The 205,106-nt window shown below is 46.3% G+C and overlaps 52 protein-coding genes across 52 annotated transcripts; 31 read left to right on the top strand and 21 right to left on the bottom strand.

Moving 5' to 3' along the window:
- Positions 1-55,424: 55,424 nt before the first annotated feature.
- Positions 55,425-58,923, top strand: MYCFIDRAFT_202252 (uncharacterized protein). The gene is made up of 4 exons (XM_007925058.1): positions 55,425-55,857; positions 55,986-56,448; positions 56,518-58,176; positions 58,227-58,923. The coding sequence occupies exons 1-4, from the start codon at positions 55,698-55,700 to the stop codon at positions 58,375-58,377; spliced, it is 2,433 nt and encodes an 810-aa protein (XP_007923249.1). The 5' UTR covers positions 55,425-55,697; the 3' UTR covers positions 58,378-58,923.
- Positions 58,924-59,315: 392 nt separating this feature from the next.
- MYCFIDRAFT_210318 (uncharacterized protein) lies at positions 59,316-60,143 on the top strand. Its single transcript, XM_007925057.1, has one exon. The coding sequence runs from the start codon at positions 59,762-59,764 to the stop codon at positions 60,095-60,097; it is 336 nt and encodes a 111-aa protein (XP_007923248.1). The 5' UTR covers positions 59,316-59,761; the 3' UTR covers positions 60,098-60,143.
- Positions 60,144-61,847: 1,704 nt separating this feature from the next.
- Positions 61,848-62,348, bottom strand: MYCFIDRAFT_7335 (uncharacterized protein; the record flags this gene model as incomplete). Its single annotated transcript, XM_007924113.1, has 1 exon — positions 61,848-62,348. A coding segment is annotated over one exon (501 nt), but the record flags the coding sequence as incomplete, so codon positions are not given.
- Positions 62,349-62,723: 375 nt separating this feature from the next.
- MYCFIDRAFT_41188 (uncharacterized protein) lies at positions 62,724-64,091 on the bottom strand (the record flags this gene model as incomplete). The annotated part of the gene is made up of 3 exons (XM_007924276.1): positions 62,724-62,937; positions 63,010-63,520; positions 63,572-64,091. 3 exons carry the CDS (start codon positions 64,089-64,091, stop codon positions 62,724-62,726), a joined length of 1,245 nt encoding a protein of 414 aa, XP_007922467.1.
- Positions 64,092-64,525: 434 nt separating this feature from the next.
- Positions 64,526-65,206, top strand: MYCFIDRAFT_6969 (uncharacterized protein; the record flags this gene model as incomplete). Its single annotated transcript, XM_007924111.1, has 1 exon — positions 64,526-65,206. A coding segment is annotated over one exon (681 nt), but the record flags the coding sequence as incomplete, so codon positions are not given.
- Positions 65,207-65,566: 360 nt separating this feature from the next.
- On the bottom strand, positions 65,567-67,521 carry MYCFIDRAFT_213977 (uncharacterized protein; the record flags this gene model as incomplete). Its single annotated transcript, XM_007925056.1, has 2 exons — positions 65,567-67,375; positions 67,507-67,521. 2 exons carry the CDS (start codon positions 67,519-67,521, stop codon positions 65,666-65,668), a joined length of 1,725 nt encoding a protein of 574 aa, XP_007923247.1. The 3' UTR covers positions 65,567-65,665.
- A 437-nt stretch (positions 67,522-67,958) lies between these two features.
- Positions 67,959-69,582, top strand: MYCFIDRAFT_202249 (uncharacterized protein; the record flags this gene model as incomplete). The annotated part of the gene is made up of 3 exons (XM_007925055.1): positions 67,959-67,980; positions 68,034-68,092; positions 68,144-69,582. The coding sequence occupies 3 exons, from the start codon at positions 67,959-67,961 to the stop codon at positions 69,374-69,376; spliced, it is 1,314 nt and encodes a 437-aa protein (XP_007923246.1). The 3' UTR covers positions 69,377-69,582.
- A 230-nt stretch (positions 69,583-69,812) lies between these two features.
- MYCFIDRAFT_82527 (uncharacterized protein) lies at positions 69,813-71,472 on the bottom strand (the record flags this gene model as incomplete). The annotated part of the gene is made up of 2 exons (XM_007924660.1): positions 69,813-71,356; positions 71,409-71,472. 2 exons carry the CDS (start codon positions 71,470-71,472, stop codon positions 69,813-69,815), a joined length of 1,608 nt encoding a protein of 535 aa, XP_007922851.1.
- Positions 71,473-72,260: 788 nt separating this feature from the next.
- Positions 72,261-72,530, top strand: MYCFIDRAFT_171613 (uncharacterized protein; the record flags this gene model as incomplete). Its single annotated transcript, XM_007925054.1, has 3 exons — positions 72,261-72,281; positions 72,311-72,431; positions 72,457-72,530. The coding sequence occupies 3 exons, from the start codon at positions 72,261-72,263 to the stop codon at positions 72,528-72,530; spliced, it is 216 nt and encodes a 71-aa protein (XP_007923245.1).
- Positions 72,531-72,945: 415 nt separating this feature from the next.
- On the bottom strand, positions 72,946-75,140 carry MYCFIDRAFT_213975 (uncharacterized protein; the record flags this gene model as incomplete). Its single annotated transcript, XM_007925053.1, has 1 exon — positions 72,946-75,140. Exon 1 carries the CDS (start codon positions 74,821-74,823, stop codon positions 72,946-72,948), a length of 1,878 nt encoding a protein of 625 aa, XP_007923244.1. The 5' UTR covers positions 74,824-75,140.
- A 521-nt stretch (positions 75,141-75,661) lies between these two features.
- MYCFIDRAFT_52824 (uncharacterized protein) lies at positions 75,662-78,810 on the top strand. Its single transcript, XM_007924375.1, has 4 exons — positions 75,662-76,034; positions 76,089-76,173; positions 76,320-78,238; positions 78,795-78,810. Exons 1-3 carry the CDS (start codon positions 75,798-75,800, stop codon positions 77,507-77,509), a joined length of 1,512 nt encoding a protein of 503 aa, XP_007922566.1. The 5' UTR covers positions 75,662-75,797; the 3' UTR covers positions 77,510-78,238; positions 78,795-78,810.
- A 5,978-nt stretch (positions 78,811-84,788) lies between these two features.
- MYCFIDRAFT_161381 (uncharacterized protein) lies at positions 84,789-87,240 on the top strand (the record flags this gene model as incomplete). Its single annotated transcript, XM_007925052.1, has 1 exon — positions 84,789-87,240. One exon carries the CDS (start codon positions 84,789-84,791, stop codon positions 86,718-86,720), a length of 1,932 nt encoding a protein of 643 aa, XP_007923243.1. The 3' UTR covers positions 86,721-87,240.
- Positions 87,241-87,506: 266 nt separating this feature from the next.
- Positions 87,507-88,179, top strand: MYCFIDRAFT_64921 (uncharacterized protein; the record flags this gene model as incomplete). Its single annotated transcript, XM_007924502.1, has 2 exons — positions 87,507-87,591; positions 87,641-88,179. The coding sequence occupies 2 exons, from the start codon at positions 87,507-87,509 to the stop codon at positions 88,177-88,179; spliced, it is 624 nt and encodes a 207-aa protein (XP_007922693.1).
- A 1,393-nt stretch (positions 88,180-89,572) lies between these two features.
- Positions 89,573-93,261, top strand: MYCFIDRAFT_52829 (uncharacterized protein). Its single transcript, XM_007924376.1, has 6 exons — positions 89,573-90,023; positions 90,097-90,277; positions 90,332-91,038; positions 91,185-91,324; positions 91,388-91,567; positions 91,620-93,261. The coding sequence occupies exons 1-6, from the start codon at positions 89,930-89,932 to the stop codon at positions 92,952-92,954; spliced, it is 2,637 nt and encodes an 878-aa protein (XP_007922567.1). The 5' UTR covers positions 89,573-89,929; the 3' UTR covers positions 92,955-93,261.
- Positions 93,249-93,871, top strand: MYCFIDRAFT_171608 (uncharacterized protein; the record flags this gene model as incomplete). Its single annotated transcript, XM_007925051.1, has 7 exons — positions 93,249-93,273; positions 93,303-93,330; positions 93,358-93,396; positions 93,450-93,470; positions 93,509-93,582; positions 93,635-93,722; positions 93,763-93,871. 7 exons carry the CDS (start codon positions 93,249-93,251, stop codon positions 93,869-93,871), a joined length of 384 nt encoding a protein of 127 aa, XP_007923242.1.
- Positions 93,872-93,957: 86 nt separating this feature from the next.
- Positions 93,958-95,016, bottom strand: MYCFIDRAFT_193968 (uncharacterized protein; the record flags this gene model as incomplete). Its single annotated transcript, XM_007925050.1, has 1 exon — positions 93,958-95,016. One exon carries the CDS (start codon positions 95,014-95,016, stop codon positions 93,958-93,960), a length of 1,059 nt encoding a protein of 352 aa, XP_007923241.1.
- A 330-nt stretch (positions 95,017-95,346) lies between these two features.
- Positions 95,347-95,637, bottom strand: MYCFIDRAFT_101627 (uncharacterized protein; the record flags this gene model as incomplete). The annotated part of the gene is made up of 1 exon (XM_007925049.1): positions 95,347-95,637. A coding segment is annotated over one exon (291 nt), but the record flags the coding sequence as incomplete, so codon positions are not given.
- Positions 95,638-95,946: 309 nt separating this feature from the next.
- Positions 95,947-97,964, top strand: MYCFIDRAFT_202245 (uncharacterized protein; the record flags this gene model as incomplete). Its single annotated transcript, XM_007925048.1, has 4 exons — positions 95,947-96,083; positions 96,208-96,522; positions 96,634-96,949; positions 97,073-97,964. 4 exons carry the CDS (start codon positions 95,947-95,949, stop codon positions 97,814-97,816), a joined length of 1,512 nt encoding a protein of 503 aa, XP_007923239.1. The 3' UTR covers positions 97,817-97,964.
- Positions 97,965-98,510: 546 nt separating this feature from the next.
- MYCFIDRAFT_186232 (uncharacterized protein) lies at positions 98,511-99,390 on the top strand (the record flags this gene model as incomplete). The annotated part of the gene is made up of 2 exons (XM_007925047.1): positions 98,511-98,532; positions 98,855-99,390. 2 exons carry the CDS (start codon positions 98,511-98,513, stop codon positions 99,388-99,390), a joined length of 558 nt encoding a protein of 185 aa, XP_007923238.1.
- A 1,078-nt stretch (positions 99,391-100,468) lies between these two features.
- On the top strand, positions 100,469-102,643 carry MYCFIDRAFT_82536 (uncharacterized protein; the record flags this gene model as incomplete). The annotated part of the gene is made up of 2 exons (XM_007924661.1): positions 100,469-100,526; positions 100,587-102,643. The coding sequence occupies 2 exons, from the start codon at positions 100,469-100,471 to the stop codon at positions 102,641-102,643; spliced, it is 2,115 nt and encodes a 704-aa protein (XP_007922852.1).
- Positions 102,644-102,934: 291 nt separating this feature from the next.
- Positions 102,935-104,841, bottom strand: MYCFIDRAFT_171603 (uncharacterized protein; the record flags this gene model as incomplete). The annotated part of the gene is made up of 14 exons (XM_007925046.1): positions 102,935-102,968; positions 103,019-103,180; positions 103,209-103,233; positions 103,260-103,274; positions 103,302-103,326; positions 103,362-103,570; positions 103,606-103,802; positions 103,840-103,851; positions 103,881-103,963; positions 103,999-104,033; positions 104,066-104,095; positions 104,137-104,175; positions 104,202-104,660; positions 104,700-104,841. 14 exons carry the CDS (start codon positions 104,839-104,841, stop codon positions 102,935-102,937), a joined length of 1,467 nt encoding a protein of 488 aa, XP_007923237.1.
- Positions 104,842-104,872: 31 nt separating this feature from the next.
- On the top strand, positions 104,873-105,286 carry MYCFIDRAFT_171602 (uncharacterized protein; the record flags this gene model as incomplete). The annotated part of the gene is made up of 6 exons (XM_007925045.1): positions 104,873-104,909; positions 104,947-104,953; positions 104,994-105,077; positions 105,113-105,154; positions 105,183-105,206; positions 105,232-105,286. 6 exons carry the CDS (start codon positions 104,873-104,875, stop codon positions 105,284-105,286), a joined length of 249 nt encoding a protein of 82 aa, XP_007923236.1.
- Positions 105,287-105,306: 20 nt separating this feature from the next.
- Positions 105,307-106,138, top strand: MYCFIDRAFT_111801 (uncharacterized protein; the record flags this gene model as incomplete). Its single annotated transcript, XM_007925044.2, has 3 exons — positions 105,307-105,829; positions 105,885-106,013; positions 106,068-106,138. Coding segments are annotated over 3 exons (723 nt in total), but the record flags the coding sequence as incomplete, so codon positions are not given.
- A 1,111-nt stretch (positions 106,139-107,249) lies between these two features.
- Positions 107,250-108,072, top strand: MYCFIDRAFT_186230 (uncharacterized protein; the record flags this gene model as incomplete). Its single annotated transcript, XM_007925043.1, has 5 exons — positions 107,250-107,370; positions 107,440-107,597; positions 107,673-107,795; positions 107,864-107,915; positions 107,972-108,072. 5 exons carry the CDS (start codon positions 107,250-107,252, stop codon positions 108,070-108,072), a joined length of 555 nt encoding a protein of 184 aa, XP_007923234.1.
- Positions 108,073-108,472: 400 nt separating this feature from the next.
- Positions 108,473-109,354, bottom strand: MYCFIDRAFT_210315 (uncharacterized protein). The gene has a single exon (XM_007925042.1). The coding sequence runs from the start codon at positions 109,312-109,314 to the stop codon at positions 108,772-108,774; it is 543 nt and encodes a 180-aa protein (XP_007923233.1). The 5' UTR covers positions 109,315-109,354; the 3' UTR covers positions 108,473-108,771.
- Positions 109,355-112,291: 2,937 nt separating this feature from the next.
- On the top strand, positions 112,292-114,787 carry MYCFIDRAFT_95973 (uncharacterized protein; the record flags this gene model as incomplete). The annotated part of the gene is made up of 2 exons (XM_007925041.2): positions 112,292-113,635; positions 113,780-114,787. Coding segments are annotated over 2 exons (2,352 nt in total), but the record flags the coding sequence as incomplete, so codon positions are not given.
- Positions 114,788-114,817: 30 nt separating this feature from the next.
- On the bottom strand, positions 114,818-115,397 carry MYCFIDRAFT_202242 (uncharacterized protein). The gene has a single exon (XM_007925040.1). The coding sequence runs from the start codon at positions 115,267-115,269 to the stop codon at positions 114,985-114,987; it is 285 nt and encodes a 94-aa protein (XP_007923231.1). The 5' UTR covers positions 115,270-115,397; the 3' UTR covers positions 114,818-114,984.
- A 1,288-nt stretch (positions 115,398-116,685) lies between these two features.
- MYCFIDRAFT_40956 (uncharacterized protein) lies at positions 116,686-118,418 on the bottom strand (the record flags this gene model as incomplete). Its single annotated transcript, XM_007924262.1, has 4 exons — positions 116,686-117,402; positions 117,461-118,125; positions 118,197-118,246; positions 118,300-118,418. 4 exons carry the CDS (start codon positions 118,416-118,418, stop codon positions 116,686-116,688), a joined length of 1,551 nt encoding a protein of 516 aa, XP_007922453.1.
- A 792-nt stretch (positions 118,419-119,210) lies between these two features.
- Positions 119,211-121,775, top strand: MYCFIDRAFT_202241 (uncharacterized protein; the record flags this gene model as incomplete). The annotated part of the gene is made up of 2 exons (XM_007925039.1): positions 119,211-119,291; positions 119,763-121,775. 2 exons carry the CDS (start codon positions 119,211-119,213, stop codon positions 121,773-121,775), a joined length of 2,094 nt encoding a protein of 697 aa, XP_007923230.1.
- Positions 121,776-122,069: 294 nt separating this feature from the next.
- Positions 122,070-123,232, top strand: MYCFIDRAFT_52839 (uncharacterized protein). The gene is made up of 2 exons (XM_007924377.1): positions 122,070-122,177; positions 122,229-123,232. Exons 1-2 carry the CDS (start codon positions 122,140-122,142, stop codon positions 122,932-122,934), a joined length of 744 nt encoding a protein of 247 aa, XP_007922568.1. The 5' UTR covers positions 122,070-122,139; the 3' UTR covers positions 122,935-123,232.
- Positions 122,987-123,214, bottom strand: MYCFIDRAFT_171596 (uncharacterized protein; the record flags this gene model as incomplete). Its single annotated transcript, XM_007925038.1, has 2 exons — positions 122,987-123,098; positions 123,141-123,214. The coding sequence occupies 2 exons, from the start codon at positions 123,212-123,214 to the stop codon at positions 122,987-122,989; spliced, it is 186 nt and encodes a 61-aa protein (XP_007923229.1).
- A 58-nt stretch (positions 123,233-123,290) lies between the features above and the next one.
- On the top strand, positions 123,291-124,897 carry MYCFIDRAFT_171595 (uncharacterized protein; the record flags this gene model as incomplete). Its single annotated transcript, XM_007925037.1, has 6 exons — positions 123,291-123,318; positions 123,351-123,422; positions 123,472-123,624; positions 123,662-124,341; positions 124,372-124,842; positions 124,874-124,897. 6 exons carry the CDS (start codon positions 123,291-123,293, stop codon positions 124,895-124,897), a joined length of 1,428 nt encoding a protein of 475 aa, XP_007923228.1.
- A 39-nt stretch (positions 124,898-124,936) lies between these two features.
- On the bottom strand, positions 124,937-127,294 carry MYCFIDRAFT_171594 (uncharacterized protein; the record flags this gene model as incomplete). Its single annotated transcript, XM_007925036.1, has 12 exons — positions 124,937-124,951; positions 124,989-125,045; positions 125,077-125,281; positions 125,310-125,357; positions 125,421-126,250; positions 126,280-126,470; positions 126,504-126,520; positions 126,556-126,607; positions 126,645-126,982; positions 127,032-127,084; positions 127,113-127,248; positions 127,281-127,294. 12 exons carry the CDS (start codon positions 127,292-127,294, stop codon positions 124,937-124,939), a joined length of 1,956 nt encoding a protein of 651 aa, XP_007923227.1.
- A 178-nt stretch (positions 127,295-127,472) lies between these two features.
- On the bottom strand, positions 127,473-127,774 carry MYCFIDRAFT_41084 (uncharacterized protein; the record flags this gene model as incomplete). Its single annotated transcript, XM_007924268.1, has 2 exons — positions 127,473-127,612; positions 127,684-127,774. Coding segments are annotated over 2 exons (231 nt in total), but the record flags the coding sequence as incomplete, so codon positions are not given.
- Positions 127,775-128,462: 688 nt separating this feature from the next.
- MYCFIDRAFT_119346 (uncharacterized protein) lies at positions 128,463-129,362 on the top strand (the record flags this gene model as incomplete). The annotated part of the gene is made up of 2 exons (XM_007925035.1): positions 128,463-128,702; positions 128,748-129,362. Coding segments are annotated over 2 exons (855 nt in total), but the record flags the coding sequence as incomplete, so codon positions are not given.
- A 393-nt stretch (positions 129,363-129,755) lies between these two features.
- MYCFIDRAFT_40932 (uncharacterized protein) lies at positions 129,756-130,874 on the bottom strand (the record flags this gene model as incomplete). The annotated part of the gene is made up of 1 exon (XM_007924259.1): positions 129,756-130,874. The coding sequence occupies one exon, from the start codon at positions 130,872-130,874 to the stop codon at positions 129,756-129,758; it is 1,119 nt and encodes a 372-aa protein (XP_007922450.1).
- Positions 130,875-132,175: 1,301 nt separating this feature from the next.
- On the bottom strand, positions 132,176-133,399 carry MYCFIDRAFT_210311 (uncharacterized protein). Its single transcript, XM_007925034.1, has one exon. It carries the CDS (start codon positions 133,193-133,195, stop codon positions 132,401-132,403), a length of 795 nt encoding a protein of 264 aa, XP_007923225.1. The 5' UTR covers positions 133,196-133,399; the 3' UTR covers positions 132,176-132,400.
- A 796-nt stretch (positions 133,400-134,195) lies between these two features.
- MYCFIDRAFT_131941 (uncharacterized protein) lies at positions 134,196-135,147 on the bottom strand (the record flags this gene model as incomplete). Its single annotated transcript, XM_007925033.1, has 3 exons — positions 134,196-134,670; positions 134,926-135,028; positions 135,081-135,147. The coding sequence occupies 3 exons, from the start codon at positions 135,145-135,147 to the stop codon at positions 134,196-134,198; spliced, it is 645 nt and encodes a 214-aa protein (XP_007923224.1).
- A 4,504-nt stretch (positions 135,148-139,651) lies between these two features.
- On the top strand, positions 139,652-139,879 carry MYCFIDRAFT_25002 (uncharacterized protein; the record flags this gene model as incomplete). Its single annotated transcript, XM_007924137.1, has 1 exon — positions 139,652-139,879. A coding segment is annotated over one exon (228 nt), but the record flags the coding sequence as incomplete, so codon positions are not given.
- Positions 139,880-141,147: 1,268 nt separating this feature from the next.
- MYCFIDRAFT_59682 (uncharacterized protein) lies at positions 141,148-142,222 on the top strand (the record flags this gene model as incomplete). Its single annotated transcript, XM_007924450.1, has 3 exons — positions 141,148-141,206; positions 141,437-142,056; positions 142,138-142,222. The coding sequence occupies exons 1-3, from the start codon at positions 141,174-141,176 to the stop codon at positions 142,220-142,222; spliced, it is 738 nt and encodes a 245-aa protein (XP_007922641.1). The 5' UTR covers positions 141,148-141,173.
- Positions 142,223-142,675: 453 nt separating this feature from the next.
- MYCFIDRAFT_210309 (uncharacterized protein) lies at positions 142,676-143,727 on the bottom strand. Its single transcript, XM_007925032.1, has 4 exons — positions 143,693-143,727; positions 143,422-143,641; positions 143,135-143,322; positions 142,676-143,083 (listed from the first exon to the last, which is right to left on the bottom strand). The coding sequence occupies exons 1-4, from the start codon at positions 143,693-143,695 to the stop codon at positions 142,928-142,930; spliced, it is 567 nt and encodes a 188-aa protein (XP_007923223.1). The 5' UTR covers positions 143,696-143,727; the 3' UTR covers positions 142,676-142,927.
- A 167-nt stretch (positions 143,728-143,894) lies between these two features.
- Positions 143,895-145,189, top strand: MYCFIDRAFT_72333 (uncharacterized protein). Its single transcript, XM_007924540.1, has 3 exons — positions 143,895-144,037; positions 144,092-144,216; positions 144,268-145,189. The coding sequence occupies exons 1-3, from the start codon at positions 143,920-143,922 to the stop codon at positions 145,018-145,020; spliced, it is 996 nt and encodes a 331-aa protein (XP_007922731.1). The 5' UTR covers positions 143,895-143,919; the 3' UTR covers positions 145,021-145,189.
- Positions 144,491-146,337, bottom strand: MYCFIDRAFT_206599 (uncharacterized protein; the record flags this gene model as incomplete). Its single annotated transcript, XM_007925031.1, has 11 exons — positions 144,491-145,089; positions 145,121-145,224; positions 145,251-145,333; positions 145,367-145,608; positions 145,635-145,667; positions 145,699-145,775; positions 145,810-145,881; positions 145,915-146,036; positions 146,064-146,086; positions 146,110-146,220; positions 146,251-146,337. The coding sequence occupies 11 exons, from the start codon at positions 146,335-146,337 to the stop codon at positions 145,051-145,053; spliced, it is 993 nt and encodes a 330-aa protein (XP_007923222.1). The 3' UTR covers positions 144,491-145,050.
- A 363-nt stretch (positions 146,338-146,700) lies between these two features.
- Positions 146,701-148,474, top strand: MYCFIDRAFT_107808 (uncharacterized protein; the record flags this gene model as incomplete). The annotated part of the gene is made up of 2 exons (XM_007925030.1): positions 146,701-148,036; positions 148,086-148,474. Coding segments are annotated over 2 exons (1,725 nt in total), but the record flags the coding sequence as incomplete, so codon positions are not given.
- Positions 148,475-148,862: 388 nt separating this feature from the next.
- MYCFIDRAFT_59688 (uncharacterized protein) lies at positions 148,863-150,354 on the top strand (the record flags this gene model as incomplete). Its single annotated transcript, XM_007924451.1, has 6 exons — positions 148,863-148,893; positions 148,945-148,964; positions 149,021-149,041; positions 149,102-149,170; positions 149,225-149,948; positions 149,998-150,354. 6 exons carry the CDS (start codon positions 148,863-148,865, stop codon positions 150,228-150,230), a joined length of 1,098 nt encoding a protein of 365 aa, XP_007922642.1. The 3' UTR covers positions 150,231-150,354.
- Positions 150,355-151,474: 1,120 nt separating this feature from the next.
- On the top strand, positions 151,475-153,254 carry MYCFIDRAFT_213962 (uncharacterized protein; the record flags this gene model as incomplete). Its single annotated transcript, XM_007925029.1, has 2 exons — positions 151,475-151,540; positions 151,592-153,254. Coding segments are annotated over 2 exons (1,627 nt in total), but the record flags the coding sequence as incomplete, so codon positions are not given.
- Positions 153,255-153,609: 355 nt separating this feature from the next.
- On the top strand, positions 153,610-156,417 carry MYCFIDRAFT_88469 (glycoside hydrolase family 13 carbohydrate-binding module family 48 protein). Its single transcript, XM_007925028.1, has 2 exons — positions 153,610-153,786; positions 153,833-156,417. The coding sequence occupies exons 1-2, from the start codon at positions 153,708-153,710 to the stop codon at positions 155,887-155,889; spliced, it is 2,136 nt and encodes a 711-aa protein (XP_007923219.1). The 5' UTR covers positions 153,610-153,707; the 3' UTR covers positions 155,890-156,417.
- Positions 156,418-156,457: 40 nt separating this feature from the next.
- On the top strand, positions 156,458-158,280 carry MYCFIDRAFT_181759 (uncharacterized protein). The gene has a single exon (XM_007925027.1). The coding sequence runs from the start codon at positions 156,625-156,627 to the stop codon at positions 158,089-158,091; it is 1,467 nt and encodes a 488-aa protein (XP_007923218.1). The 5' UTR covers positions 156,458-156,624; the 3' UTR covers positions 158,092-158,280.
- Positions 158,281-190,292: 32,012 nt separating this feature from the next.
- On the top strand, positions 190,293-192,035 carry MYCFIDRAFT_82565 (uncharacterized protein; the record flags this gene model as incomplete). Its single annotated transcript, XM_007924662.1, has 2 exons — positions 190,293-190,302; positions 190,363-192,035. 2 exons carry the CDS (start codon positions 190,293-190,295, stop codon positions 192,033-192,035), a joined length of 1,683 nt encoding a protein of 560 aa, XP_007922853.1.
- Positions 192,008-192,696, bottom strand: MYCFIDRAFT_161338 (uncharacterized protein). The gene is made up of 2 exons (XM_007925026.1): positions 192,314-192,696; positions 192,008-192,256 (listed from the first exon to the last, which is right to left on the bottom strand). Exons 1-2 carry the CDS (start codon positions 192,686-192,688, stop codon positions 192,152-192,154), a joined length of 480 nt encoding a protein of 159 aa, XP_007923217.1. The 5' UTR covers positions 192,689-192,696; the 3' UTR covers positions 192,008-192,151.
- A 383-nt stretch (positions 192,697-193,079) lies between these two features.
- Positions 193,080-194,010, bottom strand: MYCFIDRAFT_59699 (uncharacterized protein). The gene is made up of 3 exons (XM_007924452.1): positions 193,644-194,010; positions 193,289-193,584; positions 193,080-193,217 (listed from the first exon to the last, which is right to left on the bottom strand). The coding sequence occupies exons 1-3, from the start codon at positions 193,732-193,734 to the stop codon at positions 193,185-193,187; spliced, it is 420 nt and encodes a 139-aa protein (XP_007922643.1). The 5' UTR covers positions 193,735-194,010; the 3' UTR covers positions 193,080-193,184.
- On the top strand, positions 193,762-201,430 carry MYCFIDRAFT_171582 (uncharacterized protein; the record flags this gene model as incomplete). The annotated part of the gene is made up of 3 exons (XM_007925025.1): positions 193,762-193,807; positions 193,831-194,023; positions 201,403-201,430. 3 exons carry the CDS (start codon positions 193,762-193,764, stop codon positions 201,428-201,430), a joined length of 267 nt encoding a protein of 88 aa, XP_007923216.1.
- Positions 201,431-205,106: the final 3,676 nt, after the last annotated feature.

Genomic DNA, 205,106 nt, shown 5'->3' with positions numbered 1-205,106 from the left:
AGGAATTATACATTTCCCTTAAGTCTTAGCTAGTTATAAGAGCCTCGTAGAGTACATCTTCCTTTCCTTATCGACCTAATATAGGAGGAGTTTGAAATGTACCTTTAGTATACGCGTACGATGCCTAAGTCTAAGCAGGAAGGCCGCAATACCCTTTAAACTTATAGTATAAGCAACTAAATCGTCCGCTAGCACCCTGCCCTATAGCTCTTAGCTGTCGCCCTTCGACCTAATTACGTATACAAGCTTATCTCTATCCCTAAGCCTACTAAGTTCTTTAAGGTTAGCGGTACTTATAAAAACTGTCCTTCTAAGGAGTCTACTCGTCTCGGACAAGATATAGTTAAGCTCGTAGCTAGCGAGGGTGCTAGTTACCTACGCATTAAGGTCTATCTTATATCTAAGGATAAGACTAGCTACTCTACTATTATCGAAGGCATATATTAGCCTAAGGTCTTTACGAACTAGGTTAAGAAGCTCAAGGCTCGTAGCCTAGTCCCGCTAAGCAAGATCGGCAAGCTTACTAACAAGTACCTTACCGACGACGACCTCGACTATATATTCGATAGTTAGCCTAATAGTAAGGGGCGTAAGGCGGAGTAGATCCTCAACCCTCTAAAGGAGTACGAAGTCTCTATTTAGATGCTATATCTACTATATAGTAATCTAAAGACTAAGAGTAACCGTATATTAATTAACCTAGGCTACTCTCGCGTTATCGACGGTACTAAGATTAAGGGTTACGATAACTTAACCGTCGCCGAGGTTACTAAGGCGTACCGCAATCTAACCGCCCTTCTAGGTTCGAATACCTTTATACCGTTCCCCTTCCCTGCTACTATCTTAGTCGAAGGCCTTAGTTACATCTCCGACGCCCTAGTTAGTAGGATTCCTTAGTTAAGTTACGTTGTTTAGAACGAAGTTAAACAGATCCTCTAGCTTAATAACGAGGGACTTAAGGAATATCTACACGATTAGGAGAATGCTACGAAGGAAAAGGCTACTAACCTCCTCGTTAATTAAGCTTTCTACGAGGGACAGTACTTCGGTGCTAATAGCTTTAACGTATGCGGAGGAGATTTCGAGAACCGACTAGCAGATAAGGTTATTGCTAGTAAGGATTACGGCGCGTTAAAGCAATAGTAGGTCTGTATAGTGTTGCTTAGGAAGTTGTTTTTATATAATTATAGTATCTAGGATTAATGCTACCCCGGGGGTGTTATTGCGGAGTTCTAAAAATAGCCTTAGCTAAGAACGCTAAGGATGCGTACATATTTGTTTTGAGCGCGCAATGTAAAGCGTATCTAGTTAGACACGAAGAAAGGGAGGGATATTAGCTAGTAACCGGCCCTATACCTATAGGCTAGTTTTAAGCCTATATAAGAGGCCTCCTTCTATAGAGTAGACAGATTATTAACCTCGTATAGCACATTGTTTATATTACACTTCTACAATGCCTATATTGTAGGGCTCTAGTTATCAGCCTAAGCGACAGTCTCGTTATCCTATCTTACTAAACATAGCTGCCTATATTGCTATAGGTCATGTTACCCTCGGTAGCCTATACTATTGCTACAAGTGGTAGTAGTAGTGTTAGTTTCCGTCCTTTAATAGACGACTAATAAATAGTCGTCTAGAAGAGCCCTTAGTACGTTTCGCTAATTAAGCTTATAGTTACGAATATAGTCGTTATATTGCTTTCGACTAGAGCTATTAAACACGGTACAGTCCTTAAGCTTAGTATCCTTCTTTTATTTAGTTAGTAAAGAAGGCCCTACTACTAGTTTAGTATTAGTTATTAGAGACTCCTATAGGCGGCGAATCTCGAAGAGATTATCCTTTAGCTATTATTCTTAACGCAAGGTAGTAAGCCTGTTCTAAGTAGCTTCTTAAAGTCTCGATATTAGCTAGGGGCTAAAGGCTAGTTAGCTATATCGACGATTAACAATATTATTAAGAATGTCGTTAATAGGCAACGATAGGTTATCCCCTTCGACTATAGGTTCTTTAGTAGGCCCTCTAGTAGGCTCTTTAGTAGGCACTATACTACTAGCGTTGTTATTACTAGCGCTACTAGAAGCGCCGCGGTTGTTATTAGTATTTCATAATAAGCCGGCTATTGTAATAAGGGGTAGCACTAATAATATATTATAGCCCCTTATAGTGCGGATATAGCGGAATTAGTAGGTATCGGCCTAGTACGATTAACTTAGTATAATAGGCTATATAGGAGGCCTTGCTTAATAATTAGTACGGTTGTTTTAGTAGAATAGTATATATAGGTCCCGTCCTTCGGGCGTAATATAGTTAAATCGATAGTTTTTATAGCTATACCGCTAAAAGCTTAAAATAAGGACTATCTAGCTACTACCCTTAAAGGGTAGATTAAATACTATATAATAAGGGTTATATTAGCAGGTAGATAGGATAGTAGTAGGTATAAGTAGTATTTAATAAGGATCTAGGAGGAGAGAGAGGAAGGTAGGAGAGTTAGCCTAATACTAAGCGCTAAGCCCTACCTAAGGTATTAAGACCCTAGCTTTACTCGGCCTAGTTACATACTAATTACGTATAGCCTCCTTAGCCCTAATAATAGTAGTATAGGACGTAGGCTACGAGTAGGGCGATCCGACTATAAGAAGGGTATATTAGTAGGTAGATAGGGTAGTAGTAGGTATAAGTAGTATTCGATAGAGAACTAGGAGGAGGAGGAGGAAGGCAGGCTAGTTAGCCTAACGCTAAGCGCCAAGCCCTGCCTAAGGCACTGAGACCCTAGCTTTACTCGGCCTAATTACATGCCAATTACGTATAGCCTCTTTAGCCCTAATATACGCTTCCCTTCTAAAGGCCGCGCCCTCGTAGCCTATCTATATTCTAATCTCGACCTCTATTGCTACTAATTTAGCAAGTCTAATAAGCCGCTTAGCCGTACTAAATTAAATACTTAACTACCTAATTATGTAACTATGTTAAACCTTACCTCCTAATAATATAATATATAACTCTAACTGCGCTATCTCTATATATAATAAACTATAAAGTAATATGTATCTATAAGAATTGAGGCCTTTCGACTAATTATAATACGAGCGCGTCTTCCCTACTATAATAGGTAGACGTACGAGGTATTGTAGCCCTGCCTCTGTTCTAAGTAATGTCGTACCGAGTTCTTTGCGTCTACTCTTAAAAGACCTAGCAATGTCCGCTTCCGAGGGTTGTTCTTATTATTACGAGGGCTATTATTTACTGTCGTAGTTTTACTAGCCCTAATTAGTTAGGTTTAGTAGCCTTCGAGTGTTAATCTTATCTTATCTTTTTAAAAAACATAGCTCGTCTAGTTTCTATAGGTAAAGGCTATTACAAGTGTAGTAGTAGAGGTTTGCCTCGCCTAAAGGGTCGGAAAGATCGAGGAGTAACCTATTGTCCGCAAGATCGACCCCGGCTAGCTTAGCTCTATAGTTTTTGCCCTTAGTTAGTCTATTAGTCGCTTAATCTTTTAGGCAGCTTAAAGTTTTAATTAAAGTTTTAATTAAAGGTAAGGTTAATAATAGTAGCGACTAGGTAATATTAATAATAGCGGCGCTAGCTATCTTAGCGCCAACTTTACCTTACTTCTAGTTTCCTTCTTTAACTAATAATAATATTAGTAATACTATTATCGATATAGTTGCGTCGTCTTCCTTCTTCGAATAGCAACATACCCTATAATACTGTTACTAATATAGCTGCGCCGGCTGCGCCGTCCTCGCCGATTGCCTAGGCCTCGAGGCCTCGATAGAATAAAGGAATAAGAGGGGGACCTAAGTGCTAGGAGAAGGCCTTATAGGGCGCATTAGTAAAGAGGTAGAGCCCTTAAAAGAGCGTGCGATTAGTTAACGCGCTATAGCGCGTTTGTTAATACTTAGTACGCGTTTACTATAGTAGTATAGTCTTATTGTCCTTTACTAACAATTGCTTGCCTCTAATTAGTTAGCTAATAGTACCTTAGGGGTAGTATTATTCCTAGGCTTAGTAGTAATATTATAGGCATTATAAGCTCTTAGTCTTCTTCGTATTCTTTACGCTAGTCTAATACTTATCTAATAACTTAGTTATATCCTTAGACGAGTCTTTAGCCTCCTATAAGTCCTATTTAGGTAAATAGCCTTGCTATCTTAATAGGTACTCCTTTGTTAGGGCTAAAGAGGCTATACGTGATTGGTATATAATTAGGCCGAGTAAAGCTAGGGTCTTAGTGCCTTAGGCAGGGCTTAGCGCTTAGTAATAGGCTAACTTGCCTGCCTTCCTCCCTCTCCTCCTAGCTCCTTATCGAATACTACTCGTACCTACTACTACCCTATCTACCTACTAATATACCCTTCTTATATAGTATTCGATCCACCCTTTAAGGGCAGCAGCTAGATAGTCCTTACTTCAAGCTTTTAGCGGTATAGCTACGAATAAGACTAATCTAACTATATTGCGCCCGAAGAACAGGACCTGTACGTACTATTCCATCGAAACAACCGTACTAATTATTAAGCAAGGCCTTCTATACGGCCTATTATACTAAGTTAAGCATACTAAGCCGATACCTACTAATTCCGCTACATCCGCATCTTAGGGGCTAATAATGCATTATTAGTGTCGCCCCTTATAATAGCCGGCTTATTATGAAACAACAACCGTGCCGCCGCTAGCAGCGCTAGCAATAACAACGCTAGTAGCACAGTTCCCGCTAAAGTGCCTACTAAAGTGCCTCCTACTAAAGAGCCTGCCGGAGAGCCTATTAAAGAAGAACCTGCAATTCTAGGTAATAATCTAGAATTACCTATTAACGACATTCTTAATAACATTATTAATCGACGATATAGCTAGCTAGCCTTTAGCCCTTAACTAGCAGGGAGACTTTAAGAAGCCGCTTGAAACAGGCTTACTGCCCTACGTTAAGAACAATAGCTAAAGGATAATCTCCTCGAGATTCGCCGTCTATAGGAAGCCCTAACAACTAATCCTAAGCCGATAGTAGGGCCTTCCTTACTACCCGTCCCTATCTAAAAGAAGGATACTAAGCTTAAGGACTGTACCGTATTTAACGGCTCTAGTCGCAAGCAACACAATAATTATATACGCGGATGTAAGCTTAACTAACGAAATACGCCGAGGGCTCTTCTAGATAACTATTTACTAGTTGTCTACGCTATATAGTACATTAATAGCGACCTAAAGCGCACCTAGGATAACTATTTCGAATCCCTTACTAATTAGACCGCTATTTAGTAGCAAGACTATAAGACTATTATACTAGATACCCTTAGAAACCCTATACTAAGGCAACAACACGCTTAGGACTAATACCTTCGAGCTAAACAAAAGACTAATTAATCGGCTCGCTTATTTGAGGCCTATTTAAAGACCCTCGAGGACGATTTGCTAGCTAAGACCGACTCTATCTAGATTTCCGAAATACGCCCTAAATTGCGATAGGAACTTATCCTCGAATTGGACTGTCGCCGTATATTCGAACAAGCTAACCTAATACGCATTTAATTTATAGTCGAAGTAGAAACAGCCGAACGAGCTATCTAGCTCTAACAACGACTAGAATCGAGGATCCGACTAGCTAGTACTAACCGTAGTAACCGTAGCCGCGGAGGAAACTAAGGTTCCTACTATAATAATAATGCTAATAATAGGAATAGTAACGACCGTAGAAGAGGCCGTAGCCGGCGGCTATATAGAGGAGGCCGCGATAGGGGCCGTAGAAGGGGCTCGTATCCCTATAATACTAACCGCTCGGCTAATAATAGCAACAATAGCTACGGCAGTCTACTAACCGGATTAAAGTGCTTTAATTGTGATAGTACTAGCTATCTACTAGGCTAATGCGACAAACCTAAGGACTAGGCCCGAATTAACCGTGCTTCCGCTAAGCATAGGAAATACCTTTTAGCCGCTAATACTACCTTAGTCGGCTCTTTTAATTAGTCGAAAAAAGAGTAAGCGCTATACTAACTGTTAGCCTTATGCGGCGTAAGACTATCGACATTGTGCTAGCTATAATACGCTCCTGCCTTATATAGGACACGAAGAGTACTAACTATTAAACTAAGGTTATACTAGATCTAGGAAATTCAGTTAGTGCCCTTATTAGCTATCGCCTAGCTAAGCAATTAGACCTTCGATAACTGCCGAAGACTAACCTACTAACCCTTACTTAGTTTAATAACGCTCGGCACTTAACCTATAAAGCCTACTATGTTCCTATAGTTCTAAAGGACGACCTCGGAAATGAACGCCTACTAGACTTTACTACCTACGTAGTAGATATAGACAACCTGCATAGGGGAGCTACTATTGTTATTAGCAACCCTATTCTTAAGTACTACGCTATAGCTATAGACCTAGGCCTCTAGAAGTAGCGATTTAGAATCGCTAGGAAAGAGGACATTAAACACATTAATGTTAGCGAGTGCCCTAACGATATTAGGGTCCTATTTATTAGCAACCTAATACCTGCCTTAGCTAATCCGATAGCTAATCTTCTCGGTAGAGATAACGATAAACCTGTACCCCCTAATAGTATAGACCCTAATTAGCTCTCTTGTATACTAGTGCCTATTCGAGAAACCTATATTAATATATTCAAACACTACTTAGTATCGACATTGCCTATATTTAAAGAGACGGACTATAAGATTGACATTATAGAGGGTAAAGAGGTTCCTTTTAGACTACTCTATAACCTTAGTAAGCGCGAGCTTGCTATATTACGTAAGTACCTAGAAGAAAACCTAGCTAATAGCCGGATACGGTATAGTAATAGCCTCGCTAGTGCACTAATCCTGTTTGTTCTAAAGAAGGATAGTAGCCTACGGCTATACGTTAATTATCGTAGACTTAATGCTATTACTATTAAAGACCGCTATCTACTTCCGCTTATTAATAAGACCCTCGATCGCCTTTCTAGGGCCTACTTCTATACTATACTAGACATTAAGGATGCGTACTATCGTATCTGCATTCGTAAGGGTAACGAATAGAAAACAGCCTTCCGTACTCGCTATAGCTATTTCGAGTACTTAGTTATACTATTCGGCTTAGCTAATGCCCCTATAACATTCTAGTCCTATATTAATCGGGCCCTTTCGGGCCTATTAGACTACCTCTGTATAGTTTACCTAGATAACATCCTAGTTTATATATACTCCCCTAACATTGCGGAGTACTAGGCTATAGTCTATAAGGTACTCGATCGTCTAAGAACCTATAGCTTATATTACAAGCCTTCTAAATGCACCTTTGCTACTAAAGAGGTATTATTCCTCGGCTTCCTCGTATTAACTAAGGGTATTAAGGCTAATCCTAATCGGATTAAAACAATTACTAAATAGCCTGTTCCTACGTCTATTAAGGAGCTTTAATCGTTCCTCGGCTTCGCTAATTTCTACCGCCGTTTTATTAAAGGCTATTCGAGGTATATAATGCTATTAACTAAGCTCACTAAGACTAAGGCAAACCCTTCTAGAGAGTTTAGGTAGACTAACAAAATACAAGCCGCTTTTAACGGTCTAAAGAAGCGGTTTACTAAAGTCCCCTTATTATACTATTTCGTACTAAGCAAGCAGATCCGGATTGAGACTAACGCTTTATAGTTCGCTATATTAGCTATTATGTTACAATAGGCTAATAACACCTATTAGCACCCGATTGCCTTCTTTTTACGAAAGATAATCGATATAGAGCGTCGCTACGAGACCTACGAGTAAGAGCTCCTAGCTATTATCGAGGCCTTTAAGCACTAGAGGCACTACCTCGATAGGGCTTAATATACAATACAGGTCTATACGGACTATAACAACCTCCGTAGCATTACTAAGGTTACTAGGGTTATAGGTCGATAGGTAAGATAGGCCGTCTACCTCGCTAGGTTTGATTTTAATATATTATATCGGCTAGGCGTAAGCAACCCTACTAATAGCCTATCGAGGCGACCTAATTACGATAGCGAGACCTAATACATTAATTCTTTGTTTCTAACCCTATAGTATAAGATTGCTATAGCCCGTATTGTTAATAAGCAAGCGTAGGATAAGCGGACTTCCGGACCCCGCGGCGGTAACAAATACTATAGCGGAGTTATCGTTCTTCTAGTGCGCGTTAGAAAGGACGTAGATCGCTCGAGCTATAATAACTCGATTAAAGACATTGCTATCTATAGTAATAGCCTATATAGCGATAGTACTGCAGAAGAGGTTGTAGTAGTTCTAGCTACTAGTGCTATTAGATGCATACAATGCGTACCTCGTTCGATAGTACGGGTACTATTAAATAACCTTACAAATAGGGATAGTTAATCGTTTATAGATAAGCTGTTACGTACTTAGTAGAGGGACGCCTTTACTGTTAACCGTATTAATAGGCTTGTAAGTAGGCGAACGACTCGATCTAGTAAGAGTAATTAGTCGATCGACGATAAAGGTTACTTAAAGTTTAAGGGTAGATACTATATCCCCGCTAAACAATCGATTAGACAAGAGCTTTTAAAGAGGCACTATAATAGTAAGCTCGCTAGTTACTACAGCATAGAGAGGTCGTACGAGCTACTATCGCGTACATACTACTAGCTAAATAGTAAGCGGTATATAAAGGAGTATATACAGACCTGTATAGTATACTAGCGAGTTAAAGCACTAAAGCACTTACTATTTGGCGAGTTGTCTTTACTTCCTGTTCCTAGGAAGCTATTTACTAAGCTTGTAATAGACTTTATTATAGGCCTTCCGCCTACTAAGCGTAGAGGCAGCAAGGATATATATAATACTATCCTTATTATAGTAGATCGATTTACTAAAGGCGCTCGATATATCCCGGCGCGCAAGGATTGGACTACTATTAATATAGTAGAGGCGCTATAGACTAACATCTTCTATACCTATTAGGGAACCCCTAAGAGGATCGTATCCGATCGTAGATCGATACTAACATCTTACTATTAGAGCGAGATTTGCTTATAGCTAAGACTAAAGCATCGGCTATCGATAGCCTTCTATCTATAGACTAACGGTTAAACAGAGAGGCAGAATGCTACCCTATAGCAGTACCTACGCAGCTATATTAATAAGAACCTCGAGGATTAGGTTAACCTCCTATAGCCTATAGAATTCGTATATAACAATAGCGTGCACTTATCTACTAAAGTTTTACTATACATAGCTATAATAGGCTAAAACGCTGCCCTACTATAAGATCTATTTACCTCGCTCGAGGCCGAGCGTAAGGAAAGGGAAGCGCGTTAAGTACTAGAAACACTAGCGGCGATAGAACGTGTCTAGAAGATACGAGAAATCTACGCTAAGATAGCTAAGAAGCTAACAAAGGCTTAAGAGTATTAAAAGGCCTACTACGATAAGCGCTATATACCGATAACCTTTAAACAAAGCGATATAGTTATACTTAGTACGAAGAACCTCCGTATCCGTAAGCACCTATTACCTAATAGCAAAACAAGGCCTAAGCTCGCACTAAGATACATTAGCCTATTCCGCATTCGAGAAGTTAAGGGCTCTTCCGTATAGGCCTACTAGTTATAGCTTCTACCCTGTTATACTATCTATAACACCTTCTATATATCCCTCCTTAAACTATACTACTAGCGCGAAGGCGATAAAGCGCCTACTAAGTTAGAAGAAGTCTTAGCTAATAGTAAAGAACTATAGTCTATAGAGCGCATACTAAAGCATTAGACTAGATAAGGCAAGAAGGAGTACCTCCTAAGATAGTAAGGCTATTTACCTAAATAGGACTCGTAGGAGGCTAAAGACTCTTTTAAGGATATAACTAAGTTGTTAGACGAGTATTAGACTAGTATAAAGGACAAGAAGAAGGCTAAGAGGCTATAATGTTACTACTAGGGCCTAGGAATAATCCTACCCCTAGGGTGCTATTAAGCTAACTAATTAGAGGCAAGCAATTGTTAGTAAAGGATAATAAGACTATACTACGATAACGAACGCGCAACGAGTACTAACGAGCGTACTATAACTGTTAACTAATCGCCTACTCTTTTAAGGAATCTACCTCTTTACTAGCGCACCCTATAAGGTCCTCCTCTTAGCGCCCCTCTTATTTCTATGTCCTATCGGGACTCTAAGGCCTAGGCGGTCGATAGAGGCGCGCGCGCGCATAGGCGAATAGTACTAGTAATAATAATAGTAACGACGGCGTTACGCTCGTACTAAAGGGCGACACGGCCGGCGCGGCTATATTAGTAATAGTATTACAGAGTGTGTTATTAGTCGAAGAAGGAAATCGAAAGCAAGGTAAAGTTAGCGCTAAGACGACTAGCGCCGCTATTGTCGACATTACTTACTATTATTACTGCGCCTATAGACACAACCTTACTTATACTACGAGCCTAAGGCACCTTAATTAAAACTTTAATCAAAACTTTAAGGCTAAGTTAAAACTTTAAGCCGCCTAAAAGATTAAGCAACTAATAGACTAACTAAGAGTAAAACTATAGAGCTAAGCTAGCCGGGGTCGATCTTGCGGACAATAGGTTACTCCTCGATCTCTCTAATTCTTTAAGCGAGGCGAACCTTAACTACTACACTTATAATAGCCTTTACCTATAGAAACTAGACGAGCTGTGTTTTTTCTGAAAAGTAAATAATAGCCCTTATAATAACAAGAACAAACCCTCGGAAGCGGACAACCCTCGGAAGCGGACATTGCTAGGTCTTTTAAGAGTAGACGTAAAGAACTCGATACGATATTACTTAGAACGGAGGCAGTGCTACAATACCTCGTACGTCTACCTATTATAGTAGGGAAGACGCGCTCGTATTGTAATTAGTCGAAGGACTTCAATTCTTATAGATATATATTACTTTATAGTTTATTATATATAGAGATAGCGTAGTTAGAGTTGCATATTGTGTTGTTTAGAGGTAAGGTTTGATATAGTTACATAATTAGGTAGTTAAGTGTTTAATTTAGCGCGGGCTAAGCAGCTTATTAGACTTGCTAAGTTAGCGGTAATAGAGGTCGTAGACTATAGACAGGCTACGAGGGCGCGGCCTTTAGAAAAGAAGCGTATATTAGGGCTAAAGAGGCTATACGTAATTAGTATATAACTAGGCTAAGTAAAGCTAGGGTCTTAGTGCCTTAGGCAGGGCTTAGCGCTTAGCAATAGGCTAACTTGCCTACCTTCCTCCCTCTCCTCCTAGCTCCTTATCGAATACTACTCGTACCTACTACTACCCTATCTACCTGCTAATATACCCTTCTTACATCCTTCTTGCCCTACCTAGTCCGATACTTTAGGATACGTTCTATAGACTATAGCTCTTTACTATTAGCTAAGACTTCCTCTAACTTAGTAGGCGCTTTATCGCCTTCGCGCTAGTAGTATAGTTTAAGGAGGGATATATAGAAGGTGTTATAGATAGTATAATAGGGTAGAAGCTATAACTAGTAGGCCTATATACCCTTAGCCTCTCGAATGCGGAATAGGCTAATATATCTTAGTGCGAGCTTAGGCCTTGTTTTACTATTAGGTAATAGGTGTTTGCGGATACGGAGGTTCTTAGTGCTTAGCATAACTATATCGCCTTGTTTAAAGGTTATTAGTATATAGCGCTTATCGTAGTAGGTCTTTTAGTACTCCTAAGCCCTTGTTAGCTTCTTAGCTATCTTAGCGTAGATTTCTCGCATCTTCTAAATACGTTCTGTTGCTGCTAGCGTTTCTAGTACTTAACGCGCTTCCCTTTCCTTACGCTCGGCCTCGAGCGAGGTAAATAGATCTTGCGGTAGGGCAGCGTTTTAGCCTATTATAGCTATATATAGTAAAACCTTAGTTAATAAGTATATACTATTATTGTATACGAATTCCGTAGGCTATAGGAGATTAACCTAGTCCTTAGGGTTCTCGTTAATATAACTACGTAGGTACTACTATAGGGTAGCATTCTATCTCTCTGTTTAACCGTTAGTCTATAGATAGAAGGCTATTAATAGCCGATACTTTAGTCTTAGCTATAGGTATATTTCGCTCTAATAGTGCGATGTTAGTATCGATCTACGATTAGACACTATCCCCTTAGGGGTTCCCTAATAGGTATAGAAGATATTGTTCTATAGCGCCTCTACTATATTAATAGTAGTCTAATCTTTCCGCGCTAGGATGTATCGAGCGCCCTTAGTAAATCGGTCTACTATAACAAGGATAGCATTATATACATCCTTGCTGCCCCTACGCTTAGTAGGCGGAAGGCCTATAATAAAGTCTATTATAAGTTTAGCAAATAGCTTCCTAGGAATAGGAAGTAAAGACAACTCGCTAAATAGTAAGTGCTTTAGTGCTTTAACTCGCTAGTATACTATATAGGTCTATACATATTCCTTTATATGCCGCTTACTATTTAGCTAGTAGTATATACGCGATAGTAGCTCGTACGACCTCTCTATACTATAGTAACTAGCGAGTTTACTATTATAGTGCCTCTTTAAAAGCTCTTGTCTAATCGATTGTTTAGCGGGGATATAGTATCTGCCCTTAAACTTTAAGTAACCTTTATCGTCGATCGACTAACTGTTACTCTTGCTAGATCGAGTCGCTCGTCTACTTATAAGCCTATTAATACGTTCGATAGTAAAGGCGTCCCTCTACTAAGCACGTAACAGCTTATCTATAAACGATTAACTATCCCTATTTGTAAGGTTATTTAATAGTACCCTTGCTATTAAACGAGGTACGTATTGTATATATCTAATAGCACTAGTAGCCGGAACTACTATAACCTCTTCTATAGTACTATCGCTATATAGACTATTACTATAAATAGCAATGTCCTTAATCGAGTTATTATAGCTCGAGCAATCTACGTCCTTTCTTTTAACGTATACTAGAAGAACGACAACTCCGCTATAGTATTTGTTGCCGCCGCGGGGTCCGGAAGTCCGCTTATCCTACGCCTACTTATTAACGATACGGGCTATAGCAATCTTATACTATAGGGTTGGAAACAAAGAATTAATATATTAGGTCTCGCTATCGTAATTAGGCCGCCTCGATAGGCTATTAGTAGGGTTACTTACGCCTAGCCGATATAATATATTAAAATCGAACCCGGCGAGGTAGACAGCCTATCTAGCCTATCGACCTATAACCCTAGTAACCTTAGTAATGCTACGGAGGTTGTTATAGTCTGTATAGACCTAAATTGTGTGCTAAGCACTATTAAGATAGTAGCGCTAATGCTTAAAGGCTTCTACGATTGCTAAGAGCTCTTACTCGTAGGTCTCGTATCGACGCTCTATATCGATTATCTTCCGTAAAAAGAAGGCAATCGGGTGCTAATAGGTATTATTAGCCTATTGTGACATAATAGCTAATATAGCAAACTATAAAGCGTTAGTCTCAATTTAGATCTGCTTACTTAGTACGAAATAGTATAATAAGGGGACTTTAGTAAATCGTTTCTTTAGACTGTTAAAAGCGGCTTGTGCTCTATTAGTCTATTTGAACTCTCTAGATAGGTTAGCCTTAGTTTTAGTAAGCTCGGTTAGGGGCATTATATATCGTAAATAGCTCTTAATAAAGCGACGATAGAAATTAGCGAAGCCGAGGAATAATTAAAGCTCCTTAATACTAGTAGGGGTTAGCTACTTAGTAATAGTCTTAATCCGATTAGGATTAGCCTTAACACCCTTAGTTAATACGAGGAAGCCGAGGAATAATACCTCTTTAGTAGCAAAGGTATATTTAGAAGGCTTATAATATAAGCTATAGGCTCGTAGGCGATTAAGCACCTTACGGACTATAGCCTAGTACTCCGCAATGTTAGGGGAGTGTATATAAACTAGGATATTATCTAGGTAAACTATATAGAGGTAGTCTAATAGGCCCGAAAGGGCCCGATTAATATAGGACTAGAATGTTATAGGGGTATTAGCTAGCCTAAATAGTATAACTAAGTACTCGAAATAGCTATAACGAGTGCGAAAGGCTATCTTCTATTTATCGCCCTTACGAATACGGATGCGGTAATAGGCGTCCTTAATGTCTAATATAGTATAGTAGTAGGTACTAGAAAGGCGATCGAGGGTCTTATTAATAAGCGGAAGTAGATAGCGGTCTTTAATAGTAATAGCATTAAGCCCTCTGTAATTAATATATAAACGCAGGCCGCTATCCTTCTTTAGAATAATAAAGGACGGAAACTAACACTACTACTACTACTTGTAGCAATAGTATAGGCTACCGAGGGTAACATAACCTATAGCAATATAGGCAGCTATATTTAGCAAGATAGGATAACGAGACTGTCGCTTAGGCTAATAACTAGAGCCCTACAACATAGGCATTGTAGAAGTGTAACATAAACAATGTGCTATACGAGGTTAATGCCCTATCTACAATGTAGAAGGAGGCCTCTTATATAGGCTTAAAACTTAGCCTAGGTATGTAGGGCCGGTTACTAGCTAATATCCCTCCCTTTCTTCGTATCTAACTAGATACGCTTCACATTGCGCTTAAAACAAACAGGTATACAGTTGCCTTAGGCATCTTTAGCTAGGCTATTTTTTTTTAGAAACTCCTAATAACACCCCCGGGGTAGCATTATTCCTAGATACTATAATTATACAAAAACAACTTCCTAAGCAATACTATACAGACCTACTGTTGCTTTAACGCGCCGTAATCCTTACTAGTAATAACCTTATCTACTAGTCGGCTCTCGAAATCTCCTCCGTATATATTAAAGCTATTAGCACCGAAGTACTATCCCTTATAGAGAGCTTAATTAACGAGGAGGTTAGTAGCCTTTTCCTTCGTAGCATTCTCCTAATCGTATAGATATTCCTTAAGTCCCTCGTTATTAAGCTAGAGGATCTGTTTAACTTTGTTCTAAACAACGTAACTTAACTAAGGAATCCTACTAACTAGGGCGTCGGAGATGCAACTAAGGCCTTCGACTAAGATAGCGGCAGGAAAGAGGAACGGTACGAAGGTGTTCGAACCTAGAAGGGCAGTTAGATTGCGGTACGCCTTAGCAACCTTAGCGACGGTTAAGTTATCGTAACCCTTAATCTTAGTGCCGTCGATAACGCGAGAATAGCCTAGGTTAATTAACATACGGTTGCTCTTAGTCTTTAGATTACTATATAGCAGGTATAGTATCTAAATAGAGACTTCGCATTCCTTTAGAGGGTTAAGGATCTACTCCGCCTTACGCCCCTTACTATTAGGCTAACTATCGAATATATAGTCGAGGTCGTCGCCGGTAAGGTGCTTATTAGTAAGCTTGCCGATCTTGCTTAGCGGGACTAGGCTACGAGCCTTAAGCTTCTTAACCTAGTTCGCAAAGACCTCGGGCTAATGTATGCCTTCGATAATAGTAGAGTAGCTAGTCTTATCCTTAGATATAAGACAGACCTTAATGCGTAGGTAACTAGCACCCTCGCTAGCTACGAGCTTAACTATATCTTATCTAAGACGAGTAGACTCCTTAGAAGGACAGTTTTTATAAGTACCGCTAACCTTAAAGAACTTAGTAGGCTTAGGGACAGAGATAAGCTCGTATACGTAATTAGGTCGAAGGGCGACAGCTAAGAGCTATAGGGTAGGGTACTAGCGGACGATTTAGTTGCTTATACTATAAGTTTAAAGAATATTACGGCCTTCCTACTTAGACTTAGGCATCGTACGTATATACTAAAGGTACATTTTAAACTCCTCCTATATTAGGTCGATAAGGAAAGGAAGATGTACTCTACGAGGCTCTTGTAACTAGCTAAAGACTTAAGGGAAGATAGTATTGCTAGTCTAGCGAAAGCGGTCGAAGGAAGTGCCTTAGCTAAGGATACTAGTAACGAACTTGCTCTAGCGATCCGTTAGCGTAAGGGCGCGAGTAATAGTACTAGTAGGGTTAAACGCGTAGAGTCCTAGAGATGTCGGGGCGGCAACAGGGCGTTTAGGAAACTAGTTAGCATAGGCCTAATTAGCCTTAAGGGCAGCGAAGGCGTCTTAATTAGGAACCTCGCGACTAATCTTTAATAGGCGACCGACGAGGACACTCGCCTTAGCACTAGTATAGAGACTACAGACCTTAGCGGCCTTCTTAATATAGTTAGCATATATAGAGAACGGCTCTTCTCCTAGCTTGCTAAGGTCGTCGAGCTATTAATAGATAGATAGGGTAGCAGGAGCTTTGCCTATATCGGCTTTAGGAACTATATCGATCTTAGTAATAAGGTACGCAATAGAGTCGCCCTTGTAAGAACTATAGATATTCTTAATTAATAGGATCGGCGAGAGCCCTCTATCTCTACGCTCGCTAAAGGAGCCTTCGGAGGAGATATCTTCTAGTAGTATATCTAGCATATTAATATCCGAGTTACTATAGTTAGTACTATAGTTAGTCCTAGAAGGGGCGCTATACTTCTTAGTAGCCTTACGGAGGGCCTAGCGAGTATGTAATGCCTTCTTACGCGCTGCTTCGGCCTTAGCGCGCTCGTCCTTAACTTCCTAAGGGACTTTATAGTTACGGGTCGAGCGACGGTCTTAAGCCTATATCTCCGTAGCGAGCGCGAGACTAGTAGCCGTATCGGCCTCTATTTCTAGGCGAAGAGCCTTATATTTAAGGACATTAACGATAGGAGCCTCTTAACCTTTAACAATAAAACTTACACTATTAATATAATAGCCCTTCTCTTTTAGTAGATCCTTAGTTATCTATATATTAAGATCGATCTAGATAATTGTATCGTAGTGCCGCTTCTAGTAGGATGTCGTAAAGTCGTTAAGCGTAAAGGACAAGTTAAGTAACTACTTGCCTACCTTCTTACTAGCGGTAGATATACGATAGATTATAGTACGGGAAAGGTACTCGGCGCCTTAACGACGGACCTTGTACTTGTTAACGAACGAAGAGACCTACTTTATACGCTCTTATCTACTATAGGCGAAGTTAATAAGGCTCTTAGGAAGACTGCTTAGTCCTCCTTAATATTCGAAGGCCTAGTCGAGGGTCTTAAAGCGTAAGCGAATCTAGGTACCGGCTATCTCGAGGCTATAGACGATAGGAAAGGCTTATTCGATATCTATATCGTTAAGGACCTCGCGCTTAAAGATACGCTTACCGATAGACTAACGCAAGTTGTTTATACCGTACGTAACTAAGATAGTAGCCTTCTTAATATTCCTATCGATAACGCGTAGTAGGGTGCGAGCGTTCTAGATCTTCTCTTAAGGATCTTTAAGGGCGGTAACGATCTAGAAGTAGTGCTCGAGGCTAGTTGCAGTAGCTAAGGCGCTATCGGATAGGGCTTCGATCGGGACTAGTACGCCTAGGTAACTAGGTTTAGGGCTAGTAGGTTGCTACTACTACTAGCACCTAGCGGATTTAGGGCGCTAGAAGACATCTTAGTCGACTAGAGCGGAAAGGAGTTAGTAACGAGTTTGCAAAAACGTTCGTAGCTTGTTAATAATAATTAAAGGGTTTAGATAGAAGAAGGGGGAGGGGGTAGGCGGTAGTAAGTTAGTTAGCGTTTAAGTAGAAGAAAGAGCTTAGAAAGCTCGCCTTAAATAGGGTGCAAAGGTAGCGTAGTCCGTATGTTCCGGTAAAGCAAACAGATAACGACTATATATAGACCCTAAAAAAGTAAAGCTATATACGAGACTCCTTTGTTAGTAGGGTAGGCTAAAGTTTAATAATCGATCTAGCTAATCGCTAGTAGCGACTACGCGCCTTTGTTAATCTCTAGCTTTCGTAGATTCCCGCGCACTCGAAATGTAACTAGTTAGTTCGAGTACCTAGTAGTAATCTATAGTAGTAAGGCTAGCGGGACTAATAACACCCCCGGGGTAGTATTAGCTTTTCTCTAGAGATACTCGGCAACTAGGAGCAAATCGCCTAGGCCTAGCGTAGCTTATATTAGCCTATAGTACTATCGTTATAGATGCAGTATTACCTTTTACAGCAGCAGGTATATAAACATAGCCTATGCGTTCTTCTTTCTTCTAGATACTAAGCTTAGCGGCCTAAGGTCCCTATCCTTAGAGGCTATAGGCCTAGGTTGCTACGTCTATCTAAGAGCTAGGAAGGGAGAGGGATCCTCCCTTTCTTAGTATTCTACGTAACTAGTACTAATTATAGTAGGAACATCCTCTAGTAGAGTACCTTGTTATCGTTGCTACTTAAGGGTAGTTACTAGAGTCTAGGAACCTAGAGGGAAGTAGTCCTAGAAGGGTAGAGGGTTAGGTTCGGCTATTTTCCTAATGCTACCCCCGGGGTATTATTAGGAAAACACGCCTCGTACAGTTCTATCTAAGGAAATAAGAGCGAAGGAATAAAGTTATAGTAACATCAATCGAAAGTAAAGGTAAAGCAAAGGACAACAACAAGATAAACTAAAAGCAATAAACGAGAGCATAAATATTAGTAGGAACGGATAGTAGGTAAGGACTAAAGGTATAGGGCGGCACTATATTAACAGCGCGGAGAACGATTAATAAGAGTAAGGAAGCAACGTAGTAGAGGTAGATAGAGGCAAGGAAGAGTAAGTAATTATTTAGTCTTAGGGTCGTTTAGCTATAATTCTAGGCGGTCTTTATCGCTAGACTAGTTAGGTTCCTTAGAGTTAGAGTTAGATAGCTAGAAGTCTAGTTTACTATTAGAATCGGAATTAATATCGGAAACGCTCTATATATAGTTAATCCGTATATAACCCTCCCTTTGTTTTTAAGTTATTCCTAATAGCTTACTAAGACGAATCTAGGGATAGGTATAGTTGTTAGGTAGAATAGGATCTATAATAGCGGTAGGATCCTCCTCCCGATAGGTATCTAAGGACGGTAGAGAGTCTGTAGAGGCAGTAACTTCCTTCTCGGTCGGCGGAGGGCGGGTAGGTTCGCGTAACTTAACGATCTTCTTTAGATTAGCCCGAGGGTAAGAGTGCTTCAAGGTAGCACTATCTAGCTCCTAAAGAAGGTATACGGAACCTGAGTAAAGGACCTCCTTTACTCTATAAGGACCCTTCTACTTAAAGGCTAGCTTATAGGAGTAACTATACTCTAGTTCGGACCGGTATAGAAGGACTATATCGCTAACCTTTAGAGGCTCCCAATTAATAGTATTATAGTTATTAAAATACTGCTTAGCCTCTTCCCGAAGCCGACGTTGTCGAGCAAGACCCTCTTAAGAAGTCGTAGTTATATCCTTAAGAGCCTTAGCCCGTAAGGTAAGAAGGTCTGCCCTAGTACGAACAGACCCCTAATCGTAAACGCCGTACGTACGATAGGACAATTTAATAGGAAGAACGGCGTCCCTCCTAATTATAAGTTCCGCTAGTATAAGTCTAGTCGTGTCGACAATAGTAGTTTAGTCTACCTAGAAAAGGGCTAGGACGCGGGTAGAAATAGGAACTAATCTGTCGCTACTATTAGTTATCTTAGACAAGGTATTAATTAACAACCGATAGCCGCGCTTAATAATAGCATTCGACTAGGGATAGTATAGGGAGATGCGAACGTTCTTAGCCCCGTACGAAATAAGTAGCGCTTAAACCTCCTTAGCTATATTGTTCGTAGCGTTGTCTAAGATAACCTCGTAAGGTATTCCCTAGCGGCAAAACAGATCCTTAAACAGGAAGGTAGCTATATTACGGGCATTAATAGCACCGCAACCTTTATAGAAATAATAGGCCTCCGGCTATCGAGAAAGACCCTCTCGAATAACATATAGGCTATTATTGCGGCTAAGATAGACCCTATCGCTATACTACCGCTCCCTAACTAACTAGGTAGTAGGGATACGCAGTTCTCCTAGACGCCGGTAGCTGTTCCTAAAGTTGTACTTAGGATAGCTCTTATAGTAGCGGGAGACATTAGCCTATACGCCGTCCTACTAGTAGCGTCGACGAAGGATATCGAAGGTGCCCTCCGCCGCCCGGTAGCCGAGCTTATCGTAAACGGAGCGAAGGATTTCTTATTAGGCTACTAGATCGTTAATAACACGCTAGAGAGGTACATTAACTATCGCTTATCGCTAAAGGATTCGATCTTTAACTAGGAATCGTCGAGAATAGCGAATAACCCGACGGTATTAACTCTTTAATAGACTAGGAGCTCTTTTCGTATAGGTAAGGAAGTAGGCGATATTATAGGAGTCGTCGGAGTAGACCCTATTAAGGATATTATCCCTACCTAGTTCGCCCGCCTTAGTATCGTCCTAGTCCTCGCCGTTAGTAGTAGGGTCTTCGTTAGGCTAGTTACTAGGTTAGTCGTCGGTAGCGGACCTAGTAATTACCGGCATAGCGTTAATATAGAAGGCAGTAAAGAAGGTGCGGTTAATAACCGCGTCGATATCCTCTTCTTCTATTATCTTAGCGATGTCTTCTTCTATAGCAGGCCTTCTAGAAAGGCTATCCGGTCTAGTATGCTTCTTACTAGGAATATAGAAGACGTCGAAATCAAATAAATAGATCTAGGCAACCTACCGAGCTATCGTAGAGTTAGGCAGGTCGGAGGCTATACGGTTAAGTTAATAGACTAGCGTCTAAGCGTCGACTTCTAGGCGAAAGAATACTCTAAAGAGCTAAGGTCGGAACTTCTTAAGAGCCTTATAGACACTAAGGCACTCTCGCTTACTAGTATCGTATCGGGCCTCGATAGGTTTCTATAGACTAGACTCGTACCGGATAGGGTAACGTAAGGAGGGCTCCTTACGATTATACTATATTAGTATCTCGCCGTAGCCTTCCCCGCTCGAGTCGATAGCAACAATTAGTAGACCTACGCCTTCCGAGTAGTTAATAGAGGTAAGCGTAGGCGCGCTAATAAGTGCCTTAGTAACCTTGTCCTTAGCGGCTTAGTAAACGGAGGTCTATTTAAACTCTGTATCCTTCTTAAGCAAGGCGTATAGAGGCTTGTATACTAACGTAAAGTTTTCGACCTAGATGCGGAAGTAGGAGACTACTCTAAGCTAGATCCGGACATCTTTCTAGTAGGTAGGGTCGGGCTAGGATACAATCTTTAGAACCCGTGTATTGTTAGGATAGCGGCCGTTCTTATTAGTTACAAACCCGACAATGTTTATTCGTTTGTATAGGAGCTAAAGCTTCTCCCTATATACTGTTAGGTTAGCTCGCTCTAGGTCGTAGAGGACACTATCGAGGTTCTAAATGTATTCGAGAAAGAACCTACGGATGCTAGGCTCTACTTCTTTATTGTCGTACCTAGTTTTAGGGCCCTTAATACCGATATCGTTAAGGAAAGGCATCGCTATATAGGAGATATAGGCCGCGAGGACTTGGTTTATAATACGAACGAACTAGGTAACGGAGTTAGTTGCCCCTTATAGAAGGGTAGTTTGTCTATATAGCCTAAGAGGTATCTCGAAACTAGTAAGGTCGCGGCTATTAGGATAGAGAGGGATCTAGTCGTAGCCCGAGAAAACATTAACTAGTAAGGCTATAATACAGTTAGTAAAAGCTTCCGAGAACCTATTAGTCTCCGGAGGGAGGTTAGTATCTCTAATCGTAACTGCGTTAAACTTTTGTATAGCGTTAATTAGACGGTACTTCTTTAGTTCCCTAGGAGCTGTCTTCTTCTAAACTAGGAAGTATAGGTTGCGATACGAGGCATAGGAAGGCTCTAAGATGCTAGCCTTTATACGCTACCGTATTATGTCCTTAACTATACCTCTTAGGCTTAGGTTTAGCTTAAACCCTAGGTAAGCCTAAGGCTTATACTCGATCGTTCGGATCCTCTATAGAAGGGCAACCTCCGGGTTAATCCTGCCTAGATACGTAAAGTTATATGCTAATACGGCTTCGCGGTTATATAGAAGCTTATATAGCAAATCTAGTTTAAGATCCGAAAGCTCGATACTAGGTTTAATATTCGCTAGTCTCTCCGGCGTTAGCCTCGATCCCCTAGGAATAGCGAAGAACTTTTTAGTAATATACCTCTAGTCGTATAGACTATCCCTAGGTGTTAATATCGCTTCGCGGTTAAGGCACTTTTGTCGCTAGTTAGGATTTCCGCTAGGATTAGACCTATCGGTTATATATACGCTGCCCTTTACGGGCTTAATCTTATTAGCTACCCTCTTATATAGGGTATATATACTAACTGCTCGTAATACCCGAGCCCTCTCTCTTTAACGTTAGGCCCGGAGATTGGCGTAATAGAACAGCGCGTAAACTTTATTAGAAGTCTCCTTAAGTCGGTAGGTATATAGCTAGTAATCCTAATTTATAATTCCGGCGAAAACGTTAGATTCCTAATAACACCCCCGGGGTAGCATTAGCTCGGCGCTCTAATTAGTTAGTTCGGATTTGGGCTCGGGTAGATCCGCTTCCGGCGGCGATGCCTACGATAGCATTATTACCGAGATTCGTATACTAGGTTGTCGTTACTAGGTTATTATGCTCGCTATCGCTTCGAGCATTCGCCTCCTTAGTATAGAGCCTAGAAACTTGCCTTAACGTACAGAGCGGCGCACCTCTAGATATAACCTATTTAAGCTATATTAATTTATAGCGCAGATTGCCGGTCTTATAACCGCGCTATAGCGTTTCCCGAAAAGCGCTTAGAAGTAGCAAGGATATCCTCGTAGGACTTGTACCTAGTATTTCCGATATAACTAGTAAATACGACTCGGTTACCCTTCTAGTTAGCGATAGTTCCTTCCTAGGAGCTATCGTCGTAGTTGCGCTAGATACCCCGGGTTATACGAGACTATAGACGACCTAGAATAATTAGCGTGTTCGGGTTAGCGGCAATCTAGAAGGTAAAGGAAAAGCATATGCCGAAAGCGTCTACTATAACATTATAGTAGGCACCTACTAGCGCAACCTCCCTATTTACTCTCTATATACTAAGGGAAATATCTCTGTTTATTAGTAGTCGGAGCTGTTTGGCCTAGCGCTTACTTATAATAAGTAACTCTAAACTATTATTAAGCATTGCTAGCAACTGCTAACTATAGCTTCCGATAGTAACTTAAATATAGATAGCGGGAACGACGGCAAAGGAACGGGTAACTGCGGAAAGGTCTATATTATTAGGGATAGAGTAAAGTTCCTTAGGTCGAGGAGGTCCTACTCGACCGATTTGTTAGCTAGTAAATCGGATAGCCTTAATAGAAACTAAAACCGAAGCAGGGTCGGCATTATTATTATTCCCTCGGCCTATCTCCTTAATCCCCTCTTCGTTAGCATTATCGATAGTCTCCTAGCTCTCGTAGGTTACTAATTCGCCTTCTGCTAACTCCTAGGCCTCTAAAAATTTAGGAAGGAACTATAGGGAAGAGACGTCGATATAGTCCTCTCGCCCCTATTTACGTCGGAGGGCTATAAGGTCTTTTATAAAGGTAGCATCGTTAGGAATCCGGCTCTAGAATAGGTTAGTAGGCAAACCGTATACTAGAAGCTCCCCTATAGACACGTTAGACTTGAGGTCTAGGAACTATAAAGCCTAGAAGAGAGTATTTGCCTTTATATCGTAAGAGTTAGTAGGCCCGGCACTATACTTCTTTATATACCTATTAAAGCGAAAGCTCTTTAGGTCGGCTAACTTTCGTTTGTAGGCCGGCGGGTTAGCTAGGCCTAGGGTACTACTAAGGTCGGTAGTATTATCCTCTATATCGATATCGGGAGTCTCTAGTACCTCCGGAGTAGCTATACTAGCTCGGGTTGTACGGTCTTTAGCTGTCTAGAGTGTCTTAGTCTTAGCGACTAATTCTCGCTATTTCTTAGCCTTATTAGCTGCCTGCTTCTTAAGTATCCTAGTAGGGGCTGCCGTACTAGGGCGGGTAGGGTTCTACGGGCTCTTACCCTTGCCCTAGGACTAGGTTTAGGACGACTAAGTTTAGGACCTTATAGTAGCGTAGATATCTATACTGTTCTTAGTAACCGCGTAAACATTAGTAACTGCGTCCGGGTCCTAAGACACAAAGTTGACTTTAATAGGCTTAGTAGTACCGTTACTGCTCCGCTCCTTAACCTGTTTTGCCCTAACCTTCTAAGTCTCTCGTTTAGCAATAGCGGCGAGGGTACTATTCCTAGTATCCTTAAACTCGATCTTACTACTATACTTCTTCTCTAGAAGACTCCTAAGTTGAGGCAGCTTCGGGGCTCTACGATCCTACTCGAAGTTAATCTTATCGCCGGTATCGGTATAGTAGAACCGACTATTTACTTATATAACGAGCTTCCTCTTAAGAAGCTCCTTCTAGATAGGGTAGTCTAATTAAACATGTTTGAAACCGCCGTATATCTAGCACTTGCTATCTAAGTCCGAATAGATCTTCCGCATAGCGTAGACGTTAACTAAAGGGGCCTTAGGGTAGTTAGGATCGGAGACCTAGTAGACTAGTAGTATATCCTTTAGTATACTAGTATTAAGGACCTCCCTAACTCGCTATAGTGCTTTCGTATTAAGGTTGAGCTAGGCTAGGGATTTAGCTAAGTCCGCAACGTCCTAAGAATGCTTAGTAATAGTAGGAGTTATAGTACTAGGACTACTTTACGATTTAGGAAGAAACTTAGGCCCTCTAGTTCCTAAGGTATCGTTCCTTACCTAGGCTAGGTTATTCCGGTCCTCGCCGTAAATAAACTTCTTTACGTTAGCGGAGCTATTAATATCGTCCTTAATAGCCTCTAGGACCTCTTTATACTTCCTAAAGGTCTCGGGATTAGCTTCGCTAAGCTTATAGCGACGGAAGACGCGCTTAGCCGTAGACTACGGCAACCCTTTAAGGAGCAGCCTCGTTCTCTAAGAATTCTCGAGGTCCTGCTAGTCGATACCGTCCGCTAACTTAATAAACTCGCGGACGTACTCCTTTAGGTCGTTATCTTCGGTACGCCTCTCTATATAGAGGTTCTTAAGCTACGTACGACTGCCTTTAATATAACGGCTATCGCGATCCCGATACTCCCTTATAAAGGCCTGCTTAAAGACCTCCTAGTCGGTATTAGACTTGTCGTCCTTTTCTAGGTAGCTAACTAGGGTTCTAAGGGTTCGGTAAAGCTTAGTAATAGTAGTCCTCGTAAGGGACCGGACCTTGCACTAGTCCGACTCCTCTTCGAGTCCGTACTCGGCTAAGTTGTCCTTAAAGCGTTCTACGTACGCCGTAGCGTTCTACCCTTCGAATAAAGGGTTCCTACTGCTTCCTAGCTCTAGCGGGCGACGCCTATTCTAACGGAGAAGGTTAGTTTGCCCTTAAATCATCTTTATAACGACATTGTAGAGAGCCTCGGGCGTAGAAGGCTCGATAGCCCCTAGTTCGATAGCGCTTATAACAACTAGTCGTCGCCTGATTTCTTCGTTAATAGGGTCCGGTAGGTTATTAGATTCCGAAGATTCCGCTAATTCGTAATACTCGCTTTCGCTAGAGCTTGTTCGATTATTATAAAGTAGTTAAAATAAAATGCTATAGGAAAGTGTTTTTAGTATATATTGTAGGTTTGGTTTGTTTCGATGTTGCTATACGAGAAAATGGTATGCTAGGCTGTTTTCTTCTAATGTTACCCCTAGGGTAGTGTTAGAGTTTAGCCTCCTAGGGGTCGCCTAGACACCCCTAGGAGCTTTAATTTAGTAAATTTAGATAAAAGCCGCTCGGAGGAAGGAACTGCAATCTCTATTTATACCTAGATCCTAGAAACTAGCCACTTTACTAACTATCGTTATCTCCTTTGGCTAGGCGGAGGGGCGGGGACCTTCTTTTTCTAGTAGAAGGCTAAGCACTATCCGAACGAGGCAGCGAATCCCGAAATAATCTACCTAGTTAATAGGGGAACTATCTAGGCATCCGACCTATAATCTAGAAATTGCTATCGTATAGATAGTCTTAGCAAACTAAGCAAGGCCGATAGGTAATTAATCTATCTCCTCCTTAGGCGGGGCTTATCTCGAGTAAGCGGTACTAAATAGGTCTTCGACCCGGAGCCGAGTCCTTAGAAGCTAGCTATAGCTATAGACTAGGCCCTAAGCTGTAACAGTCCTAAGGGTTTGCAGCTTTTCGGGGTTAAAGCGATACCCTCGTTAAGAGGTTTCTCTACTTGTCGTAATAGCCCCTTAAGATACTTCGGTATCGTCCGTATCGTAGGCTCTTATCGTGCCCTCGCTTTAGTTATAGCTATTCGTGCCTAGAGACTACCTTTAACATACCCGAACCTGTTAGATATAAAGAGATAGCCCTACCTTCGGCTCTAATAAAGGACGGAAACTAATACTACTACTACTACTTATAGCAATAGTATAGGCTACCGAGGGTAATATAACCTATAGCAATATAGGCAGCTATATTTAGCAAGATAGGATAACGAGACTGTCGCTTAGGCTAATAACTAGAGCCCTGCAATATAGGCATTGTAGAAGTGTAATATAAATAATATACTATACGAGGTTAATGCCCTATCTACAATGTAGAAGGAGGCCTCTTATATAGGCTCAAAACTTAGCCTAGGTATATAGGGCCGGTTACTAGCTAATAACAAACAGGATAGGCGCACTAGCAGGGCTATTGCTATATCGAATTCGACTATTAGCTAGGTTTTCCTCTAGATACTTACGCAATATAGCAAGCTCTCGTTTACTAAGGTTATAGAGGGGACTAAAAGGGACCTCTTTGCCCTCTATAATATTAATCTTATAATCCGTCTCTTTAAATATAGGCAACGTCGATGCTAGGTAGTATTTAAACACATCGATATAGGTCTCTCGGATAGGCTCTAGTATACGAGCAAGCTAATTAGGATTACTAGGGGGTATAGGTTCATCGTTATTACTACCGAGTAGATCGGTAGTCGGATTAGCTAAGGCGGAGGCTAGTATTAGGTTGCTAATAAATAGGACCCTAATATTATTAGGATACTCGCTAATATCGATGTGTTTAATGTCCTCTCTCCTAGCGATTCTAAATCGCTATTATTAACTGCCTAAGTCTATAACTATAGTATAGTGCTTAAGAATAGGGTTGCTAATAATAATAGTAGCTCCCCTATATAGGTTATCTATATCTACTACGTAGGCAGTAAAGTCTAGTAGGCGTTTATACTAGGCACACGGTTATAGTACGAAGGTATCGTAACGGTTGTACGGTACAAAAGTTAATACATTCTCTAAGGTGCCGCGAGGCAAGCTATCTATATAATAGTCCTACTATTAGTAGCAATAGCGACCGCAGCGGTCGATAGTAACCGCTGCCTGCTATCGTATATACAATGGTGTTATATCGTAATAGCCTCCCCCCCTATAAAAAAGGTCGGCACTGTCTATAGTGTCCTAAAACAAAGGTCCTTAGTAGGCCGTACCGTAGGAAGGTTTAAGGCAAAAGAGCGTAATAGCGTCGCACAAAGGCTAAGCCTAAACAGTATACTAGAACGGTAATGCTAGGTACAGAATCGTATCTCTCTAGTAATAACTACGTCGGTTTTATACTTGCTTATTACGACGGTTACGAAGGGCGTCGCGTAAGCTAGTCGGTATAGTCTAAACCGCCTTTAGCTACGGCTAAGGCGCGACGGTCTTTATAGTCTTGTTATCGGATAGCGAGGTATTGACTGCGTCCGCTATAGTAGTAGCGCGGTCTAACTAATCGATAGGGATATTAGGGAAGTCGGCACCTAGCAATAGCAGCGTATCGGCGTCGCGTATAGCACCGTATAGCTTAAAGTAGTCGGCTATCTATATATTAAGCTTCGCGATCTTATCCTTAGTAGCATTGCCTTATACGCCGCCGAGTAGCTTAAAAGCGTCCTCGTAGATTAGGTATAGTATAGGGATTGCCTATTACGGCGCGACGCGCAAGAAATCGTAGTAAAGATAGGTTAGCGATAGCGTAAGCGACTCCTTTAAGACCGTAGCGGAAAGACGACACTACTAGGCTATCTAGCGCTTAGTTGCTTCGCGGATCTGTGCCTTAGCTAGCATCTATTGCAGCTAGTATACCTCGGTTGCTGCTAACTCAGATTGGCGCATATAGTAGAGAGCTTATAAGTTAAGCGTACGTATACTAATTGCCGTCGCATTGTATTAGTATTGTCCGTAGGCGCCTATAGTGTTTTTCTATAGGGCGGGTAAAGGTAGTAAGCGTATCGGAAGCGCTAGGAGCTTGTGCTATAGCTACGTAACCGTATTATTAGGCGGTAGTAGCTAAGCCGTAGCTAGAGCCTTCGTAGGCGTAGAGAATAGGTTAGACGGTAGCGGCATCTTCGACGATAGGCGAGGCGCTAAGAACGGGCTAGCGGTTAGCTTCTAGCGAGTGTTTAACTTAGTCGATAGTAATACGCGCGAGGAGTTTAGCTAGACCGCCTTAGTTAGCGGGGCAACGGCCGGAGGTTGCGGCTTAGCCCGAGTCGCGAGCTTAGGAGGGAAGATTTTGCTAAAGAGGTGCGCGTTAGTAAGGTCGGTCTTGTCTAGCGAGTAGTCGGGTAACAGTACTAGGAATACGCCTATAGGATCCTAAGTATAGTCGATATTGTACTACTAGTAATTCTTATTCGTTACTATCTTATTATACTTGAAAATAGTATTGCCCTATATAATACGCTCCTAGACGCCTAAAGGATCGAAGACTAGATCGGTAGAGACCGTCTTTAGCAAATTGTAGAACTATAGCGTTAGCGCGGGCTCTAATCTATTAGGGATAGCGCCGTCCTTAAGTATCTAGATATAGGCGATAAAGGTAGATAAGGCGTATACCGGATCGATCTAAGTTAGCTAGTAGACTAGGCTAAAGTCTACCGGGTATTAACGGTTAAGGAGTAGTAGAGGCATGCCTTTGCCCTTATTAGCGGTATAGGTACCGTTCTAGTAGCGACCGCTACCTATAAGCTAAGCGTACTATTCCGTACGCGACGCATTAGTAGCCTTCGTGTCCGCAAGCGCCTTATTAGTATAGAGGGCGGATATATAGCCCTTACCGCGAAGCGTATAGGCGTTACGGACCGTAACATACCGCTAGGTATAAGCGACGACGTCCTAGGTAATAGCTAGGCGACCTAGGTTGCGACGGTATAGGTAGGGTAGGCTACTAGAATTAAGGGACGACTCGTACTACTTATAGAGCTATATAGCCGACTAGGCACTAAGTTCTATACCGATTAGTAGCAGCTAAACTGTATAATCCTTAAGCTAGGAGTCTAGTAGAGGTAGGCGCACTATCGAGAGTCGTCCGGTAGCTACTATCTATAAGAATTAGACTTCGCTATAAGTAGTTAGGTCGATCTTATAATACTTCGTCGCTCCGACGTGTTCGCTAATAGGTCGCTTGCCTGTCTTTAGGTATTCCTTACCGTAGTTACGGTAGGATACGTCCTTACCGTTCTCGCTACGCTTATATAGGACCGGGTAACCGCCTACTATAATGCTATCGCGATATTCTTTTAGGACGAAGCGGTAGAACTACTCTTATACGAAGTCGACCGTCTATAGGAAGTGTAAGATAGCGCGTACTACAAGACCGACGGCTCTATTGCGGATTAGAGACGGTGCTAGCTAGAATCGTAAGTCGCTAGTATAGGTGCTTAAGCCTAGGAAGTTCTCGCGTAAGCGGGTAATATTTGCTAGGAGTCGGTACTATAACTTCGCGTAGTAGAAAGTAATAGTTAGTAGAAAATTCGTATCGAGGTTAGCTAGGTTAGGAAGCTCCTTCAATTCGCCCGCCGTTATAAGCGCTACGTACTCGCTAAAGCGTATCGCGTAAATCTCCTGCTACGTATCGTAACCGTCCGAGTAGAGGTCGGTCCTAAAGATAGAGTATTTACGGGCGAGATCGTCGTTTACGATTTAGAAGGAGTACGGTTACGTAAAGAGTAGGTTTTTAAAATCGGTAACTAGCTTGCCTATATACTAATGCAATTCGCGTAGAATCTAGAAGCGCCGATCGCTAGCTATAAGGTATAGATAATGTAGGTAATACTAAAGCCTTACTAAATAGTGTTCGACTATTCGCTTATATAGGCGTAGGCGAAAAAGATTAGGTAGCCGACCGTTAGCGTCCTTAGCATACGCGTTGCGTACGAGCTTCGCGGCCTAGATAAAGCGTACGTCTCTATTCTTATTACGCTCTATAGGATTAGCGGCGATTAGCGTATCGACTTTCTTATTATAGTCCTCGTACTCTACGTACTACCGGATTGTAGCTTACTTAGGCGTCTCGTTAGCGCGAAGGAGACGCTTATTAATTAAAGTCTAGCGCGCGCGCTAGCCTCGAAGCCGCTACCGCTCGAACTTGAGTTCTTTAGGGAATAGGACCGGAGGTTCCTTAAAAACCGACTCGATCGGAGTAGCTAGGAGCTTAGAAGGAGCTAGTGCGGGCGCTTATAGCGAGCCGTTACTCGGCGCCTACGTTAGGGAGGCGAGTGCCTATAGTAGTAGTAAATTAGGAAGTATACGCGCTAGCGGAGATAGTAGTTCTAGTAAAGCCGGTCGATTTGCGGGTATTATTAACGGTAGTGCCGATTCTGAAGCCGAAGGCGTATTAAGAGGCTGCGCGCTAACGGGATCAATCGGGCCGCTTTCCGTACCGTTAGCCGGGCTACTAGACGCGTAGGTAGCGGCGTCTCGGTAAAGGGCAAAGAAGCCCGGTACGATATCCTATAGCTTCTCGGCCTCTAGGATCTCGACCTATAACGCTTTGCCCTTCTAAACAAACTCCTATTTACCTAAATAGTATAGCGGAGGGTCGTCGTTGTCGATAAAGTAGTCGGCTATAGCCTTATAGAGCGCTCGGCCCGTCTGTCGGCCCTCGCCTAGCAACGCCTTCGCTAGCTCCGCTAACTATTTCTTCTTCGTAGTAAGCGCCGTAACCGCCTATATAAACGACTTCCTATCGAAAACGTAATCTAGATTAACTACCGCGATAACCGCCGGTACGTAATATTTTAGAAAGGAAAATCGTCTAATATTAGAGAGCGGACAGTCTAGATTCGGAAGCACTATCGACAGGCTAGCAATAGTCTAACGCTATATAGTACTAAACTCGCTACCCGGCGTCCCCTACGATTGCGGGCGAGCTATTACCTCGAGTAAGTCGAAATCGGATCCGTCTGCCTTATTAGCCGGGGGCAACGGTGCTAAGCTCGCTATTAGCGTATCGTTAATGCGACTACGGCCTAAGAACAACGGTACGTATCGCTATAATAGTTGTCGGCTAGAGTCCGTTAATGCGTAGTATAATTCTATATCTAATCCGTCCTTAGTAAATATTAGGAAAGGCCGTATATATCTATTCTTAGTAGCGTAGCTTAACACCGCCTAAACCTCGCCGGTGCTTAAACTGCCGTTAATAGAAATAAGCGATAGCGCCTTACGAAAGGTCTATCGAAGATTGCCTTCCGCCGTAGCGAGGATCGCAAAGCCCTCTAACGTCTACGCTAGGTTAATACCGTATTCCTCTAGTCGCGTTTATTACGGGTTAAGCGTAGCGTTATCTATCTCTCTACGATACTCGCCGATTTAATCCGCTATTACGTCTTCTCTACCTACCGAATCCTTTATCGAGTTCTCTATATCCTCTAGCTTAGGCGTAGCCGTACGTATCTCGACCGTAGCGCTAGGCGCTACGTTCTTTCTATTCGTTATATTCTTAAGCTTAGCCGCGAGCGTAGGAATCTCGATCGGGGTATCTAAGGCTGTATCCTCTCTGCTCGTTACGGCCCTAGGCTCCGGCGCGGCTATACGATTCTCGACCGTTTCGTCTAATACCGCATCCTCCTTATCCGTTATATTCTCTAGCTCCGGCGCGGCCGTACGACTCTCGACCGTAGTGTCTAATACTATATTCGCCTCGTCCGTTAGGTCCTCTAGCTTAGGCGCAGCCGTATAATTCTTAACTGTAGTGTCTAATGCTATATCCTTATTACTTGCCTTAGTCTCTAGCTTAGGCGTAGGCGTCGAGCCGGTAACAAACAAGGACTGTCTAGCCGATCCTAGACCGTCTAATAGTAGCAGTTCCCCGCGAGGAGCGTTAATCTTACTATTCCCTATCGCGGTGTCCTAAGGGTCTCGATCCTCGCTTCTACGATGTTCCTTAGCTATCGCTTCTTAGAGGAGGTCGAGCGTATCGGCCTTACGGTATAAGCGAGACGCGCGCTATAACTCCGCCTCGAATAATATAACGTTTAGGCGCTTATATCGCGATCGGTACTATAGAAATTTTTGCTAAAAAGCTGCTACTTTACGTTCCCCGCGACGGACGCAGTTATCGCGCTTAAGGGCCGTTCCTATTCGTCGTCGGTAATTAATAGAAAGCTCTCTTATCGTCCGGAAAGATCGATACTAAATAAGGGATAGCCCGCGTCTACGTATAACGGTTGCCTTAGTAACGTAGTTACGATAACGATATAAGGGCACGCCTAGGCGGATTACGACTCCGAAGGAGGAGTCGCGCTGCGGAGTCGTATCGATTTGCGACGAACCGCGAGGGATTGTCCGGCCTCGCCTTTATCGGCGGAGCTAGTAACTTCTAAAAAAGGCTAGCGAGCTCTCGTCCGCTTTACTACCCTACGGAGGGTACGGGATAGTAGTGCCTCCTCTAGAGGATATACGTTATCGTAGATTTTACGTAGATCGTCCGCGCCCGTTAAGTCGTCGATATTATACTATATATTATAGGCGCTCCTATACCCTTTCTACTTTACTAGGTATTAGAGAACGGGCTAGCCTCTTCGGACGACGGTCCGTCGCCCGAGAAAGCGCTCGATTTCGTAAAAGTCGCCCTTATCGCTAGAACCTAGACCGTCCTTAGCTACGACGGGCGGGGGCTCGTAATTAACAGTTCTCTTAAAAGGGTCTAGGTCTTTAGGAGCTTTTTCTAATTGCGAAACCGATATTACCGGATAGATACGCATTAATAGCAGCAACTCGAGATAGTAGGCTAGTCGTCCGACTTTCTCGAGAACTGTAAAAGGCCCTTTAAAACAGTAGCCAAACTTGTACGACTAACCTAGCACTTCGTAACTACGGTGCAGGCGAAGTATAATATAGTTACCTAGCTTAAGGAACAGAGGCTTATACTTGCTATTATACCGTTCTTTTATTTTTACGTTCGCCTAAGTAATTGCGTCCTAGACTTCCTTCTAGATACAGCTACGCGCTACCGCCCTATTATGCGGATAGTCGTATAGTATATCGAGCGAGTTAAGATTCGTCCTTACGCCCGTAGCAACCTCGTTCGGCGACTAACCAATAGTCGCATTATAGGAGTTGTTAAGCGTAGCCTATAGCTATAGGATAAACGTCGTCTAATCCTCGCTAGGATAATCCGCTAACTAGTAACGAATCGCCGTCTCGACCGTTTAGTTAGTTCGCTCGGATTGACTATCGGTTTAAGGGTAGTAGGCCGTAGACGTAGCTAGCTTCGTACGTAGGCGCGAGAAAACGCCCTTAAAGAAGTCGCTTAGCTAGCGAGGATTACGATTAGCGATAAGTACTGCCGGCATACTTATATCTATTAAGCAAAGCCTATCGATTAGAGCGATGCCTTAGTCGTAGGCCTTCTAGTTCTCTTTGCCTAGGACGACCGCTACCCGCTTAGACGTCTTATAAGTAATCGTATATAGTATATTAAATCTATCGGTTGTAACCGGTAAGGCGGTTACGAGATCTATCGTTATAGTATAGTACAGGCCCTCTGTATTCTAGATCGGGTAAAGTTCGCTATAAGGAGCGTGTCGGGGGATACGTAAAAGGAGACACTAGTAATAATAATCTAAATAGAGGCGGAGGTAGCGAGCGAGTCGATATATAAAGAAGGAAGCTTAAATACGGTCGAAGACGCGCTAAAAGCCTTAGTAGTAACGGTTATCGTAAGCCTACTCGAAGATCTCGCCTATTAAGGCTCGAGGGATATAGAGTCGCTCGCGCCCTAAAGATTAGTTACGGAAATATAAGAGGCCGTCTCTCTCGAAGAATCGAATACCTAGCGGACTATTAAACTTATTACCTACGAATAGGTCCGGATTTTTGCTACCCTTATACCGAACTAGCGTTTTCGTTACCGAAGGCATATTAGCTCCCTCCGAATAGAGACGCTCTAAAGCATTCCGCGCCTACGCTTATCGAACTAGTCGCAAAACCCTAGACTAATGTTCGTCGTTATCGTACGCTCGGTTTAACCGACGTCGGAAATCCGGATCCAGCTCTACTAATATCGTATAGAAGCAGGCTACTTCCTCTAAATCGGCCGAAGAGGGCGTAGCGTCGGTATAGTAAGAGAGCGGGTCTAAGTTCTCCTCGTCCGGCGTTAGCTTAGGCGACTCTGTATCCCCTAGAAGTCGACTAAGGGCGTCTAGAACTAGGTATATCCGCCCTAGACGGTAAACTATATCGACTCGATATTAGGAAAGGAACATCGATGCCCTTACTAATTTTAGGTTCTATTTGCCTATATCGGTAGTCGTAGTTATCGACACCGAGTTAGTAAGACCGACCGCGGTATAGTAGTCTATAAAGATAGTCGTCGGCCTCGATAAAGCATATATTAAATAGCCTACTTTCTTTACTATCTATACGATTCCCGAGTATTCGAGCTCTATCGGCTAATATCGTATCTCTGCCTAAGTTAGGCCTCGGCTTAAGAATAAAATAGGCTGAACCTTATAATAAGGAAACAACTGCGCCTTTCCCTTAGACAGAATAGGGTCTAGGTCTCTATCGATATAGTAGAGCACCGCGCTATAGCTAAACTCTTTAGAGGAATCTATATTAGCGTATAAGCGACGGTTAGGGTCGAAATAGTATAGGAAGGAGGGCTCGTAGAACATCGATTGCAACAAGCGAAACGCTTTTACTAGCTCGTCGCGGTACTAATCGTTCTTACCTAGCGTCGTAACGGCGACGTGCCGGCGACGACTATTGCTAGTAACTAGCGCCCCTTTTAATAAGCGTATCTTCTCCGCCTATAGAGGCGCCGCTATCTATACGTAGTATAGGATGTGTTGCCGCAACTAATTAGTTAGACCGAGATAATGCTCTAGCTTCTATACGTTCTCTAGGAACTAAAGTAAGGTAATCGCTACGATTTTCTCTTTACTCGTAGCTAAACCGAGGCCGCTAACGTACTAACCTAAAAGGGTCGCAGAGGGGAAGCCTAAGAAAGTCTTCTTCGGACTAATACTAATCCTTACGGCGTCTAACCTCTAGAAGACCGCTTCTAGATAATCGAGATACTTAGGCAACGTCTTCGAAAACACTACGATATCGTCGATATAAGCTCGCGCAAAGCTACGACAGTCGCGAAGGATCTAATCTAGCTTCTGCTATACGAATTAGACACTATTCGAATACCCTATAATAGCGACCTTGTACTGTTCCTAGCTACGATAAGTATTAATCGTTAATTTGTAACGATCCTCCGGCTTTACGCCCTATTAGTAGAAGAAGGTTAGACAGTCTATAGTACTAATATACTAGTACCCTACTAACTGTATAAAGAGATCCGCCTAGAGCGGTATCTAATAGCTATCGGGGATCGTTACCTTATTTAAGGCGCGTATATCGACTACCGCCCGCGGCTTATTAATTATACTACCTTTACCGTTAGCAACGCGCTTCTATACGACAAACACTAGAAAGCCGAAGGGCGTAGGCTCGGTTATGTACTACATCTTCCCCTAGCGGTATAGGTCGTTATATATCTTGTCTACTACTTTACGATCTCTCTTGCCTAGGTTAATTATACGGGGGGGCGGCAATAGATCTAGGTAATTTAGCACGGTTAGGATAGGCATGTAATCGTGCTCGGGAATATCGACTACCGTTTAGCGATCCGTAAAAAGCTCTAGGTACCGCTCGACCGCTATAGCGATTTAGTCTGCCTAGTTATCGTTACTATAGATCGTTACGCCTAATACGTACTAGTATTCCCGCTATGCATTTAGCATATCCCGCGTAGCCGTAAAAGCGTTAGGACTTAATCCCGCTAGTCTGTAGTCGGCTACGTCGATATAGTAGGCCCTAGCAATAGTCCTATTACTTAATAAACCGAGTAGCTATCCGGCTCGAATCGTTACTAGAGTCGTTATATCGTTACAAATGTATATATAAGAAAAATTAGCGTCTACGACCTAATTGTACGCCGTTACTAACGGCGGAGCTTGTAACGACAATCCCTATATATTGCTAGTTAGCTAGACTAAGAAACCGGCGTTAAGAATGAAATCCCGGCCCTTAGGGAGGTCGCCGCCGTACTTAACTAGAGCGAGGGCGACCGTACGCGGCGCTAATATTACGTCCTCCGCTAGCCTTACGGGGCGCTAGACTGACTTCCCTTTCTTGCGCTTAACGGCTACTTTAAAGCGGGTGTTGTCCTAACTAGCTACGGTAACCGTCCGTACGGGAACATCGATCTTTATTCCCTCTAGAGCAATCGTATCTATACTGACTAGGATTTTTGCCTTCAGTTTAGGAACTAGGTAAACCTCGCGAGTTATTCGCACTAGGGAGACTATACCGTCCGTCTTCGCTACTAGGACAAACATGTCTAATACAACGTATTCCCTAGAGCGATGCGCGCCGGTAATGCCGCCGATTTCGATTAGTTCGCGTAGCTTACGTACCTCTACGTCCGGGCAATAGCTTAAAACGAAGTCTTTTTCCGCAATAGTAAGCGTATAGCCGGTATCTAGGCAGACCTATACAGACGCACCGGATAGTAACAACCGAAGAGGGAAAGTTATATATTACTAATTCCGGAATGCGTAACCTTGCTAAGCTAACGGAGGCGCCTTCGACTAAATTACTTCCGGGTTTGCTAATACGCGTTCGATAATAGTAGAAGGCGTCGTCGCCTCTACGTACTCCTTGCGAACATACTAGTATAGAAGGTTGCCTAACTTAAATCGCCGCCTATAGACCTTATAAGCGTGCTTCGTAGAGGCAAATAGTTAGATCGCCGCTAGTAGGGACGCTTTAGCCTATAGCACCGAGTTTAACGCTAATAGCAAGCGATCGCCTACGCCTATAAAGTAAGCTCCTAAGCCCGGATCGGAGTCGTATAGGTCGGTAAAGTAGTCGGCGTCTTCTCCGGCGTTACTAAAATAGCTATAATTATCTACGTCGGTTCTCCTATTATCCTCCTAACTAATCCCCCGATAGCCGTCGTCGGCTTAGTTAGCATTATTTACAGTATTGCCTACTCTCTTACTATTATCGGCAAAGTTAGCCTACTTACGAGCTCGATCGTTACGCTTTCTATCCTATCGATTAAATAGGCGCGAATCGACTCGCTTTAGGTCTTTCGGGAGGAAGGTAGGGCTACTACCCTTCGACGGTCCTTTACTATTTCCTACCGGCGGTAGGCAATTCTACTAAGGGGCGCTAGGCAGGCGATTCTACTAATAGGCGTTAGTAAGGCGTAGCGGGTTCGGTCGGTCGGCATCGCGGTTCTGGTAGTTAGGGGACGCTCTTACTAGAGCGAAGCTCGCTAGGGTATAAGAGGCATTCCCTTCGTATCGGTTCTACTAGGTAGCCTTACTAGCGCGGCTAATGTTCCTAGTCGTAGCGTCTAGGCGACGATTAGACGAGGACGAAAGCATATGTTCTTAGATTAATGCCTACTTCTTGTAGTACGTAACCTACTTATCGACCTTTATACGACGATTTAGCTCGTCTATATTTAATTAGAGGCGCGGATCTATTCGACGATAAGCTTCTAAGAGCCGGTTCGATTTCCGTATACTAGCATCCTTAGCGAGTCGCACCGTCTTAATAATAAAGTCCGTTACTAAACGCCCTAAAGCGATATCCTACCGGTCGTAGCGTTACTTATCGAGGAGATCTATCGCCTTTATCGGAGGGACCTTCTATTTCTTGCTAAGACAACGTTCCTAGCGTTTTAGACCGTGTCCGCCGCGGAGCTTTACTCGGTTGCGGCTAGAAAGGTAACTATAATACTAACTAAGCGCTACCCCTCGAAAGCAAAGGGAGAGGTTAAGACGAACCGTCTCTCGCCCTACGATATAAGTATAATCCTTAGCCGCTTCGATAAAAGCATATACCGAACGGTATATTATCTTGTTCCCGACTAAGGCGTAGTCTCCCTCGCCGTAATCCGTAACGCTAAGCAGAGGATCGAAGAACCTAAGATACGCTAGATCGAACCGTAGCCGCTAGGGGCAGGCGTAGTACCCCTAGACATAACTCGCTTTAGAAACTAGCGCTTCCGCGACGTAGTCCCGATAATACTAACGGTATCTGCGATAGCGGGCGTGTCTATAATAACTACTATCTAAGGAGCTATCGTTATCCGACGAGGATTAATCGGAGTCGTCCGAATCCTTACTATTAGATAAAGATCTATCCTTACTCGGATTATCCCTATACCGACGGTATTTCCGGCATTGCTTCTTGCCTTCCCGTAGTAGACCCTATAAGTCTAATAGCGGAAAGGGCAAAGGCTAACCCTACGTCGGCTTACGAGAGGAATTACCTAGATCGAAGTTACTAGGTAGCGGTAGTAGAGGATCGTCGGGAGGATTTCCGAGTAGATTGCTAGGAGGATTACTAGGCGGATTGCTAAGCGGATCGCCTAGCGCAAACCCGCCCCGACGTAAGCGGCTATGCCTATAGGCATTTATATATGCGTCTACCCTCTACTAGTAATCGTATTAACCTAGGTTCGGCTAGGGCGGACTTAGCTTACGCGTAGCCGATAGCGGTAAAATCGCCTATTCTATTAGAAAGTCTAATATAACTTCGTTAAGATAGACTCCTCTCCGTCTAGCTAATTTGCGAAGATAATTACGACGCTAACGGTTTTGCTATATAGCGATGTTCGCCCTATCGATCTCCTCGGTTGTCTACGAAGCGTCTACCGGGGTACGATATTAGAAACGACTACGCGGCTCGTTAGCCTACGGGTCGGCGAGGCCGTCGTTTATTAGAGGCAATTAGCCGCGACCGATGTCCTAGAACGGCGACGTCGACAGATCGGAAGGCCCGGTTAACAGTTCCTTAGGGGAAGTCTTAGGTAGAGGCCCCTTTAGCTTCTAAGGATTCTCGTCCGCCGGGTATCGTAGCTTAAGTAGCCTCTATAAGAAAACCGATTTAAGCGAGCTGTTAGGCGAACTAGGACGCTGTTCCGGCGGTACGGTTGTTTCTACTATAGTAATAGGCGAAACCGTAGGCCGCGGTAGGACTTAAGGTAGTCGGGCTAGTAGGCGCTGCTCTACTATAGGCGGTAGATAGATCTCCGGGTAGAATTGACAGTAATAGCGTAAATCGCGTACCGTTAGGAGCGCGGCTTTAAGCTCCTTAACCGATTTGGTTAGGATTCCTTTATCTACTACCTACTATCCTAGGAAGTTGTAACCGTTAAGGGCGTCTAGGTAGAGCTCCTCGATTTTGGCCTATAGAGGCGGCGGATTTCCTACGAGCGGGTAATAATATAGAACGTATAAGGCAAGCAAGTCGATTCGGCCGTACTTTGCCCTAAGCTAGGTCGCGAAGTTCTCGCTATAATCGACGTAGTTCTAAATATAGGAGCAGATACGTAGGATATAGGGCTCTATATCCGGCAATCCGAGATTGCAGTACTAGGGCAGCGGTTGAACCGCTAGCTTAGCTAATTTCGAGGCTTCTACCGGAGTTAGAAGCGAGTCCGAAGGAGCTACGGCAAGCGGGTAAACTATTAGTAAGAGGGTAGAGGCGAGATAGTCTCTAAACAGAGGACAATAACGGAGAACCGACTAAAGGTAGAGGAGCGTAGCTTATTAGGTAGGTCCTCCTAGGGAAAGCGGCTGCCCCTAGACCTAGGTATAGTAGGCACTTGCTACTAAAGGTAGAAACTACTACTACTGTCTCCTCGGGGTACTAATAGGATCGCCGATAAGGCGCTCGCGCGTCGGTAGGGTATAGTGCGGAAGGGTAGTAAATCGAATAGGTACCGTCGTAACGGGTAGGAGTTAAATCGTAGTAATCGGCGGAAGATCGGTAGGACTCGTAGCTAATCGCGTCGATTCTCGTCGTAGCTGTAATAACCGGGGTCGATTCGGGTAGAGGACTAGTAGTTAGTATAGAAGCTAACTAAGTGTTAAGCGAAGCTACTAAGTTGCTAGGCACACGGTTATAGTACGAAGGTATCGTAACGGTTATACGGTGCAAAAGTTAATGCATTCTCTAAGGTGCCGCGAGGCAAGCTATCTATATAATAGTCCTACTATTAGTAGCAATAGCGACTATAGCGGTCGATAGTAACCGCTGCCTGCTATCGTACATGCAATAGTGTCATATCGTAATAGTTTATTTCCGAGGTCGTCCTTTAGAGCTATAGGAATATAGTAGGCCCTATAGGTTAAGTGCCGAGCGTTATTAAACTAAGCAAGGGTTAGCAGGTTAGTCCTAGGCAGTTATCGAAGGTCTAATTACTTAGCTAGGCGATAGCTAATAAGGGTACTAACTGAATTTCCTAGATCTAGTATAACCTTAGTTTAATAGTTAGTGCCCTTCGTATCCTATATAAGGTAGGAGCGTATTATAGCTAGTATAATGTCGATAGTCTTACGCCGTATAAGGCTAACAGTTAGTACGGCGCTTACTCTTTTTTCGAAGGACCGATAGGGGTAGCATTAGCGGCTAAAAGGTGCTTATAGTACTCGGCGGTAGTACGGTCGATTCGGGTCTAGTCCTTAGATTTGTCGCATTAGCCTAGTAGATAGCTAGTACTATTATAGTTAAAGTATTTCAATCCGGTCGGGGGATTACTATAGCCGCTATTGCTGCTATTATTAGTTAAGCGATTAGTATTATAGGGATACGAGCCCCTTCTACGGCCCCTATTACGGCCTCCTCTATATAGCCGCCGGCTACGGCCTCTTCTACGGTCGCTACTATTCCTATTGTTAGTATTATTGTCCTAGTAGGAACCTTAGTTTCCTCCGCGGCTACTACGGTTACTACGGTTAGTACTAGTTAGTCGGATCCTCGACTCTAGCCGTTACTAAAGCTAAACAGCTCGCTCGGCTGTTTCTACTTCGACTATAAATTAAATGCGTATTAGGTTAGCCTATTTAAATATACGACGGCGATCTAATTCGAGGATAAGCTCCTACCTAAGCTTAGGACGTATTTTAGAGATCTATATAGAATTAGTCTTAGCCGGAAGGTTATCCTCGAGGGTCTTTAAATAGGCCTCGAATAAGCGAGCCGATTAATTAGTCTTCTATTTAGCTCGAAGATATAGGTCCTAAGTATATTGTTGCCTTAGTATAGGGTTTCTAAGGGTATCTAGTATAATGGTTTTATAGGTCTGCTACTAAATAGCGGTCTAATCGTTAAGGGAGTTAAAATAGTTATCCTATATACGCTTTAGGTCGCTATTAATATACTATATAGCGTATACGACTAAGGAATAGTCGTCTAGTAGCGCTCTTAGTGCGTTACGCTAGTTGAGTTTATAGTTACGAATGTAGTCGTTATACTACTTCCGACTAGAGCTATTAAATATAGTGCAGTCCTTAAGTTTAGCATCCTTCTTTTAAATAGGTAGTAAAGAAGGTCCTACTATTAGCTTAGTAGTAGTTATTAGAGATTCCTAGAGGCGGCGAATCTCGAGAAGATTATCCTTTAGCTATTGTTCTTAACGCAAGGCAGTAAGCCTGTTTTAGGTAGCTTCTTAAAGTCTCGCTACTAGTTAGGGACTAAAGGCTAGCTAGCTATATCGTCGATTAACAATGTTATTAAGAATGTCGTTAACGGGCAACGATAGGTTATCCCCTTCGATTATAGGTTCTTTAGCAGGCCCTCTAGTAGGCTCTTTAGTAGGCACCTTAGTAGGAGGCACTTTAGTAGGCGCTTTAGTAGGCACTTTAGTAGGTACTATGCTACTAGCGTTGTCGTTACTAGCGCTGCTAGCGGTAGCACGGTTGTTGTTTCGTAATAAGCCGGCTATTATAAGGGGTAATACTAATAATATATTATTAGCCCCTAAGATGCGGATATAGCGGAATTAGTAGATATCGGTCTAGTATGCTTAACTTAGTGTAATAGGCCGTATAGAAGGCCTTGCTTAATAATTAGTACGGTTGTTTCGATAGAATAGTACGTATAGGTCCCGTTCTTCGGGCGCAATATAGCTAGATTAGTCTTATTCGTAGCTATACCGCTAAAAGCTTAAAATAAGGACTATCTAGCTACTACCCTTAAAGGGTAGATCGAATACTATATAAGAAGGGTATATTAGTAGGTAGATAGGGTAGTAGTAGGTACAAGTAGTATTCGATAGAGAACTAGGAGGAGGAGGAGGAAGGTAGGCTAGTTAGCCTAACGCTAAGCGCTAAGCCCTGCCTAAGGCACTAAGACCCTAGCTTTACTCGGCCTAATTATATACTAATTACGTATAGCCTCTTTAGCCCTAATACCGACCGTACTTTACTTTAAGCTAGGCCGCGAAGATCTCGCTATAATTAACGCAATTCTTAATAAAGGAATAGATATATAGGATATAAGGCTCTATATCTAGTAATCCGAGATTGCAATACTAGGGTAGCGGCTAAACTAATAGTTTAGCTAATTTTAAGGCTTCTATTAGTAATTACAATTAAAAGCGAATTCGGTAAAGGCTAGGGTAAGTAGGTATATTATTAGTAAGTTAAGTCGAGATAGTATCTAGAAAGGAGAATAATAGTAAGAGAGCTAATAGAAGGTAGAGAAGCGTTACTTATTAAAAGAGGTTCTCCTATAGGAAAGCAGCTACCTCTAGCTTAGGATCTAGGAGATAACTACTACTAAGTATCTAAATAATATAATCTCTATAATATAAGCTATAGCTATAGAATTATTAACGAAGCGCTCGCGTACAGTTATTAGTAGTTAGTACGGAAGGGTAGTAAATCGAGTAGATACCGTTATAATAGATAAGAGTTAGATCGCTACCTCCGTTTAGGCCTTTATATATTAAGGATTACGTTGCGCGGTAGTGAATTGGTTAGATTGCACGTAATAGATTTAAATTAGGGCTAGCTTCCGTCTTTCCGAACAACTAATTACATACTACTCTACCTAATCCTTTGCCTAAAGGCCTAAAGCTAAACCGCTAATTTTTATCGTAGATTCCGCTATCAAAATACGATCTCGCTACACTAACGACAACTAGCAAATCTAATACGAGGAGGTTGTAGCCCTACCAATTGCGAGTCTAACGATCTAAAAATCTCGTATATGCGACGTATGCGCGCTAAGTTACACTAATTTAGCCGAGCCTACTTCTATAGCTTTCCGCCTATCTAAACACACCGATTCTTAATATATCGCTATATACTAAGTTAACACCTAGAGGTCCTTAATTAGGGCTATCCGACCAACTTCTTCGCTATACGTACCTACGCGCGACTTCTCGCTATCGAGTTCTCGTCTACGTCGGAAATAGCGGTAGCAACACCCCCCTTTATTTTTAACTAAACTAACTCGAGGCCCTTCGGAAGGTACTTCTAATCGACTTCCTTACTAGATATAACTGCGCCCGGTATAGTAGTGCTAAGTTCTCGTTACTTTGCCGACGCTAGTTACTAGCGACTTAGAAGGTTCGAAATAGATTATTACTAACCTACTTAAGACCTATACGAGCTCGTATACCTAGTATTTCCGAATAACTTTGCTGTAACCGATATACCTCTATAGACTATCGTTGCTAAGATATAGCTAAGTAGCAGACGCGACTCGAGCTAGCAATTCGAGTCGGTACTCCGAATACTAAACAATACTAACTACTACTAACTACTACTAACTAATATCTATACGACCTATACGACCTATACGACCTATACGACCTGTACGACCTGCACGACCTACATAACCTGCACGACCTATACGACCTATATAGTATCGCTAATATAAGCGACTCTAACTTAACTAATTAACCCGATACTTCGGAGCTCGATCGTCGTCTAGGCGGAGGCGCTTAGGGCAGAGGCGCTTAGTATGCTTCTTCTTCTTATCTCTCTAATGTTCTAGCTAGATCCGAGCTCGATCGACATTTAGGCGGAGGCGCTTAGGGCGGAGGCGCTTAGGGCGGAGGCGCTTAGGGCGGAGGCGCTTAGTATGCTTCTTCTTCTTATCTCTCTAATATTCTAGCTATATCTAAACTCGATCGGCGTAGCGAAGACAATACCGCCTTACCGACTCGACTAGAATATAATAAAGATAAAGACGAGGATATAGTTACACTAGAGAATCTAGATCTACTAGGACAGACGTCCGACCTACTAATCTATATAGTCGATTAAGATCGCCGCCGCTAGCGCTAGTATTATAGCGACTATTATAACTCTAAGTATATACTAGGCGATAAAGATCGCTTAGCTGCTCGACGCTAGCCTATCCGCTAACCTATCTATTAGCCTAAGCGGTCTGCTCGCCGCCTAAGAAATGCTAATCTTAACGTTATATACGCTTAGCTAGTTAATAATAGTCTAACTAAAGACGAGGATACTAATATAGATAAAGACTCGCAAAGCGAGGGCGAGTTAGAGATCGAGAGTCGTGCTAGTAATGCCTCTAACGACGACGATAACGATTAGCCTAGATAGCGGCCTAGTAAGCGCGGCCTCGATAAGATAAACGACGAGGAAGAGGGCGTACTCGATCCTGCTAGCCTCTGTAGTCTACGTCGCACGCTAAAGTAGAAGTATACTATTGCTATATAGCAACTCGCGTAGCTTAGATTGCTAATAGAGAAGATAATATTTATATAGTTCGGTAAGGCGGGTATAAAGACCTACCGTAAGCGTATATAGGCTGTTTAAGATATATTGCCGAATAAGCACCTTATTAGTGCTGTTTAGTTACGTACTAAGGTTAAGAACTTAATTAGTAAGAAGTTCTTTAATGCCTACAAGCTAGAAGACAGTCTTACCGTACTACGTCGCCTATCCGAGATGCACGATGTAATCTATAACATCGCCCTAAATTAGTACCGCCTTCTCGAGGATTTCATGCTACCAAATACCCGTAAGGATACTATATAGCGAGCAGTGTCGTTCGAGGACAAGCGGAACATAATACAGAAGCGTATCTATACGATTACGTATATAGTAGTATATTTAATAGCACTAAAGCGGGCCTCCTAGATACTAAAGTCGCTTAGCCTTCTATTAGTATATATTAGCAATCTTCCGGCACCTCTTATCGACACCCTCTGCAGTATAGGTCTGCTTCCTACGTATAAGACTATATAAGCCTTAATTAAGAAGAATGCTAACACTTAGCGGCTAAAGATCTTAGAATAGGCCAAGTTGTATATCTAGTAGATCTGCTACGACAACTTCAATCGCTAGGCAAAGCAGAAGGACTAAGGCATTGCCGACAATAATAAACAGGTTAACATTACTAACTCGTATATCGCCCTCTACGAAGATATACTAGAGGGAGGGTTAACGTAGGGCATACTAGACCGCTCGAAGCTAGTACTTACCGAGAACATTATCTAGAATATCGATAGCGACGATACTATCGTAGTAGTCGAAACACATTAGCTCTACGAAGCTTGTATATATATATTTAGTAACGCGATTAAGGGCATCTTTAAGGTAGCGAAGGATACCGGCAATCTAGTCGAAGAACTAGTATATCCGGAGATTAACTATAGCTTCCGTAGCAAGACTTAGCTACTAGCTATACCTCTATCGTAGAATAATAAGATCTCGAATAAGGGCACCGCCTTAGTATACGACGACATCTACTAGGGCAATCTAGGTCTAAAGCTAGAGGATCCGATTTTCGATAATAGATTGATTATTAACGTTAGTAATCAGCTAACTATCGAGCGCATATTAGCTATAATCTTTAGTAGTATCGAGAACAAGGCTATATACGATAGGAAGTAGCATGTCCTCCTAGTGCCCGCTTAGTTCCACATCTTTATAAACCTATGCTTTATACTATTCCGTACCTATTAGAACAAGAACAAGGCCGGCGATCGCATAGACTTCTCTCTATTATCGGATATCGATTTCTAGGGTATAAAAGAGGTCAATCTAAAGTTACCAAAATTCTTCCGTATATAGAGACTACTAAAGCGTTGCTTTAAGGCCCGCACTGTCGCCGTATTCCTCTAGATTATAGTTAACCGTAGCTATATCTCTAAGGATCTTGTTAGCGAAGGTAACTAGACCCGGCCTAAGGTCGTTAAGTAGGCTATTGTCGAGAAGATATCCGCTACTAAGTATATAGATATCCTAAAGGAGATATATAAGCTGCTCCTATTACTAGAAGCATAGGAGGGAATGCCTAATCGACCTGCCTCTACCGATAATAGCGCTGTACTAGCTAGGCTAGATAGGGCCTTTACCTCTATATATAGACTAATAAAGGAGATCTCTTTGTTTCTACGCGTCCGCTATACTGTCCGTATATAGGATATCGGTTACCTTCGTCGATACGTAGACTATACGATCCCTATGTTCCTTAGAGCTAGACAGAGCAACTATAGTCGTCTAATAACCTATTTCTATTTCCTCCTTAATAAGGGCGGTACTAAGGACCTATAGAAGGCGGTCCTTGCTACTACAACTGTCAATTAGTCTAGAAAGAAGGGCTATACTATCGGTAGTAATAAGATAATTGAGCTTATTAACTATGCCCTATCTAAGGACTACAATCGCCTTACTAATTCGACTTATAGACTTGCTACTGCCTTTAAACGAGTATCGATAAACCGAGAGTTATCTCGACTTATCCGCGATATATTTAGGGAGAATTCTAGTATCTATCGGACTAGTTACTATACTAATAAGGACATTAGCGCGGGCGTATTCAATCGAGCTAATAAGATCCGTATCGATAGGTTCGCGAAGTAGCAGTACGGAGATTTTACGCTCTCGGACGATATCTAGAATATCGGTGCAGATTAGATGCTATTAGTCGTCGAGAACTTTAACGCTGCTAACTAGAACTTTATTCGAGGCCGTACTACGGTGCTAGAATCTAATGCCTTAGAGGGTCCTAATGCTATAGAGCGCCTAGATAGTGTTAATTACGGTCTAATTAAGGATACAGTACTTGATCTAGAGCGAGATAATGTATAGGTTTAGCTTACAGATAGTACTGCTTAGCTATTCGAGGGTATAGAAACCTAGGACCTAACTAGCACAGGCACTAGCGTAGTAGAAGGAGCTGATATAGGTCTCCTCGCACGTATAGGTAGCCTTAGTAGTAAAGGTAGCAGTAACTTTTAAAGGAACAGAGCATAGAGCATAGAGCATAGAGTATAGAGCATAGAGCATAGAGTATAGAGCATAATATTTAATGTATTAAGGAAGGACTATTCTTATCTAAGTACTAAAACAACGCCTGTAATGTCGTCGTTGTCCTATAGTAGCTCTAGATTAAAGTAGTAGCGGTAGACTAGAGTGCGTACCTTAATAGCTAGCTAGGCTAGGCTAGGCGTACGATAATTGCTTAATAGCTAGCTAGGCTAGGCGTACGATAATAGCTTGATAGCTAGCTAGGCTAGGCGTACGATAATTGCTTAATAGCTAGCTAGGCTAGGCGTACGATAATTGTTTAATAGCTAGCTAGGCTAGGCGTACGATAATTGCTTAATAGCTAGCTAGGCTAGGCGTACGATAATAGCTTAATAGCTAATAGCTCCGTAGACTAGAGTGCGCGCCTATAGCTCCGTAGACTAGAGTGCGCGCCTATAGAGCACATTCTGTTATCGTGCCGAAGAGCTTTTTAAACTAGCTATAGCCTAATGCGAAGTCCTTGCCTATGCCTCTAGTCGCTAGCAATTCTAGCCTTAGGCATTCTAGCCTTAGGTATTTAACTAGTAGCAGTCGGCGGCTATTGCGTTAAAAGTGCGATAATGTATTAAAAGTGCGATAATATATAGCCGTTATTGTTGCCTTACTATTATAGCGTAAATAGCGCAATCCTATTAGTAGAGGCAAACCTTACCTACGATGCGCTAATATAGACCTACGCTTCCTAGTTTAACTTCTTCTTCTTCTTCTTCTTCTTCTATATATACTAATATACTAATACCCCTAGCAATACACTAGCTGTCGGCTTCTAATAGTAATAGTGTCGATACCTCTTTGTTATATATAGGTAGCTCTATAGCGATTAATACTATTCCTTACTAGTTCTGCGACTTGCTACCGATAGAGCCGCTTGTTTAATAGTTAAGGTTCCTCGATCGGTAGAGTTTGTTTAGTCCTTCTTTTAAGGTCTCCGATAGGCTTTGTCGACGTAAGACGTTACGAAGGCGACTCTCCTAGCGAGTAGGTATACTATAGCTTTAGCGGGCGTCGACTGCGTATTTAACCGAAAGAGTATAGTTTTTATTAGAACATCGCAGAGGTCTTAGATAGATTAGCGGAGGTAAAAACTCTTTAGTAAGATACACCTATAATACGGCTAACGGTCTAACTCGGTAAAAACTCTTTAGTAAGGTATACCTTAAGTAGCGGCTCGATAGCGACTCTCCTACTAAGTGGGTTAGTTCGTAGTATTGCTATAGGCCTAACTCGGTAAAAACTCTTTAGTAAGGTACACCTTAAGTAGCGGTTATAGGCTTCCTACGTTCGGATTCTTTATAGGATAACATACGCGCATCTAGTTAAGTCGGCGTAACGCCTTCGTTAGGACTGTTAGTTATAATAACCTTAGTCGTTGCGTAAGGGCCTCTAGTATACTTAAGCCCGAAGGCGCTTAGTCTTAGTCTTTACTACTATACGACTATAGCACTACTACGCGACTATAGCCCGTTGCGCATTAAGACTGCTATTCGACTATAGTGCGCCTCCTCTTCTAGCAAGCGTATCGACATTGCTATACAACTGTAACGCGCTCGACAACCTTTTTCGCGGTATCTCTAACACTAAGGGCGCGGTTATACTCTATTATTGTCTAGGTACTAATAAGTATCGCTTTAGCGAATAAGCTATTATTGTTTCGCTTAATAAGTCCCTTCCTATATACCTCGTACTATAGTTAGTAATAGAATGCGTTAATTGTTACGCATTACGCGTAGCATATAGGCTATATATAATTCTAGTATACTTCGGAGTGTGTGCTTCTATAGCCGCTTAGTGCCGCTAGTTAATTAGATCCCCGGACGCTACTACTCGTTCTTCTCTGCCTCGTATAGTAACTAGTTATCGGAATAATCGTTCTAGGAGAGTCTAAGTAATAGAGGGCGTTAACGTAAGAGGGCTATCGTAGCTTCTCGAAGAGTACTTACGCTCGATATATGTTATCGCCCTACGTATCTATCCTTGCCGTATATATTATAGTGCCTACAAGAGCATACGGTGCAATAAGTATAGTGCTAGTATCGCTAGTGTCGCTAGTATCGCTAGTATCGCTAGTGTCGCTAGTATTAGTAACTTCTCGGGTTTCGGAGGCGGTTCTTAGTGCCTAAGGCGGCCGTCGTTATCGTGTTAGACACTTTTGTTAGCGCTATTTGCTAGAAATGCGCTTAATCGACGTATCTCGCTATATTAGTAATATACTGTTATAAAAGTCGTAAAAGTCGTAAAAGTCGGTATTGTAAATACGCGGAAGGAAGCAGCTATAACGTTTAATCCTACTAATTAAGCGCTCTACTATACTAAATCCGGGGTCTTAGCGGGACTCGGTATCCTTGTCGCTTCCTCGAATTTACGCTTCTCGATTAGCTCTTATATACGATTTTTACGATACCTACGACTACGACACCTACGACTATTTACAAGCCCTTCTCGGTAAGCGCGTTAATAGCTAATTTAATATACTTAACTACGAGGGCAAGCCTATAAGGATACGATAGAAGAGCCTGCTTAGTAAGCTTATAAGGATACGATAGAAGAGCCTACTTAGCGAGCTTATAAGGACACGATAGAAGAGCCTGCTTAGCGAGCTTATAAGGACACGATAGAAGAGCCTGCTTAGCGAGCTTATAAGGACACGATAGAAGAGCCTGCTTAGCGAGCTTATAAGGACATAATAGAAGGGTAGTAAGGAAGGACCTTATTAAATGCTAATTCTAGCGCTAGCTCTCGTAGAAGCAGCTTAACTAGGCATCCTACATTATACACCGGCTCTCGTAGAAGCAGCTAAACTAGGCTAGCTCTCGTAGAAGCAGCTAAACTAGGCTAGCTCTCGTAGAAGCAGCTAAACTAGGCTAGCTCTCGTAGAAGCAGCTAAACTAGGCTAGCTCTCGTAGAAGCAGCTAAACTAGGCATCCTATATTATATACCGGCTCTCGTAGAAGCAACTTAACTAGCTCTCTCGTAGAAGCAACTTAATTAGCTCTCTCGTAGAAGCAACTTAACTAGCTCTCTCGTAGAAGCAACTTAACTATCTACTACCTACTCGGCAGATACTAGGATAGGATATTGTCGTTAACTCTACTGCTACGACTGCTTACTATACTTAGGCTTCTCGTACGAGCGCCCTCGCTATATAGACCCTTAGTAGCCGTAGGAATGCGAATGTTACGACTACTACGACGACTAACATAGGCTTGTATTAACCGCTCGGTTGCTTTATCGATAGTTATCTCTTCTTCTTCTTCTTCTTCCTCTTCGGTAAGGGTAGAAGCAGAGGCAGAGGCAGATCGACGGGCGCCTAATAGCTAAGCACTACGGCGTTAGCGCTTCCTAGCTAGTAGTATATCGGTAGAAGGCCTAGCAGGATTAGTACTATTAGAAGGAGGGTTAGAAGGTACCGCCGCCGTAGTAGGTATCTACTAAGCCTATTAAGCCTGTTAAGCCTACTAAGTCTATTAAGCCTACTAAGCTAGGCTGCCCTATATACCGGACTAGCGCACAGTATTCGCAAAGGCAGATCGCCTTAATAACTAGTTTAGGTTGCGCTACTCTGCCTCTATCTGCTATAGAGTCCTATAGGTTACTAGACGTAGATCGGCTAAACTACCTTTAGGACCCTATTCTTCTCCTGCCTATTTAGTAGTATCTGCGATAGCCTTCGCTATAGCATCCTGCTTTGCCTTCTGTTCTACCTTATAGGCATCCTAGTTAGCGTATACAGCTTTAGCAATGCTAATAATAACAGCAAGCAGCTCGTCGAGATCCGTATCCTTATACTACTATCTATTTAATTCTAGTGCGACCTATAGCAACCGATCTTTGCTAAGATTTACATCCTCCTATATATCTATTAACCGAGCGAGAAGGAAGACCTCCGATATAGACTATATTAGTCTATCCTTTATATATATACTAGCTAGTATGCGAAATAGGCGGTTCTTACGCAGGTATAGGGTATTAATCTTCTTTAAGCACTAGTCCTTAATATACTTAAGCCTAAAGCTCGGTCTTGTGCCTTTACCTAGTAGGTTAACTAGCTTAACGCGCTTAGCTAGTAGTTTAGGTAGATTAGCTATTAGATCGGTGTTATAGAAGTTGTAGCAATCTCTTCTATCTGCTTAGCCTAGTAGGTACGGAAACTGGGTTAAGTGTTCGCTATAGTGCTTATTTATTACTACTCGAAAGTAGCGGCCTAGTATCTTTAGGTAATCGTTTAGCGCACCTAAGAAGACCTTTAGAATGTTCTTCCGGCTCTCTAGCTTAGATTTATTCTATATATTACTCTCCTTAGATTTGCCCTTACGGCCTCTAGAAGCACTATCTCTAGTATCGGTATTAGCGTTACTATATATATCGTCTTAGTCGCTCGTACTACTAATATCCTTACTAGGAAGCTCTTGTCGCAACCTGCTAGGTCCGGTAGTATATATACCTCTACCTCTACTACGAGTACCTCTACCGCGACTACCTCTACTACGGCTACGACTACGACTACGACTACGCGACTACGACTGCGACTACGATAGTAGAAGGATAGAAAGCATGCTAGCACCTTCCGGTATACGCTTGATATAGTCCCCGGTATAGTATAGTACGAAGAAGAATACACGAGGTCGATAGAAGTGCGGCTTATCGAAGAATCCCTCTATATTTAATAGAGCTAGTCGCCGAGCAATACGACTAAGTCGTTACTAAAGGTCTCTAGGATTACGAGTAATATTAAACTTCTATTAGTATATATTAGCGATATTAGGCACGTCTAACCTAATACTTACTATAGTAGTCGCTGCTATATAACGAATAGCGGAGTCTAATTTGTAATACTCGTCGTATCGGTCGTCCTAGTCTAGCTTTAGCACCCTCGTAGTATAGAAGGAGATAGTACGGGTAGTATTAACGCCTAGACCTACTAGGCTATATTAGTACCTCTTAGTTAGATCCGGATTATTCTTAGTTAGATATAGCAACTAGCTACGGGCGATATCGACAAAGTTAGCGATATACTTATAGCTATCGATAAACACTAAGGACTTACGCATATTCTATAGTGTTGCTAATCCCTTCGTAATCTCCTTCTCTTCTCTATTAGGAATTAGTAGATAGGATACGGCATTGTCGATTACTATATACAACATATCGTAGTCGGTTAGATACTCCCTTAGGATAAACTTAATAATATATATAATTTCTAGGCGATCGATGCTGCTACGGATAATCTTAGTCTTATACGGGTTAGGGCCTTCCTTACGTATACCGGCATACTTTATCGCATACTTAGTATACTCTTTATCTATAGTAGCCGAGGTTAATAGAGTGCTAGTATCGATACGTAAGCGATCGCGCAATTGACCGACCTACGAGTATTTATCGCAGAAGCTAGAAGGCTTACCCTAGTTATAGATTAGATATACCTTATCGATAACAACTAGGCCGACCTTCTCTCGTATACGCCCGTCGTTTAGTAGCGAGAGAAATTGCGGTAATGCTACCTGTTCTAGGCTAAGCAGAATATACTAGAGCTTGCTATTAAGGATGTTCTTAAATATACCTAGGTCGATCTTCTTAGTTTTAGTAGAGATATATACTAAGTAGACTAGACTACTAGTATTACTAGCTATACGCTCGATTGCTGCTACTTGTTCGGCGCCTAAGCGGTTTAATAGCACTACTTAGATAGTAATTATACTAGTTAGCATTATAAAGCCCTAGAATAGTAGACTCTTTCCCTCGCCTATACGAGCAATAAACAGGACATTATTCTAGCTATAGATAAGTGCGTATATTACTATCTTCTACGCTAGTATAGGAACGAATACTAAACTAGGGTGCTTGAAGTCGAGGAGTTTCGTTAAGCCCTTCTCGATAATTTCCGCCTAGTACTAAACAGTCTCTTTAAATTAGCCTACTTGCTATACTAACTCTTAAATACGCGCGAGGGATGTCTCTAGATCTGTAATCTTCTCGATACGCCGCTTAAAGTGCCGCGCCTATTCCGACTTCAGTTAAGGCAGCTTTATCGGAGGGATACCGAAGTCTAGATATACGCGTATAATAGCGGAGCGACCTAGTAGTAGTACTTAATATAGTTCTTAACGCTCGAGTTACTGCTTCTTCTAGCGCGCGGCCTTCTCGGCTAGGCGCTGCTTACGGCGGGCTTTATCGCTAGCTATACTAGATACTAGATGCTAGATGCTAGATACTAGATACTAGATACTAGATACTAGATGCTAGATACTAGATGCTAGATACTAGATGCTAGATGCTAGATGCTAGATACTAGATAGACCTCGAGTCGAACTTGTTAATTAGCGGCCTCGAATAGTTTAGATAGCTTTCTCCGGCGGCGGTAAGGTCTAAATTAGACTATCGATTTAGCGCACTTTAATAGGCGGCGGAGCTTATAGAATACTTAAAGTTTGTAACTACGTATTAGGTTTGTCGAGATTAGGATATAGGTTAAAGATGTTAGAGGCTAAAGGGTTAGTTTGCCCTACTAAGTCGAGGCGAGTATGCGACTAAATTACATAGTAAATAGATACGCGGAGGTTGTAGAGGGTACTAGAAAGGTAGACCCTCTATACTTTATTAACGTAGAAGGGCGTCGTTTATTTGCTCGTAAAGCATATAGGGGTAGGTAAACGAGTTAGTCGAGAGTAGCAATTCACGTTTATCGATAATAACTTTAGCATTTCTAAAGCGACTAGCTTATTAAAATAGCGGATATTCTTAATCGCTAAATTATCTAGGTCCCGTCTCTATAAAGTGCTATACTGCGACTAATAGTTATTAAGCTATATAGCCTATTCGATATAAAATATAGTAGTAGTAACGCAACCTGTATCCGCTAGCAACGGTTTAGCTTTAGGCGCTTCGCTAGAATGAGATCTCGAATAGCGCTAAACCTAATATAGTATAGTATAGAAATGGAAGTTACGAGTAGCACATATACGAATTTAACTACGAAGCGCCTAAATAGAGGTAGTTAGATCGTAGCGGTTAGCGGAAGATTAGTAGGACTTATAGCTAATCGCGCCGATTCTTATTATAATTATAACGACTAGGGTCGATTTAAGTAGAGGTTAGGTAGTTAGTATAGAAGCTAACTAACTATTAAGCGAAGCTACTAAGTTACTAGGACCTAGGTATATGGTTACGATATAAAAGTATTATAACGATTATACTATATAGAGTTAATATATTATCTATCGAGCCGCGAGGCGGGCTATTTATATAATATATTTATAATTTACCCTTAGGGGCAATAGCGACCGTAGCGGTCTATAGCAACTACTACCTACTATCGTATATATAATCTTACTATATTATAATAAGTAGGTACTATTTAGTTAAAAGTTAGATTATAGAAGGTATATATTATATCTACCTCTACTTACGTTAAACTAGAAAGGGGCTAAAACGGAGATAGATATAAACTATAACCCCCTAATTGCTAGTAAATACGCGAATATACGCCTTTAGTAGCCTCGCTCCTATATAGTTCTTTTAGACTAAAGTACCTATCTTATAACCTCTATTCCTAAACCTTTAATATAACCCTTTCTACTATCTTTTTAAGCCTCTTAGTCTCGGTTAACCGCTTAGTACGTACGCGTTTCTTTCTTCTTTCCTTCTAAGCTACTATATTAATACTAATAGTATATAGTAGCGAATACTATATTATAAAAAGATAGAATACGCGCTAGAATATAGATAGACGCGCCTACCTACTAAGGGATTATATAACAAACGGTAGCAATAAGGTCTATAGCTACTATATACTCGGATAACCTCGCTAGTATAGTATTTAAACTCGCGGCCTAATACTATATATAGCTAGATATCTATATAGGACTAGAACCTACTACTATATCGAGATTTACGTATAGCCTACTAAGAGAAGCCGATTTTACGTCTAGACTAAATCTCCGCAATTAGCGGGATAAAGTAACTAGAGAAACCCCAGATAGTGCAGCGTGTCTAGCCTAGCCTAGCGTGCAGCCACAGCCGCAGCCCACTCGGCAAATCCGTTAACAAAATTCAGGGTAGCCACACTTAGTTAGACGCTTTGCTAGGTGGCCGCCAAAGCGCAGAGCCAGGCTCGGCCAGCCTCTGCTCCTTTCCTGGCCTGGGAAACATCCACCTGAGACCCCGCCTCTTTCGCTCTGCATCCGCATCCATCACGAAAGTGCTCGCATCAGCGTCGCGTCTGCTCGTCGTCCACACAGACGCGCAACACACGCCCAGAGTCATCGACGCCGAGTCCAGAACCAGAATCAGCGCACGCGGTTGGCTCCAGTCCGAGGGTCGTCGCTGCCTCCAGATCGCCCCAAATGATCGAGTCGACATTTGCATCCCTTCAACAACAAACCCCCATCGAGCATTAACGCATTCGGATCGCTGCCTGCGACGGCGCTTTCAACACCACCGCCACCACGCCCAACGCAGACAGCGACATGTCGACTGTAGCCGGCGCCGCGCCGACCACTGCCGTCTCGCCCACTCGCAAGGCAAGCGACACGCAGGAAAAGGCTGCGAAAGAGAAGAGATACAAGTGCCAGTTCTGCAATCGCGCCTTCTCGCGCTCCGAGCATCGGTCGCGACACGAGAGGTCACGTAAGTCCACAACTTTCTGATGGAGATGATGCGCGGGGCACGACAGAGCTCAAAGCACACGCGCGATGTTCGCAAAGTGGGCTGGCGGGGTCAACAGCACGAACTTAGCTGACCGGCACTGAATATAGATACCAAGGAGCGTCCGTTTAAATGTCAGAAGTGCCGAAGTACCTTCGTACGGCGCGACCTACTCCTCCGCCACGACCGTACCGTCCATGCAAAAGACGGCGGCGTGCCACTCCAGAGTGAGACCAAGCGTCGTAGCAATGGCGGCAACAAATCGGCCGCGCAGCAGAACAGCAATGCTAATGCGAACGATACCAAACTGCCCGTACTTGATGATGCTGCCTTCGACCAGTTCACCGACGCTGACAACCCGCTGGGTATCCAGCAGGCTGCCATGCTGATGCACAATTTTCAGCAAAAAGCCGCCATGTCCGGCCAAGATATCGCTACCATCCAGACCGAGCCACTGATCACGCCTCACGGCCCTTCTCTCATGGACACGAGTGTCTCTACATATCCTGGCTCTATCACTCTTCCTCAGATGCATGGTTGGGACCAAATATTGTCGGCATCAGCACTCTCGCAGCCTCCCAAAGCGCCATCTGTCTCTTCTGGCGGCGCCGACCAACACGATTTGCTGTCGTATCCGAATAGTGCGCTTACTGCCTCCGGCACCACTCTTCCTCCCTTGATGGAACGCGGTCAGAGTCAGCAAGATGGTCTGCCTTCCTTCGGCGCGTCATCGCTCATGGAAGGCATTCACACACCCGGCGCCTTGTCACCCTTCCCTGGCTTGATAGGTCCAATCTCACCCGTCGACTACAAGCGATCTCCCGGTCCAGCGCAGCAATGCACCATGGCTAAGGCGCCGCAGGTCACCACTGATGACCAGGTCACCCGCATCATGGAGAACATCCGCAGATGCGATACCGAGGGTGCGCTGGTTGAGACTTTCCGTCTCCCTCAAACAAACGTGGTCAATCGCTACTTGTCAACATACTTCAACTTCTTCCATCACCATCTACCTTTCATCCACCCGGCCTCCTTTGATCCTGCTTTGGTCTCTGCGCCACTCCTCCTGGCAGTGCTTTCGATCGGCGCTTTGTACACCTTTGAGCAAGACCAGGCCTACATGCTCCACATAGGGTCAAAGGTACTCGTCACTCAATTCCTGCAGAAGAAAGACAACTTCAGCTCTCGCAAATGCCCGCTCTGGATGATGCAAGCATCTCTACTGAATATGAGCTTCGCAAGCTGGAGTGGCGACCCGAAAGGTCTCGAGTGGGCATGTTCGATCAAATCTCTCCTTGCGAACATGGTCGCCGGCAACAGGTATGAGCTTAAGTTGCGCACCGATGCCCGCGAAGGTCGACAGCCCACTCACGGGGAATGGATCGAGGATGAAGGCTGCAGGCGCACCTACTTCGCTGTCTACATCTTCTTCGGTCTGCTCACGTTGACGTACAACCATACTCCTGCCATCAACTTCAACGAGTTTGACACTTTGGAACTGCCGTCTTCCGAAACGCTTTGGAATCTGGACCCGACCGACAATGAGAGCTGGACAGAAAGCCTTACAGCGTCGACCATCATCACATTCCGAGAAGCACACGATGCACTGTTCCAAGGTGAAAGCGCTCGCTATAGCGCTTTCGCCACTCGTGTGATGATCAATGCGCTCTTCCTAGAAGTATGGTACCACAAGCGTAGTCCAGAAGCCCTTCAAGACGTGGTCACCGAGTACAAGCTCCGTTTGGCCCTGGACACATGGGAGAAATCACTGGAGCTGTGCGAGCCAGAGACGGTTGTTGTTCAGCTCAGCGCACCACACAAGGGTCACCCTCTCATCTTCAACGCAAATGCCATGTACAGGAACACTCGTGCTCGCTTGCTTGTTGACCTGAAATCGGTTCAAGAAGCATTGAGATACCACGACTCTTACGAAGTCGCCGCAGCAATGACACATGCCCGCGACAACATCAAGAGAAGCCAGGAAATGCTCAACGTCATTCAAAGCTGTTTTGACTGCATTGAGGTTGCCGCGCGTCAAGGAATAAGATGGGTTGCACGCACCTCGGCCACCAACTGGAGCATTGAGCATCCTCTCTGCGGTCTTGACCTCATCGTCATCCTGAGCTTGTGGCTTTGGCGCGTGGAACATGAAGACGAACCTGCCTCGGAAGAAGAGAAAGAAATGTACCAAAAATTGCGGGGATTGTTCGATGATGATACCATCGATGGTTTCGGACAGAAGCTGAGTTCCACTGTCGCGAGACTTTGGGGCAGCATGATTGACGAGGTAGTCGTCTGGGGGTAAGTTGCAGCACACTTTCGAGAACGCCTCATATCTGACGGAACATTAGCATCACGAAACTCATGGGCGAGTCCTTCAAACTCCACAGCCAGGCTCTCATCGGATATGAGGATGCCATCATGACGGCTGAACAGAACAATGGCAGCACCAGCCCACCGGCTGTCATTGCACCACACCAGACCGAAGTCACGGCCTACTAATACCCCACGATAACGACGAATTCCATTGGGCTGCGATACTAGATTGATACCATACACGCACACGCGCGAGCTGCTGGCTTCGTCTGTACTACTATCTCTTTGAGGTCAGAAGGAGCTTTCCTGTAACAGATACAGCAACAGTGCGTTTTCTTTACAGCTTTTATCTTTTCGGCGGCGGAACACTCTGGACCGTACTCCCAAATACTATTTAATGACTTGAGCCTGGCACGTCCCTCGGAAGAGGGCTTGCGAGCAGGCATCGAAAAACGGCTGGTCCGCGAGAAACCGGACTCTCCGTTCACGGGCGAACGACGTTCGCTCCCGACACAACTGGAATTGCTACAACTGCTTGATTTTGTTCTATACCATGTGCGTGTATCAGCATTGTTTCTTTACATGTCTTTTTCTGAATGGGCCTGCGCCAAGCATGGGCGTGGCAGGATGGGGAGCATAGCGTGGACTCTTCTGCTCATTATTGTTTGAGAGGGAGTAATATCGGTTGTATCATATGTATTGGTATCCATGAAAACAGAGGCGTTCATCACTATTGCTTTCCGATGTCCTTCCCTAATGCATGCCAAGGATTATTCTAGGAGATGCCAAGCGCTTTACCTCCTGCCTCCCTCCCTACCCTTCTCCTTCGCCATCTGCACTCGAATACTCCACCTCGCCGGCCTCTTTAAAAATGCCCACCGAGTGACCTTCAGCTGATGCGCGTCATGCAGCAATACTATCACACACCTGCGAAAGAGATGAGATCAGCTTTGCAGATATTCATGATCTGAAGGCGGCGCAGTAAAAGCATGGCTTTCGCAAAGTGCAATTTGCGTGTCAGCAGGCGCTCGATAACGGATACCAATACGTCGGGAGCAATCCACTCGATGTATCGTTGGTACTACAATGCCAAGATCTGTTATGCCTACCCGGAAATGGGTCTTGGACAATTGCCGATGGCTCACGAGAGGCTGGGCACGACGTTTCGTTGAAGATCAAGCTTACTGTCTCTTGGGTTATTTCGGCATCCATATGCCACTACTGTAGGAAGAAAGTCAGAAGGCCTTCCATCGCCTCGAACAAGAAGTGCTTGATTCCCCAGTCTCCGCTTTTGCACTATACGTTCTCAACGATGGAAGGGGAAAATTCGACTCGGGCTCATGCGAGTTGGAATCGTCAGCTGTGCCGGAACGTGATCGGGTTGTACAGACCGGTGTAGCTGAGGCGTCCATACTCGTCATCATGCGTTGGACTGCAACCTGTATATTGCTGGACTTGCAAGTCGAAAAGGTGGACAGCGCTCACATCCTTTCAATCAAGAGCAGAGGAAAGAATACCCAGTGACACTGCTTCCACTCAACTTGGCGGCTCCACGACTTGATCATTTGCCATGTCAACCAAGTGGAACAACGAAGCCGTGGAAGCACATGAGCCACAAGCAAGTCGAGAGCTGGCACTTCTTGAAGCAGCAGAATACGGCCAGTCTCGGAGAGTCAAGCGTCTGCTTGATGCTGGCGATGTGGACGTCGACTTTGTGGATAGCAAAGGACGTGCTGCGCTACACTTCGCAGCTCAGGGAGGCCATCTAGACATCGTCAACGCACTGATCGCAGCCAAATGCGATGTCGATCACTCAAGTAAGATCCATGGAACCGCACTCTGCGTAGCTGCCAGAAAGTCCCATAGAGACATTGTAAATGCTCTGCTAGAGGCAGGTGCTACTTGACCGAGGCGCCAACATCGAAGCGAAAGCAATTTGTTTCTTCACTCCCATATTCTATGTCAAGAGCTCGACCATGGTGGAAATTCTTATGAAACGCGGTGCTGTCGTGAATTACAAGCCGCCAGAGAAATTTTTAACCCCATTGATCTTCGTTGCATGCGGCTGCCAGGAAAACAGTTCAGCAATCATTGAAAAGATGATTCAACTCGGCGCTTGCGTCGATTTTGGCTATCGAACAGGGAACAGCGCAGCCTTGTTCTCGGCCGTTCTGGAGGAGAGGCGAGAAAATGCTTTGGCGCTTTTACGCTGTGGTGCAAATCCCGAGAAACTTTCGCTGGAATATCAGACGAAATTGAAGGCGCTCGTGGGCGATGTCACGGCTTTATGAACGACTATCAAGAAGCCTGCTGATCCTGGGAAGAATGTGGAGTGGAAGGGACTTTCTCGAAGACTTGTCCAGAGATAAAAGCCTGGGCCTTCTGAAGGAGCAGGGAGTCAGGATGAGACGGTGGGGATTAAAGATGATGATCATCATGGTGATGACGAGATTACGTTGTGCGGCGAATCGGCTTCTGTGATTTCCAAGGTGTGATCTCATGCACGGTTTTCGAAAATTCTTCACTCGATGATGGACGCCTTGGGACGATTATGGCGTTTTCTCTCTCAGCTGTGGTGACTTTGACTCTTCGCGGCCCAGATTAGACGACCACTCTACTGGGACCGAGTCGGGTCCTTCAGGTCTTCGATTCGTCGTTCGTTGATTACGGAGGCTGCTCAATCATGCAGGAGGCCGTGAGATTTTGATTCGAGTGATGAATGAGGAACATTGCCTGCGTCAGTCATCTGGGCAGTCGCTATATCGAAAGCTCTCGAAAGTACAGGTCTAAGTCGACATGCATATGAAGATAGCAGGCGAGTCAACTCACGCATACCATCAAACAAAGGAGCTGCCCTAGCACTACTGAGACTGAGTTCATGTGGAAAGGAAATGACAGGATGAATTTGATAGTGACGGTCTTGATCTAGACATCCGCTTCGATCATGCAACATTCGCACCTGGCGTTCTCATCTCCTATCGTTCTTCAAAATGATGAGCTTTCATGAGGTTCCGCTCAGTCGTCTTGGGTAAGTCTTGGCGGACGGTGAGGTTACCGATTTGCTTCAATCAAGTCGAGACTTCGTAGTCTGGTACAGACTGATTTATACTTCGTGGACGGCCATCATATGGATGCTCGGATAGATATTTACAATTGCGTGTTGTTCTTCGCGTAGATCTGTCAGTCGCCATGTGCAGGAAACTCAGGGTATGAGTAGCTCGTGGTTGTGATCAGGATGTGTGTTGTATTTTGGACGTTACATTTGCCCTAGTTGGGTGGCGAACGGCAGATCGGTCTCTCACTTGTTCGCTCGGCGACTGTGGTAGCTCGTTCGTGCCAGCCACAAGACTCTCGTACATGATGTCTCATTTTCCCCTGGTCCAGATCCGTGGCCACGCTTCGAAGAGAACGCGATTCTGCTGCATCTAGAATCTCCTGCTTATTGCAGAATCCAGCTTGTGTTCTCATTCTCTAGAATCGTGATGCTCCTTGCGAGAATCAATCGCAAATAAGCGTAGTCATCGACAACCAACGATCTTCCCTCAATCCGGCCCATCATCCTTCTGCTTCTCCACACTGTCTTCCTTAGCAACAACCGGCCGTCCCTGAAAACTCATCGCCCCAAATCCCCCTAACTTCCCCGAGAACTCCTTGGTTACCTTAACCCCCTCAACCCCCTCCGCAGCCTGCTTTATCTTGCCCAGCACACCCTCACACTCCTCCTTCGTAGCCTTCCTCCCGCCCTTTTTGGACGCAAGCACAATCTCCACCCTCCGTCCCTCAGCCAAAAAACCCTTCATCTTCTCAATCCGATGTAACAAATCATGATTCTGATCAATAGCCCAATTCAATTCCAAAGTCTTAGCTCCAACCTCACTCACGATTTTGTTTGCACGTTTTTGGTCTTTGGCTTGTTTCTTGCGACGGAGCTCGGCTTCGTAGCTTTCTTTCTTTGAGACGATTTTGCAGACGGGGATGAAGTTACGGTTTCCGGGTTCGTCGGGGGAGAGTTGGACGAGACGGTGGGTTTTGAGGTCGATAGTTTGGAGAATGTCCCATTTTGTTCGGGGCTGGCCATCGTCGAGAAGTTTATTGGTTTCGCTGTCGACGAGCTGGATCATTCGGGCTGTGATCTCTTCGTTCCATCTCTGGGTGCGTTCTTCTGGTGCCCGTGTTTTGGCGTTGTGAATGGAGCTCTGGTGGAAGGAGCGGAGGAGAGGTCGGGTATGCTGTCTGGAGATGACATGCTGGGCACTTCTTCGTTGAGGCAATGGTTTTGAGAGTGTCGGTAGGACGAACACATTATATAGAGCTTGCGAAGCTGAGGGACCGTGTTTGGCATACATGATGTTGATGTGAAGTAGTCCATCGTTTTCACAGCTTTGAGAAGTTGAGCCTGGGTATATGTCACGTGAGCATTGATCGACCAGATGTCGATTCCTGACAATCTCGTGAGAAAAAGTATTGAAGTGATGGAGGAAATTGGGTACTTGTACATGATATAAGGTGTTGATCAACCAGCTCTGCTCTCACTATCTGAACCTCTCCTCCTTCAGTCTCTTATATGGCAGCGGCTCAACACGTTTCCTCTTAAATTCTACATCCCATCCGACAATACCAGCTCGTTGCATCACACCTGCTGTGCCGTCGTCCCATACTGTTCTGAAAAGATCCACCCCGACCGGCTTCAGGTCGAAGGTGTCCCTCAAGTCTCTCAAGATGAAGTCCTTTCGCATTGAGAATGCTCTGTGATTTGTGCTCTTGACGTCAGCTACGTCAAGAGCCTTTGATGGTGGCACTTCCTCAGATCCTGGCGACACCGCTGAAGCAGGTGGCTGTTCCAGCACGAAGATAGCCATCCTCTGGTATGGCAGTCCAGACTGCGAATATGCTGGGAGCCAGGGTATGACGATTTGACTCTCTTCGCTCAGCTTTCCAAGCTCGACATATGTTCGTGTCGCAGAAACAGGCACATTGCATGCCAGGAAATGACATCGATAATCGAATGCATCCTTCTCGACATTGGGAACGTCAGGGTTTACGACGGCGATGGTGACGAGCTTTTCGCCCTTCTCAAATGGCTGTATGTTGAGATTTGGCGGATGCTCACTGACGCGAGAATCGACCAGGTCTCCGTGGTGTACCTTGCGACTCTTGAGTGGATTTGCTGGGGATGAGAATGATAGTTCGACTGAGACGGTCGGATCAATCTCATCCAATACGTCGGGGATGACATTCATTTGAGTTATGCGCTGCATGAGGAGCTCTCGCTCGTAGCTTCGCCATTTCTTCTGAGCCAGATGTCGGTAAATTGGTTTGCTCATGTCGCCTAGAGAATGTGTCAGCGCATAGCAGTGTCGTTTCATATGTGCCATCTTACCAAAACCGTCCTCAAACTTCTTCTTCACCAGAGGGTCGTTGATGTCGGCGAGAATCTTTGTGTCCTCCAACCTCTTCCTCATGTCTCGAAGTCTGGCTTCCTTTCGTTCAATATCAGCCTGGGTGACTGGCACAGTGTCCATGAGATTCTCTATTCTGGCTCTAAACTTCTTGATCATCTCCAGCTTTTCCGCACGATCTTCTTGCAAGAAAGCGCGGGCTTCTTGGAAGCATTGATATGGCAGTTGCTCGAATGGAATGTTGGAGCTGCTTGCGATGGCTCTCCTCCGTCTCCTTGATGCAATAGGCATCTGCTTTTGTTCTCGTATCATCTTACGTTCCAGACGAGGTGTTGAGACGGTCAACGGATCTAGCACCCGCGCGGGTTTCTCGACCTGAGCTGTTTCAGCATCTTGCAAGTTCGTCGATGTGCTGAAGCTTCGTATCAGTATTGCTATTCTCTCGTGTCGTGTACATCTCAGACATTGCGCCAATGGCCTGGCACTTCGGTCCAGTGCCATTGTCGAGGTGTATTGTAGATGGAGATGTGGTCGAGCATGGGCGAGATGTATGAACAGGAGCACCGAGACGCGCCAAAAGTTTCGCCGCGGGAGAGACGATAGGTCGACCTCATAGCAACAACTCACTTTCTCACTCTACCAACACAGCACACGACATGGCATCAAGACGGGCAGCAGTGCCCGCAAAGCACCTTTTCAATGGTTTCAAGGCCTATGAACAGCCATCGCGATGTTTCACACGCTCAATGGCAACAACAACACCCGAAACACCATCAAATATTACACCTATTCCCGAGGCCTCACTTTCGCAGACACATACCGATGCCACACTGGACTCAGCACCGGTGAAACCAATACTAGAAGACAAAGTCAACATCCCGCCGCCAATACTATCAGCCGCCAAACCCTTCCAACCACAACCGAACCCCTTCGCCCAAAAAGCCCAATGCACGCTCTACGACTTCCCGTCCTTCGAACCCACCTCCTTCGCCTCCTACCCAGCAACTCACCTCCTACTCCCCCTACGAAAAGACATACTCCACCGCGCCGTAATCTTCGAAGGCGATGCAACCCGGCAAGGCAGCGCAAACACAAAATGGCGCTCCGAAGTCCACGGCTCGGGTCGAAAAATCAGACCCCAAAAAGGCACAGGTTCCGCTCGTTTGGGAGATAAGAAATCTCCCATGTTGAGAGGAGGAGGTGTAGCCTTCGGACCCAAACCACGAGATTTCTCTACAGATTTGCCGAAGAAAGTTTATGATCGTGCTTGGAGGACGGCGTTGAGTTATCGCTATCGAAGAGCGGAGTTGATAGTTGTGGAAGATGACATTGAACTCTCCGGCGTCCATGAAAGTTCCCTGGAGAGATACTTGATGGATATCCTACACTGGAACAAGTTATCAAGGGATAAATCGAACGATAAGGGGGGGAATTTATTTTTGACCATGGAGAGACGGGAGGGGCTTTATAAGGCGCTGAGAGGTGATGGAATGTACAGAGAAGCGAGAGCGATTGAGGCTGCGTGGGTTGATGTTAAGGATTTGTTGGAAGGGGCAAGGGTCATTGTGGAGAGGTCGGCGTTGGAGACGTTGCTTGAGGAGCATGAGAGTGATTTACCCGTGAGGAATCAGCTGAGGAATGCTATGCCGGAGTTGTATTTGCAGGAGGGGGAGAAGTTGGAGAAAAGCGAGGCATGATGGAAGCTCTGTGTATTGTGTGTTGGGATATTCAGAGCGAGAGAGTTAAGCAAAAATGGCTTCGCCTCGAAGTGTTCAGAAGCAATCTCAAAACATCATACCAAGTATTCTTCTGCCATTCATACCTGTCGAAAGTGATCACTAAAGTCATCAATAAGCATGGTTTTCTTTCTGTATCACAAAATCAAGGATGCTGATAGAGTCTGTAATTTACAGGATCATTGATGAAGAGAAAAGCGAGGTCTTTAGACACAGCTTTTGTACAGCACACTACATCTGAATTTCTGAACAGTCACAATTGTCAAGACCACGGGTTGCTTGATCGTTGATTGTGATCGTACCTCTTTCTCACACATGACTCTCTTGATGCAAGGGTCATTATGTCTTCAGCCAAGACATCCTCACAGGTGCAGTCCTGATATCACCTTCATCTAATTTCCTTGGTACCCATTTCTCAGGATTATGTTCTGTAAGTCCAAGTCTTCGAAGACATTCGCTCCAGCCTAGTAGAGCCATGATATGAGCTACACTTGGTCCAGGGAGTCCGTATGCCAGCTTGTCTCGCAAGAATCGGTTCATGGCTCCATTGAGGGCTTTGAATTTCTGCCGCTCAAGCTCTTGCAGTTCTGGCGATTGTGTCATGTCGCTTCGTCGGTTGGGGCTCCATTCGTCCCAACCTGGATATACTTCCCGCCACAAGGCATTCTCGATGTGATCGTGAAGACATGAGGCGCGGTCGTCGAGAGTGGCTATGTGCTCACTGTAAGGCTGATTATCACTGTCATGGTTTGAGGCTTCGGAGAAAGGCCATATGTGGTCTGGCAGGCCTTCCCAGCACTTGAGGATATCGTTGCGACAAATATCCAGCAAGTATTGAGCTGTAACACTGCCTTGCTTGTCATAGTATTCTCGATCAGCTGGAACTTGCGACTCGTCGAACTTGAAGAAGTAGCGATTGCGTTCCGCGTATTGTTTTGGTGTCGAATAGGATTTCGAATCTGCCAGTAGGACATCACGGAGATAAACCGCTATGCTAGCGCCCTGGACTTCTGACGTGCTCGTAATGTGGAGTTCTTCACGAATCCTGGACGTAATATCCTGAATCGTCCTGGTATCTTTACTGTCATGTGGGCGTAGTTTCTCCACTTCTCGAGCCACGTGTTGCTTCTGCAGATACCAGAGCTTTTCTGTGCGCACGATGGTGTTGCCCTTCGTGAACTTTAAATCGAAAGTTTTGATCAGATCTTGCATCTCTAGCACATCATTGCGACCAGGGTTGCTCCAACCGAGCAAAGCAAGAAAGTTACATAGAACTGCGGGAAGGATCCCATTCTGCTCTCGCATGCCCTTTACATCCAAAACCAAACCAGTATTGCTCCGCTTCGAAAGTTTGGCCTTATTCTCGTCCACAAGTAGACCGACATGGGCGAAAGCGGGAGGATCCCATCCAAATGCTGAGTACAGGTCGTAATGCAGAGGCGTGCTGGCCATCCATTCCGTCCCGCGAATAACATGGGTTATTTTCATCAAATGATCGTCGACGACGTTGGCGAAGTGATATGTTGGTGTTCCGTCGGACTTGATCAGAACAGTATCAGCAGCATCGATACCAGAATCATCCTCGCCTCCAGGGCTAGCACTTGGCGACCGTTTGAGTCGTTGGATCTTGCCATAAATCAGATCTTTGTATACACGCTTATGTGCGTCTGACGGCTGATTCAATCGAACAGTAAAAGCTTCATGTTTTGACTCAGCTTTTTCTTGTGCTTCTCCTGCAGCCAGCGAAGAGCAGTCCTGGTAGCAAGCACTTGTCACATATGCAGCAGTCGCGCCAGTCGAACCTGTACTTTTTGGCGTGCAAAAGCATCGATAAGCTGATCCCGAATTAAGAAGTTCCTTTGCATGTTTCTGGTAGATGTCGTTGCGCTCGGACTGCTTGTAAGGGCCATACTGGCCGCCAACTTGTGGTCCCTCGTCCCAATTTAGACCAGCCCACTGAAGCTCCTGGCATAGTCGTTCCTCAGCATCGCGTACAAGCCGCTTTTGATCTGTGTCTTCTATCCGGAGCAAAAATTGGCCATTGGTACGCTGTGCTAGAAGATAGCTGAATAGTGCTGTTCGCAGGCCACCGATGTGCAGATAGCCAGTTGGAGAAGGGGCGAAGCGAGTTCTAGCTGGGCACTGTGGCAGATTTCCTTTCGCGCGTGTTTCAAGACTACCAGATTCGGTTGCATGTTTTCTTGATGCGCTGGGTCCAGGTAATTTAGGAGTCAGCACAACTTCACTTCTTTTGCTCCTGCTTGCAAATCCAGAGAAGGAGCGTTTCCAAGTTTTGCTTTGACGATGGCGACATGATGAGCAAATCCAGCGCTCGGTAGATGTCGCCAATGAAGAGGAAGATCGAACAGGATTCATCGGCTTGGAGTGTACTTCGATGAGTGAAGCAGACGCGCAGAAGCTTGGTTGCACATGAAAGAAGTCAGGTTCAGGGTCTCGGAACGGCAGCCGAATCTCGGCATCTTTCACTCTTGCCTCTGTTTTGATCATACATCATTCGCTCTCGCCCTTTGTACATATAGATCGCCATCGCATCCCGACTCCGATCTCCTAAGCAACCGGAGCGGACTCACGACCCTACTACAAGATTTTTCCAGGAAGGGACCGAGCAAAGATGGAGGAAATCGACCTATATGGTAGATCGAAGATCGCAAATCCGTGAGAAAGCAGGACTGACTGACACGTGTAGAGGTTCTCAGTGTGTCGAAGGGAGCGAGCAAGGCGGAGATCAAGAAGGCGTACCACAAAGTACGTTGCGACATCATGGGTGCACCTCAGGCCGAAGCTGACTTTTCGCAGGCGGCGCTTTCGTCACATCCAGACAAAGTCCCCGAAGACCAACGAGAAGAAGCAGATATCAAGTTCAAAGCCGTATCACAAGCCTATGAGATCCTCAGCGATGACGACACTCGAGCGATGTACGACCAGCATGGCATGGCCGCCTTCGACAAGAGTAGTGGTATGGGCGGCGGCGCAGGGCCAGACCTCGACGACATACTAGCGCAAATGTTCGGCGGAATGGGAGGCATGGGTGGTATGCCTGGCATGGGCGGAGATCCATTCGGTGGTGCAGCTCCCAGGCGGAGAAGACCGAAGGGCAGGGACGAGCTGCAGCAGTATGAGGTGACGCTGGAGGAGCTGTACAAGGGCAAGACGACGAAGTTCGCAAGCACCAAGAAGGTCATCTGCACAAACTGCAACGGTTCAGGAGGAAAAAACGAAAAGGTGAAGGCCAAGACTTGCGATACGTGCAAAGGTAGAGGAGTACAGACCAAGCTACAACCCGTGGGCCCGGGCATGGTTACGCAAGCGACAGTGCCTTGCTCGACGTGCGATGGCCGAGGGCAGTTCTACGCGGATAAGGACAAGTGCAAGAAATGCAAGGGCGTGCGGACGACGAGCCAAAAAAAGATTCTGGAGCTGTATATTCCACGAGGCAGCAGGGAAGGCGAGCAAATTGTTCTCGCGCGCGAGGCCGATCAAGATCCTGATGACTTAGAGCCGGGAGATATCATTTTCGAGCTTGTGGAAGAGCAGCACGATGTCTTCAACCGAGCTGGCGCAGATCTGCACGCTGAACTGGAAATCAGCTTATCAGAAGCGCTGACCGGCTTCAATCGTGTCGTGCTTAAGCACCTCGACGGCCGCGGCATTTCATTAAACGTCCAGCAGCCAAACGGTAAAGTCCTCAGACCGGACGAAGTACTCAAGGTTCCAGGCGAGGGCATGCCAATGAAACGCTCCGACGCAAAAGGCGACCTCTATCTCTCCGTCAAGATCAAATTCCCGGAAGACGGCTGGCTTCACGACCAAGCTGCTGTCGATCGAGTCAGAGCAGTTCTACCTAAGCCAGAAGGCTACAACCCCGACGGCAAAGCCGGCGTGACACCAGAAGATGTGGAAGAGGTCGAATTCGAAGTCGTGCCCGATCTCGAAGGTTTCGGTGCGGGCTCAGATGACCCGCGAGCAGCAGGCGCGGAGTGGGAAGATGAGGAAGACGGACCTCATGGCGCGCAGTGTGCGCAGCAGTAAGTCAGCAGCATGTAGATGACAGTAGAGAGGTGGTTGGGGATTTTCCGAGAAAAAGCGATGGCGTTATACCACCTTCCAGAGAGGCAGTTTGCTGCAGCAGATGCTTTACATATCAGCGGCATTGGCTATGAGGAGAGAGGTGACTGGCTGAACAGGGCTACTCTCAGCAAGCGATGTACAGATTTCATGTCCTAAGCTTCCCACTCAAAAGATCGGATTTGAACGAGCACTCTTACAACCTCATGCGACAACCTTACAGCCCAATACTCTCAAAGATCTTGAATACGCCAGACAGCAAACCAAGGGACAGGAGAAAGTTGAACTTCAAAATTTGGGGTTCAAGGTACTATCGAAAAGTCTCTCATGGTATGGTAACGCTTAGCTAGCGTGCACTATGCTGTACCGCTCCAGCTCTCAATCGCGTGAATCACGCCTTTCAAACCTCCTGCTTAGCAACAGCAACACTCTCATGACGTTCAGGAGACGTCTCATCGTCAACCTTCTTCGCCTCCAAACCCTCACCATGCTCCAACCTCTCCGTCTGTCGAGTCTGACTCCTAGTCTTCCAAGCCGGTGTACCAATATATGGAATACCATTCGGATCCTCAAACATCTCCGTAACCTCCTCAAGCGGCTTGCCCGCAGTTTCCGGGAAAAGGAAGAAAACATGAATGGTCATGGCAACGCAGAAGATGGCGAAGATTAGGTATGTCTTCCATCGGATTGAGATGAAAGCTGGCGGGACGAAGTATCCGAGAGCGAAGTTGAAGGCCCAGTTTCCGGATGTAGAGAGCGCGACTGCCTTTCCTCGCAAGTGGTTTGGGTATAGTTCTGGTGGGTAGATCCAGGAGACTGGACCCCAGGTAGGCGCGTAGGAGGCTACGAAGAGGTAGGAGCAGGCGATTACGGCTTTTGAGGCAGCGCCGGTGACTTCAGTGGAGGCTTCTTTGATTCCGCCGACGCCGTTGGGGCCTGGGTAGGTGCCGTAGGTTGCAAGAATCCCGGCATTGGCGAAGAGCCAGGTTGCCATCAGCGTGCTGCCGATGAGGAGGGTTGGGCGACGGCCGACGCGGTCGATCCAGATGAGTGCTGGTACGGTCATGCCGACGTTGATCACGTATTGAATTGAGGATGAGACAAGAAGTGTGTTTCCAGTGAGACCGGCCATCGCGAAGACATACGTAATGTAGTACATCATCACGTTCATTCCAGTAAGCTGAGACCAGATTTGAGTAAAAAGACCGATGTGAGTGCGGTTGATGTAGCGAGGGGAGAAGAGCTCGAGATAGCTGACTTGCTTGCTTTGACGTTCAATCTCAAGCCACTCTTTAATCTCGGCGAACTCGCGAGCGACCCAAGGTGAGTTCGGGTCACCCTTGCCGTGTGTGAGGATCAGAACTTGTTCGCATTGCTCCCACTTGTCCTTTGAGGCGAGCCAACGTGGTGATTCAGGCAAGAACATCATGCCGAAGAACAACATGATGGCTGGAATCATCTGAAGGGCCCATGGAATTCGGAAGGCCGATGGTCCATCGAGGAACGAGCAGCCGTACGAGATGTAGAACATGATCAGAATGCCCCAGGTGATTGCCCACTGTTGTGCGCCAACGAGTCGGCCACGCTTGGTTGGCGGTGCTATCTCACTGATATAGACGGGAACCTGAGCGGAGCAGATACCCACGCAGAAACCGTTGATGATGCGACCGACGATAAGCATTGGGATGTTTTGAGCAGCGGCGACAATAATGCAACCGATGACCCAGATGACTGCGCCGATCATGATGGCAGTCTTACGACCGTAGGCGTCCGAGATGAATCCAGAGACGAGAGAAGCGAGCCAGGAACCACCAGCCATCGAGGCCGTGATACCGCCTTGCACTGAGGAGTCGGGACCGAGACATTCTCCTGGTCCGCCTTGGTTGAAGTAGCAGAGGTAGCCTTTACCGGCGATGATGGCGCTCATGGAAGAAATGTCGAAACCTAGGCGAAGATCAGCTCTGCCGATGCAGCGAGTGGCATTGCAGCGCCTTACCAAACAGACCGCCTCCGATAATGGAGACGGCTGCGATAGCGTAAACATTGCCGACCTGCTTCATGTTGGGCGACGATGTAGTCAGTCACAGTCGATGCTGTCCGACTTCACCACACAAGTGAAGTGCAACAGAAGCGAAAATAGCAAGCCAAGCAAGGGGTGGACAAGTCGCATTTAAGGGAAAGGCAAGCAGCCCGCGCATCTTGGCATGCATGTGGAGGAAAGTTGATAGAGGCCGTGCACCGATCACGTTGCAATGCCCGAGCGTTTCGTGTTGGCCATGTACATCGTAGCGCTGCAGGTGAAGGCACGGCGGAGCCAATAGCACAGAAAACGCACGTTATTGTGCCGCAGCGGCAGCGCAGCCGTCGTTGGCCGTGACTGAAAAGACATCTCCACTGCTCGTCTCCAGTGGAGCCTCCATCAGAGTTTCAGTTCTGCCCACGGCACACACTGGTGAACACTTTGGGACTCCACAAGATGCCTGATCCTGACTCCAGCAATCCTGATTCCTGACTTCAGTCGCTGGAACAGCTGAAATTCCTTCCAATATCGGCAGCCCCGCGTGTCTTTCAAGATGACATGCGAAGAACTCCCATGACCGGCGTTCGAAGGTAGCGGCAGGGAAAAGGCGGCAAAGGCTTGCACCATGGTTGGGCACGGCTGATCATCCGAACACGTCTGGCAACGTCACAGGCGAAGGAATACATGTATTCACGGAGAAGCGAAGGAATACAGCTTGCAGGGCGCAAGACCCCAGCGATGCTACAGTATTGGCGATCGTCTGGCATAGAAGGAAGTGGCAAGTTTCGCCTCCCATTTTCATAGCGAGCCTTGCCATACCTTTTCACTATGCCGCCCACTGTGTGCCTCGTGCATTCCCCGTGCTGCCCTGATACAAGGATATCGGCGCATCTTTGCCTGACTACTGTGCGAGCCGAAATGCAGGGAGAAATTATTGTGCCAAGTCTCTGAGTATACCTGAGATCGTCATCTTAAGCTTCCCGCCTGCGGCTTGGCAATGTGCAGGGCATGCTATTGGTTAGAGTTTCTGCCATAAAGCTTGAGTCTACTGCGAAATCTTGGACGGGACATGAACAGCAATACCATGGCTACATATAACAGAGTACGAACGCTCCTGTCTCCAGGAGAATAGATCGCTGTTGGGTGTTACAGAAGCGCAGATCTTCAGACCCCTTTTCGGGCTTTGAAGGCACCCTTGGCTCGGCCCTGTCGCTGCCCATGAAGAACGCATCGGGTGTCCACCTCCACATGCATCCCGATGTTTAGATCAGACCTCTCCAGAATGCACTCCAGAGAGTCGAGTCGTCCTTGTCCCTCCACACTCGGACATCGAAGGTACGTCGACCACGCTGCATACACGTGGTTGTGCCGAAGTGACATGAATCAGGCTTCCAGAGGATTGCAGAGGTCGAAGTCTGATTGCCGGATAACCTGAATGCTCTGGAACCGACGGCTCTTGTACGTGGTGTAGGATTGTCTACAGACACCAACTGTCTAGCGCTCAAGTAGCAGGTCACCGAATGGTCACTCCAAACAGCGAATGCATCCTCTTCCAATCCTTAGATGCAACGTATGTCTTATCGCAGTCGTCTAGCTCGACGCCGTATTCCTGTATGCAACACTCGAAAGGAGTGTTGCTCGCCGGACCCGTTCCATCTATCTCCTCCAGATTTCCCCAAAGAATGAACATCTTCTCGCGAACCTTTGCAAGTAGCTTTGGGTTATGTCTGAGGTCATCAGGGTCGTCGAAAGTGCTGCCAAACAGCCACTGCGCGCTGTCATGGTGCACTTGCACCCAGATCCGATGGACTTCAGGCTCATCAGAGACACCACTGGGAAGTATGGCGTCCTCGAGCAATAAGGAGAAGAGCCACTCATATGTGGGTGATTGGATCGCCCAGTCAGCTTTGTGCGGACTACTCTCGTCGATAGGCTCGGACGAGACAGCAAAATCTTCCAAGATTTTGGGTTCATAGTCGACCACGCGAACGCGCGCTCGGTATCTTGCATTGATGAATGGAAGCGTGTATGTGCTTCCATCTGGTGCTTCGTTGGTATGCCTTGCATTGGTAGCGTCCAGGATGTCTTTCACCCTTGTCAGATTGACTTCTTCGTGAGCACATTGCACAGATGGATTGGTCCTGGCAGGATTGACTCGCGGTCTGGTCGCAAGGCTTGCATGCTCAGCATCAAATGCTGTCGACCCATTCGCCGCCATCTTCGCTGCTCGCTTTTCCTGTTTCTTCTGCCGTTTCTTCTCTTTCTTCGACAGATTCACCTTGCTGGCTTCCTGCTGAGCTATTCTGGCGTTTCGTTTGTTCCAGTACTTGTCCTTTCGGGCCATCATTTCTTGCACTTCCTGTATGGCCAAGTTCTTGACCTTCTGGATCTGTATTTTCTCGGGATGTTTATCATCTGGCCACATGTCGCCTTCCAAGAACGCGTTTTCCGGCGTGATCCTCATCTTGACATTTTTCAACAGCACGACATCGCCCTCGTTGAGATTTGCGTCGGCGAATCGTGCGTGTGGTGCCTTCAAGTTGACCTTGTACACGAAATGGCCCCAAGGCCCTCTCCACGCTTTCTTCTTTGGTCCATTATATCCGTAGACATCTCCGTCTCTGATCGAATCAACTTCCTCCTCTGGGTATGTGTAGCGGCGGACTGCTTGATTTTCGGTGTAGTCCGTAACGTACAAGTCGCAGCCATTTGCGGTCCCGAATGTCTTGATAACGATCGCATAGATATCCGCCCAGGCCTTTTCGTGGCCTCTGAGATCTTTGATTGCTTTGAGCTTTGGATTTCTCGGAACAGTGTCAATCTTCTGTCGCTTTGCAGCTGGCCCATCCTCACGCTCTTCAAGCGGGCGACTGTCGTTGGCGCTTCTTGCGGAAGCCAACTCCACGAAGCTTCTCATGGCCTCGTTGACATGGATGACATATTCCTGCTCAGCAAGATTGAATTTTTCAACATGCTTCGGTATCCCAAGTCGTGGTATAAGACCTTTGTCAGTCTTGTATGTGATACTGAAGACTTTGCTTGGAATGCTCTCGGCGGGGAACACCGTAGCCTCTGTCTGGTGGTTCGAAATCACCATCTTCATATCGCGCGTGATCACTTTGACGTTTCGAAGAAGGACCATATCGCCCACTCTTCGGACCTTGGGCATACCCTCCAAATCGTTAATGAAGAAACGACAAGTCAATCCATGCGAGCCCTCGATAGCCCTAGAAAGCCTTTCGTCCAAGAGCTTGAAGCTGAACATGTAGCTCGAGCCTCTCGTCTTCGTAGGCTCCATCAAGTCGACGACGGTGCCGATGATGCTCACGAAGGTCTCATCAGCAGACCGATACGCGGTCGCGAGATCCACGAAACCTCCAGGTAAGTCCATTTTGAGGGTCGTGGAGAGATCCCGAGTTCGTTGGGAGAAAGTGGCACCAAATGCGGCCAAATTATGTGATGCTCGCACCCTGCCTGTGTTCTAGCCAAGGTCTGGGATGACGCCTAAGCAGCATTGTCAAGTCTGCGCTGTGCCGACTTGATGTCTCTGGAGGATTGCAAATGGTGGAGTAGGGTCTGGGTGAAGTTTAGGGCCAGCAGGTGGAAGGCGCGACAACACGCATTGAGACGGGGAATTCGAGAGCTGTCGCGTGAGGATTTCGCGCAAGGATGGTCTGTGCACCTGTGCCACAACTTGAAGCGACGTTGAGATCCGGGGTTGAAGTGAGCTTCAGTGGTTGCAAGCGAAAGTGATGTTATCAGTCATTGAAAGGCTCCTCCCCGCCCCGCGTTGAGGTCGCGGAGGATTGCGAGAGACCCCCTATTCTAGGACCTAGGTGGTGTCGCGGGGTGAATACAGGGTTGTCTTATGCATTCGCGAAGCAGACCAGAGTATAAGGATCGTGCTATTCTAATGCCTCCTCATCATTTCATATTGATTGTGTTGTGGACGAATTTCTGCGAAGATCACACTTACATCTGCCTTCAACGAGTAGGCGGAAGGAAGGACTACTCAGCGGCTTCTCGAATGCATGATAATGTAAATAAGACACCCTGCAGACCAAACTTCGTTCGAGCATGTGAAAGTGTGTCACCACTTTTGCAGGCAGTCATTTCTTTGTTGTTCTTGCCACTGTAAGACACTGCTCGCGACCTCGGCCACGACTTCTGACCAGCCGAAGATCTAGTTACTTTCTGTTTTCAACACACCCACTCCACTCACCTTGACCCTGACTCCAAGGCCTGCCGAAAAGAGCTCGCATACGACTCTCGCACCTGCACCTGGCCAAGTCGAGTCGGCATACAACACATTTCCAGCAGACATCTCCTTCAGCATCCGCAAAGCCACCACGCACAGCCGTAACCATGGCGGAACGCTACATCCCCGAACATCGCCGTAACAACTTCAAGGCCAAGAGCACATTCAAGCCTGATGAGCTTCGGCGTCGACGCGAAGAGCAGCAGGTTGAGATTCGAAAGCAGAAGCGCGAGGAGAATCTCGCAAAGCGTCGAGGCATCGGCGCTCGTGGTGATGGAGCACCTGGAGCTTCCCTGGGCGCAGCGCCAGATAGCGACGACGAGGGGGCGAATACTGAGAGCCAGGTAAGCACATGCCGCGAACCAAATCCGATGTATAAAATTACTGACTTGTTTCAGCTCAACGAGGAGCTGCCAGCAATGGTTCAGGGCGTCTTCTCAGACAAGATCGAAGACCAAATCGCAGCCACGACCAAGTCCGAAAACTCCTGTCAAAAGAGCGAAACCCACCTATCGAGCGCGTCATCGAGACTGGCGTTGTCGGACGCTTCGTCGAATTCCTCCGCTCACCGCACACCCTGGTGCAATTCGAGGCCGCTTGGGCCCTGACCAACATCGCCTCGGGCTCAGCTCAGCAAACACAGGTGGTCATTGAGGCGGGAGCAGTACCAATATTTGTGGAACTCCTCAGCAGCCCTGAACCTGATGTCCGTGAACAGGCTGTTTGGGCACTCGGAAACATTGCTGGAGACAGCCCAGCATGCAGAGACTTTGTCCTCGCACAAGGCGCTTTGCAACCGCTTGTCCGCTTGTTAGGCGACAGCCGCAAGCTCAGCATGCTTAGGAATGCGACTTGGACACTCAGCAACTTCTGTCGTGGCAAGACACCGCAGCCAGACTGGAACACAATCGCACCCGCCTTGCCGGTCCTTGCGAAGCTGGTCTACTCCCTCGACGACGAGGTCTTGATTGATGCCTGCTGGGCTATTTCATACCTCTCCGATGGCTCCAACGACAAGATTCAGGCGGTGATCGAGGCTAATATTCCACGCCGCTTGGTGGAGCTCCTCATGCATGCCTCTACGTCTGTCCAGACTCCCGCTCTTCGCTCAGTTGGCAATATTGTCACTGGCGATGACGTCCAGACTCAACTCATCATCAACTGCGGCGCTCTTCCTGCTCTCCTGTCCTTGCTCAGCTCAACCAAGGACGGCATTCGAAAGGAGGCCTGTTGGACGATTTCCAACATCACGGCTGGTAACAGCACCCAGATTCAGGCAGTCATCGACGCGAACATCATCCCACCACTCATTCACCTCCTAAGCCACGGCGACTTCAAGACCCGAAAGGAGGCATGCTGGGCGATTAGCAATGCCACGAGCGGTGGACTTCAGAAGCCAGACCAGATTCGCCTGCTTGTGCAGCACGGAGCCATCCGCCCTCTCTGCGATCTCCTTGCCTGCCCAGACAATAAGATCATTCAAGTTGCACTCGATGGTCTCGAGAACATTCTCAAGGTTGGCGATATGGACAAGGAGGCACAAGATGGCAGCTCTGAGCCACCAGTCAACAGATTCGCCCTCTTCATCGAAGACTGCGGTGGTATGGAGAAGATCCACGATTGCCAGAACAACAGCAACGAAGAGATCTACATGAAGGCATACAACATCATCGAGAAGTACTTCTCTGACGAGGATGGTGATGCTGATGTCAACGACTTGGCACCCCCTCAAGGTCAAGATGGCCAGTTCGGCTTTGGTGCTCAGCAGCAACAGCAGAACTTCAACTTCGCCAACGGCGGAGACAGCATGGATATGTAAGGAGTTCCACGATGTCAGGCTAAGGCCAGCTCCACTTCACGACACGCGTGCGATATGCAGAAGAGTAGGACGGTCCCGTTGCCATGAGCTCGCTTCGAGGACCAGGTAAGTAAGCATCACATCATCATCATCATGAGGAGTTGGACATGCAGACGCCGGAGACGACGCCATGAACACTCATGTATGCGGCATCCCCATACGAGCACGAGCTCAGCATCGATCCAAAGCACATCAGCAGCTTTCAAGCGATCCATTGCACCACTCGTCCCGTTCTCACCAGTTTCGACCGACCCCACCACCCTCCATCTTTCCCGCAATCAATAACATGGCGATACCCCCTTTGGACCCCTTCGGCAACCACGACGCATGGACTTCAACAACAACAACAACAACAACATTCTCATCGATTGGCACGTTGCTTGCCACGCACATCCGCTTGGACTGGCGTTACTGGTACTCTTTGAAGTTCGGTGATGATGAGTCTGGGAGATTGACAGATGGTACAGTATGAGGCAGCGCAGCGTTGGGCCTACAACCGGCTGTTTAAACGCGAGTTGCGCAGCGTGTTGATAGATTCAAAAAGATCAATGTACTTTGGCAACGCCGTCTCTTCTCTCTTCATTATCAACTAGTGTTTATGTGGCTCGAAGAGCCACAAGTAAAGGCCGAAGAGCTATAAGTAAAGGCTAAGGCGACGAGCGGGGTAGGGTGAGCTAGATTACTATAGTAACTACTTCCGGAATATGCCTATAGTAATTACTATCCGGAATACCTATAGCGAGTACTATTCGAAATATCTATAGTAAGTAGTTCTTTCCGAGTTAGAACGCTTATAGTAAGTACTACCTATAAGGCGTATAGTAAGTACTACCTATAAGGCGGATACTAAGTCTAATCTAAAACGCCTATAGTAATTTTAATCTAAAACACTTATAGGGATTCTTATTTAGAACGCTTATAATACTAAGTACTATTCGGAACGCGTATAGTAAGTCTAATCCGGAGCGCTAATAGTTAGTACTACTATCTATAACGCCTATACTAAGTTTTATTTAGAAGGCGCTATATAGTAATTCTAATCCGAAACGCTTATACTAAGTCTTATCCGGAACGCGTATAGTAAGTACTATCCGGAACGCGTATAGTAAGTACTATCCGGAACGCGTATAGTAGGTCTAATTCGGAACGGTAATAGTAAGTACTATTACGAACGCTTATAGTAAGTAGTACTTTCTAAAATACCTATAGTAAGTACTATTTAGAATACTTATAGCAAGTTATATCCGAAACGCTTATAGTAAATACTACTAAAAACGCCTATAGCGAGTAGTAATATTCGAAACGCCTATAGCGGTAACTATCTAAGATATCTATAGCGAGTAGTACTATCCGGAACGCGTAGAACAAGCCTTATTTTAAACGCTTAGTATAGTTAGTTCTATATAAACCGGAACGCGTATAGCAAGTCTAATCCGAAACGCTTATCGGTATTCGAACTGCTTATAGCGAGCGCTAAGTACCCTATATAACGCCTACTACGAGTACCTTATAAAACGCCTATAGCGAGTACTCTATAGAATACCTATAGCGAGTAGTACTATCCGGAACGCGTAGGATAAGCCTTATTTTAAACGCTTAGTATAGTTAGTCCTATATAGGCCGGAACGCGTATAGCAAGTCTAATTTAAAACGCTTATAGAAAGTCTTATCCGGAATATATATAGTAAGTCTAAGTGTAATCCGAAACTAAATACTTATATTAGGTACTACCCGGAAGGCCTAAAGCGAGTAGTACTATCCGGAACGCTTATAGCAAATACTATCTAAAACGCCTATAGCTAAATAGTATTCGAACTATTTATAGCAAGTACCCTATATAACGCCTACTACGAGTGCCCTAAAAAACGCCTATAGCGAGCCGGAATGCGCCAATAGTAATTGCTATCCGGAATACCTATAGCGAGTACTATTCGAAATATCTATAGTAAGTAGTTCTTTCCGAGTCGGAACACTTATAGCAAGTACTGCCTACAAGGCGTATAGTAAGTCTAATTCAAAACGCTTATAGCAACTTTAATCGAAAACAACTATAGGAATTCTAATTTGGAACGCTTATAATACTAAGTACTATTCGGAACGCGTATAGTAAGTCTAATCCGGAGCGCTAACAGTTAGTACTACTATCTATAACGCCTATACTAAGTTTTATTTAGAACGCGCTATATAGTAACTCTAATACGGATCGCCTATACTAAGTCTTATCCGAAACGCGTATAGTAAGTACTATCCGAAACGCGTATAGTAAGTCTAATATAGAACGCTAATAGTAAGTACTACTAAGAACGCCTATAGCAAGTAGTACTTTCTAAAATACCTATAGTAAGTACTATTTAGAATACTTATAGCAAGTTATATCTGAAACGCCTATAGTAAATGCTACTAAAAACGCTTATAGCGAGTAGTATTATTCGAAACGCTTATAGCGGTAACTATCCGAGATATCTATAGCGAGTAGCACTATCCGGAACGCCTATAGCAAATACTATCTAAAACGCCTATAGGCTATAGTAAATAGCATTAGAACTACTTTTAGCGGACACCCTATATAACGCCTACTACGAGTACCTTATAAAACGCCTATAGCGAGCACTCTATAGAACACCTATAGCGAGTAGTACTATACGGAACGCGTAGGAGTCGGTAGGACAAGCCTTATTTTAAACGCTTAGTATAGTTAGTCCTATATAAACCGGAACGCGTATACTAAGTCTAATCTAAAACGCTTATAGAAAGTCTTATCCGGAATGTATAAATTAAGTCTAAGTCTAATCCGAAACTAAATACTTATATTAAGCACTATCCGGAAGGCCTATAGGCTAAGACTATAGCGAGCAGCACTATCCGGAACGCTTATAGTAAGTACTATCTAAAACGCCTATAGTTAAACAGCATTCGAACTATCTATAGCGAGTACCCTATATAACGCCTACTCTAAGTACCCTATAGAACGCCTATAGCGAGTACTCTATAGAACATCTATAGCGAGCAGTACTATCCGGAACGCGTAGAATAAGCTAACTGTTACTAACAACGCCTATAGTAAGGCTAACTTAGAGCACTTATAATAGTAAGTACTATTCGGAACGCGTATAGTAAGTCTAATCCAGAGCGCTAACAGTTAGCACTACTATCTAAAACGCCTATACTAAGTTCTTCTTAGAACGCGCTATATAGCAATTCTAATCCGAAACGCTTATACTAAGTCTTATCCGGAACGCGTAGAGTAAGTACTATCCGGAACGTATATAGCAAGTCTAATTCGGAACGCTAATAGTAAGTACTACTAAGAACGCTTAAAGCAAGTAGTACTATCTAAAATACCTATAGCAAGTGCTATTTAGAATACCTATAGTAAGTCTAATCCAAAACGCCCGAAACGCCTATAGCAAATACTGCTAAAAACGCTTATAGCGAGTAGTAATATTCGAAACGCTTATAGCGATAATTATCCGAGATATCTTTAGCGAGTAGTACTTTCCGGAACGCTTATAGTAGATACTATCTAAAACGCCTATAGTTACTAAATAGTATTCGAACTACTTATAGCGAGTACCTTATATAACGCCTACTGCGAGTACCTTATAAAACGCCTATAGCGAGTACTCTATAGAATATCTATAGCGAGTAGTACTATCCGAAACGCGTAGGCTAAGCCTTTCGAGCATACCGCCTCGAGCAAATACCGCCGGATTAGGTATAAACGACCGATATAGCATCGGAAATAATACTATCGTAGCCTTACGATATATACTACGACTCCTACAATCTCCGAACCGCTTACGAACTATATACTACGACTCCTATAATCTCCGAACCGCTCGTAAACTAAGAAATTTTAAAGTTCCTCGGCTATAGCTAAGTAGAGTCGGCTTTTAGCTTATTTTAAGCCGTAGTAAGCCTAAAGGGGCCGTAAGTACCCTATAAAACGCCTATAGCGAGTACTCTATAGAATACCTATAGCGAGTAGTGCTGTCCGGAACGCGTAGGACAAGCTAACTACTATCTATAACGCCTATAGAAAGTCTAATTTAGAACGTTTATAATAGTAACTTAGTAAGTACTATTCGGAACGCGTATAGCAAGTCTAATCCGGAGCGCTAATAGTTAGTACTACTATCTGTAACGCTTATGCCAAGTTCTATTTAGAACGCGCTATATAGCAATTCTAATCCGAAACGCCTATACTAAGTCTTATCCGAAACGCGTAGAGTAAGTACTATCCGGAACGCGTATAGTAGGTCTAATTTAGAACGGTAATAGTAAGTACTATTACGAACGCTTATAGTAAGTAGTACTTTCTAAAATACCTATAGTAAGTACTATTTAGAATACTTATAGCAAGTTATATCCAAAACGCTTATAGTGAATACTACTAAAAACGCCTATAGCGAGTAGTAATATTCGAAACGCCTATAGCGGTAACTATCTAAGATATCTATAGCGAGTAGTACTATCCGGAACGCGTAGGACAAGCCTTATTTTAAACGCTTAGTATAGTTCGTCCTATATAAACCGGAACGCGTATAGCAAGTCTAATAATCTAATCCGAAACGCCTATAGAAAGTCTTATCCGGAATGCATAAAGTAAGTCTAAGTCTAATCCGAAACTAAATACTTATACGAAGCACTATCCGGAAGGCCTATAGCGAGTAGTACTATCCGGAACGTTTACAGCAAATACTATCTAAAACGCCTATAGTTAAATAGCATTCGAACTATCTATAGCGAGTACCCTATATAACGCCTATAGCGAGTACTCTACAGAATATCTATAGCGAGTAGTACTATCCGGAACGCGTAGGATAAGCTAACTATTATCTATAACGCCTATAATAGGTCTAATTCAGAACGCTTATAATACTAAGTACTATTTAGAACGCGTATAGTAAGTCTAATAACTCTAATCCGGAGCGCTAACAGTTAGTACTACTGTCTATAACGCCTATACTAAGTTTCATTTAGAACGCACTATATAGCAATTCTAATCCGAAACGCTTATACTAAGTCTTATCCGGAACGCGTATAGTAAGTCTAATTCAGAACGCAAATAGCAAGTACTATTAAGAACGCTTATAGCAAGTAGTACTGTCTAAAATACCTATAGTAAGTGCTATTTAGAATACTTATAGCAAGTCTAATCCGAAACGCTTATAGTAAATACTACTAAAAACGCTTATAGCGAGTAGTAATATTCGAAACGCTTATAGCGGTAACTGTCCGAGATAGCTATAGCGAGTAGTCCTATCCGAAACGCTTATAGTAAATACTATCTAAAACGCCTATAGTTAAATAGGATTCGAACTATTTATAGCGAGTACCTTATCTAACGCCTACTATAAGTACCCTATAAAACGCCTATAGCGAGTAGTACTATCCGGAACGCGTAGGATAAGCCTTTCGAGCCTACCGCTCCGAGCAAATACCGCCGGATTAGGCGCGAACGATACCGCCTCGAGCAAAAAACGCCGCCGGATTAGGCGTAAACGACGGAGACGGCCTCGGAAACACTACTATCGCGGCGCCGGAGCGTTATAGTCGATCCTGCGACTCCTACGCCTTCCGGACCGCGCGAGAATCGAGAAATTTTGAAGTTCCTCGCCGCCGACCAATTAGAGTCGGCTTTTCGGTCGTTTTGAGCCGCACTAAGCCTAAAGGGGCCCCAACTTTTGTTGAGTTGTCATATTATTGATGAGGAGAACATGGTTAAATGACACGGCTCCGTGGAAATAGGAGATGTGGTTGACCCTGATTCGATCTTTAATGTCACGGCATTAAGGTTGGCCAGGGTTATGATGAGCACGAAAGTAGATTTCAGATTCCCGAAGAAGTAACGCACACATCGTGACACATGACAGCAGTGATGGATGCACATGAATGGCGTGCAGCGGAGAAGGGCAGCAAGAAGGCTGGTTCTTGTTGGGAAGTCGTTATGTCTCGGTACTTGCACGGGGACAGAGCAGTGTTTCCGAAGTCTCCTTCTCATGTAGCATGCAGATGAGTGGATGGGCAAAGGCGTGCAGGAAAGATGAGCACGCGACAATCCATGTCTGCGCACAGAGCCGTGGTACAGGAGCGGCACTGCGGCAGAAACGAGGGTTGTGTTTCGAAAGGCATGGAAGGGCGCCAAAAGAAGATTGCATTTCGGAAGAGGTGGACGGACGCAGACCTGTGCGGAGGGTGGTAAGCAGGCCCACGCTGTTCGGAGCGAGAGAGCGGTTGGCGTGGCGTGGCCATACGATATCGTACCACAAGCTTTATTTTTCGACAGAACTCAAGTCGGTCGCGTCGTGTGGAAGTTGGACGGAACGCGAGGGCGAAGGCGAAGGCGTGACGGTGGCTAGTGTACGTGTACGGAGGAGGAGCGGTAATTTCATGGAGGTGCAGGTCGTTTGTGTAAATTGTGTTTGAAGAGATGAGCCAATCTACGACGGGAGGGGCTTGGCATTGCTGCTCTCCTCTTGAGTCTTCACCTGCTGATCAGATGCACGTTTGTAATCACCTCCAAGTCCACCCTGCTCGGCCGGCAGCAGCAGCCCTTCCCGCACCAAGACCAGAATCGTCTCCTGTGCATGGCATGGCTCTGGTGGCATAGCTTAGCATAGCATCGCACCGTCATCTAGTGGCATCGGCTTCGACACGTCTGGCTTTTTCGGACGATACATAGTTCTACGCCACGCGCCAAGGGCGGCTGGCGGCTCGCGGCTGGCGTTGCTGCGCACTCCTCTCTCGAGTCCCGAACAGCAGCAAACTTGAGCAGCACCCGCCGGACACACTACCACCGCCGAGCACCACACCACACGAACCACACGCGTGCACGACGACGAGACTGCGCGCTCACTGGTCTAGGAAGGAGCGGAGCGGAGCGGCGGTCGCTCGGTGTCTGGTCTGGCGCAGCAACAAAGCCAGCGCCTCCCCGCCCGACACCGACACCGACACCGACACACCCTCACGGCCCAGCAGCGTGAGAGAGACCAAGTGCACGAGTGAGCACAACAATACCATTCCCATCTCGTCTCTTGGAATTGGCGCACCTTTGGGAGTGAGCTGTCTTGTCTTGCATTTGCGGCGTTCTGTCCTCAAAAGATCCGTCATACGCTCCTGCCACCGTCCGCGACTTACCAGTCCACATCGAGTCCATCGACTTTGCCTCGACTCTGCATCCGACACGAAGCCTTCGCCTTGATTGCCGCTCTGCGCGGCCTCCTGCTGACACGCAAACATGCGCGAGGTCAACTTCAGCATCCCCAACGCAAACAAAGCCTCCGTGGGCATCACAACCGCCCTCTATGACCGACGAGCGCTGGATTGCACGTCTACCCTCCCTCTCATCAACTCTCTAAACAACCTTGCATATCTAACTACATCCTCCGGTCGCATTCGAGATATACTCACCGTCGATGGCGGTATTGAGCGTCTGGTCTGCATTCTCAAGGAGGGTCGGAGCAAGGACATGATGGAGATGTGGAAATGGAACCTGGCCTTCCAATGTATTGTAAACATCGGCGTGAGAGGCTCGGAGGCGGTGCGAACTCGCGTGGTAGAGGCTGATATGGTCCCCGTCATCGCCACCATCCTGGACAACTACTTCCAGGTGGTAGAGAAGAGCCGAGAAAGACTGGAGCTGGAAAACAGACGAAAGTGCCCCTTCAGCAGGGCCTTTTCGCGCTCTTCAAACAGGAGCGAGACCAGTGAGCGAAGAAGCAGACGACATGCTCCACCTCCAATCTCCATCCCAGAACCCAGCAATCCTCCTGAGGACGAGCCTGCGAGTGAAACGACGCCAACAGTCCACACGGCAAACCTGTCACTCAGCTCGCCTCCAGAGCGGACAATCTTCCCTCATCACCAGAGGTCGAACGATAGTCGGGGCCAGCTTCCCTCGCCCACAGGAGGTAATAGCCGACGAGAAGCCCCCATATCTTCCTTGACGTTGCAGAGCAATGTTGGACACGGATTTGTGCGACCCGTCCGTGACATTGATCGACTTCCCTCAATGCTACCGACCCTGCACCCAGGCCCAAGCTCCCAACCACAATCACCTACTACCCCTGGCGCTCCCATGCAGCAACCTGGGACTCCACGAGCCTCAGCAAGCGGGATGCGACCACGAAGAAGACCGTCTATTAGACATCAATTGTCTATCTCGGGCTCGGACGATGACGGACAGCTTGAAGAGAGCGTCTCTGAAGAGTCAACCGGCGTGGATGGCGAGCCAATGGTCGGCATCCAGTCAGACATCCCCATGGAAGACATTGGAGATGATATGGATCAGCAGAACAATGGCGTCCCTCTTGCTGTGCCTGATGTGTCAAGCGCAGATGATGAGACATTCAGCATCACCCACAGGGCAAATGGAGATGGTAGCATGGCTGCAACGCCCACTCAGGGACAGGTTAATCTGCCACAAACACAACTGCCACCACCAGTGAGCGCTATCAACGCAACACCTCCGAACCTCAATGCTCCTGCGTGGTACCCGGGAAGAGCACTGCCCCTTGATAGACCAGCACCTGCAAGCATCCTAGCTGCGATGCCACGAGATGAAGACGTTCTCATGTCCTTGCAGCTCTTGGCATACGTGTCAAAATACTGCAATCTGCGATCGTACTTTCAGCAGTCGCATCTCGTGCCGAGACTTAAGATCGACCGCGAGCTTCGGATGCTGGATGCGGACTACAATCCTGCCACTCAACCAACGCCTACGCAGGAAGAGCTCGACGAGGAGTGGGATAATGAGTTCGTGAAGAAGGCCGACGAGAAACCATACAATATCTTCCCTCTCATTGAGAAGTTCACCGCAAAACCGTCATCGTCCAACCGGCACTCCAACCCCGCCTCTCCACAACAAAGTGACATGCAATACTGGGCTGGGGTTGTTATGCGAAACCTTTGCCGGAAGGATGACAGCAGAGGCGGTATCAGGCAGTGTGCATACTGGCAGTGCGGCAAATGGGAAGAATACACCAGGCAATTCGCCAAGTGCCGACGATGCAGGAGGACCAAGTACTGCAGTAAAGAGTGCCAAAAAGGTGCATGGGGCAGCCACCGATTCTGGTGCGTTCCAGCTGAAGACAGCAGAGAGGGTGAAGCTGGATCAAGCGAGCACCGACACCGACACCACACATCCCGCCACCATCACCATCACCACTGAGTCTTCAGCGATACAGCTGACTGCATCTTTGATTCGGGAGGCCCCTCTATAATGTTTATACGACCCGAGCTCAAACAGACGACGCTCTGACTGTTTATCACTTGGAAGCACAGCATAGCAAGGAGTTCTCACAGTCTGCTTTTCTGGCGTCAACTCTTACGATCTAAGGACATGAAGATAGGCACTACCATACGTGGTGCGAACAGCAAAATGCTTCCCCGGATGGGGACGAGATCCATTGCTAAATTGGAGGTGATTGGGGTCACAACCTATTGGACACTCTTATTGGATCAACGATACCACAATGGAAGTACTTTTCTCTTGAGTTTTCGAATAAGGACGGCATAGGTACCGTCTCATGGCTTCTATATGATTGAAGCCTGCTGGACGAAGAGCTAATGCCATGGCAAATGGAAGAGGGAGTTTTGCTGTTCTTTCACGGCTGAGTTGTGGATTGAAACGAGTCGTCGTGAAATGGATTTGTGGAATAGCATTGAGGAAGGCATTACTACGTCTCATGAAATGATATCATTCATTCATACTTTGTTCCTTGTCATTGTGTGTGTCCTATCCAGGGGTGGGTGAGTTAAAATAATGTTCCACGTGCAAGCGCGACCCAAGTAGAGAACGGAGGTGGGGCATCATGAATGTTTCCTCGACATGACAACCAAACATCTCCTGTACGCTCGCAAGTCTATATGAGGGCTTCTGACAGCTAGCCCATCGCGTCAACATGATCGACGGTGATCAGACTATCTTCAGTAACATCCGCGAGCCTGCAATAGCATGACCGACTGGATCGAGCAGTACTCCGCTGCTCTAGACGCCAGAGATGCCCGCGAACAGCTTCACAAGCCGTACATAGATGCTTGTGCGTACAATCATTTGATACCCTGATCCTCATCTCCTGACCTCTCCAGACACCCGAGTCGCAGACCGCGCCGCCGCAGCTCGACGAGAATACGAATCCGCATCCAAAAAGCCGGCCTCACCTCTCCCTCTCGATCACACCGCAACCCCCTCAAAACGCGGCTTCACCACTACCAAATCTCCTCCGCTCCCATCTCAAGACCCTTCCGACCTCCTCACCGCTCTACGAACAGACCTCTCCAACACCCAACGCGCTCGCTCCGTCCTCCAATCCCAAGTCACAGACCTCACGTCCCAACTGTCTGTCGTGCAAGCTTCCGAAAAGCGATCCTCTGCACAGATGGCATGGCTGCAAAAGCAGAAATTGGAGATTGAGAGGAAATTGAGGGATCGGGAAGAAGAGATTCGTGGGAAGGCGAAGTTGGTTGAGGAGGCGCAGGATGAAATGGTTAGTTTGCAGTTGCAGTTGAATTTGGCGGAGCGCAGGAGGGAGGAGGTTGAGGTTGAGAATCGGGAGTTGGTGGAGAGGTGGATGAAGAGGATGGGGGAGGAGGTTGAGAGAGTTAACCGGGGGAGTGGATGGGAGTAGGGAATGATGATGAGAGACGAGATGAGGATATGATATCGCGAGGACTTGATATAGATTTTGCCGTTATGGAGGAACTACATACACCCCCATCGATCTCCTCTTTCATACCATTCGCTTTTACGTGTGAAGTGGCAGGTCGACAATCCTCGAGTAGATCCTCATTCCCATCAACACTTCCCAGATTCGCATTTGAGCTCACAAGAGGCAAGCCCCCAACGCTCGTGCGCACTTCTCCAGAAGTTCCTGTGATGTGTATGGCAATGGGACCAGCATCAAGACAATTGTTTAGGTCAGGAAGGATCACTGCCCTTGCATATCTGTGTTCAGCCGGCATTCCTTGTTATATAGCGGTGTTTATCGGAGACTCGGTGTGAGCTGTACAACAGCTGTGTGCTAACGTTACAGTAAGTGGTACAGATGTGAGCTGCAGGTTGCCGAGGAATTGCAGGCATTCTGACACGGTGTTAGTAGTTAGCTCATATAAGGCAGATCACAAGCTGGTTTGAAGGTCGAGCATGGATTGTGTTTCGAATACTATATAGCTTTGAACCTTGAGATGGCGTGGTTTCTCCTGATGAAGCATTCTGTGATGAAAATGTCGGCATCGGCATTATTATTCCGCACGCTCACGGCAAGGAGAAGCACTGTGAGCAGATACAAACCTTCTTCAACTGAACATTTGTCAACGCCACGAATCGAGCAGTAACGTTAAATGTACATGGAAGCCACCGTCGTGATTGCGTTCGAGTTCGACAGTGAGGCGATCTTGGTGGCTGACCAGATCTTGTTTCGCCAAATTCGTTTTTCCCCAGGCGCTCGGACACGAAGCTTCGGGGTCTCTGTTTCCGCGACAACCAGGCCATGATGATGGCAATGCATGCCAGACAATCGGCAAATGGTGGGACACGGACTGACATTTCTTTGTCGGCTTTCGTTTGCAGACGACGCGGCGAGCGTGTGCCATGTGGACAAAGATGCAATATTGAGATCAGCCAACGCCCCTTCACCAATTGGGACGGCATGACGTAGGCCGCCTTGCATCGCGTGCAGCGTCTGTGGGCAGCACACGCGCCTGGCGTGAAGCAGCAGCCTGGAAAACCTGGCACGGGCTGGTTGAGAGGCCCAGCGGCGACTAGCCGGCGGGAACAATGGAGCTGCTTTGAGCGACGCGCACTTGCATGCGTGGGCCAAGTCGAGAGTGATGATGCATTGGAGACGCGGTGCAGTTCGAATACCTGGACCTGATCCCCAATTGATGACGTTCTGCTGCGCGCACATGGAGTGCACAGACGATTGGTTGTAGCGCGCGCTTGCCCTTCAAGGTTCCGTGCCTGCCTTCCACCACGCTCCTCTGCCTCTGCCTCTGCCTCTTTCTTTCTCTCTCTCCCTCCCCCAACACCACCGCCCTCGACCAATCCACTTGACCGCGCGCGCGCATCACCAGCGTTGCATAATTCTTGAGATACCCCATCCGCGAGCATTGTCACTTGACGACTGTCACCATCCCTTGCCCTGCTGCTGCTGCTGCTGCTGTCGCAAACCACGGGCTCACAGCACATCAGGACCTTCGGCGAAGGGCACTCCAGCTTAACATCAGCATTTGATTCCACGTCATTTGCCTTCACCCCTGAGGACTCGCCGCGAGCTTCACATCTGATCAGCCAATCCACAACAACTTCTTTCCATTGCAAGCAGCTCGAAGCTCCCCAGCAAACATTCGCACAACCCGCCCATTGAATCAACGCCCAACATGTCTTCGGGCAAGAGCGTCAACGTTCCTACGAACACCAAGATCAAGGAGCAAGATGTTAATGCCAAGCTCCAGCTCTACGGCATCTACTCAGGTACGCGTCGGACAGGGCTAGGGCTCAATGGCAACATCGCGCCACCAATCATTTTACTAACGACATATCACAGCATTTGCGCAAGGCAAAGTTCCTACCAACAAGCAGATCGACGTTGCTTTGAACACGGCCATCAACTGGAAGGGCCTCTCGCAGCCCAACGGCAAGCTGTCCGCCGATGGACAGAAGCTGGTCAAGGACCTCCGCGATGTCATCGAGAAGGCGAAAGTACTCCTTCTCACCAAGAACGATGGGTAAGACTTTGCTCATCAATTCTTGTGCTACCTCGCATGCTAATTGTAGCCTAGCAACGTCCTTCAGGACTTCATCTGGCAGACACAAGCTATTGGTGCAGGAGACGCCACTACTCCTAATGCACCAGTAGACAAGGATACCGCTAAGCAGCACGGCAACCAGGCTGTTGAGGGTCTCCGCACCCTCGGCACGCTCATCATCACCAACGGCCAATTCCGCAAGCTTCTCAACGATGCTGTTATCCTCTTCCGTGACATCGCCGGTGATGCTGCGCAAAATGCTGCTTCGGCTATCAACCCGGACGAGCAGAAGCTTGCGCAAATCGATGCTCCAGCCGAGGACAACACCTGGCATGACGCTCCTAATCTCTCCAAGGAGAACATCAAGAAGCAAATCAACGCCAACGCCCCTTTCTCCAAGAAAGATGCCAAGGATGCTGCCAGCCAGGTCGCTGGTGATGCCACTCAAGCTGCCCACCCATCAGGGTCGCGCGATCCAGCTGACGCTGCAGCACTCGCTCAGAAGGAGCAGCAGGAAGGCGTGTCCACTGGTCTCGATGCCCAAGCGGGTGCCAAGGCTGGTAAGGATACCGTTAAGAACAAGACATGGAATCAGATGAACGAGGAAGACAAGCAGCGCTTACGCGAGTACCGCCAAAAGACTAAGGAGTACTTCCAGAAGAAGGTTCCAAAGGAGCGCCGCGAGCAGATCATCTACCGCTTGAAGAAGATGGTAGTTGAGATCCAAGGCCACCAGGACTGTAAGTATTCCCTTGCCGCGGACTGGATATATCGGACAGACGTCTTTGCTGTGGGGCCTTCGCAAGGTCCACTGCTATCCGAGACGCTACATTATCCAGGTCGTGGTGAAGTATGTTGAAAGTGCAAGTGCTAACTCATGCTACAGACCAACAGGCCATTGAAACTTTGCTCCGCCTGGCCGAGGAATACACTGGCCATACCAAGAACCTCGCGGCTCAGTCCCAAGGAGCCGTCAAAGGTGCCCATTCCCAGGATTCTCTGACTATCGCGGAAGCTGACTTGAGGGTGCGTTGTGATTTAGAACTCTCCGAGAAGGGTCATATCAGTCGAATGCTGACTGATCTAAAGACACTTCTCGAACGCTTTGCCAACAGCACGTCATTCGACGACCTTTTCGAATCTATTAACCAGATTTACACCGATGCAGACCGTGACCCGGAGCTGAAGAACTTCTTCAAGAATGCCAATAGCTTTATTCGCCGCTGCCTCCAAGAGCAGGGCTACATCCTCCAGGACGAATCCAACGAGGTACGATTGCACAAGACTTCGTAACATCTCAACGTGAGACTGACTACAGTAGGAATGGAACCGCCTCTACGACCACGGTAACTTCCTCCTCCGCGACCGCTACCGCAACCACACCGACCGTATTGTCGACGAGGTCAAGTTCTTGGCCGGCCAATTCGAGGAGGACCCACAGAACAAGGCCTTTGGCGAGGCTATGGACAAACTGTTCAAGGACCTTGGCAACGACTCCGATGGCAAGCCAGAGTTCAAGCCACATCTTGTCAAGGATCTCACCGAGGTTCTCATCCCAGCGTTCTTCGAGAATGTGCGCTACATTCCAATTCCACGAATTGAAGTTTCCGACCCACAGATCGATGCCATCGTTGAGAACCTCGTCATCGAGGGCGACAACCTGGCACCAAATATGTTCGAGTTCGGCTCGGACAACTACTGGCGATGGGGCCGCAAGGGCATTCAAAACCGCAACAAGAACAAGGTCATGCTATCTGCTAGCGGCATCCAGATGGATCTGCGTGACGTTGCTTACTACGTCAAGAAGAAGCAAGGCTTCCCAGGTGTTACCGACAAGGGTGTCATGGACATCTTCCTCGGCGGCACCGGCTTGAGTTTCAAGGTGGCGATGGAGACTGCCGACAAGAACGACCGTCAGCACTTCTTCAAGATCAACACCGTCAGTGTTGACATCAAGAACATGGACATCAAGGTCAAGCAGTCCAACCACAAGTTGCTCTTCAAGCTCTTCAAGCCAGTTCTATTCAAGGTGCTCAGACCAGTCATCCAGAAGACTGTTGAGAAGCAGGTTCGTGATGCCGTCACGAAGGCTGACGCATTCCTCTACCAAGTCAAGCAAGAGGTCGATCGCGTCACCGAGGAGGCGAAGAACAACCCAGATCCAGAGAATTTGGAGAACATCTACCAGCGCTATTTCAACGCTTTCCAGAAGCAGCTGCAGAAGGGAGAGCAGAAGAAGGAGGAGGTCAAGGAGAAGGCCGCTCAGACCAACGTCAACGTTGCCGTCACCAAGAACGACTCCATTTTCAAGAACATCTCGCTGCCAGGCGGCATCTCCACCAAGGCTACCGAGTACCAGGAGCTTGCCAAGAAGGGTGACAAGTGGGAGTCGCCAGTCTTCAGCATTGGCAGCGCAAAGGAGTCATCTGGCCTCCCAAGCGTCTCTCGCCCAACGCGAAAGCCACACGCCGTCACTCAGGGCGGCGTGCGTGGTCAATCATCAAGCACCTCCGGAGCTGGTGTTGGTGGTTTTGGCGGCACCCCGATCGTCAATCAGCCAGTTGGCCTCTCTGACAACCCAGTCGGCGCATCACAGACTAACGGTAACTTCGCCAACCAGGTCAACGATGCCTTCAAGCCAAATGCCAACATCTAGAAGGCTGCCAGAAGTAGCAATTCCTCAGGTCTTGTCGACAGTTTTCGACTTGGTGACGTAACCGCGATACAAAAGCTCGGATACCCTCATGTACGATCGCTGTTTCGGGCGTTGGTCATCAGATGGAGAGATACCCAAACTTGTTTGTTCTGGAGAAATGATACCACTGCTGCGTTAGAAAGAGGAGAAGAAAAGAGGACAGGAAATGGACACAGCCGATACTCTCAGTAATATGCACTCGGCGAGCTTACGACTCTCGCTTTCGAGTAACTTTTGTAGTCTTTTTGAAAATTGATGGGTTTCCCTTACTCAAGCTCGCGTTTTGTCGTGCACAACTGTCTACACTAGTTTCAACGGATCTATCTAATCTGGACGAGTAAGGTGATGCTGCAACTGCGATGAGCGCTGTCTTTACAGGAAGAAGATATGGGATGAGCCTAACGTGCCTAGCTAGGGTTGATGCTATACAGGTAAAACTCGAAGTCGAGAGCATAGCAGCGACAACGACGAACATTTGTGGTAAAGTCTATCGCTACATGAAAAATCTTTTGCAGCTCTAATATGCATTTTCTTTTTATTTCATTCTGTCTGGCATCATTCGAGGAGCACAACATTGGTTGGTTGCAACGTGGAATGCGACTGATGAATGTTCTCTCTGCTTCAACACTGCATGCATGCAGGCAGGGATGGATGGATGTCTATGTACCGACCGTCATGGAAGTCAAGCTCACGCTGGGTCTTTTCATTGACACTCTTCCCTGCTGAATTGTGATGCTGCTAATGCTCGGGTGCTCTTGATTGACGGAAGAAAAATTCCTCTACCAAAGGAGCTGGTTTTCTTGCTTTCTTGCTTGGATGGCTCACGGATTTCATCTCCGCTGCTCCAAGTTCTAGTCTGTCCCATATTTCCCACCTAGAGCTCATCGATGGGATCGCCGTTTCTCTTCTCCGTGTTAATTCTGTTCTTCAGCTTTCGAGGATCTATCCCTGCCACATGCTCAGATCAATCATTCGATGCCGCCGCACTCTCTGCAGTCACGTCGGGACTCCTAGTGGTGGCTTCGCCGATTTGAGGATCCCAGTCCAGAAACATGTCCTCAAGCAAAGCAGCTTTCTTCACGTGTCCACACGGCTCTCGACTCCCCAGCAGATTCTTCACTTCTTCCACGGCCCATTCGGAGGCCACGAATAAGCCTGCTGGGGTGCACCACGGGAGGAATGGGATGTCCAGCATTCTGTTGAGCCGACGGAGCACATGGGCTCTGGAAATCAACTTGTGGCCTGGGAGTGTGTACAGCAGGCAATGCTCAATCTGCTTGGGCGTATATTGCTCATGGAAGGTGACGCCTGAGAACACGCCTGAGGGAAGGAAGATCTCGCCCATCAAATCCCCGAACTGCTTCTCGGTGCGGATACCGATTGTTTCCATAGCTCCGTCCATGAATGATCCGGCCAAAATTGCTACCGCCTCCAGGATGTCTTCCTGAGATCGTGGTGTGCTTGAAGCGTGAACGCGGACGTGTTGCAGAACGATATTCCAGGCAAAGGCAATAAAATCGGCAGCCATGGAAGCCTGCTCCGGCGATGAGGTGCGCGGTTCCGGATCAGGGATCTTGTGCCATTGGTGATACCAGTGCAAGGCGAAGAAGGCTATGGTGTTGCCGTGAACTTCTTCGCCGGCTGCCAGGGGAATTCCATGAAAGTTGATGAAGCGGGCGAGAGCGGTCAAGAAGCCAGTGGGCAGACCATTTTCATTGATTGGGTCAAGAGGGAAGTCGCTGAATTCGACGACTTGCTCTCTGAGGCGCTTCAGAGAGCGGGAAACGCTCGGGCCGGTGCAGAGGCGGTGATTTGGCTTGTCATCAATCAGGCTTTGGAAGTATCGGTCGAGTCGACGACACTTCTGGACGTCGCGAGCGGGCACTTCAGCAAGGATGCGCAGATGAAGCTCTGGTGGCAGTTTCGCAATGTGCGAGGTGGGCGCGTCTTGGGTATGTGGAGCGCGGCTGTGATGAGTGCTGATGTCTGCATCGAGAGCGGATGATGGGTTGGGATTCGACATTGTGTCGCATTCAGCGGTTGGCGGTGCATCCAGCTCGTTCGTACCTGCCTTCATCGTCGCTGTGGTGGCGGTGGAACTTCCAAGAAATACATGTAGTTGCTTGGCTCAGGTCGAGGTGGATTCCGACGGTTTGTTTTGGAGTGAGGTTGAGGTGTCGAGGTCTGTGTGACTGAGATTCCGTCGGAGCCGCTCCGTCCTCACATCCGAGTGCATGTGAAGACGGCGTCCAAGAAGAATCTCACATGCGCAAGGATGTTATTGCTACGCCACTTTCTGCTTGCTCCAGACCTTGGGCTCCTGGATGTATTTCCTGCCCTCTGCTTCCTTGCTGTCGCCACGGTCGACCTGCCAGAGCTGGAAGACCTTGCCGTAGAGATGCACGACGTCTTCCATCTCCGCATTCTCGGCCTTCTCCCACACAGCATTTGGCACAGCAGCAGGCGCAGGCATGATGAGCATTCCAGACTTGACCTCAAACACGTGAGAGTGCCCAATCAAGCGAGCATTGGGCGCAGGTGAGTCGTTCAGAATGCATTGCCGCACATCCTCATTGACATGAGCGCAGTAGTGCTTGGCCTCGGAGGTGCGAGAAGGCTCGTTGGCGTAGACGTGGAAGGCGTTGCTGGGAAGGTCTGTGGGGATTCATGAAGTGGAAGGAGCGTTCGCAGGTACATACTTACTCCTGTCGGCAGCGCCTGCCGAAAGCCCTCCGCGTCTCGTGGTCTGGTGAGCGTTTCCGTTTCCGTTTCGCGACCGCGACCGCGACCGCAAGCCTTTTCATCTTGGAATGCACAGTCGTGCCCCATAAACAGACATTCACGAATGGATTCACAGCGACCACGACATCATTCTAATTAAATGCTGTACAAGACAGCCGGAGCATGAGCCACGTTCATTCATGCACAACGCCACGCCCAGTAGCCCTGCATCATGAACTTCGGAAGCAAACCAAACACGACAAACACCGGACCGGTTATTCGCAAGACAACTGTAAAGATCCCTATCCCTCAGGCAGTCAGGCCTGCGCAAACAAACAGCAGTGCAGCAGGGAGAGCGCCCGTCCGCCCGTAAGCCTCCACACCTTCGATCGACTCCGCTCCCCGATATGTACTGTGCACTGCACTGCACATCGCAGACAGCAGTCCTTTCTGGGCACCTGTTTTTGGAGTGACTCGCTGACACATGACTTAGATACAACCCCGATCGCTTTAAGCCCTCCAATACACCAATCTCGAAGAAAGCCCCGAATCCCGCCAAACGTGCTGTGTCCACAGCCAGAGGTGTGAAGCGCAAAAGCGTGACACCGCAACCAGCATGGAGTAGCGATGAAGACGACGACAGCAGCGATGTTGGGGCAAGTGACTCGGATGCCTCACGAAAGCGCATTAAGAGCAGTGTCAGCTCCATTGAAAGTCCCGGTCCAACGCGGCCACTTCTTTCCGAGACAGCTTTCGCTCAAGATACTGTTTTCAAGATCATACACGGCGCAGATGCCACGTCTGGAGAGTGAGTCTCATGCCATCTCTGCGCATCGATAAGAGCTATGCTCTCAGCTTGCAGATAGCAGTCTTGTCTGGCGCTTTGAACACGGGGCGTGCTGACAATATATCCTCACAGATTCACATCCAAGTTTAAGAATCCTTGGAACGATGATGAATTCAGCACCTGCGAGCTGCAATATCCAAGTCGAGGACAAAGGGAGAGATTCCAGCTGAAATGGCCAAAGAACGAGGCAGATGATTACAAGCCCATGGAGGATATAATTGAGACGATTCATACGATTTGCGACAGCTACCTGCCCGATGATCTGGCTACACAGTACACGAGTGAAGAGACTGGTTTCAGAAGGCGTTTCAACCTTGCATGGAAGCGACAGGACGTGGAAGAGTTTATTGAGGTGGTGCATGACTTTAACGCGATGCTGAAGAAACTGGTAAGTGCTTCTCAGCTTCGCGACTCGCCGCAAGCCACGGGCTCCATGTCGCAGACCGCAGCCTCGTCTGGAATTGCGTTGCTCGAGCGGCTCCAACATCCGCTAATCGAGTCTTCTGACTAGGTCAATGACGGTACAGTTCAAACAGTGCTCCGCGGTAAAAGCCATATGCCACTCGATTGGGCTCGGCGCGTTCTCGAACAAATCTACTCAAGGACGGTATCCCCGAAGGTCGAAACTTTGAGACGATACGAAAACGGCAGCGACGATGTGTATGGCGAGCTCCTTCCCCGGTTCGCGAGCGATATCTTCAAAAAGACGAAGCTCAACCACGACATGACCTTCCTTGACTTAGGCTCTGGCGTCGGCAACGTGGTCTTGCAGGCGGCACTCGAGATCGGATGCGACAGCTGGGGCATTGAAAAGATGCCCAACCCCTGCGATCTCGCAGAGCTGCAAGAGAAGGAGTTTCCCGAGCGCGCCAAGCTATGGGGTCTGGACGTCGGCAAAGCCAGGTGTATTCGAGGTGACTTTACGAACAACAAGGAAGTTGGCGAGGTCCTGAGGCGCGCCGACGTGGTTCTCGTTAACAACCAGGCGTTTACTCCGGCACTAAATGACGCTCTTTTACACATGTTCCTCGACTTGAAGGAAGGCTGTCAGGTCGTCAGTCTGAAGCCGTTTGTTCCGGAAGGCCATAAGATGTCCACCCGGAACTATTCCTCAATGGTCAATCACTTTGTACAGCAAAAATTTGAATACTTCTCCGACAGTGTCAGCTGGGGTGCAGATTGGGGCAATTGGTTTATTGCCAGGAAGGACCGGGAACCGTTGCGGCGCTTCATGAAATTGAATGGACTTCGCTAGGTGATGAAGGTCGCTGAGGTTTCGTTTCGCATCTTCATTTTAAACGGCAGTGGCGGAGTTTGCTGACCGTGACCGGCTTGGAGATGATACCCCAAAGAGCATTTGTAGCACTAAGCATTCTGAATTTAACGACCGGCTGTGACTCCACAAGTTCTTCTCGAACTCCGCTGCATTGCAAAAGAGTAGTGGTTCTCGCGTCGCAGATAGTACTCTCGCTCCGACCGGCATAATTGGAGTGCTGGAAGTCGCTCATAGGTGAGCGCGGGTGGGATGCACTGAGCCCAATGGTGTATATTTCGGGGAAAGGAACAGGAGCATTTGTGACCAATTTTACCATCAACTCCATTGCTTGAGGAAGGGCGAGCTCGTCAGGTAGTGAATAGCAGCGTCGTCAAGGTTGCGATCAACTGAGAGCGTTACGACTTGTGCAAAGTCGACGCTACCGCTGCATCGCAGGCTTTTTAGGAGCCTAAATACTGCGATAATGTGAAAGGAAATTGAGAGCATGTACACTCCACAGCATGTCACGTCTCAGCAGGTGATGCCGAAACAGACGTGTGCAGAGAAGGACCAGTCTTGAAGGAGACGAGGCCACACATTTCTTCTTGCGACTCTGTCCACACGAGCTTCGTCCTTGAAAGGTTGCCGACGGCTCGCTCTAGCTATCTCATCGCGTGGAACTACAATAAGCATCATGCCGTACCAAAGAAAAAATTGCTTGACATCGTTGGCCGTACATAGACCGTGCCAGGTGTGCCGTGTGCGGGCGCGTGCTTCGTTTCTTGGTGCAACGTGAGGACTGAGGTGAGGACAGACAACAAGAATTTCGTCGGGAAGTGGTGGTTCGGCGCTTTGACCCTGCTGACTCACTACCCGAACCCAAACCGGACTTCAGATCGCGTCCAATGGCAAGCTCCCCAATAGCTTGCAGCAGGTAATATCTCATTACCAGCTCCAAAACAATGGTATACATATTCTACTGACCAGGAACGATTTCACACTGACGTAGTATCCAGCCTCCAAAGCGAAAGCAGCCAGCGGCAGCAAAACAGCCAGCAAAGCGCCGCTCCAAGCTTGCCAAAGAGAACGATATATCTGCGGACGAAGAAGCCGAGATTCGGGAAGCTTTCGACTTATTCGCGTCGCAAGATGACGAGAAAGATGGGCGAATTTCCAGGAATGATGTCCGTCGGTGCCTCATCGCGTTGAATGCCCCACCTGCCAATAACGCCGATCTGCAAGAGCTCCTCGAAGTCGCGGATCCTGAAAATGCCGGCTGGGTACCTTTTGAGCATTTTCTGCCGGTCGCAGCGCTTCAGTTAAACCGTGCGAAAGGCGATGAAGATGAGGAGAGACAGCAAGAAGAAGTTGACAAGGCGTATAATCTTTTTGTCAAAGGGCAGGATCGTCCCATCACTATTGCGGACCTGAAGCGCATTTCGAAAGAGTTGAGAGAAGATGTCCCAGATAATGTGCTGAAGGACATGATTCGTGAGGCTACGGGCGGGTCACTGGGTGGTGTTGGTAAGGAGGATTTCGAGAGTGTTATGCGGAGGGCTGGTGTCTTTGGTTGATCCAGAAGGTCAAAACAGGAAAGGCCATTCAAGAACCAGGGGCTTGTCATTGTCAGGCGTAACGGAGTTGAGAATGGATATACCCGGTGCGTCACTGCTTCATTCTGTATTCGCGCTATCTACGGATTTCTAACTCGAACACCAGAGTCAATTCTTTCATATAAACGTGTTGTCCCATGCTCCTCGTATCGGGGCTACGAGACGTGCGCGAAGTCCTCATAACGAAGTCCTCATAACCTATGCCGAAGCCGTTTTCTCCGCAGCCTTGCTTATGTCGCTGTAAGCTGAGTGGAAGCTCTCGATTTTGACTTTCTGGAAATTCACCTCACAAACGCAGCTCGGACGGCCCTGATATATCGGCTCCACCAAACTTTTTTCCCGGAGACAGCCAACACGCTGGGCTGAAGATTGGTCCTGGGAGATGCCATGCTGTCGGAGTCCGTTGCACTTGCCCTTGGCATCGCGAAGGCTGTCCATTAGGGTCCTGAATGAGCTGGTGAGGGATCTGCGAATGAGTTGAAGCTGCCGAGGGCATACAGCATGTCATGCCTTCAGCACTCGTGTGGTTTAAAGTCCTGCCTTATGCTGTCAGACTGTCAGCATGACACATCTGTGGCAGACCTGCGCAATGTCAAATGTGGTCCCTCCCTCAAGCAACGGATCAAGCCTCCACGACCCGCAGCCTCGTTGTCCTCAAGCACCCCGATCTACCACTCAGCCTGTAGAGATGGAGCCATTACACTTGGCAATGTCACGACAATGCGCTCGCTCTTACTTGCTGCCATTCGAGCTCAAAAAAGCCAGATAGTCGTGAGTATAAAATCGACAAATCCTTCTTCTCTCTTTCCACTCTCTACACACGCAAGACTGAACGCATTCAAGGCATAGCTTTGAGAACGATCAGAAAATCCCACATCTTGCAGCGTCAAAACACTCTCTCGTACGCATAACATCAATCTCTGTGCGAGAAACCAGAACCTTCACAAATTCTCAAACTCCATCGCCGACAAGGCTCAGAGACAAAAACCAGATACTTCCCAGGAACAGAAAATCCAGCGGTGCTGTGCAGCTAGCTGAGATGGATCTATCCTACGAGTATTTGGAGTACTCTTACGAGACACGGCAGCACATGCTAGGTAACGTCCATGATTCTTTCGATAAATTTTCACCCGATTACTTCTCTAACGACTCACAAGGCTGTGGAATCACGACCTCAGACTCTGATCAGGCTGAGAATAACAGCCCGGAGAGTGCGGTACGCCCTCAGGACGATTTAGAAGGCCTCCTTATCCTTGATTCGGCGATGCCGACGCCGGTCTCTAATGAGGATAACTCAGCTAATCCCGAGACTGAAGAGAGCTTCAATCATCTCTTCGATGAAGGCGAAAATTCAAGCCTCTTTGGAGAAGGGGATGCCAAGGACGACTCCAGCCTTTTCGGTGAAGGTGACGCCGGTGATCAATCCAGCCTTTTTGGCGTGGGCGATGCCAGCAACGACTCCAACCTACTGGTAGAAGGCGACGCCGGCGAAGAAATAGGAGCATCTTCTCAAGACAAGTCAGAGGAGCCCGTTCGCCATGATGCGGCGAGGCCATCACCGGCTCCGATCGAGAGCGATTCGGACGATCAAGATGTGTGGGCACAGATGGATGAACTGCTCAAGATCGACGGCGACGACACAGAAGCATCTTCACCAAACAAGCCAGAAGATGTCATTCTCCATGATTCCGCAATGCCATCGCCGGATCAGCTCGAGATCGATTCGAGAGAGGATGACTGTGATAGCATGTTTGAAGAAAGCAGTGAAGACATCAGCACTCGCCCACCAGTCCTGCCAACAGTTGGCGATAATCGTCCCACCGCATTGGCTCTATCCTCAAGACAACCACCGAGCCCAGAACAGAGCCTGGCACCTTCACGCCGTCCCTTGGCGCTGCCTCCTCAGCGACCACAACCGGCAGTGGAGCTGCGAAATACAGAGGATCCTGCCCATCGTTTTCCACATTTGTCACTGCCTCGACAAAAGCCAGTGGTACCTGCTGTCGCTTCAAGCACTACGACGCCTTCCGCGCAGGCTGACCCACATCCAGTGGCGTCAGTAGATGTGCAGTCAAGGAAGCGTAGGCGAGATGATGATCCGATTGAGATTGAAGACTCATCACCTGTACCCGTGGCCAAAAAGAGCAGGAACAAAAAGACTGTTTCATCCAAGGATGGCAAGGCAGGCAAAAAGTCTACGCGCACTGGATCAAAGCGGTGGACAAATGGGGAAATTGACTCGACAAATGAAACTTTGCGGATCATGGGTGCAACTCGTACAAAGGAGTGGATGCAAGGCAAATCCACAGACTCACGCTATGCCAAGCGCCCTCCGATCGAGACGAAGCGAGCGAAAGAGCGAAGGGAGGCAGCCGAACAGTCTGCAGCTCCACCTGCCACCGCGGAAACGGAGCTTCCTGAACTCAACATGGCTCTGTTGGCCCATAATCTTGATAACGATGACCTATGGGCACCAGACGGAACCCTTTTGTCGCTTCCAACAGATGTAGCGGACACTGCCATCTCGGTGAGCTCCAACGGTACAACCGGCGGTCCACGAGGTGAGCCACCAATGTCAGCGTCTCAAGCCTCACCTCCTGCCTCGCTCTTCACGGGCAGGTCGAACAGTGGCGCCTCGTCGGATTTCAGCAGCACGATCATCGATCTGACTGACGATTCAAGCTCGGCTTGTGGAATCTCAAGCTCTACCTCGCTCTCCACGGGCAGGTCAGACAGTGGCATCTCTATGGCTTCCAGTCATACCACGATTGACTTGACTGGAGAGTCAGGCCCGGCTTGTGGAGCTACATCTTCTGCTTCGCTCGCCTCAGGAATGTCAAACAGTGGCACCTCGACCACTTCTAGCCGTATCACGATTGACTTGACTGCCCAGCCAGAAACAGCTTCTGCTATGCAGAGGAGCCGCGGCGCAGAATCGGCGCAGACAGCAGAAGCCCCATCAAGTCCAGGCCCCAATCTTCCGGCTCCAACATACGGCAAATCATCTTACCAGACATCCTTCCTTAGAGACCAAGAGGAAGCTCTCAACGGTCACAAAGCAGAATTGGAAGCAAGGCTTCGGGTCTATCGAGCCCAGGGACATATGACGGAGATTGAGGTAGATATGAGTGGTCCTGGGGGCATATGGAAAGCGAGAACCCAGCTGAAAAATAATATGACTATGGCGGAATGGAGGAGTCGGCAGAAGCAGTGAGGAGACAAGGAGGACAGTGGTGTGAAGGCAAGGAGCAAGGATGGAAAGAAATTTGGATATGGCGCAATGGAGGAGTCAGCAGAAGCAGTGAGGAGACAAGGAGGACAGTGGTGTGAAGGCAAGGGAGCAAGGATGGAAGGGAAAACATGTAGGTAGTAATGAAGTAGGAACGGACGACCACAATCTCCTTCGAGAAGAAGTTGAGTTGGGGAGGTCGACGGTACAGGGCGAAGGACGGGGCCCTGTGCACATAGCAAATACAAGCTATCATTAACTCGCTCTTCGTTTGATTCATGGCTGTGGAAATGAATGCGTTTCTCGCGTACTAATGTGCATGGCAGTCGCACAAGCTTGCGCGAAGGATAACAAGTGAACGAATATTGTTCGAGCACCTTCGTAGGACCAGGGCTGGCCATGCACCCCGTGTTGCTGTTCTGTACTTGCTGATTGGAGCTATGTCTGGAAATAAAAGCAAGTGAGAATCTGTAGTGGATCACAAGCTGATCCGATATCCCTCTTGAAATGTACACCAATGGTCTGCGGTTCGTAATCCTATATATCTCACATTGAAGGACGCAACGGTGGGAGGACTACATGAACATACAGACAGCACCACTTCTCCTCACCTCACCTCACCCCACCCCATTCCTCTTCCCACATCTAAAAATCTCCACGGCCCCCAGCTTTCACTCCACCCCCTTCCCACTAACCTTCACACCATCCCAGCATCCAACAACTCCCTCCTCAACCTCTGAAGTCTCAATGTCTCATTCCTCCTCAAAATCTGTATTTCCAATCTAATCTCCATACGTTCCTGCGCAGTATCCTTGAGCTGCTTCTCCAACGCCGCAATCTCTTCTTTGAGTGTCTCGATCGAGGCCTGAAGAGCTCGTCTTTGGAGTTCGTCTTCTGAGACTGGAGTTGAGTCTGAGATTGAGGATGTTGCAACTTCGCTGCTTGACATTGTGCTGATGATCGAGGCTTCTTCTTCGAGGGAGTCGAAGGAGGAGAAGCTTTTGGGCCAGGAGGATCGTTGTTGGTGGGCCATGGGTTGGGTTTGGGTAGTTTGGTTTGATTGTGGGATGTGGGTTTGAGGAGAGCGATTGGGCCATACATTTGCTTTGGGAAATCTAGATTCTGTTTGTGAAGAGTTTGTTCTCTTATGTGGGATTTTTTGAAGTGCAAGCATTATTCACAATGATGGTGAGCTGATTGCTTAACAGTCGTGACCTTTGACGAGATGCAGAAAACAAAGTTCACGACATCGTCAGCTAGATGGACATACCTCGAGCCAATCCCATTCTGTATACCATATACATGCTGACCTGTTCTACTACCTAGTAGCAGCTTTTCACCGCAGTGTTGAACGATCGGTATACTTCACCGGCTTCTACTCACCAATTGAATAAGGATCAAGTCCACTTCGGAACTCCACTTCGCAAATCGCCTGGCCTCATGATGCGCTCCTCCTTAGGCCTAGCCAAGTCTTTCACAATCTCCTTCTGGTGTGCCACACAACTTGGTCCCCTCTTCTCAAGCATATCATCACTTGCTGCACTCCTCGCCATACGCTCAAATAACTCCTGATCGATCTCAGTCTGGCAAAGCCCAACCTCTTCAGCCTGATCGACTTTCAAAAATAGCGCATTGACTGCCGTCTTGTAATTTGCGCTCGCGGTGTGCCACTGCTTGCCTCCAATAACTTCGCCCTCGCGCAAACGAGTCCAGTGGATGAGAGTTGTATTGACAACGGTCCGGGTGGCTTGGGCATAGACGAATGGGTTTTTCTCGGGACCAGGATGCCCTGCAGCGTGTTCTGGCGGCATGTTATCTTTGGTGAAGCCGAGAGTGTTGGCTTCAGCATTGAATGCCAAAACGAGGTCGAAGGATTTAGAAGTATATCTTGGGGTGTCTGAGTAGTTCCCCTCTCTGTATTCGTTGGCCACATTGGAGAACTCGCTGATCCATTTTTTGGCGAAAATGGCGGGGGTTGGATGCTTGAATGTCATCAGTATTGCTGCAAGTAGACATTATTGATGTTTTTCGCTTACAGGACCGAACATTGGACGCTCTGCGTTGTTTGATCCCGCCATGTTCATGCTTCGAAGGCTGTCTACTCTAGCAGATAGGGCGCTGGGTGTTGAATATCGAGAAGCAGGAGTGCGTGATTGAAGATTCGTTCTGCTGTCCGTGTGCATGAGCAAGGATCCATGGGCATAGATTCTCAAGATGCCTTCAGGCCAACCGAGTTTAGGTCTGACAGCTCGTATGTTACATCTATGTCCGCTTGTGCAATGTACCAGTCAAGGTGTGTCGTCTTGTCTGATATAAAAGCGCCTTGCTGAGTGAGCCTCGCAAACGCTGTTACCTGGCCTCAAGCATTTGACGGTGTAATCTTCTGCATTGTGGCTCGAAGGATGGGCTGCCCCGTCTCGTGTTTCCATGAAAGCCTGTTGCGCACGTGCACAGTCCTGTGAAGTCTGTTGCATGTGAAGAAGATGGGATTGTCGCGTGTGGGAGCGAGGGTCGCGGTCGCCAGGGGTGTGAAGCTAGTGCCTGATCCGTGCGCAACCACCGCCGCTTGCTAGTTCCCTACCCGTCGAATTTGACCTGAACCTCAACCAAACCACAAAACTCTTTTGAGCAACGAAACAGAAATCTGATCAAAGAAGACTCCACAACCAACCGCAAAGATGGCAGACGAGGACAAGAAGGTGGAGACCACGACCGAGGCCAAGCCCGAGGAGAAGACCACGACCGAGAAGGCCGCAGAGACCGTATCGGCAGTAACGGACAATGTTTTCAGCATGTTTGGCGGAGGCGCCAAGAAAGAGAAGAAGGAAGATGATGACGAGGAGAACGATCGGTCGGGCAGCTCCAAGGCGCAAAAGGAAAAAGAGGCTGCTGAGAAGGGCGATGACGACGAGAAGGCAGATGAGGAAGAGGCTGATGTTCACTTCGAGCCAGTCGTGCACCTTACACAGCAGGTTGAGACTAAGACGAACGAGGAAGCTGAGGAGCAGACTTTCAAGATGCGCGCGAAGCTCTTCAAGTTCGATCGCGACAGCAGAGAGTGGAAGGAGCGAGGTACTGGTGATGTGCGACTTCTTAAGCACAAGGAGAACGGAAAGACCAGATTGGTTATGCGACGAGACAAGACCCTCAAGGTCTGCGCCAACCACTACAGTATGTCACGAACAGCTCGAGGGTGGGGTATACGGAGATACTGACTTGATCACAGTTGTTCCGGACATGAAGCTCTCACCAAATGTTGGCAGCGACCGCAGTTGGGTATGGAATGCCGCTGCAGATGTTTCTGAGGGCGAGCCAGAGGCACAGACCCTTGCCATTCGTTTCGGCAACGCTGAAAGTAAGTAGCACTTTTCGAATATGGTCTAGAAAGCCGATGCTAACAAGCTCGTAGACGCCAATCTTTTCAAGGAGGCCTTCATCAAGGCCCAGCAAGAGAACGAGGCGCTGTTCAAGACCGAGTAGAAGTCGGAAGTCAAGGCGTGCCCTTCTTCTGCTGACATCGAATGGTCTGGCGGGAGTAATACAGCAGATTCGGCGGATTTCTGATAGTCTGCTGTAAGACAGCAACCAGACGAAATCAAGAATAGGATGCACCCGCACACACTCTGACATCGAGAGACCATCTCAGGTCGATCACGGCACTTCTCCTACGGCAGCTGTGACGTGACAAGCACATGCCAGTTGATGATCCAACACCACACAGCACTATCTGGGCGTTCCGTTCTGCACCTCCAACCACTACTGATCCCAATCATTGCACAATACCCTTCTGCATGGCATTGAATAAGCAGAACCTGCTGCTACGAGATGAACAGGCAAATTGTTGCCGGCACCGCTGTGAAAGACAGCGACCTAGTTAGATAGACCAAAAACAGTGCAAACACACCCTTATCCCTCACATACTGCAAAACTTCTTCATTTCCCGTCCTCACACGCAGCAGCACGAGCGTGCCCTGATCAAATAGTACCAGTGTACCACGGTTGAGCACGCGTACTGATAGCAGGGTTGACCCGGACCGGACCCGCAGGTCGGCTTGCCCTGCCCTGGCCGACATCCAGCGAGCATGCGCCCACACACATCAGAGCTCGACTTCAATATACATAACGCGCTTCACCTCACTGCCACCCTCGCCCGCCACCTCTTTCTGACCCCTCTCCAACCACGCGTGCCGACAGCCCATTACTCCGCGACGACAGTTTGCTCAAGCAGACGCTCTTCATTTCACTTCACAAAGAACAGAGTGACGGCGCATGCGATCGGCTTCAGACAGCGCGCATTCTACCGTATTCATATAAGACAACGCGACAATGCCTGACGTGAGTACCTCTCAACAACCACTGCCAGCATCTTCTCCCACCTCAGGTCTTGACATCAACAACCACCACACCCACGGCATTGAACGCAGCAATGGCTCCAAAGCGTGGACTAACCTCGCAGGCACAGGTCAAGAGAACGGTGAAGCTCGTCACTTCCCAGCATGTCATGTAAGTCGCACATCTCTGTCGCAGTGATAGCAGCCGGTATAATTGACGAAGCGTCAGCGACGATCCCCCAGAGGTCGAGGGTTTCCCCATGCGCGCTTGGGATATTCAAATCTTCCTCGTGGGCCCAGATGGCGAAGACATGCCAGCGAACTGCTTCGAGAAGGCGACATATCTCCTGCACGAATCCTTCGGAAAGAGAGCGAAGCAATGTAAGACTACATCAGCGAAAGAGGCGCATATGTGGGAAAGCGGGACTTGGCGCTGACACGGGGTAATAGCTTTCAAGCAGCCGCCATTCACGATCCGAGAGAAGGGATGGGGAGAGTTCGACATGCAGATCATACTCACACCAGTCGGCGCGCCGAAAGGCGGTGATCAGACACTGTCCCATGATCTCAATTTCCAAAATGAGCGATACGAGAGCACACACTCAGTGGTGAGTACAGACGGCCAGAGCTCGTTTTGAGATCCAAGGCGAGAGAGAATAGTACAGCTACTAAGACTTTTTCAGACCTTCCGCAATCCCAAGCCAGAGCTCCTCGAACGCCTGAAGGAATCCGGACCAGCCGGAGAAGCAGTCAACGGCGCTCCAGCAGCAAAGCCCGAGAAGAAGCGTCAAAAGGCCAACCGCAACGTCGATATGGAGAAGCTCGCCGAGGCTCTTCCAACCCTGTCTGAAGACGACCTCTCCAAGTAGTCCAGATGGTCCATGACAACAAGTCGGAGGAGACCTACACTAAGAACGATGTTGAGAGTGAGTGTTCCCTACAACTCCTAATAATCATGCGTCTTGACTAATTTTCCCCCCAGACGGCGAATTCCACGTCGACCTGTACACCCTTCCAGACCAACTCATCAAGATGCTCTGGGATTTCACCGAGAAGCGCGTCGACATGAGCACAGTGGCATAGAATGCCCATGTCAATGCCGCACAGAGCACGCGATCATCACGACGGACCACGCGTCAAGAGACAGCCGCGCCTGCTTGATCACTTGATACCTCATGAACCTCCTGCCTTTCTGGACTGCATTTATAGCTTGACGTGACTGGGATTAAAAAGGGAATCGGACACGGAGCGAGGAGTTCTGGCGAAAAAGGCGAGAAAGAAAGGAAATGTTAGGAGTGGTTGGCGTCTTGTACTTACTACTTACTACTACTACTGCTGCTGCTGCCTACTCACTGCTTCGAGTTGAGTTGAGTAGATTCACCTCGGCAATATACCGATCAATCATTCTTCATTTCAAAACATTGGTGAACCACAAGAGCGATATTCGATGAATGCCTCGCCAGTGCATTCCTGACATGAAAATGAGAGTCCATGGCTGTATGTAATAGCGATATATGTAAAGTAGGATAACCACTGCCCTACCAAAGAAAATCATTCGTTGGCTCGTACGTACTCCAAGGCGCCGTGCTGTAAGTCAGAAGGCAGGGATTCTTGGTATCTCTCGCGTGGTGTCTGTTCCTTGGTATCATCTCATCAATCCCATCAAATCGTCCATGTCCCAGCGCCAGCTCCAACCCTATGCCTCTTGTGCGCCAGTGATATCTCAAGACAGAAAACAACGAAATCTAAAACGCCAATGCTGGTTGCCAGATCATGATATCCTTAGCGATTACCACGAACGTTATATGCACGCTTCACTTTCTCCACCTTCCTCTTTTCCTCAGCCTCCCGTGACTCGCGAAGCGTCTTGCCCAACTTCTGGACATCGCGGACTTCGGACTGCAAGGCTTTGACTTCAGCATAGATTCCGATGTTCTTCTCGGCCCATGCGTCGAGCCTTTTCTCCAGTGACGGCTTTGAGACTGGCTTGCCTGCCCGCTTCCGCTGACATGCTTTCTTGAAGCCTTGAATCCGCTCACGGGACAGAGAAAGCTGCGAGGAGATCAAGGACTTGGAGCTACTCTTGGCAAGTTCGACCTTGTCCTTGACAGAGGTCGAAAGGCCTTTGGTGAACTTGACCAAGTCCTTCTGTATGGCCATCAGATCTTTGGTGAGAGTTGTTGCGGTATAATTGCTGGCCTTGGCAGCCTTGCCGAACATGGAAGCAGCAGTATTGCTAATGACCTGAAGCTCCCGGTTGAGAACTTGCAGCTCCCGAGACACATACTGGGCGACTTGGGATGTGACGTTCTTAGTTGCCCACATGCCTGCACCGAGCTCGGTAGAAAGTTTATCGCCGAGATGCTTAGCCTTGCCTCGCATCACAGCGACATCCTTGCTCACAGCCTTGCTCACATCTGTGCTGGCGGCTTCGTAGCGTCTGTAGATACAGCGGCCAAAATGGTGTGGAGCGGTAACATTCGTGGCGGGGTTCTTGGTAGCCATGTTGACCGTCACTGATCCACAGGCTTCATCAGGATCGAAGGTCACAAGGTAGACGCCATCGACGAGCTTGGTCTGGTTGAAGTCGAGCTTTTTCCCATCGGCTTTGTGAACTATAGTCGATGTTGGCTCTGGGTAGCCGCGCTGTCCTGGCAGTGACAGCACGAAGTGATTCGGGCGAAATGCCTGGAAGTGGGGAATCGCCGTGCATTCCGCTTGGGTAGCAGAGGCGCCTCTCAGAAGGTTGTAGAAGCTGGAACTCCAATCTTGGTAGCACCTAGCTGGTACTTCCGGCAATAGATGCTGCAAATTCAGCTCTGACGTGATGTTGGGCGAGTTTGTGGCCTGCTGGAGAGAAAAAGATAGTGCGGCACGTCGAGCGTGTAGCTGGAGAGCGGGATTAGGGCCGAAGAGCGATAGCAATACGCCTGAGCCGATGAACAGCAGGAGTAACTGAATCCACTGCAGAGGCTTGCCAAGTCGATAAGATGCCTTCTTCTTTCCCTCCGAGGGATGTGTAGGAGTCAGAAGAGTCTGGATCTGCTGTGTCAAGGTGGAGTAATCAGTATTGATGAAGTCCTTAGCATCGAGGAAGAGTTGTTGGTCGCGGCTTCGTTCTCGTGGCTTCGGTCTCGCTGACTTGATATGACGGATGAGCGCTCTGGTGTCGTGCTTGGACTCGTAGATGACGAGGACCGGGACCTGGATGCTTCGCACTGCATCACAAGCACTCCAGATCCAGCTGTGACGACCATCGGCTTCTCCGTCGAGATAGATGACAGCGATGTCTGGCTTTGGCAAGTCGATCTTACCGTCTCCGCCAATAGTGAAGATTGAGCTGTGCTCGCCATCGACATCTAGTATACGCAGTCCATGAGATCCAAATGAACGCCGGTCGGCTCCAATGCAGTGCTGCACAGTGGCAGAGACTCTATCATCGCCACAGACGACAGTCGCTGATGGTGGAGTGATGCCAGCCGGTGTTAGTGGAAGGCGGACAACTCGATGCTTGGAGGCAGCATCGGCGTCAGCTTGGGACATGCAAGGAGCAATCCTCGAGCACATAAGGTCAACAGCATCTTTTGGTACTCTTCTCTCAGAGATGAATAGTATGCGCTTAGTCTGGTGGTCGAGGTCGAGAGTGTTGAAGGCTGTGGAGCGTCGGAAGGTGGCAGCAGAGTGAATCGTAGACTGTGTAGGCGTCTCCTGATTTTCCGACATGTACGAGTCGATCAGATCATTCTCTGCTCTGACCTGACGCAGGCGCGAAGAAGCTAGGCTAGGTGTCGGGCTTCGAGGAGGCTCGCGTGACACGTCGACAAATGAGGCTGTGGTGCTCGTTGGTGTAGGCAGACTGCCAACTTGCTCTGGTGATATCAATAGAAGCGTGTCATCATGCCCGTCTAGCTCATCCTCAGTATTGGCATCTTCAGGGGTGAACTCAGCGTCCTCGCTGGCGCGGTCGTTGGAGGTGATGCTGGCGGTGTCGTGATCGTCGTTGGAGATGTCGGAGAGGTTGTCGATGAGCTCCCACTGGTCGTTGGCCTGCGAGCTGCCCGACTCGCTGGCCGTGTCTGGTTCGTGCATAGTAGCTTTGGCGCCGAGAGCACTGAGGGCGGCAGGCGGAGTGCGATGGCTCCGGGTCTGGTGTGCCGTCAATTCGTCAGTGCTTCCGTCGATATTGAGGGTCGGGAAGCTGAAGTCGAATGGATGGCGTGGCAGCGGTGATAGGGGCGGCGAGAGAGGCGAGAGAGGCGAGTCTTGGTGGGCCGTTGGTTCTTCTTGCTCTTCTTCACGGAGGCGGAGGCGGAGGCGAGTGTCAGGCTGCACAGGACTTCCTGTTAGCTCATGAGGCACAGAATGTCGCAGCTCCGGACTCGTGGCAGCATCGGTATCGGCGTCCATGCTGGGAGCGAGGTTTGGAGGGAAGGATGGGCAGGGCAAGAACGATGTTCGAGTGTGGACGTGGACGTGGACGAGACTGAGCGTTCAGGTAGCAGGCTCGCTCGTTTGTTGGGTGTGGGTGTAGGTGGGTGGTTTTGGTTTGCTGGAAGGCGTCGAGACCTTACTGCCTGAGAAGTGGGGAGCTGACCGACCTACCTCGCCGACGCAGACTGGCTGGAAGTAGTGACGGGGATTGAAGGGGAACCTTGAAATATTTCAAACTACGTGTCCGTGTTCACTTCACTGGCAGCAGCGGTGACGGAGAGCAAGAGCAAGACGAGCAACTGTCAACAGCCATGTCGATCAAGCCGGAGGACTGATGAGTGAATAGGCATCAGCTGCTTGCCCCGCCGTGCACGATAAGAGATAAGAGAGAGTTCTTAGTTGTATCGGAGCTAGGGCCTGGGCGGACACTTCCACTTGACGTCTACACGTCACGTCCACCTCTGTCCCCAGATCTGCATGTGAAAAGACAGCGAGCGCGAGGGATTGACTCCCTTACACCGTGGAGAGAACGTGTCTGTACCATGCAGTGTTGCCGCTGTAGAATTTTCTCGCTATCTCTCCATACTACCTGGTATTCCATAACGGCGCACGTGCCATCAGTTCGGCATCCGGAAGACATCCGGAGCTATGCACAGTACGCGCACGTCAGCGAGTAGCCAGCTTTCATCCCATATCGCCTCTCGAGTCTCTGCTGCCTGCTGCCTGCTGCAGGAGAGGAGATGGAGAGTGAATGGCCGACCGGCGTGGTGTACTCCTCCCGTTGATTATCCTAGGATGGATCATCTTCAACCCTGGCAACCAGGCAGCCGTCCGCAACGCCGAACTCGACGCGCTTCCATCCATCGAGCATGTCATCGCTGAGGAGCAGAGACACTTGTCTGTGCTAAGCAACTCATCGTGGAATCCCGAATTCGGCACCCAAGGCCACACCATCAACGTGACTGGTCTTGAGCCAGAGAGGGACTTCGCTTGGAATGCATTACCGACCATCAAAGCAAGAGCGAGGGAGCAGCTAGAATATGCGCTGGGAGATTGGGGCAAGTTGGCGCTGGACGGAGATACCGATCTGCCAAATCCAACGCCATTATATAAGAATATCACGGGCATTGTGAGCGGGAAATGGAAGCGCTCAGCGATTCAGGAGAATGTGCCAATACCGCAGCTCAATCTGACACAATACGCACCTCCCAGCCCGTTTGGACACGCAGGACATGCTCGACCATTCGACAGAAATATCACTGGCAACGATGGCGAGATCAGTGTCCGATTTGCCAAGCAAGATACAGCATACGCGGCACCTGATCGCAATGCCACTGCTATGAGCGGGGAAATCAAGCTTACGGATGGAGAGACATCTGATGTATGGGAATTGCAGCTGTATGGTGTCTATTTCGCTTCTCTCGGGCAAGCGATCATGACGACAACAAGCTCCAAGTTTAGCGGCATATTTGCCCTGCCTCACATGGCACTTTCACCCAGCAATTTCGAAACTGCAAGAAACCTTTTGAACGAGTCGATTTCTGATACTATTCAAGACCAAATTGATGCTGAGACTCGTTCCTCAAATCCTTGGCACTCAAGAATTGAAGCGGAATCGGAGAATCCATTCGGCAATCCTGACTGCGAGCTGGTCGTCTACTTGCAGCAACTACCTCCTGTCGCAAGCACACAGTACTCCTCGTCGTTCATGGATTTTCTCGAGCGTGAGCTCCGATTTCCCACTGGTGCTATTATGCCCAGTGCTCCTGATATGCACTTTTCTGCACTCATCTTCTCGCCTGACTGCGGATATGTATTGGAGTCTCAAGGGCCTCCGGATGACATTCCACAGAATGGAGACCATCTGACCGGAGCGAAGATTGAGGTGCTATGGAAGCATGCGAGACAGCACTTACTCGTCTTCTCTTTCGCTCTGGCTCTACAGCTCTTTCTTCTCATGCGACAAATGCGAGAGGCGAGCACACCCTCAACACGAAGTCGCATCAGTCTATACGCTGTCACGATCCTTGCCTCCAATGATGGCTTCGTGGCGTTGACCTTCCTGCTTGGAAGTCTCTTCTTCCAGAACATCTGGACTATGCTGGTCCCAGTAGGATTTTTGGCTTTTGCCAGCGTAGCATTCTTCGGCATGAGATTGGTCATGGATATCTGGCAAGTACAGGCTCCAGAGCGCGAGCAACGTGTAAGAGCTGAGGTCGAAGAGGATCAAAGAAGAGAACAGCGCTTTCAGGAAGCCTTGCGGCGCATTCGGGCAGAGAGACGAGCCAGGGAAGAGCAGCAGAATGAAGCACCAGCCAGCAACACGAATGGTACGATTACGAATACGAGTCCAGCCCAGACAGTTGCGCCGACCACGACAGACGGAACTGCGGCAAGTACGCCTATGCCCACGTCTACACCAGTCACTGCTGCAGCACCACCCGTCGATACAGGCGCCACTCCAATTTTCATGCCTTCTGACCAGGGCGGATTCTTACCCATCGCTCAGCCACCACTTATGAATACGGAAGCTCATGTTCGTGCTCGCATGCCGAGCTTTGCATCATTCTATGCAAAGTCATACATGCTCATGTTCGTATCTGTGCTATTCGCCACGAATTCAATATCGTGGCCTGCATCAGCGCGGCGGGTCTTCATCACAATCCTTGGCATGTGTTACCTCAGCTTCTGGATCCCGCAAGTCATCCGCAATGTCCAACGTAACTGTCGTCATGCTCTCAATTGGGAGTTTGTTTTTGGGCAGAGCTTGCTGCGACTGACGCCCTTCCTCTATTTCTACGCCTACAAGTACAATGTAGTGTTCGCTGATCACAACTACTACATTCTAGCTCTTCTTGCCGGCTGGGTTTGGATCCAGGTCGTCATCCTAGGATCGCAAGAGCTGCTTGGACCTAGGTGGTTCATTCGCTCCAGCTGGGCATCACCAGCATACGACTATCATCCTATCCTGCGTGAGGACGAAGAAGGCGCAACGATGCCAATCGGGTTTTCGCAAGCTGCAGATGCAGACGATGCACGGTCTACGCCCTCGTCACCAACAGCCGATCGCAGATTATCCTCTTCCGCTATCACGAGGCGGGCTTCGATCGCAAAGGAGAAGGAGAAAGAAACGGCACGAAGCAAAGGCAAGCGTGTGTTTGACTGCGCCATTTGCATGCAAGATCTCGAGGTCCCAGTAATCGAGGCTGGGGCACCAAGCGATACAGGGCTTGGAGCCAATTTGCTTGCTAGAAGAGCTTACATGGTCACGCCATGCAGACACATCTTCCACAGCACATGTCTCGAAGGCTGGATAAAGTATCGATTGCAGTGCCCGATTTGTCGTGAGACACTGCCGCCTCTGTAGAAAAGAACATGGAGAAAGTGACACAATTTTGCATGTTTAATGCTTCAATTTCATGTGCTGCATACTGGTTTTGTATGTTCAATGCTATGCTTCATGTTCATTTGATGCACACTGGCTGTTGGTATCCGACTCGTAGCAAGATGTATCCAGACATCTCTAGCCACACCCTTTCTGTGCAACTCTCATCGCTCGTATCATCATGCATCCGTCGAGTGCTCGAGGCCGTCAATGGTGCGCTTTTTCTCAAGAAGATCTTCGGAGAGAACATTGGTCTTGCGCTGTTGCTCAAGCAGAGCGTCAGAGAGGAGGTTGTTCTCTTCTTGGAGACGCTTAACCTCCAAATTGGCCGCGTGGTCCTCCTCGTCCATGCCATCTGGGGACTGGTCGTATTCGCTCGGTGGAGCAGCAGAAGCGGCGACTGCGCGGTACGGGGCAGCGGCACCTGCCTTGGATGTGTCAGTAGCCTTCTCGTGCAGCACCATCACTTCCCCATTATCCCCATTATCCCCACCGCTGTCTGGGCTGGCCTCAAAGCCCAGAGACGCTGACCATTCATGCTTTTAGGCCATCTGCTCAGAGCGATGCGCTTTGCACAGGAGGCCGTTTTCTGTATCACACTCGCATCGCCTCGGAGGTCGTGAACGTCTTTGCACTGCTTCAAAGCAACGTGAAGTTCAGCGTGTGGAGAACGCGAAGTGAGGGCTGGGGAACAGCTTTACCGGAAAGAGGATATGCGTCCATACTAATTATAATTTTTCAAAAGAGGGGATATGCGTCCGTATTTGCCGTGGCACATGTCACAGCCTCCACTCGCTGCCTAAATAAATGTTGCTACTCGGAAGCACTGTACCCTCTCTTCTCGATGGAAGCCACCTCATGTTCCAGCTGTGAAATCGCGACGTTCAAGTTTCCGCCCCCTTTGTCCCAATACCGATCAAGACCGGTACCCAGTGGATACCCTCCCTTGACCCTCCCCATGATCTCAACAACCACCCTCTTCCTGCCGTTATTTCCCCCTCCCCTCCCACACCCCACTCCCCTCAACAGCCTCCATCAGCGCCTCAGCATCCCTCTCATCCCCATCTCTACCCCCTCTTCTCAGAATCCTCACAGCATCCAAAACCTCTCCCAAAGCCAACCTCAGATCTTCTTCCACACTTACAACCCCTTGACCACCAATCTTATCTTTCTTCGTAACGTTGTTCGCCTGCCCAACTTCCTCCTCATATTTCTGCCTCGTCCAAGAGCCGGCGCAGAAGATCCAGAAAGCTTCGGATTTCGCCTTGAAAGTTTCGCCACAACGATGGAGACGTGAGACTGCGGTTACGATTCTTTGAAGGGCGGTGTCGAGGTCTGCGTGGTGGTCTTTCGAGGAGGTGGATGTGGTTGAGGAATGTCGAGCGGCAGAGGAGGTGGAAGACCAGGAGAAAGAGTCTGTAGTGGTCGACATGGCGGAGCTGGTTTTCGATGGCGTGGATGATATTCTGGTCTCCCCTTTCGTGACCTACTATGCCGTGTAGACTTGAGCCTTGAACTGTTGTACAGCATGAGTTGAAGATGAGCCATTTTGTTTGGTGGTTGTGCTTGCTTGGAGCAGTTCGCAAACACTTTGGTCTTAGATCTTTGAAAGAAGAGGAACAAACTTTGCAACATGAATGCACTTCCTCTCTCCTGCAGCCACATGCCCCACAACACCGAGACACATTCGTTGCATTTCGAAAGAGATTCTAAGGTCGCATGTATGGACGGGAACTTTGAGACTTCTGAGGATGCGGCAGGCGTTGTTGGATGCGCGGTGATGGTGTGGAGAAAATGATAGCTGCATTGAGTGGGAAGATAGAGCGAGTAAGTTTTCAGTACAACGAAACAAAGGCTGATCAGACCGTCTCCTCACGACCTCAACTGACAGTATGCGATACCACAGGCTTCAAATCATGCCCAATCAAAGCCGGCTGCGGTTGCACGTCACTTGGCAATGCCTTCAAGTCCTGATACACTTCGGCATCGCTAGCGCTATCCATCTCAACTCTTTGCACACCCTTGCGCTTGCGGAAATGCTCATCAATCCTTCGAATGACAGCAAGAAGCACGCCAAGAGCAAGAACGCCAATACAGATGGAGAAAGCCCTCCGGTATCGAGGCTTATCATCAGACCGATAGAGCTGAGCTCCCCAAATCCCGGCAATATTAGCACCCATAATCACAAGCGCCATCGCCAGAGCCCGTTCCTCGGAATCAGTACAGGTCAAAGACATCCAAGTAATATTAAGCGGATGCGAGAACGTTCCAAACGTCTGAGTCCAGACTACACCGAAATACCTCACACCCCGACTATTGACTTCTGTAAAGCTGCGATTGAAAACGTAGGCGAGGACCGTCATGCTGAGGCCTGTGATGACGGTTTCGCCGCGCTTGTCGAAACGGTCCGAGACGTAGCTAAAGGCGAAGGACATGGGCACTTGGATGAAGAGACCGACTGATGCCAAGGCGTTGGATGTGAGGCTGCCGAAACCGAATTCTTTGACGAGCGAGGGAGCGTAGGTGTCGAAACCGCGTTGGGGACCGTTGTTGCACATTGTAATGAGGAAATGGCACCACATGCGCCAGTTGGAGAACTGGGATACTTTGTCAGTCTTGCTGCGTGATGAACCCTCTTTCATTGGGAATGCTTACGGCTTTCTTGAACGCTGCCAGACCGATCTTCTTCTTCTTTTGACCTTTTGCCGGCTCGTCACGGAGCACTCGAGTGTTCAAAATGTAAATCTCGCGTTCAGTAAAGATGTTGGCTTTGGGCAAAAATGTGCTGTGCGGGTTCTTGAAGGAGTCTGGAAGCAAGAATCCAAACACGAAGCCACTGAGAATCGTGAAGCTGCCCATGAGAACGAACAGCCAGAACCATCCAGCCTTGTCACCCACTCCACGCATATGAAGAATGCCATAAGCGAGCAATTTAGCAGACGCCTGTCCAAGTTGATTTCCGAAGTAAAAGATCATGACACGCTTCGCTGTTTCTGCCTTGGTGTACCATGTCGATAAGGTCCAGAGACCTCCTGGAATGAATCCCGACTCGGTGATACCAAGGAGAAATCTCGTGGCGATGAATGATGCGTAGTTGTTCTGAAAAGCTTGGAATGTGCTGACGATACCGAAGAAGAAGAGTTGAAGGGTCAGCCATTTGCCAGGTCCGACTCGGTATAGGATCATGTTGGAGGGGATTTCGAAGAGGACGATTCCGAGAGAGAGCATTTGCTGGCCGACGTTGAATTGGTTTTGAGTGATGCCGACATCTTCTTGGAAATCGTCGGTGATGGCGTTGGCGATGTTGCCTCGATCGAGTTCTACAATGCAGGTCAGCTAGGTATGCTCATATGAGTATGGGAGTCTCTATCAGGCTGAGGATGAGATTTACGCAAGCAGAAGAAGCCTAGGGTAAGGATAGGCATGATGATGAAGTCTAGCCTTATAATCGTGTCAGCATAGCCCAGGCACTGAGCTCGATAGAAGCTTCTCACTTCCGCTTTGCTTTCTTCTCCTCCTCTGTCGTCCAGTCTGGTTCAAACGCGACATCCTCCTCGCCAGTCGCAGCGTACTCGTCAGACGGAGCAGGCTTTTGGTCGATTGTGTCTGCCATCTTCCAATGCTGGATTCAAAAGACTATCGACAACGACGAGTTGAGTGTCGAGACTACTGGAATTCTAGTGGTTTAATACATTGTCTCGCCAAGTGACATTGCACCATCCTTGTATCTATGGCTCGATCCAGAGCGATCAAAGAACTGCAATTCGTCTCGATGAATTGCTTGAGCCCGAGCTAGACCGGCAACGTAATGGAAGCATCCCACGGCATTGAACCTGTAAGCATCACCTTTGGACGCCATTGACCACAGCCATATGCAAAACGCTGCACCATAGCCTCAGCAACGTGGACGGACAACGTGCTTGGGAATAGTGAGAGCACCTTGGCCACTTGGCGTGGCATTCCGCTGCCATATAAACAATGCGATGCCCAAGATTGCAGCACGCGGCCGAGTGTCTCGGCGTCATGGTGACATCTAGCCTCAGATTGCGTGCTGGGTTGCCAAGGCTGTTTCCAAATTCGGCGACAATGTCGTGAAGTTCCCCAGAGAGCGAATTTCTGCGGCATAAATCTCTCGAATGGGCTTGTCGGAGTCTGCTAAAGGTCAATATGAGATGGTTGCATAGAGATTACTGTCGAACAGGTCAGCCTGTCTTGTTACCTGCCAACGGCTATAGCCCACAATCTGTAGTCGAGGAAGGCGGTTCGCGTGTGCTCTCGTAACATGGGAGTGTGCAAATGACCTGGGCCATCGATTCGGTACGAAAGGATCCTTGCTACCGGAGACCATCGCCCATGGTTGTAGACACTTTGCCCTCGTGCATTATTGAGCCTTCTCGCCAGAGCAATGCACCTGATCGCCGAGAGAGACGGCGGAACATCTCAGGACGTGATCTGGGACTGGCATCTGCATAATCAGCAATTCAGCGTGCGTGCCAGCGGCAAGGCTCGAGAGGCCTGCGTGTCCTGTCTACTACAAGTGGCATTATTCTCGTTCTTGCTCCTGCCTTGGAAAGCCAGCCTTGTGTTGATGCGGCAACTTCAAATCCTCGTCTGTACACCTGGTAGATCTCATCTCTTTCTGGGCCATGTGCTAAGTTGTTTAAAAGACATTGGCAGTATCTGTACATAGAACATCTTGGAGATAGTCGGGCCGCGATGAAGGGGCTATTCTATGTGATCTCGGAAAGGCAATGCTTCAATTCGTGACCGATGTCGCAACATCCTCGCCAAGACCTGTGATCGCCGCACTGCGGAACTATTTCCTACGACCACCGAACCCGATCAGCCCCTCATCCGTCTCGAATACCTTAGGATACCATAATGTCGTCGCGCTGCATGATGTTCAGTTTCGAACATTGCAAACTGGGCCCGCGACACGATGGCTCCGACTGAAAAGCTTTGGGAGCACTCAAACCCCCAATCCTCCAAGCTTTACGACTTCCTCCAAATAGTAAACAACAAGCACAACAAGAACTTCTCGACTTACGACGAGCTCTATCAATGGAGCATAACAGACGTTTCTGCCTCGTGGCAGGAGATCTGGGACTATGTCGGAATTCGGACTTCGCAAGCCCATACCAAAGTCATCTCAGATGAGAAGACAATGTACCCGAGGCCTTCGTGGTTTTCAGGAGCGAAGTTGAATTTTGCTGAGAACCTGCTGTACCCTCTACCAGAGGTTGACGAGAATACTCTGGCTGTGATCGCGGCGACCGAGACGAGGAGGGAAGAAGTGACTTGGAAAGAGCTTCGAGAAAGAGTACGGCAATGCCAGAGTGGTATGCGGGCAGTTGGGCTCAAGAACGGGGATCGAGTGGGAGGCTACGTCGCAAATCATACCAATGCGCTCGTTGCAAGTCTAGCGGCAATCTCATTGGGTGCAATTTGGACTGCGGTGAGCCCAGACACAGGCGTCAGTGCTGTGCTGGATCGTATGGTACAGATTGAGCCCACGCTACTGGTGACGGATAATGCTGTAATGTATAACGGGAAGACACACCCAGTATTGCCGAAGGTCAAGGATATCATGGACGGGCTGCCCACGCTGAAAGGCGTTGTTGTCTTCGACACCGTACCAAGCATGGGCTCTGAGATCGAAGGACTTGGGGCAGAGCAAAAGCAGAAGTTGTACACCTACGAAAAGTTCACCAGTCAGCAGTCCAATTCCCAGAGTCTTCATTTCGAGCAACTAGATCCGGACGTCCCTGTCTACATCTTATATTCCTCAGGCACAACGGGTGCACCGAAGTGTATCGTTCATGGCGCAATCGGAACCCTTCTTCAGCACAAGAAGGAGCATATCTTGCAATCGGATATTCGAGTTGGAGACAAACTTTTCTACTTCACAACATGTACCTGGATGATGTGGCATTGGCTTGTCTCTGGCCTCGCATCTGGCGCAACGTTAGTACTCTACGATGGCTCACCTTTCCAGTATATAGACGCAGCTGGCGAGAGTACGAAAGACGATCTCGCAATGCCAAAGCTGATAGATGAATTGGGCATAGCACAGTTTGGCACCAGCGCAAAGTTCTTGTCTATCTTAGAGCAACGAAACATCTTCCCGAAAGAAGCAGGTCTAACGCTCAAGACGCTCAAGGCAATCTACAGCACGGGATCACCTTTAGCACCTTCGACTTTCCAATACGTCTACAAAGCCTTTGGTGCAGTCAATCTCGGTTCGATCACGGGCGGTACAGACATCATCTCACTCTTCGGTGCACCTTGTCCTCTTCATCCAGTATATACAGGCGAGATCCAGGTTCTTGGGCTCGGAATGGCATGTCAAGCATGGGACTATAGTGGCAAAGACATCTCAAAGACAGGCGAGCCTGGTGACCTAGTCTGCGTTCGCCCATTCCCTTGCCAGCCTGTCATGTTCTGGGGCAAAGAAGGCGAGCAGAAGTACAAAGCGTCGTACTTCGAGGAGTTCCCAGGTGTCTGGCATCATGGGGATTTCATTCGATTTAACCCGGAGACCGGTGGTCTGATCATGCTTGGGCGATCCGATGGTGTGCTGAAGCCCAGTGGTGTCCGCTTTGGCTCCGCAGAGCTCTACAACGTCATCCTGAAACACTTCCCAGACCAAGTCGAAGATGCTCTTGCGGTCGGTCGAAGGCGAGAACAAGACGATGACGAGACTGTGGTCCTGTTCTTGAAGCTCAAGCAGCCGGGCACTTTGAGTGAGGATTTGGTGAAGAACATCAAATCTACGATTCGGAAGGAGCTGTCAGCTAGACATGTGCCTGGCATTGTGGATGAGTGTCCAGATATTCCTGTCACGACAAACGGTAAGAAGATTGAGAAGTCGGTAAAGCAGATCCTCTGCGGATTGAACATCAAGACCAGTACCAGCGTGGCGAACCCAGACAGCTTGGAGTTTTACAAGCAGTGGTCGGAGAAGCATTGAAGTGTGGAGGGCAAAAAGCATGCTTTGTTTAGCAGGCGAGTTTTGTCGATGAGGTTTCGTCAACTCGAAAGCGACAGCCACAATGGGAATCTTTATTGAGCAGCATTTCAGTGTCGATGAGTTGCATCGCAGTATCTATAGAATCATAGCGTCCGAGGTCAGCTCTCAGTCAGTCCCCGAGCAGCTCCGAAGCTGAGGGCCTCACTTCGGGATTTCTCGCCCGTGTGTCCACTGTGACGAACCTGCCCCTCCATCACCGACACCTTTTTCTTTTGACTTTCACTCAACACAACAACAGACTATACCGCACCTCCCACGCCATAACAGAACCTTTTCAATCCTTTTCAACCCCAATCCTGCAACCATGGCTCGTCAGTTCTTCGTCGGCGGCAACTTCAAGATGTGCGAAGCCCAGCTTTCAAGCATTGAACAGCACCACTGATACCCCACCAGGAATGGCAGCATTGCCAAAATCAAGGAATTGGTTGCCCACCTCAACGATGCAAAGCTCGATTCCAACACCGAAGTTGTCATCGCACCACCATCTCTCTACCTGCTCCTCACCCGCGAGCACCTCCGCAAAGGAATCGAAGTCGCAGCTCAGAACGTCTTCGACAGGCCAAACGGAGCCTTCACAGGAGAGATCTCTGTCGAGCAATTGAAGGACTCAAACATCACATGGACCATCCTCGGTCACTCCGAGCGTCGTGCCATCCTCCAAGAATCAGACCAATTCGTTGCCAGCAAGACCAAGTTCGCTCTGGACGGCGGCATCGGTGTCATTCTCTGCTGTGGTGAGACGCTGGAGCAAAGAGAATCGAACAAGACTATGGATGTGGTCCTTGCACAGCTGAAGGCTGTCGCAGACCAGGTCAAGGACTGGAGCAAGGTGGTCGTTGCGTATGAGCCAGTCTGGGCTATTGGTACTGGCAAGGTTGCGACCACTGAGCAGGCTCAAGAGGTGCATGCTGGTATCAGACAGTGGATCGGAAAAGAGCTTGGACAAAAGGCCGCGGACGAGACGAGAATCATCTACGGCGGCTCTGTGTCGGAGAAGAACTGCAAGGACTTGGCCAAAGAGAAGGATATTGATGGATTCTTGGTTGGAGGTGCTTCGTTGAAGCCTGCGTTCGTGGATATCATCAACGCCAACCAATAAACTTGATGAATGAAAAAGTCCCGCGCCGAAATTTGTTGTAGAAGATCGAGGGTCAATAGCAAGGCGTTGAGGAGGGTATTGGACAGCACAAGAGATGTAGCTGGAATTGGGAAAGGTAGACGGGTATGAAGCTCACATGTACCTTCATTCTGTCAGGTCGCAAACTATGACAACCTCACAATGCAGCCTCGAATAATATAGTCGACCGTGTCTTCAGGTATATGGTCAGTAGGCAGTCTCCCAAGACAGCAAACTCCGATGGTCGGCCCGGCCTTGGCATTTTGCTTCGAGTAGCGGCAGACTCCTCTACTTGATCGCTGACTAGACTTCACTCCCGCCAATGTCATCCTCCGCAGATGAAGCATGACTTTGGCGTCCATGTCGGTTCGAATAGTTGCAGAACTCCTCGCGTCAAGCCACATTATCCAATCCTGGCACAACGTGCGGCCTCCCACTTGAAGCGATAGAGGCGCAGTGTAGGATCCTGCGTGCTCTGTATACTCTCAGCTTAACTATCCTTCGGCCTTTCTTTCCAAGATGGTATTCTCAAAGTCCTGCGACCTAGCTACGCCTTCATGACACTATCGACATGGCAAAAGGCAGCTACGATATGCAGTAGCCATACCATGACAAGATATCCCCTCTCACGGACCACAGAGCAGTATGGACCCGTTGAGCATTACCGCTGGAGTAGCTACACTTCTCAAGACTACTGTTCTGCTCGGAGCTGAGCTCAGGTCCTTTCATGATGGCGTTTCCACAATCGACTCTAAACTGGAAGGACTACTCAAGGTTGTGGACGGACTGAGGCTGGTACTTGAATCAGTGCGAGACACGTTCGTAACAGTTACAGCTGAATATGGCACCGGACATGTCGGCTCGCATTGGCGTAACATCGCGAGGTCGCTTAAGGATGGGCAGGGTGTCTTGGGTCAGCTTCAGGAGAAGCTTCAATCTGTCAACAAGACCGGCAAGCACCTTGATGCGATTCGAAAACAGCTTCGCATGAATTTTGCAACCGAGCAGATTGCACATTTCCAGCAGCAAATCCAATCATACCGCGACACACTGCAGCTATCGGTCCAAGCCGTCATTCTCTGGAATCAGGTGCCCTACCAAAAGTCAGTAGAATCTTTCGTGCCGGCCTTGAGTGACTTGCAGAAGGAGATTCGACGGCTGGCCCTGGAGATGAATCGCAGGATTGACAGCCCACAGCCCGACTCATCGGTTCAGAACAACAGCAAGACATTGACCCATCTCAGAGAATGTGTTCGCTCCGCAGCCAGTGTCATCTACTCTGCATCATCAGTCAGGAGTTCGCGGAAAGACAGCATCAGGAAGCCTCTCTCAGACTTCGGCGATTGCTTCCCGGTTGAGAACAATGTAGCATTACAACGCTGGATGGCAGTCCACGAATCGACCTGTGACATCGAATAGTCTGAGGCTATTCTTGAAATTGGCGAATCCGAAAGTGAACAGGACTATGACCCTTTCCGTGAGAGTGCAGGCAAAGAGGAGGTCTCTGGCAATCTGGATCTTAGTAAACACGATTCCGTGTTCCAAAATCCGAATGCCAACACAGCGGTAGACGTTCAGGGCTCGGAAACTGATGCAAATTACGAAACTGAGGCAAAGAAAACAGGTCCTGCGAATGAGCTGCAGACGACCAGACAGCGCCCAGCTCTCGTGGAATCAGACGACGAGTCCGATGCACCAAGCGTATCAGAGTCGCTGGATTCAGTCCCTGCTCCCTTGGTCATAGCCAGTGGCGATGAATATCGAGGTTCTGGCGATTCCATCTTGCAGGCCGCATCCGAAATCAACAACGAGACTGGTCGAAGTCACGAGGCACACCCTAAGATTGCCGAACTTCCTGGATTTGGTAACAGGTCGGATGGTCACGAACCAGTAAAGACGCAGCAGCCTCCTAATTACCTAGCCAAGTGTGGCCACCGTCCTGTGAAACGAGAAGATGTAAGTCTGCCGAACGCGGCAACCAACTCTACTCTAATTCACGCTATAGGCCATGGAAATGTGCAAAAAGATCGGAGCACTGCAGTACCTTCAATGTTCGGCCTCGTCCGGCAGCGGCGTGGCGGAAGTGTTCGAAGCTGCCGTCACGACTGTGGCACGGCAACCCACCTTCCGACAGCCAACTGCCAAGAAATCGAAGATCTGGAACCTGAAGCGCTTTTCCAAGAATGTGATTTTGGCGGCGGAAGAGTAAGTGTGCACGACTTGCGCTATGATGACGTTGATACCCATGCACAAACAAACGCCTGAGCCTTGTTGCCAGCTCGATTGGAGCCTCTCAACTTCCGTTCGCGCCCCGATGTATCTCGCCTTTCTCAGCCCATGCAGCCACAAACTCCTACGCAGAGTCTCGGCCAGCAAAAATCATGGAAACATTTACATGGAACACTCTTCACCTCAGTTTCGCGCCGCACTTTCATGCGGCATTAATCGCCTCCCAGATCTTATTGTACTCATCGTCATCGAAGCCCCGAATGTCAAGGGTGACAGTCTCTGGCAGCTTAGAGAAGACCTTGAGAGGTCCACGCTGATCATCTGCAGTGACGTCGAGCGTCTTGAGGTTGACGGCGTGGGTGGTGATTATATCAACGAAATACGCGAAGCTGGCCCAGTCGTTTTCTCTAGCCGTCCCGAGGCAGAAGCCAGCATCCAGCTGAATCTTTTCGATCTTGCGTAGTATGCCGAGCCCATTTGAGTAGTGGTACAGGTCCAGGTGATTATTTGGGGAAATGATGATTTCCGCAATGCTCTCGAAGTCCCTCACGTAAATTCGGCATGCTTCCTCCAGCGTCTTCTGCGTCTCAAGTATCATGCTGAAGAAGCTCTCAGCGCGTAAAATGCCAAGAGCTTCTTTATAGATCTGCTTCGAGACGCGAAGGATTTCTGGGAAGGCCTTGCGACCTTCGTTTGGGTTGCGACTGAGCAGAACGGTGTAGATTTCGTTGCGCATCTCGGGCGGCAGGTCCATGAAAGGGAAGCGCGCTTCCAGGTCCATCTGTCGGAGGATGTTTCGCGGATTGACGTTTTTGGCTTTCTTGCCCGAAGGAATTGTGCCGCCGCGCTGGCGGATGAACTTGAAGCACCGCGAACGACTGAAGCGCTTGTAGTCGGTTCCGTAGTTGATGGTGGCCATGTTCTTGTACAAGATCAGCTTCGCAATGATTATGGGGGAAGTCGATGCAGTAATACCAACTTGAAGGCGTGTTCGAGGTTTTCTCAAGGCCGAAGTGCTTGGGTCGACCTGAACCCGAAGGTGAGGACGCGCGGGGCTTTCAGTTCCAGGCTCTGGATGCACACAGCGCTGAGTGCAACGCGAAATGGTTGGCTGGTTGTGTCGCAGATAATTTCGGGTTTCAACTCGAGCTTCGTTTTACTGAAGTGTAGCTTGATGGAAGTAGGAGCTTGCATAAAGCAGGTAGTTGAGTTTAAAGTTGAGACGGCTACGCTGAAAGCCGAAGCTCGAGCGGAGCGGGCCGGGAAAGCGTGCGAGTGAATGATAGAGCCTTACAGTTTATTACTTGCCGGTTGCGAATGACTTACTGTAGTAAGATGCCTCCAGGTACCCTGCAGCCTAGTCAGAGCTCGCACTGTTGAAGCAATCGAGGAGAAGGAGGCATGCAGGGGCATTTATCGCACATCGCTGGCGAAAGTGCTTGCGACGGGAGTTGTTTTCGCACTCGACAAGGTGGAAGGCGGGAATTGTCTAGCAGGCTGCAGGATGATAGAGGCCGGAGACAGAAGGTAATATGGCCTGCTCTTTTTCCACGGGTGGTTAGCTGCTATGGCAGGTGACGGCCACGATGACGAGTGCCGGCGCTTGCGCGAAGTCAGAGACGGAGAGGGATGGGAGCTTCGCAGAGCCCCTCCGCAGTTCTGATGCCCAGCTTCTGTCAGCGCATGCTCTCGACTACTGTTATTGAGTCCCCTCGCAGCTTTATTGGCTACAATCATGTGAGAAAGGTTGCAAAGAGAGTATAGTGTGTATTCAATTGCCTCTTCCTGTTCTTGTGTCTTGCTCTTGCATTTGATGATTGATACGCTCGCGCGAAGTATCGCCTTTGCACCAGCCGGACCGATTTTTGGTGTGGTATTTAGGATGCCATCCTCTTTGCCGGGCCTGACCGCGGACTCGCATCGAAGGTGACATGCGGATGTACGATGTGATGGTGTGAAAGAGACAGATGCGGTCCGGCGCGTTCATGGGTCTTGGCAGGGGTCCGTGGCTTTAGCGCGTTTCTGTTCTTTCCAGCTGCATCATCTATCCTGCACTTCATAAGCTCTCTGACATGCGAGCTTCTGATCCCTTAGAGCACTCAGAAATCAACATCTCGGCGTCCAAGTTATGCTCCCTATATGAGCCCCACGCTTGGCCTTCTGCGCTGCGCAGTCTCTACACCACCAGATCATACGCAAGCGTGTCTCCGCAAATGGATTCCCGGATGGCGTGTACTCTGCCGTAGTAGAGTCAGCTTTACTGACCGCATCTTGGACAGTGATTAAAAGGCTTACTTCAGATGTGCCGGATGCTCAGCATATACCTTGACATCTTCTGCCTTCTCTAGCACCGCGATCAGCCCGAGATTGAAACCTTGGGCTCTGTGAGCGGTAGACGCAAGAGGAGGACCGAAGTCGAATTTCAGAAGGCCTTCGGAAGCACCATTGTCAGTGCCGCCGCCTGTATATAACCCGATGGCCTACGGGCTGGGGATGAAGTACCTGGAACCTGTCCGACCATTGCCTGTCCAGCTGCTTTCAATTGTGCAATCTTCTCCTCAGACGTGCCGGGGTTCAATTTGAAGAGCACTATCGGTCGATCAATGCCATCGACCCCCCAAAGCCTAGCGCCTGAGCATGCTTACCGATGTGATAGACCACCATCTTTGCGATCTACTGCCAGCTCTTGCGATGATACCACGAACAAATAACTACTGTCAAACGTCTCTCGCACCCCAAAAATGGCAACAGCTCAAATATCAATGTGCTGCGGTCCGAGAAGCTCGCGACGAGGTGCGAAAGCCAACCGGCCGGCTGCAGAGTCCCCGTCTTCGGAGTCGCAACCCCTCTCTGGTCGCCATGGCACATGGCCCTAACCATGTCGCCCGCTTGTCAACCGACACAACCCTGGCAATAATCCCGTAAACCTCGCGACGCGCGACCACTCTTCGAAGCGCTGTTCAGCGTTGGAGAGGAGAAGCCGGCATTCAAGATGGCAGAACAGTTGCCATTTGCATTGGACTTCTTTTCCAATCTCTTCTCACCATCCTTCGCACAGTCCAGTAGAATATGGAACCGTGTGCTTCTGTGCAAGCTCCAGGTGCGCTTCTGAGCGCCTTGCCATGTGGCTATTCAGGCTTGAATGCAGTATTCCTCGACCGTAATCTCGCCGTGATCCCTGGCGAGTGGACGAGCGGAAATACCAGTATGATAAGCCTGGCCTTTGCTGCGATAAGCACTAACGACAACCTGCAGCATCTTGGCTCTACGACATTGTACCTGCAGACACAAGCATCAGCAATTCCTTACGAAAAATCAAGAGTTCGGATTTTATTGCTTACGATGCTTCCTTCTTCGAGACCATCGGACCTGATGCAAAGCTCGAGAAAATCCAAAGCTTTCCTCCATCCCAGAATCATGTGCATGAAGCTCCTGTCTATCTGCCAGACACCAACGAGCTGCTGTATAGCGATACTACTCTGATCGGCACTGCCTTTGCCATCGAGATTGATACGCACAAGGTACGAATCCTTCTTATGTATCAACACAGCGCTCATCGTGCATAGGTCCGCAACATCACTACCGACCCACCTCTCCACAGCTTGAACGGAGCCACTCTTCACCGCGGAACGGTCTACGTAGTCACAAATGGCGGTGCGGTGCGAGGCATGTATACACTCGACACCAATACTGGCAAGACAAAGGCAATCCTCAACAACTTTCGCGGCCGACACTTCAACAGCCCAAATGACTTGATCTTCGACTCAGCAGGTTCCATCATCTTCACCGACCCCACATATGGTCAAGACAATGCTTGGCCAGGCGTGCAGGCGTCAGAGCTTCCGATGGCGATATACCGTTTCAATCTTTCCTCGGGAGCCCTAACAACACTCTCAAACAACGTGGTCCAGAAGCCAAATGGACTCGCTCTCTCGCCTGACCAGAAGACACTCTACGTTGCGGATTCGCTCTCGACAAGCTTTGTCCTGTCCGCGCAGCGCGCAATTTGGGCATTCGATTACTCCCAAACAGGTCCTTTGACAAATCATCGACTGCTCTATCAGGTTGAATCGGGCTGGCCAGATGGCTTGAGAGTGACCAAGAGCGGCCTAGTGTTGTCGGCAGTGTACGGTGGCGTTGATGTTGTTCATCCTCAGACTGGACTCGTCATTGGCAAGATCAATTGTCCCGACGACATTGTTTTCAACATTGAGCCTGCACGAACGAAGAAGGGAGTTTGGCTTCTTACGGGAAGGGACAATTTGTATAAAGTGACGATGAAGGAGGAACCTTTGCCATTGGTCGAGTAGACCCTTGTGGATTTTGAATGTTGACTACGCCGTCCGCTTGCTTGTGAGAGTTTCCCAAGTTTGCTTACCTTGGAATCAATTTGAACATTCGAGCAAGATGACATGCGGCCTTTCCATTACTAAACTACATACTGTATGCCATGCCTAATGGCCAGTCGGCGCCGGATATCCCCAACTGCTCTTTGACGAGCTCGAGCAAGGCTTCGAAGTCGTCGATAGCGAAACTGTCGTTGTATTCGTGTACTCGTCGTTGATCGGTGCCGTCTATCCCGAAACAAATGGTGCTTGCGTATTCAAACTTGGGAGAGGTGCTGTGGTTGAGGAACAGACACATCCTTGATCTACGCCTGAGCTACTTGTGATCGGCGGGCCATTGTGACACCAGGTGCTAGTCGTGAAGCTGCCGACGGTCGTAGAAGGTGCATCTGAAGCCGGGAGGAATTCTGCCTTGACCAGAACGGGGATGACGGATCCTGTAAGGAGGCTGAATTTTTGGTGGCCGATGACGTCGAGAATCGTGCTGATGGTGCCGCTGTGAGAGGTGAGACTAATCCAGGCCGAGGCGTCGCTGGTGAAGACATCGTCCAGCAGTGTTAACATGCGCTTCTCGTGTGCGCTGTCGGACTCTGCAGTAACACCATTCCAAAGCTCGTCATGCTCATTGAAGTTCTTCTCGATCTTGAAGCTTGGATATGTGTTGTGAATCCACGTCTTGTTTGAGCGATGGTCGCATGTATGAATAGAGATGCCTTCACGCAGAAGCTCCTTCACAGTGGGGACGAAAGGAGCCCGCTTGGGGAGATCCAGACCGCTAAAGGTGATGTTGGCCGTAGCGAGACATCGTGCCAGAGGCGATACATAGTACGTCTGGGGCACGGGTATTTTTTGACTTTCGATCTCCTTCTTCCAAAAATTGTTCGCGATCTGTGCTTGCAAGATGCCAGCCTCGGTAAGGTGAGCATCTTCCCAAGAGAACGAACTGTTGGCACCCTTCAGCTGAGCCCAATAGCAGTTCCATGCTGGCGTTCCAAAGGCAGTCTCTGCCGCATTATGGTATCCTTGACCATGCCGTCCCGTGAAGAGTACTTTGTAGACAGTGTTCTTCGGCGCTTCCTTGTTCAACGCATCGACCTGAATCTCAAACTTTTGCCATTGCGTCAAGTCGGCATGGCTGCGGACGTTGTGAGTAGCTGGATATGTGCGATTGATGAGCCCGAAGTTCGCTTGCGTATAATTGAAGGTGGTCGCGTTGGTCGTTGACTCGTCTTGCAGAAAGTAACCTGTGACTGTGGTGTAGTTAATGTAGCCTGGTCCGGCTTTGATCAGAGCTGAAGCACTGGCAAATGTGGCAGCCACGATGTTCAGAATGATTGAGGAGCGCATCTGGAGGGCTCTCGGGATGTCGATACGGTTGACTTACAAGCAGACGTAACCAGTGTTGTCCTACCAGGATCCTTGTATGCACCATCGTCATGCTGGATAGCGCGTGGTGTACCTGCATGGCGATGATGGGTGTGTACAGATGGAGCAGTTCTTCCGGTTGAGCTTCGAATCATGATGCCGCGCTCTGGCACGTGAACATAATGTGGAGCCGCTCAGCAAGGCTTCTTGATCCATCGCCTTCGTCTTGGCCATCTCGCTACACCGCACCGCGTCCTGAACACCTACCAGATCGATCATGATGTGGTTGTCGAATGTCGATGGGCCGGCTGCGGAATCGGCACAAACGGCAACGGCAGCCCAACGCGTCTTCGGAGTCGGAGAACTTCTTGAGATCATATTGCTCTTCGCCGAGCAAGCCGACGTGGTTCGATGTCGTCAACTGAATCGAAAAGTATTGGAAACCATCACATATTCGAAGCCGCTGCGTGAGAAGCTGTTTCTGGAGAAAGTCGAACAGACGGAAAGAACCATCAACCCTTTGGCCCCATCATTCTTCCAACAGAAAAAGAATGGATATCGTGACAGCACCATTGCTGCGAGAATAGATCTGGTCGATGTTTGGGAAGGATCTCAAGCAGAAGTGCGACCTCTCTGGCATAAAATGATGGTTGCGCATCCTGCTCCGAAGACGTGTGTGATCCCAACTGGAAGTCACACGACCATCTTCTTTCGCAGATACTATCCGGAAGGCATGACCTTCGGTGACCTGGAAAAGGCTGTCCTCGCTGCTTTTGAGATCCGAAAGGGTCGCAGGTCATCTCGGGAAAGACTTGAAGAGCTTTCTTACGACAATTCAGTCCTTATATACTGGTCATGATCGAGATTTTATGCAGCCAGAAGATGATCAAATAACCGATCCTGGTTGCCTCTGGCTGGTAGTTCACTGCGTTGTGCTGCCCAAAGAATCTGGACAAGCAGGTTGGACCATGCCATGGAGCCCGAGAAGATGCTTGTGCCGGCGATGGGAGCAGCCGTCCATAAAGACTTGAGCTACATCTATGCGCGAGTACATTTGAGTACGCGGCCACCAGGCCGGCAGGCATAGGCCCACGAAAGCTCCTCCCTCGGACTAGATACAGTTTTCCGTAAAGCGCAGGAGGCATCGCTCTGTCCTTCGCCATCGCAGCCGGTGGCAGATGCATACCGGCGCATCAGTGCCAGAGCTTCATAGAATCTCAGAGTGATGATGCTATGCAATTGGGGGACACGCGCGATGGGGAACGATATCTTGGGACGCGATTCACGACTTATGACTTTTCATGGGCAGTACTATCATCAAAATTGATCAAATCACTTCCAACTACCGGGGTATAACCATATTCCTCAACGCCCTGTATCATGCCAACGAGGGAACCGCAAAGACAAGTCCCTCCCATCCACTCCATTCCCAATTGCCCCGATCTATCCAGAGCTCATTTCCCACCCATTCTCCTCACATTGCTCGTAGACCGCAACTCATCCTCTCCTCAAGGAATCATCGATCCAGGCCCACCCATCCAAATTTTGCTCTTCCTCCTCGCATCGCTGACATCAACCCTCTTCCACATAGCCACATGAGGTATCCCTTCCTCGTCCCACTCACCCATACTTTCATCCGTCTCAAAACCATACTTTCTCCAGACTTTCTGCACACCAGTCTGAGAATGTACGAGAACTAGGCCTTTGAAACTAACACCAAGTCCTTTCTTGAGTGCCTCCATTTGTGTTGGGTCGAGTTGTGGGCCGACTTCATAAGGGTGTTCGCGGGCGAAGTTCAAAGCCGTATCGATCAGCAGCTTTGAGATTCCTGCTTTCCTAAATTCTTTTATGACTGCTAATCTGCCCAGTTTGATGTATGGTTCATTGATCGGTTCGTCGTGGGTTGATTGTGGGGAGTCACTACCTCTTGGAGTAGGGTGTGGGGTATGTGGTGGTGGTACGAGACGAATTGTGCCGATAGGAATTTTGGTGCTGTTGCTTGATTTTCTCTCGCCGTTGCCGTTCGTGTTGGCCTTGGCTGGTATGGAGGCGTATGCGACCCAATGAAAGCTTCTTGGATCGTCTTCGTCGAGCTCATTTTCGACTGGGACGTTCTGCTCTTTCACGTAGACTTCTTCGCGAACGATCATGGCGTCAATGAAGGCTTCGGGGACGGCTCTTGCTGGGTCGGTTTCGTAGATGGCATCGTTGTCGGGTTGGTCGGTTGGCGAGCGCTTGGGATCGTAGTGCTTGAGTCGTTCGCCGAGAGGACGGATGCAGTCGACGAACTCGGATTGGCCCATGATGTTGATGTCGATGTCGTGCTTGTCTGATAACAAGTCTGATTTGTGATAGTGAAGCGAGAGGATCAAATATTGGATTTTCGTTGAGCCGGACGTCACGCAATGTCTACCCAGCTGTCACCCAATATGGCGTAAGGCGTGAGCTATCCTGGAAGTGGCTTGTCAGCCAGGTTCTTATATTCTTTCACAGTGCGAGAAGGCGCGAGACAATCGAGTCACCAACACAGGCTGGCAAGCGCGGCAGTGAAGGAAGAGGTGTGGGTGGTCACGTACCTGTGTATCTCCAATTGCCCACGTCTCACAGCGGGCGATGGCCAAGCTCTTATCTGGTCGCCTGTGGTCACGCTCTCCACTTTCCAACCACATGCGGCGTGTCTATCTCTTCTTACCGTCTGCAGAGGCAAAACGTTCGGTCCGACCTATCCGGGGGAGAATGGAGACAGTCGAAGATGGCGATGGCTTATAACAGAGCCCTGTGCCTCCATCCTAGTTCAGTGCGTGATGGGCGCTCGACGCGTGGATGCAAAGACAGGCTTGAGTGTAGCCTGTGTAGGGTGCGGTCAGGAGCAGCTGTCTGATGTCGTCACACCAGTGCGCAGTGGCCAGCTTCAGCTGCGGGCCACAAATATGAAGCAAAGGATCAGATCTCTTGAACTAGAATAAACTTCGTTCATGGAACTTTCGGGGGTGAAAAGCTAGAATACATGCTCACTGCTCAGGGATGCGGTCAAGTCTGGACAGCGCATTATTGATGAATCCAGCAGCCCAAGACCTTTGGACGAATGCTCGCACAGCTGAGCTCGAACAAGCAACGCACGACCGCTCTCCACCATGCTTGAATGCCCATGCCCATGCCCATGCCCATGCCCGTGGACCCGAGAGTCCTCCGCACCCGAATATTAATTAGAACTCTTCGTGCTTTGACCACAAGTCTGTCATACCAGCGTCATTTCTGGGAGCTTCATCGGACATCGATGCACCACTGACTTCTGCCTACACATTATGCTTCAACCTCGTCCTTCTCATACTCCTCATGCTCCGCCTTCATTTCCCGTTTGACCCAGATGGCTGTCATCCCGGCCCACACGAAAATCCAAGTAAACAATATTCCAAATATCAAGCCAAATGCATAATGGAATTCCAGGTTCCAGATGATGGCGCTTGCACATCCGATGTACACGATCACACCCCATATCCAGAACAAGGTCAGGTACACGAAGAAGCGCCTGAATCTTCGATTGGTCTCATACCGATCGTTGTACCGGACCCGGAATTCTCGATCCTGAAGTCCGTCGACTGCGATGAAGTCTTCTGCGGCGTAGTAGATGAATGGTCGGATCCTCGAACCTCGCGCATGAGAGTTGATGCCAATTGGAATTTTGATAGGCACCAAAGTGGTCAAGACCATGAGCGCGCCAAGGAAAGCCATGATGAAGCTGGGCGAGTACAGGTATAGCTGGGGGATCTCCAGCTCACTTCCCACCACGAAAGGAATCAAGCCCATGATCAAGGCTACGCCATACACCCAACTTGTGGCATCTAGCTCCCATCGGGATCGCGACAAGAGCGGTGCGCATGCCTCGCGATGCACCCAAAGGCGGTGCACTCGCGCGATAAGGATCCACAACTCGCCAAAGCCGAAGGAGATGATCGCATAGCCCAGGATATCTCTGTCGTAATTCAGAAGAGGAATCGAGCAGCCGTCAGTGCCACCCTGTTCGCGCTGGCACTGCCTGTCTCGTTTTCGTCGATGATGGTCGAACCAGACGTAGTAAATGATGCAAGGTACTACAAGATCGAACAGCAAAATCATGGGTAGCCCGAGCGTTATACCTGGATATATGCGATCAGCTCAGCACTCTCATTACTTAGCGGACAGACTTACCCAAATGCTGCCATGGGTGTGCCTTCTTTTGCGCAAGCTTCGTCTCCCTCCTACGCAACGACGGCATGCTTCTTGCGCTTCTCCTCGAGGACGCCACCGTGATACCAGAGGCAACTGTATCTCCTCTGCTGTGCGTCGGCCTTCTAGCGTTTGGATCGTCATCTGGAACTGCCAAAGTCACTCGACTCCTCCCACCAGGTCTACTATCTTGACCGTCCAGCTTCGAATCATCATCACCAGTCTGGCTAGTTTCGCTGGCTGAGTCTGATAGTACTGTAGACGCGCGCGGCGCGGTCTCTATCGATTCTCGTTTATGCCAATCTGAGTTTGATGCTAAGCTCAAGTGTTTATTCTGGACGTCTTGCTGTATTGCTTCCTTTTCCGGGTCTGTCGTTTCTCGAGCGTCGAAGAATTCGCGTGTGCGCTCCCTCTCTTGGTTCACGCGTTCTTGCTCAACTGCTGTCTGGAGGTTCTCGCTCAGGCTTCGCTCAGTAGCTTGGTCTCTCTCAAGAGCTGCCTTCTCTGCCATGGTCTCTCGCTCTCGGACAGTGTTCGTAGATGTTTCTTGTTCTTGGTCCTCAATCTCGTATTGTAAACTTTCTCCAGTGCGTTCGTTCTCTAATGATGTCGTCTCTGGCGTATATGCAGCCGCTACAGCTGGACTGGTAGAATTATTAGGTACACGCAAAGTCGAGGCGTTTCGAGTAATCCCGCAGCTTGCTGTGAACGTGTTCATGAGGATGCAGCGTGCCCTTACCGCAGATGGGAGAAATGATAGGCACAATGCATGATAAGTCCACTGGTGATATCCTGCAAAACCCAAGAGCTCACGATGTGCGAGGAGCGCCGGTAGAGGTAGCTAAGTCGGTAAGGGAATAGCAGACATTAGTCAATACCATATAGTAGCAGTTTCAGCTTGCGTTTCGAGAAAGAACCAAGAAACTCTGCGCGTGTTGGTGTGTGTTTGACGCCAGTCCGGTGTTGTCAACCGTGTCATCAACCGCATCGCTGCCGCTACGAGGCCGACATGGTAGGCTTGAGTCGAACATCTGCGCCCCCGAAGGTTCATCCATGATAAAGCAGATTCGCAGGGTGTGCACGTTCCTGACATGATCATTGTCAGGGGCTGATGCAGGTCTTCCGAGGAATCCGAGCCTCTTCTTCCTCTTGCTGTACTTTTCCCAGCTCACGCCGAGTCGCAGATCAAGGTTGGAGAAGATGCCGTGCGTGTCTCGGACGCCGTCGCTAAAGCACAGCAAGTCCCAACACAGGCTGCATGACACGCCAGCAGGACCATTACTTGGAAGAATTACCACCAAAGCAGGAAATAGTCCTCCAATTTTCACATGCCACCCACCAGGCCAAGAAGACGGAGCGCATGCCGGACGTCCAGTCAAAAGCCATACCACCACATGCTATGGCATCGATCTCTGTGATCTGTCGCGATGATCCTGGGAGGCAGCTCCAGCTGTTCGGATGCTGGCAACAGCTCCAAGCGCTTTGGGCACAAATACGGCGCCTGTAGCGTTATGCGTCGTGCTTCCTGCAAGAAAGCAGTAACATCACAACCGCCAGCACTGTAATGCCAAACACCAATAACTATTTCTGCTAGGCCCCCAGCAAGACGCGCATTTCGAAGCAACTCTTGGGCGTTGCGAGCTATCCAAGCATTCTAGTCTCCAGCAATACCACGCGCTGGATGGCGTGGCGGCAGGGTTGACGTGCGCGAAAATACGGCACCACGTATCGAACAGGAGTTGCAGTCCATGCGATTCTTTTGTTTGGCACTGTGGCCGACTGGCTCGCGAGTAACCCAACGTGCATCTTAATGGACTTTGCAGCTGACCTCAGCGTGGTCTAAGGGCATGCCGAGAGACTCTCACTGCTGAAGTAACTTGATGACAAGCTAACCACAGACACGAGTAAGCGTCTCGCAGTGCACAGAAGGCAATTTTGCGTGCTTCAACCCCGAGAACTACAGCCAGGTCCACCTATTTGGAACTGCGGATTGGGCAAGAATGCACTTTTCAACTGCGCGACATGAAATGAAGTATATTCTACAGCTGAAGTGATCAAGGCGCGATCTCTCGGGATTCAACAGCTCTTTAGCCAGCGACGCTTCGCAGAGGCATACAAGCACGCTGCACCGTACTCCACTAATCAGCAGGACAGACAAGAAGGCGCGGTCACACTGAACGCAAATGATGCCTGTTCATGGATGTGCGAAGTCATTTGCAAAGGCATTTCGAAGTGTCCTGAAGTGGTCAACGTTACGACCGATGTGGACGAGGAGCGTGGCTTTGCCACTGTTTGCATGTCTTTGAGAATATTTGGGAATACCGAACACAGTGTGTCCAGCGAGAACGGCAATACGGACAACGAGCAGCCTAACAGAATCCCATGCGCCTGCTTACATCCGGGTGTCCACGCTCTACGATTGTTTTTGCCTCAGACGACCCAAAACATGCGCCTGGATGTTCATCTTGATATGTGGCTATGGTAATGCACAAATGGTGAGCCGCCGGGGCTGACTGCGCAATGCGTTGCAGCTAGGATGGCTTGAGTGATGACGGAGAGAAGCGTAAGCAGAGCGGGGCGGAAGTGCCGATCAGATGCCAAGAAGCCATGAGCTAGCGGCGGCAGTCCCCGAACAAATCACCGAGCTTCATTCCTGGACAACGACTTCTCCTTCCGCCGATGCTATTTCTTTGTATCTGGAGAAACTCGGGCGCGTGTCAATTCCTGTAACGTCAGAGTGCACAGATTACTATCAGGATCCTCATGGTCACCTTGCAATACCGTCTCAGCGGACTGTCCTCCGGCAGCTCATTACTGGTCGCTGAAGCACAAACCAGACTGCAGCCAAGAATGAGGAGTTGTGCTTGGTAACTTCCGTATTAGGACACCGAGAATCAAAAGAGGAAAGCAGCACGACACATCGGTAGACCGTGGGTAATACGACGAATACGAGAAGGTGTCATATTATTATAGGTCTGGGGGTCTCTTCTCTTCGTTGGGGATTCTCTATCTTTCCTCACTCACCTGCTATTGCTTCTGCAAGCCCACCTGCGTGAGAGGTGCCGCTCGATCTCACTGTCTCTTCATGTTGGTATGCGCGTCTCTCTCACTACTTCTATCTCTCTTCATGATGATACCAGTTGCCATATTCACTCGCCGTTCTGAGGCTTTCGTGCGGACACTTTTGCTAATCCCATTTACTGATCAACTCCTATCCCGTGATGTGTTGAACACTTCGGCGACTCATTGCAGCGAATTTCAACACAGGAAATGTCATTGAACTCGCCCCGTTCGCAATTCGACAATCGATCAACCCGAACCGCCGCCTCGAAGCATCAAGAGCAATGGTGACCCTATAGTGGTGGATATACCTAGGTGAGAAAGCCTCTCATGCTGCTGTGAGCAGGGTAGGGCAATCTCCAAAATGGTGAATAATACTCGCATCTCGATGAGCCGACCTGATCAAGGCAAGGTCCATCGTGCAAGCTCATATTACCCAACTTATTGATATACTGCTTTGACATTGTCGACTTTCTTTGTCTTCGATGAAACTCGACAGAAAGATCATGTTCTTCCTTGTCTCCACTACCTGATCCGGCCGGCTTCAAACCATTACGCGGAGGTGGACAATGTGTTGCCCCATCACCGAAAACAATGAAGGTTCTAAGATGTAGACGGATCCGGCGTTCTTCTTTGATGGTTGAATACCATGAGCACTGGAAAGTAGTTCTTCCATAGCCCTGCTGCCAGAAATCGTGATTACCAGTCTCGTTCACAGGAGAGGCATCCAGGACTCATTGACAGGTAGGATTGTTCACTGGTCAAAGATGGAACAACGTGGATATGGTGGTTACGACTTCACCAACGGTCGAGCCCTTGACCCAACACTCGACCCAGCACTCTTGGACAGTGACGCCTCTAATGGCTTCAATACCGAGGATGAATCAACCACTAGCAACATCCAGCAAGGTCACACCAACAGTCTGCGGACGGGACAGGCGGACTTCACCGCCCGAACGCCATTTACGGGGGGCTACAACGAGCCAGCAGCTCAAGGAACAGGATCTCGTGCATATTACAACCAAGCCGGACAGCCCCTGCCGCATGTCAGTAATCAGCAGTTCCCAACGTTTGATCAGCTCACAGAATCTTCCGATTATAATCCGCCACAATTGCCGACTTTCTCTACTTTCACGACTCGAGAGCCTTTCGTCGCGGAGCATTCTAGCACTGTAGGCTGGTATATAAAGGCAGATATCCAGGTCTCCCACCTAGGATTTATTATCCCGATCGAAAACCCTTACGGTATTTCTGCATTCGATAACTTCCAACCGTCGAATCTCGCCACTCCGACAGGGCCGCCTAGAAGAAGACCAAATCCACCAACCCCAACCCAAGGGCCAAACACAAAACCTTTCGCAGATCCAGCATCGATTCCACAAGCCGCAATCGACGCTCACGGTAAAGAAGACAGAGAAGATCCCGGAACTGTCCACAAATCAAGTATAATCCGACCCTGCACCTGTTTCGTCAATCGTAAAGAGGAGACCAAGCGTCCTCCCAATGCCTGGATCATGTATCGTTCTGCCATGCACAACGATGCCATCAGGCACCTCGAAAGAGAAGGCCGATATCAAGGTACAGGAGCGCCAGAAATTTCCAGACTTTTGGGCAAGTGGTGGGCGGAACTTCCTGATGCTGAAAGGAAGTTCTGGGAACAAAAGGCTGAGAAGGCGAAGAGGGAGCATGAGAGGCTCCATCCTGGTTATAAATATGATCCGGGGGCTAAATTCAAGCAACAGTTTGGGACTGTTGATTGTAAATGCGGTGCTTATGAATACAATATGGAGCAGCGGAGACTGAGGGCGGAGGGTTCGGCCGATTATCCTCGTCAGGCTGGGAAGAGGGGGCCGGGAAGGCCGAGGAAGACACCTCGAGGTCGACAAGCTTCGAAGATGAGCGTGGATGAAGACGAGGATGGTCCCGTTGGGGGTGAAGATGAGAGCGATGCTTTTGTCCCACAGGGACGAAATGCAAAGGGCAAGCGACCGACTAAGAAACGCAAGACGGGCACTATGACTAGGTAAGCATGCAGCATTAATGATTGGATTACTATGAGACTGACCTCTGAAGCAGCGCCGCGCCATTCATCTCTGCACCGGCGGGTCCATCTCGGACCACCAGCCAAGACCTCCGTGATGAATCCCTCCAGGACCTTCCAACTCCAACACAACAGATGTACCAAGCAGCCATCGACGCAGGTAGAGGCTCTCGTGAGCAAACACCATCACGTTCACGTTCACGCGGCACGCCGGCACGTGAACTACGTAGGCAGGCCGACGTCTTTTACGCTGAACCTGCTGACGAGGCATTTGAAGATATCCAGATGTCTGGTACGGAGGGTAACGGCGACAACGGTACCGGCAATCTTGACGATATCTACGAGGACTGGAATATGCATTCAGAGGGCTTTGACTGGAATCGCTTCATGCAAGATCCTGATTATGCTCCTCCTGCGGCTAGATTGAGTGGCTTCGGACGTCTGTCTCGTCGTCGCTGATGCGAGTCGTTCATTTTATGCCGTTTGAAGATTTGAGTGCAATTTCCCGAGTTTGGCTTTTGTTAATGTTGTGGGTTAATGTAAAAGAAAGAGCTCTTCTTAGGCAGACTTGACTGAAATCATTGTTACATCCAAGACAAAATTTGCGAAGATGTCTCTCGCGGCGTACAGCTAACAGTCAATGGAGATTGGTGAAGGCGTCAGTTGGATCATAAGAGTCCTTGTTGAGATCCTCGTGTTGGTTGGCGGGCAGGCAGGGCAGCTGCTGTTCTGCATGTGATCGCGATTGGACAGAGCTTGCACGTGGCCAGACGATGAGTTCCATGGACAGCCTTCAATTGCATGTGATTGCCGCTAAGTGAAAGAAGGAAAAGGAGTGGGCCGCCTGCTGACCTCATCATTCCTCGGCGGAAACCCTCGGCCCGACAATCAACAAACACCCGACGATTTGGACTTTCAAGAATCCTTCCTCCTACGACACCGCAAACACTTTTGGAAACAGCACGACTTGCAAGATGTTGGAAGTCATATACGTCGTGCGGCACGGAGTAAGTCCTTCGTTCATTGTCTCCTTCTTGCCGCTTTCACTACTTCGTCCAATCTCCCGAACTCTGCGATCACATGATCGGATCTGGGAAGGCGCGATGAATGCGGCCTCGAGAGAGGCGGTAGAGGAAGACATGCAATTCGAGCGATGCGGGCGCAATCGCATCAGGCCTGGTCGCACTATACTGCAGCCCCTGTACCCTCTTCATAAAGCATACTAACACCAGAATAGTACCGATCGAACTGGTCTGTGGATCCATCAACCGGCCATTACAACTCGACAGTACCCTCGCCCACTGGAATTGTTGCCGATCCAGCGCTCGCTTCGTATGGCGTCAAGCAGGCTCGCGAGCTGGGAGAGCATCTCAAGACATTGAATCCGCCTGTGGACCTCGTCTACTCCAGCCCGTTCTACCGCTGTCTCCAGACATTGAAGCCCTTCACGGATCATCTCAGCAGCACCAAGGACTCCAAGCCCAAGATATACGTCGAGCGCGGCGTAGGCGAATTCTATGGCCTTGCACGTTTCGATCACCCTCAACCTGCCACCATTGAAGTCCTGAACGAACACTTTGAGAACCTGGTCGAGTCTCCAACCACGATCGTCCCGAGCACCAATGGCGAGAGCATACCTCAACTGCACGATCGCGTTGCCTATGCTCTCAGCCACATCATCTCCCGCGCCGACAACGATCCGTCGGAGCCAAAGTCACTTCTCATCTGCACTCACGCTGCAGCCATGATCGCCATCGGCCGTGTCCTGACTGGTTGCATGCCTGAAGACGAAGGCGAAGACGACTTCAAATGCTTCACGTGCTCTTTCTCGAAGTTTGTTCGCAAGCCCCAAAGCAAGTTCACTCGTGGCATCGGTTCTGCGGCTGGCAAGGGCTGGGATCCTGCTAGGCCAGAGATCGTTCCTGACGTTGGTTGGAGAGGGAAAGGCGTTGGTGGGGGCTGGGATTGCGAGGTCAACGGAGACTGCTCGTTCCTCGAAGGTGGTGAGGAGAGAGGATGGTAAGTTCATGCTTCATTTCTTATTGTCTACCCTGGATGCCTTTGACATGTACCTGCTCTGCCGGATTTTGCCTTGCATTTTGGTCGTTGGGATCCACTTACCAGTAATCTTCTGTTTGTGACAGGTGCTTCGCCATGGAAGAGGCGACTGCGAAAGCAGAGCAAGAAAAGGGCACGACATTGGCTGCCACTGCTTGAACGACTGGCGTGTGCTATACTATACAGAGCGCGAGATTGATTCGATAGCTGCTACGACGAGTGCTTGATGCTGCATCACAGATGTGATTCAAGTCGCTTACAGATGCCACCTTTACAGGCACTTTTCTGGCGACGAAAGCTTTCTTACCGATCCAAATTCATTCAACGACGCTGCGAATGATGCGCAAGCGGGAATGGATACGAACATGGGCGTTACTGCGGATGGAACTCCACCGAATAGAGATAGAGATTCAAGATTATGAAGCATGGAAATGGTGTTTTTGCTCGGATCCCATCTGACGTGACCGAAGGCTTTCTCATTCGCAATGAAGCGGCGTTATGCTGTAAAGAACAGAAGCAGCTGGTGTAAACCGCATTGCATACAAGCAAGCCATTTCCGGCATTCCCATTTCTAGTCACTTTCTCTGAGCAACTCTTTCATGCGCCTGGTCCTGCAAAACTCCGTTCGTGCATCCATGTCATGCCGTCTCCCCGTCATCGCTGAACTAATTTAAGCCGCGGTGATCGCCTTGCGCTGGCGCTGAGCACGCTGACGGCTCGACAGGTGCTGGTCACGGTTGGCAACGTCGGTAGTCTTGGCGACGGCCTCCTCAGCCTCAGTGAGAATGAGCTCGATGTGGCATGGGTTGGACATGTATGGGTTGATCTGGAAGTAAAATCAGTAAAAATAGCAAATACATCCCGAAGAAATGCTTACACGACCGTGAGCACGGTATGTGCGTCGGCGCTGCTTTGGTGCCTGGTTGACCTGAATGTGCTTGACAATCAAGTTGCTGGTATCCAGACCCTTGGTGTCGGCATTGGCCTCAGCGTTCTTGAGCAGAGAAGTCAAGAACTCAGCACTCTTGACTGGCCATCGGGCCTTGCTGACACCGAACTGCTTGCCTGTAACGACCAAAAGTCTCAGTATTTGTATATTATCCATCTATGCATCCTCGCACATGGCTGTCCAACCTCGCCTTCATCGAGGGACTTCGTACATACCTTGGGCAGTACGGCCAGTGCTCCCGGCATATCGTCGCATTGGCACGGCTTCGGCCTTGTTCTGCACGTTCTCGAGGTAGGTGAGGGCGCGCTGGAGCTTCCAGCCGTTGATGGCTTGTGCGGTCTCGCGGGTGTTCTTGAACGAGACACGCAGGTAAGAGCCCCGAGCGCGGGCGCTCTTTGCGGAGTCGATCTCCTTCTCGGTGCGGGCGTAGCGGACCTACATGATGTGTTAGACAATGCGATAGACGAGTATGTGGATGCGATATACCATTTTGTCGTTGGGCGATGAGGAGTGTTCGACGCTGAACTTGACAATCGGTCGAAGTCTGGAGTTGCGAAATTCGTGCCTGCTCAGATTGAGGCTTGGCGACTTAGACTTTGCGCTAGGCCCAAGATCCTAGCGCCAAACTGAGGAAAATTGAAGCTCCAGATTTTTGACGAAGTTGAGCTCCAATCGACAGGCGACAACAAATTCATACAACACATCGCAAGAGAATGGCGTTCACACCTGGAGGACGCGGAGGTCGTGGAGGCGGTGGCGGCGGCAGAGGTGGATTCACACCAAGAGGTGGACGTGGTGGTGGAGATCGTGGCGGCCGAGGCGGCGGAAGAGGTATGCGAAAGACTGGCAGGATATAGTATGAGCAGAAGTGCTAATGACTTACAGGTGGCTTCGGCGGTGGTGATCGCGGACGAGGCGGTGCGCGGGGTGGAAGGGGAGCACCTCGAGGAGCTAGCCGTGGTCGAGGAGGTGGCGGCAGAGGAGGTCGTGGTGGTGCTGCAGGCGCAAAGGCATGATGTGAACACAACAAGGCTACGAAAAGCTGCTAACATTATAGACAGGGCGGTCAAAAGGTGGTCGTCGAACCACACAGACATCCCGGTGTCTTCGTCGCACGCGGCAAGGAAGATCTGCTCCTCACCAAGAACTTGACTCCAGGCGAGGCAGTCTATGGCGAGAAGCGCATCTCCATCGACACTCCCTCCACCACAACTGGCGATGCGACTAACGGCGACGCACCGATTGCGACCAAGACTGAATACCGTGTATGGAACCCCTTCCGTTCCAAGTTGGCAGCTGGTATCATTGGTGGTCTTGAGAACATCTACATGAAGCCTGGTAGCAGAGTCCTCTACCTTGGTGCTGCTTCCGGAACATCAGTGTCTCACGTCGCTGATATCGTTGGACCTACCGGTATGGTCTTCGCCGTCGAGTTCTCCCACCGATCTGGTCGTGACCTGATCAACATGGCTACCCACCGAACAAACGTTATTCCTATCGTCGAGGACGCCCGCCACCCTCTCAAGTACCGAATGCTTGTCAGCATGGTCGACTGCATCTTCGCCGACGTTGCCCAGCCCGACCAGGCTCGTATTGTTGGTATCAACGCGCATCACTTCTTGAAGGTTGGCGGTGGTGTTGTCATCTCCATCAAGGCCAACTGTATCGATTCGACTGCCGCGCCAGAGACTGTGTTCGCAAGAGAAGTTGTGAAGCTCAGGGAAGAGCGCATCAAGCCAAAGGAGCAGCTTACACTTGAGCCTTTCGAGCGTGATCACGCTATGGTTGTTGGTGTATACCAACGAGCAGAGTAGACTCACGTCTTCTCGGCTAAGATGTGAAGATTATGGAACATGGCATGGCGTTAGGTGGCGTAGATGGCGCTTTGATGGCCCAAAGCAGGCCCGGGTGGACATGGGTCCTGATGTTATTAAAGTTGATACGCTGTACAGCAAATTTTACCCAAGCCGCTCTTCGTCTTCTATTGCGGCTCTCATTGGTAGGATATCGTCGCCTATCTCGTTCAAAATACGAAGTTTCGCACTGCCGCAGGCTGCCGCAGGCAGCTGATTCTTGCCAGAATGCCATTTTGACCCAGCCTCAACACCTTTCAGCTTCCACTCAAGGCTGCACCAAAGCAAATATAGGTCCCAATTTCACGCCATCGTGGATGGCTCAGCTGAGCAGAGCGAGACCAAGTTTACTGTTCGTGCATCGACATTTGCAGCACGCAGCAAGCAAGAAGAAATGGCAGGCAATGTGTTGCGCCAGTTCGCCAAGCTTGATGTCGAACGCTGGGCATCCACGTACAAAAAGATGGCAGCTGAAAAGAGAGCGCATTTCGCAAAGAGCAAGAGAATACAAAAAGAAATATAAAGATATTGGAGAAGATCAGATTCGAACTAACATCCAGAGCATGCCTATGAACAAGGAATGGAGCATGGGCTAATGAGTCGCCCACCTCTTAACGATTCGAGGCGCCTGTGCCCAACCCCTAGAACATTTCTCCTGAGTCTCTGCTTATTGGACTGAGCAATACTTTGCATCAATACATAGTTCATTGGCTGGACTGAGAGATATTTCGCAACAATCTATAGGTCCACTTGCTGGAGAGAGCTTGGCCTTACCAGACTTTTGCAGCCGTCCACCGCGAACCGGCGAGGCTGCGCCATCCGCTTTCCACACACCGGCAGCTATCTCGATCACACCTTCTTCGACACGATCCACGTGCAGCTTCATTTCGGGTGAGCTGGATCGACGGGAGACTTGCAGAAATTGTACACCAGATGCCAAGAGAGGTCTGATCCTGTGTAGATGCGTCAGGGACATGCTTTGAGGCCGCCCGCAAGGCTGCCACTTTCTCCCACGACCGAGTTCCGCCTATCACAGAGCACAAGCGGCACATAAATCGGAAGCGGTTGGAAGATTAGCGACAAGTAATTGGTCAAGACCAGTTCAGCATTGCCTGCAGTGGAGATGCTTTCCCTCAAAGTTGGGGCCGCCTGGCCGCCTGGCTGGCAGCGAACACATCAACCTTGTTCAACATCCAAGCGCAATCTCAAACTGCATATATAGCAGTCAAATGTTGCTCGAACGTCTGCTTGTACACCCCAAGTCACTTCCACAAGCATTGTTACTTTGAACATTTAGAAATGAAGGCATCTTTGGGGCTTCGCTTGAGCGAGGCTTGGAGGTCACAGTTTGAGAAACGACTCCAAGGAAACAGACCGAACAATCGGACTCAGGCTATCGACATCAAAAAGAGTGATGAGTCGACAGAAGACACTTGTCTCACAGAAGAAAAATCGCCGCATGTTCCCAAAACGCCTCCAGCTGCTCAACTTTCTGATTCCAGTCTTGGCTATCGCGACGAATGCATCACTGTCGATGCACTACTGAACAGAAAGGGAGAGTATGTGCTAGTAAAGGGTACAGATGTGCTCGACAAGAAAGAAGCAAAGAAGGCACGCAAAGCGGACGCACTTCTTGACCCGTACTGCCTAGTCATTACTCGTCGTTATAATATGATGGGCCTCCTCGAAAGCACGATACTGGAGATCCAATCACCGACTCTGTGCCAGGCCGTGCGCAATATGGTCTCCTACTATCCAGATCAATCTTTTCGTGTCGGAGCGACGATCAAATGTGAGGATCCACCCAAGCTTATCTACTACCACCGACGTGAGCTGGCTGCATACAAGGCTCGCAACGACATCGACGAACGCACAAAGCGGCAAATCAAACTCCTTCTTGGCTTCTTGCATGCACACATCGGCAACCAGATTGAGCAGTACGAAGCATTTCTGGCGGCGGGCATGGTCAAATTCTCCCACCTCTGGATGATGTTTAAGCCTGGATCCCTTGTCTACGAAGGTGAAACGCAGCAAATCTTCTACCTGAAGAAGGCTGAATACGCAGAGACTACCTGCGGTGAGGTGTACGTCCTCGAATGCGAGTACGTGGACTATAACGGCGAGAAAATTGGCAAGGTTGCTCGTACGCTCAAGATCAATGCCTTTGGCACTCCGCGAGAAGTAGATATTTTGGCATTCAGGCCCTTATCTTTGTGCGCCGACTCAGAAGGTATTGCCAAGAATGCAATGGCTCGGGCCCAACGATTCTTGCAACTACGCGGGATTCACAATCTGCAGCATAACAGGAAGGGACGTGTTATGATCGATGCCAAGACTTTTCTCCGACGTGTGGTCCCGGGTGATGAGGATAGGAAGACATCGCAAAAGAAAGGTCTCGTCATCCACGAAGCTTGTAAATGCTGCTGTGCTATGTGTCGCAAGGAACGAATCGAGAAGCCAGAAGATTACGACCATGATGTCCGTGAGATCAGTCAAGATGACCTGCTCCTCTGCTCGTCTAGCGTGCTTGGATTTGCACTTGCGACACACGAATGGACAGTGCTTGATATAGACGATCTCTCAGAAGTCCAGTGGTGTGACGATGCTATAGATCGCCTGGTGCTGGATAGCCGGCAGAAGCGAGTTCTATCCAGCTTGATCAGCTCACCTGTCTTCACTGAAGGAGTTGAAGGAGACGTGATCGGCTGGAAAGGCAAAGGTCTCGTCATGCTCCTGCATGGTGCCCCTGGAACCGGCAAGACTCTGACTGCGGAGTCAGTCTGCGAGTCGCTGAGGCGGCCTTTGTACATCGTCAGCGGCGGGGAGCTCGGTATCTCACCGCAAGAGGTCGAGAAATCTCTTCAACAGATCCTCGAGCTTTCCAGGCTGTGGAAGGCGGTGATTCTTATTGATGAAGCCGATGTCTTTCTCGAAGCCCGAAGCGCTCATGATATCGTGCGCAATAACTTCGTGTCTGGTAGGAACAGAGACCACATCATAGTTTGGGACTGGGCTAACGTTCACAGTGTTTCTGCGCAGGCTTGAGTACTTCGAAGGCATCCTCATGCTCACAACGAACCGAGTGGAGCAGTTTGACGAAGCTTTCATTTCCCGGATACATCTTGCTCTGAGCTACCCGGAGCTAGAACCATGGATGCGGAAAGCGATTTGGACGAATGCCCTGAAGCAATTCCCACCCGACCAAGTTGCTGTGGATCTATCATCAGATCTGGACGACGTTGCGAAAGTTCAGTTGAACGGGAGGGTCATTTCTTACGCGGTACGGACCGCTAAAGCCATTGCAGACGAGGACAAATCGAAGCTGAGCGTTCCACATTTGTGGGATGTGGTCGGCGTCCATCAGAAGTTCAATGAACATCTGAGACTAAGATCTCGTCGCGATGAGTTGACTGAGCCTGTCGGCACCTAGAATCCAGCTTCTACCAGGCCATTCCGCAATATGAGGCCTCTCTGGTAGTGGTCGACTCAATGTTGATGAGAAAAGCCGAGGTTGATGCCAAGTAGAGATATGCGTGCTCGTTCCAAGAACGAAGCCTGCTCAGCGCGTACAGATGAAGGCACGTTGTAATGCATGATATGCGCAGGAAGACGAAAAAACGTGAGCCCGGCTGTAGAGTCGATGTTGTTCAAGCGCTCATGTCGATAGAAAGGTGAGGTGTTTCTTCGGCCGCCGGCATCGGCATCGGCATCGGCATCGGAGCCAGACGCGAAACTCAAAGCTTCAATCGAAATTCCACTTCCACAAGCCACCAAAAACCACATCAAACTTGCTGTTCACCGAAATGCCCACTTACAGCATTGTCGTATTCGCAGGTGAGCAAAACCCGCAAAGCGAAAGCGAGCACTAGCTAATACGAAAACAAGGTGACCACTGTGGTCCGGAAGTAAGAAGTTCAAGAAATATCTTTGGCATTCGTTAAATACTCACACCAGTCCAAAGGTCACCGCGGAAGCATTGAAGGTATTCTTGGCCATGGACTCCTCACTTTGAGGCAACGCAATGCTGATTCGACGATGATAGGTGCTTGATGTGGTTGAGAAAAGCAGTGCCGATGTCCACTTCAACATTCAGGAGCACCCGCTTGGCGGCGTAAGCATTCTTTGAACTTGGAAGGACTTGAGCATGGAGCTCTAATAATGGCAGGCTTCAATCGATGCGCATGGCGAGCCGTTGACTGATGCTGCTCTCGCCGCCGCAAAGGCCGCCGACGCTGTAATCCTGGGAGCCATTGGAGGTCCTAAATGGGGCACAGGCAAGATTCGTCCCGAGCAGGGTATCCTCAAGCTTCGCAAAGAAATGGGAACATATGGCAATCTGCGACCATGCTTCTTTGCTTCAGAGAGCCTTGTCAAGTCGTCGCCCCTCAAGGAAGAAGTCTGCAAAGGAGTCAACTTCAACATTGTTCGTGAGCTCACTGGTGGCATTTACTTCGGCGACCGCAAAGAAGATGATGGGTCTGGATTTGCTCTCGACACAGAACCATACTCGCGAGCTGAGATCGAGCGTGTCACGAGATTAGCTGCCCATCTTGCACTTGCTGAAGATCCGCCTGCCCCAGTATGGTCTCTTGACAAGGCCAATGTCATGGCGACGAGTCGACTTTGGAGAAAGACAGTCACTGAAGTCATGGAGAAAGAATTCCCACAGCTCAAGCTTGGTCATCATTTGATCGATTCTGCTGCTATGCTCATGATCAAGAACCCGCGTGCACTCAATGGAATCATCGTCACAAGCAATCTCTTTGGCGACATCATCAGCGACGAAGCATCAGTCATACCAGGGTCCCTAGGCCTTTTGCCAAGCGCAAGCTTGACCTCGTCACCAGACGGCAAGAGCAAGTGCAATGGTATCTATGAGCCCATTCATGGTAAGCATCACGACTTTTTAAGTGTGAGTTCCACGCTGATTTATCACAGGTTCGGCACCGGACATCAGCGGCAAGGGCATCGTAAATCCAGTCGCCATGCTTCTTTCGCTCGGTATGATGTTCAAGTACTCTTTACAACAACCCGAACTCTCGAAAAAGATCGATGAAGCTGTGCGCAATGTGATTGAGAGCGGTGTCAAGACTGCGGATATCGGTGGCACAGCGAAGACCAGTGAGGTTGGAGACGCTGTCGCGAAAGAGCTTGCTGCCCTGCTCAAATAAAGGCGCCGCAGCATCCTTAAGCTGAAATTTGACTCAACAAGGTGTCAGGATATGTGAGTCCTCCTCGAGTGACGGGAGAGATGACTATAGTCAAATACTGCTAGCCGTTCACCTTCCTCAGAAACCAGATCATCTCGCTTTCATACTCATCAACGAAATCAATGCCGAGCTCATCCACTTTGCCATCTACACCAAGTCTGAACTTGGCTTCAACTTTGGTGCTATCATAGAACAGCTCATCGACCTCTGCCTCGAAGAACATTTGGCTTGGTTCGGTCTCTTCTTCTCTTCGTTCTGGATTAGAAGACCTATTGATTCTGCTGTGAAGGACCTGGACATGCTTGCTGAGTACATGATAGTGTCTGATTTGACTGAATTGACTGAATGTCCTCCTAGTCGAGTCACTCCGTAGCCAGTCACATAAATGCTCAGCCCAGACAAGAGTGAGTTGTGCTCACCTTTGAGTCGGTCGCAGCGCCATTGATAGTTGCAATAGAGGCGCCAGGTATGTGGAAATCGGCAAGCAGCTGTTGCATGAATATATCCAAGTCTGAGTGAAGAAACTTTTGGTTCCATGGTCGGCCGTTATTATAGTTATTGTGTCCGAGAAGCGTAATCGCCTCTACTTACATGACGTCTCCCAGATTTTAATTTGATCACTACGAAGACTGAAGCATTGACTCAAGGTGACTGCGTTCGACACCGACCAAGACTCTACAGTGGACTGTCGTGCGGACAAAGTTAAAGTTGCGATTGCAGCGTTCGCACGGCAGTCTTGAAGCGGCATGCCGCGCTAGAAGACCAATGCTGATCGGCTCGGCGAGTCATCTTGAAAGGGAGGTCTGAGGATGGCCAAGCATGTAGCAGTGGCGACCCGGCCGCCTAGGAGACGAAGATATCGAAGGGAGTGCCTCTGCGACTTCAGCGGCCTCTGGCACCGAGCAAGTCCAATCCAGAGACCAGAAGGTCAAGAGCTGCAACGATACTACCTTCACTAACCACGAGTGATATCGTCTGAGCTCGGGCATTGGTGCCTGCGCTTGCTAAAGACCTTCGTGTCCGCAGAGTTGTAAAAAAGTCGACAGCGTATATAGGAGATTGAAGAAGGTGGTTGAAGACAAGACAGGTGAAGCGAGATCGTGGTTCGGCGCACGGGCCGTGAAGAGGCCGGCGCATGGCTGGCGCGGCATTGACCCAGGGTCTCACAACAGCACACGGTCATCTCTGAAGACCTGCGAGACCACAATGGAGCAACAGCAGATACCACCTGTTACCGCTGTATTTCTCGTGGTCTTTGATCAAAAGGTGGGGTGCGTATTGCCATGCATATCTGCTCGGGACCAATGCTGACTAGGCTGCAGCTACACGATCGCATGGAAACGAAGCCTCCCTGAGATCGATCTAGATGGCGTTGAATACAAGAGTCTGCCTTCAGGATTGCATGCTGTCAAGGAAGATCTAGTCTACTTCGTTCATGGCTCGTGCGCCGGTGTAAGTGTCTTCGTACAAGGCGAAGCAGACGCAAGACATCGCAACGCCAACTTCGTGGCAGTTGGCGCTTTAGTGCTGCCTTTGGACCATGGCGTATTGGGACGTGGCTGGGTCCACGCTGAAGAGCTGAGGAGCTTGTCGAAACATTTGGTGCACAACAGTACTGATACACGACCTTTGGAGCTGTTTTGGACGAAGTATAGGTCTGATGCTGATCCCAGGCGAAAGTCAGCAGGTCCTGCTAGCTCCAGCCCAGGAGGCGGCAAGAAGAGGAAAAGATCTGGGTCGGATGCGACATTGGCAGGCTTCAATGCCGATGGTGCCTGGCCCCTAGATCATCCAGCGCTCTCAGTGCCTAACATCCTGGAAACATTTGGACCCCTGCTGTTCCCAATACACCGCGCTGCGTTGAGCAGGCGGCGCATACTGTTTCTTGGCAGCCCATCTGTGCAACGAAATGTCAACGCGGTGTACATCACATCGGTACTGTCAAGTATTCCTAGATCGCTGTCCGAGAATCTTCCTTCAGAAGCAGAGGGCATTCTGCGGAGTTCACCCTTGTTCAGCATAGGGATTCATGATCTCCCATCTCTTACTACCAAGACACCAGATCCCAAAGGCTGGATTGCGACCACAACGGACGATATTCTGAGAGAGAAGAAAGGGCTGTATGACTTCCTGATTGAGCTACCTTCACAGACTGATCCTAAGCGGCCGTGGCCAAGACTTCGCACGTCTGATGGGAAGATAGTCAAGGCATCGCAGCGGGACCTGCGAAGATGGACGTTGCTGCGAAGAGAGCTACGTAGGCTACGACGGCAGACAGTCTCAAGGGACGCAGATGAATCATCCACGACTGAATCAGATCGACGACCACTTCTGGAACGTAGAGGAACAAGCAGTTTCGGCGAAGACTTTTACGATATGGGCCTGCAGAATCGCGATGAATCCGAGGCCGTTGAGGTGTCGTCTTGGCAGGCAATGGCTTATAGAGGTTTCATGTGGTGGGCCTCAGCTGGAGAGGCGAGTGCATGGGAGAACGATGAAGCAAAAGCCGATGAAGAACTTCTGTTCGACATGCCTGATGTCGCGAATCTCTTCCCTGGGACAAGTGGGCAGAGAAGACAGGAAGACCAAGAGTCAGAGTACTCGCGTGCTGCCGCAACAACGCTGGTCGCGTATTTTCAGCGAGTCACGGAAGGACTACTACGTCCACTTGCTAGCATTGTGGAACAGGCAGATGATGACACTGAAGAAGGGATTCAAGAAGACCAGATCGAGGTGACCGGAGATGCTGTTCGAGATATGGGTCTCGACAGCTGGAGCGAGGCCGACAAGAACTTCGTCAAGGATATGATGAAAACTTGGTTTGACCGTGAAGCAATTGTGGCGGATCAGGGGGTCAGACTGTGCGGTGTCAGAATCTGCTGAAGTTCCGAGAGCAGCTTGAGGTTAGCAGTTGCTCAAAGTGCTCAACAATGCATATGCGGCATGTAGACGACAATTGAGTAGGAAGGTGCAGGATTCATATCCATCCTCTTTTCGTCTCTCCGCAGCGGGCACACGCAGAACTGATGCGCAACCAGCAAAGTACCTGCAGAAGTAGTCGCCCAGCGGCGCGCCACAATAATAATAATGCAGGCACCACCGCTTTCTGCGCGCCGTTTCCCATCAGACGCCGCGCCGCAATTCGATTCGTTGAGGCGGACGTGTCGGTCCGTTGTGATGCGAGATGACGGCTGACTGAGCTCCAGTCCCAGCTTCCCCAGAAAAGTTGAACCCCACCGCATTCATCATCCTCACCACCTTGGCCTGGTACCGACTCCCACCGAGCTGGACCTGGACCTGCAACGACCAGCAGAATAAGTACAAGCGGCTTGCCGTTGTGTTCCTCGCTTTGCACCGAATGAACCTTGAGCGGCACTTTCCCTCGTCCTTCCTCTTCCTTCGTCCTCACTTCCTGACACTCCATTAGCCATCCTCAACATGGCCTCTCAATTGAACGAGACGGCACCCGACAGTGTAATGGTAGGCGCCAATGGTCACGTCAAGAACGATGGCACAGGTGAGTCTCTGAGAGCTTGCTCACGACTCTTCTTAACACGTCTTAGGCATCGTCCAGCTAGACCCATGGCTCGAACCATACTCCGCGGCTCTGCGCTCGCGTTTCTCGAAAACCCAAAACTGGATCAAGACGATCGAGAAGCACGAAGGCGGCCTCGAGAAGTTCTCGCGTGGCTACGAGAAATTCGGCTTCAATGTCGCATCAGATAACACCATCACCTACCGGGAATGGGCACCATTTGCCCTGCGAGCCTACCTGATCGGCGACTTCAATGGGTGGAACAGAGATAGTCATGAGATGAAGAAGGACCCGTTTGGTGTTTGGGAAATTCATCTGCCGCCTGTTGATGGCCAGCCTGCCATTCCACACGACAGCAAGATCAAGATCAGTTTGGTTGTGCCAAACGACGGCCAGAGACAAGAGAGGTTGCCAGCATGGATAACGCGAGTCACCCAAGATCTATCGGTGTCGCCTATGTATGATGCCCGATTTTGGAACCCGCCTCAGAAGTATCAGTGGAAGCACCCACGTCCACCAAAGCCCAAGAGTGCACGCATTTACGAAGCTCACGTCGGTATCTCTAGTCCAGAACCACGGGTTGCTACGTACAAGGAGTTCACTCGCGATACTCTGCCACACATTCGAGATCTTGGATACAACACCATCCAGCTCATGGCCATTATGGAACATGCCTACTATGCTTCATTTGGCTACCAGATCAACTCGTTCTTCGCCGCATCTTCTCGCTATGGCCATCCAGATGATCTCAAGGAGCTGATCGATACTGCCCATGGCATGGGAATTACCGTATTGCTGGACGTCGTTCACTCGCATGCCAGCAAGAACGTTCTCGACGGCCTCAACATGTTCGACAATAGCGATCATCTATACTTCCACGAGGGTGCTCGTGGACGGCATGAGCTGTGGGATTCACGGCTCTTTAACTACGGGCACCACGAAGTCCTCCGCTTTCTGCTTTCCAATCTCCGCTTCTGGATCGAGGAGTACCAATTTGACGGCTTCCGCTTCGACGGTGTGACGAGCATGCTCTATAAGCATCACGGCATCGGTACGGGCTTCAGCGGAGGATATCACGAATACTTCGGCCCTAGTGTAGACGAAGAAGGAGTTGTATACCTCATGCTCGCCAACGAGATGCTCCACAATATTTATCCAGATTGCATCACCATTGCCGAAGATGTGAGCGGTATGCCAGGATTGTGCGTCAAGTTGAGTCTGGGTGGGATAGGATTCGACTACAGACTTGCTATGGCCGTGCCGGATTTGTACATCAAGTGGCTGAAGGAGAAACAAGATATCGATTGGGATATGGGAGCTCTCTGCTTCACTCTCACAAACCGAAGACATGGCGAGAAGACCATTGCATACGCGGAGAGTCACGACCAAGCGCTGGTTGGTGACAAGACGCTCCTTTTCTGGCTCTGCGATGCCGAAATGTACACCAACATGTCGGAGCTTTCGGAGTTCACGCCGGTCATCGAGCGAGGAATGGCACTGCACAAGATGATCAGACTCATAACGCATGGTCTCGGAGGCGAAGCATACCTCAACTTCGAAGGCAACGAATTCGGACATCCAGAGTGGCTCGACTTCCCGCGAGAAGGCAACAATAACAGCTTCCACTACGCGAGGAGACAGTTCAACCTTATCAAGGACGACCTGCTGCGGTACAGATTCTTGAACGAATTCGACAAGGCAATGCAATGGACGGAGGAGAAGTATGGCTGGCTGCACTCGCCACAAGCATACATCAGCTTGAAGAACGAAAACGACAAGGTAATCGTCTTCGAGCGGGCTGGTCTACTGTGGATCTTCAACTTCCATCCTTCAAGCTCCTTCACGGACTATCGCGTTGGCGTTGAGCACGCTGGCACGTACCGCATTGTACTGAACACCGATGACCCAGCATTCCGTGGCCTCGGTCGTGTTCAGAAGGATTCGAGATTCTTCACCACCGACTTCGCATGGAACAACCGCAAGAACTTCCTGCAGGTGTACATCCCAACGAGATCGGCATTGGTGCTCGCTCTCGAAGAGACACTCGATCCAAACTGGAAGTCGAATGTGTCCCTTGAGTATTAGATGATCAGTGAATGAGGCAGTCATACATGATAAACGCATCAGTGATCGACTGGATCAGGCTTGGCGTTGGGAGGAGCTTACAACATGTATAGTAGAGATGCATTGAACAGCTGGCAGACAGAAACGAGAAAGCATCATAGCCAAAGGCGAAATATTGGAGGGGGCAGTGACAATCAGGTAATGGAGTCAAATACCGCGCAAGAGCCTGAAAAGGCTGAAATGAGTATAGCGACTGCATGACATTCGTAACACCAAGGAGCCGGCCCGGGCGACCAGAGCAGGCCGAAAGCTTATTTTCACCAAGAGCACGCTGCAAAGGGAAAGTCATTGCGGTAAGTGCTTGGCACCACGACTCGATTCTTGGGAAATAAATGCTCCAGACACGGCGATAGGGTCAGGATACAGGAAGTGGTGCCTTCGCCCCACCACGTCAAGTTGCGCATGGGTTTCGGCGTAGGCGATAGGTAGGCCTGCCCGATGTGGCAGTCAGAGGCGGACAGCGCTAGTTCTACAGTTTTTCCCTGGAAGCTCGCCCTGCATCGACCCCTCTCCTCTCACTGCAGACCGACCGTTGACTTGTCACTGCTGTACCCTCACGAGTCACCAGGCAGTCATCGCTCCCCCGCCCTGGCAGCAACTCTCTCACACACCATGGCGTCCTTCTTAAGGACCGCTGCACGTTTGCAGCCCGCCATCCGATCTTCAATCCGACCGGCGACTCTCGCGCGACGAACCATGGCCTCTCAATCACCCACACACAGCGCCAGCGCCAGCGCTGCAGCTGCTGTCAAGTCTGCATTCAAGGACCAGTCGTACCTTCCAGATGAGCCGACCGGCCCAAGCATCAAAACAGAAATTCCGGGCCCAAAGTCGAAAGAGGCGATCGCGGAACTCGATAAGGTGTTCGATACTCGATCGCTGAACATGATGGTGAACTACCAGAACAGCTTCGGCAACTATATCGCAGACGTCGATGGAAACGTCCTGCTCGACGTCTATGCTCAAATTGCTTCCATCCCAGTGGGATACAGCAACCCCGCCTTGCTCGCCGCCGCTACAAGTCCGGAGATGGCCTCGGCCATTATCAACAGACCAGCATTGGGCAACTTCCCACAACATGATTGGGCTCACATCCTCAAGTCTGGCATTCTTCGTGTCGCGCCACCAGGTTGCGACCAAGTCTTCACAGCTCAGGCCGGATCTGATGCCAATGAGCTTGCTTACAAGGCTGCTTTCATGTGGAAGCGTCGCCAGCAGCGCGGTGGTCCACATGTCGAGTTCACGCCCGAGGAGATAAACTCCTCCATGAACAACCAATCTCCAGGTTCTCCGAACATGTCCATTCTATCCTTCAAGACTGGTTTTCACGGCCGTCTCTTCGCTTCTCTCTCCACCACTCGCTCCAAGCCAATTCACAAGCTCGACATTCCAGCATTTGACTGGCCACAAGCTCCGTTCCCAGCTCTCAAGTACCCACTCGAGCAACACGCCGAGGAGAACGCCAAGGAGGAGGCACGCTGTCTCGCTGAGGCCGAGGAGCTCATCACCACCTACCACATACCTCCGGCCGCAATCATCATCGAGCCGATTCAGTCTGAGGGTGGCGACAACCATGCCAGCCCAGCATTCTTCAACGGCCTGCGACAGATTACGAGAAAACACAATGTCCTCATGATTGTCGACGAAGTCCAGACGGGTGTGGGTGCGACTGGCAAGTTCTGGGCTCACGAGCACTGGAATCTGCAAGACCCACCGGACATGGTCACATTCTCAAAGAAGGCACAGACTGCCGGATACTACTTCGGCAACAACGACTTGCGACCAAACAAGCCATACCGCCAATTCAACACCTGGATGGGTGACCCAGCTCGCGCCATCCTTTTCCGTGCTATCATCGATGAGATTGAGCGTCTGAATCTCGTCCAAAACACTGCCGAGACTGGCGACTACCTCTTCGCTGGTCTTGAGAACCTTGCCAAGAAATACCCAGCAGAGATACAAAACCTCCGTGGCAAGGGCCAAGGCACATTCATTGCCTGGGACTCGCCACGCCGTGATGAGGTTCTTAAGAAGGCTAAGGGTGTTGGTATCAACATCGGTGGCTCTGGAGAGCGCGCGGTGCGACTAAGGCCTATGCTGATCTTCCAGAAAAAGCATGCTGACATCCTGCTGGGCGGTCTTGAGAAGATCTTTCAGCCGTAAGGAGGTGATTGGGAGGTCACCTAATGATGATTATGATGAGCGTTTGGTTGTAATTGAGCGAAACCATAAAAGTCACGAGCACGGTGCTCAGACTCTGCTGCGAGGCAAGGCGTTCAATGGGTATGGACGTCTGATTCCTACGACGGACTGTGTTCAAATCAATGAAAAGCCCTTTGAGCGTTCAGCCTGAACAATGCATCATCCACAGTCGTTTCACATTTCTGCTTTTACACGTGATGAATGCCACGAATCCTTCCCGCCAACCCGCATTGCTTGCAAACTCTGCTTAATCAAGCGCTCGCATTTCTGTCCTCAGGGTTTATAGATGACTGTTGGCCTCGATGTTTCCTATCATGGTGTAGTGGGAGACATCCAAAAATGGAGCGCAGTGGTGCTGAGAGCTATGCATATAAGGAGGACAGATCGGATCCACTCTCCCTTTATTGGCAGCGCAGCTGCCAATCTAGACACCGCGGCCACCGCCCGCGAAAATCTAAGTTGTCCGCCAAGACCGAAATGATTGGCTGAGAAATTTCGCAGAAGTAATATACAATCAAAGATTGAAGGGAAATTTGACTTACCCCGGATTTCAGCGTAGAACGTCAATCGAAACATTAAAGTTGATATAGAATTTGACTTACCCCGGATTTTAGCGTAGAATATCAATCGAAACAAATATTAAAGGGAAATTTAACTTGCCCCGGATTTTAGCGTAGGTATTAGCTAGTGTTAGCTCGGACTATTAGCTAGTGCTAGCTAGTATTAAAATCTAAGTTGTCCGCTAATACCGAAATAATTAGTACCGTAGCTACTAATCTAGATACCGCGCCTACTGCCCGTAAAAATCTAAGTTATCCGCTAAGACCGAAATAATTAGCTAAGAATTTTAGTAGAAGTAATATTTAATTAAAGATTAAAGGGAAGTTTAACTTATCCCGGATTTTAGCGTAGAACGTAAATCGAAAGCGCTTAACGAACCCCGGATATAAGCGTAATACGCTAATAAAAATTTAGTAGGAGCTTAACGTATACTAAAGACCTAGATATAGCTATATCCTATTAAATGCGAAGCCTATCGACTAGTATAAAGGTCCTTATAGCGAAAATATTAGTAAGACTACTAATACTTAGTCTAATAGTACTACTAATTTTAATAAAGCTATTAGTAGAGCTACTAGTAACTTTAGACTATTAGACTATTAGTAGGGCTACTTGTTACAGTTCGAAACGTGGTTTTGAAGTGTGTTAATTCACATTATATCTATCTAGCTACGGAGGAAGCATACCTATAGTAGGCGGCTAGTAGTAGCCGCTAGGTAACCCTTTCCTCCTAGCTTCGTAACAAAATCCCCCGGTCGCTAGGGCTACTTGTTGTAGTTCGAAACGTGGTTTTGAAGTATATTAATTTGTATTATGTCTATCTAGCTATAGAGGAAGTATACCTATAGTAGGCGGCTAGTAGTAGCCGCTAGGTAACCCTTTCCTCCTAGCTTTGTAATAAAATCCCCTAGTCGCGAAATGTCCGCGACTACGTAGACTATATAATAGACTAATAATGCTATCGTATTCTCGTATACTAACTATACTTAATAGACTAACTATCGTCTACTACTAAGTCTCTATCTAGGTTTTAATAACTTGCGCGTTACGCGTCGCCTACTCGGCTATAATCGAGTAGTTTTAGGTTACTAATTCTAAGCCTTTAGCCGCTGCCTAGCGCTCTAGGAATCTAATAGCATTCTTCCTATATAGGACGTGTAGGGCGTTAAAGGCGGTAGCGATAAATATACTAATATAGGCACGGTCTTTCTCTTTTCCTAACTAGATTAATCTAGCGAGCTCGGCTATAATGTCCGTAAGGGAGTCGTAGGTAAGTCTAGTAGCCTAGTCCTATAGCAATTCCTATATCGCCCGAATCGCGGCTTTCTCGGAATTAGCTTTAGTATTAGAGCGTTAGATCGCGTCTATCGCCTATAGTAGACGAAGGGTAGACTATTCTATATCTTCCTTAACTGTACCGTCCGTATTCTAGAAATAGGACAGTTCTAGCACGCAGTTAATAACGTCCTCTATATCGGCAAGCTTTCCGTTCTATTCTTCTAAATTCTCGTTATCCTAGTCGATAGTATCTTTAGTATAGGCTACAATATCGTCGCAAATTTCCTCGGAAAGGACGTTATAGGCTTAGAGGAATTTCTTTGCGATAGATATAGCGTAGTCGTATAAGGCTCTCTCGTCTTCTAATAACTACTCGCGAGACTCCCTATCCTTAACGTAATTCTATTCCTTTGTTGCCGCTACGACTATATAGGCGAGGACTCCTACGAATATTTGTAACTCTTCTAGCTCGCTTCCTAGCTACTATTTCCTAGTAAGCTCTACTAGGGCGATCTAGACGAATAAGCTACTCTAGCCTTTATCGCGAAGGATATCGATAGGGAGTTAGGATTTGCTCTTATCTATATTAGCGATAGACAAAGGGTTAGTAGTAATAGCGGTACCCTTATCGGCGATAGCGGCGCCGGAGGTAGCGGCGGTAGCTATAGGGTTAGCGACTATAGTAGCGCTAGGGATACTAGCCGTAGGGATAACGACTATAGTAGCGCTAGGGGTACTAGCTTTGCCTCCGTCTAAGCTATCTAGTCCTACTAAGATTCTTATACTCGCTATCTTACGGGGGTCGGATTAAGGTATAGCGGGCATCTCCTTAGTAGATATAATATAGCCGCGCCTATTAGGGACGCCTACCTAACCGGCGTTGTCCTTAAGTTCCCTACCTAGGAAGCGGATTAACTACTTAGCTTACTTATCGTACTTATAGTATCCGATATAAAGGATTTTTCTAGTTTTGTCGTTAATATATAGGAGAATAACTGCCTATATCTAGTACCGCAATACCGCCGCCTTTAGTAGTATAGGAACTACCGCTATTAGGAAATCGTCTATTAGGGCTAGGAGGTCGGTCTAACCGACTTCGACTGCTTCCTTAATCTATTATAGGGAATAGCTAAGTATATATACCGACTAGTCGCCGAAAATCTTTATATCTACGGCTCTCTCGGATACGGGAATATCCCGAAGATATTCCTCCTAGGGAAAGGCTTCGTTATTCTTTAATCCTGCTATAAACGATCGTATCTTCTTAGCTAGCTCCGTAGCATCGAAGTAGGCGTTAAAGTAGTTATAGTTAAACTTCCTCGCTATCTCCGCGATATAGTTTAGATACTATTACTACTCTTAGTTAGGGAACATTGCGATAATTACGTATCCTACCTCTATTATAAGTTCTATTATGCTCGCTACGCGACGAACGAAATCTATTTCCTAGGTCTTAGATAGACGTAGACCGTCGCCGTAGAGGGTTCGGCCGCTATAAGCCTTACGTAAAACGTCGAATAGGCGTATAAATCTATAGCGCCCGAATAGAAGCCGGAACGTTAGATCTATAAAGAGGCCCCTTAGAGCAATACCGCTATCTCCTAGCGTAGGCGGGTCGCGCGCGTCGATCGGAGGATCCGCGGTACTTGTCTTAGCCTTCTTAGCTAATTTTCGCTTGCTAGAGGCTTTGCTAGTACCTAACTATTCTAGCTAGGTAGATAGAGGGTCCTACGTAGTAGTCTACGTAGCCTCGTTTTTAGCGGCGGCAATCCGCTTTGCCTTCGCGTACGGAGATTTAGCTACTATAGTCGTAGTTGCTATTATAGATTTTAGCTTCTTTAGAGTCGGCGCCTCGTCGGCGGTAGGTGCTTTGCGCTTCTTAGGCTAAGTTTCTTTAGTAGCCGCTAGTAGTTTGCGCTTAGCCGCTTTTGCTTCTACTTTAGCGGCCTTTATAGCGGCCTCGCTAGCTTTCTTCTCCTTACGGTGCTTCTGCTCGATAGCGTCTAATGTCTTTAATACCTTAGCTTTAAGCTTCTCCTTTTCCTTTATATATAAAGGGAAGGGTAGTGTCTCTAGCCGTACGCCTCCCTCGGTTGTTATCTTTCGGGATTTTAGCTTATAGTAGGTTAGGGGAATATCCTAGAAGATAAGGCTCTTAGTAGCCGGTGCGAGACTAAATATTAAGTCTATTAGCAACGCGCGTAGGCCTAGAGGGAACCGTCCTAGCTATAGCTAGAAATTTTAGATTATGCGGCGGAAATCTTATTCGATATCGCCCTAGACTAACTACTATATCTAATTTTTAGCGAGTTCGGCGATTAGCTATATATACGTAGATCGCTATATTAACAGGAGCTTACCCTTAAGTATAGCGGGCTTCGACTAGTCTAGGGTATCGGGGTACTCCTCGCTAGTCTTATTAAAGATAGCCTTAAGGTACTCTGCGATTCTGCTAGGCTCGCTTTCGGCGTTTAGTAGTAGGCTAATACTATCGGAGAAAAGTCCGATAAAGCAGTTTTTAGCCTCCTTACATGTCTTAAGGTAGGTTTAGCCTTCGGTTGTCTAGTATACTAGGGCGACGTAGGCTAGCGCTATTTCGGATATCTTTTCCTAATAGAGCTCTTTAAAGAGGTCGGCGTATTTCGCGTTTCGGCTATATAAGGGAACCTTATACGTAGGTATCGCGATATCCTCCGGCTTACGTAGCTTATATAGGATAGAGTCGTCGCTACTAAGTATATTATAGTTAATATTATAGACGAGAGGTTCGCCTACTATAGCCTACTTCTACGAACGGGTATCTGCGCTAAACTTTAGGTTCGCTAGGCCTTCTTCGTAATTCTGTATCTATTTTAGGGAATAGAGCTCGCCGGTCTTCTTATAGATTGCTTTAGGCGGTTCGCCGGCTAGGATATGCTTCTAGTTAGTATACTTAATAGATCTATACGCGTTATCGGAGTCGACGAGCGCGTTCTTATATAGGAGTAGGTCGAAATAATAGGGCTAGATAGACGTAAGGTATCGGCGCAATCCTTTAGGTAAGATACTTTAGCTATCGGACGTTCGTATCGCAGCGCGAGCGCCTAAAATAGCGTTCTTCTAGGCGTCTATAGGCTTGTCTTCGTCGGCGTCGAAATTATACTTATCGACGAAGTTCTTTAAATCTGCCTACTCGTAGTAGTTATAGATATCGAGCCCTAGCTCCTTATTACGGCCTTTGAATTTTCTCTTATACTACTTTGCTTACTTAGTCTAAGCCTTCTTAACCTAGTTAAGGCGGGCGGCCTTCTAGTCGTTAGTCTCGGTTTTAATCTATAGAGCCTTAATAAGTAGCTTTACCTTCTAACCCTCTTCTTTAGCCTACTTGCGATAGACTAAGGCTTTACGGTTAATTGCGCCCTCCTTTATAAGCTTTTCTTTTAGAACGTCGAGTTTTTCCCTACCGAAACAGTTATAGGTCTTATAGAATAGCTCGGCGGACTTATCCTAACTATACTATTAGGTGTCGTAGAGATAGGCTCCTTAGGCGCCGATTAAGTCCTAGAATTGTCCGGTAAGAGTACACTCGCTCCTCTATATACTAAAGGCTATCTAGCGCGATACGTAGGCCGGGGCGTCGGGTAAGAAGGGCTCTACGCCGTATAGCCTCTTATTTATCGCAATTTCGTAGAGGAGCGAGCTATTGCGGCCGACTATATTGTTTAGGGTGCGCGCTATCGCTATCGGAATATCTAAAATAGTATTAAGGGGTAGGCCGGCTCTATCGATATAGAGAAATATATCGGAGAAGTTAGGCTTTATATCCGGATAGGGAATTCTTAGAAGTTCGCCTTTCCTAGGCAGTAGTATAGCGTTCTTTATTTTCTCGTCCCTCTTCTTTTTACGCGCTCGCTTAGCGGCTTCTTTTTTATCGACGACTTCGTCGACCTCTTCGTTAGTATAGTTATCGTCTTTAATCGACTAAACGATATCTTCTATTAGGTCGCTAACGTCTCCGTCGTCTTCGCTAGTATAATTATCGTCTTTAGTCGACTAAACGACTTCCTCTATTAGGTCGCCGACGTCTTAGGGCGTACTAGTAGACTTAGACTTGCTTTCTAAGTCTGCGTAGGTATCCTACTCTTACTCCCTAGTCTCTATAGGCTATTCTTATTCCTTAGCATTTCCGGTTATAGACTATCGTTTTTCTCTATTCTTAGTACTAGGCTATTCTTCTTTATCCTTCTTAGTAATAGGCTGCTATTTTTTACTATTTTTAGTAATAGGCTGCTATTTTTTACTATTTTTAGTAATAGGCTGCTATTCTTTATCTTCCTTAGCAATAGGCTACTATTCTTTATCCTCCTTAGTAATAGGCTGCTATTCTTTACTATTTTTAGCAATAGGCTGCTATTCTTTATTATTTTTAGTAATAGGCTACTATTCTTTATCCTCCTTAGTAATAGGCTACTATTCTTTACTATTTTTAGTAATAGGCTGCTGTTCTTTACTATTTTTAGCAATAGGCTGCTATTCTTTACTATTAGTAGACATAGGACGCGGCTGTCCTTATTCTTTACTAGGATTATCGTCGTCGCGCGGCGACGGTAATATATCGAATATGCCGCTCTACTTACGCTAGCGTAGGAGGTTAGGATCGCTTACTATAGATAGCGTAGTAAGCTAGTAGGGCGTAGTCGATATCGAGTGCAGATATTACTAAGATACTTATAGTAGTAACGGCATACCGCCGACTTATAGTATATTATTATATATATAGTAATTGTTATACGAAGGCAGACGGAAAAGGGTTACTTCGTAGTAGGGTCCGAGCTTCTACGCGCTTTTGCGCGACTAACGGTAGCGTATATATACGAACCTTAAAACAAACTTTCGAAGTAAAGCGATAAGCGAGGAAAACGACTTCTAGAATTTACAAGTTCTATATAAGGTAGCCTAGAAGTCTATATCTATCGGTGTTTGAAACCTATATCTAAATCTATAGAGGTAAAGCTAGCGGAAATACTATTAAATTTCCTCTATAGGAGGGAAAACCTATAGCCGGGGGTTAAGGTACCGATTCGCCGTAATAAGCGGGAATTGCAGCGTCGTAAATAAAGATAGTAGAATTCTTCGATAGGCTCCTACCTAGGTATTTAGAGGCGCGGGGGTGTCGCGCTATCGCTGAATTTTATCCTTAGTAAGACGTCGTATCGTCGGAATTAGGGTCCTCTTCTTTATATCCCTTACTTTCTAGTTAGACACGTTAGATAGACCTAAGGTTAGGCCTTCCCTTAGCGTGCTACTAGCGGCTATATCGCAAGTTATCTAGCGGCGATACGTGTCGGAGCTAATTAATTCCGGTCGTAGCGCCACATTGCCTATAGTCGAGTTCTATTCGCTTAAGGTTGTATTTAGTAGAGACGGATCGGTCTGCTATATCCTAGAGGGGCCGCCGATAGACTTATCGTCGCTTTCTTTAATATATACTAGTTTCTTCTGCCCTCTCGGTAGCTAGCGTCGCGTAGGCTACGCCTATCTATTAACGTTCTCGTCGACCTTATCGTCGCTTTCTTTAATATATACTAGTTTCTTCTGCCCTCTCGGTAGCTAGCGTCGCGTAGGCTACGCCTATCTATTAACGTTCCCGTCGACGTTGTTGCCGCTACTACTATCTTAACTAGGTCGTATCGATCTCGTAGCGATATATCTCGGCTTCCTCTATGTTATAGACGGCGTTATTTGATTTACTTGTCTATCCGTAACCTACGAGTCTTCGAATCTTTTAATTAGGTATTCGTTGCCTTCTCGCATTTCGTCTTCTCTAACCTATTTATTTATTATTAGTTGCTCGTCCTTCTACTTTACTAGATATTTAGTCTTTCCCTTTAAGCTACATTTAGCTAAAACGCGTTTAGGAGTTATTATAGGTTGTTTAGACTATAGGTCTATTAGGGCTAGAACGCGGGGATAAGGTCTCGAGAAGGGGTCCTTCGCTAGATTTAGTACGGGCTCGAGCTACGCGATCGATATTACTAGGTAGAACTTAACTAATTTAAGCAGCTCTAATTTATAGGCTAATTTGCCTATCCTTCTCTTAATCTTAAAAGGGCCTATAGCCTAATTACTATATTTGCGATAGCTCTAACTATATACGCGATATCCGTAATATAGCCTAAGTATAGTATAGTCTCCCGGCTCGAAGAATATATACTAATACTTAGTATCGTAGCGGTGCTTTATATCTACTACTGCGAAAGCTATAGATTCCTCGGCTGCGTCCCGAAATTGCTGTCGTAGCGCTATATAATCCTTTAGCTATAGTTCCCGGAGCCCGATAAAGGCGTCGGTATTTAAATTAAACCCGAAAAGCATTTTATCGGGCGAGACGCCGGTACTCGCATTCTTAATACTCCCGAGATAGGATATAAGGGAGGGAAGGACGTCTATCTACTATATATCTAGATTTGCCGTAATAAAATACCGTATAGCGATCTTAACGGTCTAATTTGTGCGCTCGGACTAGCCGTCTATCTATAGATAGTAAGCTATAGAGGCGAGGATTAATATACCTAGTAGCTTTATTATTATAGTAAAGAATTTGGATAGCTATTTAGGATCTCGATCGTAGATAAAGACTTTAGCGACTCGCTAAGATCGCTCTTAGATAGCCGTAAGGTACTAGGCTGCCTAGGTTTCTATAGTCTACTAGTATTTGCCGGGGAGGAGCAAAACCCGTTTAGACTTCTTATAGGTTACTATAAGGAGCGTATTAAAACCTTCGTTAGTAGGTAGGAGTCCTATAATCTAGTCTGCTATTTAGACGTCTATAGGAAGCCTATACTTCGCGTCTATCGGATTAAGTTGCCCGTAGGGCTTATACCGCGTTAGCTAATTCGTCTTATATATATAGCACTAGTCGATATAGCGTTCTAAATGTCAGCGATAGTGCTAGATATAGAAGCTCGCGTTAACGCGATCGAGGGTACGCTAAAAACCCGCGTAATACCGAAGGTTATAGGCTATCTTAAAGATCTTATAAGTAAGGCTAAAAGGAATATATAGACGGGAATAATATAAGGTCGGGTTAATGTAGTAAACTAAGCTATCTTCCCGAAAAAATCTAATCCTATCTAGGTACTTTAGGTCTATCGGGACGTCGTCGGGTTTTTCGAGTATATACTATATACTACGTACGGCGGTGTCTTCTAAAGAGCGTAAAGAGGCTAGCTTCGGGAGATACGCTAGAGGCTAATCCGGGTAGACCGAAGGTGCCCTACCCGTCTCTAGGGCGGCTTTTACCTAGGTCTTAGAGTATGCCTTCTTCCGTCTAGCTTTATAGTTGCGCTTACGCCTCTACCTCCTCTATACTTAGCGATTCGATATCTGCTCGGGTTATACTGCTTAGTCCTAGGTATATACGACTTCGATAGACTTAAGGACTGCTAGTAATCTCCGCTATAGTCGGTCGTCTTAGTATACTTTCCTAAGTCTCGCTTTAAACTCGTCGGAGAGGGATATTACCGTTTCTACGTAGAGAGTAGGTTCCTTTTAAATGCTATAGAAAAAGGCGGGTATTTCGTCGCGACGGTAGTATTCCTATCTATTAGTTTGCGAAAAGAAACATTCGCTATAGTCGATTCTAGATAGGGAGAGGATATTTACTAGGGCCGAAGGTAGAAGAGTAGGGATATTTATTTTAAAATTTAGGAGGTTAAGGCTACGTATACGCGTAGTAGCGGTAGACGTAGGGTCCGGCGATTAGCTCGAGATTTTTATATCGTACGCGCCGTCGCCTTCGAAGGTAGGCTTAAGGTCGTACGTTATTATTAACATTATAGGAATCTCGTCTAAGCCGCTAGTATTAACGTCGTCCCGTTAGAGGGAGAGTACGCTCTATAATCGGGAGAGTATATTAGGGGCGATATAATTACGTCCTAGTCTATAGACAATTTCTAAGCTCGCGAATTAGGAAATATAGATAGCGGCCTAGATTATTCTTCGGTTTAATCCGGCCGTAGACACTGTCGTAGCGATCTAGGTCTTTTTCGCTATCGCCGTTACCGCGCTATAATCGGTAACTACGATAGTCCTTAGTACTACGTCTACTATATAAGACGCCCTTTTAATTACCTAGACGACTCCGAACAATTCGAGCTCGGTTAGCTAGTAGCGCGCCTCGGCACCCGTAAGTATATAACTAGCGAAACCTAAGATCTTTAGTCTATCTCGGGGAAACTGCTTAGACCGCTTTAGCTAGGTAGTACTATCGACGAAATCGGAGACTATATTATCTTTTCGTGTTATAAGGGCGGGTTCCTTATATTCTATTTCTAAGTCTCTATTAACTTAGTAGTATATTACGCCTATCCTAAACTCCTTAGAGGCGTCTACGTCGATATATAAGGTAGACGTAGGGTCGAAGTGCTAGAGAAATCCCTTCCTATCTTCGGACTATATAGATTGTATAGTATCCTAGGCAATGTCTATTTCGCGGGTCTAGTATAGCTTTGCTCCCTATATTTAGGCGCGGCGCCTTCCGCCCTTCGTTTAGGTAGCCTAGTATTCCTTTATTACGGCGATTTTAGCTTACTATAAAGGTAGTATAATTCTACCGAAATATAGAATAGTAGACCTAAGGTAGCCGACTAGACCGAGATAGTATTCTAGCTACTCGGCGTTAATAGGCTTTTCTAGTTCCCGTAGCGCTACGAGTCTATCTACCTAAGTTGCGAATCCCTTCCCGTCTACCGTTCTCCTAAGAATTTAGATAGAGGGGAAACCTAGGTACGCCTTCCCGGGTTCTAGGCAGACTAGGCTAAATCGTAAGTTGTCTATCTTTTTAAATACGCGTTCGAGTAGGGTACGATAAGACTCTAGGTCTACCGACCCTAGGACTATATTATCGATATACCCGTTCGCCGCGTCCCCGAATTCCCGTAGAGTACGGTCGAGTAGCCTTTATACGTATTAAACGCTATTATAATATCCTATCGCCGCGACCTTTAAGTATTCCTATCTACGGGTAGTATTTACTATAAATTTCTAGCGATCTTTCTCGGCTACTACGAATTAATAGAATATAGACCTTGCGTCTATTACCGAGATATATATATAGCTACGTAGCTTAGCGATAATATTATCTTAGAGGGGAAGAGGGTAGGTATCCTTCTACAATATACTATTAAGGCCTCTAATATCGATAACTACGCGTAGTTTACGGTAAGCTAAGCTATCGTCGCGGAATAGCGTCCTCTAGATAACGAATACCGGCTAAGCTAACGGCGAGGGCTTCTCGCTAAAAGCTATCTTACCTTAGGAGTAGAGTTTGTCGAACTGTTTATCGACCTCCGTATTATCCTTCTCTAACATTCGATAAACCTTACTACTAAACTTTTTATCTTCCTATCCCGACTTAAGGGGAAGTTCTAACTATTCGTCCTTTAGCAGGTTAATCGTTGTACCCCTATCTGTCTATAACTATAGGAATTTGTCGGCGATAGACTAAAGGTCTACCGCCGCTTTAGAATCCGGGTTTGCCGCGCAAACCGTTACGCCGGCCGAAGTTTTAAGACTAGCTATCCTAGCGTTAATTAAAATTTTAGTAGTATCGGGCGGCAAGTTAAGGTCTATTAGGTCCGCTTCCTTATTTCTATTAAGTTCGTAGGTCGGTAGTTAAGATTTAGATATCCGCGGGAGTTGCGGGCATACTATAGTTTAATCCGAATTCGCTAAGTTTCCGGCTAGGCTTAAATTAGACTAAAACGCGCTAGCGAGAGTTCGACTAGTAGAGCGAGGAGACTCTCGGTCTATTAGCCTAATCGCCTTATTTTCGCTAAGTCTATTTATCGGTACCTAAGACTATCGGGTCTTAAGCACTTAAGCTTGCGTAACTCTATAAATAGGTTCTGCTACGGCTTTTCTCGTTTTTAAGGATACTCGAATTTCGCGAGTTAAAAGAGCCTATATCTATAGATCTATCGCGAGCGGGATACCTCCTAATTTTCGCTTTATAGACCGAGGGTCCGTATTAAACTTATCGATTTACTAGATATCGTCTATCTATAATTACTGCAGTTTACCTAGTTTTCTATTATATAGTATTACTAGGTCGTCGTCGTAGCTAAGATTCCTAACTTAGACCCTAGGAAGTTCGGGTCCGGTAATATAGGCGTATATCGCCGCTATACCCGGGAAATTAGATTCGCCGGGAACAAAGAGGAGGTCTTAGTCTATACCCTTAAAAGCCGTCGCTCTATTATATCGTACTAGAATTATTGCCGCCGTGCGTAGCGGCAGCCTAATTTAGTCGATAGCCCTAATATTAGCCCGTATTAGAGTCTTAGTTTTAGGTATATAGGCTATAGGCATTATAGCGTAGTCGTTTTCTATTATAACGACGTATCCGGCTCCGGTATAGAGTATAAAGCCGGCGGGGGTTATAACGTCTATCCCGAAGAGTATATTATATAGTAAATTAGGCATAACTCTTACTAGCTATTCGATATAGGCGAGGGTAGGCTTTCTAGACTTCGCGAATATAGGGAAGTATATCGACAAATTAATCTATTACTCGTACTTTATACTTCCGGCTAAACTACGAAATTCGAGAGGCTACTTTAAATACTAGATGTTTTCTCGACCTAGCTAGGCGACTAGCTACTTCTAGTCTATTATCGATGCTTTTATACTAGTATCGAGGTATATGCGTTTAAATTCTCCTTCCGGAGCAAGAGCGTAGTTAGCCTCGACTATATCGTAATATCGGAACGTATAAGCTAGATCTCCCGGCGGGAGCTTAGCCGTATATAGAATAATCTATAGTTGCTCTTAAATATAGTAGACCTAAAGCTTTAGGCTATTAATGTCGTTAAATTTTCGCTTAGCTAGCTATAATAAATCTTCTTAATACTTGTCTGTAGTAAGATACGTTTCGATATTCTAGAGAGAGCTAGTTCTATAAGATACTAAATCGTATACTTTCCCTTAGGCCTCTATTAATAGACGTAAGGCATCTTGCTTATCTAGTAGTAAGTAACCTAGTAATTTAAGGCGCTCGAAAATTCCTATAGCTACTAGGTATTCTAGAGTTTCCGATAGACTTAGGGTTAAGCGCTACGAGCTAGGAGTAACTAGTTTTACTTCTAGCTCGCGGAGTTTCCCGAAGCCTATTCGAGGAGTACGTTAGTGCGTTTACTAGAGGCGTCCTTAGGGTAGGCTTAGTCGAGGTAGGTAGTAAAAAACTCGTTAGCGGAGCGGAAAATCTCCCTATATATATTATAGCGTATAGGTCGGCCGTCCTAGCGGTTCTTCTCTCGGGAAGGCTAGCTCGAGACCTCGGGTCTACGGCTCTAGGTCTAAGTATAGTAGACTAGAGATACGAACGGGTTTATAGAAGGGAAAACCTAGTCCTCTTATCCGCCGGCGTAGCTAGCGTCTTCTTCCGCTTTATACTAATCTCCTAGCTCTTCTTAGGCGTCGAACTAGTCCTACTAACTAAGTCTAGATTCGTCGTACTTATCGCCCTACTCTCGGTCTATCGGGTCGTAGAAAAAGGCGGGCTCGGCGAGGCCTCCGTAATTCGCGGGAATGCCTTATCCTCTTATATTTCCGGGTATCGTCTACTATCTCTAAGGATTCGGATACTACGGGAGACCGCGCGCGTCTACTATCTTCTCGTTTACGCTAGCGTTTACGGCTTATAGTCGTTAGCGGCTATAGACTTAAGGTCTAGGCTAACGGCGCTATTAGAAGGCGTTAGGTTGCTATCGATTATACGGATTATTGTTTCCGAGAAAAGGCGCGCGTCTAGCGTTAAAACGAGACCTAGGCTAGAACCTTAGGTCTACGAACCTACCCTATACTAAATCGCTACGCCGAAGGTTATACTTACTACTATAGTAGCTAGCAGTTATGCTACCGGGTAGATATAGCTCTACCTACGTAGCGTAGTAGGCCTATATTATATCGATAAGGGTTTAATATATCTATAATACTATAGGTATATTAAGATTACCTCTAAGCTCTAGCGCGATCTTACGGAAGGTATAATTAATCTGCCTAGCGAGCGATTCCGTACCGCTCTACTAAGCGAGATATATAATATTAATAACGTACTCGCTTATACTCCTACGGGCCGCGATATCCTCGATACGGTATTGCTCTATCTCTATCTCGCGCGCGGCGACTAAAGGGTCTAATCGGAACTGTTCGCGTAACGCCTCCTTCTATCGCTCGATCCTTAGGCCGGTCTATAGGAGCGTACGTCGATTATTAGTAAGCGCGTATAGGTACTATTGTAAAGCGGAACCCTAAAGGTATCGGTATAGTAATAGACGAAGGGTAGGAGCTAGGTATTCGCTAGCCTAAATAGCGACGTCTAGGCGCGTAATAAAGGCGAAAATATCTCGGTAGTATACGGTATTCCCGAAATATACTACCGGGCCTTTGCCCTTACTCTCCGGTAGGTCCTTATTAAAATACCCGATTTGCTCGGGCTTAAACTTATAGAGGGCGATTTCCTAGCTAAAATCTAACTAAGGAGTATATAGGGGAGTATATGCGCATATACCGTTATACCTAGGGTTAATATAGTTTCCTCGATCCCCGCGGTTCTATATAGACCTAAGGTTGCCTATAGGTAGCTCTCTAGCGACTAGGACTCTCTAGGCTAAGGCCGCGAAACGCTCGGCGTTAATCTTAGGTCTAGTATAAGGGCGAGTATCTCGATTCCGATTAGCTTACTAGTCTGCCCTCGTTAGGCCGTAGCCTACTCGGTTACATATCGGGTAAAGACCTATATATCGCGGAGGCCCGGTCGCTCCTAGATAGTTCTTATTCTACGGAGCTTAGGAGCTATATAGCCTACCTAGCTATTATTCCCTATCGCCTATACTAGTTTCCCTATAAGCGTTTCTAGCCTACTAATTCTAGTATTCTCGGCGTTATTATTGCTATCTTCGTTATTGCCGGTATTATTCCGAGAGTTCGCTTCCCTCGGTTTTCTAGTAGACTTAGCGTTTCCTCGCTATCCCGAGGTAAATAACTTGCCCGTATTAATACGGTAGTCTAGTTGCTCCGATAGCTACGGAGCTCTACCCTCGCTATTCTCTTTAGCGGCCGCTTTATTCTTAGCTCTTACGGCTTCCTAGCGGCCCTACTCGAAAGCCTCTTACAATTTTTCTTAGATCTCGAGCTCGTAGACCTCTCGTTGCTCTACGAGGGCGCGATTAAGACGAGCCTAGTCGTTCTTACGCTATATTCCCGCTCTCTCGCGTTCTTCTCGCATTTATTAAGCAAACTATTCCTTTATTTGCTATATAGCATTGCCGTTAGTAGGGGCTGCGGCTCCGTTAGCCTTACCTAATATTTCTTACTCCGGATCTAAGTCGGCGAGAGAGCTAAGAGGTAACGTAGTAGATACGGAGATAAGGGAGCTTTCTCGAGGCGCTAGCGGGGGCTCTTTACGAAAAGAGCCGAAGTTCTTAAAGGCGTCGCCCTTAGGCGGATTAATTATAAAAGGAACCTTGCGTCTATCCGGCTTAGGGGCCGCTCCTATATCGTCTTCTACCGAAGGTTAGACCGCTTGCTTCTCTAGCTTTAGAGGTATCTAAGTTTTCCTACGACGAGGACGATATTCGTTCTCTAGAGGCTCTTTAGCGGTAGACCTAAAGTTCTCGGTCTTCTACTAGGCGAAATGCTTACTCTTTAGCTAGTAAGCTATTAAACGGTCGACCTATTATACCGCGGAATGAGATAGAGAGTTATTATTAACCTAGTTGCTAATAATTTTAGAGCGAGTAGGAGGCTTAGGCGTAGTATCCCTATCGGTAGACTTAGCGTTCTCCCTTAATATAGATCTTAATCTACGAGAAGGGTCCGCTTCTTTAGGATCCTCTAGCTACTCGGTTATAGCGATAACGCGGAATTTCAGATCTCCCTCTAGAAGTTTTGCTAGGTACTATCTTAGTTTAGAAAAAGCTAGGAGGGTAAAAGCCGTATAGATAAGGTAGTATCTGTCCTTAGCTAATTTAGGAAGAGTGCAATCTTCCTAGGCAGTAGGCTATAACTTAACGGAAGGTTCCTCTTAGTTCTTCGGTGCTATAGACTTAGAACAATAGGCTATTAGTTAGGCTAGTTAAGGGCTACGCAGCTTCGGTACTCGAGTATTAAGCACGAGCGTAATTAGAATGTTAAGCGCAGTAGCGCACGTAGTAGTCGCTATTTAGTTGTTCTAAACCTTCCTAAATTACGGTCCCTACTAACCTAGTATTAGGCGGACCTACCTTCTCTAAATAAGGGTATAAACAATAGAAAAGTAAAGGCGGCGGGGTGCCGGCGACGGCGGTATACTTAGTCTATCGCCTATAGCCGCGCCGACTTATCGCTAGTAATTTCCTAACTCTTTCGCTTAGTATAGTCTAACTGCTACTTTCGTCGATAGTACGGAAAATAGCGTTAGAGTAGGTCGTTAGGATTCCTCCTAGGTACGGAGGACCTTTTACCTTAGAAGGAGGAGGGGAATAGTAAACCGTAGTTCGGATAGTCCGTTTAGTAACGGTTAGTGCGTTTTTCTTACGCTAGTGCTTGCAGCGAAGCTACTATTTTGTTATAGTTCGAAACGTGGTTTTAAAGTGTATTGATTTATATTATGTCTATCTAGCTACGGAGGAAGTATACCTATAGTAGGCGGCTAGTAGCAGCCGCTAGGTAACCCTTTCCTCCTAGCTTCGTAATACTACTAGTAGGCAACTACTAGTAGGACTAGGTATTAAGAAAACTATTAACAAACCTGTTAGTTAAACTATTAGGTAAACTGTTAGATAGACTGTTAGATAAACTATTAGCTAAACTATTAGCCAAACTATTAGTAAACCTAATAATAGAACTAATAATAAAACTAATAATAAAACTAATAACTCAAATAGTACTAATAGTAAAACTATTAGTAAAACTACTAATAGGACTATTAATAAAACTGCTAATAAAACTGTTAACAAAACTACTAATAAAACTACTAGTAAAACTACTAAGACTACGAGCTAACCTACGAATAGGACTACTAATTAAAGTACTAAGACTACTAACTAAACTAGAAACAAAACTATTAACAAAACTACTAATAAAACTATTAATAAAACTACTAATAAAACTATTAAAGAAACCACTAATAAAAGACTAATTAAAATTTTTGTTAAACTAAAACTAGCAATCGAACTACTAATTCAACCATTAATTAAATAGTTAATTAAGCTATTTTTGAAATTACTAATAAAACGACTAATTAAACTACAAGTTAAGCTACTAGTTAAACTGCTAATTAAACTACTAACGAGATTTTAAATCAAAAGGTTACTAGTAATCAAACTGCTAATCGAACTGCTAGCTAAACTACTAATCGAACTACTAATCGAACTACTAATCGAACTACTAATCGACCTAATAATCGACCTACTAATCGATCTATCTCTATTTAGAAGTTAGTAATTTAGTACTATATACTTTAAATTATATAATTTATCGGGGGACTAGCTACTAATAAAATACTAGTTAAAACCTCCGTTAGACTAAAACTAGTAATCGAACTACTAATTAAACTATTAATTAAATGGTTAATTAAACTGTTAATTAAAATTCTAATTCAACTACTAATAAAACTACTAGTTAAACTACTAATAAAACTACTAATTGAACTACTAATTCAATTTTAAATTAAACTATTACTAGTAATTAAACTACTAATCGAACTACTAATAGAACTACTAATTAAACTGCTAATCAAACTATTAATTAAACTATTAATCGAACTATTAATCGAACTATTAATTGAACTATTAATTGAACTATTAATCGAACTACTAATCGAACTATTAATCGAACTATTAATCGAACTATTAATCGAACTATTAATCGAACTATTAATCGAACTATTAATCGAACTATTAATCGACCTACTAATTAACTTACTAGTCGACCTATCTCTATTTAGAAGCTAGCAGTTTAGTATTATATACTTTAAACTATATAATTTATTAGGGGACTAGCTACTGCTAAAATACTAATTAAAATTTCCGTTAAACTAAAACTACTAATCGAACTACTAATTAAACTATTAATTAAACTACTAATTAAACTACTAATTAAACGGTTTAATTAGTAATTTAATTAATTAGACTATTAATTAAACTACTAACTACGTTTTGAATTAAACTGTTACTAGTAATCGAACTTCTTCTTAAACTACTATTTAAACTATTAATCAAACTATTAATCAAACTATTAATCAAACTATTAATCAAACTATCAATCAAACTATTAATCAAACTATTAATTAAACTATTAATCAAACTATTAATCAAACTATTAATCAAACTATTAATCAAACTATTAATCAAACTATTAATCAAACTATTAATCAAACTATTAATCAAACTATTAATCAAACTATTAATCAAACTATTAATCAAACTATTAATCAAACCATTAATCAAACTATTAATCAAACTAAGTTTTATTTATATATTTCAAGCTAAGGTTAATAACTTTTACTACTAGTAAATTCACTACTAAAGTCTAAATCGCTATTTTAGTATATAGCTAAAGTCCTATTCTCTCTTACTATAGCAATTAGCTAAGTAGTACTTAGTATTTATATAAGAAGGGTTATATTAGTAGGTAGATAGGGTAGTAGTAGGTATAAGTAGTATTCGATAAGGAGCTAAGAGGAGAGGGAGGAAGGCAGGCAAGTTAGCCTATTACTAAGCGCCAAGCCCTGCCTAAGGCATTAAGACCCTAGCTTTACTCGAGCCCGGTTATATACTAATTACGTGTAACCTCTTTAGTCCTAATATACGCTTCCCTTCTAAAGGCCGCGCCCTCGTAGCCGGTCTTTGTTCTAGTCTTAACCTCTATTACTACTAACTTAGCAGGTCTAATAGGCCGCTTAGTCCGCGCTAAATTAAACGTATAACTACCGATTATGTAACTATATTAAACCTTACCTCTAATACAGCACAATATCTAACTCTAACTACGCTATCCCTATATATAATAAACACCGCGGACTACTAATAGCACCTAAAATAGCAGCGAACAATTAGAAACGAAGGGAAGACAGTTAAGAAGGAAGGGAGGACGAATAGAAAGCACTATATACTAGGGCAGAGGAGGTACTAAAGGCGGAAGATAGAAGAACCCCTAAGAGGGCATATAGGATAATAATCTTAGAACTCCTTAGAGGACTAAAAGCAATCTATAACTAGGCAAGCTACGTAATTACAAAGGTAGCTAATACAGTCGTAGCAAAGATTATAAAGAAACAATAGGAAATAAGCCTAAACTACCGCACCTAGGCAGTAGTAGCTAGTTAGGAGGCGCTAAAACCCCCGAGGACAGTAGTTAGAGTCTATATCACGGACCTATAAGAGCAAAAGGAAATTCAAGGACTTATAGGGAAAGAGATTGTAGAAAGAATTGCAGTTAAGGAGGTAATTAGGGCTAGGAACGAAGGAAAAGGGGTAATCAAGCTGTTTATAGTATAAGAGCAGGACAAAAAGAAGCTAGAAACACAAAAAGAATAGATAACTAAGATAGGGAAAACAGTAAAGGTCTCCTAATAGCAATTTATAATTATAGCTTATAGTATAACGAGAAGCTTTAAGGAAGAATAGGATATTAAGAGCCTATAGAGACAAAACCAAGCTACAAGCCTAGGCCTAAAGATTACAAAAGTAGTATAGATTAAAAGGAAAATCGAAGAGACTAAGAAGCAGTCTTCCCTAATTATCTAGGTAGGGAGTGTAGAGCAAGCTAATATAGTGCTAGACTAGGGGTTGTTCTAGGACTGTAAGAGATTAGAAACAGAGATATATAGAAGCAACTATAGGATAATACAGTGCTTCAAATATCAACACTATAGACACTTAGCAGCTAAGTATACAAAGACAACTAATACCTACTCCTATTATATAGGGGATTACTAGGTTAAAGAATGCAAAGCACATAAGGGAGAAGCAAGATATATATACTATACTAAAAGATACCCCTCTTAGGCGAAGGAATGCCTAGTAAGAATACAGGCAGCGAGGAAGGCAAAGGAAGCTAGAATCAATACACTAAAAAGATATACAACAAGCTAGGGCAGCTAGGTACAGAAGCAACCTAGCTAAGTGCTATAAAAGAGGTCTAGACAAGATAATAGGTTTACATTTAGGGCCTCACTAGCACAAGAGAATTACTAGTAACTAGGGAGACTAAGATACCTTAACATTGTAGGAAAGGAAGTAGGGTAGACAAAGCTTAGTCAAATATTAGTCTAAAGTAAGGGAAGACTAAAGGAAAACTTATAGGGAAATAATATAGATAAAACCTAATAAACATTGCAATATTACTAAACATTATATAGTACAATGTTAATAAGAGCAAAGATAAGGTATAGAGGAGCTTCCTTCAAGCACTAAACCTAAAAGAACATTATATTATTGCAATCTAAGAGCCCTAGCTTAACCTATATACAAAGAGACTAGCAACAGTTAAAGACCTAAGATACTACCTAATTATCTACAACTAGGGAGCCCTAAGGATATATATCTATATTAGTAAGGAGATAGATACAGAAACCTAGTAGGCTATACTATAGGAGGACGGGGACCTAATATTAGTTTAAGTAGAGACATCCTAAGGTACACTCTAAGTCTACTATATATACAACCTACTACTAGACTTAAGAAGCAGTACCTAACTAAAAACCCTAGAAAGACTACCTAGAGTTATCTAGGGGAACACCTACTAAATCCTACTTAGGGATTTCAACCTCTACTACCCCCTCTAGGGCTTAGACTTTACCCTAGCTTACTACTTCCTAGTAGGAAGACTAATTAACATATTAGAGAGGGAAGAAATAGAAATTATTACCCTAAAGGGACTAATTACTTAGGAGGCAAGAGGAAGCAGTAGCATACTAGATCTATACTTTATATTACATTAGATTAGGAATAGGATTACAAGATATAGGATTAACTAGGAACTAGAGGAATTATTAGACTACTTCCCGGTACAGATTGAACTAAATATCTAAACCAATTAGGAAAGGGAACTAGAGGAGAAGCTTAACTAGAAGGGTACTTAATAGGGCAGGATTAGGGAGGAACTAGAAAGGGACCTAAAACTAGAGGAACTCTTAACAAAGCACCTACTAAGGCTAGAGGATATTAACAAAGCAGTAGAAGAACTAATAGGAATCCTAAAACAGGTAGCTAGAAAGCATACCCTAGCAAAGAAACATTCACTATACTAGCAACTATACTAGACTAGTAAATATATAAGGAAGGTTAAAGTAGTAAGGAAGGCTAGGAGGCAGTAGACACAAACCTATACCTAAGAAGCATAGGACAACTACAATAAAGCCTACTAGGAAAAGAAGATCCAGATTAAGAAAGACAAGATATAAGAATAGAGATCTATAATAGGAATAATTATAAAGAAACTAGAAAAGATATAGAGGATAGCTAAATAGGCAAAGAGACCTAAATAGGATAAGGATATACTACTACAATTCCCGGATATTATAGACTAATAAGGACAAATACAGACTACAATAGAAGGGAAAGCAAGAGCCCTAGGCTAACACTTCTTCTATAGAAAAGTACAAGCAGACCTATTAGATATAAGGGAGATCGAACAAGACACTCTACTACTAGGCACACTAAGAGACACCTAGGTCAAACCCGAAACTATTGAAAAGATCCTAAAGAAAATTCTAGGTAACAAGGTACTAGGAGAAGACAAGATCTACAATAAACTTCTAAAAGCATATAGGAAGGGGCTAGCCCTAGTACTAGCTAATATCTTTTTACAAAGCCTAGTACTAGGACACTACCTAAGACTATTTAGGAAGTCCCTAACAGTAGTGCTAAGGAAGCCCTAGAAGGAAGACTATATATAGCTTAAGGCCTATAGACTAATAGCCCTACTTAATACAATAGGCAAGGTACTAGAAAAAATTGTCGCTAAAAGGCTAACAACCTTTACCGAGGAAAGGAACATCCTTCCTAAAAGCTAGATAGGAGGAAGAAAGAAGAGGTTAACACTAATAGCTATAGAACTAATTATAGAACAGATCAAGCATATCTAGCACTATAGTCAAAACTAGGTAGCAACCCTCCTCTCCCTTAACATCTTAGGAGCCTTTAATAATATCTCCTATAAAAGGCTCCTATATATACTTAAACAGAAAGCTATACTAAACTAGATAGTCTAATTTATCTAGTCCTTCCTATAGGAAAGATCAATATAGCTTATTCTAGGCAAATTCAAATCAGACCTAATGCTAACTAAAAAGGGAATCCCCTAAGGATTAATACTCTCCCTAATCCTCTTCCTTATCTTTATAGCAGACCTACTCCTACTCCTAGAATTAAAAAACACATTAGCATTAGGGTTTGTAGATAACACGAATATCCTAGCCTAGTCTAAGACAACAGAAACTAACTGCAAGATCCTAGAAGAGAAGCACTAGGAGTATAAAAAATAGGCAAGGAGGTATAGAGCAAAATTCGCCCTAGAAAAGTACTAGCTTATCCACTTTAGTAAGGCTAAATCAACCTATAACATAAAGCAATTAATCACTATCTAAGGCTTTAAAACCTAACTATTAGTAGAGCTTAGGGTACTAGGGATCTAGCTAGATCCAAAACTAAATTAGGGACTATAAGTAAAGAAGGCAAAGTAGAGGGCAGATGCTAACATGCAATCTATTAATAGGCTTATAGCCTCTATATAGGGGGCTATATTCGAGAAAGCCAAAGTTATATACAAAGCAATTATCAAACTAGCAATACTATATAGAGCACAGATATAGACAGCCTAGGAGAAAATACTAAAGAGGATTAAACAACTAGTTAGCAGGTCCCAAACCTAAAGCCTAAAGAAAATCCTAGGAGTATACAAAACTACACTAACAAGGATAGTAGAAATGGAATTAGGGACCCTACTAGTTAAACAATACTTCAAGGGACTAAGACACCAATATATAGTAAAGACAATAGAATACCTAGCCTAACAGACTATCTAAAAGGCACTAGACAAGATAAAAGCCTAGTATATTAGGACTAGGAGGCGAGACAGACTACAAATAACTCCCTAGAAAGTTAAAGACCTAGAGCAATATAGAGTCTTAATAAGAGAAATGCTAGAGAAAGAGCTTTAGGGACCAAATATAAGGCTAAAGGAAGACAAACTAAAGGGAGAGAAACAAAGCCTAGTAGAATCAATTGCTAGATACCTATAGGAGTAGGAATAGAACAAAACACAAGTCAGACTAGGAACCCTAAAGGTACTAATCAAATTTGGTTAATATAACTACTAGCTCTATAAGGACCTAAATAGGGCCGAGGCAAGCCTAGCTATCTAAATCAGATCTAAACACATTGGATTTAGATCTTACCTATTTAGAAGAAACGTCCTAGGAATTGAAAGTAGAGCTTGCTAATATAGCTACTAATCTTAGAACCCTAAGTATATACTGCTAGTCTGCCCTTAATAGTTAGAAGGCAGAAGTAATTAGAGACTAAAAGCAATAGAAAGGGAATACGATAAGCTAATCTAGAGCAAAGAAGACCTAAAGAGGATAGTAAAGTAGATCATTAAACAGGGATTTGTATAACAATTCGCACTAGTAAGGGAAACTAAGGAGTAGATAAGAAGGAGGGAAGAAGAGGGGGAAAGAAGGGCAGGGCAGCAGGCAAGGTAGTTAGAGGGTAATAACTATAATACTAGTACACCCTAGAGGAAGGAGAACAAGGAAACAAGGAAGATCAATACTTGTAAATAGGACAGGAGGGAGGTTTTTACTAACTAAGTTAGTTTCCTACCTAAAACAATACATAGAAACAGACCTATATAGGCCGAAAGGCACTATAACAGGCAAATGAAATATCTATCTATCTATATATAATAAACTATAAAGTAATATATATCTATAAGAATTAAGGGCCTTCGACTAATTATAATATAAGCGCGTCTTCCCTACTATAATAGGTAGACGTACGAGGTATTGCAGCCCTGCCCCCGCTCTAAGTAATGTCGTACTAAGTTCTTTGCGTCTACTCTTAAAAGACCTAGAAATGTCCGCTTCCGAGGGTTATTCTTGTTATTACGAGGGATTGTTCTTATTATTACGAGGGCTATTGTTTACTATCGTAGTTTTGCTAGCCCTAATTAGTTAGGTTTGGTAGCCTTTAAGTGTTAACTAATTATATCTTTTTAAAAAACTTAGTTCTTCTAGTTTCTATAGGTAAAGGCTATTATAAGTGCAGTAGTAGAGGTTCGCCTCGCTTAAAGGGTCGGAAAGATCGAGGAGTAACCTATTATTCGCAAGATCGACCCCGGCTAGCTTAGCTCTATAGTTTTTGCCCTTAGTTAGTTAGTCTATTAGTCTACTTAATCTTTTAAGCGGCTTAAAGTTTTGACTTAGCCTCAAAGTTTTAATTAAACCTTTAATATAGCTATTCCTTTAACTTAACCGGTATAGTGCGCTTCGGCTCGTAGTATAGGTAAGGTTGTACCTATAGGCGTAGCGACAATAGTAAGTAATGTTAACAATAGCGGCGCTAGTCGTCTTAGCGCTAACTTTACCTCGCTTCTAATCTTCTCCTTTAACTAATAACACACTCCGCAACACTGTTACTAATATAGCCGCGCCGGCCGCGCCGTCGTTATTATTATTATTACTATCCGCGCGCGCTATCCCCGCCGACCGCCTAGGCCTCGAGATCTTAACAGAACAAGGGGGTACTAAGAGAAGGGTCTTATAGGGTGCGCTAGTAAAGAGGTAGTTCCCTAAAAGAGTAGCGAATAGTTAACGCGTTATAGCGCGCCTAGTATAGTCTTATTATCCTAGTTTGCCGGCCTCTAGTTAGTTAGCTAATAGCACCCTAGGGGTAGCATTGTCCTAGGCCTTAACAGTAACATTATAAGCTTTTAGCCTTCTTCTTGTTCTTTACGCTAGTCTAATACTTATCTAACAACTCGGTTATGTCCTTAAAGGAACCTTTAGCTTCCTACGAGTCCTATTTAGGTAAATAGCCTTGCTATCTTAATAGGTACTCCTTCTTGCCTTTTCTAGTCCGGTACCGCAGGATACGTTCTACAGACTATAGCTCTTTACTATCCGCCAGTATATCTTCGTATTTAGTAGAGGCTTCATTCCCCTCGCGTAGGTAGTACGGCTTAAGGAGGGATATATAGAAGGTGTTATAGATAGTGTAATAAGGTAGAAGCTACAACTAATAGGCCTATATGCCCTTAGCCTCTCGAATGCGGAATAGGCTAATATATCTTAGCGCGAGCTTAGGCCTTGTTTTACTATTAGGGGATAGGTGTTTGCGGATACGGAGGTTCTTAGTACTTAGCATAACTATATCGCCTTGTTTGAAGGTTATTAGTATATAGCGCTTATCGTAGTAGGTCTTTTAGTACTCTTAAGCCCTTGTTAGCTTCTTAGCTATCTTAGTATAGATTTCTCGCATCTTCTAGACACGTTCTATTGCCGCTAGTGTTTCTAGTACTTAACGCGCTTCCCTTTCCTTACGCTCGGCCTCGAGCGAGGTAAATAGATCTTATAGTAGGGCAGCGTTTTAGCCTATTATAGCCACACATAGTGAGACTTTAGTAGATAAGTGTACGCTGTTGTTATATACGAATTCTATAGGCTATAGGAGATTAACCTAATCCTTAGGGTTCTCGTTGATATAACTGCGCAGGTACTACTATAGGGTAGCATTCTGTCTCTCTGTTTAACCGTTAGTCTATAGATAGAAGGCTGTTAATAGCCGATGCTTTAGTCTTAGCTGTAAGCAAATCTCGCTCTAATAGTAAGATATTAGTATCGATCTACGATTAGACACTATCCCCTAAGGGGTTCCCTAATAGGTATAGAAGATATTAGTCTATAGCGCTTCTACTATATTAATAGCAGTCTAATCTTTGCGTACCGGGATATATTAAGCGCCTTTAGTAAATCGATCTACTACAATAAGGATAGCATTATATACATCCTTGCTACCCCTACGCTTAGTAGGAGGAAGGCCTATAATAAAGTCTATTATAAGCTTAGTAAATAGCTTCCTAGGAACAGGAAGTAAAGACAACTCGCTAAATAGTAAGTGCTTTAGTGCTTTAACTCGCTAGCATACTATACAGGTCTGTATATACTCCTTTATATGCTGCTTACTATTTGGCTAGTAGTATATACGCGATAGTAACTCGTACGACCTCTCTATACTATAGTAACTAGCGAGTTTACTATTATAGTGCCTCTTTAAAAGCTCTTGTCTAATCGATTGTTTAGCGGGGACATAGTATCTGCCCTTAAACTTTAAGTAACCTTTGTCGTCGATCGACTAATTATTATTACTCTTACTAGATCGGGTCGCCCGCCTACTTACAAGCTTATTAATACGCTCGATAGCAAAGGCGTCCCTCTACTAAGCACGTAATAGCTTATCTATAAACGATTAACTATCCCTATTTGTAAGGTTATTTAATAGTACCCTCGCTATTAAACGAGGTACGTATTATATATATCTAATAGCACTAGTAGCCGGAACTACTACAGCCTCTTCTATAGTGCTGTCGCTATATAGACTATTACTATAGATAGCAATGTCCTTAATCGAGTTATTATAGCTCGAGCGATCTACGTCCTTTCTAACGCATACTAGAAGAACGACAACTCCGCTATAGTATTTGTTGCCGCCGCGGGGTCCGGAAGTCCGCTTATCCTACGCTTGCTTATTAATAATACGGGCTATAGCAATCTTATACTGCAGGGTTAGAAACAAAGAATTGATGTGTTAGGTCTCGCTATCGTAATTAGGTCGCCTCGATAGGCTATTAGCAGGGTTGCTTACGCCTAGCCGATATAATATATTAAAATTAAACCCGGCGAGGTAGACGGCCTATCTAGCCTATCGACCTATAACCCTAGTAACCTTAGTAATACTACGGAGGTTGTTATAGTCTATATAGACCTAAATAGTGTACTATATACTATCGAGATAGTAGCGCTAATGCTTAAAGGCTTCTACGATTGCTAAGAGCTCTTACTCGTAGGTCTCGTATCGACGCTCTATATCGATTATCTTCCGTAAAAAGAAGGCAATTAGGTGCTAGTAATTGTCCTTATCTAATTGCTATAATATAATAGCCGATATAGCGAACTGTAAAGCGTTAGTCTTAATACGGATCTGCTTGCTTAGTATAAAATAGTGCAATAAGGGGACTTTAGTAAATCGCTTCTTTAGACCGTTAAAAGCGGCTTGTGCCTTATCGGTCTATTTGAATTCTCTAGACGGGTTAGCCTTGGTTTTAGTAAGCTTAGTTAGGGGCATTACATGCCGTAAATAGCCCTTAATAAAGCGGCGGTAGAAATTAGCGAAGCCGAGGAACGATTAAAGCTCCTTAATAGACGTAGGAATAGGCTATTTAGTAATTGTTTTAATCCGATTAGGATTAGCCTTAACACTATTAGTTAATACGATGAAACTAAGGAAGGCTACCTCCTTAGTAGCGAAGGCGCATTTAGAAGGCTTGCAATATAGTCTATAGGCTCGTAGGCGGTCGAGGACCTTACGTACTATAGCCTAGTGCTCCGCAATATTAGGTAAGTGTATATAAACTAGGATGTTATCTAGGTAAACTATATAAAGGTAGTCTAATAGGCCCGAAAGGGCCCGATTGATATAGGACTAGAATGTTATAGGGGCGTTAGCTAGCCTAAATAGTATAACTAAGTACTCGAAATAGCTATAACGAGTGCGAAAGGCTATCTTCTATTTATCGCCCTTGCGGATACGGATGCGGTAATAGGCGTCCTTAATGTCTAATATAGTGTAGTAGTAGGCACTAGAAAGGCGATCGAGGGTCTTATTAATAAGCGGAAGTAGACAGCGGTCCTTAATAGTAACAGTATTAAGTCTACGGTAATTAACGTATAACCGTAGGCTACTATCCTTCTTTAGAACAAACAGGATTAGTATACTAGCAGGGCTGTTACTATACCGTATCCGGCTATTAGCTAGGTTTTCTTCTAGGTACTTACGTAATACAGTAAGCTCGCGCTCGCTAAGGTTGTAGAGTAGTCTAAAAGGAACCTCTTTGCCCTCTATAATATTAATCTTATAATCTGTCTCCTTAAACATAGGCAATGTCGATGCTAGGTAATATTTAAACATATTAATATAGGTCTCTCGGATAGGCTCTAGTATGCGAGCAAGCTAATTAGGGTCTATGCTATTCGGGGGCATAGGTTCATCGTTATAACTACCGAGCAGGTCGGCAGTCGGATTAGCTAAGGCAGGTATTAGGTTGCTAATAAACAGGACCCTAATATCGTTAGGGCACTCGCTAATATTAATGTGTTTAATGTCCTCTTTCCTAGCGATTCTAAATCGCTACTTCTAGAGGCCTAGGTCTATAGCTATAGCGTAGTACTTAAGAATAGGGTTACTAATAACAATAGTAGCTCCCCTATATAGGTTGTCTATATCTACTGCGTAGGCAGTAAAGTCTAGTAGGCGTTTATTTCCGAGGTCGTCCTTTAGAACTATAGGAACATAGTAGGCCCTATAGGTTAAGTGCCGAGCGTTATTAAACTAAGCAAGGGTTAGCAGGTTAGTCCTCGGCAGTTGTCGAAGGTCTAATTGCTTAGCTAGGCGATAGCTAATAAGGGCACTAACTGAATTTCCTAGATCTAGCATAACCTTAGTTTAATAGTTAGTGCCCTTCGTATCCTATATAAGGCAGGACCGTGTTATAGCTAGCACAATGTCGATAGTCTTACGCCGTACGAGGCTAACAGTTAGTACGGCGCTTACTCTTTTTTCGAAGGTTAGCCTATAGGGGTAGCGTTAGCCGCTAAGAGGTACTTTCGGTATTTAGCGGAAGTACGGTTAATTCGGGCCTAGTCCTTAGGTTTGTCGCATTAGCCTAGTAGATAGCTAGTACTATTACAATTGAAGCACTTTAACCCGGTTAGTAGACTGCCGTAGCTATTGTTATTGTTAGCAGAACGGTTAGTATTATAGGGATACGAGCCCCTTCTACGGCCCCTATCGCGGCCTCCTCTATATAGCCGCCGGCTACGGCCTCTTCTACGATCGTTACTGTTCCTATTATTAGCATTGTTGTCCTAGTAGGAACCTTAGTTTCCTCCGCGGCTACTACGGTTGCTACGGTTAGTACTAGCTAGTCGGATTCTTGATTCTAGTCGCTATTAGAGCTAAACAGCCCGTTCGGCTATTTCCACTTCGACTACAAATTGAATGCGTATTAGATTAGCTTGTTCGAATACGCGGCGACGGTTTAATTCGAGGATAAGCTCCTACCTAAGTTTTAGGCGTATCTCGGAGATCTATATAGAATTAGTCTTAGGCGGAAGGTTATCCTCGAGGGTCTTTAAATAGGCCTCGAATAAACAAGCCGATTGATTAGTCTTTTGTTTAGCTCGAAGGTATAGGTCCTAAGCATATTATTGCCTTAGTATAGGGTTTCTAAGGGTGTCTAGTATAATAGTTTTGTAGGTTTGCTACTAAATAGCGGTCTAATTATCGAGGGAATCAAAATGGTTATCCTAGGTACGTTTCAGGTCGCCATTAATGTACTATATAGCGTAGACAACTAATAAATAGTCGTCTAGAAGAGCCTTTAGTGCGTTTCGCTAGTTAAGCTTACAGTTACGAATATAGTCGTTATATTGCTTCCGACTAGAGCTATTAAACATAGTGCAGTCCTTAAGTTTAGCATCCTTCTTCTAGACTAATAATAAGGAAGGTCCTGCTATTAGTTTAGTAGTAGTTATTAGGGCTTCCTAAAGGCGACGGAGCTCGAGGAGGTTATCTCTTAGCTATTGTTCTTAACGTAGGGCAGTAAGCCTGTTTTAAGTAGCTTCTTAAAGTCTCCCTAATAGTTAAGGGCTAAAGGCTAGTTAGCTATATCGTCGATTAACAATGTTGTTAAGAATGTCGCTAATAGGCAATTCCGGATTATTACCTAGAATTACAGGTTCTTCTTTAGCAGGCTCTCCGGTAGGCTCTTTAGTAGGAGGCACTTTAGCAGGTGCTCTAGTAGGCACTTTAGTAGGCACCGTGCTACTAGCGTTATCGTTGCTAGCGCTGCTAGCGGTAGCACGGTTGTTGTTGCTTTGTAATAAGCCGGCTATTATAATAGGGGGTAATACTAATAATGTATTGTTAGCCCCTAAGATACGGATATAGCGGAATTAGTAGATATTAGTCTAGTACGATTAACTTAGTATAATAGGCCGTATAGAAGGCCTTGCTTAATAATTAGTACGGTTGTTTCGATAGAATAGTGCGTATAGATCCCGTTCTTCGGGCGTACTATAGTTAGATTAGTCTTGTTCGTAGCTATACCGCTAAAAGCTTGAAATAAGGACTATCTAGCTACTGCCCTTAAAGGGTAGATCGAATACTGTATAAGAAGGGTTATATTAGCAGGTAGATAGGGTAGTAGTAGGTACAAGTAGTATTCGATAAGGAGCTAAGAGGAGAGGGAGGAAGGCAGGCAAGTTAGCCTATTGCTAAGCGCTAAGCCCTGCCTAAGGCATTAAGACCCTAGCTTTACTCGAGCCCGGTTATATGCCAATTACGTGTAACCTCTTTAGTCCTAACAATTTGCTATAGATATATTTAATTTTTAACTAAATATTTAAAGCCTACTAACTAAGAGTCTAAGGGAATTAATAGCGCGCGTCCAGACTAGTTATAGTAGCAAACTACTACTTAGATACTAGTACTTATACTAAGCCCTACTAAACTATATACTATAGCTAGAACAAACTACTATATAACTTAAAAAAGCATAACTATAATTAAGAAATATAAGATTAGTAAATTTTCCTTTATAAACTAGGGCATAGATATATATAGAAACTAAAATTATAATATTCTCTAAAACTAGTATCGTATTCCTAGAACCTTATAAATAGCTACATTATATATATTATAAAGATACCTAGGCCTATAGCTGTAGAGTCTAAGAGCCTTTAGCTATCGAAGTTTACTAGCCTCGGTAGTCGAGATATATATACGATTAGTAATCAAAACAAATACATTGCAAGCTGCTAGTCTTAGAACGCGATAGTAGTCTACAACACTTCCTAGTTAGTGTGTTAGTTATCCTAAGTGAAGCTGAATTTCTCTAGGGTCCTTCGAGCTAGATTTTTAAGACAACGCGATATATAGATATAGCGATTTTAGTAAAAAAATAGTAGTAATAGAATGCCCTCTCTCGGAGTATTTAGTATATTACGTTAGAACTTAGAATTCGCGTCTAGCTTTATAAGCGAGTCGATAGTAGGTATTTAGTTAAAAGGAGGGCTTATATAGCGGTAAAGTTCTTTAGATATACGATTTTTATATATCTTTTAGCTACTCTACCCTACGACTAGTCTTATTCGAGCGTCTTATATCCAGATAATCGGGTTATATTTAGGCTAGGAATTTAAGATAGATAGTCTAAGCTAGAGATATAAAAACCCTAGCAAATAAGCAAATAGTAATTACTATAGTGAATAATAAATTGGGGTAATGGTAATTACTAAATAGTAATTGCTATTACTATTACTATTGCTAGAGATCTTTAAGAAATAGTAATAGTACTAATAGTAGGAGTAATAGCAAAATAGTAATTACTATACTTTTACTAGTATACTATTTTTAGAAATATACTAGTAAAGATAGTATAGAATACACTATCTTTAGACAAATGGCAATTGCTATATAGCTACTACTATTGCTATTACTGTAGACTTCTTCCTAAGATTACTACTACTATTACTATTACTATTGCTAATTTAACTTTACTATCTACAATTTACTATTACTATTACTATTACTAAGGTTTTTATATCTCTAGGGATTACTATTACTATTGCTATTGTTATTGCTAATTTGACTTTATTGTTTACTACTTACTATTGCTATTGCTATTGCTAGGGTTTTTATATCTCTAATATTAGTCTCGCTATCGCTCCTTGCGCTAACCTATATCAAACTCGTTCTGAGATATGACTTTAAAGATTGTATTTCGCCTAATAGCTACTCTACCAACGAGCACATTAATATCATCAGAAATGAGGCTTGTTTCGTCTGTCGTGCACTCGAGGCAGCGCCAACGTGGCAGGCGATGTTGCCTTAAGAACCAGTTCTAGCGGATCTATTTCAGGCAGAACTTCAGGCAGGAACCGAAAGTCTATACCTCCATCATTTCAAGCTCTTTACGACAACTTCTACATCACACCTCTCTAGCTGTGTCGAGCGCTCAAGATGGGCAAAGGTGAGTCGCGAACACTCAATATACATGTGTTGTCGCTGACGTAGCGCTGACAGGTCACAGGCACGGACAAACTCTACATTACCCACAGCGAGTGGTCATCTGAAGATGCTTTCTCTGCCAGCGCTGGCGCAAATGCGAGGAAGGCTGCGAACGCTGGTGCCGGCGCCAATTTCAAACGACTTCCTTTCAATTTTTGCGCCGTATCGCTCCAACCATTCGAACATCCAGTATGCACAGCCGACGGCACGATATTCGACTTGACGAACATTCTGCCATGGATTCGCAAGCACGGCACAAACCCGGTGAACGGGCAGCCTTTGAAGAGTGCAGATTTGATCAAGCTCAATTTCTTGAAGAATGAGGAAGGCGAGTTCGTGGATCCAGTGACCTTCAAAGTGATTACGGACAACACACATCTGGTTGGAATCAAAACGACAGGGAATGTTTTCAGCTATGATACAGTGGAGAGACTGAACATCAAGGCCAAGAACTGGAGGGATCTGCTCAACGATGAGGAATTCAAGCGAAGCGATATCATCACGCTACAAGATCCTCAAAATATTGAGTCAAGGAACTTGAGCCAGTTCAAGTATCTGCAGGACGGCCAAAGCACACTCACGCCAGAGCAGGAGGCGGAGCGAAGTGCTGGAGTGAACGACCAGAATTTGGGGTCAGCAGCAAAGATACTGAAGGCAAAGGAGGCAGTTGCGAAAGCGAGAGCCGACAGAGAAAAAGCTGCGAATAGCCCCTCCACAGAAGGCCAAGCACTCGCGAATGCGCGTAAAGCACATGCAGAGACTGCCAAGTCATCGAGAACAACGAAGCCGACACCGTACAATGCCGCGCAATATACGAATGGTTTGGCGGCTGCCTCCTTTACGAGCACTGGAATGACACCAAATACTTCGACTGAGCGAGCTATAATGACCGATGAGGAATACATGCTGAAGCCAAAGCGCGTCAAGCAGAAAGGCTATGCACGAATAACAACAAACTTAGGCGCCATGAATATTGAGCTGTACCCAGAATACGCACCAAAAGCTGTTTGGAACTTCATCCACCTTGCCAAACGTGGTTATTACAATGGCATCAATTTTCATCGAAACATCAAGAACTTCATGATTCAAGGTGGTGACCCCTCAGGCACCGGAAGAGGCGGACAGTCATGCTGGGGCAAGACTTTCGTCGATGAATTCGAGGGACCGCTGGTGCATGACTCACGGGGCGTACTTTCCATGGCGAACAAGGGGAAAGACACAAACACGAGCCAGTTCTTCATCCTATATCGGCAAGCGAAGCACCTGGATCGCAAACATACGATATTCGGCAGAGTAGTCGAAGGACTGGATACCTTGGATCGGCTGGAGAAGGTTGAGGTGGATGACAAGAGCCGGCCGCTCCAGGACCTCGTGATGGAAGATGTGGTTGTGTACGTCGACCCATTCGAGGACTTTTTGAAGCAGAGAGACGAGAAAGAAGCGGATGAGGCTCGGAAGGAGAGAATACGGAAGGAGGGTGGTACTGAGGATGATCGAACGACGTGGACTGGAAAGAGGATCAGAGCAGACGGCAAGGTGGAGAATGGTGGCGGTGCTGGTGGAGTTGGGAAGTATATGAAGCAGAGCGCCCCTGCGGAAGAAGATGAGGTGGTCGGTGAGTGGGATGAGCCAGAGCCTCCGCCGATCAAGAAGGCCAAGAAGGGCGGCGGATTTGGCAATTTCGATGCTTGGTGAATTACAGAATGACAATGCACTTCAGCCTCTTCCTATCAAGTATAGGCGACCAAAGCAGCGATGAAAGATTCCACTTGAAATCTTGGGTTCGATACAGAATGTCAACACAGGCCTCATTATTCTAATGATGGAACATGATTGATGACCTCGTCGATGAATTGATACTGCCTCTCAGCATCAGCAGCAGGCGGGCTCCAAGGCAGTCGTTGGCTTGTATAGCACTTGCAAAACGCATCAGCACATAGAAGCGTCCAGGTTTGTGCTCGACCTAGACCTACCTCAAAACAAGGAGCGGGCACCTTGTCAAACAAACCGAGAGTGACGATGCTCACTCTCTCATCCATCAAAGTTGGCACGCATCCGACAGGACTCCCGCATGCAGAACAGAAGCTCCTAGGCACGGTCCTTCCACTGCCCGTATTGCTATCCTGGTAGACCTTGAGTGTCTTTTTCGAGTCGGTAAGTTGTACGGTCTTTGTAGGTGTTATGAAACACATGGCGGCAGGACCCCCGGAGAATTTGCGGCAGTTGAGGCAATGGCAGAGATGGCCATTAGGTTCGGAGTAGAGGTCTTTATCGAGGGTAAGAACGATGGAGATAGAGCCGCAGAGACATGAGCCTTTGTACGTGTTTTGTGGTGTGGTTGTGGCCATGGTGGCGAGCTTCGCAAGTTTCGCAGTGTGATTGATTGTGATTGTGTCTTGGAAGTTAGAGCAGTGTATGTCTTATGTTTATCTGTTCGCTTATCCGGGACTGCCTTCTTATGTGCAATGCTTAAGCACTTTTCCTTTGAGGTTGCAATGACCGAAGGATTTCGGCGTGGAATTGCAGCCGTATTACAAGGTAGTATCACCTGCTGGAGGTACGTAATTTATGGAAAGCGTATTATTGATCAAGCGAATGCCAAGTGGGCCAAGGTATGCGCCATTTTGCAATTTGGTATGCGTTGCTCATACTACGGTGGCGTCAGCCTTTCGATGGGATTAGGGTTGTGGTCTGGGAAAGCGGTGGGATGGGCCTGAGAAAGGATTCAGGGCAGCATTTGGATCGACCTGTCTATCTTTTGAGCAGAGTAGTATAATACAAGCGCAATATCCGCTGCTCATTATGCGTGAAATATGCGGTGCTTCTGTGCAATGCGTGAGATTCTTACAAAGCTGGCTTGGCGCCTGCTGTAAGGAGCTGTCATATAGTGTTAGCATGCAACAGCCAACGCGAATTCAATCGCTATGTCAACTGTTCATCGAACTCACCTCACTCGCGCTCTGCTGCATGCGCATCTCCCTCTCCATCTCCTGCACCTGCTGCTCTTCGCTGAACGCCAGTGCCCACGGTACTCCCAACAGCAGCGCGCTCGTGCTGATGACCCAAATTGCCTTTCCACTGAAGCTCGCACTCTTTGATACCCAGCTGTAGCCTGTCGATGCGACATTGGAGACGTGCTTGCGGTATGTCGGCGGGACAATGTCTTTCAATGCATATACTCGGTCGAGCAGTGATTCGTCGAGGCTCTCATCATCATAATCATCATCATCTGAAACTTCCGATTCTGCCAATATTCGTCAGCATGCAATGACGCTAGGCTTCGTGTTGCTACGCAATGCGTACCGCTATCTGTGTCCCACTCATCCTCGTCGTCCTTTGGGCCCTGCTGGGGTGCGTAGAGCTCCTCATCGGGAACCTCCTCGAGCTTGACCATATTGACGAGGGGGGACTTTATACGGAGATGGAGACGCTGGAATTCGAATTTCGATTAGGATGGTCGTGCGCTGGTGATGTTGGTTCGATGTAACAGATGGCACACGATCAAAAGTTCATCGAAAGCTGCTTCAAACTTCGCGCACGGACAAGACAAGACAGCTCGGCTTCGGCTTCGGCTTCGGCTTCGCGCCCGACTCGCGCAGAGCCTCATGCCGTCACGAGCTCGACCAGCCAGGACCAGAGAAATCTGCGGTTGACCACGCTAAAAGCGGAGTTGACCAACGTCCGTATAGCCGAGTCTATGCGTAACCGTATATATGGTTAGCCGCAAATTAGCGCCTACGCATCTACTTTCCTACTAATCGACTAATTCTTTCCCTTCCCTTTCCTTCTACTATACGAATGCCCGCTTCTTAGACTATATAGATTACGAGTACCGAACAAAACTACTATCTAAAGTACCGACTAAAGCTATAGAGACTCTATTAACCTTTCTTCCCTATATATAGGAAGATTATAAATATAAATATTCTAATAAGCTTATCTCGTATACCGAGTCTATTAACGAGCGCGTATATATAAGTATATAGATATATATATCCTTTAGCTTACCGAGATATAGGCCTCTAATGTCTTTACGTTAGGAATGCTTGCGGAAGAAGATCGCATCGCCTTAGAGGCTATAGAAGACAAGCAGCTAGAAAGCAATATTATAGGCTTAGCTATAGCTAATAGTATGCCTATACTTTCTAATAAGACTTAGCTACTTCCTCGACCCGGGCCTACCCTTATTACAAATGCTATATATGCCCCGCTTTCTGTTAAGCATATCGAACATATTGCTACGATACTAGAATACCTAAGTAGTTATAACTATAGCTATATATATATCGTTCTACTTGCGGATTACTATAACTATACCGATCTTATCCTAGAGAACGTTATAAAGATTCCGGCCGTTCTTAAATATAGAGTATATATAGGCGTGTATATTGTTATATATATGCTAATATATATTAGATGCAATATAGGGCAAGGCAGCCCTATTCCCCGAAGGAAACTAAAGCGTCGTACTTTAATAGCGTATCTTATATTCGGGTACGGAAGAATTGTAGCGGTGTTAAGATATGTTAATATGCTTGCTTATATCTCCGGGAGGGCGCTACGCACTATCGCCTTACGGACGAGTACCTAAACTAGAGGGTTAATTCTATACCTCCGCTCGTAAGGATATTCGTACTAAGAGGAGAAGAGACGCAATACTAGGTAGAGAACTCACATGCGTATATATATCCGTAGTTAGATAGTTTACCGAGTACTAACCTACGGGCATAGGCTTTAGCATGTAGTATAAGCAGGATTCCGGTCGAGAAAAGCCTACGACGATTAACGCGAAGATTGTAGTTTAACGCACGAGGAGGCAGAGACGCCTATAAGTAATTGGTTATATATATAGGCATATCTATAGCTAACTGTATAGACGCTAGCTAGTTATTACTAGTACTCACTCGTATATACTAACTACTATACACACCTACGACTATTATGCTTCCGCTAAGTTATTCTAAAAGAAGGGAAATAGTTAATCGATATACTTAAGGACTTCTTCCAAAATCTACTAGTAGGTCCGACTAACGTTTATACGGTTATTAAGCCGACAAAGGTAGTTTATACGACATGCCGTAGGTACGTCTAAACCTATAGGCATAGATTAGCTAACACCGCGTAGAAGTCGATTACCTATAAGGGTAGGGCAAGCTCGTTACGTAAGAGTGTAAGGTTAAGTTCGATTTTATCGTCCCGCGCGATCCTATAAGGACGCCCTATATAATAATCGTATCTCGGGGCAAATATACGTATATACTACCCCCTCCGACGAAAGTCCCTACTCTTATTAAGGAAGAGCTAAAGGAATTGATTAAGAAGTGCATTTCGCCGGACCTAATAACGGGTATATATATAGCTATACCTATAGACTTCCGCTTACGTAGTCCTTAGCCCGATTCTAGGTCTATCCGATATTGTAGCAGTTCCTTAATAAAAAAGGGGTACTATTACTTACTAAGCTCTATGTTGCTTTAAACAATACTTCGCGCTTAACTACGATAATAGTAAAGCTTAAGCATATAGAGTATAGTTACCTTCGCGATATTAATATAGTAGAATAGGCATACAAATAGCAGAAACTCAACCCGAAGACTATACGTCCTTATCTATAGCTATAGATGCTAACATACGCTAATTTAGTAGCAATACATCCAAGACGTATATATCTCCCCTATAGGTATATAGACAGTAGTATGCTTTTATAGGGAACAAGTAGAGATCTTTACGTCTCTCTAGTTATTCGACGTCGATATGTCCTATAAACGTATCGTAGGATCTAATATAAACGAGGTTATCTTTGCGGTTGAGTTAGGTTAGAATAGAAAGCGTATATATAGGCTAACCTATAGCTATATACCTGCTAACAAGATAGTCTTCACCTTAGCTCGGGTTATCTGCAACGAGAAGAATACTAATCGGATATATTATCTCGTATAGAAGCGCCTATTTACGACCTTAGCGGCTGTCGTAGGTATAGGCAGATATAGGTAGGCATATATCTACGGGGATACGGACGGGTAGCACTGTATCGCAGTCGATCAGCTCGGGTGCTAATATACTAGTATCTATGCCCTAGCCTATGCCCGTACCTATACTAACCTATAGGCCTTAGTCTCTACCTATACGAAATCGACCCCCTCTATATAGCGGAGTATTACCTACAGCATATACTTATGCTCTGTCGTGTACACTTTATTAGGAACGTAGACAAGGTTATAAGCAAATAGCATAGTAGGGTTACTATAAAAGAGCGAGAAGATATACTATCCCTTATCGACGCTCCGAGCAGGTAGGAGTACTATACGATTATCGGCATCCTCTAACGTACGTCTATATATATAGCTATAGACATTCGCTAATATATACAGGGTCCCGGAACAAAGATCTCCGTAACTAGGCGACGAATAAGAAAAACGATGTTATTATAGCCGCGCTTAACCCCGAGTATACGCTTATAAACAAGGACATATATAGAAGCAGACGGGCGGATACAAATGCTAACAAACAGACGGGATATAAGTTATACTTATTCGGAACCGACCTACCTTTAATAATAGGTATTTCTAGAGCTACGACTATAGATATACGCGATATCGATTAGTTCTAGGGTTAGACCGACTACCGCGTAAAGCATACGTTAGTAAATGTCTCTATCTAGTCTAGATACGAGAGGGCACTATAGAAGCAAGGTAAGAGCTACCTATTAGCAGATTTATGCCCGTACTAATAGCCGTAGTTGTAAAGAAGACTAGGTGTAGACAGGAAAAGGCTATAAGGCTAGCGTACTAAGAGCAGGCCTCTAGCAATCTCTATAAGCATAGGAGTAATAGTAAGGATAAGCGCACTACTAGGGTCAATAATACGCATCGCGCCGCTAGAGCTTAGGTTAGAATAATTCCTACCCGGAGGACCCTCCTAGAATAGGAAACACGTTTACAATTACGGGATATCGAGCCTAGCCTACCGCTACATCTACGACCGTTATAACGCCTAACCGGAAGTCTAAGCCCTACGCCCGCCCTACGACCGTTATAACGCCTAAGCCTACTACCTAGGATTCGCCTATATATAATCCCTATCCGGGATCCTAAACTAGAGGTTACTAGCCGGCGACGAAAGCGAGCGAGCACGGAAAGTATGCCTCTACCTTTACGCGTTCCTACGCCTAGAGAAAGGGGAAACTAGAGATTAGTTACTAATACCGCTATATTAGGACCTAGCCGCATTGGAACGCCTATAGGTACGCCTATAGATATGTCTCGAGACAGGATTCAACTTCAAGATCAAACCCGAATTGTCCCTAGCTATAACTAGCCGATAATTGGATAGCTAATATAGCTACTAACAATGCCGCTAATACAGCTACTAATAGGACAGCCAATGCAGCTACCGATAGGACAGCTAATACAGCTACCGATAGGACAGCTAATGCAGCTACCGATAGGACAGCTAATGCAGCTACCGATAGGACAGCTAATATAGCTACCGATAGGACAGCTAATGCAGCTACCGATAGGACAGCTAATGCAGCCCCTAATAGGACAGCTAATGCAGCTACCGATAGGACAGCTAATGTAGCTACCGATAGGATAGCTAATGCAGCCTCTAATAGCTATACTAATAGCCGCGACAATGCCTTCCTTAATGCCTCCGGTTATACAACCTACCTTAATATATCCGCTAATACTAGCAGAGATCGCTAGTTTATAGGCGGAGTATCTACGGGCGCAGCTACAGATATACGACGAGATAGCTCGCTAGTTAAGAGAGGGTCGGAGATAGCTATATATATAGGTTGTATTAACATCTTTTTGGCATATATTACGTATATAGACATAGTCGAGCATATATGTATAGGCATAACTCGAGGGAGAGCCTTATCGTAAGCGCATAGGTATGTTCAAAGGGTAGATAAACTAGGCTAAAATTACCCTAATATTGAAATAATATTAAGCCTTTATTACTAAAAGGAAATGTAGGCGCATGCCTAAAGCGTAAGGTATGCGCATACCTATACGCAGCCGTATACAGAATAGAGGTAGTAACTAGAATAATAGTAGTAGAGATAAGTAATATTTGTATTAATATATATAACGAGAAAATTTAGAGAGAGAGCGATATCGTAATAACGTAAAATGTAATAGCTATAGAGTATTATTAATAAGTATAGATCTAAAAAAATAAAAAGATCTTTTTAGCTATATATATATAGGGCCTTCTACTATATAGGCAAACAAGTTAAACTATTTACTTTATATTACACTAGCGTAATAATCTTATACTAATATAAAATAATACTAAGCCTTTATTACTAAAACGGAAGAACAGACGCATATCTAGAGCGTGAGATATGTGCATACCTATGTAGTGTCTTATATAGAATAATACGTAAAGGGATAATAAAGTAGGACAAAACTAAGCTTTAACTATAATAATTATATTAGAGATAATATCTCTATTAATATATATATAACGAGAAAATTTAGAGAGAGAGCGATATCGTAATAACATAAAATATAATAGATAAAATATAATAGCTATAGAGTATTATTAATAAGTATAGATCTAAAAAAATAAAAAGATCTTTTTAGCTATATATATATAGGGTCTTCTACTATATAGGCAAACAAGTTAAACTATTTACTTTATATTACACTAGCGTAATAATCTTATACTAATATAAAATAATACTAAGCCTTTATTACTAAAACGGAAGAACGGACGCATATCTATAGCGTGAGATATGTGCATACCTATGTAGTGTCTTATATAGAATAATACGTAATAGGATAATAAAGTCGGATAAAACTAAGCTTTAACTATAATAATTATATTAGAGATAATATCTCTATTAATATATATATAACGAGAAAATTTAGAGAGAGAGCGATATCGTAATAACATAAAATATAATAGATAAAATATAATAGCTATAGAGTATTATTAATAAGTATAGATCTAAAAAAATAAAAAGATCTTTTTAGCTATATATATATAGGGTCTTCTACTATATAGGCAAACAAGTTAAACTATTTACTTTATATTACACTAGCGTAATAATCTTATACTAATATAAAATAATACTAAGCCTTTATTACTAAAACGGAAGAACGGACGCATATCTATAGCGTGAGATATGTGCATACCTATGTAGTGTCTTATATAGAATAATACGTAATAGGATAATAAAGTCGGATAAAACTAAGCTTTAACTATAATAGTTATATTAGAGATAATATTTCTATTAATATATATATAACGAGAAAATTTAGAGAGAGAGCGATATTGTAATAACATAAAATATAATAGCTATAGAGTATTATTAATAAGTATAGATCTAAAAAAATAAAAAGATCTTTTTAGCTATATATATATAGGGTCTTCTACTATATAGGTAAACAAGTTAAACTATTTACTTTATATTACACTAGCGTAATAATCTTATACTAATATAAAATAATACTAAGCCTTTATTACTAAAACGGAAGAACAGACGCATATCTATAGCGTGAGATATGTGCATACCTATGTAGTGTCTTATATAGAATAATACGTAAAGGGATAATAAAGTAGGACAAAACTAAGCTTTAACTATAATAATTATATTAGAGATAATATCTCTATTAATATATATATAACGAGAAAATTTAGAGAGAGAGCGATATTGTAATAACATAAAATATAATAGCTATAGAGTATTATTAATAAGTATAGATCTAAAAAAATAAAAAGATCTTTTTAGCTATATATATATAGGGTCTTCTACTATATAGGCAAACAAGTTAAACTATTTACTTTATATTACACTAGCGTAATAATCTTATACTAATATAAAATAATACTAAGCCTTTATTACTAAAACGGAAGAAGGGGCGCATATCTATAGCGTGAGATATGTGCATACCTATGTAGTGTCTCGCATAGAATAGGGAGTGCCTAATCGCTAGTGTATAGGTATGCGTAAAGGGATAATAAAGTAGGACAAAACTAAGCTTTAACTATAATAATTATATTACTAAAACGGAGGAACGGATGCATAGCTACAGCGTTGCCTTTGCGCATACCCGAAGGCATCTATATGCTAAGAGAGGGGCAGTAACTAGAATAATAGTAGTAGAGATTATATTTCTATTAATATATATAACGAGAAAATTTAGAGGGAGAGAGATATAGTAACAACGCAAATTGTAATAGTATAGAGTATTATTAATAAGTATAAATCTAAAAAAAATAAAAAGATCTTTTTAGCTATATATATATAGGGTCTTCTGCTGTATAGGTAAACAAGTTAAACTATTTACTTTATATTACACTAGCGTAATAATCTTATACTAATATAAAATAATACTAAGCCTTTATTACTAAAACGGGAGAAGGGGCGCATATCTATAGTAGGAGATATGTGCATACCTATGTAGTGTCTCGCATAGAATAGGGAGTGCCTAATCGCTAGTGCATAGGTATGCGTAAAGGGATAATAAAGTAGGACAAAACTAAGGTTTAACTATAATAATTATATTACTACAACGGAGGAACGGATGCATAGCTACAGCGTTGCCTTTGCGTATACCCGAAGGCATCTGTATACTAAGAGAGGGGTAGTAACTAGAATAATAGTAGTAGAGATTATATTTCTATTAATATATATAACGAGAAAATTTAGAGGGAGAGAGATATAGTAATAACGCAAATTGTAATAGTATAGAGTATTATTAATAAGTATAAATCTAAAGAAAAATAAAAAGATCTTTTTAGCTATATATATATAGGGTCTTCTACTATATAGGTAAACAAGTTAAACTATTTACTTTATATTACACTAGCGTAATAATCTTATACTAATATAAAATAATACTAAGCCTTTATTACTAAAACGGGAGAAGGGGCGCATATCTATAGCAGGAGATTTATACATACCTATATAGTGTCTCGCATAGAATAGGGAGTGCCTAATCGCTAGTATATAGGTATGCCTTTATATTACACTAGCGTAATAGTCTTATACTAATATTAAATAATACTAAGCCTTTATTACTAAAACGGAGGAACGGATGCATAGCTACAGTGTTGCCTCTGCGCATACCTAAAGACATTTATATGCTAGGAGAGGGGCAGTAACTAGAATAATAGTAGTAGAGATTATATTTCTATTAATATATATAACGAGAAAATTTAGAGAGAGAGAGAGATAGTAACAACGCAAATTATAATAGTATAGAGTATTATTAATATATATAAATAGGAATTAATAAAAAATAGCATAGGGTATTCTACTATATAGGAATATAACTTAAACTATATACTTTGTATATTAAAGAAATAGCAAAGATACGCAGATCTAGAGCATTATTTATGCGTAGATATGCGCGAGACATTGGCTAAACATATAGCGCTCCTTCTGTTCGTTCGGTAAAGGGGCTAGCGCCCCGGCAATAGCCGTCCGCTAGGTAAGCAGAGTTATAGGCGTAGATATGTCTATAGTTATGCCAATACATCTTAGCTGCCTGCTATCGCGTCGTTAGAGAGGGTATCGAGTAAACAGAGCTATAGCTAGACGTATAAGCATAGCGATAGCCGTATGTATAAAACTCCCGCTGCCCGCTGCTAGCTCGGTCGACGCTAGCTAAAGTACGTTTTAGCGATTAAAGAAGTTGCGGAAAATGGTATAACGTTAGCTATGCCTCTATATACGAGCTATACTATAAGCAGTGGTATGAACTTTACTATACGCATAGGTCGGCGTATAGGTTTATATATAAATTACTATATACTAAACGCTATAGGATGTTAATCTATATACTCTTACCGCCGCTAAGCCAAACATTAGCTAGCGCAAAGCTAAATTAACGCGCGAGCTATAGCTATAACCGGTTATATACGCATAGCTATCTAATTCTCTAACGAATCCCTTTCCCCGGTACGAGCCCTGCGGTACTCTTGTCTATACGCGTAGGTGTAGCTATAGATTAGAGTACGTATGCCTTTATATTCTCGTAGGTATAGTTACCCTATTTGCAGTCTATACATCCGTTAGTATACTAACAGACTAAAACGGATAGATAGGTATACTCGTCTTCGTACCGGCGGCCTTATAAGTATTGCAGAGTACGGCTATATTAGGGAAGCGCCTTTTAAAGTCGTTATTTGTAAGCGTCCTATTGACCTACGCGCATTAGTATAAGTATAGATAAGGCTAGCCTTATACTTACCCTGCTAGACTTCGAGGCAAGTATAAGCTCGAATTTGCTATATATATTAGCGGCGACAAGTCTCTATAACTATATCTAAGCATATACCCTTGCTTAGACCTAGAATCCATTTCCTCGTCCTCGTTCTCGTCCTCCGTAGACGACTTAATAACTACGGTCGGGGTCTTAGGACCTTTAGTAGAGGGCTTATCGGTAGCTATATCGGTAGCCTTGCTTTTCGCCTCGTTCTTAGCCTTGTTTTTAGCCTCGTTCTTAGCCTTGCTTTTAGCCTCGTTCTTAGCCTCGCTCTTAGCCTCGTTCTTAGTCTAGTCGCTAGCCGCGTCGCTAGCCTCGTCGCTAGTCTCGTCGCTGCCCTCGTCGCTAGTCTCGTCGCTACCTATATCGGCCTTCTTCGAGGTCGCCTTAGAGGGACCCTTGCTAGATAGGTATTAGAATACGCATATCTATAATCGTAGACTTACGTATACTCTCGCGCCTCGTCCTCGTACATCTCCTAGAGGCGGTCGTAGAATTCTAAGGCTCGTTAATAGGAATTAATAGGCAAATGTATAGGCATAGCTATATCTATATAGCGCTTCAACTTGTCTTCCGGGGTATAGCGACCGCCGGTATCCCGCTTGCTATCTTCCTTACGTCCCTCTTCGACGACGCCGCTATACTATAAAGGTATAAGTATAAGTAGATCTATTCGAGGACAATATATACCCCGTACTAAATATGCGTCGCGAGTGTCCTTATATCGCGGTATATTATCTACGCAAGTATTAGCAGAACATATAGGTATACGCGAAGGCTAGGTTATATATAATACATGCCCTCCTCGTCGTATATATCCTCTAAACTCTTATTACTATAGAGATTAGTGCTATACATAGATATACGTAATAGTATAACTATACCCGTTATCCTCCGTAGCGTCGATAAATCGACTCTAGTTTTTAGTACTAGCCGGTATACGACAAACGACCTCACCTATAAAAAGGCGAATAGCGGGCACTTTCTTCTTTAGGCATGTCTATATATATAAGTATATAGATAGGTAAGGGCAGAAGAATGCTTACGACGATATCTAGAATTAGTAGAGGGACTAGCTCGCTACTAAGCAGACGCTTTTTGTACTTGCGGTAGCTGCTCTGTTTGCGCATTAGTATATAGCGACGTATAGCTATAGGAATGTACTTACGCTACCGTTAACGAGCGAGCTCGGGAATACGTAGCCCTTAATGTCCTACGGCATAGTCGACTGCTATGCGTATAGCTTTGTGCGGATGTATATGTAAACACTAGAATTAATTCTAGTACTAAGCGGATTAGGAATGCGCATAGGTATATATAGAGGGCTCTAGGTCTAATACGTACGAGTAGTTTATAGTAGAGAAAGAAGAAGAGGGTTCGAGCGTATAGAAAAGCGCAAAGATATTATATCCTTACTTAGCGTGATATATAATCCTAGCATAATAGAATCTTCGTATCCGGGATTGCCGGTCTCCCGATCCGATATACGCAAACGTATAGGCATGTGTCTGCGCATATACTTAGTATGTCTTGTTCGACCCTAATAGAGTACTCTACTATAATCTCGTTATATATAACACTTAAACTAATATACTAGGTATATCTTCGTATACTTGTAATTAGCCTTCGACTCGTTATCCTACTAATATATACTAGTAACAGTCTATTATAAAAATAGAATAAAACCTTATACTATTAGGAGTACTAAAGAACGCAGAGCCGGTATATTACTAGACGACTTTATAGGAATACTAGTAGTATCTTATAGATAGTAACTTAAAACCTATTAAATAAGCACTAGGAGTATAACTAGTATTCTAATACGAAGGGACCTAAGCTTTATCTACTAGCCTCTAGGCCCGAAGAAAAAGGGTTTCTACACAGGAGAATACAAGGTAACCTAAGGACTATTCTAGTCTATATAGGCTACCTATAGGCTTAAGAGTTACAATTATAACCTTCTAAATATTTTATCTACCTAAGATCTAAGATAGATACCTAGTATATTAATAGCTACTAGACTAAATATAATACTATATAGTAAATTAAATTGAGCTACACCTCGACTAATAGTGTGTTAATCTGAACTATTGCCTAGTTCTAGCTACATATTTTGCCTCTATAAACGCTTAGATTTATAATAATATTTAACGAGTATCGCAAAGTCTAACGCGAATATAACGTATATACTTAATCCGATAGGCGAGCAGTTACTATTCAGGTATTAACTATTGCTAGCTAGTTATAGCTCCTTATAGTATTAACTATATCTCGACAAATAGTAGGTTAACCTATATAATTAGTATACGGTTAGAGGCCTATATAGCAAATTAAATGTTACTAGTAAATTAGATTTCTAGTAGGTAGTACTAAGCGGAGGCTAATACTCCTACTACTACTACCACTACTATTAGCTATAATAGTATAAGGTTCTATAGGTAGTATAACCTATCGTAGTATATATAGCTATACTTAGTAGTTAGAAGAGTCTACTTATAATTTATACTATAGTATATAGCGCACTATAATAGCACCTCTA

This window comes from Pseudocercospora fijiensis (assembly GCF_000340215.1).
Source record: "Pseudocercospora fijiensis CIRAD86 unplaced genomic scaffold MYCFIscaffold_2, whole genome shotgun sequence".
NCBI classification, from domain to species: domain Eukaryota; kingdom Fungi; phylum Ascomycota; class Dothideomycetes; order Mycosphaerellales; family Mycosphaerellaceae; genus Pseudocercospora; species Pseudocercospora fijiensis.
This window is presented reverse-complemented; position numbering and strand designations above follow the sequence as displayed.

Excerpts from the sequence above, each read along its gene's own strand:
- MYCFIDRAFT_202252 (XM_007925058.1), top strand. The coding sequence starts at position 55,698 with ATGTCGACTGTAGCCGGCGCCGCGCCGACCACTGCCGTCTCGCCCACT. Across the intron at positions 55,858-55,985 it reads GTCGCGACACGAGAGGTCAC|ATACCAAGGAGCGTCCGTTT; the intron begins GTAAGTCCACAA and ends CACTGAATATAG. Across the intron at positions 56,449-56,517 it reads TCGGCATCAGCACTCTCGCA|TGCGCTTACTGCCTCCGGCA; the intron begins GCCTCCCAAAGC and ends GTATCCGAATAG.
- MYCFIDRAFT_210318 (XM_007925057.1), top strand. The coding sequence starts at position 59,762 with ATGTCAACCAAGTGGAACAACGAAGCCGTGGAAGCACATGAGCCACAA.
- MYCFIDRAFT_52824 (XM_007924375.1), top strand. The coding sequence starts at position 75,798 with ATGGCGGAACGCTACATCCCCGAACATCGCCGTAACAACTTCAAGGCC. Across the intron at positions 76,035-76,088 it reads GGGCGAATACTGAGAGCCAG|CTCAACGAGGAGCTGCCAGC; the intron begins GTAAGCACATGC and ends GACTTGTTTCAG. Across the intron at positions 76,174-76,319 it reads AGCCACGACCAAGTCCGAAA|CTCAGCAAACACAGGTGGTC; the intron begins ACTCCTGTCAAA and ends CCTCGGGCTCAG.
- MYCFIDRAFT_52829 (XM_007924376.1), top strand. The coding sequence starts at position 89,930 with ATGTCTTCGGGCAAGAGCGTCAACGTTCCTACGAACACCAAGATCAAG. Across the intron at positions 90,024-90,096 it reads GCTCTACGGCATCTACTCAG|CATTTGCGCAAGGCAAAGTT; the intron begins GTACGCGTCGGA and ends GACATATCACAG. Across the intron at positions 91,568-91,619 it reads TCCAGGACGAATCCAACGAG|GAATGGAACCGCCTCTACGA; the intron begins GTACGATTGCAC and ends TGACTACAGTAG.
- MYCFIDRAFT_210315 (XM_007925042.1), bottom strand. The coding sequence starts at position 109,314 with ATGTGGGCAACTAAGAACGTCACATCCCAAGTCGCCCAGTATGTGTCT.
- MYCFIDRAFT_202242 (XM_007925040.1), bottom strand. The coding sequence starts at position 115,269 with ATGGTGCTGCACGAGAAGGCTACTGACACATCCAAGGCAGGTGCCGCT.
- MYCFIDRAFT_52839 (XM_007924377.1), top strand. The coding sequence starts at position 122,140 with ATGGCTCGTCAGTTCTTCGTCGGCGGCAACTTCAAGAT. Across the intron at positions 122,178-122,228 it reads GTCGGCGGCAACTTCAAGAT|GAATGGCAGCATTGCCAAAA; the intron begins GTGCGAAGCCCA and ends ATACCCCACCAG.
- MYCFIDRAFT_210311 (XM_007925034.1), bottom strand. The coding sequence starts at position 133,195 with ATGGGCCAATCCGAGTTCGTCGACTGCATCCGTCCTCTCGGCGAACGA.
- MYCFIDRAFT_210309 (XM_007925032.1), bottom strand. Across the intron at positions 143,323-143,421 it reads CACTGGCCGTACTGCCCAAG|GCAAGCAGTTCGGTGTCAGC; the intron begins GTATGTACGAAG and ends TGGTCGTTACAG. Across the intron at positions 143,084-143,134 it reads CATACCGTGCTCACGGTCGT|ATCAACCCATACATGTCCAA; the intron begins GTAAGCATTTCT and ends TTTTACTTCCAG.
- MYCFIDRAFT_72333 (XM_007924540.1), top strand. The coding sequence starts at position 143,920 with ATGGCGTTCACACCTGGAGGACGCGGAGGTCGTGGAGGCGGTGGCGGC. Across the intron at positions 144,038-144,091 it reads CGGCCGAGGCGGCGGAAGAG|GTGGCTTCGGCGGTGGTGAT; the intron begins GTATGCGAAAGA and ends AATGACTTACAG. Across the intron at positions 144,217-144,267 it reads GTGGTGCTGCAGGCGCAAAG|GGCGGTCAAAAGGTGGTCGT; the intron begins GCATGATGTGAA and ends CATTATAGACAG.
- MYCFIDRAFT_88469 (XM_007925028.1), top strand. The coding sequence starts at position 153,708 with ATGGCCTCTCAATTGAACGAGACGGCACCCGACAGTGTAATGGTAGGC. Across the intron at positions 153,787-153,832 it reads CGTCAAGAACGATGGCACAG|GCATCGTCCAGCTAGACCCA; the intron begins GTGAGTCTCTGA and ends AACACGTCTTAG.
- MYCFIDRAFT_181759 (XM_007925027.1), top strand. The coding sequence starts at position 156,625 with ATGGCCTCTCAATCACCCACACACAGCGCCAGCGCCAGCGCTGCAGCT.
- MYCFIDRAFT_161338 (XM_007925026.1), bottom strand. The coding sequence starts at position 192,688 with ATGGCCACAACCACACCACAAAACACGTACAAAGGCTCATGTCTCTGC. Across the intron at positions 192,257-192,313 it reads TGCCCGCTCCTTGTTTTGAG|TGCTATACAAGCCAACGACT; the intron begins GTAGGTCTAGGT and ends GCGTTTTGCAAG.
- MYCFIDRAFT_59699 (XM_007924452.1), bottom strand. The coding sequence starts at position 193,734 with ATGGTCAAGCTCGAGGAGGTTCCCGATGAGGAGCTCTACGCACCCCAG. Across the intron at positions 193,585-193,643 it reads TGAGTGGGACACAGATAGCG|AATCGGAAGTTTCAGATGAT; the intron begins GTACGCATTGCG and ends GAATATTGGCAG. Across the intron at positions 193,218-193,288 it reads TGCAGCAGAGCGCGAGTGAG|CTCCTTACAGCAGGCGCCAA; the intron begins GTGAGTTCGATG and ends ACTATATGACAG.